At 49.9% G+C, this 273,358-nt stretch overlaps 18 protein-coding genes, 1 long non-coding RNA gene, 2 other non-coding genes and 2 pseudogenes across 59 annotated transcripts; 14 read left to right on the top strand and 9 right to left on the bottom strand.

The window, feature by feature from the left end:
- Positions 1–2,467: 2,467 nt before the first annotated feature.
- On the top strand, positions 2,468–10,954 carry TMEM214 (transmembrane protein 214). 2 transcript variants are annotated; one of them, XM_043604332.1, is made up of 17 exons: positions 2,468–2,695; positions 3,612–3,811; positions 4,366–4,516; positions 4,814–4,948; positions 5,201–5,283; positions 5,708–5,813; positions 5,923–6,004; positions 6,533–6,634; positions 6,995–7,136; positions 7,522–7,613; positions 7,881–7,929; positions 8,115–8,228; positions 8,400–8,517; positions 9,088–9,184; positions 9,375–9,543; positions 9,672–9,823; positions 10,034–10,954. In XM_043604332.1, the coding sequence occupies exons 1-17, from the start codon at positions 2,551–2,553 to the stop codon at positions 10,158–10,160; spliced, it is 2,064 nt and encodes a 687-aa protein (XP_043460267.1). In that variant the 5' UTR covers positions 2,468–2,550; the 3' UTR covers positions 10,161–10,954. The 2 variants fall into 2 exon arrangements, with proteins under 2 accessions (XP_043460267.1, XP_043460268.1); XM_043604333.1 differs by lacking the exon at positions 10,034–10,954 and having other exon boundaries at positions 2,499–2,695; positions 9,063–9,184; positions 9,672–9,788.
- Positions 10,955–14,973: 4,019 nt separating this feature from the next.
- Positions 14,974–15,063, top strand: TRNAY-GUA. Its single transcript is given in 2 exon segments — positions 14,974–15,010; positions 15,028–15,063. It is a non-coding gene; the product is annotated as a tRNA-Tyr (tRNA).
- A 339-nt stretch (positions 15,064–15,402) lies between these two features.
- Positions 15,403–15,475, top strand: TRNAA-AGC. Its single transcript has one exon. It is a non-coding gene; the product is annotated as a tRNA-Ala (tRNA).
- A 376-nt stretch (positions 15,476–15,851) lies between these two features.
- AGBL5 (AGBL carboxypeptidase 5) lies at positions 15,852–33,962 on the top strand. Of its 3 annotated transcripts, XM_043604329.1 has the most exons (16): positions 15,852–15,998; positions 17,108–17,367; positions 17,617–17,788; positions 18,108–18,271; positions 18,835–19,012; positions 19,258–19,436; positions 19,865–20,321; positions 20,810–20,979; positions 21,312–21,447; positions 22,110–22,312; positions 22,940–23,154; positions 30,766–30,921; positions 31,991–32,103; positions 32,397–32,443; positions 32,935–33,065; positions 33,422–33,538. In XM_043604329.1, the coding sequence occupies exons 2-15, from the start codon at positions 17,153–17,155 to the stop codon at positions 32,981–32,983; spliced, it is 2,454 nt and encodes an 817-aa protein (XP_043460264.1). In that variant the 5' UTR covers positions 15,852–15,998; positions 17,108–17,152; the 3' UTR covers positions 32,984–33,065; positions 33,422–33,538. The 3 variants fall into 3 exon arrangements, with proteins under 3 accessions (XP_043460264.1, XP_043460263.1, XP_043460265.1); XM_043604328.1 differs by lacking the exon at positions 32,397–32,443 and having other exon boundaries at positions 15,854–15,998; positions 33,422–33,962; XM_043604330.1 differs by lacking the exons at positions 30,766–30,921; positions 31,991–32,103; positions 32,397–32,443; positions 32,935–33,065; positions 33,422–33,538 and adding an exon at positions 24,536–25,663 and having other exon boundaries at positions 15,856–15,998.
- On the bottom strand, positions 33,834–35,098 carry OST4 (oligosaccharyltransferase complex subunit 4, non-catalytic). Its single transcript, XM_043604331.1, has 3 exons — positions 34,966–35,098; positions 34,705–34,842; positions 33,834–34,062 (listed from the first exon to the last, which is right to left on the bottom strand). Exon 2 carries the CDS (start codon positions 34,839–34,841, stop codon positions 34,728–34,730), a length of 114 nt encoding a protein of 37 aa, XP_043460266.1. The 5' UTR covers position 34,842; positions 34,966–35,098; the 3' UTR covers positions 33,834–34,062; positions 34,705–34,727.
- A 5,341-nt stretch (positions 35,099–40,439) lies between these two features.
- On the top strand, positions 40,440–48,278 carry EMILIN1 (elastin microfibril interfacer 1). Its single transcript, XM_043604327.1, has 8 exons — positions 40,440–41,101; positions 42,045–42,170; positions 42,638–42,858; positions 43,949–45,880; positions 46,258–46,374; positions 46,790–46,807; positions 46,974–47,111; positions 47,530–48,278. Exons 1-8 carry the CDS (start codon positions 40,932–40,934, stop codon positions 47,865–47,867), a joined length of 3,060 nt encoding a protein of 1,019 aa, XP_043460262.1. The 5' UTR covers positions 40,440–40,931; the 3' UTR covers positions 47,868–48,278.
- Positions 48,279–48,612: 334 nt separating this feature from the next.
- KHK (ketohexokinase) lies at positions 48,613–73,284 on the top strand. 8 transcript variants are annotated; one of them, XM_043604316.1, is made up of 9 exons: positions 48,621–49,212; positions 53,177–53,293; positions 55,365–55,499; positions 55,689–55,823; positions 57,645–57,717; positions 58,293–58,439; positions 59,488–59,576; positions 59,710–59,867; positions 59,975–60,269. In XM_043604316.1, the coding sequence occupies exons 1-9, from the start codon at positions 49,121–49,123 to the stop codon at positions 60,058–60,060; spliced, it is 1,032 nt and encodes a 343-aa protein (XP_043460251.1). In that variant the 5' UTR covers positions 48,621–49,120; the 3' UTR covers positions 60,061–60,269. The 8 variants fall into 8 exon arrangements, with proteins under 8 accessions (XP_043460254.1, XP_043460257.1, XP_043460255.1 ...); XM_043604320.1 differs by lacking the exon at positions 59,975–60,269 and having other exon boundaries at positions 48,618–49,212; positions 59,488–59,608; positions 59,710–59,826; XM_043604321.1 differs by lacking the exon at positions 59,975–60,269 and having other exon boundaries at positions 48,618–49,212; positions 59,488–59,617; positions 59,710–59,821.
- On the bottom strand, positions 61,486–75,676 carry CGREF1 (cell growth regulator with EF-hand domain 1). 2 transcript variants are annotated; one of them, XM_043604325.1, is made up of 6 exons: positions 75,493–75,676; positions 63,964–64,047; positions 62,794–62,859; positions 62,645–62,715; positions 62,380–62,504; positions 61,486–62,161 (listed from the first exon to the last, which is right to left on the bottom strand). In XM_043604325.1, the coding sequence occupies exons 2-6, from the start codon at positions 64,038–64,040 to the stop codon at positions 61,715–61,717; spliced, it is 786 nt and encodes a 261-aa protein (XP_043460260.1). In that variant the 5' UTR covers positions 64,041–64,047; positions 75,493–75,676; the 3' UTR covers positions 61,486–61,714. The 2 variants fall into 2 exon arrangements, with proteins under 2 accessions (XP_043460260.1, XP_043460259.1); XM_043604324.1 differs by having other exon boundaries at positions 63,964–64,052; positions 75,493–75,674.
- A 4,500-nt stretch (positions 75,677–80,176) lies between these two features.
- ABHD1 (abhydrolase domain containing 1) lies at positions 80,177–85,949 on the top strand. Its single transcript, XM_043604326.1, has 9 exons — positions 80,177–80,419; positions 83,560–83,720; positions 84,062–84,244; positions 84,442–84,487; positions 84,660–84,772; positions 84,898–85,071; positions 85,233–85,281; positions 85,379–85,544; positions 85,669–85,949. Exons 1-9 carry the CDS (start codon positions 80,306–80,308, stop codon positions 85,878–85,880), a joined length of 1,218 nt encoding a protein of 405 aa, XP_043460261.1. The 5' UTR covers positions 80,177–80,305; the 3' UTR covers positions 85,881–85,949.
- Positions 85,898–89,769, bottom strand: PREB (prolactin regulatory element binding). Of its 2 annotated transcripts, XM_043604313.1 has the most exons (9): positions 89,375–89,769; positions 88,585–88,777; positions 88,178–88,398; positions 87,916–87,996; positions 87,692–87,816; positions 87,319–87,492; positions 87,103–87,175; positions 86,754–86,913; positions 85,898–86,584 (listed from the first exon to the last, which is right to left on the bottom strand). In XM_043604313.1, the coding sequence occupies exons 1-9, from the start codon at positions 89,507–89,509 to the stop codon at positions 86,490–86,492; spliced, it is 1,257 nt and encodes a 418-aa protein (XP_043460248.1). In that variant the 5' UTR covers positions 89,510–89,769; the 3' UTR covers positions 85,898–86,489. The 2 variants fall into 2 exon arrangements, with proteins under 2 accessions (XP_043460248.1, XP_043460249.1); XM_043604314.1 differs by lacking the exon at positions 86,754–86,913 and having other exon boundaries at positions 86,531–86,584; positions 89,375–89,721.
- LOC122497349 lies at positions 89,752–91,435 on the top strand. 2 transcript variants are annotated; one of them, XR_006301087.1, is made up of 3 exons: positions 89,752–89,849; positions 90,603–90,672; positions 91,159–91,435. It is a non-coding gene; the product is annotated as an uncharacterized LOC122497349 (long non-coding RNA). The 2 variants fall into 2 exon arrangements; XR_006301088.1 differs by having other exon boundaries at positions 89,752–89,913.
- Positions 91,436–95,821: 4,386 nt separating this feature from the next.
- On the bottom strand, positions 95,822–112,474 carry PRR30 (proline rich 30). 3 transcript variants are annotated; one of them, XR_006301086.1, is made up of 4 exons: positions 97,997–98,360; positions 97,868–97,920; positions 97,341–97,613; positions 96,070–96,178 (listed from the first exon to the last, which is right to left on the bottom strand). XR_006301086.1 is itself a non-coding variant. In XM_043604311.1 (3 exons), exon 3 carries the CDS (start codon positions 97,254–97,256, stop codon positions 96,066–96,068), a length of 1,191 nt encoding a protein of 396 aa, XP_043460246.1. In that variant the 5' UTR covers positions 97,257–97,613; positions 97,868–97,920; positions 110,683–112,474; the 3' UTR covers positions 95,822–96,065. The 3 variants fall into 3 exon arrangements, 2 of the variants coding, with proteins under 2 accessions (XP_043460246.1, XP_043460245.1); XM_043604311.1 differs by lacking the exon at positions 97,997–98,360 and adding an exon at positions 110,683–112,474 and having other exon boundaries at positions 95,822–97,613; XM_043604310.1 differs by having other exon boundaries at positions 95,822–97,613; positions 97,997–98,358.
- On the top strand, positions 109,074–110,002 carry LOC122497342 (annotated as a pseudogene).
- TCF23 (transcription factor 23) lies at positions 111,601–114,750 on the top strand. Its single transcript, XM_043604312.1, has 3 exons — positions 111,601–111,810; positions 112,398–112,640; positions 114,437–114,750. Exons 1-3 carry the CDS (start codon positions 111,601–111,603, stop codon positions 114,614–114,616), a joined length of 633 nt encoding a protein of 210 aa, XP_043460247.1. The 3' UTR covers positions 114,617–114,750.
- Positions 114,751–135,372: 20,622 nt separating this feature from the next.
- LOC122467113 lies at positions 135,373–149,448 on the bottom strand (annotated as a pseudogene).
- Positions 149,449–163,723: 14,275 nt separating this feature from the next.
- On the bottom strand, positions 163,724–176,520 carry SLC5A6 (solute carrier family 5 member 6). Of its 16 annotated transcripts, none has more exons than XM_043604295.1 (19): positions 175,872–176,309; positions 174,761–174,827; positions 173,995–174,173; positions 172,355–172,439; positions 171,036–171,707; positions 170,619–170,684; positions 170,232–170,283; positions 169,788–169,855; positions 169,315–169,469; positions 168,753–168,893; positions 168,418–168,547; positions 167,763–167,851; positions 167,222–167,334; positions 166,808–166,875; positions 166,308–166,394; positions 165,979–166,160; positions 165,660–165,763; positions 165,286–165,404; positions 163,724–164,937 (listed from the first exon to the last, which is right to left on the bottom strand). In XM_043604295.1, exons 5-19 carry the CDS (start codon positions 171,426–171,428, stop codon positions 164,785–164,787), a joined length of 1,920 nt encoding a protein of 639 aa, XP_043460230.1. In that variant the 5' UTR covers positions 171,429–171,707; positions 172,355–172,439; positions 173,995–174,173; positions 174,761–174,827; positions 175,872–176,309; the 3' UTR covers positions 163,724–164,784. The 16 variants fall into 16 exon arrangements, with proteins under 16 accessions (XP_043460230.1, XP_043460238.1, XP_043460229.1 ...); XM_043604303.1 differs by having other exon boundaries at positions 165,289–165,404; positions 175,872–176,307; XM_043604294.1 differs by lacking the exon at positions 175,872–176,309 and adding an exon at positions 175,012–175,203.
- ATRAID (all-trans retinoic acid induced differentiation factor) lies at positions 175,301–180,261 on the top strand. Its single transcript, XM_043604309.1, has 7 exons — positions 175,301–175,704; positions 176,397–176,518; positions 178,723–178,794; positions 179,006–179,077; positions 179,178–179,299; positions 179,600–179,697; positions 179,920–180,261. Exons 1-7 carry the CDS (start codon positions 175,606–175,608, stop codon positions 180,022–180,024), a joined length of 690 nt encoding a protein of 229 aa, XP_043460244.1. The 5' UTR covers positions 175,301–175,605; the 3' UTR covers positions 180,025–180,261.
- Positions 180,262–180,446: 185 nt separating this feature from the next.
- On the top strand, positions 180,447–203,442 carry CAD (carbamoyl-phosphate synthetase 2, aspartate transcarbamylase, and dihydroorotase). Of its 2 annotated transcripts, XM_043604289.1 has the most exons (45): positions 180,493–180,773; positions 181,027–181,166; positions 183,021–183,150; positions 184,261–184,403; positions 184,575–184,716; positions 184,920–185,091; positions 185,295–185,480; positions 185,664–185,776; positions 186,113–186,258; positions 186,522–186,653; positions 186,793–187,026; positions 187,160–187,381; positions 187,586–187,774; positions 188,085–188,209; positions 188,384–188,514; positions 191,265–191,377; positions 192,067–192,311; positions 192,523–192,769; positions 193,131–193,229; positions 193,417–193,641; positions 193,722–193,904; positions 194,108–194,326; positions 194,641–194,808; positions 195,405–195,587; positions 195,716–195,820; positions 196,247–196,486; positions 196,717–196,798; positions 197,087–197,253; positions 197,421–197,585; positions 197,758–197,889; positions 198,100–198,301; positions 198,662–198,852; positions 198,954–199,094; positions 199,325–199,426; positions 199,876–199,972; positions 200,253–200,303; positions 200,592–200,636; positions 200,741–200,910; positions 201,021–201,095; positions 201,621–201,833; positions 202,010–202,135; positions 202,332–202,487; positions 202,575–202,676; positions 202,886–202,980; positions 203,078–203,442. In XM_043604289.1, the coding sequence occupies exons 1-45, from the start codon at positions 180,692–180,694 to the stop codon at positions 203,178–203,180; spliced, it is 6,729 nt and encodes a 2,242-aa protein (XP_043460224.1). In that variant the 5' UTR covers positions 180,493–180,691; the 3' UTR covers positions 203,181–203,442. The 2 variants fall into 2 exon arrangements, with proteins under 2 accessions (XP_043460225.1, XP_043460224.1); XM_043604290.1 differs by lacking the exon at positions 200,253–200,303 and having other exon boundaries at positions 180,447–180,773.
- A 9,121-nt stretch (positions 203,443–212,563) lies between these two features.
- Positions 212,564–231,278, bottom strand: SLC30A3 (solute carrier family 30 member 3). Of its 3 annotated transcripts, XM_043604286.1 has the most exons (8): positions 221,041–221,393; positions 216,954–217,135; positions 216,333–216,479; positions 216,084–216,237; positions 215,290–215,488; positions 214,953–215,058; positions 214,560–214,694; positions 213,124–213,388 (listed from the first exon to the last, which is right to left on the bottom strand). In XM_043604286.1, the coding sequence occupies exons 1-8, from the start codon at positions 221,133–221,135 to the stop codon at positions 213,240–213,242; spliced, it is 1,167 nt and encodes a 388-aa protein (XP_043460221.1). In that variant the 5' UTR covers positions 221,136–221,393; the 3' UTR covers positions 213,124–213,239. The 3 variants fall into 3 exon arrangements, with proteins under 3 accessions (XP_043460223.1, XP_043460220.1, XP_043460221.1); XM_043604288.1 differs by lacking the exons at positions 216,084–216,237; positions 221,041–221,393 and adding an exon at positions 231,161–231,278 and having other exon boundaries at positions 212,564–213,388; XM_043604285.1 differs by lacking the exon at positions 216,084–216,237 and having other exon boundaries at positions 212,564–213,388; positions 221,041–221,411.
- Positions 231,279–231,406: 128 nt separating this feature from the next.
- Positions 231,407–235,287, top strand: DNAJC5G (DnaJ heat shock protein family (Hsp40) member C5 gamma). Of its 3 annotated transcripts, none has more exons than XM_043604281.1 (5): positions 231,407–231,516; positions 232,316–232,431; positions 232,735–232,948; positions 233,372–233,513; positions 234,286–235,287. In XM_043604281.1, the coding sequence occupies exons 2-5, from the start codon at positions 232,319–232,321 to the stop codon at positions 234,351–234,353; spliced, it is 537 nt and encodes a 178-aa protein (XP_043460216.1). In that variant the 5' UTR covers positions 231,407–231,516; positions 232,316–232,318; the 3' UTR covers positions 234,354–235,287. The 3 variants fall into 3 exon arrangements, with proteins under 3 accessions (XP_043460216.1, XP_043460217.1, XP_043460218.1); XM_043604282.1 differs by having other exon boundaries at positions 234,013–235,287; XM_043604283.1 differs by having other exon boundaries at positions 233,372–233,538.
- Positions 235,288–236,221: 934 nt separating this feature from the next.
- TRIM54 (tripartite motif containing 54) lies at positions 236,222–258,552 on the top strand. Its single transcript, XM_043604277.1, has 9 exons — positions 236,222–236,744; positions 252,876–253,048; positions 253,571–253,742; positions 256,580–256,675; positions 257,115–257,348; positions 257,623–257,645; positions 257,758–257,882; positions 258,011–258,103; positions 258,398–258,552. The coding sequence occupies exons 1-9, from the start codon at positions 236,577–236,579 to the stop codon at positions 258,412–258,414; spliced, it is 1,101 nt and encodes a 366-aa protein (XP_043460212.1). The 5' UTR covers positions 236,222–236,576; the 3' UTR covers positions 258,415–258,552.
- Positions 258,553–258,915: 363 nt separating this feature from the next.
- UCN (urocortin) lies at positions 258,916–260,141 on the bottom strand. The gene is made up of 2 exons (XM_043604284.1): positions 259,727–260,141; positions 258,916–259,473 (listed from the first exon to the last, which is right to left on the bottom strand). Exon 2 carries the CDS (start codon positions 259,458–259,460, stop codon positions 259,080–259,082), a length of 381 nt encoding a protein of 126 aa, XP_043460219.1. The 5' UTR covers positions 259,461–259,473; positions 259,727–260,141; the 3' UTR covers positions 258,916–259,079.
- Positions 260,142–260,639: 498 nt separating this feature from the next.
- Positions 260,640–270,916, bottom strand: MPV17 (mitochondrial inner membrane protein MPV17). Of its 4 annotated transcripts, none has more exons than XM_043604278.1 (8): positions 270,823–270,910; positions 270,249–270,323; positions 263,637–263,752; positions 263,320–263,412; positions 263,130–263,225; positions 262,841–262,873; positions 262,550–262,602; positions 261,281–261,557 (listed from the first exon to the last, which is right to left on the bottom strand). In XM_043604278.1, exons 2-8 carry the CDS (start codon positions 270,316–270,318, stop codon positions 261,488–261,490), a joined length of 531 nt encoding a protein of 176 aa, XP_043460213.1. In that variant the 5' UTR covers positions 270,319–270,323; positions 270,823–270,910; the 3' UTR covers positions 261,281–261,487. The 4 variants fall into 4 exon arrangements, 2 of the variants coding, with proteins under 2 accessions (XP_043460213.1, XP_043460215.1); XM_043604280.1 differs by lacking the exon at positions 270,823–270,910 and adding an exon at positions 270,614–270,811; XR_006301085.1 differs by lacking the exon at positions 262,550–262,602 and having other exon boundaries at positions 260,640–261,557; positions 262,664–262,873; positions 270,823–270,916.
- Positions 270,917–273,358: the final 2,442 nt, after the last annotated feature.

Genomic DNA, 273,358 nt, shown 5'->3' with positions numbered 1-273,358 from the left:
GAGTATTGTGGGTTATCCAGATGGGCCCAGTGTAATCACAGGGTCCATACAAGTGGAAGGGGAGCAGAGGAGTGATACCCTGTGAGAGGGACTCAATCTGCTGGCTTTGACGATGGGAGGGGCCTGAGCAAAGAAACTCGGGCAGCTTCTAGATGCTGCGAAAGGTGAAAAAACAGATACTCCCGTAGAGCCTGCAGAATGGATCACTGTCCTGCAGACACCGTAGTTTAGCCCAGTGAGACCCCGCCAGACCCTTGCCCTCCAGAACCATAAGATAATAAACGTGTTGTTTTCATCCAGTAAGTTTATGGCAAGTTTGTTACGGCAGCGATAAAAATCTAACGTGGTAAGTCACACTGCTTCGGTGAGCTCACCCTTCCTGCCCCCACACTAGACACCCACCTGTCCTGCTTGACCCCACATCTTGATTCTTCCCTCAGACCCCACGTGGGTAGCTGCCCAAGTCCGCTGCACGGCTAGTGTCTGAGGCTGCTCTTGGAACGCCCAGAGTTCAGGGACATAAAGCCACTGCCGCCTCCTCCACCTCTTCCCGGTACCCTCATCATACTAAGTCTCTTCCTCGTGGAACACTTAGATGGTGAACTATAATTTTCTGCTTCCACATTTGTCTCACACAGGCTTCGAGTTCCTCACAAGCAAGCGAGGTGAATCCTCTAGCCCCCCTGGCACAGTGCCAGGTGCTTAGGTAGAGAAGGTGCTTAGAAAGTGCAGAAGCGCCTAAGTAAGTGAGTGACTTCTCACCCCTGGATACCAAGGTACAACAAATGAGCGGTCAGACCGTGCCAAAGAAAGATAGAAAAGAAAGTAACTTATTACAATCCTTTTTAACTACCTCCACCACGGGGCAGACCCTACGGAAAGCCCGGCCCGTTCTGTTTCTCTTCAGAAAAGAACATCTCTTCGGTGACCCTACACGTGACACAAAAAGGGTTGAGCAAAGGAGATCTTGTTGTGAGGTCGAGTAGAACTAAACCGATGATCTGAAAAAAATGAACTGGTGAACGAGCAGCTCAATTACGGTCCTGGGCAAAAGCACTCCATTTCGGAGGAAACGGAGGCAAGGTCAGCCACAGTCAGGCCAGAAGGGGCTAGAGGACAGGCAGGAGGCATTCCCCCCGCCCCACCCTATCCTTCACATATACTCACTTATTTTTCCGAAACAGTAGATTGTGCCACTTTCTCACTGGCTTCCCAGTCCACATTTCTGGCAGACCATAGCATATGGGTTCAGATCGCTTTCCACCCTTCTTCACCTCCCAAATCTCATTAAATACCATCACACTGAACTACTTTGTTTCCCAGCTTTGCCCTGCTGTGCCCCACCTCTAGGCTTTCACTTAAAGCAATAAACCCATACGGCTGGCCTGTTCTTTGCACCTGTCCTGATCGCCAACCAGTGAAAATTCTCCCTGTCCCCGGACCCATCTCAAATGCCACCTCTTTCAGGAAGGCTTCTCTAATCTCCTTCCTATCCTTAGGATATCCTCAGGATATCCTCATCACTTCCCCAGCTGTTCATCCTGTAGGAATTTGGACTCTATCAGTTGTTACAACAAGGCCTTGCCTGTCTTGTACCTGAGTACGGCAGGTATGAATCTCATCCTTGAATCTAGGAGTGTACCTGAAACAGCACATTTCCTTAATTGTAATAAGTTACTTTCATTTCTCCTCTCCTCCTCCTCCCCTACTGGGATGCTTTACATTTTGAGGTTTCACATGATACTACAAGCATGGTGGAAGGCCCTCCAGGGACAAAGTCAGCAGTAACCTCTTTGAGTGGTTCCTCAGGTCTGGGGCTCTTCTTGATGACTCCCTGCCACATCTGGGACTTGGGACTGACTCTTGCACTGAGGGTCAGAGCCATTCTTTCCTCTTCCCTGTAAGGGGAAACAGCCCTGGCGGTCCCAGAACCCCAGACTTTTCCCTTCTATTAGCGGGGGCCACCGCTCTCCATTTCCTGCTCTCCAAACACTTCCCCTACCCGCAAGCTCCATCCTCTTCCTTGTTCTTCCACAATAGATTTTTTTTTATAGCCCAATAACTTAAAGTTTAACCACTAACAACAAAAAAAACTAGCACTTTCCTAGAAGGGAGAAAAAATGTAATCTTCAACCTCGCCCCGAAGGTAAGGAGAACGTTCCATTCCATCTTTCTGGCACCGCTAGAAAGCAAAGAAAACCGCAATTGGTTACATTTCCAAGTCCCCCAATGCAGTGGCCTTCATACAGTAAATGCCCAATTAAAATGCTCTGAATACAACAGCCTCTCATCTCAACGCCTTTGCGTGGATTTTTTTTTTTTTTTTTTTTTTTTTTTTTTTTTTTTGCTACGAAGGAGACCCCAGCCGCCCCTCCCGACCCGATACCTTGCTAGAGATAACGCGGCGAAAACGAAAGACTACAAGTCCCAGGCTGCCTTGCGGTCGGCGTCACGCGCCGCGAGGCCCTGCGAGGAGACGTGGCAGAGCGCGGTGCATCCGCGCCGGACCGGAAAGCCCAGGGAGGTGGCAGTGGCGGGAGGGCCGGAGCCATGGCAGCCAAGGCGGCTGGTGGGGGGCGCTGGGAGGTGGTGAGGAAAGGGCGGCGGCCCGGGGCCGGCGGCAGTGGTAGAAGCGGCGGAGGGGACCGCCGGGCTCTCGGGGAGGCGAACGGTGTGTGGAAATACGACCTGACCCGTGAGTACCCACCCGGCCGGCCGCCAGCGCCGCCTCCCGGCCCCGGGCCTGCCCCTCCGGCGAGGTAGCGAGCAGCCACCCGAGCCCCTGGGCTGCCCTGCCGATCGGCACCCCCCGTTCGGCGAGCGCTGCCGTGCGTCGCCTCTTGAGCCTCACAGGAGGTAGACAGCGCTAGGAGGGAGCTGTCCTCGCCTCGCAGATGAGTTAACCGAGGCCCAGTGGAGTTAGGTGCCCTTTCCCGGGGTCACATGTCAGAGGGGACCAGGACTGCTGTCTGCACACACCCTACCAGCTGTTCCCGGCCCTAGCCTGGCCTCTGGGGCCAATGTCTGAGAGCTGGGGAGAGGCAGCCGGCTTCATCGTGCTCGGTGCCGCCTCCTTGAGTAACCAGCAGGTACTGGGGTGGGGGCTGGAGGGGGGGGAGACCGACGGGGGGAGCCCGGCAGCGGAAGGAACGACCCCACCACTCATTCTCAACACCCAGCGAGTATTTAAGTGGCGCCTCTTTCCTCGAAGTCTCCTGGAGAGTGGAGAGAGCTTGCCACTTGTTGATGATAGAGTTGTCACACTGGAACCAAGACAGAAAAGTCCTGACCTCCCAGACTGGTAGCCACTCACCAAGGAAGCCAGCCCTCTGTATCCTACTCCTCTGCTAGTTCCCACGCACTCTGACTTATCTAATAAAGAAATGCCTCACCTCTTTGAAAGAGCCTATGAACTCAAGAGCTGCCATGACTGAAAGAAGCAACCGGGAGGGCTGCCCGCCCTGCTCCTTAAGCAGGACGCAAGAAGGGCCGTTGAGGCAGGCTCCCCACTGGAGACGAATTTGGTGACAATGTGGGGAAGGCACCGCTGTTCCCGTGAGGCCCTCATGACTCAAGGATGGTCCCCCTTTCTCTGCCTGTCATTACCCCAGCTCCAATTCAGACGACAAGCACCCTCTATGAGCGGGGCTTTGAGAAAATCCTGAAGCGGCAGAATAAGGAGCAAGTTCCACCCCCTGCTGTGGAGCCTAAGAAACCCGGGAACAAGAAGCAGACTAAGAAGGCGGCCACCCTCGCCAACCAGAACCAGAAGCAGGGTCGCTTCCGCAGCCTGGAGGAGGCACTGAAAGCTGTGAGTGTGCCTAGACTTTAGGTGGGGAGACAACAGGGACGTGAGGCGTGGAGAAGATGAAAGGAACAAGGGGGTGGCGGTGGCCGCCGAGGGACCTGCGGAACTCGAGACACTGCTTTTGGGAGGAAGCATTCAGGAAAGGGCAGAAATCCCAAGGTATAGAATGCTTGCATTTAAGACAGATCGGAAATAAGTTTCTAGGGAAACCTAGATTACGCAAGGAGAGCCTTGAAGACCCAGGGATACTGGGGAGAGGGTAGAGAAACAGCTGTGGTTCCTCGCCCTGTGGAAGCAGCAGTGTTTCATTTTCCGTCTGGTCCCCTTGAACGTGTGAAGGGCTTAAGAGTATTGGGCCTTGAGATCAGCAATCCCAGCTGTACTCTTTTCCCCAAATATCCGGGTGCAGCAATAGTGTGGCATTCCGCATACTTAACACTTAAAAGCAGAAACCCTTTTTTCCTTCTGCCTTCACCTAGTTCACCCGTTTTCCCACCTCTGTCCTGTTTCCCTGTACTCACTCATAACGCACCACGGGGGGCCTGTATCCCTGGCAGCTCGACGTGGCAGCTCTGCAGAAAGAGCTAGACAAGAGCCAGAGCGTGTTCTCTGGAAACCCATCCGTGTGGTTGAAGGACCTGGCCAGCTATCTCAACTACAAGCTCCAAGCGCCTCTAAGTGAACCCACTCTAAGCCAGCACACTCACGGTTAGTTCTTCTGACTCCCTCAAAATCAGACCAGTTCAAGAAAACACCGAAAGGGCTGTGCGTCAGCCCATGAGTTAGTAAAAGAGCCCAGTGCCCCTACCCTGTCCTGATTCCTGTGCGTGAATCAAAGATGTTCTCGAATCATAACAGCTGTGACAGCGCCTGGGCCTCACTGGGATGGGGAGGATGCCAGCCTCAGTGCAGGGGGCCTCTGCCTGCACTCCCCATCCTCAGGGAGTGCACAGAGCTGCAGAAGCTTCTGGTCCTAGCACTCACGTGGAGGCCTGTCGGCCCCAGATTATCCCTACAGCCTGGTAAACCGGGAGCTGCGTGGGATCATCCGAGGGCTACTGGCCAAGGCAGCAGGGTCTCTGGAACTCTTTTTTGACCACTGTCTGTTCACTATGCTGCAAGAACTGGATAAGACGCCAGGTGAGTGGGCCCCCCTGTGAGGGTTAGCCCCCCCCCCCCATCTTGGAAACCTACTAGTCCCTTTTTTCTACTTCCAGATGGGCTGGGTGGTTCTGTTTCCAACAGGGAAATGTACTGATCTCCACACTCTTTTGGAAAGAGAAAGTTAGAAGTCGCTGGGCCTGCGTTCTGGGCTCACAGCTGCTAGAAGGGAGATTTCAGATTTGGGATGTCAAGTAGGGTATGTACGTCTGAGAACACATGTCTCTTCAGGGGAGTCACTACACGGTTACCGCATCTGTATCCAGGCCATTCTGCAAGACAAGCCCAAGATTGCCACCATGAACCTGGGCAAGGTGAGCTCAGGCTGGTGGTGGGGACACCAGGAGGCTAGGACTGGGGAGGCTGGGCAGAATCTACACTCTGGACCGAGTTAAGGGATAGTAGAAGACCCTGTAAGACCAGTATTGATGGCTAATGCTGCTAGTGCTTGCCCTGGATGTGCTTTGTATGTACGTGAGGCAGTCATTTTATAGAGGAGAAGGTTGAGCTGCGGAGGGGTTCAGTAACTTTCCTAGAGTTAGTAAACTAGTAAGCGGAAAGTATGGTCGAAGGCCACAGCCTGGTGCCAGAGCACATGCTGTGAATCACTACCCTGTACTACTCCACTGCTCCGTGGCCTGTCCCTTGTCTCCCTGTTGACATCTCTTCCTGCCTGGCGTTGGGGTGCTCCTGGTGCTTTGCCCCATCCCAACCTGCCTTTCCCACCGGTCTCCTCAGTTCCTGGAACTGCTAAGGTCTCACCAGAGCCGTCCAGCGAAGTGTCTGACCATCATGTGGGCCCTGGGTCAAGCAGGTTTTACCAACCTCACTGAAGGACTGAAAGGTAACAGAGAAGGGGGGCAGGAAGAAGGGTGGTCTTGGAAGCAGTAAGCTTTTTAACATCCCCAGTGGGTCCGAGCCTGAGTCTTCCTCCCTGAACTTTGTCTCCTCAGTGTGGCTAGGGATCATGCTGCCTGTGCTGGGCATCAAGTCTCTGTCTCCCTTCGCCATTGCATACCTGGATCGGCTGCTCCTGTGAGTAACTGGGTGGGGGAGGGGGGGCGGGGGGGGAGGGGACAGCCAGGAAGGCTTATGGTGTCCAAAGTTCCTGCTTCGGGGGCACCTCGGTCAGCTGAGCATCTGATTCCTGATTTTGGCTCGGGTCATGATCTCATGGTTTGTGGGTTTGAGCCCTGCATCGGGCTCTGCACTGATGGTGCTGAGCCTGCTTGGGATTCTCTCTCTCTGCCTCTCTCTGCCGCTCCCCTGCTCATGCTCCCTCCCTCAAAATAAATTAAAAAAAAAACTTTTTAAAAATTTTAAAACAAAAAAACACAAAGTAGCTGTTTCAGCAAAAGGGGATGCTGTGATCCTGGCCTCCATAGATGTGAGGAAAACCAGGACCAGCCCCTCCCGATCAGAATGTGAGGAAGGAAAGGAAAGAAGCTATTAAGGGGTAGGGGGTGGGGCAGGGTTTATGCCCATTTCCCTAGATGTTGGGTTTAGCTGGGTTCACAGCCTGTATGGTAGTCTCCACAAGTCTATTCCTTCCTTCCCCCATAGGATGCACCCCAACCTCACCAAGGGCTTTGGCATGATTGGCCCCAAGGACTTCTTCCCACTTCTGGACTTTGCCTACATGCCCAACAACTCCCTGACACCCAGGTAAGACTACCCTGGGGCACACCTGCTGTGAAGGATCCCAGCAGAGTCAGGAGCAGGCAGCATATTTCCTGTCCCCTCTTCTCCAACCATCCTAAATTTGAGATTCTCAACCTGCAAGGTTCAAGGGATCGGTGAACCTCCTGAGATTGTGTGGGCCCTCGAGTATCATTGCCATATGGACGTTTTCCTGGGGAGAAGATCCATGACTTCAACAGATTTCCCGGGGACTCTCTGTGTTTGAAAAGACTCCTTGCCATTATAAGGCCCTTAGCGACTCCCCTCTCTCGGGCAGGAAAAGGGACACCTCACATAGCTCCATTTAGAGCCTGTGCCTGGTTCTCCTCCCCACCCCCACCCCAGCCTGCAGGAGCAGCTGTGTCAGCTCTACCCCCGACTGAAGGTGCTGGCGTTTGGGGCGAGGCCGGAATCCATCCTGCATACGTACTTCCCCTCCTTCCTGTCCAGAGCCACCCCTAGCTGCCCTCCTGAGATGAAGAAAGAGGTGAGGAAGTGGCGGGAGGCCGCTGCAGAGGTCCCTACCTGCTGGTGAGGTCCCTGCCTTCATGGGACCTGTTTCCTGGGCACCTCCTTAGCTCCTGATAGCCACCCGCCCCACTCGCACACCACCCTCACGAGGACGGAGCTAAGCTGGTCTCTGATGTCCTGCCTCTTGTGGACGGGTGACCTTCCATCTCAAGCTCTAGATTGGGAGTTCCAGCCTCCCCGTTACGACCTCTCAGACATTTCTGGGGTCTTGGCATGATTTCCCCATTCTCTGGGATGGGTGTGTTGCCTGGGCTGCCCCACTTGGGGGCCAGGGGTTACCTCTCAGCACCCTCCCCTCCAGCCAGCCCCAGGCCCCAGCAGTTTCTCCTGTCCCTATGCAGCTCCTGAGCAGCCTGACCGAGTGCCTGACGGTGGACCCCCTCAGCGCCAGTGTCTGGAGGCAGCTGTACCCCAAGCACTTGTCACAGTCCAGGCAGGTGGGGGTGGGGGGCTGCCCACCTCCAGTCCATACAGAGAAGCCTAATCCATGCTTCCCCACCTGTCCCTAGCCTAGAAGTAGAAGAGGAAAATCTGTCACTGTCCTTCGGGTTCGTGCCTCTCAAATTGAGCGGGAATGTTGCTGGGGTGGCCTCTAGGAAGCTGCCCACTGTGGGAGGGAAGTGAAGGAGCCAGGGCCTAAAGGGGGACGGGAAGGGCCAAGTGGGCCCCCTGATTGCAAGGGGTTGTGCTTTCCCCATAGCCTGCTGCTGGAACACCTGCTCAGGTCCTGGGAGCAGATTCCCAAGAAGGTGAGGAGCTGGGAGGACATGGCAGGCTGAGCCTCGTCTGGGTTCTGGGTTCGTACCCTTCAACCACTGCCCCCCTCCCTGAGAACGCACTGTATTCACTGTGTGGACAGTGAAACAGGGTGGAGGCTCGGTTCCCTTACAGACTGAATGCTGTCCTCTCAACCCAGACTTTTCTTATCCGATAGACACAGAAGTCTTTGCAAGAAACCATTCAGTCCTTCAAGCTTACCAACCAGGAGCTGCTAAGGAAGGGCAGCTGCAACAACCAGGATGCCGTCACCTGTGACACAGCCTGTAAGGTACCAGCACCCAGCCCTCCCCAGCCCGCGCACCGTCCTACACCTGTGGCTCAGCACATTCTCCGCCCCACCTGTCCCCGGAGGGGAGGAGGCCTGGCTTGAGGCCCGCCTTAGGAGGCGAGGACCACCCCCTTCCCTTCTGACCACCGGTCCTTCCCCCTCCCCTCGTAGGGCCTGTTGCAGCAGGCACGGGGCTACCGGCTGCCCTGGACACGGCTGCTCCTACTGGTGCTGATCTTTGCCGTAGGTTTCCTGTGCCATGACTTCCGATCACATAGCTCTTTCCAGGGTAAGCAGTGATTGGCAGGTGAGGAAGATAGCACGAGGGTGAGGCACGGAGCTAGGTGTAGTGGCCACTGCCCCTAATACAGCCTTGTCTTAGTCCTACAGAAGAAACCTTTCCAGGCAGGCTTTTCTGTCCACAACTGTGACATTACCGCTTCAGATTGGACTGTTGCTTTGCAGTGTAGAAATGCTTGTGTATGCACGGTCTTGTTTGAGAAAGTGTTATCTCCTTTTTAACTCCTGAGGAAATTGAGGGTCACATTTACCAATTAGCTTCAGATCACGGCTGGTAAGTAGACGGGTGGATCCTCCAACCCAGGCTTCCTGACACCTGCCTGGCTGCCTCATTCCCATTCACCCGGCCCAGCAGGAGAAATGGGCTCAGCTCCCCAGGCCTGCACCCCTCCCTCCAAGCGAGCATGCTCCAGAGCAGACTGGAGCCAGCTCTGCAGCCCTGTGAGCACGCTGCATTCTGCTACATCCCCCACTGGGCCTGCTCTGGGGCCTGTAGTGTCTGTCTCCCCACTCCCTGTCCCCCTTGCCCCCCAGCTCACCACGGGCCCCCTTTACTCAGCCTCCCTCTCTGGCCGGTTACTTCAATCATCTGGGTTCTTGCCTGCTGGCCAGCACGTATGTGCCAAGGTCTACTCCTACAGCCTGCAAGGCTACAGGTGAGCTCCGCCTGGGGAGGGGAGAAAGGAGGTGGCCGGGAGAGGGCTTGGTGTTCGAGGTGGTGGCGGTATCGGTCGAGAACGATGGCAGTTTTCCCTCCCCAAGGCCTCCCTTCCCCCCAGCTGTTCTCAGGGGAGCCGAGCTGTCTGAGGAAACTCGGCCTTCCTTTCTCCCCTCCATCTTGTACAGCTGGCTGCAGGAGACCCTGCCAGCCTGGGGCTCCCACCTGCTGACCGTGGTGAGGCCCGGTTTGCAGCTGGCCTGGACCCACACCAATGCCACAGTCAGCTTTCTTTCTGCCCACTGTGCCTCCCACCTTGCCTGGGCTGGTGACAGCCTCACCGGCCTCTCCCAGAGGGTAAGCCAGATACAGGGAGGATGCTGGTCTGCCCAGGGGCCGGAAGGTCCAGCCCCGTGTGGAGCGGGTCCTCAGGACCAGGATGCGTTCTCCCGGTGCTCTAACCGCCCCCATGCTCTGTGCTCCAGCTACAGATCCAGCTCCCCGACACCCTGATCCAGCTGCTCCAGTCTCTGAGGGAGCTGCTCCTGCTGCTTTACCACAGTGTGTTGCTGCCGCTGTGGCACGTCCTGCTAGAGGCCCTGGCCCGGGCCCAGGAGCGCTGCCATGAGGCATGCAGGTGAGAGCCGCGTCCAGCGCTGCAGCAGGAGCCCCGGAGCCCCCTGCCCTTTCCCCAGGGACAGGGCTCTCCGTCCAGTCTCTCCCTGTGCCCCGCCCCAGCGGTCAAGCGTCCCTCGGCGACTCCGGGATGCGGGTTGTGGGTCTGAGCTGCAACCCTGTGACTTGACACCGCCTCCGAACCCCCACAAATGTTCTGCTTTCCTCCCAGAGGTGAGGTGACTTGGGACTGCGTGAGGACACAGCTCAGTGCGGCTGCCCGCTGGACCTGGCTCTGCCTACAGGACATCACCGTGGCTTTCTTGGACTGGGCACTTGCCATGATATCCCAGCAATAGGCCCCGCGTCCCCGTCTGGGGCAGCCCTCGGAGACTGCTGGGGGGTTTCCGCAAAGGAGTCTTTTTTACTTGGCGCCCGAGTTCTGTCTCCTAGGCAAGTGGCCAGTGGCCTCTGTCCCACTTCTACGTTTGGTGGGGACTGAGCCCAGAGGCATCTCAGCCTCCTACCCCTGATCCCACTGAACACTTGCCTGGCCCTGTTGCATGTAGCTCCCGGCCTCTGTCCTCAGGCCGGTAGCCTCTGTGGCCCGTTCTGGTCTCCTGCTCTCCACTTCCTTCCATCTCATCCCCGAAGCCCCAAAACAGCTCCTCTCCAAAGTGGTGGGACTCCACTGAGTGACATCTGCATTCTTTTGACGAGTGATTCCTGCTCCCAGACTTTGGTCACGGTGGAACAAGGAGAGGGGCCTCCAGAAGAATATAGCACCGTAGCGGGCGACAGTGGCCTCGCCTCAACCCACAGCCTGGGCGTGACTGTCGGTGGACGTGAGGGCTGGCCGGAAAGGCCTTTCACCTCCAAATGCCCAACTTAAGTCCTTTGAGGCCCCTCACTGCCCCCCCTCCATCGTGGTCCTACTTCCTTACTCTCCACTCCCCTTTGTTGCTGGGGGACTCTGCCTCAAGGTTCAGCTTATCTCTGCCGCCCAGCCCTACCGTCTGCCTGGAGAGCAAAGCCCAGGTGGTTGTGTGCCTCGGGCCCAGCGAACCTTCCAGCAGCCCGTCGAGACGGGATTCAGCATGTGGCCCCTGGGTATGCCTACTGGGTGGAATAAAGGACACAGGTGTGATTGCCAGCTTTCCTGTCCGCATCGTCACGTCGGGATTCCCGTGGTTGTGAACGGGACAGCGAAACACTGGGCATATGCGTGTTCTCCTTTGGCTCCCTGCCTCCTGGAGGTTGTAGCCACTGGCTGCAGGGGAGCTTCTGGCAGGGAAAGCTCATGCCCATCACTCTAAACTTGGACCTGTTGAGGATTCCAGACGCTCCTTTTGCTGCCCTAATCATAGTGTCCCACTTGCACTATGATTCGTGTCCCAACACCTACCTTGATGGCTTGACTATTTTAAGCTGGAAAAAGCAGGGAGAGTTTCCTAGGGGAATTCTTGGTCTGTGATTGGTGGTGTTCTCTTCCTTGCTAGGACCTTCATTTTATTTTATTTTTTATTTTTATTTGTATTTTTATTTGTTTTTAGGTAGGCTCCACGCCCAGTGTGGGGCTTGAACTCACAACCCTGAGATCAGAGAGTCATGTGCTCTTGGAGAGAGCCAGCCAGGCTCCTTGCCAGGACCTTAATTTATTAATTAGTTTTATAAGGCAAGGAGTGAAAGATGTAGGACTCCAAAAGACACACGAGTCAAGGGCCTATCACCAAAGCCCCTTTTTGTTTTTGACTGGGGACTGTAAGAGCTGCACAGGCTTTCCACTCTCACCTCAAGATTCTAATGTTTGAAATGTAAGCAGTGCTAGAGGTGCGCTGTCCACTCCGACCCCCCCAGGCTGGTTCCTGCTTCCATCAAACCCTGAGATGACAGCAGGATGATGGCCAGCTACCACTTTCCCATTCAGTTGTTGCCCTGAGACTCTGCCTATCAAGTAGCCAGCGTAGAAAAATCATGGCACAAAGTGAGGTCATGAGTACAATGGCGTCTCCCGTCGTGTTCTCTTCCCTTGTTAGGATGTAACTCTTAACCTGTCGAGCGTTAAACAGTCCACGTTGGGCAGAACCCTGCTCCTAGTGACAGGTGACCACGACCATTTTTCCCAAGGGAAAAAAACCCACCTGGCAGCTAAGGTCTGGGACTGCTAGGCAGGACTGTCCAAGGGTCCCAAGACCTCACTTCTTCCCAATCAGAAACAGGTGCAATTCTTAAGAATAGCGAATCCTTCTAACTGGCCTGAATTCAAGGCAAGTTGAAGGAAGGGCTGCTGTGAACCTGGCTTGGCAACAGCATAGGACAAGTAAAATGACGACCCTGTCCTATGATGACATTGAATCACCAACGCTGCTGGACTGTCACAATCCAGCAAATCAAAGAACGCCACTTAGGAGTGCTGCGTTGGTTTCTAGTGTGTACGAGATTTACCTTGCTGGGTTTGTTTAATTTCTGACCTAGAATCCTGGGGTACAACGTGTAATCAGGTTGGCTGGGGCCTCCACAGCTTTTCATAGGGACACTGACACCCTAATTGGCTTTATTTGATAAACCCCGTTGTTTGACCTGTTACTGGAATTGTCCAGAATTTCTCCAGTGTCAAGAGTAGTCGTCCAACACTGCACCTGCTGTCCAATAAAGCTAAACCAGACACCCAGAAGTTTCACATTTGGCAGACCTGTCAATGCACAAGCATCTAAGCTGAGCCAGTGAACCGACCTAGTGTGGACTAGACGAGCAGACCCAGGCTGACGGGTGGGCTATCACCCTATGATGATGGGTGTTACTGGAGGGACAGAAGTCACCTGACGCCTCAGAAGGTCACATTTGGACATTGTAACTTTACTTTTTACACAGCTGGAGTTCTACAGATAACATGCCCCAAACAACGAAGGGCAGTTTGAGTATGGTTATCTTTTGTCAATCTCTTACCAACTCCTGTATGGGCCTGCGAGTTCTGGTACATGACTCATTTGAAACACTTCTTCCCAAAAGGCTTAAAGCACGTTTCTGGATGTGTACCTATAGTGCCAGCTTTACAGCAGGGCAGCTTAATGGGTGGTCTCACTTCCCCAAAGCATGGCGTCGCTAGACTCACCTGTAGCATTGCCAGTCCCTTCTCAAATGCCATCACCCCTGGGGTGGAGCGTTTCCCACGGAGACGGGCATGCCTGCCTGTTCAAATGATGATTTCAAAGACTCTCTAAGGACATAGGAAAATGCTTATAATTGAGCTCAATTTGTTGAAAATGGGCTATAATAAAAGTATCCAGAAGAGCGTTGGCAAGGATGTGGAGAAATGAGAACCCTCCTACATTGCTGGTGGGAATATAAAATGGTTCAGTCAGTGTGGAAAAAATTTGGTGGTTCCTCAAAGAGTTAAACATATAATTACCACAAACCCCAGCGATGTCACTCCTATACACCCAAGATAAAAACACATATCCACACAGAAACTTGTACATGAATGTTTATAGCACTGTTATTCATAAGAGTTAAAAGGTGGGAACAGCCCAAATGCCCATCAATAGATGGATAAACAAAATGGTATAGTGATACAATGGAATATTATGCAACCACCAAAAGGGAGAAGGTGCTGACACGTAACACAACCCGGAAGAGTCTCAAAAACATTATGACAAGTGGAAGAAATCGGACACAAAAGGTCACATATCTTATTATTTCTCTTATATGGGATCTCCAGAATAGGCAAAGCCATAGAGAAAAAGCAGGTTAGTGGTTGCCTGGGCAGGGGCGCCGGTCGGGGAGTGGGGGAGTGGTGGTGGGGAATGATTACTTAAAGAGTACAGGATGTTCTTCTAGGGTGATGAAAAAAATAAGTTTTGAAACTAGAGAGAAATGATAATTTGCATAATACTGTGAATGCACGAAGTGCTACTGAACCGTTCGTACTTTAAAACGGTTCATTGTATGTTATGGGAATCTCGTCTTAAAAAAAAAAAAAAAGTTCGGTTTACCAGCATCCTTCCCCTCAAGAAAGAGAGTCAATGGGCACACTAAAGACTGAGCCAAGAAAACTGCCCAAATTAACATTCTCGGACACAGTGGTAGCATTTAAAGCAGCAGAATGAAGCTAAACTAAGAAATCGGTGGGGAGATGTTAACCTCCTGCTTCGTGGGTGGGCGCGAGTGAAAGCCCTGTGTGCTCAGTGACATCAGAGACCTCGGATTTAAAGTGTAGGGCTGCAACGGGTCCTAAAACCATCACTGGACCTGGATTTGCCCGGGGCGACTGTGACTCCAGGTAGCCCAGGCCGGAGAGCTGGAAATGGTCCAGGTCTTCCCACACAGGCACTCCGCCAGACCACCAAGCAAGGCTTCGTAGGGGAGGTGGGTTTTAGGTTGGCTTCAAAGCCCCCGGAAATTCTGGTGGGCAAAGGATTGTAGGCTGGCATTCCAGGCCCTTGGAAAGAGGCGCGGAGGTGTGACGAGATAGGGGCAGGGGCGGACGGGTGGACTTGGCCTCGCCCAGGGCCCCCTCCGCGCTTGCGGCCAGGCCGGAATCGCAGGCTTTCTGCGCCGCGGGACGGTGCGCTGTCCTGCACACAGCGCACAGCTCTGTGGTTTGCATGTTTCATGCTCCAGCCAGAACGAATAAATCCTGACAAAACGTTGGTTAACTGACCTAATGAATGTCCTTCATATCAGGAGAGCAGTAGGATTTTACCGGCGCCCCAAGACACCCAAGGGAAATCTGGAGCAAATAGCGAAAGTAAGCCCTCGGCTTTGCAAACTGGACTTGCGCCTTGCAACTGCAGAGCACAGGTGCGTGCCCGCCGCGCACGGGAAATGCGCCCAGCGGCCCAAGGTTGTGAGCAGGATCTCAAAGCGTCCTCAATCCTATAAAAGCCACGGGGGGTGAGGAGATGTGGCTTTTTTGTTTGTTTGTTTTGTAAAAAACGGAAATGGAAGGTAAGTGTATTGCCCATTTCCTTTGTCCAGAGTTGGGAAGCAGGTTCTTTGCCCGAACTTGTTTCCGGCTTCCTTTGTTTCTGTGCGGCTTGGAGGGACTCGGCAGGAGAGCTCCTTTTATAAAGCGGGGTGGGGAGCTTTCCCCCAAATCTTCTAGGTCTTGTCAGAGTAATGTGGCGTTGGTAAGCATTAGGGAGGAATTGGCAGGCGCCAGAGACAGCGGAGCCTTCGATAGCTCAGTTGGTAGAGCGGAGGACTGTAGTGGTACGAGTTGCGGCAATCCTTAGGTCGCTGGTTCGATTCCGGCTCGAAGGACTTCGTACAATCTTTTTAGCTTCCAACTCAAGCCAATCAAGTCGTAGGGAGAAAGTTTCACTCAGAGGCCCGCTGTGGATTTGCAGGAGCACGGCAGATGTTCGGTGAAACACATGTGCAGTAAGTAATCAGTGTACGATCCAACCCTCTTCTGTGTTAAATGCGAAGATATGTTATTACTATTGCTTACGTGTGATTATTATATGCCTTCTTTTAAAAATCTTGCCCACGATCCCCCTGTACACTACTAGATAAAGGTTTTGAATTACGGTCGGTCCTCGGGTCAGCGGCCAGCCTAGAACAGCCTGTAAGGCAAAAGGAAGAGAGGCGGCAGCAGGCGGGGGATTAGCTCAAATGGTAGAGCGCTCGCTTAGCATGCGAGAGGTAGCGGGATCGATGCCCGCATCCTCCACTGAGGCTTTTTGCCCCTTGTATCAGTATCAGAGGATTCCTGAAGGGCGGGAGATCCGCTGACCCAGGAAGGTATTTTGTAATACACAGAAGAGCGCGGTGCGCAATGATTAGCTTCGCACATCGTCCTTTTATTTTGCAGGTGAGTCTTTCGGTTTATTTCTTGGTCACTTTTGTCTTGCCCTCCTCCCAGCGGGCAGGCCGTTAACCGTCTTCTGAGAAGACCCCGGTGGAACCCTCTGGCCGGATCTGCCAGCCGAGCCCCCAAAAGCCACTGGCTCAGGTACCCGCTAACGTGCGAGGGAACCCCTGCGTGCTGACCAATGGCAGCGAGCCTTACTGGGCGGGTAGCCAGCTGTATCAGCGGCCAATAGGCGAGAGACTTCTTGTTTCCTGGCAGAGCGGGGTCCCGGCACCGCGGCGCTCGGGTTTTGTTTGGGTCCTGGGTGGAGGACCCGGGTGCCGGGGCCCGAGGTGGCGCCTCGCTAGCGGGAGAGGGAGCGGGATCGCCGGCCCCGAGAGAGGTGAGGGGCGCTGCGTGGAGCGCGGGCCCCGCCGGCCCCGGCCCCGCCCCCTTCTCAGCCCCTTTCAGCCCGGAGCCCCTCTGGAATGCCACCCCGCCCCACGGCCCGGCCCGGCCGACCCCCCCCCCCCCGCCCCACTCCCACGCCCGCACCTCTGACCCCCCCAGTCCCTGCCCCGACTGTGAGACCCTGTCGTCCATTCATGCCTCCGAACCCCGCCCTGCCCAGGGCGAGCTCGGTCGGTGTGAGGTGAGGGTCTGTCAGAGTCGAGGGTCGAGAATCACCCCCTACCCCCAAGTGGGTCTCTACCAGCCACGTTTTTAGAGGTGCTCAGCATACCCATCACTTACCCACAACTATTGCCAGCGTAGCTTTTTCAGGGACTCCAGTGCTTTGCAGGGCGGGAGGGGGCTGGAGACAGACCCATGCCCTAACTGGCATTGAGCTACAGTTTCCAGGTGAGCAGGTGGCTTCTGCCTTGTTTCTTTTGACTTGGCAAAGGCCACGTTTTCTAGGCATAGAGTAGTGACAAAAAAGGAAGAACTAGCCCTTCCAAGGGTTCAGGGGAGGCACAGACGAATGCCTGGTCAGGACTTGTGAGGACAGAGGAGTGGAGAGAAGCAGCTGCCCATTTAAACTTAGAATCTTGGCTCTCTCCGCTGCTCTGCTCTGCTGGAGATCGGAGAGCCAGTCTAGGAACAAGAGATCCAGAACGGCCCCTTTTTCAAGACGGCCACGTGCTGTGGTGGGTGTATCTGGGTAGGTTTGAGAAATCTGACCTCTCCAATGTTATTCTCCAGTCTTTTGCAAAAAAGCTTGGACTCTAGCGTTTCTCAACATTAGTTAAGCCATGGAGTACTTCATTTGGGGTAAGCCAAGATGTAGTAAAATGGGGTCCTTTTAGGTCAGTTCTAGCCCTTTGTGTGGCATTAGACAACTGCTTTCTCTTAGCCTTTGCTAGAAGGCCACTTCTGCCTTTTCTGAGGTGGAAAGAGCCTCTTGTTTCTTAGGGCATTTCCCAAGAAGAGCTTTCATTGATCAGGAGATACCCAAAAACCTTGTTTTCATTTTTCTTCCTTCTTCCTACGCCACCCCCCACTCTCCCCCAGCTCTCAGGGCCAGAGTGGGCAGGAGGATGCTTTCCCAGCCTCACCATGGAGCTGCGCTGTGGGGGATTGCTGTTCAGTTCTCGCTTTGATTCAGGGAACCTAGCCCACGTGGAGAAGGTGGAATCTGTGTCTAGTGACGGGGAAGGAGCAGCAGGTGGGGCATCAGCCCCCACCGGTAGCATCGCCTCTTCTCCTGACTACGAGTTCAACGTGTGGACCCGACCGGACTGTGCTGAAACGGAGTTTGAGAATGGGAACAGGTAAGGGGGAAAGAGGGGAGGGTGGAAGAAGGACAAGAGAGGAGGTGGCCAAGGCCCCAAATGCAGGCTCGTTTCGCTGTCTTACAGTCCATACCGTCAGTACCCTTCCTCTCCCTCCCCTCCTCCCTCCTCCCTCGCCGCCTCTGTACCGAACAGGCCTTTCCCAATCTTGCTCGCTCCAGCTGTTTCACGTAGCCTGTCTCCAGCCCTCAGTATATAATGACCTATTCCTCCTCCTCTGGCCCTCAGGTCATGGTTCTACTTCAGTGTCCGGGGAGGAACTCCAGGGAAACTCATCAAGATCAACATTATGAACATGAATAAGCAAAGCAAGCTATACTCCCAGGGCATGGCCCCCTTTGTGCGCACACTCCCCACCCGGCCACGCTGGGAACGCATTCGAGATCGGCCCACCTTTGAGGTAAGTTCTCCATGAGGGAGACAGACAGACTTGGGTGCTAAAAGCAGAAGAGGGAAAGAAGAGAGGAGTTACCCTCGATACAGAGTACCAGGCAGGTGGGACGCCAGGTTTTGGTATCAGCTTTCCCTCTAGTGCTAGCTGGAGTCCAAGATAAGCCCCTGCTTCAGGAAGCCCAGAAGGAGCCGACTGTCATATGGAAAGTCCCAGAGGGAGGGAAGTCGGGCATTGTGTTGAGGGTGTAAGGTCAGTTCTTGGCGATCCCAATAGGATCTTAGTTCTCACACCAACAGCCCCTCCCTCTTCCTCCTCTGCTCCTCAGATGACAGAGACGCAGTTTGTGTTATCCTTTGTCCACCGTTTCGTGGAGGGCCGTGGGGCCACCACCTTCTTCGCCTTCTGCTACCCCTTCTCCTACAGTGACTGCCAGGACTTGCTAAACCAGCTAGACCAGCGCTTTCTGGAGAACCACCCTACCCATAGCAGGTGCCAACCCCATCCTTACTCCTGCCACCCAGTCCTCGACCAGGCACCGCCTCTGCTACTTCTGGAACTTGCCCCAGGAGCCCCGAACCAAAATGTCACCCGTTCTTTTTCTGTGCAGAGTGTGGGACTTTGGGTACCTTTGACCAATATGTTTCTGTGTGACCATGACCTCAGCCTACCGCTACCTGCATTCTACTCACCCATCTGCCCAGTTCAAGCCTCTTAATATCCCAGCTCCCATCAGTTGCCCAGAACTTAGCCCCGCCATTGCCCAACACACCTTTTTTTCTGTCCCGGCAGAGGGTGAGTCTGTGTACGAAGTCATCACATAGTAGAGAGCCATAAACTGGGGAGAAAACAATAAGTTCATCCCGTCTTGTATTCTGCATTCTACTAATTCAGACGACCCAAATCCTCAGCCTCTTTTAACACTCTGAGGGACTCTAAGGCCCCAAAGGTTAGCGTGAAAGACCAGATCCTACAAATCCTAGGCCGGGGATGAGGCTCACCTCTTGCTAGGACTTTAGGGACTTCTCGTGGCTTAATCGTTTTTATCCCCATAGCCCCCTGGACACCATTTACTACCACCGTGAGATCCTTTGCTATTCTTTGGATGGACTTCGTGTAGATCTGTTAACGATCACTTCCTGCCATGGGCTTCGAGAAGATCGAGAGCCCCGTCTAGAGCAGCTATTTCCTGATACCGGCACCCCCCGACCCTTCCGTTTCACAGGCAAGAGGGTGAGTGGGAACAGCATAAAGGTAGCACCTTGGCCTTTCCCTAGCTCCAAGCCCTGTGGATAGCTTAAGGCCATGTTACCTCTGGGAGTTGTGGCCGCATTGGGAGGCAAGCAGGGCTGCTCCCAGCTCTACTTGCAGACTCAGCCAGCTGCAAATCCAGTGGCTCTTCCTGCCCGCCCCCCATTTACTGTTAGAGTGGATGTACCAGGTAACTGGCCTAATGACCGCTCTCCTCTCCACCTCAGATATTCTTCTTAAGCAGTAGGGTACACCCTGGGGAGACTCCATCTAGCTTTGTCTTCAATGGCTTTCTGGACTTCATCCTTCGACCTGATGACCCCCGGGCCCAAACCCTGCGTCGCCTCTTTGTCTTTAAGCTGATTCCCATGTTGAACCCCGACGGTGTGGTCCGGGGCCACTACCGGTAAGCAGCCTCCCCAGCCTGTCAGGATTGTTCCCGGTCCCCTTCGTGTCCTCCACCTCCGTGAAATACTATCAGCCTCTCCTTTAACTTCTCCTGCATTCCCAGTCCTCTTGTACCCGAATAAGGGCAAGCCCATCTCGTTGTCCAGGGACCAGAGAAGGAATGTGGCACATCTAGCGGCGCTCTCTGGAAGGAGCAGAGTTAGAATAACCGCAGGTCCCTCTGGGTAGAGGGAGCCGTGCTTAGTCTCTGTGGTCGGGGGGACAGCCCACCAAGGAGAGGGCCTGTTCTCAATCCTTTCCTTCCTAATGCAACCTGGGCCTCTCATTTTGCAAGTCAGTCTCCCCCAGGCCCCCTTTCATCCACTCTCATGTCTCCTTCACCGGCTCAGCGCTCTAGACCCTGCTTCAGTCTCTGTTTTCCTATAGCACAGACTCGCGTGGAGTGAACCTGAACCGTCAGTACCTGAAGCCCGATGCAGTCCTGCACCCAGCCATCTACGGGGCCAAAGCTGTGCTTCTCTACCACCACGTGCACTCCAGACTGAACTCCCAGGGTCCCTCTGAGCACCAGCACAGTCCCCAGCTCCCTCCTGATGCTCCCCTTTCTGACCTCGAGAAAACCAACAATATCCAAAATGAAGCTCACCTTGGGCACGCGTCTGACGGGGATGACCCTGAAGGCTGGACACAGACCAAGTCGGCAGAACAGAAGCCCGGCGGTGTGTGGATTATGCCACAACGGTCCGCGGAGGTTGAGCAGCCGGCCCCCGACACCATCCCCCCTAAAGAGAGTGGCGTCGCTTACTATGTGGACCTGCACGGACATGCTTCCAAAAGGGGCTGCTTCATGTATGGAAACAGCTTTAGTGATGAGAGCACCCAGGTAGGAATCCAGAGTGCCACGTGAGTGTGGGAAGTGTTGCAGGTCAGGAGATACAGGTTAGGCCAAGGACAAAGGGAAGGTGGTCTTGTGACAGGAAGGCCTGTGGCTGCAAGAGGTATTCTACCTCCAAACAAGCTTCAAAGGGCCAAAGGGGGATGGCACTGGGGCTTTGTGTCTCAGTCTTTACATCATCATGACCTTTGAACGAAGACCAAGCTGTCAGCATCGTGGTGTTTATTCTACAGTTTGGGAAATCAGGGGAAAAGGAAAAGTTTGCATTGTGGGAGAGACGAAGCTAAGAGCTTAAAAAGAGATAGAACTGTACCTTTCCAACACCTGGAAATAAGGTCAAGCACACAGTGACATTTTCAAAAAACACGGTATCTGCCGTGTATTTAGTCACATGGCCCCCTGCTTGCCATCTGTTCCTTGCCCGTTCCTTCTTTCTGTCTGTCTCTCCTGAATTGCCTTTTTCCTCCCTCACACAGGTGGAAAACATGCTGTATCCAAAGCTCATCTCCTTGAACTCAGCACACTTCGACTTCCAGGGTTGCAATTTCTCAGAGAAGAACATGTATGCCCGAGACCGCAGAGATGGCCAGTCTAAGGAGGGAAGCGGCCGGGTTGCAATCTACAAAGCCTCAGGGATAATCCACAGGTTGGGGGGAAACTGGGATATAGCTGATGAAGTAACTTCCTTAAAGAAAACAATACCCAGTCTAAGTTGTTTGAGGGGCAAGGGACGGCCCAAATCTTCTCAAAAGACAGGCTCCCCATTAGCATTACTGTCTTTGGCCTGAGAGTCTGACTTTTTGGGACTTCTCGGGTACATGATATAGTGCCGAGGTCAATTGCTAGTTCCTAAGGATTAGCACTTTGTTTGTATCCACTGTTTTCCAAGTGATTATTTCTTAGACCACCTAGGCTGTCCCCCATGGTTCTGTCCTGATTTTTCCGGGCAGGACACTAATAAAGGTCTCTGTGTCTTAGCTACACACTTGAATGCAACTACAACACCGGACGCTCAGTTAACAGCATCCCTGCCGCCTGCCATGACAACGGGCGGGCCAGCCCCCCTCCCCCGCCGGCTTTCCCCTCCAGATACACTGTGGAACTGTTTGAACAGGTATGAATACAGGGGATACTGGGGAAGAGGGGAACCCCAAAGTCTGGAATGGTCTTCACTCCTGCTGCCTAAGGCCCTCTGAAGAGAGGCTCACCACCGTCACCATCTCACCACTGTGGTTATTTTCTGCAGTTAACATAGGGGCAGGCCCCTGACTCTGATGGGATTGGGACGATGAGTAGGCACGATTTCTGACCTCATACCACAGAGAATCCCCAGCACATCTGAGTCAGATTCTTTGCGTCTTAAGCTGGTCTTCTTCCTTCTATTGGGTTTGTTCACTCCTACCTAGGCTTAAAAGCACCACCTCTGCAGTGGTCTTTGAGGACCCCAGGGTCCTAGAGCACGCGAGAGAAGGAGAAAGAGCTGCAGGTTATAGAAGAGATTGAAACGCCTTCTCCTGCTGGGAGAATGCCTTCCTGGTGCCAGCCAGAAAGCCCACTTGCTCTTGCCCATAAAGGATGAGGGTCCCAAAATGAGCAACGGTTTAGGGAACGGCTTTAAATCTGCCGAGATAAATAGCCCTGGCACAAAATATAGCCTGCCCGCTGAGGAAATTTGGGGCCGGGCCTCCCCTTCCACTGTGCTGTGCCACCCCCTCCCCAACATAGCAGCCTGGGTTGGAAGTCCCAGATGCTGAGCCAAACTGGACTACCCCACAGGTGGGACGAGCTATGGCCGTTGCAGCTCTGGACATGGCAGAATGCAATCCATGGCCCCGAATTGTACTGTCAGAGCACAGCAGCCTCACGAACCTCCGCGCCTGGATGCTAAAACACGTGCGCAGCAGCCGCGGCCTGAGCAGCACTGTGAACGTGGGTGTCAACAAGAAGAGAGGCTCTCGAACTCCACCCAAAAGTAACAAGTAAGACCCACAGGGTGGAAGGAGGAAAGGGTATGAAAGTGGAACAGGGCTTTAGAGCAAGGAGTTCCAGGAGGTTTGTGTTCCTCCCCTATCCAAAAGGACCACATGGTGAGTATTTTCAGAGCAAGTTAAAATTGGTAAGATTAGTACATTTTTTTGAAAATGGGATCCTCTTCCCTCTTCCCTGGAGCTACAGACTTTCTAGGCATCTGGAAACCAGGCCAAGGGATTCCCTGCTCCAGAGCCCGGCACAAAATTAAATTTAATTGTGGTGGGGGTAAGGGCAGGTCTCGGTTTCCAGGGGTTGGGAATGACCGAGAGGTCCAAGGGAATAAGGGGGGAATTCACTAAGTTAAGCTGCTCCGAGACAGCCCCGCAGCCCTTAGTATGTTTTCTGCAGGAGCATGTATTTGCGAACAAGGGCTCCCAGGCATCCTGAGATCAGCTGGTATGGCCCAGGTTAGATACCCCATCTGTGGACACAGATCCCTCCCTTTTCCCTTGCAGTGAGCGCCTTTGCCTTTTTCACCCAAGGTGAAGCTTTCCTGAGCATCAGACCTCAGGGAAAGCCTTGGGACACAACCTCCCCGGCCCAGGGCTAACTGGCATCTGCTTGCTTCTTTGCAGCGGCTTGCCTGTTTCCTGCTCTGAAAATCCCTTGAGCCGTGCACGCAGTTTTAGCACTGGCACAAGTGCCGGTGGCAGCAGCAGCAGCCAGCAAAACTCTCCACAGATGAAGAACTCCCCCAGCTTTCCTTTCCATGGCAGTCGGCCCACAGGGCTGCCAGGCCTGGGCTCTAGCACTCAAAAGGTCAGCCACCGGGTGCTGGGCCCCGTCAGAGGTAAGCCAGTCTGGGAGCCCCTGCAACAGGTGTTCAGTTGTTTGGGGAATTGCTGGGGGAAATGAGAGCTTGAAGATACACACTCTTGGCTGGGACCAAGGGGTGAATCAATAAAAGTAGTTTATAGCAGAATCTGCAGCCTCTCCTGCGACCTTGGTGTTCCCTGCGCCATGAGCCCCAGAGCAGTACTGTGTGTGGCACAGGCGGGAGTCCTGGGTACCTGGGCTTCAGCACATGCTGGGAAGCAGGGGGATTTCCAAGAACAAAACACTAGCTGCAACAGGGCCACACTGAAATGTGGAGCCTCCATGTCAGGAATGGTGTCAGACTGTCTTGTTAGGAGCAGTGTAAGGAAATGTCCTCACAACGCAAATTGTAGCACCGTAGAGATGGAGAATCCTATCCAAGGTCTCTATGGGATGAAACTGTTCCTGGCTTCAGAGCCTGTTCAGAAAGCAGTATCAGAAGGATTCTAAGTCTTCCAGAGAAAAACGGAACAAGTACAGACAGCTTCTGTTGGAGGCTTACAACACAACAGTCTGGCCCCTCCTAGCAGTCACCACAGCTGCTCAACTGTGCATCAGTACCCCTGGGGTTGGCTTGATGAGACCCTGCCTGATGAGAGATTCTGAGTTCAGAGGTATACCAGAAACAGATGGGTTTTTAGGGAAAAAGAAGAGGAAGAGACCGTGGAGCCATTCCTTGGGGGTGACCCAGACTTGGGTGGGGGGAGATTGTTGTAGTGCCACTTCGAGAAATACACGAAACCTCAAAGCAGTATTGTACGTGGCCTCTGGGCTGGAGACATCCTGCCAGAGTTTGGAGGCTTGTAAGCTGGAACTAAGAGGCTGGGGGTCTGCAGGCCGCAGTCCTCATTAGCACTCCCTGGTAGGGACCCAGAGGCATGCCCTGGGTCAGTGGCTGTGGGAACCTGACTGCACCCGCTGGAGCAGCCACAGGGGAGGGAGCATTGGTCCTTAGCAGCTTTGACCAGTAAGACCGTTTATCCCTCATATGCAACACAGTTCCCGCTGCTTCTATTCCGAGCCCCATTCTTTGAGATTCTCCCTTCATTTGGAGAGGATGCTTTTGTACAGCGTTGTTTGAAGGAGAGTATTAAAATAATAATGCCACGTATTTAAATAGCATTAAACAGCGAACAAAACAGTATCACATATATATATTTCATTTAGTCCTCACAAGGACCCTGTGGGGTGGATGGTATTTCCATTTCTCTGATGAGAAAACTGAGGCTGTTTAAGGGCGACTTGTCCAAGATTTCATAGCTTAATATTAAGTAGCAAAGTTATTCACTAATCATTATTCAGACTTCCTCTAATTTCTTTTCCTTTTTTCTTTCTGTTTTCTTCCTTTTTGTCAGCCTCTCATACCTCTTCACTCATAGCTCCTGGGAAGGAATGTCAGCGTCCTAAATTCCCCTTCCCTGACTACAAAAGAGAAATAGGAAAGAGTCTTCTCTAGGCCCAGGTCCTCACTGGAGGATTCTAAGCAGTTTTTCGTTCGTATTTTATTATCGTCCCCACCCCACCCCATGCAGAGTGCTGTATGAAGCTCCGTCAGTGAGAGACATGTATTCTGTGTCTTTGTTACTTCCCCAAATAACGAAGAGAAAAGGTGCATATTCAGTACTAAATACTTCCTGGTTGGCTGACTTTAAATTTAATAGGGGACACGGGACAGTGAACAACATAAAAGCACACACTCGTAAACACAGGGCACTTGGGGAGCCACCGTCATAGAACACTCAAGAGTAAGTAGCCAAAGAATGTTCAGTTGAGCGAGGATTTTGAAGAATGGATGGTAGCATATGGCTTGACAAAAACATTCCAGAGATGAGAGTGGTAGCCAGGGCCAGTGCTGCTGCGCAGAGAGGACAAGAAGCAGACAGACCTAGCTGGGGCAAAGGGCCAAGCCCTTCAGCACAGAAATTAGGTGGAGAGAGGTTGGAGGAAGAAGTTGAAATGTCTGGAAAACAAAGATGATAAGTTAACTGAGACATAGGACGACGATTGTGTGCTTCAGAGAATGGTGGGAACGAGAGATTTATGCCAGAGTGGCCTGTGAACTGTATGTATTGGGTAGGTGGGGGGAGAGGAATCCTCACAGTAATGGATACATGAGATAACTAATGGCTATACCAGGGTCTGGAAAGGAGAGAGAAATATATGTATCAGAAACAGGTAGCAGGATTCAGTGATGGTGGAAGAGAGGCAAACTAAGAGTTTCAAGGTTACAAGCCAAAGGAGAGAGTCGTGGTGATGTTAAGACATTGTTTGGAAGAAAAAGTGTTGAGTTTATCTATTTCAGACATTCTTGGATGTCATGGGCTATCTATACGGAGATGTCCTGCAGGCAGAAAAAAGAGCCAGCCTGTAGAAAAGGTGACACCAAGGTTGGATCTAGGCATCAGCCATACGCAGGTGCAGGTAAAACAAGTGAGAAGCGATGTCCCCCCAGGTAAATGAGCTAAGAAGCAGAAAAAAGGAGCTGGCGCCAGGAAGAGACACCCTGGGGGCTTGAGTAAAACTTGTAAGACCTAACAAACTATGTCTCTAAAGTCAAAGGGTTGAGAAGAGGGTTACTAATTCTATCAAACAGGAATACTGGAAGGAGGTGAAAGGTCAGAGCGCTGGAATCTTGACTCCAGGTACTACAGTTTTTGCCGCTTCATCTCCTAGAGTCTCCAATAGGACTCTAGGATTGGAGACTAGTCCCGGCTTAGGATAGGGGCCTGCGGTTTTATTTGTCCGGTTGATCTGTCCTATAGCTTTGTGCTGTTTCCTGGTTCTGCACATCCGGTTCTTTGGCCCCTGCCACATCTAGTCATACTTTGTCTTCTGACATAGGAAGAACACAGCTCCTGTATCTCTGAGACCTAACTATAAAGTGGCTATACTTTCCAAACCCAAAACTGAGATTGTGATCTGACAAAAGATTTTTTTTCTGACTTGTAAATTTAAAAGAAAGTTCCCACTGATGTATAGAAATCGTATCACACTTAACTGTATACTTAATTCATGACTATCCTTTATTGGCTAGAACAGAGCATAAGATAGGCTATCCAGAAAATTTCAGAAAAGAGCTAGGCAGCCCAGCCAGAAGCTTAAAGCAGAGGTTAGGGAACTAGTCTGGCAGGTTCTATTCTCAAGACTGGAGGATGAACATTTTAGGAGGCCAACGAGCAAGGCAACTCAGTGTGAACAGGAATGTTCCTGAGACAGGAGACTGCAAGAGCCTCCAAGGAAGCTTGACCCCACTCCCACCCCCTGACCACAGTGCCAGGAGCTTCTTTACCTAGTTGCCCCAGCTGCAAAACACCTCCTGAGCAGCACCTGCCCAGTTATGCAGCCGAGTTCCAGTTCAGCAGGCACAGAAGGGCACACAGCGTTAGCAGCAGCTGTTGCTGCAGAGGAAAGCAAGCTCACGGGAAGAGCTTATCCAGTGACCTAGTCAGGGAAGTAGGAAGTTGAAAGCCTGCAAGATACTGGTGCAAAACAGAGCTTGAAGGCAAGCCGGCTGGGGTGAGGGTGGACAAATCAACCAGCTCCACCTGTCTGTTATGTAGGGCATAGGACTAAGGTGAAGCTGGTGGGGCGCCCAGGACTCGGGGTCGGGAGTGCACCCTAGGTGTCTCATCCTAGTCCTGGCCCTGGATTCAGGCAAGTCTCACCCAGTAACTGAAACATATTCCCTGGCCCCGTGGCCTATCTGGTGGGACCCTGGGGTAAAAGACAAGGGGGCAGTGTAAAAACGGAGGCTGTCAGCTGTCATCCCACCACAGCCACCGTCCTCCCTCCCAGCTCTGGCACTTGCATCCGTAGTTACTAGAACTCTTTCCTGGCCTCTGCCATGCCATGGTTCAGCCGACGGGCTGCTTCTAGTAGAGCAGCTGAAGTCCGATGGTGAGTGGAGGTTCCTTGGAAAAGTGAGTCAGAGGACAGAGGAAGAATGCCTCCAGCACCATCACTAACTACTTTTACCTTTTTCACTGCAAACAAGTTTTGTGGTTAAGAGTAGATTAAAGCTTGAGGGCAGGAAATGTCTCCTAACACATTTACTTATTCCCTTGGTGCCTTGCATTTATTTATGATCAGTGAATACTTGTTGAATGGAAAAGACAAGAAATTGGGAGCTGAATAAATGCTTGTCTGACCTTTTCACCCCTTAGAGGGCATAAATCAGGTCTGTGATTATCCCAGGGATTCAGTACGATCTAGGGTGCTCCGTGTAGGGACAGTTCAAAGATGCCAAGTCAGTAACTGTTCCTTTAAATTTTGAGACCTTTAGAATAAACCACTCTAACTCCTACACTGGGGAGGTCAGTCCAGCTCTACCTCAGACCTTTGCCCCAGGATTATCCTACTCCCAAAATGGAATCTACAGTTGATTACCATAAAATACAATCTCACAACCTCTGGAAGCACAGCTGACTCACATATCACTCTGCACTCAGCCTCAAGCCACTGTTTCTATAGCTTAGAAGCAAGAAATAACAGCTGGGGTTCCTCCCTTAAATTTTTGTCTCAGTGGGAACTGAGTAGGCCTGGATTATACCAGGGGCCAAAAGTCAAAACATGAGAAATTGGGCTGTGTGCTCACATTGCCAAATTTACAGGGAGGCCTGGCCAGGCTTTAAGACAGTCTTTTAAGGGACACCTGGGTGGCTCAGTCAGTTGAGCATCTGACTTGATTTCAGCTCAGGTCACAATCCCAGGGTTGTGGGATCGAGCCCTACATTGGGCTCTGCACTAAATGTGGAGCCTGCTTGGGATTCTCTCTCTCTCTCTCTCTCTCTCTCTCTCTCTGCCCCACCCTCCCCCAGTGCACATTCATGCTCTCTTAAAAAAAAAAAATCGTTTAAGTGAGGGTTAAAATGCTATTTTTAAATGCCTTATCCTTTCCATATTAGGCCTCTCCTAAACCAGACTGGTCTCCTGTCCTTAAAACTCTCATTAGGGGCAGGATCCTTGAGTTGTATCTGTAGTATCTTTCCCATAATATGTACATTCACACTGACATTTTTTACATCATATGCCTGTTCTGCTTCATACCTTCCTGAGTGTTGCTCAGTTTCTTGCTACAACCTAGAAATGTCCTAAAGGCTTTCATTCACTTTCTTACTTGCTCTTTCTTACCTTTCCTGGGGTGGGTAAGGCTTCATCCTTAACATGATTTCAACATGCCTCTGTGTAGAGATACCCAGATCATCAAGAAACCCACCATTTCCATCCTTGATCAAGTTCATTTCTGCCTGCTATGCACTGTCATCTGGATATCATCCTGATATCAGTGTTTTACTGAAGAATCACTCAAGGCTAGGTTCTACAGTATTTCTGAGTCATTGGTGGTAGGTAATGCTTCAGGTTGACTGTGGCCATGAGTCTCTGACTTCTGTCCTTTCACTGTGTACCACCTCTTTAGTACCCTAAGGTCTGTTTGTTGTTGTTGCCTGTTTACTATTGACTTACAATTGACAGGTCTGGTTAGTTTTGACTCTTGGCTCTAATTGGTACTCTAATTGGTACCCAGCCCCTCAGCAAACTCTTCAAAGCTAGAGTAGCTTCTGTCCTGAAATCTCTCCCTTTCTTCTATTCCTTATTCATGTGTCAATTTTTTAAAAATTTGGTTTGGGATTTCCAGAAGTAGTCTTGTCACTGCTGACTACTGGTCATTATAGCTGGCCAAGATTAAGTTATTGTCACCTACTTCCTGAATTAGAGGTATTTTGCATCCAACACACGTTACTTTGTTAGAGGCCAAGTGGCATCCTGGGACCTCCACTGAATTCAGCTCCACAAAGCTTAATAGCTCATTCAGTCTGAGAGCATTTGGCACCTGCCATCCCTCTGTGATGAGACAGACCTGCCAAACCTGAGAGCCTCCCTACACCATCCAGTCACCGTCTGCTCTCAGAACTTGTACCGGTGAGGCTCTAGCCAGAGTGGACCAGAAAGAGCTGCCCCACGGGGAATAAGCATATGTCCTTAGACTCAGATTATTGAGCAGCCCATGGTCTATGGTGGGTGTCTGCTATTCAGGAAAACAAAACCTTTACTAGCGTCTCTGGTTTTCTAGGCAGAGTTTTGTAGGCACCAGGATATACAGACTGGTATAGACTGGAGAAAAGTCCTTACCCTCAAGAGATTCCAGTTTCAAGCAGAATACTAGTTAACAACTACTGAGTACTATGTACCAGGCATGATCATAAGCACTTGACATGTGCTAGCTTCTTGAGACAAAAACCATAAATCATTACTAGCCAAGCGAACAAAGGACAATAAAGCAAGGGAGAACAGTCAATTCTACCTGTGATGGTCAGGGAGGCTTCACAGAGGTGACATTTGAGATGGGACATGTTAAGTTGTTCAAGGTTTCACTAGAAGAGGAAACGGACATTGCAGAGGAACCACACAGCTAGCAGCTACAGGGGCTGTAGCAGAGGGTTTGAAGGATCAAGTCAGCATCCTACCAAGGATGGGCAGACTGGAACCACAGTGGGTGGAGCTCTGAATGCCACGGTAAAGGGTTTAGACTTTATCCTTTATTTTTTTAGGTTTATTTATTTTTGAGAGAGAGAGAGATGCAGACAGAGCATGAGTGAGGGAGGGACAGAGAGGGAGACACAGAATCTGAAGCACGCTCCAGGGTCTGAGCTATCAGCACAGAGCCTGATGTGGGGCTCAAACCCACAAACTGCAAGACCATGACCTGAGCCGAAGTCGGATGTTTAACTGACTGAGCCGCCCAGGCGCCCCTAGGCTTTATCCTTTAAAAGACCTTCAGTATCTCCTCCTTGCCTGAACCAAATGACTTTGATCAGGTCTAGGTTTTGGAATAATTTCTGGCACCGGTGTGAAAGATGGGACTGTAAAAGGGAACAGATTCAAGCTAGGGTGACAAGTGGGGAATTTTTTTCAGAAGCCTGAATGAGAGATAAAGACCTATAGCTGGACACAGGCCATGGCAAGGGAGAATGAAGGAGGAATCCAAGCAAAGGCAGAGGCAGAATTGTCTAGATTTGGTTAAACACAAATCTAAATATGAGGGAGGAGTCAGAAGATGAAACAGGTTTCTAGGTGGTAGGTAAGGAGAAGAAAAGGAAGGATGGAAGAGAATTAGTTTTGCTGGGGTCATGAGAGACCGCCAGGTAGAAATGCCAGTGGACCACTGAACTGTAGTTCAGGAAAGGGGGCTCCAGAGCAGCTTGGGAGTTTAGAGTATGCACAGCAGGAGGGGACCAAGGGTACAATGGGGGAGGGGCACTGGCATTTGGGGGCAGTAAGAGTAGTTGAAGAGGAGTGGTTAGAGGCAGGAGAAACCTAGGGAAGCTGTTTCAGAAGCCAAGCTCAGTAACTTCTCGGCCAGAAGAATGAACTGGCGAGCGAGCAGGGTGGTTAGCCACAGAGAGGCGGATGAGGGCTTGCTGTGTCCCGGGTAACCGGAGTAAGTATCAGAGGTCTTTCTACCCACCTTAAATTTACTTCCAGAGAGGAGTGCTGGTGTGATGACAAGTGCGAGAACCAGCAGGGCAGTGGAGTGACAGGGCCTCACTTACTTGCCCTTTTATCTCCTTGTGTCCCTTCCACTCAGAGCCCCGAAGCCAGGACAGGAGACGGCGGCAGCAGCCACTGACCCATCGCCCTACTTCAAGCGGCCTGGCCCCATCCCCAAATCCTGCTAGTTCTAGCCCAGCAGCCTCACACAACATGGGCTCCTGCCTACTCCCCAGCTCATTCAGCATATCAGGTCTGTACCTACTGCCACCGAAATCTGGGTTGGCCAGCCTCCTTCCTTCCCTACTACCCAGGGTGTAGACCAGACTCCCTGCTAGGCTTAAACCAATCCCTTCAGCTCTTCTTTCTTGACTTGATGCAGAAAGTTAATGCAGGCCTCTCCACACCGGGGGCATCCATTATCCTCCTGGATAATCCTAAACCCGTAAAGCACCCATGCTCTTGTACAGGAAGCTGGAAGTTAATGGACGTCTTTGTATAATAAAATAGCTACTGTTTCTTGAGCATCTATGTGGCAGGCACTGCTCTAAGCACGTTGTCTCACTTAATCCTCAAAGGTGAACAACCTGAATACCTGCTACTTACTCAAGCTTCCTGACTCCAGGAACTGGGCAACATTAGACAAAACTGAAGAACAAAAAAGGCAGAGGCCTTTCACCTGTCATCACAGCAAATGCTGTGTGACCGCATCATCCACATAAAACCTAGGCCACCTGCTGTCCTTTTAAGTTATACACCCAGCTGTGTAAAGGACTGGACGGGAATGATTCTTAAGACTCCAGTCCAACATCCTCTAACTCCGTCAGAGCCCACTACTCCCAACCTGTTAACGGTCTTCAGTGGGTAGCCCTTGTCAATCTATCATCTTGGGTACTGACTTATCCTTGAGCGCTTACTCATTTGGATGCGACAGGCCCTGAAGTCTATAAATTCAGAGTAGTTCAGCTTGATGGGCTGTGGCTTAAGTTGCAAGTTGCTACTCCACTCCTTGGACCCGACTAGAGCATGCCGTGCTTCTCAACCAGGGGCCATTTTACTCACTAGGGAACATGTGGCAAGGTCTGGAGACATTTTTGGTTGTTACGATGGGGAGGGAACAGAGGAAGAAGAAATGCCATCTAGTAGGTAGAGACCAGAAAGGCTATTAAACATTCTGCAATGCACAAGACAGGTCCCCACAACAAAGAATCATCCAGCCCAAAATGTCAATATTGCCAGTTTTGAGAAACCCTGTTCTAAAGGAAGTTCCCTCTTCTTCTCCACAGCTCCCTACCCTGATAGCAGTTTTCTTTGTTTCCTAGGGAGCAGCTGCTCATTCCTGTCCTCAGGCGACAAGCCAGAGGCTGTCATGGTGATTGGGAAAGGGCTGCTAGGGACTGGACCTCGGATCCCCTGTATCAGGACACGACTGCAGGTAACATTTTTGTGTCTTCCCCAAACCCCAGTGTAACAACTCTCACAGAGCCCAGCAAGGCACTGTTCGTCTGGGTAGTGGGAGGGAAAATGCTCAGCACTGCTTTACAACCTCCCCCGGCCATATCAGAGAGCTGCTCTGGTGCCCGTGCCTGTCTGTCCAGTACCCCCATCCCTCAGCCAGGTCTCTTGCTTGCTTCCAACCCGCGTCCCTGCCAGATACACCCCAACCTCAGCCTGCTAGCTTTGGCACTGCCCGCCCCTGCCCTTAGCTTCTCCTCTCTTTCTGCCCAGACCTGCCCGAGGAGAGTTCCCGCCAGGAGGGGTCCCGGATTCCCCAGGTAACACATCTGGTTGCTGCTCCTAAGAACAGCTGTGCCACCAACTCCCAATTCAGTCCAGATTTCTCATGTTAAATTGGCTAAAGCTGAGTACAGACAGAGACCGGATGCGTGAAGCCTAAGCTGCTCTGGCAGGGACTGAGGCACAGAAGGCTCTGAGAGACCCACCAATTCTCCAACCTCTTTCCAAACACTGCTTCCCTATTCAGCCAGATGTCAGCCATAATACAGCCATGGAGGTTAAATGCTAGATCCTTTTGCCTCCCCTAGTTAAGTATGACTTAGAGTGTATAGTCATAAACTGAACCTAAGAATTCTCTATTATCCTGCCTTACCCTCTCAGCTAGGGACAGTGCCCAGAAATTCAAGGTCCCAGTACCGGTGTTGACCCCTGTCCTACACTCTTATGCACGGAAACTCTAGAAGCAAACCCAGAAGCAAAAAAGTTAATGGAAGAATCCAGCCTCTCAGCCCACCCCCTATCCACACAGGCTAGGCCCAGGTTGGGCCGGGGCTCACCGCCGACTCGCAGAGGGATGAGAGGCTCTTCGGGCCCCACATCCCCTACACCCCGGACCAGGGAGAGCAGTGAGCCGGAGCCAGGACCCAGCTCTGCACCAGGGTGAGCACCCGGGTCCAGTCCCTCACCCCACCTCTCACTTCTGTCCCTTCATTCCCATTTCTGCGCACATTCAGGATCATTTTCTTCCTTCCCTAATCCCTCTGACCTCCAAAAGACTAAAGGTACTTTCATTAAGAATCTAGTCCCTGATTTTTTTCCCATCATGGCCTCAGTCTTCACTCCAAAGGACAAGAAAACAACTCCTTGTTAGGGGCTAAGGCCTAGGAGCCGCCGCATTTCAGCTTCAGCCCAAGGTGCAGTGCTCAACCCACCTATCATTACCCATCTCCCCCCTCTCATGTCCAGCCCCTGTCAGAGTTCTCACAAGCCTGATTGCTCTCTCTTCTCTGTTGCAGGCTGCCTCACGCCGGGCCCCCACGGCCCCGCTCTGCCCCTGCCTTTTCTCCTATTTCCTGTAGTCTATCTGACTCCCAGTCCCGGATATGTTACAGCGGGGGGCCTTTGGGCCACCCTGAGGTTTGTTTTGTCCCTAAATCACCCCCACTCACTGTTTCTCCCCGGGTCTGATGCCTCCACCTCCATGCCCAGGATATAGCCCCAAGATGGGGTACACAGGGAGAAATGTGCTAGCCTCCTCCCTCAGCTGTTGATTCCATGTGACAACCATAACTCCTATATGAACAGACAGTGAATACCAGCCACACTGTTCTGAGACATCCCAGAGCATCACCTTGAGACAGCACAAAGCAGAAATCTGCTACCCCATCCCTCCCTCCACAGCACAAGATTTTGGGACCACAAAAAATATATATCTATATTTTTATATTGGGGGGAGGGAGTAGAAAAAGCCCCTATACTGGGCCCTACTCAGTGGCAGCTTCTTGTTCCATAGGGTTAAGGAAGACTTTGAGGAAATAAAAGTTGTTTGGAAAAATCCAGGTGTAGTTGCTTTGTATGTTGTGATGGGTAGAGGGATGAAGTGAAGTGTGAAGGCCCCTCACACCCTCCATCTTGCCTCAGCCTATGTCCTGGAACCCTAGAAAAAAGGGGGAAAGACCCGAGGTAAGGAAAATGCTGCAGCTTTCCTCTGGGGAAATCCTTCAGGCATCCACTCCCATCCATCCTGTTCCCCCTTTACGTTTTTGACCAACACTTAAGGTTCCCCACCCTACCCCACCTTTCTTGTCTAGGGCTTGGGTCTACAGGAGCCACCCTAACTCAGTGCCTCTTGCTCCAGAATTCTACATCTTTACAACCCCCCCCCGCCTCCCCCTCCCCCCCAAATTCTGCCTAAATAAAAGCCTCAACAAGCTTGGAGAAGTGAGGACTCCTTAAGTCCCCCTTAAGTGAAGAGCCCAAATCCTCATACTTGGATGGCATCCTCAGTACCTTTACTCCTCTCTGTGTCAGTGTCTCCTAGTACCCAAAGGCCCAACTTGGGCATGGGGGTACCACGAAGACGGGGGCAGAGGAGTAGGAAAGTCACCCCCATTCTAGCAGGTAAAGGGCGGGGCACTGTAAGGCATTCCCTACTGTGTGCGGATAAAGGGGCTCAGTTCTGGACTGTATCATGCTTGGCCCGGCACTTTCTGATTTGAAGTTTCGAACCCTGCAGGCCCTGGCGCGGCCTCGCCACTCCACTCTCCGGGGGCTGGGCGCTGCAGCCCCGGACCGTTACCTGGGGCGGAGAAAGCGCCACTTTCATTCCTGCTTCTTGGGATTGTTGACGGCCACGTAGTGATAGAGAACCACAAGCAGAAAGAGCGACACGCCCAGCATGTTGGCGAAGATGGCGAGCTGCACGTCTGTGATCATCCTGCGGAGAAGAGGAGGGACTGAGCCTGGGGCTGGCGCATTCCTCGCCCAGACCGGGACCCGTTCTCGCCCCCTGGACCAGCCACCGCCGAAGCGCCGCTGAGCGCGCTTACGCGCCTCTCACCTGACCAGCTGGGCTTAACGCGGTGTGGTCTGCGCACTAGCTCCAGGTAGGAGTTCCGGCCCGGAAGTTAGTAGCGCGAGCGCAAGCCCAAACCAGGCACTTCCGGCCGTGCTGCTCGGCCGGAACGGGCTCTCTAGCCCCGCCGTCTCGCCTGCTCCCCGAGGCGCCTCGCAGGGGCGGGGTCTCGGGCGGGGCTGCGGACGGACTGCCCGCCGCAGGGGGTGGGCGAGCCGCGGGCGCGCGCCACAGGCGGGCGGAGCGCAGCTGGCCGCAGCTGGCGCAGCAGGGGACGCGGCAGAGCCGTGGCCGCCTCCCCGAAGCCCAGCAGCGGGCCGGGGCGAGGGTGCGGCGGCGTGGTAGGGTGAGAGCCTCGGCCTGACCCCTAGACTTCGACCCCGCTTCCTGCCTTGGCCCCCCGCGCTGCTGCCCACCCTCCGCTTCCCGGCTCGGCCCAGCCAGGTGCTTCCTTTGGGCCCTGCCCTCAGGGTCCCCTCCCTGGCCCCCGCGGCGGAGAGGGCGGTTAGAGGCGGTGCAGAATAGGGAGAGAGCTGGGGCGGCCGGAGGCTCCTCTCCTCGGCTCCCGCCTTTTTGCCCCACACCCGCCCAGGGGAACGATGCTGCCTGCGATCCGACCGGTGCCTCCCTTCCCCGGGCTCGCTCCCCCCACCCCACCCCCGGAGGTGGGCGTCGGAAATAGGGCGGACCCTCCCGGAATCAAAACCCAAACCGTGGGACTTGGGCCAAGTGGGAAATCACCCCCCGGATGTGAGGGAGGGAGAGTGGGAGGGAGGGCCAGGACAAGCAAGAGGGGTTGTGTGTTCTGAGCAGAGTGGATCACTGAGGAGAAAGCCGACTGTGGGTAGATGACTGAGGGTCTCTGGTGAGGGAGCGGCCCTAGAGCTCTACAGCCCTCTGCCCCAGCGAGAACCTACTCCCCACCCCACCCCCCCTCCTTGCTTTCCCTCTGCTTCACCATAAAAGGGAACGGCACCGAGCCAGGCTGGGGCCGGGGGCTGGGCTGTTACTCTGGAGCTGTCAGGGGTAATGGAAGCCAGTTGCTTTGCGGTAGAGGGGAGCCAGGGCTCAGGGGACGCCTCTGCTTCTCTGAGCCAAGGAAAACTACAGGAGCTGCTGTGGGACTGGAGCAGCTGGGGCAGGGGACCGTCTTGGTGCCTGTGTGCACCATGAGCTAGGGGCTCACTAGCCCAGAGCTGGCTTCTGAGGCCTGGGGCCATCAGCAGTGGTCCTCCATGCGCTAGCCCAGTGGCTCCGAAGGTCAGTCCCTGCCTTGAGCAGTCAGTCTGTCATTCCCCCTGGCCTTCCCCATGCCACCCCCCAGCATTTCCCCGAAGTTTCCTATTTAGGATCCCAAGCCCATGTCCCGTGTACATAACCGTGAAACCCCAGGCGTGTACATCCTCGTGTCCCTCAGAGTGTCCCAGCCCTGCCCTGGGAGAATGGGGGTCTAGGTCTCCAAGGACTACACACATTATGCTTTGTGGCTCCTGGAAATTTGAACCAGATCCAAGTCCAGCCAGACACTTAGATCTACTGTTAAAGCAGAACGAAACCCTGGAAAGTAGACTTTCTAGACTGCAAATGATATGAGGGAAGGCCTTGGAAGTATTTCAGATTAACAAGGGTGTCCTGAAACCAACTGACCTTAGGCTGACAGAGCTGAAAGGGGCCTTCAAGATCATTTTACAAAGAAGGAAACTGAGGCCCAGAAGTAATTGATTTGAGCAGGACTCTACAAATAGTTTGAAACCGTCACCTGATTCGCTTTCCTCTATTCCATACTCCGCGTCAGACTGTGGACTCGACAGGTTATCCCAGGGCCAGGGACAAGAGGAAAAGGTTTGTTTTAGAAACATCCAGAAATGTCCTTCACCTCTCAGAACTTGCCGTGCCTGGGTCAGCAAATCTTTATCGGCCTTGAATGGGTCATTTGGCCTAGTGCCTGGGGGAACTGAAATTAAAAAATGGTCCCCAGGACTAACCTAGACTCGGCTAAGAACTAACAAAACTTGAAAAAAGCTTGGGTGGAAATGTCTGTGGAAAGTGAAAGAGTCAAAGCCTCATCCTTGGGGGAGCTGGAGGAGAGAGAGAATTGCTGTGAGGGGCATATGTGGAGCTTAATCTCTGGAGTTAGTGTGACATTTTCAAGGAGAAGACATGAGGGAAGGATTCGGCTAAGGAGTGAAAAGGCAGCAAGATCCCGGAAATGGGCCTGGGCCCCGAGTCCAGAGAGGCTGGCTCTTAAAGTATTATACCTGTGGGAAGGGTTGGGAAGAAAAGGAAAATGTGTACATTTGAGCAGGAGTGGACTTCTGCTCAAGAGTCCCCCAAAGCTTGAATTCCCATCTGGGTTTGCATAACCTAAGACCCAATTCATATCACTCTCATTTTTTCCCTCCCAATATTCAGTCCTCTGACAGAAGGCATTAGACATGAAATGCCCCTCACTGCTGGTGCCCCCAGCTGTCCTGGCCTTGGTACATGAGCTCATTGCTCAGCCACTGATGCTTGACTGAATAATTTAGTTGTCCAGTATAGCGAGGATTTCCCATTGGCACTAGACCCTTGATAGTCCCCTATCCTGGAGAGGTTATAAAATAGATCTTGTCCTCGTGCTCCAAGGACTTAGCCATTTTTGGTCTCCGGAATTCTCTTGGCAGTTTCTTTGGACATTTGTGGCTACTCGTCAGTACCACGGCCATCGGCAATGTATTTTCTCTAAACTTAGTCTCCATTGCAGCCTGCTGGCTCAACACCTCAAGCCTCCCCAGTGAACCCAGAGCCACTGATTTACTTGAAATATCACAAACATTCTATGTCAGCCCCTAGGTCGGGGCTCCTAACTACAGGGCTAAATGAAATGCAACCTACCACAATTGTATTTCAAAGCCAACCTTTTTGGCTTGACATACTTAATATACAACAGATTTTTAAATTTAAGGGGGGGGGGCACCCATTTAAACTTAAGGAATGAGGGACAACCGGACAGTGACAAGATGGCCGGGATGACTTTTCAGATTGTCAGAGGCCCCCTGATGGGAGGGAGGGTGGCAAGAACAGAGAAAGAAAACCCACAGCAGCAGCCAGGGCAACCTGAAATGGGTTGGCTTCCTGCCAGGGCCAGGGCCCAGAACTGATGCAGAGACCAGGGACAATGCTACAACCTTCCACTGACAGCAACTTTCAAATCGATCTCTTGGGGCTCTTTCCTTCAAGTCTCCCTGTGTGCTGATCCCCACACTTCCGAGGGCAGCCACAAATTTCCATTTCTGTGGATTTCAGCATTCACTTTCATCATCCTGTCGTTTCACGAACATTTCTCCCAGCCATCAAGATCATATTCTGGGCCATAGGACCTGAGGGGCAGATCACACAGAGTCACATAGAAGATTTGGTGGCATCCATTCTCACGATTTCCAACTATTGCCCTATAAATGGTTTCCGGAATCAAGACCCACATCTCTGACCATCTCCTGGACATTTATTACCATTGAACTACGTTATTCTCATCTTAAACTCAGTATGTCCAAACTAAGGTCATCTTCTTCCAAACCCGTTCCTCTTCTCAAGTTACCCATTTCTGGCTCAAACCCCGGAATCTTCTCTGATATCTCCTTCACTGTGGCCCCTTATTACCCAGGCAGTCACCAAGCAATCACAGCCTTCTCTTCCCAACCTGCATCATTTTGCAATGTAGAATTTCGAAGGCACCATAGACAGTAGCCAACAGACCTCTAGCAGAGTCATGGGATTTGCTCAAAGGGATAACGATACTTAGAGGAGGAGCAGGAACCGGCATCCTTGTGCCTAAAACCCTGCCCGTTGCTCCTGTCTTCCTTCTGCATGTATATTGAGCTCCTACTCAAAAACTTACAATGCAAGCTCCTAACCAGTCATCTGGGCCTCTCCCCAGGTTTTCCACAATCGACTTCTCTGACTTTCTGTCCCACTTCTTCCTGACACAAATAAGAGCTAACACTTACTGAGCGTGAACACGCGCCAGGCACTATTCTGAATGCTCTACGTGTATTAACTTAATCGTCACAAACCTAGGAAGGAGGGTACTGTTATTGCTGCCATGTGGAGCAATGAGACGACAAAGACAGACCTCCTTCCCCAACCTGAAATCTCTCCCCTCCCCCTGTCTCTGTTCTTCACTTTTCCCCCCCAACACTGTTCCGGCTCTCTCTTCCAAGGGCTCTACTCTGACTCCCCCGAGCGTCCAGCTGTCTTTCCCCTCCTCTTACCCAGAACACATCATCCATTTGTCTGGCTCCCTTGGCACGCTGTCTATCCTGCTTTGTGTTCGTTTTCTGCTTCAGTGTCTGTGTCCCGTTCCCCCGCGGCCCCAGTTACTCGTTTCTGAGTCTTACATATGCCTTTGCTACCTGGGCACCCGGGCACCTGGGCACCACCACAGTGCTGCACACAGCACTCTCATCTCCCTTCTGTCTGATACTTCTGCTTCGATCTTGCAAGCGAGCGCCCTACCACACAGGGACACCTGGTCCAGAGCGCAGTGCCGAGGCCAGATGGTGAGGGGGGGGGCCAGCTGACGGATTCGGACATCTCAAGAGGAGCTTTCCCGTCAGGCTGTTGAATGGGACTGAGTTCCTTGCCGGCTACAGAGGCTATCAGGCTTGCCTCTAGGCTGGGGAGTGACTTCCTTTGGGCTCTGTAGATTTAGATAACTGCCCAGTTTGCCTCCTTCCTTCCCCTCCCCCACTTACGGCCTGGCCTTTACCAAGAAAGGCCTGGGATCCATATTCATTTGGTTTTTTGAGAATAAGTCTCCTCCTGCTCATGCCCTCTCCATGCTTGACAGAAGGCTGTGGCCTCATTTCCAGATTCCTTTCTTCCTCCTCTGACTTCTCTGAATTTCCTGCCTGCCTCAGTGGTGTTCTTTTCCGTCTCCTCCCTGGCCCAGTAGCTCTCTCACCTATCCTACTTCTTCCTCCCAAGTCACTGACCTAGGTATTTAAATTCTAATCACAGCCCCACTCTTGATGTGCTGTGTTACCTCGGACACGTTACTTTCCCACTCTGGGCCTCATTGTTCACATCTGTAGAAGCAGGCAGCTGGACAAGATGGTTGAGTGATGCCCTGCTGAGCCCTACAAGTTCATGCTCCCTTTTACAGTCCTCCCCTCCTTTCTCGGGTCTTCTCTCCCAGAGGAGGCTTGCCCTAGCCCCAGGGGAGCTGTGGCTCCAGCTCCCGTTCCCTGTCTAAGCGACCAGCCCAGGGCCTCCTCCCCAGCTCTGGCCCCGGCTCCACTCCATGTGGCCCGTCTGAGAGGCTGGCCCCAAGCCTGGCGGCAACTCCACATTTCTCTGTTTTTCCTTTTTTTTCCTCTCTTTCCCGGAGTTAACAAGAAGCAGATGTGGCGCACGATGGTTGGAGAGGTGGGGGGAGGAAGGGGGAGGCTGGACCGCCAGCCAGACAGGGGGGAAGGGAGTGAGCAAGAGAGGGAGGCGGGAGGCCAGGGCCCGCCCCGCAGCCACTCTTGCGCCTCTGAACAGCCACAGGGGCAAAGCCCTGTCACCCCCAGGATCCGGTCATTGGGGAAAACAGATAGGGAGACCAGAGGAGGGCCAGCTGGGGCGAGGGGGGTGGAGGCCCAGGAAGCAGCATCTGAGAGGGGCAGGGACCAGGCACAGGAGGCCAGGGGGCACAGAGAACAAACTCCCCTCAGAGGTGGAGAAGAGGAGAACGGAAGGAACCAAGGGAGGGACAGACAGGAGCCTGAGGAGGAAAGAGGAGGGGGAGAGGGGTCAGGCCAGGCGGCCAAGGAGGAGGCGTGTGGCTGGGGGCTGCCGCCGGCAGGAAGCTGGGGACAGGACCCGGCCCCGGCGCTGTCCCTCGGAGCAGAGGCATCCCGGCTCCAGACAGAGGCGCCAGTGGTCAGGCCGGGATGTGCCTCTGAGGACCACTGCGGAGCGCCCCCACCATGGCCCCCAGCACCCTCTGGAGCTGCTACCTCTGCTGCCTGCTGACCACAGCCGTGGGGGCAGCTAGCTACCCTCCTCGTGGTTATAGCCTCTACACAGGGGGTGGCGGGGCCCTCAGCCCTGGTGAACCCCAGGCCCAGAGCGCCCCCCGGCCTGCCAGCCGCCACAGGTAAGAGTCTGGGTCCCAGCCCAAGGCTGGAGGTGGGTGGGAGGGTGGGTCAGGAGGTTGGTATCCTGGTCCTCGCCTCGGCTACCCTCTCCGGGGCCGTATGCCCTAGTGCAGGGAAGAGGGGGAGAGGGAGCCCATCCATCAGGTGGCCCTGCACAAGCCCGCCTTCCCGTGGGGCATTCCCAGGGCCCCCTAAATAGATAGGTCCCTCCCTTACCTCAGGGGGACCCGTAGTTAGGTGCCCGGGAAAACTCCCCTGAAGGGCACGGGCCGGGCCTTCCTGCAGGCTGACCGTTGCGTCCCAGCCTGGTATCCTCCGGCAGACCTTTATCCCTTCTTAGGGCTTCCTCGGCCCCATCCAGTGATCTGTGATTCTTTCTGACGCTGCGGCTGCTCTGTCCCTTCGGGCTCTCCAGCCGGACACAGATCAAAGGCCAGCATGAATGGGGCCAAGAGTGTAGAACGGCAAGCGATGAGAGGGGCAGCGTTCATCAATGGCTTATTCTCTACTTAACCCTGAGCTGGACCCCTGCCTGCCCTGTCCTCTTCTCTTAGGGGTGGGTGGAAGCCAGCATCCAGGGGATCACCAGAGGGACCCGGCCAGCTGGCTCATACAGGCCATGCTAGGCTGAGGATTGGGACAGAAAGGGACATGAATGAATGTGTGAATTCAGAGGCTCCCCAGGACCCCCCAGCCATGAGAATCAACTTCTTATAGTGGTGGTTTTCCATTCTGTGCTTCCTTTTGCTGTCTTGAAAAGTCTTTACCGACTCTTGCAGCACAGGAAAGCGTGGGGGGAGCTGCCCTGCCAAAGTCCTGGCTCCTACAGGTCCCCAGGGGCCCTTCATCTTTTGACCCTCCCTCAGCCCCTCTGGTAGCCCCTGGGCCCTCCTCTGGGGCTTGTGTCTTGGCCCTTGGGCCCAGGTGGGGTTGTGCCTACAGGAACTGGTGTGCCTATGTGGTGACCCGGACAGTGAGCTGTGTCCTTGAGGATGGAGTGGAGACCTTCATCAAGCCCGACTACCAGCCCTGTGGCTGGGGCCAGCCCCAGTGTCCCCGCAGCATCATGTGAGCCCCAGTGCTGGGGGATGGGTACTTGGTGGGGCTGGGCTAGGACAGAAGGAGGGCAGCCAACTCAGGGAATTTGTGCAAAGCAGGCAGCAAGGGACAGGACCAGGGGCTTCGGTCAGAACCATTTGAGAAGATGCCGAGGCAACAGTTTGGGGTGGATACTGAGGGCAAAGTTACCTAGACCACCCTGCCAACCCCCAAATGCCTTCTCTGTGCTGAGTCAGGCCCCAGAGGAGGAGTTCGAGGTTCCAGCATAGGACAAGGGGAGGAAGAACAGAGATTTGGCTCCTGGCCAGAAAGCTGACAGCTGTCAGCTGAGCACAGACACATGCTGGACAGTAAGGGGGACCCAGCCTGAGGGACATGCCTTGTCCACCACCAGCAGCTGCCCATCTCTGAGGACAGGTCCCAGGGTCACTGACAGTACAGGGAGGAGTAAAGAGGCCTCCCTCTGCCTCTCCCAGGTACCGCAGCTTCCTCCGTCCTCGCTACCGAGTGGCCTACAAGACAGTGACAGATATGGAGTGGAGGTGCTGTCAGGGGTATGGGGGCGATGACTGTGCTGAGGGTCCTGCCCCAGCGCTGGGTCCTGCACCTACCACACCACGCCCCCGGCCCCGGCCCGCCCGCCCCAACCTCTCCGGCTCCAGTGCAGGAAGCCACCTGAGTGGACTAGGTGGGGAAGGTGAGTGTGGGAGCCGCTGGGGAGAGAAGTGGGAGCTGGTACCGGGTGGAAAATGTGGGGCCAGGTTGTCGAGGGAAAAACCCTGTGCCCCAAGTCAGAAGGGAATAGAAGGGAGTAAGTGAGATCACTGAGATTCTCTGCCTACCCATGAAGCCCGTGCACTGTGTGTGTGTGTGTGTGTGTGTGTGTGACAGAAGCAGATTGAAAGAGAGGGAGAGAAAAAAAAAGGCTGAGAAAGAGAATGTGCTCACGCACGCCCACATGTGGCTGAGATACTTCCCAGTTGCGAGCCACTTCGGGAGGAAGGGGGAATTCCTGGGAGAAGCTTGTTCACCACGGAGATAGACTACAAGTCCTAGCATGCACTGCACCCGACTACAGGTCCCAGGCCCCTCGGTGGCCTCTGGAGACTGCAGGTCCCAGAATGCAGCAGTCCCCCCTGCTTTCCTGTCGTGTGTGCACCAGGCACTGTGGACAGACATGCTGTGTTTGCCTGCCAGGGAGATAGTCATGCTGTAATGATGGAAACAGGAACTTCTGGCTGATTCTCCCACCGTCCAGCTAGAGCCCCTGCAGGCTTCCCGCGGAACCTCGCCTGTCCCTTGGTGTTAGGGACAGGTGCTTGCCGCCCAGGAACATCCACTGTTATGGGGTCCACAGTGCCTCCCCATATTCCCATTTCACAGATGAGAAAACAGTTTCTGAGAGAAACTCTGGATAGTAGACTTGGTGGTCAAATGGATGCCCTGGGTTTGAAACTTGCCTCGGCCACTTACTAAACTCGTAATCCATGGCCCAGTTCCTTAATGTCCCCTGAGCCTCAGTCTCACGGTCTACAGAACGGGGAAAGCTGTGATATCTGTCCGGTGGAGTTTGGTGTAAGGGGTGGGGGAAGCCATGTTACAAATTGGGCCTAGAGGCATTCAGTAAATGGAGTTTCTTTCCATCTTTTCTTGCCCAAATTACCCAGCTAAGGAGTGGCTGACTCAGCCAGGAGCTCTTGCTGGAGCCGGGGAAGGCAGGGCCTCAGCGGTAGGCACTGAGCTCTGAGGCCCGGCCCCTCCGCCTTATGCCTTCGCCTCTCTGCCAGGTCCTGGGGAGTCAGAGAAGGTGCAGCAGCTGGAGGAGCAGGTGCAGAGCCTGACAAAGGAGCTGCAGGGCCTCCGCGGTGTCCTGCAGGGACTGAGCGGGCGCCTGGCGGAAGACGTCCAGAGGGCCGTGGAGACGGCCTTTAACGGGAGGCAGCAGCCAGCGGACGCAGCTGCCCGCCCTGGCGTGCACGAGACCCTCACTGAAATCCAACAGCAGCTGCAGCTCCTGGACAACCGCGTCTCCACCCATGACCAGGAGCTGGGCCATCTCAACAACCATCACGGCGGCGGTGGCGGCGGTGGCGGCGGTGGCAGGGCCCCCGCCCCAGCCCCGGCCCCTCCTGGCCACAGTGAGGAGCTGCCGCGGGAGCTGGAGCGGCGGCTGCAGGAGTCCTGCTCCGTGTGCCTGGCGGGGCTGGATGACTTCCGCCGGCAGCGGCAGGAGGACAGAGAGCGGCTGCGAGTGCTGGAGAAGCGACTGACCTCGGTGGAGGAGCGGCAGCGGCAGCTCCCCGGGCAGGCCGCGGGCCGCAGGCCCCTTCAGGAGTGCTGCCCTCCGGAGCTGGGCCGGCGGCTGGCAGAGCTGGAGCGGAGGCTGGATGTAGTGGCCGGCTCGGTGACAGTGTTGAGTGGGCGGCGAGGCACCGAGCTGGGAGGAGCGGCTGGGCAGGGGGGGCACCCCCCGGGCTACACCAGCTTAGCATCCCGCCTCTCTCGCCTGGAGGACCAGTTCAACTCCACTCTGGGTCCCTCACAGGAGCAGGAGGAGGGCTGGCCCGGGCGCCCTGGGGGCCTGGGCCACTGGCTGCCTGCCGCCCGGGGCCGACTGGAGAAGCTGGAGGGACTGTTGGCCAACGTGAGCGGAGAGCTGGGTGGGCGGCTGGATCTGCTGGAAGAGCAGGTGGCAGGGGCTGTGCAGGCGTGTGGGCAGCTCTGCTCCGGGGCCCCGGGGGAGCAGGACACCCAGGTGAGCGAGATCCTCAGTGCCTTGGAGCGCAGGGTGCTAGACAGCGAGGGGCAGCTGCGTCTGGTGGGCTCAGGCCTGCACGAAGTGGGAGCAGCCGGGGAGGCCCGGCAGGCTGCACTGGAGGAGCTGCAAGGGGTCGTGGGCCAGCTCCAGGGGCGTGTTGACGCGCTGGACGAGACGACGGCGGAGTTCGCGCTGCAGCTGAACCTCACGGCGGCACGGCTGGGCCAACTGGAGGGTCTCCTGCAGGCCCGTGGGGATGAGGGCTGTGGGGCCTGTGGTGGTGTCCAAGAGGAGCTGGGCCGCCTTCGGGACGGTGTGGAGCGCTGCTCCTGCCCCCTGTTACCCCCACGGGGCCCCGGGGCCGGCCCCGGGGTTGGGGGACCAAGCCGAGGGCCTCTGGACGGCTTCAGTGTGTTTGGGGGGAGCTCAGGCTCAGCCCTACAGGCCCTGCAAGGAGAGCTGTCCGAGGTTATTCTCACCTTCAGTTCTCTCAATGACTCACTGCACGAGCTCCAGACCACCGTGGAAGGGCAGGGTGCCGATCTGGCTGACTTGGGAGCCACCAAGGACCGTATCATCTCTGAGATTAACAGGCTGCAACAGGAGGCCACGGAGCATGCTACAGAGAGTGAGGAGCGCTTCCGAGGCCTGGAAGAGGGACAGGCCCAAGCTGGCCAGTGCCCCAGCCTAGAGGGGCGATTGGGCCGTCTTGAAGGAGTCTGTGAGCGGCTAGACACTGTGGCGGGGGGACTGCAGGGCCTGCGTGAAGGCCTTTCCCGACACGTGGCTGGGCTCTGGGCTGGGCTACGGGAAACCAACAGCACCAGCCAGACGCAGGCAGCCTTGCTGGAGAAGCTGCTTGGGGGGCAGGCGGGCCTGGGCAGGCGGCTCGGTGCCCTTAACAGCTCCCTGCTGCTGCTGGAGGACAGGCTTCACCAGCTCAGTCTGAAGGACCTCACTGGTGAGGGGGCGAGAGAAGGCATGCGGTGGGAGGTGGTGGTGGGGGGCCCTTTTAAGTCTTTTCTTTCTCCTATCCCTACCCCACAGTAGCCAGTCTTAATCTCATCTACTTTCTCCTTGCTCTGCCCAGCATGAATGGCAGACCCATCACTGTCCCGGGGGTCGGTTTGTCCACAACAGATGACCCAAGCTCCTGGCTCCCCACTCTCCACTGGCAGCTCAGACAGGCCTGTGGGCAGGGGTGGGGTGCTGCTCCGCCAGCCGGGTATCCAGCACGGGCAGCAAGGTGCCCCACCATCTGTCCATGGAGCCATGACTTTCCTTGTCCTTTGGAAACTCCTTTTGTGGCTTTCCTTCAACTGCGTTTTGTCACTGTAGGGCCCGCAGGTGAGGCTGGGCCCCCAGGGCCTCCCGGGATACAAGGACCCCCAGGCCCTGCTGGACCTCCAGGACCTCCAGGCAAGGATGGACAAAAGGGACCCATTGGGCCACCAGGTATGTGAGATTCCTACTGCAGCGGGAACTCCCCCACTCCTCTAGAAGCCCTAGGCTCGACATTCTATTCTGAATTTGACAGAGAAGGGAGGAAAGGGGCAAGGAATGGGGCGGGGGGGGCTATATGGCTGACAGGGAGTGACTAGGAACTGGGACAGTCACTATATGGGCTAGTTGGATAGGGTGGCCTCGCTGCTGTATTGAAGACTAAGGCTGGGCTCACAGGGCTATGTAGGGTGTGAAAGGCTGGGGGCTAGTTGCACTGAAGGGACCCTATTCCTCCTTTTCTTGACACCCCCCTTCCTGCTTTGGAGTCTGTGTGACGCCTAGCACAGCGGAGAGATTCAGCAGATGTTTGCTGAGTGACTTAGTGAGAGCTGCCCCCTTCTTACTGCTCCCTCTTGTCTTCCCACAGGTCCCCAAGGAGAGCAGGGTAAGTTCCTCTCATCTGGTGCTGGAGGGAGGGGAACTGAACTAGGGGTTGGAGGATGGAAGGCCTCAGGCAGCCCTGGAGGTAGAGACCCAGGAGGGGAAGGGGGCCAGGCAGCTCTGCACTGAGCATCCACTCTGACACCCCCCCCCCCTTTACCCCTACCCAGGAGTGGAGGGGGCACCAGCAGCCCCTGTGCCCCTGGTGGCCTTTTCAGCTGCCCTGAGTTTGCCACGGTCTGAACCAGGCACAGTGCCCTTCGACAGAGTCCTGCTCAACGATGGGGGCTATTACGATCCAGAGACTGGTAAGCCTGGAAGCAGGCTGGCTGGGCAATGGGGGAGACGGGAAAGGCTGTGCAGTGATATGTTCTCATTCTTGCCCCCTCAGACAAGGGGAAATCTCATGCTCTGGTTTGGGGAGATCCCTACTTCCTTCATTTACCCATTTTCACCACAGCTTGGGTAAGGGGTGAGCTGGGGAAGGCAGGAGCGCTTCTGTTCAACAGCTCTTTATTGGGGCCCTGGGGATGCTGTAATGTGCTGGGCGCGCAGTAACGAACAAAACGCCAAATGCCCTGCCCTGGTAGAACTTACACTCTAGTGGAAGACAGGTGAAAAGAGCCAGCAGGTTCCTCCTTAGTCCAGGAGTTCTGGGTGGGCTCCCCAACACCTCCCTGGCCCCTGCAACCTGTCTCCCCTCCTGACTGCCATCCTTGTTCCCAGGCGTGTTCACAGCACCACTGACCGGGCGCTACTTTCTGAGCGCGGTGCTGACTGGGCACCGGCATGAGAAAGTGGAGGCCGTGCTGTCCCGCTCCAACCTGGGCGTGGCCCGCATAGACTCCGGTGGCTACGAGCCTGAAGGCCTGGAGAATAAGCCAGTAGCCGAGAGCCAGCCCAGCCCCGGCGCCCTGGGGGTCTTCAGCCTCATCCTGCCGCTGCAGGCTGGAGACACGGTCTGCATCGACCTGGTCATGGGGCAGCTGGCGCACTCAGAAGAGCCGCTCACCATCTTCAGCGGAGCCCTGCTCTACGAGGACCTGGAGCCCAAACAGGTGTAGACAGGGGGCTGGGCCCGACCGGCCCTTAGTGTCTACGCCGGCCAAAGAGCCAGCTGGGGCGGCGGGGCTCCCCCGGCTTCCTGCCTGGGGTGGGGCTCCGTCCCACCACGCCAGCCCCAGGCGAGCCGCCGTCCCTGTCCCCTCTGTGGCACAGGCGCCCAGAGCAATCTCTTCGCCACGGCCTGAGCGCGCCGGGTGGGGGACTCTGGCATCCCCTCGTCCAGACTTTTGGCCTGCTCGCCGTCCCCTGCAGGGCCGACTGCGGAGGAGCCCATCCTCGCACCTTCTGCTCCTCCAGCTGGCCTCCAGGCCGATGCAGGGCTCTCCCGATGGGCTCCGGCCCCCACCGCCATACTAAACTATTCAGGAATAAAGACACTTGGTTTTTCTAAAAAACAAAACAAAACAAAACAAACCGTCTGCTCCAGTACGTATTCAAGGGTAGACAGAAGTACACAAGGGACGGACGGGGTGAGGGAGGTGAAGCCCCAGGTTCGGGACCCTGGTCGCCCCTCCTCCGGGCTCGGTGGCTCTGCGCGCACTTGCTGTGCACGCGCCGGCGGCCCGTGCCCGGCGCTCCTCTCCGGAACGCCCGTTCCGCCGGCGTCCGCCAGGGGGCTCTGGGAGCAGATTCCCGTCACGTGACCGCCGTTGCTCACCTAGCCGCCCCAGCTGCCCGGCGGGGGAGGCGGGGCCTCGAGCTGGGATTGGCTGGACCTCGGGGGCGGGGCGGAGCCGCGGCGACGCGCCGGGGAAGGCTAGAGCTGAGGGGGCCAGGCCGCAGCTTCGAGGCCCGGCACTACCGCGGTCTCGGGTCTGGAGTGGGAGTCGCAGGTGCAGGAGAGGGAGGGGCAAGGGGCGCCTTTCTACTGCACTTTTTTTTTGCATTCAGGAGATTGCCTAGCTGCAATCTAGAGAGGTTTGCATGAGCTTCGAGTCTGCCTGACAAGTGAGGAAATGGGGCCAAGAAGCGGGAAAGGTTGCCATCTGCTGGGCCACACCACCTGCTAAGGGAAGGCCGGGGACCAAGGCCTCGGGGGTCTGCGTTCCCAGGCCCGCTCGGTGGGCGTGGGGAGCAAGGGCCCTGCTCCGTTCCCTCGAGACTGCAGAAGGCTCTCTGAGGGGAGGAGCTCAGGACGCAGAGGAGGAGCCAAGTCCGCCCCAGGAGCGGGGACCCGATCCTCGGGGATAAAACGCAGAGCCCGGGAGGAACCCCGTCAGCCAGGCGGGCAGAAAGCTCCGGGAGCGGCCTCATGGAAGACAAGCAGATCCTGTGCGTGGGGCTAGTGGTGCTGGACATCATCAATGTTGTGGACAAGTACCCGGAGGAGGACACGGACAGCAGGTAGGGGCGCCCGGGCCCCTCGGACACCCCAGGGGCCGCTGCAGCCCCACGTTTGAGCCCGGCAGCTCAGACCCCAGGTCCGCGGGGCCAGGGGCCCCGCAGTGAGAGTCCAGCCTCGGGAGCTGGTGTCCCGTCCCCTCCGCCCGGGAGGACCTAGGGAAGGAATTGAGGCCGTTAGTAATAAAGCCCAGGCTTTGGATAGCACTGTGTTCGCCAGTTGCCGTTCCAGGAATCATTGTCCACGTTTTACCCATAAGCAGGTAGATGAAGAGATTTAACCAAGGGCGCAGAGCTAGTAAGGTGCGCGACCAGCTTCTCTCTTTTTAACAAAAAGACGGCTGCACTTGCCTCTTACCAGCATTTACTTCTAATTTATCTACCACGTATATCTCATCTATTTCTTAAATCTTGAGGTAGCTTACAATAAGTATGCAGTTAGACCGCAGGAACATTTAAAACCGTGGTATTTGAGCTTCACTCTAGCTTCAAGGCCTTGCTGGCACTGGAGGTGTATTTGGAGATGCTGTGGGTGGTGGATAGAGCTGGTTCACGTGCCATCACCAACGTGTTTCCCTGGCGCTAAATTCCAAAAGGAGTTTACCAGAAGTCCTTTTTTTTACAAAACACCGCGTCTTTCTTGGTTGTCTGGTAAAAGTGGAAGAGTCGCTGGTTGGCTCTTACATTTACTCTTGATAAGAACCTCACCGTTAATCACTGCAATCCCAAGAGGGCATTTCTGTGGGCTAGAATCTTTGGGTCCACCCAGCCCCGTCACATGCATTACACATAATTTCCTTACAGCAGCCAGTGGGCAGTATGGAAGGGTCAGTAGGATCCTCTCTTTATAGATGATGAAGCAGCTAAATATGTGGAGAAATTAAATAAGAATCGTAAGACCACATAGTTAGTGAGTGACAGAGCAGTAATTACAACGCCTAGGAATCTAGTGCTCCAGGCCTCGGTTGTCTCCTGTGCTCCCTCTGCCCATCTCACGGAGTTGACCCTTTGCTTTGGGCTGCTTTGTTTGCCAGAGGTTAGAGCCCTTGCCAGGGCACAGGGACAGTGGGGGAGGGGCACAAGGGGATGCTGCTCTGTAGACCTAGCCCCCGTCCCTACCAGGTCAAGCTGGCCCCAGGATGCAGTGCACCGTGAGGAGTTAGGCCTCCTCTCAAGAGAACAGTGTGGATCCCAGGACCGGAGGGCCCGGGGAGGAACCGGAGTGCCTGCTTTTCACAAGAGCTGCAGGCCCATTCCCTTTGAGCTTACTTAGGGGGAGAGGTTAGGATAAGGAGATCCTCGGGGCTCCCACTAGGACGAGCTCATTCTGAAGGTGGGCGCAAAGGAAGGTGCCTCTCTAAAGAGACCCTTCCCATGTTCTCCATGCTCCCTGCTCCCAGGGTGTACCCCCCTCTCCCCCAGACCCATAGCTCTGCTCCTCTGCTGAGCAGAGCCCTTGCCCATAGGGCCTCTGTCTGTCATGTGCCTAGCCCACCCAGCCCACCTTCTGGACTCTGTTGTGCTTCCCAGATGGGCAAGCCCAAGTGGGGACCCAGGCCTTCCCAAGTGGGCACCTCAGCCCCATCTGTCCCAGACTCTCTGTGCTCCACGGGCAGCTGGGACTCTCAGGAGCTGCCACCTGGAACTTGGCCAGACCCCTGAGGAACGGCCCTGCCTCCCAGAGTCCAGGCCAAGAAGAGCCTTCCAGAAAGCATCCTCTTGCTCAGCAGAGCATTTCTGCACAGGAAGTTGGGTATTCGTGTGACTTTGAAGGATCTCCACAAAGCCAAAGTGTGCAACCTTTCTGTGAAACCTCATCCAAGCTGGGGCCTAACTACTTTCTATTCAGAAATATAGAGCGCATTGCAGTGGTTTAGGGAGTCAGGAAACCTGGGTTCTGACAGCAGCTTTGTCATGAAGTATTGGTGTGATCTGAGCAAGTCAAATCCCACTGGGCTCCCCCTTTCTAATCTGCATGAAAATTTCTCTAAAGCTCATAGCTTGAGTAATGTTTGACCTTTTACAAATTAGTATCTTTTCTTTTTTTTTTTTTAATGTTTATTTTTGAGAGCAAGAGAGAGACAGAGCATGAGCTGGAGAGGGACAAAGAGGGAGGGAGACACAGAATCCGAAGGAGACTCCAGGCTCTGAGCTGTCGGCGTAGAGCCTGACGTGGGGCTCGAACCCATGGACCATGAGTGGGATGCTCAACCGACTGAGCCACCCAGGCACCCCAAATAGTTTCCTTTCTAATAAGATCACGGACACCTTTTCCCAAGGCTGAAGAGAACCACAGGGTTAAGTCTTGTGTGCCAAAATACCTTAGCCTAAAAATTCTGTTTCATTTCTTTCTTTTTTTTTTAAGTGTATTTATTTTTGAGACAGAGAGAGACAGAGCATGAACAGGGGAGGGGCAGAGAGAGAGGGAGACACAGAATCTGAAGCAGGCTCCAGGCTCTGAGCCATCAGCCCAGAGAGCCCGACGCGGGACTCGAACTCACGGACCGCGAGATCGTGACCTGAGCTGAAGCCAGATGCTTAACCGACTGAGCCACCCAGGCACCCCTGTTTCATTTATTTCTTAATTAGTGGTTCTTCTTACTGTGAGGCCACAGTTGCTCTTGTTTTTGGAACTGGAAGAATATAAATAACAGCCTGCACTGTTTACCTCCCAGTATTATTGGAGCACAATGAGAAATTGTTCCAGTGCTTTGACATGCATAAGTAATCATTTTTGTTGTTGAGAACAATGCAGTCCTTCGGGTGTATCTCCAGTTAGTTTCCTCGGAGTACACCTTGAGTTAGGTTTCCAGCAAAGATAGAGAAAAACTGAGGGAAAAAAAGGTAATTATGTGATGGGATGTTGTGTTAACAAACCTTATTGTGGTAATCATTTTGCAATACGTGCGTATATCAAGTCACCACATCGTATACCTTAAACTTATGGAGTGTTATATGGCAATTATATTTCAATAAAACTGCCAAAAAAGGGGGGGGGGGAAATGGAGAAAAACTGGTCTTCATCCAATAATCTTTTTTTTTTAATTTTTTTTTCAACATTTATTTATTTTTGGAACAGAGAGAGACAGAGCATGAACGGGCGAGGGGCAGAGAGAGAGGGAGACACAGAATCGGAAACAGGCTCCAGGCTCTGAGCCATCAGCCCAGAGCCCGACGCGGGGCTCGAACTCACGGACCGCGAGATCGTGACCTGGCTGAAGTCGGACGCTTAACCAACTGCGCCACCCAGGCGCCCCTCCAATAATCTTAACTTTTGACATTGCGTTTTTAAATCTTTAAAAAAATTTTTTTTCCTAAGTTTATTTATTTTGAGAGAGAGGCAGTGCAAATGGGGGAGGGGCAGAGAGAAAGGGAGAGAGAGAATCCCAAGCAGGCTCAGCACTGCCAGCGCAGAGCCTGACGTGGGACTTGAACCCACAAAACCACGAGATTGTGACCTGAGCTGAAGCCAAGGGCCGGATGTTTAACAGACTGAGCCACCCAGGCACCCCTTAACCTTGACATGGTAAAAGTTAGCTTTCCCTCCACATAACTCCTACATTGGTTACAGCATACAGGTTTGCTCCCTGTCTTACTTATTTTGACCTGAGTTGTTACTGAAGCAGGCTCCCCAAGGACAGGAGTAGGTAGCAGATTTGACACCTTTGGGAAGAGGCTCTTGAGTTATCCACCAATCAAGGTGGAGGCTGAAGGTCCCTCTGCCGGGGGGGGGGGGGGGGGGGGGGGGGGAGAGGTGGGTCATTGTAACCGAGGAGGAGGTCACCTGAGTTAGTGGAGCCCTCCTCTGAGATACCTGAAGGAGTGAAAATGGAAAAATCAAGATGCTTCCTGAGGGAGGCCTCCCAGCTTTTACACGCCCCGGGGCCCTGCCCCAGGACTGCGTTCAGTCTTGCTTATCCTGGCATCAGCCTGCTGGAGCTGCAGGGACCCTCCCTGTGTTTTGCAGGTGCTTGTCCCAGAGATGGCAGCGTGGAGGCAACGCATCTAATTCCTGCACCGTCCTCTCCCTGCTTGGAGCCCCCTGTGCCTTCATGGGCTCGCTGGCCCCGGGCCATGTTGCCGAGTGAGTGGAGGAAGGAGCGGGCAGACTGCCCTGTAGAAGGAAGTCTTAACCCTGGGTGGGGGTGGGGGGCTGGGGGCAGGCTGTGAGAAACGGTTTGTGGCCACCAGAAATGGGTGGGAGGGCCACGAGTGGGGCACCAGCATCCCAGACCCTCCCAAGCGCGGCTGTTTGCTGCTCGGGTGCTAACGCTCTCCTGTGAAAGCTTTTATTTCCACAGCCTGTTTCCCTGGCCACTTCCCAGAGCCTGCTCAGCTTCCCACCTTCTCCTTCCTTGCTTCCAACAGACTCTGCAATGGATGTGACTTTGCCCTTCTCAAGTCCCTAATCCTGGCTATGCTTGTGGCAGGAGGCAGCTAGGGACCTGCTGTCCCAACCCTCCCTCGGGGATGTCCAGCATCCATGGTCCTAGGGTTCAGGCCCATGGTTTCTTCCCCAGCTGAGGGGGCAGGGCCACTGCTGTGTCCCCGTGGTTCACTAAAGCAACAAGAGCAGCCTGCCGAGGACACCCTGAAGCCACGTGCTAAAGCTGGGCCCAGGCCCAGGCCTCCCAGCTCCCCGGCTGTGAGGCTGCAGCCCGTAGGTGGCCCGTACGCTTTCTCCATGTTGGCTGCTGTGGGGACCCAAGAGCCCTTTGACCCCTGGCCCCGCCAACTCAGCAAACGCTTATCAGGAGGTGAGGCCCACACTTTGCCCACTGTGGGCACTAGGGCAGGCTGCCAGGTTGCTGGCCTGTGAAGCACAGCCCTTTGAACCCTGGTTTCATGGGGGTGCTGCCAGAGCCCAGCCCCCTGAGCTGTGGCCAGATTCTCTTCCTCGGTGATCCAGCACAAAACAAATCAGTGGGCAAGGGCCCGCCCTGTGAGGTGGGACAGAGGGACCTGGTGCCAATAGCTGGCCACTTGTCAACCTTCTTCAGTGGCTGTCTTCCTTCCTGTTCCTCTGGCTTAGGGTGGTAGACTCACCTTTCTGGAACAATAATGCCGTTAGGTAGGCCATTCCAAATTCTCCCCCTTTGTTCAGCAAGCATTTAATGAGCACCTACCACGTGCTAGGCACGGAGGGTGCAAAAAATCATTTGGAAAACCACCCTGTAGTTTGCATGCTTTGGAAGGATCCTGCTATTTAAAGGATCTTTGAGGTGTACGACGAGGAATGATGCCCCAGCTTGATGCCTATATACAAATCTGTATTGTCCAGCCAGTGTGAGAAAGGCCAAGATGGTGGCTGGACCAGCGGTCATAGGACACTTTCCAGAGACGCTGCGGCCAGGAAGCGTGGGGGTGGCGCAGTCTCCCCCAGGGTCCACCTCCCACTCACTCTGATTAGAGGGGATTCTGGGGAAGAGTCCTGGACCAGGCCCCACGTCGAGGAGCATCAGGCACTGGGAGCCAGCTCACTGCCTGCGGGGTTCACCTTGCCACGAGAGGTGAGGGTGGTGGGTGGCCTCACCAAGGCAGCACCACTTCCTGGCCGGGTATCACGGAGGCAGCCGCGGACTGAGTGGAATCCCAGTAGCACTCAAGGGACTCCCGAGTGAAGAGTACCGTGAGGATGAGTGTGTAGAGGGCAGCTGGGGAGCGAAGTACCACCTTGGTAATTATCAGTTCTGCCAAGGCTTTGCATGAGACAGACCACAGTGCCCTCACCTGCTTCGTTCAAACAGGGCACGTGCTCCAGGCCCCCAGATCTACCCCATCTGGGTTCACTGAGCACATCCTTTCTGGCTTGAGTCAGACTGAAGGACAGGATCCGGGTTGGAGTTTACCTCAGCCAGGGCCTAAAAGAACGTCCCTTAGTGTTTCTCTCACTGAGTTCCAGGCTCTGTGCCCCTGCCTCTCCTGCCCCCTGGCATAGCCTCTGACAGCACGGTGATTCCCGGCTCCCTCCTAGCCCCCTCTGCTTGCAGCCAGAGTCCCTGCCGCCTCCCTCCAGTCCCCAAACCCTTTGCAGCCGGAGTCCCTGCCGCCTCCCTCCAGTCCCCAAACCCTTTGCAGCCGGAGTCCCTGCCGCCTCCCTCCAGTCCCCAAACCCTGTCGAACTACACCTCCCCTGGGTTACTCCGTCTCGGCAGTTTTGTCCTGGATGACCTCCGCCGCTATTCTGTGGACCTACGCTACACAGTCTTTCAGACCACGGGCTCTGTCCCCATCTCCACAGTCATCATCAACGAGGCCAGTGGTAGCCGCACCATCCTCCATGCCTACAGGTTTGTACGCCTGTCCGCACCTTGCCAGCCGCCGCCGCCGCCATCACCGAACTCCCGGAACGGGACCCTTCTTCTCAGAGAGGCACCCCTGCTCCGGCATTCCTCCTCAACCCTGAGGGAGGCCCAGGCCACTCGTAGGCTCTAATTTGTGTCTCCTTGCCCTTCCCTTGGCTCGGGCTCCACCTCAAGCTTCCTGGTGGCCGACTTCAGGCAGCGGGGCGTGGATGTGTCTCAGGTGGCCTGGCAGGGCAGAGGGGAAACCCCATGCTCTTGCTGCATCGTCAACAACTGCAATGGCTCCCGCACCATTGTGCTCTACGACACGTAAGGCCCCCCCGGCCTCGCCCTGGCACGGCCCACCAATCAGTTCCCTCCGCCTGCTCTCTGCCGCCTCTCTCTATACCAGAAATTGTCCTCATGCCAAACTGCTCAGTGATTTCTGAATTGTTTTCAATTAGGAGAGAAGTGAGGTGGGAAGAGATGTGCTTTGTTTTGCCTGGTGACTTGGCCTCGGTCACTACCAAGGATGGGCGGGCAGGCCTGCGCAAAACATAATTCGTGATGTAATTCCTCCGTAATTGGCCAATCAGCAGCCTGGGTATGGGTGTGGGGAAATTGTTCTGAGGAGCGGGGGACAGGAGGTGTGATTCAAACCATCTGAAGCCCTGAAGGGGACTCACTGGAATTTCCAGGATCAGCCCCAGGGTTGGCAGCCTGCAGCATGGCACCAAGGAGCTGGGTTTGGGTGTTCAGAAGAGATGAGCCCACCGCGAAGCTCCCTGCGTAATGAAGCCAGGCCAAATGCCACACACAATTCACAGCTGTTGCTGAAGTAGAGGGAAGGGGAACATTGGGTCAGCAGATCAGGGCCATCTGATGCCATGTTAACTGGGGGGAGGGAATCCCTTTAAAGTCCCAAGCTGCTAGGGAGAGGCCCTGTGGGCCCAGACCCTTCTTGTCTCCCCTAGATTGCCTCCTGAAGAATCTCAGACATTTAGCTTACTAAGAATCTAGCATGTGCCAGGTACTATGTTAGGGCTGAGGTGGTCCACACCCAGCAGCCCTGGGGTTCAGGCTGTCCCTACTGCCCGGCATGACTCTGGACCTGGGGAAGAGGGGGCAATTATCCTAGGACAAGCTTTATGGCCAGTGGTCTCTGGGCTCAGTGTGTCGCAATGAATAAGTGAGTGGGCATATATGCAAGCAATGACCTTCACCTTGGTCAGTCCTAGTGTTCTGCCCATCAGGTAACAATCTGTAGCAACTTTGATCAAGGACACCACATGGGTATTCACAGGAAGGGAAGGAGAGGAGTTCCAAGGAGAAACGTTTGTTGCCCTCTGGCCTCAGTGTAGGGAGATCCATACACGTTACCTTCAACTGCAACAAGCTGGTGGGTTTGGACCCATCTACCAAATGGGGAAGCAGCCTCAGAAAGGCCCAGGTACTCAGCTAGTTAACTGGATAGATTCGGCTGCAGAGCGGGAGGAATATAGGTTAGGTGTAGCTCACTGGTCAAGGCGGACCCTTCCCAGAGCTCCACACCTAAGTCAGCCAAACAAAAACTCATCCTCAAGCACCAACCTTGACCTCGGAGTTGTAACACAGAGCCGCCGAACTTAGAACGGTGGTGCTGTCACGGCTGGGACGCCAGAAGTGAACAGGACCAGACTCAGAGCAGCCATAGCTTTTGTAGATCACCAGGGCATTGCATGCTGGGAGCTGTGTGTGCTGCTGGCAAGGCGGGGAATTCTGGGAATTGTAGTCCCTGGTGCTCTTAGAGTACTCTGGGAGATGTGGTCCCCAAGGCACTCAACTGGCCTCTTGTCACATGCTGCAGTTGAGTTTACCCTTAGAAAATATCACAGCCTCCAACACCCAAAGGGCATTCTAGCAAACTGCTTCTAATCCCTGTCTGGATGGAACTGAGTGGGGCAAGGAGTGGTCAGGAGTTTAGCCTGGAATAGCGCCTATCCTGGAGCTGAGCCTCAGAAGCCTGTGCTGTAGAAGCCTGTGCTGTAGATGTAGTTTCTGGCCATGCTGCAGGCAGCACCAGGCAAAGGGGCCCCAGCAACCAGTTAGAGATCCCAGCCTTGGCTGACCTCACCATCATGCCTTTTCTGTCGTTTCTGTCCTATGACTTAGGAACCTGCCAGATGTGTCTGCTGCGGACTTTGACAAGGTTGATCTGACCCGGTTCAAGTGGATCCACATCGAGGCAAGTCCTGCCCTACCTGTGTTTTGAGGGGCTCAACGTGCCAGGTCCTCCACATATTTTGCCTTCTTAGTTTTTTTGAACCATGATGTACCTTAGAGATAAATGAATCCAAGTACCCTCATCCCCTCTCCATTCTTCTTTGTGTTTTCAGGTAGGAAACTAAGGCCCAGAAAGATTGGGTGACTTACTCAAGGTCACACAGCAGGGTGTAGGCACCAGAAGCAGGATGCCGGCTCCAGGCAAAGGCCCATGCTTTCTGTGTTACAGACTGCCCACCTCCTCTAGACTCTGAGAAGTCCCAAGTTCTAATCCTAGCCTTGTGATTTAATTTACTGTAGGTCCTTAAGAAAGTCTCTCTTTTATTCTTTTGTCTCCTCCTCTGTGAAATGGGGGGCGGGGGGGCTGGTCAATAAGGTCTCCAAGGTCCATGACTGCTCTAGAATTTTGAAACTTAGAATGGAGTTCCCGCCCCCTGCCTCCCCTCACCCAGAATTCCAGCAGGGAGGGAAGAATGAGCCAGATCAGCTGGGCACTGCCCAGCTGGTCCTGAGCTGCCCCGCCCCGCCCCGCCCCAGGGCCGGAATGCATCGGAACAGGTGCAGATGCTGCAGCGGATAGAACAGCACAATGCCAGGCAGCCTCCAGGTCAAAAGATCCGAGTGTCCGTGGAAGTGGAGAAGCCCCGAGAGGAGCTGTTCCAGCTCTTTGGCTATGGAGACGTGGTGAGTGGCCCACACAGCTTCCCCTTGCCACATCCTGCTAATTTGGTTCTTAAAGGGAGCCAAGCATTCCCTTGTTCTGCCTCCCACACCTGGAATGGCTTGGTGTCATTGGCAGGTGGGGGGCGAAGAGGCCCCCAGCTTTGGGCTCCCGTGCAGGCCTCAGCAGTGGCCACGGAGCAAAATTTCTCCGTCCCAGTGGGTGCATAGGTACGAGAGTAGCCAGGGGGCGGCTACTAGAGCCAGCCTCGGAGCACCCTGCGTGGGAGCATCTCCTCCCTGGGCCTCCTCAGTCTCCCCTTCTGTCAAATGGAAGAATGGGACTGTTCTCCCAGGTGTCCTCCAACTCTGGGGTGGGTGGCAGGCTGTGGGGGCCACTGAGGGGTGAGGGAGGATGGGAGGGGACTTGCATAGGGTAAGTCTGGGCAGTTCTGGAATGGAAATGAAACCTGAGTGACAATCCTGGCATCATAGCCTGAGCTGGTTGGACCTCCACTGTGGCGGCACAAAGGTACGGGTGCCTGAGCCACACCCTGGGTTTTTATTTGATTGGTGGGGGTGGAGCTCAGCTGAAGTATTTTTTAACAAAACTCTCTCTGGAAGTTCTAATGTGTAGCTGGTGTTGAGGAAGCTCTACAACCCTGCCCCTTTGTTTTATAGGTGAAGAAACGACCCAGAGGGCGTAGTTGCCTTAGGAAAACAAAACAAAAACGCCCGCGAGAGCCAGAGGTGTAACGTGGCAGTGGTAGCTCTCACCGCCAGATGGCGCTCAAGGCTCGCTGTGGGTTTTCAATTGCAGGGACATTCGTTGCTCTAGAACAAATAAACCGGGGATTTTTGCGTCACAATTTACAGGGCTGTATTCTAGCATATCTAGAGCAAGTATGAAAACGCATCCCAGTGGGACAGCGAGATACTACGTTGGGGATTTAGGTGGCCACGTTGGAGGAGTGACATTGCACTATGGGGGCAACGCCAGGCTGCTGGTGGTGAGTGACTGAGCCAGGACTAGGGTGGAGGTAACCGTCAGCCTCTCTTCCACTGCCCACAGGTGTTTGTCAGCAAAGATGTGGCCAGGCACTTGGGGTTCCGGTCAGCAGTGGAGGCCCTGAGGGGCTTGTATGGTCGTGTGAGGAAAGGGTGAGCAGGGGAAAGCCAGGAAGAGGCCTTAGGTACGGAGCGTGAGCCTGGACACTGGGGGCCTCCCTGAGGAGGGGGGTGAGGCTGGGGGCCCGGGTGGGCTGACAGCCCAGCTGAGTGGAGGGTCTTGCAGGGCTATGCTAGTCTGCGCCTGGGCTGAGGAGGGCGCTGATGCCCTGGGCCCTGACGGACAGCTGCTTCACTCGGATGCTTTCCCTCCACCCCGGGTGGTGGATACTCTGGGGGCCGGAGACACCTTCAACGCCTCAGTCATATTCAGCCTGTCCCAGGGTGAGTACCCCCACCGCCCCCCCCCCCCCCCCCCCCCGCACGAGGCCCAGGGCTGAGGCCTGCCTCTGCCCGGAGGACCCAGCTCATCTAGCTATTTGTCCCTCCAGGGAAGAGTATGCAGGAGGCTTTGAGATTTGGCTGCCAGGTGGCCGGCAAGAAGTGTGGCCTGCAGGGCTTTGATGGCATTGTGTGAATGCCCGATGGTGGCGGTTGCTGGCTTACACTACCCCCCTCCTTGGAGGCTGGCATCACCGGCCGCTGTTGCCTTCTCCCCTCCATCCAGCCTGGCACATGGGCTGCCCGGCTCCCTGGGCGGATGCAGACCGTGGGAGGGTTCCGCCTGTGTCCTGTGTCTCTCTCACACTGCTGAGCCACACAGGAAATAAATCTGCCCCAAAGCCAGCTTCCTTCTGCCAGTCTGTTTGTCTTTGATTCCTGAATTGCTCTGGCTGGGGACTCCGGAGGCTTTGATACTACAGCCCTTCACCCTCTTCTTCTCTAGTCCCCAAATTAACCTCCTTGCTGAGGCCCAGAGGAGGGGCTGCCTACACCAGAGCAGCAGGGAAGTACCCCAGACTTGCCTCCAGCTATGCCCTTGGTGGTGGCCCAGCCAGTCTGGTGAGGAGTAGCCACAGGGAGTGGGTAGAGACCTCGAGGCTTCCTGGCTGGGGGCAGGGGGACACTTCTGTCCTTGTGCCCCAGGGAACCTTCCGAACAATACGCCCATTTGAAAATCTCCTCTGCGCCCCTGGGCTGTCACAAGACTCCAGTCTTAAGGCTCCAGGACTGTCCACAAGGTTGAGCCAAGCTGATGGGCCAATGGGCAGGGAGCCTACTCTGGTTTGGTGGTGCCTTCACAATCTAAAAATATCTCCCCCCCCCCCCCATGACTGTCCCAGAACCAACAAGCCCCACCCTTAGAGCCGCCCTGTAGTTAAGGCTGTGCTTCAGCCACAAATGTGCCCCAGGATACAGTTGCTGTCCCGGAGGGAGACGGGGCCTGAGGGCATATTGGAATTCGCCTATTTTATAAGCTTCATAGGGGAGTTGGGGCAGGGTGTGTGAGGCCACAGAATGTGATACAGAGCCTGGGCTTTGCAGTCTGACACACGTGAATCCAAATCGGCCACTTAACTAGCAGTGTCACCTTGGGTGTATTACTGAATGCCGTCTTCCTCAGTTTCCTCATCTGTCAAATGGGGCTAATTCTGCCTGGTCACAGAATTATTGTGAGGGTACAATCAGACAACATATAAAATGTCCAGCATGATGGCTGGTACGGACCAGGCTCTCAATAAATGGCAGTTCTTGTTAATATTTGGGGGTGGGCACATACAGGGTGGTGGGGAAGACCTGCTCGGAGCTGCAGGAGGCTTCTGGGTGTCTGAACACCCGGTGGTGGGGGGGGCGGGAAAGGGAGCACTCGGGCTCCAGGGAGAGGCTGTGCTCTCTTCCCCGGCTTGTCTGCAGCCGGCCGGGCCCTACTGCTGCAGCCTGCTTGCCGGGCACCGTCCACGAACACTGGGAAAGCCGAAGTCCCTCCGAGAGGCCCTCCCGGTCCCCAACCCCCTGTGTCCCTGAGATCAGGCAGGCTAGACCTGTAGGTAGACGGCCTGAGTGGATGAGTTCATTCAGTTTTTATTGGCTGTCTGGGCCCTAAAGCTGCCCCTCAACTTAGGGTCTCCCTGAGCTGCACAGAAAGACCTGTCCCTACTGGGGCCAGGAAGTGGACAAAGAGGTGGTCCTCGTCGCAGCACGTGTGCGTGTGCACACACACACACACGACTCTCCGGGGCTTATGTTCTGGTACTGAGACTTCTAGGGAGGCAAGCTTGTGACCTCAAGATTTATATCTCATCATTCTCCAGTTGAACAGCATGAACTTCAAAGTCATTTGGGGTGTCCTTCGACTTCAGTGTTTCCCCTGGAAGCTCCTCTGCTTCCTTTCCAGTATCCCTGGCCTCTGCCTGTCCTATAGCCTCCGCTCCAGGGGCTTGGGCTTCTCTTTCAGCCTCTGCCTGTCCCCCAGCCTCCTGTACAGGCTCCAAGGACTCCCTTCTGGCCTCTACCTGTCCCCCATCTTCTCCTCTAGGACCCAGGCCTTCCTGCGTTTCTGGTCTTGATGGGCTTTTAGCCACCAGGGACTGCCTCCCAACATCTTGTGGCTCCAGAGGCTCTTTGGGCTCTGTGTGGCTTGGGGCCTCTCCTGGGAAGTTGATGAGCTCTGCAGGGGTCATGAGCCCATCCCCATTCAGGTCCTGGGTCTCGAGCACCTTGTCCACTACCAGGATCACCTGTGGAAGCACACAGTTGCTGTGAAGTCTACAGTGAACAGAGGTGTTCCCAGAAGCCCTGACCCTCCCAACACCTTCCTACATCCCTGCCATGCAGTGCTTTGAGCATTTCTTTTATAGTGGATTCACCAAAAGAGTCATGATGAAAAAACCCGAAGTCCCAAGAAGCGGCGTCTCCTTCGTGGGGGAGAAGGGGCCCCCCAGCCGGCAGGGCTTACCGGGTTGGCAATAGGAAAATCAGCAGCTCCAGGGGCCAGAGCTGCGGTCAACATGGACAGCAGTTCCAGGCCATCCAGCTGTCCACTCTGGTCATAGTCGTGGAGGGCAAAGAGGTAGAGGAGAACTAAGGGGGAGAAAGAAACTACATCAGAAGGGGCACTAGGGACAGATGGAGGAGGCAGGGGGCACCCGATGGCCTGGGGTCAGTCCTGACTCTGCTGCCCTAAGCCCCCCACCCGCCGGCCCCACGGCCCAGGCCCTCACCCTGCTCCCGGCTCATGTGTTCCGGCTCCTCTTCCATCTTCTCCAGTCCCTGTAGGTAGTTCTGCAGAAGCCTGGTGGAAACACGGGAAGTAAGCCCGAGAGAGGCCGGTCTGCAGACCCAGGCCTGCCCCCCAGACCAGCCCACTCACCGGAGCTGCTCCTGGCCTGGCTGGAAGGGGTTGGGCAAGGGCTGCTGCTGCAGGTCAGGATCCAGCCTGGAGGAGGGAGAGAAGGGCCGGCCTTGCAAAGAGCCTCTCACAGGATGCAGCCGACCGGCCTTCCACCCTCAAGCTCTTTGTAGGGTTCTCTCCCCAGACCCGAAGGGCATTGTTCTCTCAAATTCCCAAAAACCTGGTGGGGAGGGGGCCCTCCTGGTCTCAGAAGCAGAACCTTACTCCCTCAGACTATTCTTTTTGCAGATTCCTAACATAGATGCTAAGTGAAAACCCAAATAAAGCATCTGGTTAGACAGAGGCCAGATGAGGCCACACCTAGTAGATACAAGTTGGAGATCCAGGAAAACAGTGAGCGGGTGGCCAGACCACATGGATTGTGGTCACCCTTCTACTTTGGTGCCAGGCCCCAAGGGGCAGGTCTCTGGCTCAGCCCCGAGGCACTGCCCAGTTTTACAAAGACCCGATTTGCTCCACAAATCCACAGACTGGATTCTTTTTTCCAAGCTGAGGGCATTTATGTTGGTTTTGGAGTTTGAACCTACTCAGGGTCTCTTTCTCAGTCCTTAAAGCTCACGGTTTGCTCCCAGTTCTGGACAGGGCTACCTGTTTGCCCAAATCAGTCCAGACCTGTGAAGCCAGACTGTTGGCAGGAGCCACTGCAGTGGCCTTTGTCACCGCTGCCGGTCTTGCTGTTGCTCCTGGATCTGTCCCTCCACCCCACCCAGCACATCCACTGTGTAGCGTTCATACCAAAAACCTTGACAAAGGATGCTCGCGCAAAATAGAAATGGTCTGCTAATGATCTTGATGTCATCGGCATTCCCACTATAAGGTCTTGCTAAGAGGACCGCAGCCCCTTGCTTGGCCCACAGCTTCCACCTCATGCTTCACACCCCGTGGGAACGGAGCTCCTGGATCCCAGACACACTGACCCCAGCAAACGCGTACTGAATGCCCACCCTGCGAGGGGTGCTCTAACTGGCTTAGAGGCTGCAGTACCTGGGCAGGGAGCGGGGCTCAGATACAGAGATCAGGGAGCACAAAGCCCCGTCTCCTGCCTCCCAGAGGGGCCCACCACACCCTCAGATTCCCCAGAGACTGTCCCCATCCCAGCCCACGGCCCTGCCCTCTGAATCCCCTTACCTCACGGTTCCGTCCTTGGGAGCGGCCTGACCCAAGGGCAGCAGCAGCACTAACACTCTCACTGTCAAAGGTAACATCCTGGAACTGAACTAGGAACAGAGGTAGGGAGTCAAGGGGAAGGGGTGGAGGGTCGGTGGGCTAGACAGGAGCACCTTCTCTCCCTGCCCCCACCTGCAACCCAGGTGACAGGACTGCTGCTCAGGGCAGAGGCACAGACATCAGGGATCCCCTGTGGAATTCATTCAAAATGAATCTTACTCCAGACCCCAGGTGGAAGGCGCCTAAAGCAGACCTGCTGTGGTGGAAGCAGCAGTTAGGGCAGGAGCCCCTCCCCACACCCAGCTCCCTCTCCCCCCACCAGCCTCCCTGAGGTGCTCGGAGAAGTGCAATCTCAGTACATCTAATCCAGTCCAGTCACTCATTTTGCAGATGGAAACTAGCTCAGAGAGGTCAAGAAAAAGGCCAAATCAGAAATGCATAGGGATACAAAAAGACTAAGACTCGCACAGAGTAAGACTGTTAGTTTGTATTTATTAAAACTCACCCAAGAACAAATCAATAAAGGCTCAGTCTCCTTGCAACAGATCTAAACTCACATAGGGACGGAAACAAATCAGGGTCAAACCAACAGTGGCCCCAGGAACTATTTACTAAATGCAGTTAGGAAATCCCAATATAAAGAAAAACACAACAACTTTCCTTTGGACCTACTTTCTGTAAGCTCCCTGGCAACACAATCGCTTGGTTATATGAAAACAGTCAAACAGAGGAAGGATCGATCAAAAGCACAGAACATGGAGCTTTCTGATTACTCCCAGGTGCGTGTACATATCATATGAATTTCTGAGGAAGCGCACACCCACCACAGCTGAGGCCTGAGACCCTTGTCCCACTTCTAGGAAGACTAATCGCCAGGTGCTTGACAAATCACCTGGGCGGAGGACCAGGAACCCTCTGAAACCCTCTGCACCCTCTGAAATGCCATGCTGGCTAGCACTGGATTTTCCTGGAGAAACGTTTCATGAGATTCTCAAAGCGCTCCATGATTCTAACAAGGTTCAGAAGCACTGCAAGGTTGGACATCGACTTCCTAAGAGATGTGGGGTAGAGCAGGTGAGCATCCGGCCAACAGGAAGACACTTATGGGAGCCTGGCTGCAGTTGCACAAGCAGAACTGCCTTGAGGAAGAAGCAGCAAAACATGGACGTCTACAAGAAGGTAAAGCAACAGAGAGGCACGGGAGCCGTCTTTAGTTTTCTCTGCATACGTGGCCCCTACAGATACCATGAGTCGACATAGTTTATTGGCGTCCATAATCCCCAGTGGCCAAACACGAACACTGGCTGGCAACACAGATGCTTGAGCTTCAGTTGTTGTCCCCAAAAGAGAAGACACGTCTTGGGTCCATCCAAGGGAGGTAGTTGGGACTGAGATCTCCATATCAACTGCGGGCCCTCAGGGGTCTGGATACACCTCAGTGAAAGGGTTGTCTAGAAGAATATCCAGATCTCTATGTCGGAGACTATGATTGTAAATGTTTAAAGAAAGTAACTCCAAAGTTGGATAAAAATAGTATTTTTTCAAATGCATTGAGTTAGCAAGAAAGTAAGAAATTCTGAGTGCAAAAGCACAGTGAAAACGGTCATCCTGGGGGAAAGTGAGCTTGAAATCAGCTTTGCCTTAAAAGTGTCTGCCAAACCAAATCCAGGGGAATTTGCACTATCAATCTGAGTGCTTTGTGCAACAGAGGAGCCCAGAGATAAGGTCTGGACCCACCCATCGTGAGAAGACTGATAGGAAATCCCCTACGGAAAGCTGGGATTCAAACAGCCTGACTCAATCTAAGGGTGAACGAAAAGTAAACGTGTCACAAAGAAGGGCAGCACAAATCTTGCCAGTCTTGACCTTGGTGCTGGGTAGAAGGGATAAAGTCTTCCCTCAGAATTTGTAACAAGCCCGCTCTAATGTGGGTTCAGGACCTGAATTAATGCTATCTCTGTGGTTCAAAAACCTAAAGCAGATCATTTATATTTTAAGTGGTACCTGGTTGATGGTACCTCCAGTTGACTAGCAGAGGAAATTATACATCTTGTCCACGAAACACAACTCCAATCCCAGCTCAAAGAAATTCTGAGTATCGGTGAGCATGACCTTACAGCCAGAAAGTCATAAACATACAAGGAAATAAGACACTGTGAATGAGAGCCAGCTAACCAATAACGGGTGAACGCAGACTTGCAAAAATTAAAGACACTGGAATTATCATACAGAGAATATAAGGTATATTTAATATGTTTCAAGAAACCAAAGAGAAGTTTGAAACTATGCAGAAGGAATATGAACATAAAAATGACCAAGAAGATTTGAAGAAGAAACAAACATAACTTACACAAATACAAAGAAAAGGTTGATTTTAAAATGCAATGGGTGGGGTGCCTGGGTGGCTCAGTCGGTTAAGCGTCTGACTTCAGCTGGGGTCATGATCTCACGGTTCATGAGTTCGAGCCCCATGTCAGGCTCGGAGCCTGGAGCCTGCTTCGGATTCTGAGTCTCTCTCTGTGTCTCTCTCTTTCTCTGCCCCTCCCCCACAGGCACTCTCTTTCAAAATAAATAAATAACTTTTTTTAAAAAAAGCAGTCAGAAAGAAAAGGTAAATACCCCAGAAGGAAGAATAATTAGACTGACAGCTGATTTCTCAACAGCAAGAGTGATGCTAGATTACAGTAGTATCTTAATACATTGAGAAAGGCAGGGGGGAGGGGGTGGGGGTGGGGAGCGGCGGTGGGGAGATTGCCATTCTAGAACTCCAGTCTCAGCAAAATTCTTTCAAGAATGAGGTGAAATAAAAACAATTTCAGTAAACAACAAATTAGAGAATATGCCACCAACATTCCTCCAGTAAAGGAAATTCTAAGGGATCTGTTTCAGGAAAAAGGAAAGTGATCCCCAAAGGATTTGAAATGCAGGGGAAAATGGTAAGCAGAAAAGAAATCAGAAAGTATTTGGGAAAATATAAACAAACATAGATTGACAACTATGTTAATACAGGGGGCAGAAAAGGTGGCCTGAGCTACAATATCAGACAACATTAAGATGTAAGGTGCGGACGGTTGTTTGGGAAGAAAGTAGACATACTGAGCAACTTTGTTAAATACGCATGTAAAAGTTTTAAGGATAACCACTAAAAAAATAGAAATGGAATGCATGACCTCAAACCACCAGAGGAAAAATGAATGGAATTTAAAAAAAAAATAAATTCGGGGTGCCTGGGTGGTGCAGTCGGTTAAGCGTCCGACTTCAGCCAGGTCACGATCTCGCGGTCCGTGAGTTCGAGCCCCGCGTCGGGCTCTGGGCTGATGGCTCAGAACCTGGAGCCTGTTTCCGATTCTGTGTCTCCCTCTCTCTCTGCCCCTCCCCCGTTCATGCTCTGTCTCTCTCTGTCTCAAAAATAAAAAATAAAACGTTGAAAAAAAAATTAAAAAAAAATCAATTCGAAGAAAGGCATTACAAGAGAAAAAAACTAAAGAAAAATTAAAAAGGAAAGGCAAGTAGAAGGGCGCCTGGGTGGCTCAGTCAGTTAAGCATCCAACTCTTGATTTCAGCTCAGGTCACGATCTCATGGTCTTGAGACTGAGTCCAGTGCCGGGATCTGTGCCGGGTATGGAGCCTGCTTTAGGATTCTCTCTCCCTCTGCCCCTCCCCTGCTTGCACAAGCATCGGCACTCTCTCTCTCTCTCAAAAAAAAAAAAAAAAAAAAGCAATAATAGACAAAAGAAAGCTACTATAGCTTTATTGACTAGACTTTAACGCATGATTATAAATAAAAGAATGTCATTACAAAATTCATAAAACTTGAATCCCATAGGAGGATAACATAATTCTGAACTTGTATGTGTCTAATAACGTAACCTCAGAACATCCAAAATAAAAACTGGCATAACACTACACACCTATTAGAATTGCCAAAATCCAGACAAAATCCAGAACACTGACAACACCAAATGCTGGCAAGGATGTGAAGCAGCAGGAACTCTCATTCGTGGCTGGGGGAATGCAAAACGGCACAGCCACTTGGGGAGACACCTGGGCAGTTTCGTATAAAGCTAACCATATTCTTACCACACAATCTAGCAATTACACTCCTTCATATTTAGTGAAAGGAGCTGAAAAATTATGTCCGCACAAAAACCTGCACACAGATGTTGATAGCAGTTTTATTCATAATTGCCACAACTTGAAAGCAAAGAAGATACCCTTCAGTAGAAGGATGGAGAAATCAACTGCGGTCTATCCAGACAATGGAATATTATTTAATGCCAAAAAGAAATGAGTTCTCAAGCCATGAAAAGACCTGGAGGAACTTAAATGAATATTACTAAGAGAAAGAAGCCAATCTGAAAAGGCTGTGAGCTAAATGATTCTGACTATCTGACATTCTGGAAAAGGCTAAACTATGGAGACAGTCAGAACATCAGTGCTTGCTAGGGGTTGGGGTGGAAGGGATGAATAGGAGGAGCACAGAAGATTTTTAGGGCAGTGAAACTACTCTGTATGATCCCATCATGACAGACACATGTCATTATACATTTATCCAAACCCACAGAATGTACACCACCAGGAGTGAACCCTAACGTAAACTATGGACTTTGAGTGATGATGTGTCAATGCAGGCTCAACCGTCGTAAAAATTGGACTCTCTGGTCTGGAATGTTGATAATGAGGGAGTTGTGCATGAGGGGCTGAAGGGGGGAGGTATATAGGAAATCTCTATACTCCCCTCTCAATTTTGCTGTGGACCTAAAACTGTGCTAAAAAAAATAAAGCCTTTAAAAAAAAAAAACAGGCAGAACTACAAGGAGAAAAGTCGAATCTGCCATCATGGTAGAGAATTTAACATATCTCATTTAGTATTTGAAAGATTAAGCAGACTACACATTAGTAAGAATGTAGAAGGTTGAATAAAACATTTAATATGCCTGGGCTAAATGGGGGCGCCTGGGGGGCTCAGTCAGTTGGGCGGCTGACTTCAGCTCAGGTCATGATCTCACAGCTTATGAATTCGAGCCCCGCATCGGGCTCTGTGCTGACAGCTTGGAGCCTGGAGCCTGCTTCAGATTCTGTGTCTCCCTCTCTCTCTCTGCCCCTCCCCTGCTCACACTCTGTCTCTCTCTCTCTCAAAAAATAAATAAACATTAAAAAAGCATATGCCTGGGGCGCCTGGGTGGCTCAGTCGGTTAAGCGTCCGACTTCGGCTCAGGTCATGATCTCGCGGTCTGTGAGTTCAAGCCCCGGGTCAGGTTCTGTGCTGACGGCTCAGAGCCTAGAGCCTGTTTCAGATTCTGTGCCTCCCTCTCTCTCTGACCCTCCCCCGTTCATGCTCTGTCTCTCTCTGTCTTAAAAATAAACGTTAGAGGAAAAAGAAAAAGAATCTGTCTCACCCTGTATTATATGCCTAACATACAATTACATTAGAAAGCAATAACAAAAATTATGTAAAAAATCTCACGTATATGGAAATCTAGAAGTCATACTTGTATGTGGATCAAAGAAGAAAATCATAATGGAAACTGTTAAATACTTAGAATTGGATAATACTGGGAGGATATGCATGAAAACAAGATAGGTAATCAAAGTGGTATCAGAGGGAAAATGGATTGACTTCAAAGTGTATATTAGAAGAAAGGACTAAAAGTTAATGAGTTAAACCTTCCAACTCAACAAGCTAGTAAAACAGAATAAACTAAGAAATAAAGTAATAAAAGATGGCAGAAATTAGGAACACGATAGAGAAGAGCAGCAAAGCCAAATACTGGTGTTTCTTTTCTATTTTTTAATAATTTTTAATGTTTATTTATTTATTTATTTATTTATTTTTACTTATTTTTGAGAGAGGGTGACAGACAGTGCCTGAGCGGGGGAGGGGCAGAGAAAGAGAGGGAGACACAGAATCCGAAGCAGGCTCCAGGCTCTGAGTGGTCAGTGCTGAGCCCCACGTGGGGCTCGAACTCATGAACAGTGAGATCATTCCCAGGTCGGAAGCTCAACTGACTGAGCCTCCCAGGCGCCCCATCACTGGTGTTTCTTTAAAAGGACTAATACAGGGGCACTTGGGTGGCTCAGTTAGTTGAGCTTCTGACTCTTAGTTTTGGCTCAGGTCATGATCCTAGGGTTGTGGGATCGAGCCCTGATTTGGGCTGAATGCTGAGCATGGAGCCTGCTTAAGATTCTCTCCCTCTCTCCCTCTGCTCCCCCTCTCTAAAATAAAAAATAATAAATAAATAAATAAATTTAAAAAGGGACTAATTCAATAGACAAACCTCTGACAATTCGCATTAAGAACAAAGAGAAAAGGTACAAATAAAATGAAAATGGGGACATAACTATAGAAACAGCAGAGATTTGAAAACTTCTTAGAGGATAGAGCTAATTTCCTAGAAAAACTTAGTAGCAAAACTGATGGAAAAGGAAATAGCAAATCTTAATAGTCCTATAACCATTACATAATTTGAATCAGTGAGGATTAACCTATATCACTTGAGGGACTACAAACCTGAAACGTTTCTAGAGAGGTAATCTGCAAATATGTATTCATTGCCATGAAACTCTGACCCAATAACACCATCCTGAGGATTACATAGGGAAGAACTCAAATGGAAAAAGAAACTACAAAGATATCTATAACCGTGCTATAAATATTAGTCAAAGAAACAAACAACCTGACATTGTCTAACATTTAAGCAATGGCTAAGCGAATCTCATTATAAGACGGAGCAATAAAAAATGATAAATACTGGGGCGCCTGGGTGGCTCAGTCGGTTAAGCATCCAACTTCGGCTCAGGTCATGATCTCACGAGGTTAGTTTGAACCTCGCATAGGGCTCTCTACAGAGCCTGCTTCAGATCCTCTGTTCCCCTCTCTCTGTCCCTCCCCAGCTTTCGCGTGCGCGCACTCTCTCTCTCAAAAGTAAACATAAAAAAATGTAAATACTACAAACTCATAAGTCTTAAAGGAAAAAATAGACAGATTTGAATATATCAAGGGTTTTAAACTGCTGTATCACGAAGGGCATGGTAAGTCAAGTGCAGTGGGACAGGTGAGGACTGGAGGCAAGTAGGGTTTCAACACCGCTGCCTACTGCAACAGGGGGTTCAAGACAGAAATCTCAACAGAAAGTCCATGGAGACTGAGTGGAAATGCAAGAACTGCAGGGATGTGTGCCTTAGCCAGGAGGGTTAGAGGGAAGGTCCTGCCCGCAGGGCACCGGAGCACCCAGGAAACAATGGCTGAAGGACGATATAGGTGAAGGGGTCTGGTATCCAGAGTGCTGTTGGGTTTTGGGGGTGGTGACGGCAAGGTTCAGCTGAGGGTTCTCTAAGGCGGAAGGAGAGGCACATAATGGCTGAGAGGGCCAGCTGGCCAAAAGAGGCCAGACGGAGAATGCCAGAAAGTATAGATCCTGGGACCAGATGCCACAGAGGACAGCATGGGTAGCACCAGATGTCAAAGACTTTTCATGACAAAGGCCAGGAGCGTGAGCATCTGTAGGGAAGGCAAGTATAAATACTAAGTTTGTAGAATGAAGATAAAGTGTATTTGGTTCTTCAATATTTATTGAGCGCCTACTATATGTGAGGCACTCTTATAAGTGAGATGAGAGTATGAAGGAGAAGTACTTATTCCTTTTTTTTTCTTAAAGCTTGCAAATATATAAGTAGGAAAAGATACAGATGTTAAGCAATGATTAAGAGAAAGAGAAACACAGAATTATAAGGCATAGGTGGCACAGCCCAAAGTGTAAGGGAAGGGGCCCTAACCTCAGGCTGCCTGAATCCAAATCGTGGCTCTGGAACGCAGTAGCTGTGTGACTTCTGTGTTTCGGGTTCTCGTGTGGCACGTGAGGCGGACCTCTCGTGGGGTGTGGTAAGGGTTAAATGACACAAGATTTGGGGCACCTGGGTGGCTCAGTCGGTTAAGCAGCCGACTTTGGCTCAGGTCATGATCTCGCGGTCTGTGAGTTCGAGCCCCGCGTCGGGCTCTGGGCTGACAGCTCAGAGCCTGGAGCCTGCTTCAGATTCTGTGTCTCCCTCTCTTTGACCCTCCCCCGTTCATGCTCTGTCTCCTTCTGTCTCAAAAATAAATAAACGTTAAAAAAAATTTTTTTTTAATAAATAAATAAATAAATAAATAAATAAATGACACAAGAGTTTACATATCTTGTAAAATCCCATGCCTGGCTGTACAATAATGCCTTCTTCCCCTCCAGAAGTTTTCTTGGACTGCTCTGCAGTGGCTTCACACATCCCCACCCCTCCCTGGATACCCTCAGATGGTGTGGGTATACCCCACACTACCGCACCCCCCCCCACCCCCATCTGTTTTCTGCCAGGACCTATGCCTACAGGAGGCACTGAAGTAATTTAAATCCCTCAGAGCTGTCCAAACCTATTATCCAGGCTTAATGTGTTATCATCCACTACGAGTTGCCTTTTAAAAGAGGACTCTCTGGGGGTAGCAACTCAGGCATAAAGGAGAAGCACCCTCCGGTCCCACTAATGTACACACTCGTTAGGCCAAATGTGCTGGTTTGAAAAAACATGTCTGCAAATTCTTTGACACTTCTTCCCACAAAGGATTGAGTCTAATTTGCCTTTCCTTGTATATGATCTGGACTCAGCCACTCACTCCTAATGAAGAGCTGAAATGATGCTACGTGACTTGCAAGTGTGGGTCTTCAAAGGTGACATAGCTTGTACCCGGTTCTGGTTCTCTCTCCCTCTCTCTCTCCCTACACGCAGATATGCGCGTCTGAAGCCCTGAGCTGCCGTGGAAGAAGTCTGGCGTCCCTGAAGCTACCGCGCCGAAAAGACTGGAGAAACCACAGACAGCGAGATGTCTGAGGAGCCTCGGCTGTTCTGGCCTTCAGCCGCTCACATCTCCCCAGCCCAAGGACCATCCAGGAGAAAGAGCAAACCTTCAGGTGATTCCGACCCCCAGCTTTCCAGGTGCCCCAGCCCACATTGAATGGAGCAGAAATGTGCTTGTCTCCATACCCCTGCCCAGACGGCACGCTCGTGACCAAAGTCAAAGTTATTGTTTTCAGCCACAAAGTTTCGAGGCGGTTTGTTAAAGTTGTCTGAGTAATCTGAACTGCGTGTGACCTGGGCAGTCACACAGGGGCCCAGCTCTCGGAGGGGCCCTGTGCTTAGTGTAATACTCTGCTGTCCTTGTTTTGAAATTCTTTTTCTTTAATATATTTTTTAATGTTTATTTATTTATTTATTTATTTGTTTGTTTATTTATTTAGAGAGTGCAAGCAGGGGGAGGGGCAGAGAGCGAGGGAGAGAGAAACTGTCAGCATAGAGCCCAGTGTAGGACTCAAACCCATGAACTGCAAGATCACGACCTGAGCCAAAATCAAGAGTCAGCCGTTTAACGGACTGAGCCACCCAGGCACCCCTCCATCTTGAAATTCTTAATTTTGTTTTTGTCCTGGGCCCTGAAAAGCATGTACCCTGTCCACACGAATTACCAGTACTCTCCTCCTCTCGGTCGTATGCACCCATCACAAGTATGTAACTATGCAGCATGTGTAGTGGACAGAGAACAGAGCTTTGGAACCAACCAGGCCTAGGTTCAAATCCCAGCTCCACCACAGGCTGTCCTCACTGAACTTCAGTTACCTTACCTGCACAAGGGAGATAATAACAGTACGCAACTCACAGGGTTACAGTGAATGTTAAGTGCATAACGAAGTACTTCTTGCACAAATTAATGCAGTAGCCTCTCTCTTGCCCTTGCCTCTGGTATCTTCTCCATTTAAAGGACCCTCCATACCCATATCACATTAATCTTCCTTAGCTGGAACTCCAAAATCTTCAGTGGCACCCTATTTCTATTAGAGTCCAAAGTCCTCACCTCGGCATTTTCAAGGCCTTCTACAATTAGATAGATAGCAGGTCACCATTTTATACTCATCTTCTGGTGCTCTATGACACTAATGCTCTGCTGCAAACAGAGGAGAGGCTCCCAAAATACCTCTCACTTTCACTTTACAGTGCTTTTGCCCAAGCTGTTCTACCTTCTACCTGGAATAACCTGGGCCCTCCTGACAACCTTAGCATTCTGACGATAGTTCACGTCACAAACTTGAATAACTGGATGTGGACTGTTAATGTCAATCCAAGTAATATTCTCAGGAGTTATGCTTCAAACCGGCATTGTTAGTACAGATGACCCACCTATATTGCTTAAAGGAAGTCAGCTACAGCACTTCAAGTAATGTGTGATGAGGTTGGCATAATGTGACTTGTCCACACGTAAGACATTTCTCAGCATTTACAGAAGCTTTTGTAAGCAACAGAAGAAATAAAGCCATTATTGAACCGCTGCCTGTCAATTAAAATGTTCCTAATCGTTTCCTATAACTATGATGCTCATAAACGTAATTTACTCTCATGACGACACGAAAGCCACTGCAACTCATAGTTAAGAGTTGTGATGTAATAGTTACTCACATCCTTCACACACACTCCCATTCATACACTCCCAGTCACAGCGACTCTCAGGCCTCAGATTTCTTCAAGCCTTTGCCTCCGAGCACCGGAGGGGAGCCCAGCCTTGGGGTCAGACCTCTGATCAAACCCAGCCCCTCCGTCCTGTCCCTGGGGCCTAGGTGGGTGTCTGAGTCTCTCTGTGCCTGGAACAACAGTATCTGCCTTGTATGGGCCTGGGAAGATGCAGTGGGATAATGTCTGTTACATGACTGGCAGCGAGCGCATGCTCTTTGAGTATTTCCAGAGAATCTAGGAAGTGGCAGGGGCCTTTTATCTTGGGTAGCTTCCCATCCAATGCAAAGCTTTCTTCCACAGCATCCCTGTCAATGGCCATTCAGCCCCCGCTTGACTTTCCAGGGCAGGAGTCTAGCACCTCATAGGGCATCCATCCCATTTCTGGCTGAGTCTAACTGTCCCAAAGTTCTTTTGAACCACATCCTCACCCTTAACTTATCCCTCTGGTGCCCCCTGTGCCTCCCAGGACACTCCCCTCCCCCAAAAGAAGAGAGAGTGGCTTTACGGCCAAAAAGGTCCCCCACACCTGACAGCTGGTCTCCACCCTAACACTTCCAGCTGGCCCCAGCTGGGGTCCCTCCCCAGTCCCCCTTTTCTTCATCTGTCAAATGAGGATGAAACTCCTGCCTGCCCCCAACCTCCCTCCCACGATGTCAGAGAGACAAAGGAGACATTGGGGGGAAAGGCGGCCGGGGAACTGTGAAACCCCATCACCACGCCTAGAGAGCTCAGGATTCGCTCTCCAGCCCCTTCCTCTACTCGCCCTCCGGGGTAACCTCCTCCCGGGAGGTGCCCCGAGGCTGGAGCCGCCGCTCCTCGCCGCCCCCGCCCGGGGACGCAGAGGGGCGGCGCCCGCAGCCTGGGTCCCCAGAGGCCGGAGGCCGCCCCCGCCCCGCGGTCCCACGGCCCCCAGCCCGCCAGGCCCGGGGCGAGGCCGCCCGACGCCGAGCGCGGACCCACCTGCGGCGGCGCGGCGAGGGCTGGGGTCCGGCTTCGCGGCGGCTGGAGGCTGTGCGCCGGCCGCGCCTCGGCTCGCCGCCGCCGGGCCCTCCCCCGGGCCGCTCCACGTGGCCGCTCCACGTCGCCCTCCGGCCGGCCGCCGCCCTGGCCCGGGCAGAGTCCGCAGCGCCAGCGGCCGCGGTCAGGGCCGCCGCCCTCCGCAGCCCGCGTCGGGCTTCCTCCCCGCGGCCCCGGCGCGCGTGTGCGTGCGCGCGTGTGCCCGTGTCTCCGTGAGAGAGACAGGGACAGACTTCTAGAGAGACAGCTGGTGATGCTGGTGTTCAGGAGAAGCGTGCCTAACTGTGGTGGTGCTGCCGGTGCCACTGCCCGCCGGCGCCCAGCCTGTGTACAAGACAGGACGGAACTGTTAGTGTGGCTGTGACTAGTGGATGTGGCCGTGTGCGTGAGGCACTAGTGACAGTAGAGGTATTTTGTGTGACTGTGTATCCAGAGCGACAACATGGCCCTGAGAGCGTATGGCCAGGGTGGGAATGATTGTCCGGGGGTGTGACAGGAGAGGACAGTAGCGGTACATGTGTTAGGGTAGTTGGTTGAACTCTTTCCCGAGTTGTTTGTGATGCTCACATGACAGCTGTGACTGCTGGTTTCCAGGGAAGGTGTCATTGGGTGGCTGTGACCAGGTGCATCACTGAGAAGCGGCTGCATACGAGACATGGTTGGCGAGAGGGCTGGGAAAAGTGTCATCTTAAGGGTGATGGTGGCAGTCATTTGCCAGCAAAGTGTCACCTACTCAAAATGGAGTGTCACCTACTTTTGTCACAATGACCAATTCCTCCTAGGCTTCAGACTACATCTTCACCCACTGGCCCAAGGACTGACTTCCTTCCTTCCTTCCTTCCTTTCTATTTTCTTTCTTTTTCTTTCTTTCTTTCCTTCTTTCTTTCTCTCTCCCTTTCTTCTTTCTTTTTCTTTCTTTCTTTCTTTCTTTCTTTCTTTCTTTCTTTCTTTCTTTCTTTCTTTCTTTCTTTCATTTTGTGTGTGTGTGTGAGAGAGAGAGAGAGCACAGGAGTGTGCACACATCAGCAGGGGAGGGGCAGAGAGAGAGGGGGAGAGAGAGAATCCAAGCAGGCTCTGTGCAGTCATCACAAACTGCAAGATCATGACCGGACCTGAAACCAAGAATCAGACGCTCAAACAACTGAGCCGCTCAGGCACCCCACAAGGACTTAGTTCTTCAAAGGAATAACTTATCTCTTCAGAATCTTCAACGTCTCCCTCTCCTTTAGCTCCTTCCAATCTGCATCTTTCAGAACAACTGACTCTCATCGAAGTCATTCTGTCCTCCTTCCTATGGCGGACATTGCTGGACACTACCTGCGAGAATTATGGGACACACTGGTTCTAGCAACACCATCTTCTCCCTCTACTCGTTTCTTCTTAGTTTTCTTTACGCAACAGAGTTCCTCTGGGCTCTCCCCTCACTCCTATCTGTTCATGTGTTCGTCTGTTCATGTTGCTTCCATCACTATCTGTTATGGGTTGAACTGAGTCCCTCAAAAAGTCATATGTTGACATCCTAACCCCCAATACCTCAGAATGTGACTTTATTTGGAAGTAGGGTTGCTGCAGGTATAAGAAGTGAAAATGAGGTCCTACTGGAGTAGGGTGAGCCCACCCCACTCCAATTTGACTGGTGTCCACGTGAAAAGGGGAAACTTGGGGGCTCCGGAGTGGCTCAGGTGGTTAAGCATCCGATTCTTGGTCTCGGCTCAAGTCATGATCTCACAGTTTGAGCCTCAGGTTGGGCTATGCACTGACAGTGCAGAGCCTGCTTGGGATTCTCTGTCTCTTTCCGTCCCCTGCTTGCTCTCTCTCCTCTCAAAATAAATAAATAAGCTATTTTAAAAAGGGCAAATTTGGACATAAACACACACACACACACACACACACACACACAGGGAAAGCATCTTGCGAAGATACAGGTAGCATGTTCTTGTGGCCATGAAGCTTCTACATGCCAAAGATTGCCAGCACACCACCAGAAGCCAGAGAAGAGACCTGGGACAGATTCTTCCTCACAGCTCTCAGAAGGAACCGATCTTTCTGGCACTTTGAAGTTGGACTTCTAGTCCCCAGAACTGTAAGACAATAAACTTCTGTTGTTTAAGACAGCCAGTGTGTGGTACTTTGTTATGGCAACCCTGAAAACGAATATATCATTTAAATGCTGATGGCTGCCAAACCTCAAATTCCAAGCCCCAAGCCCCAGACCTCTTCAGGAAATGAACATCCTCTAATTTGTGCCTAGATTTTAATGTATAAAGGTGACTGAGTGACAACGTGGAGAGGTCAATGTCATTGAAAGAAAAATTTAGTGCTCCAGTTATCCTGGAAACGACAGGCATAGCTCACTACACAGGATGACAGGGGGAAACCCCAGTGGGCTTCTGTCATGGGCAGAAAGGAGCAAGGAGGAAGGCAGAGGCCACAGCCTTTATTAAGTGGAAAGGCAAGGCAGGGCAAGGTAGACAGCTTAGAATTGGCTAGTTTGAGTAATCAGGCAGGCTTTGGGACATAGGGACTGTCCCTAGTTATGTGATACCTGACCCTGGGTTGATTTAGGACAGGGGAAATATTGGCTTGTCGTGTGAGATTTAGATCAAAGAAGTGGCTCAGAGTATGGGCTCTGGATTGCAGACGAAATGTCAATTTCGGCTGTTAGTTTGGCCCTGTGACTAACGGATGCCAAATAGACAAATACAGAATCTAAGAAAAAGCAATTAGAACACCTACCAGCACCCTAACCTCTGTGTGTCTGAGTTCAGAACGCATCCTCTTCCTCCTCAAACCTTCCCTTCCCCCAGTTTCCTTAACCCAGGGACTGGTACCGCCATGCATCCCTGACTCATACAGTCAGAAACCTGGGCATCCTTCATGATTTCTCCTTCTCTCCTGACCTCCAAACACCAAGTCCTATTCCATTCTGCCTCCTGTCTTAAAGATCTTCACTCCTCTCCCAAGCTCCTCCAGTCCAGGCAGCCACCTGCCATGCCGAAGTACTGTTAACAGCCTCCTAACTGGCCTGTTTCCATTCTCAGCCTCCTCCAATCAATCCATTCTCCAAGTCGCCTGAATGATTCCTCTAAAACATAACGCCGGTCGTGTTGCTCACCCCTTTGTAAAATTCTTTGATGGTTTTCCCCCACCCTTAGTCTAAACTCTCACATCCCTTGTGTAGCTGCTCACAGCCTGATTCTTGACCATCTCGTATGCTCCAGACAACCAGATTTCTTTTGGTTCCTTTAAGAAGTCTCTCACACCCAGGCTTTTGCTTACGCTATTTCTGCTCCTGGAACAACTATTCTCTTCCCACCTCTCCCTTGCCTGGGAAACTCCTACTCAATTTTTGGTTTCACCTTAAATGTATCATCACTTAACATCCGGGTACACTTGCTCTGACCCATGGTGTTCGGGCACCCTCCTCAGTGCTCTCACTGCAGCTAGTACTTCCCCTATCCAGCTAGCCCTGTGCCCTACCGCAGGGGTTCAACCCTGACTACACATTTGAATCTTCCAAAGAACTCCTAAGTTATATTGATACCTAGTCTCCTCTCCAAACCAACTATAGCAGGGGGTGAGGCCTGGGCGCTGGTTGTTTTTAAAACTCCCAGATGAAGGGCGCCTGGTGGCTCAGTTAAACGGCCAACTTTGGCTCAGGTCATGATGTCATGGTTCATGAGTTCAAGTCCCACATCGGGCTCTGGGCTGACAGCTCAGACCCTGAAGCCTGCTTCATATTCTGTGTCTCCCTCTCTGCCCACCACCCCCCTCTGCCCCCAGCTCACGCTCTGTCTCTCTCTCTCAAAAATATAAACATTAAACAAATTAAAAAACAAAACAAAACTCCCAGATGATTCTAATCTTCAGTCACGGCTGAGGACCACTGCTCTATTAGATTACTTATTCGTTTCCACATTCCAGTGACGACAGGCAAGAGCATTCCAGGGGTATCCCACTGCCTGGTACAAAGTGGGGGATGAGTACGTATCTATTGTACTTACTTGACATTATGAAAGACGGTGTAGAGTGATGGTACGTGACTTTAACCTGTGTGTGTGTGTGACTCTATGTGGAATGCCATCCACCCAATAGCTGAAACCTATGTGACTGGATGCCACAGAGTGAATGGCTGTGTCCAGTATGGGAAGTCCACTGTGAATAGCTGAGCACTGCAGGACTGCAGGGCGTCACAAGGTGAGCGGCCACGTCCTGAATGTGAAGTTCACAGTGAATGGCTGCCCTGTGTGAAAGGGCAGGATGTCACCAAGGAGTGGCTGTGTCCTGTGTGTCAGTGACTGGTTGACTGGGGGACCGTAACCAAACTGCCTAACTAGCGTGGCGGGGGCAGAGTTTGAGGAAGGCGCTGGAGACACGTCTCACCAAGATGGAGGCTGGGGAGAGGGTGGTGGTCCTTGCAAGGGGCGGCACCGCTAGTCACCGGGAGGCGGAAGCAGGAGGCGCCCAGGCGCGCGAAGCGGGCGACGGGCAGGGAGGTCACCACTGGTAACTCGGTTCTGCTCGGCGCGGGTCGAGGTCCGGGCCCCGCCCTTTGCCACGCCAGCCGCGGAGCGAGGCGGCGGTGGGCGGGGCGGGGCCCGGACCCTCGCCCCACCCGGCAGCGGAGGCCGTCCCTGCACAGACTGTCCAATGGCGTGTAAGGGGCGGGGCCCGGCGCACACCTGCCGGCCTCCCGGCCAAGAACCAGGTGCAGGAGCCGGTCAAGAACTGGGAAGTCAGAACCCAACCACCCAAGATGCTGAGCTCTTCCCAGAGCCCTCAGACTGGCACCTGGACAGAACCCTTCTCTCTGCTTTTGGGTCTTGGCGCTACCCTCTACTTGGGCTACTACTGGATATGTGTGCCCCAGGTGGGTGCGGGTCCAAAGCTCTGGCCGGCGGGTTTAGGATACTCGGGCCTAAGGGCCAGCTTCCAGCCAGGCGATAGAGTCCTTTGTGGGAGGTGGCATGATTGGGCCCCCTGCCCCAGGTGAAATTTGATGCCCCAATTCCACCACCAGCCCTGCCATGCTACGGCAGTGTTCTGTTTTGCTATTATCACCTAACGAAGAGTTTTGCTTCTTTGTCTGCCTAGATTCTCTGCGTCCCAAACGCTCCCCATGCCAGTTGGGCCTTTCAGCCATCAGAGGGGTGCTGCTCCCTATGATAGAGTCAAACAGTTGAGGAAGGGCCGGCTGGAAGGCATCCTCAGGTGTCAGGGAGACGCTTTCCTCTTCTAAAAAGGCAGTCGAGTTGAGTTTCTCACTAACTTCACAGAACAAAGGAACCGGAGGCCTGTGCAGATGTGGCTGACTCCCACCATCCTGTCCACTTAGCAGACCCTTGCTTCTCTTAAGGGCGGGTAGAGGTTCCCTGTGTAGCTCAGGACTCGTGGATAACCCTGTCGTTGTTCATTCAGCCCTGTGTTAAGTACTAGGCTCTCCGCATATATATAATGCAATGGTAAAGTCTCAAGAGGTTGATTTTGATGAACTTGGACACTGAAGTTGAACACTGAAATTTAGACAAAATACATAATTCATATATCCAGAAAAATCTGGATATATGAAGCTGTTCTAGGTAACTGAGTCTAATGAAAAAAAATCTATCGATTCAAGCCCTTAAAGATCTATAGGGAATTTAAATGTTATCTAAACTTTCTGTATTTTCAGAGCTTTCTACATTCGCATGTATTAAATCTGCCTTAATAAAACAAAAATCCAAACCTCACAGTACCCTATAAATCCTACCTTATATGCCTGATTTCAAAAGTCAATCATTTCAGACCAGAGCTGTCCTTAATAAACATTTTCCTTTGCTTGGACCAGCCACAAAGAACTCAGAGACCTCTGCCATTTTTTACTCCAAACCCCTCCTTGACTTCCAAATATTGGTTACAATGCAGGAAAAAGCACATTCTGGAAGCCCTGAGGAGTTTGGATTGTCCAGCATGATAATGGACTATTATTGATTTACCCACAGTGACCAATGGCATATTACTAATTAACTCTCAGGAATGAGTCAAGAAATACTTCACTATGGGGCGCCTGCGTGGCTCAGTCGGTTAAGCATCTGACTGGCTCAGGTCACGATCTCGCAGTCTGTGAATTCGAGCCCTGCGTCGGGCTCTGTCCTGACAGCTCAGAGCCTGGAGCCTGCTTCAGATTCTGTGTCTTCCTCTCTCTCTGTCTCTGTTTCTCCCCCATTCATGCTCTGTTTCTCTCTGTCTCAAAAATCAATAAACGTTTAAAAAATTAAAAAAAAGAAATACTTCACTAGAGCTAAAATGAAATTAACCCATATAAATCAAATGTGTGACCTAGTTTATTCTACACTACTGAGCTTATTTGATCAAGAATTCCCTAAATTGGGGCACGTGGGTGGCTCAGTCGGTTAAGTGTCCGACTCTTGATCTCCGCTCAGGTCATAATCTCGTGGTTCGTTGAGTTTGAGCCCCAAACTCTGCCCTGACAGTGTGGAGCCTACTTGGGATTCTGTCTCTCCCTCTCTCTTCCCCTTCCCTCCTTGCATTCTCTTTAACTAAACTTAAAAAAAAAAAATTCCACAGATTGATGACAACTCAAAACCCTGGCAATTAGGAAGTAATATAGTACGGTGATTAAGAGCATAAGCTCTAGAGTCAGACCTGGGTTTGAATTCCAGTTCCGCCACTAGCTGTCTTTGGCAGGCTTCATGACCCTTGACAACTTACTCAACATTCCAACCTGTTCCCACGGGGGATCACAGGATCTACTGTCAAAGAGCTATTGTGAAAATCACAGGGTATAATTATGTAAAGTGCTTAGCACAATGCTTGAAACATGAGCACTCAACAAATTCAACCTACTAGTATTGGTGGTAGTATCATAATTGCGAATTCTGCTTTGCCTCTTGCTTGCTGTGTGACTTTGGGCAAACAACTTAAACTCTTTTGAGTCGCTGTTTCTTCACCTATGAAATATGCTCCCTCATAAGGTTGGGCTTAGCCTAGAACCTGCATATAGCATACAATGAATCTCAAGCATTATTATTCCAGGGGTTAAAGACCATGTTATGAGTCACATCTCTCAACAGCTGCGCTAGCAACTTGGCCTCTCTAGTTCATAATTTACCTAGCCTTTTTTGGGTACTAAAACTGCAGAAGACATAGGAATCTGGTCCTCAGGTTCCTTAGGGCTTGCAACAGCAATAGAAATTTCTTGAGACTGTGACCTTTTGGCTTTGTACAGCACGCCCCAGTTTCATAAGCCTGCTATGCGGCTAGCCCTCTCATTCACTTGATGTGTACCCAAGAACCAAGCAGAGGGGTGGAAAGTCAGAGCCGAGTCCCCACTGACTTGTCTGTCCCTGCCATTGTGTTACCTTCCCTCTGGCTGGCATGAAACAAGAGGAAAATCTGTTCACATCGAGACCATTCCTCCTTTGGAGTATGGTCTGGCGACAGGGGTCCTATGAGCGAGAAAATGAGGTGCTGTGGTAGAAGCAGCAGTGAGCGCGTGGTAGGGAGGGAACGCGAGTATGTGGCAACGGGGTGCTAAAATCAGGCGCAGCCAGCATGGCTGGAGCTAGTCTGAGGAAGAGGAGTGTGGTAAATCAATTGCAAAGCAGAAGTCGCAGATTGAATGGTACTGCATTTCTTCAGCCTCTGACTAGGATGCCAACCCTTTCCGCAAGGACTCAGCTGGGCAGTTGATATTACCTGCTCTCTGCAAAATGGGTTTGGGGCACAGATAGCCTGAGCGGAGGAGTCAGCACTCAGTCAGCTGCAGCAGTTCCCAGCCCTGGTTCCAGGTCAGTTGAGTCTGTGCCGGAGGTTGCCCTCCAGGACTGGAGTTCTTTGGGGCTCCAGCTGGACTCTATTATAAACAGAGGTGACTTGGCCATTCCAGGCTAAGGTATGTTAGGTCTCTCACCCCCAGAGGCCAGCCTCTGGAGAGGGGTTGCTCTGGTGTCAGGTGCCTCACTGGCTGTGCAAAATCCAGGGGAGTGAGGTAGACTGTTGTGGTTATAGAGGCCTCAACTGGTGACTGGGCCCCGGTTTCTGGCCCTCCTGGAGCAACACTGTCCGATCACTCTGGAGACTTTCTACCCTACGCTGTGGTGTTTTGAGGGGCGGCTACAAACCATCTTTCGAGTCTTGCTGCAGTCTCGGCCTCCAGTCCCTTACCGGAGGTAAGAAGGGACAGAGCGGGTGAACAGTAAGCTGCAACTATAGGGAAATCCTGTCTACTTCTTAAAACTGAAGGTAATCTTTGCCCCACGTACCTCAGTGTGTTGAGGATAACGAGAGTGGTTATACAGAAGGGCTATTTAATTGTACAACAGTGAGGTAATATTTAATCTTTTACGTCCCATTACACCTTGTTATGGTCTTAACGTGGGGCACAGTGTGTGCCCTCAAATGATACAGGAGGGAAGTTGTGGGAGTTGTTTGTAGGGAAGAGAGGTAAACCTTCTGAAGCACACGGAGTTCCTCATAGTATCTTGGTGTGCCCTTTTCTCCAAAACCACAGTGAAGTCCTCCAAACCCCAGATGGAGGACAGCTCCTGCTAGACTGGGCTGGCCAGCACAACAGCAGTCAATATCCTGACCCCACCACCCAGCCCATTGTATTACTGCTTCCTGGTATCACAGGCAGTAGCCAGGACTCCTATATCTCACAACTAGTCAACCAAGCTCTGAGGGATGGTTATAGGTAAGGATGGGTCCAGCCCGGAGGCAGTGGGTGGTATCTGAGAACTTGTAATAGGGAGGCCGATCAAGACCCTGATACCTCTGGGAAGAAAGCACTATATGAGGGGCACTTCTGACTGGGGTCTTCCTGAAGGCTACCAAAAGGGGAGCGGGGCTTCTAGGAAAGGCCTGGCTGAGACATACCTGTGTGTGTCACAGAGCTGTTGTATTTAACAACCGAGGCTGCCGTGGGGAAGAACTGCTGGTGAGTATCCTTTCCTCATCGTAGCCCTTCACCCCACTCCCTTAACAGATCCTTGGCCCTGGGGCTCTACGTACCCATCCTTCTTCCATTTTCCTTCCATCTCTCGAACCCTCCCATCTTTCTGCTTCTGGCCAGGGCCTCCCTCCCTACCCAATTATCTGGTTTGCCTCAGACTCACAGAGCCTTTTGTGCCAGCAACACTGAAGATCTGGAGACAGTCGTGAGCCACATAAAGCACCGCTACTCCCAAGCTCCACTGCTGGCTGTGGGCATCTCTCTTGGAGGGTAAAGGTTGCCTGGGCTTGACCCAAAGGTCCAGTCTTCCTTTGTTTCCTCCCCCATGTCTTCTCCCCCTTTCCCAACTCACTAATGCAAACCCTTCTTTCACGGCCCCTGGATCCATCCTTCAGGATATTAGTGCTGAACCACCTAGCTCGAACAGGGCAGGATTCGGGGCTGGTGGCAGCACTGACTCTATCTGCATGCTGGGATTCCTCTGAAACCACCCGCTCCCTGGAGACCCCACTCAACTCACTGCTCTTCAATCAGCGCCTCACTGCCGAGCTCTGTCACATTGTGAACCGGTAGGGTTTTGGCAAGTGGGAGGGGACAGCAGGCAGGATGGGATGGCAGAAATACCAGGTTCTCCCAGTGCTCAGACTAGTTTTGTAACTGGGTTTGCTTATTCATGAGATACGATAGGGTCAGGTCCAGGAGAGTCACACCTCTATGAACTCTTTTGCAGAAATAGGAAGGTGATGGAAAAGGTGGTGAACGTAGACTTTGTGCTACAGGTAGAGTCTTTCAACCACCACCCCCTACCCAAAATTATTCAGTATCTTCTTATTCCCTATCCTCATGCTAGCGTACCCCACCCTCTACCACATGCAGGCCCGCACAATCCGCCAGTTTGATGAGCGCTACACAGCTGCGGCTTTTGGATATCAAGACTGTGTTACCTACTACCAAGCAGCAAGCCCAAGAACCAAGGTAGATGCCATCCAGACCCCTGTGCTCTGCCTCAATGCAGCTGATGACCCCTTCTCCCCAGTCCACGGTGAGCACCCTGAATCTGGATGCTTTGCAGGCCCTGGGGAAAACAGGTGGTGAGGTGCAAGGGGAGAGAGACTGGGCTCTCAGAAAAGGCCAGTTCCTGACCTCCTCTCTAACCCCTCCCCAAGCCCTTCCCGTACAGGCTGCCCAACACTCTCCCCATGTTGCACTGCTCATCACAGCCCGGGGTGGCCACATTGGCTTCCTGGAAGGGCTGTTCCCCTGGCAGCACAGCTACATGAACCGCCTCTTGCATCAGTATGCCAAAGCCATCTTCCAGCACCCAGTGTCGCTGCTCAACCTCAGGGATCTCTCACCTTCTGAGGGAGGCAAGAACTGACAGGAGTACCACTAGGGTCTCAGTTCAGTCTTTGCTTGTTTATTAAATATCAACTTTTCCTGCTGAATGTGCTGAGGTTCATTTTCCCTTTTCTCAAGGGTAGGGAAGACCATCCAGGAACTTATTGTATATGTCGCCTGGCTGGCTTGGAGCTACCCGGCTGGACCCAGAGATTACTGCCTGGGTCTTCCTTCTGCCCCTTCCTTCCCTAACGGCAAGTCCCAGGCCAGTGCTTGCTTCAGCAAACGCCAGGGGTTCACGTGAAGACCAAGTGATGGACAGCAGTACCTCCAGGTTCTTGGGCATCCTCACATATTTCTGGAGAAAGGACAAGCTCAACTTTGGAGCCTCTGGCAGGCAGAGGAAGAATGCAGGTGGTGTGGCCTGGCCTTCAGATAGCACTGTCCTGGGAGGATCCACGGATGAAGAATGAAGGGTTCTCACAGGGCCATAGCCAAGCTTTAAGTGGGCAGGGCAGGCAGCGCCTGTCAGTCTCATCAGAGGAACGCCAACTATGGATTCAGGTGGAATGAGCAATGGGGTTCAGGCCTCCACTCTGTTCTAGAAGGTAGTAATGTCCAGGCCCCTGATTCCCTAAGAGCAGAAAGGCTAAAGAAAACCTGGAAAGACACTCTGGAGCAGCAGGATGGTCATAACAATAAGTCCAACACATAGCAGGAGCAGCAGCCACACAGGAACACTCCCTGCAGGAGGGGTAAGGGAAGAAGTCAGCAGGCAAAGGGGCTTCACAGCCCTAAGAACAAAACCATTCAAGGGGACAGATGGCTACAAACAAGCGGCCCATTCTCCAAGGAGCAAGTTTTTGCTATAGCTAGAGGTAGGGCGGTACCCACCCCCATCCCAATGACTCACTCCGTGAGGGCAGCAAGTGCAGCTGGCAACGACTATCCACAGCCACAGAGAACAGGGCAGTTTCATGGAAGCCAAGGAGCTCTGGACCACGACCCTTCTCAGGTAGAAAGGCCACATCTGTCACGACAATGCCATGAGCCTCCCTCACATAATAGAGGCGCTGGAGACAGGAGAAGAACTATTGAAGGATGGCCCTGTTCAGAACATTCCCCTGGAAAACAATCTCCCTGTCCCCAGATGGCTTTTCCTCTAGAGCTGGGCCAGACCCTTCCTACACACTTAGGTTCGAGCAGGCCCAGAGTCCCCACCCCAAAGAGCCCTCAGGGCTGTGCCCACCTTTACCCATTACCTGGAGAGAGAAAGCTATGTAGATGGCAACAGAGCCAGTGACTGTGCCCAGGCCTAGGAAGGTGCCCGATTCACTGCAACAAAAAATAAAGTGCTCACTGTCCCGGGGACCTATGCAGCAACATTCACCAATAGTACTCTTCAGAGCCTCAGACAGGACATCTTTCCAAGCTCCCCCAGGCACCCCACAACCAGCCAAGTCACCACTGTCTCACACCTGACACTAAGGCAGGAGATGACTTCATGGCCGCAGGACTTAGTCCGAAGGGGCAAGAAGGTGGAGCCATCCCAGGCTGTGAGGTAGCAGGGTGGGGGCTGGCGCAGACGCTTGTGGGGAATCTGCACTGTGAAGAGTCGCAGCCTGGCAGGCTGGTCTGGAACCTGCCCAAACCTGGGGGCCAGGTGAGAGGATATTCAGCTCCTGGGGCCTGCTCAGCCCTTCTCAGAGGTTTGTGCCCTCCTGCACCCTGGTCAGGCCTGGGGTAACACCCACCAAGGCTACAATCCTCCCCAGCTTCCCCCCAGTCTCTTCCCTCTCCCCCACCACATCTAGGCTGTGCCTCTTTTAGCTACCCTCTGGGGTCTCACACCTGCAGGCCTGGTAGCGGTAAGGCGTGTTAGAAAAGGTGGGTCCGTTCTCTTGCCAGTGCAGCTGTGTCACCAGCTGATCCTTCTGCCACACGGAGGCCTTAAGGTCCCAGCCCACAGTTACCAACTAGTCAGGAATCAAGATTCCAAGGATGGACAGTTAGGGGATCCACTTACTGGACAAGCAGCATAATCACCTACTTTTTTGACACTCTCACTTCCTCACCTTGCCATCAGGCCCCAAAGCCAGGTCCTCAATCTCTCCTTCATGGGCTCTGAACTCCAGAACTTTCTCTAGGCTGGGTACCTGCGACCAAACCACCATCATGGTTACCCTAGGTACCCAGCAAGGGTGCAATGATCCCCACCCTTCTTTTTTTCTGCCACTCAGTACAGGCTCCACTCAAGTTTCCCAGAACCCATGATCAGTTCATCACAATCTGACCTTGCTGCTACTGACACTCATCCTCTAACCCACAAAACCACACCTTCCAGATACGAACGTAGCCATCCGTCCCTCCAGTGGCGAGCAGGGTGTTATCATGGTTGAAGCATACAACTTTTTGCAACGGATCAGGGCTGAAGTCTGTCTGCACCGCTTGCAAATTCTCTACACTGAGTTCTACCCCCTCCTGGTGGGTTTCAGCTCCAGACTTCTTCTCTACTGGGGCTGCCCCCTTCCTCTGTCGTGGCCCCTGTTCCTTGCAACCTGAAATACAAAGAGTCTGCCAGGTTTCAGGGCCCTATAATAAGTAGTACTTGCCCCCTCCCTAGTAGTGAACATCCAGCTTCTTGCCTGCTACCATAACCCACTTCCAACCCCTTTTTTTGGAACCAAAATAAGTGATCTTACTCATTTAACCCTTACCCCAAAGCTAAAGAGGGAGCTTCTCACCTGCCTTCTCTGTCTTGTTTTTGCCCTTCTGCTGATGGGTCTGGAAGCGCAGAAGCTGACAGTGGGCATCCTGCCCTGCAGCAAGGATGTTACCAGCCAGCGCCAAGTTCATGGTAGCCCGTGTCTCTGTGTCATGAGAGTGTAGCAAAGAGGCGCTCAGGCGCCCATTAATTTGTTCTAGCTGCAGAAAGTGCTGTGGAAGAGGGAACCAGGGTGAGCAAGGTTCAGGGGCGCCCAGAGAGCACTTCAAGGACAACCTTACATCCTATAGTCTAAAGCCCTATCTCTTTGCTTACTACACTTTCTACTTAAAAGGCTTTTCCCAGCCTGCTTGCTTCTTTCCTTTTCTTTCTTTCTTTGGAACCTCACAAATCTGTACAGCAAGGAGGGTTGGGATTAATACCTCCAGTTTACAAAATAATTGGGTAATCCTCAGAAGAGTGAAGAACCCTTGCCTAAAGACCAAATGCAGCACTCTTGCCGCTGCTAGAGAGCAGAGACACAGCTCTATGCGATCTCCCCAGAAAAGACCAGGATAAGACCCCTGGAGCCGCCTGTGAGGTTGAGTTGAAGCGTTCCTGCCTAAGCGGTGTCGTGTGCTGTTTTTACTCCACTTTACGATTCGTGGTAAGTTCTCAGGTGAAATTCCCGCCAGGGCGCCGGGCTTTCCACCGGGGAGGGGGCAAGCTAGAAATGCAGCTAGTGTGCAGCCGGAGGTACAGCCCACCCCCAAGGCCCCTTACCCCCGTCGCCCGTGCCGTGACCGGCCCCAGTGGCCCTGAGCTCTCACCACGCCATTCTTTATGCCCGTCTTGGCAGCGCCTCCTCCGCCCGCAGCGATGAGCAGCCCCGCGCTGGGGTCGACCTGAAGCGCGTACAACGGGAACGGGGCCCGGTACAGCTCGGGCGCCCGGCGCCGGCCCATCCTGCTCGCCGCGCGCTTCACTGTCCGCACCGGGGCACCCGGGACATGCCACGCCCGGCTTTCGACCACTCGCCCTGCCGCGATTCAACTTGATCCCGTAGCCGCCAGGAGGATTCTCGACTGCTCCCTCGCTCCCTCGGAGTTGGCAAAACTCTTCATCACACTCAGGAATCCATATCTTCGCTCCGAGCGGTCTTAACCATGTCCGGTGAACGCGCAGTGCGCACGCGCACTTAGCCCTGGGCTCTCCTTGCGCAGGCGCAGGCCCGCCAATACGCGTCAGCACTAGCGGGCATCGGGATGACGCAAGCCCCGCGCCAAGATTCTGTCCGCCTGGGTCGTGAGTCTCCGTCGTGTTTGCGTGGGGTCAAAGAGGCAGGCTCCCCTTCCAGGGGATGTGCTTGGTGATTCTGGGGGGAGGAGGGGAGCTAATAAAGGTTAAAAGAGGCTAATAAACCTTTACAGAAAGAAATCCTAGGATGCTCCTGGCTGTCAGTCCCAGGGCATGCTTCCCTTGATCTCTGTGTTGTCAATTCGAGCCCCACCTTGGGCGTAGAGATTACTTAAAAATAAAATCTTAAAAAAAAAAAAAAAAAAATCTTGGATTAGGGTTGTCCCCATTTCAGGAGTGATACCTGATGTGGAAGTGGGGGGGGGGGGTCAGAGCGGATGACCAAGAAAGAATTCTTGAGACGTCTTTGGTGCAAAAAGGTGGTTTTATTGAAGCCCGGGACAGGACCCTTGGGCAGAAAGAGCTGCACTGGCGCTGTGAGGGGTGACTGATGATATACTTTCAAGTTGAGAGGTGGTTAGGGACAGCGTAAGCCTCCAAGGTATTTTGGAAGCTAGGTTTCCAGGACCCTGAGGGGGCTGGCTGTTGTTAGGAAAACGTCATTTATTACTGGTCAGTAAAACCTCAGTCACGGATGCTTCAGATGTATATCAGTGGGCCATATGCTTGGAGCATGATTGCCAACATGTATCTTGAGGGGTAGAGATAAAGATTCCAAAGGAATTTTTCTATGTTAAATTAGATCTACAGGATCCTAGAGGGGCGGGACAATGTTAAGCTAAGACTGACTTTTGCCCTTAGCAAAGTGTCAACATGGAGGCAGTTGAGTTTCCAGAGGTCACTCTGCCTGTCTCAAGGAATTGTCAAAGTTGTAAGGAAATGTAATTTTTTCTTTTGCCTTTGTTTCCTACACCAATACACAAGTGCAGCCTTTACCTTTTACCCCAGAGAGGAAGTGATGTGTCCCAGGTCACACACTTTGGAAATTTCACATTTGGGAACTTGAACTGTGTCTCTTGCCTTTTCATGGAGGCAGCATGGACTTTAAAGTAAAATTGGCTTCAAACTCGGAATCCACTGCTTCCTAGTGTGAGGAAACCACTATTTACCTTAACAAATCACCTCACCTCTGTGGTTGGCGGATGTGAGAACCGGCCATGCTTTCAGCTCTGTGACAAGGGAGACGATTCATTTTCAGAAATACCAAATAAGAGCTGAGCTGTCTAGTTACCAGTAGGCTTACAACCTATTGGAAATCTATATGAACTCCCCCTCCCCCCATGGAGCCTCAAACCCTTAGACACTTCACTTCCTGATTCTTCTAACCCTCTCCGTTTTGCGGGCTTATTTTCCAAAGGCTTTGCGAGAGCATGCGCCAAAGAACAAAGGAGGGACTGAAAGTCTCTGCGTCACCTCAGGAAATGTACATGTGTTCCAAACAGACTACTTTTTGCCTTACGTGGGCATAGGCGAAGTCTGGGTAAGGCTGTAACCTCCATTGTACTCCGCCAATGAGGAATCAGGAGGGACTTGCACGCTAGGAAATAAATTGTTTGCTGTAACTACACCAGATGTGCCCGTCCATCACACACCCACTCTTGCAAGAATGTTGATTAAATCCTCGCTTCACTGTGCTCCGAGTCTCCACGTCCCTCCTTTGATTGGGTCAGTGGCCTTATTTCTCACATGCATTCAGGGGTTTGGGAATGGGGATTGCTCTACGCTGACACCCTCAGAGGGAGGTGACTTGGCTCCCAGGCAGGGTAAGTCTCTTTTCTGCCTGACATCCCACCTTCCTGAGGGGGACCACTTGGGTTTCTGATCTTCAACATGAGGACTCTTAATGTTCCTCTTCAAGTGAACCCTAGGAATGTCCATCCCTTCAAGGAGACACCTCCTGCTGCTCCCCTGGCTGCCTAAGCATGTGTGTGTGTGTGTGTGTGTGTGTGTGTGTGTGATGTTTATTGCTTTATTTTTGAGAGAGAGAGAGCAAGCACAAGTGGGGGAGGGGCAGAGAGAGAAGGAAACACAGAATCTGAAGCAGGCTTGAGGCTCTGAGCTGTCAGTGCAGGGCCCTACCTGAGGCTTGAACCCATGAACTGTGAGATCATGACTTGAGCTGAAATTGGATGCTTAACCAACTGAGCTACCCAGGTGCTCCAGTATGAATCCTTGTTAACCTAATATGATAGGGAAAGATAGGATAAAATAGGCAGAGAGAGAAAGATTAGGACCTGAGGTCCCTGGATGGGGAAAAACATATATTTTGGATCAATGCTGGGAGGGTCTGACCACAGTAAACCCCGTTGGGCCTAAGATTCCTCTCAAGAATGTAACAGACAATCCAACAATACATTAAAAAAATTATTCGGGGCGCCTGGGTGACTCAGTTGAGCGTCCGACTTCAGCTCAGGTCGCGATCTCGTGGTCCGTGAGTTTGAGCCCCGCCTCAGGCTCTGGGCTGATGGCTCAGAGCCTGGATTCTGCTTCCGATTCTGTGTCTCCCTCTCTCTCTGCCCCTCCCCCGTTCATGCTCTCTCTCTCTCTCTCTCTCTCTCTCTCTCTCTCTCAAAAATGAATAAATATTAAAAAAAATTTTTTTAATTATTCATCATGACCAAGTGGGATTTATACCTGGGATTCAGGGCTGATTCAATATCCACAAAACAATCAATGTGATACATCACATCAATAAAAGAAAGGACAAGAACCACATGACCCTCTCAATAGATGTAGAGAAAGCATTTCACAAAATACAATATCCTTTCTTGATAAAAACCCTCAAGAAAGTAGGGATAAAAGGATCATACCTCAAGATCATAAAAGCCATGTATGAAAGACCCACCACTAATATCATCCTTAATGGACAAAAACTGAGAGGTTTCCCCCTAAGGCCGGGAACAAGACAGGGATTTCCACTCTCGACACTGTTATTCAAGATAGTATTGGAAGCCTTAGCTTCAGCAATCAGACAACACAAAGAAATAAAAGACATCCAAATCAGCCAGAAGGAGGTCAAACTTTCACTCTTTGCAGATGACATAATACCCTGTATGGAAAACCCAAAAGATTCCACCAAAAAACTGCTAGAACTGATCCATGAATTCAGCAAAGTTGCAGGATATAAAATCAATGCACAGAAATCGGTTGTATTCCTATACACCAATAATGAAGCAATAGAAAGAGAAATCAAAGAATTGATCCAATTTACAATTGCACCAAAACCCATAAAATACCTAGGAATAAATCTAACCAAAGAGGTGAAAAATCTCTACACTGAAAACTATAGAAAGCTTATGAAAGAAATTGAAGAAGACACACACACACGCGCGCACACACACACACACACACACACACACACACACAAAGGGGAAAAAGATTCTATGCTCCTGGATAGGGAGAACAAATATTGTTAAAATGTCAATACTACCCAAAGCAATCTACATACTCAATGCAATCCCTATCAAAATAATACCAGCGTTCTTCACACAACTAGGACAAACAATCCTAAAATTTGTATGGAACCAGAAAAGACCCCAAATAGCCAAAACAATCTTGAAAAAGAAAACCAAAGCAGGAGGCATCACAATCGCGGACTTCAAGCTGTATTACAAAGCTGTAATTATCAAGACAGTATGGTACTGGCACAAGAACACTCAGATGAATGGAACAGAATAGAGAAGCCAGAAATGGACCCACAAACATATGGCCAACAAATCTTTGACAAAGCAGGAAAGAATATCCAATGGAATAAAGACAGTCACTTCAGGAAATGGTGCTAGAAAAACCAGACAGCGACATGCAGAAAAATGAACCCGGACCACTTTCTTACACCACACACAAAAAGAAACTCAAAACAGATGAAAGACCTAAAGGTAAGAAAGGAAGCCATCAAAACCCTAGAGGAGAAAGCAGGCAAAAACCGCTTTGACCTTGGCCGCAGCAACTTCTTAGTCAACACGTCTCTGGAGGCAAGGGAAACCAAAGCAAAAATTAACTATTGGGACCTCATCAAAGTCAAAAACTTCTGCACAGTTAAGGAAACAATCAGCAAAACTAAAAGGCAATCGAAGGAATGGGAGAAGATATTTGCAAACGACATATCAGATAAAGGGTTAGTATCCAAAATCTACAAAGAACTTACCAAACTCAACACCCAAAAACAAATAGTCCAGTGAAGAAATGGGCAAAAGACAGGAGTAGACACTTCTCCAAAGAAGACATCCAGGTGGCCAACCGACACATGAAAAAATGCTCCACATCACTCATCATCAGGGAAATACAAATCAAAACCACAAAGAGACACCACCTCACACTTGTCAGAATGGCTAACATGAACAACTCAGGCAACAACAGATGTTGGCAAGGATGCGGAGAAAGAGGATCTCTTTTGCACTGCTAGTGGGAATGCAAATTGGTGCAGCCACTCTGGAAAGCAATATGGAGGTTCCTCAAAAAATTAAGAATAGAACTACCCTACGACCCAGCAATTGCACCACTAAGTATTTATCCAAGGGATACAGGTGTGCTGTTTCAAAGGGACACATGCACCCCCATGTTTATCGCAGCACTATCAACAATAACCAAAGTATGGAAAGAGCCCAAATGTCCACCGACTGATGAATGGATAAAGAAGACGTGGTATGGTGTAATACAATGGAGTATTACTCGGCAATCAAAAAGAATGAAATCTTGCCATTTACAACTATGTGGATGGAACTAGAGGGTATTATACTAAGCGAGATTAGTTGCAGACAGACAAATATCATGACTTCGCTCATATGAGGACTTTAAGATACAAAACAGATGAACATAAGGGAAGGGAAGCAAACAATAATATAGAAACAGGGAGGGGCACAAAACATAAGAGACTCTTAAATATATAGAACAAACAGCGTTGCTGGAGGGGTTGTGGTGGGGAGATGGGTTAAATGACTAAAGGGTGTTAAGGAATCTACTCCTGAAATCATGGTTGCACCATATGCTAACTAACTTTGATGTAAATTAAAAAATAAATAATTTTCAAAAAAGGGATGTAACAGGGGCGCCTGGGTGGCGCAGTCGGTTGAGCGTCCGACTTCGGCCAGGTCACGATCTTGCGGTCCGTGAGTTCGAGCCCCGCGTCAGGCTCTGGGCTGATGGCTCGGAGCCTGGAGCCTGTTTCCGATTCTGTGTCTCCCTCTCTCTCTGCCCCTCCCCCATTCATGCTCTGTCTCTCTCTGTCCCAAAAATAGATAGAAAACGTTGAAAAAAAAATTAAAAAAAAAAAAAGGGATGTAACAGACACCATCTACTCCCCCTCAGGTTTCCCTCAGGAATTTGACAAAAGACCTGATTAAAAATAAGTAGACCATAAAATGTATGGCCCACAAGGAATGGTATGGCCATAGACCACACCTCATACAGTGGAAACAAGCCAATCAGGAATGGACAACCCAGCACCTAGAGCTATCAAGACAATAAGGGTAAAACCTGAGAAGGAACAAGGGGGGAGGGAATGGGTGTGTGTGGAGGGGGGGTGGGGGGCAGTGACCAGAACCTTATAAAAGAAAGACCCTTGCCTATAGTCCACGGACATTCACTTTCGAATGGCCCCTCTCTGTAAAGAGAGCTTTCATACTGTTCTTCTTTCTGATCTTAAATTCTAATACACTTTTACCTGCTACTCATTTTGTGTCCACCTCTTCATTCTTTGAAGCGGCGAGACAATGAATCCCAGGTATGGAGGTAAAAAATCCTGCAACACTAATGTGCACTCCGAGGAAGGGGCCCACGGCTCCATCTTTGGGGATGCCATTATCTGTGCCACCAAACTGAATTAAACCTGTGAAGAGCCTTGCAGAGCCCTCTGAATATCTCAGGTGCTCATGCCTTATGGATCCCATGCTGTCCTCAGATATATGGTAACAACTCTCCCCGGCCGCTCTGGTTCCTTTGACTCTCCCCCTCCCCTTCTTTAGTTGTGGCCCCCTGTAGGTTCAGCTACCCACTGTGTCTGCTGTGCAGGACGCGAACACAAGTTCTGCAGGGTCAGGCTTTATTGGATACACTGAAGGCTGAATGGGGTCTCAGGTGCCCTTCGTCCTCTTCAGCCAGGAGAGAGCAGACTCCATAAGGGGCTCCCAAGGTTCAAGGCTGGAGAACACACCTGACCTCCGGCCAGCCAGCCCTTCAGGGAGTCTCGGGGGCTCCCTGAGTTCTGGAGCCTGGTGGGGACAGTGGGGTTCAGAGGAGGTACTCCAGGGAGCCTCCTTGTCTCTGGAACTAGAGTGGCGACTTTCGGAGAATGGGCTCTGAAGAGGCAGGACTCTTTCGGGCAGAGGACGGCCTGGGCTTCAGGGAGACAGTGGCCTGTTTTGGTGCCTGCGGTAAAGGCCCTGAAAAGCGCATAGAGTGTGTAGATCTGAGGATCCTGGTGGGGGAGGGTGGGCCCCGGGCTGGATCTGCCCACGCCTGAGCCACCGGTACGTGAGCTGCTGGGGCCTGGGACGCCCGGGTTTGATACCCACGGGCCTGAGCGGCCTTGCCCTGTGGACCTACTTCCTCTGGCCTTCTTTCTGGCAACAGGTGCAAGGCCCTGGCCTGGCCCCGAGGCAGGCGGAGGCCGAAGCCAATGCCTAGGCGGAGTGGTCCGGATTCCTGGCCCTGCGCACAGGGCAGTAGTTGGGGGAAGGCAAGCAGCCGGGGTCCGGTCTTGTACCTGGGGATGGGGCACGTGGGGCTGCGGGGCTTGAGACACACCAGGCATATAGGATATTCTACAACTGGGGCCTGGCCAGTTGTGCCTAGCCACAGGTGCTGCAAAAGCAGTAGCCGCAGGTCGTGTGCAATGCGGCGGTGCCCCAGATGGACCACTAGGGCCTGGGCCAGGGCTCCCGGGTCCATGAACTCTGCAGGGTCCCTCTGGCTTGCCACGCATCCCCCCACCACCCCAGGGGACCCGGTATCCCTGTACTGGTGCCAGGGCCTCTTCCCGTGGACCCCAGGAGAAGGAAGGCTGGGGGCCGGGGAAGTGACAGTGGAGCTGGGGTGGTACCCTGGGTTGGAAGGAGACAGATGGTGAGAGTGGGGGAGAGAGTCGTTCTGTAGCTGAGTGGGAGAGGAGGAAGAAGTAGGAGGAAGGGAGGGGTATAGCTGGCGGGTGGGAGAGGAAGAGCGTGTGAGGGAGAGAGAGAGGTAATTCTGATGAAAGAAAGTGGGGGAACTTGGGAGGGAGGAAGAGTAGGGATGTAGGACCAAGTCAGAACCTGAGTCAGAGTTGTAGAAATGGGAGCCAGGAGAGTGAGACCGTGGGGGAGGGGAGCAAGGTGGGTGAGAGGGAGGGAGCGACGGCTGGGGAGGCAGAGGCTGCAGGTTGCCAGAAGACAAGTCCACAAGTTGTGAGGAGCCCTGAGGGGGGCGCCCAGGGGGTGCTGTGTTCTGTGGCAGCAACTCGTCCTTGTTTTGAGGCAACATTGCCTTGAATCCAGAAGGGACTGGGGCCTCAAGACCAGAGATTAGAGACCTAGCAGAATCAGGACAGTATCTCTGAGGCCAGACCTGGCGGAGAAATCGGGGCCTTCTGTGCGCAAGTGTGACTCCAGCCTGGTGTCGGTGCTGCTGTTGGTCGAGGACAAGGAGACACCCAGCCCTGTAGCACCAGGCTCTCCGAGTGTTCAGGCAGGCACTTGGATCTAAACTTGGCCTCTCACTTTGCAGTCAGCCATTGACGAGGGATATATGGGGATAGAGAATCAGAGCTGCCTCTTGGGAGCTGAGGGGCAGCAGTAATCATCTGGGTGGGCCAGGGAGGAAGAACACAGCCCATGGGACCTGTAGAGAAAGAACGAGAACCTAAGATATTGGGAGAATTGGTCCATTTCTGGCTCTGAAGGCTGATTTACTAAGACCCTGAATCCATGTCACCTTTGGGGTCACAAGAGCTGGCAAAATGCTCCACAGAAAGTGAGAGCCGAGGAGGAGAAGAAGGGAGGTGGGAGGTAGAATGGAGTTGGAGGAGGGGGCTTAAGGATGGCTGCTGAGATGGGACTAGAAATTGGGGGTGTTCTGGTGATGTGAGCTCTTACCAATGAGGGTTCCTCCAGGCTGTTTCGCAAGGCGCTTCAGCAATTGAGGGAACCTGGGAGAAAGAGGAACAGTCACCAAACGGTGGATACACCCCCCTCTGTCCCCAGTATCTGTCACCCTAAACTCACTCTGACTCAGATTTCTGTTGGAGCCGTGCCCTCAATGCTCCTTCAGCCAGGAGGAAGTCTTCTGTTACAGGCTTTTGCTGTCCTCAACCTGAATCAAGGATTCTGCAAGCATCCTGGTTTCCTGCCCACTTTGGTTTCCGTGACCCCTCGTCACCCCTAATGCTGATGTCCTCTGGCTCAGCCTGGTCCTGGCTGAGATGGCTGAGCACACCCAGAAACAGCAATACCAGTGGGGCCAGCTGGTGAAAGCCTGTGGAAGACCAGGCTACATCTAAGGGGTGGCGTTGCCACCCCCATTGGGAGCCAGGAACCCCATTCCCTGGGGGAAGTTCTCCCTGGCATCTAGTGCCTATGTCACAAAGGTCAGGTGCTGACATAATACACTCTCCTCCTCAAGGCTCTAGGGCCTTCTTTCAGAGATCGTCAAAGGCTGGTCCTTGACAAAACTGAAGCAGACAAAATTCTTTGGGGCACTCGGTCTCCCTTTCAGGCCCCAATCCTCCCCCTGCTCTCTGCCCATATACTTTACATTTCCTACCCCTTCCTACATCCAGGGTCCTCTCCAACCACACAGCCTATGTGGGCCAGGCTCTCCCTTCAATTTGCTATTTTCTTTTGCTTTCTGAGCAGTGCTTGTGCTCTACATTGGTTCCCCCATTTGGGATATACTTCTATAGTTTAATAACTATTTTCTTAGCAGCTTTAATGAGATATAACTCATATACCATACAGCCCACCCATTTAAAGTGTGCAATTCGCTGTTTTCTAGTTTACTCATAGGTTGTGCAACTATCACTTACATCTAAGCATGTTTTTCTTTTTGATGCTATCTACATCTAGATAGATGATAGATATAGATATATCCTAGCGGTGTTTCTCTAGAAAATGGTTTCATTTAAGGTATCTATTTTTATTGACATATAGATTATATATATTTACAGTGATAGATATATAGATATTATAAGAAATTGGTTCATGTATCTATGGAGGCCGAGAAGTCCAAAGGTCTGCAGTCTGCAATTTAGATATCAGGAGAGCCGATGGCATAGCTACCCCAAGTCCAAAGCCTGAGAACCAGGAGAGCAGATGGTGTAAGCTCCGGTTCAAATCTGAGCCCAAAGGGAAGAGAAAACTGATGTCCCAGCTTGAAGACAGTCAGGCAGAGAGAGTGAATGCTCCCTTATTCTGCCTCTTTTGTTCTACTCAGGCCTTCCATGATCGGATGAGGCTCACCCACATCAGGGAGGCAAGCTGCTTCACTCAGTCTACCAATTCAGACATTAATCTCAGCCAGAAACACCCTCACGGACACACCCACATTAATGTTTAACTAAATATATGGGCACCCCATGGCCCAATCAAGTTAACACATAAAATTAACCATCACAATCTACAACTGAAAGATTAGATGCCCTTCCAAGGGGCTATGATACCTGTATTAAAGGAGGCTTTGCCCATATCAATATTTCTGATAGTGTTTTTTTCAGGAGCCCTGGAGGTTTTTCTTTTTTTAACGTTTATTTATTTTTGAGACAGAGAGAGACAAAGCATGAACGGGGGAGGGTCAGAGAGAGGGAGACACAGAATCTGAAACAGGCTCCAGGCTCTGAGCTGTCAGCACAGAGCCCGACGCGGGGCTCGAACTCACGGACCTCGAGATCATGACCTGAGCCGAAGTCGGCTGCCCAACCGACTGAGCCACCCAGGCGCCCCTGGAGGTTTTTTTTTTTTAGTCCAGGGCAAGTCATGATAAATTTAGGAATGAGTAAGAGTCGTGGCTTGTATAAAGTGACAGAAGGGCACTTATGGGTGGTGGGAAAGGAAAACCAGGCAAGATCTCAGGCACATCAGTTTTACGGAGGAGGAAATATGTGAGTTGAGATCCAGCCTTCAAGGATCGAGAGGCTTCCTGGAACATGGGACTTTTAGTGCTAAAACCAAGACAGTTCTGGAAAAACCGGGACAATTGGTCACACTAGAACTTGGGTCTTCTTGGAGAATATTCATGTTCCCCTCGGGGTATGAGAACCCTAATCTGGAGATTGCTGTTCAAACAAAAAACGTCTGTAGTAATTTCAATTTACGCTAATGAATCTCTCTCCTAGTTTGTGCTAATTACCCTAGTTACTTGGTTTGTGCTTAGTAAACCTTTATGGACTGAGTGAACAGAAGTTCTCCAAGCATTTGGCATCCAAGGTGGAAATGTGATATTGTAATGGACTTGTTTTAGTTTGCTAGTTATTTCCTGTTGTAGATATCATCTACCACGCACTCTTCCCACCCTCCGTTTTCTAACCCTGGGCAAGAACACTGTGTATTATTTCCTTCAAATGCTATATAGCATGACCCTTCCAGAAATTTGCAAATGTTTCTTAAGAGGATGGACGGATGAATGAGTAAATTGATAATTATTTAAGAGAATTTGACCTTTGCACTTTTTTCTTGTCCTTTCTTTTCTGTTTGAGTTGTACATATGATACGGTAGGAAGGGGCTGTTTACAGAACTACCTTGAGTATTCTTGCAGAGATCATAATTATAAGAGAGGTGTCAGATAACTGCAGATAGGTAAATAATTTATTCAAAAGGGGGAAAAAGACAAATTCTAGGAGCTCAAATCAGTTTCTAGTTGCTTGCTAGGAAAATTTTACTTTATAATTTCTAACGTTTACTTATTTTTGAGAGAGAGAGAGAGAGAGAGAGTGTGCACAAGCGGTGGGGAGGGGCAGAGAGAAGAGAGGGAGACACAGAGTCTGAAGCAGGCTCCAAGCTGTCAACACTGAGCCTGACCCGGAGCGAGAACCCACGAACAGCAAGATCATGACCTAAGCCGAAGTAGGATGCTCAACTGACTGAGCCACCCAGGTGCCCCGGAGGGAAATTTTAAACTGGATTATTAAACAGAATGTATGTGAGCTCTGAGAAAGGAAACTGATGATCACAATGGCCAGAGTTGATTCAAGCAAAACAAATTGTGGAGAACATACGGCCATCTGGAAGTGGCATATATGCTGTGTCATCATGGAAAAACAATTATATCTGGCTTTTTACTTTCCAGGATGAGAAATGTGCTCTTGACATTGCCAGCTAAAATACAACAGCCTAAAGTAAGCGCCAGAATACCAACTTTTAAAAAATAGTTCACACAGACGGGAAATAATTCACTCTATAGTCTCTCTCTATAGTCTAGGTATTTGGGAAGACAAAATGTGATCCGAATCCACATCATTGACTTACCATTGGAAATCATATGTTGCAGGGACTGACTTATTGCTTTCAACATCATCAGTATCCTCAAATCATATAGACAGACCTGCCTGGGAGCCAGAAAGATGTTTGATGCTTGGTCTCTGAACAAGGGAAGCTGAGAAACTTAATGAATTAATTGCCTACTAGCATCCAGCTAAGGGGGTTAGTTTCATTCATATCAATAGAAATACTCAAATAACGTTGGGCAAAGTTCTGTCTTTTTTGAACAGTGCTGGGGTGAGCATGATCGGATTTGCCTCCATGACCCTTCTTTTCTTACTCTTCCAAAGTTGACTGACATATTCTTTCAAACTGGCTACTAAGGACCCTTGTTAGATGGGAATTGAAACCTGCACACCTGTGCTCTGACCTACTGTGAGTTGCTTTTGCAGTTCAGCAAGGCAATATACTTCATCCCTAAGTGTTTGTAGGTACCCACATATACTCCTTGAGTACTTACCGCACATATTTTCCCACGTTGTTTTCATTGCCTACTTTGTAAATGAGTTTTATAACCTGGGAATGATAATAATCCCTATGTACTTTTTACGTTTATTTAGTTAAGTAATCTCCGCACCCAACATGGGGCTTGAACTCATGTCCCAGAGATAGGCAGCCACAGGCTCTTCTGACTGGGCCAGCCAGGTGCCCCTCCCTACATATTTTGATTTCATCAAGGCGTTGACTATTGTGCTGGAAAAATGTGAGCCAGCCAGTTGAACCACTATTGCGTTTTTGCCTTTTGTCTCTTATTGTTCTTTGAAGTATACAAATGATACACAAATAAATTTCAGTCTACAAAAGCCAAACAATACAGAAGTATCCAGGTAAAATTTAAAAGTTCTCCTTGGCACTCTTCCCATTTTTACTCTCTCCAGGAATCTTCACTGTTTGTCCTTTACTTTTGGATTTATCTAATATCTTGAGTTTATTAACTATAATTCAGTATCTCTGCGTATATATCTCTATTTAATCTATCAGTTACTGAAAGGGGTGTGTTAAGATCAACTATAATTAATTTCTCTGTTCCTACATTTCTGTCCATTGTGCTTGATATATTTTTGAGGCTGTGTTATCGGGTGCAAAAATGTGTTTATGATGACCGTCATCTCGTTCCATTGTTCTTCCTATCATTTAGCAAAACACAACAAACTTTAAGATAAACCAAGCAAGCTTTCTCCTCAAGGAGTTGGAAAAATGAACACGAGGGCAAAAGTGAAGAAATGAGAGGGAAGAAAGTAAAAATGATCGGGCTAAAAATTAATGACACAGAGACTTAAAAATAATATAGTCACACTCGTCAGGGTGGCAATTACAGAACAGAAAATAAGTGTTGGCGAATATGTGGAGAGATCGGAACACTCGTGTACTGCTGGTGAGAATGTAAAATGATACAGGTACTACGCAAAACAGTACAGTAGTTCCTCGAAAAATTAAAAATAGAATTATCACATGATCCAGCAATTCCACTCTTGGGTATGTGCCCCAAAGAATTGAAAGCAGGGTCTCAAAGAGATACTTGGAGACCCATGTTCATAGCAGCATTATTCACAGTAGCTAAAAGGTTTCTACAACCCAAGTGTCCATTGACAGATGAATAAACAACAATTATATATACATACAACGGAATATTATTCAGCCTTTAAAAAGGAAGGAAATTCTGATACCTGCTTGCAACACGGATGAGCCTTGTGGATGCACAAAGTGAAAGAAGCCAGTCACAAAAGGACAAATATCATATGATTCCACTCATCTGAGGTACTTAGAAGAGTCAAATTCACAGACACAGAAAGTTCAATGGCAGTTGGCAAGGGCTGGGATTAGGGAGAATGGGGAGTTATTGTTTAATGAGTATAGAATTTCAATTTTGCAAGATGACAAACGTTGTGTGAGTGGATGGCAGTCATGTTTGCACAACAGTGTGATGTACTTAACGCCACTGAACTGTATACTTAAAATTCTTCAAAGGGTACATTTTATGTTATGTCACAATTTTTTATAAATAAACATTTTTTGGGGTGCCTGGGTGGCTCAGTCAATTGGACGTCCTACTTCGGCTCAGGTCATGATCTCGCGGTCCGTGAGTTCGAGCCCCGCGTCGGGCTCTGTGCTGACAGCTCAGAGCCTGGAGTCTGTTTTGGATTCTGTGTCTCCCTCTCTCTGACCCTCCCCCATTCATGCTCTGTCTCTCTCTGTCTCAAAAATAAATAAACGTTAAAAAATATATATAAATAAATAAATAAACATTTTTTAAAATATATAGAATACTTTTTAAAGAATAAAGGCTGGTCCTTGAAAAGATGGATAAGTGAGGCACACTTCCGGTAACACTTACTAAGAACAAAAAGAGAGTTGGGTACAAATGAAATACAGGACAAAGAAAAGGGGTGGGGGAAGCATCTAGACACATAATGGAGATTTAAAAATAAGAAGGGACACCTGGGTGGCTCAGTCCATTAAGCATCTGACTCTTGGTTTTGGCTCAGGTCATTATCTCACAGTTCGTTGGTTTGAGCCCTGAGTTGGGCTGCACACTGACAGTGGAGCCTGCTTGGGATTCTCTCTCCTTCTTTCTCTGCCCCTCCCCTACTCATAGACTCTCTCTTTCTCCTGAAAATAAATAAACTTTAAAAAAAGAAAGAAAAGACAAGAAAAGAAAAGAAAAAAGAAAAGAAGGGGGCGCCTGGGTGGCTCAGTTGTTAAGTATCCAACTCTTGATCTCAGTTTAGGTCATGATCTCATGGTTCATGAGAGCCCTCATTGGGTTTTGCACTTGGGATTCTCTGTCTCCCACTCTCTCTGCCCCACCCACCACTTACATACACTCTCTCTCTCAAATATAAGTAAATGTTTTTTAAAAATTCTTTAAAAAATAAGAAATACTTGAGGCATTAAGAGAAGTATGAGTGACTGTTCCAGCTAGAGGCGGAGGGAGAAGGCTGCTCTTCCTGTCCCCTCCCACTGAGCCCACAGCCAAGCAGAAGGATCCTGAGCTTGCCAAGCACTTCTTTTTCAAAGGCACTTCCACCAGGATCCAAGAGGTCATTGTTCCAAGTATAAATAACAACTCCTGAGAGATGGGGCTCAAGTTCTGAGGTGAAGATGATCCTACTCTGCATCCACTTCCTCGCTACACCTCAGTGAGACCCAATTCCACCCAAGTGGGACTGTGCCTGGGCTTCTTCCTCAGCCGGTGATAGTGGGGGCTGATGGTGCTGCGCTGAAACAAAATCCAGGAAGAGGAGAACCTGTCATCAGCACTAGACGCCAACATAGAAGCCATGAGACCCAACTTCCACGAGTTACACTAGCTCCTGGGACCATACCTATGTCTGACCCAAGAAGTAGATATCCCAGACCAACTTCAAGAGAATACATGACAGGGAAGATGGGCCTTCACCCATCTGCTGCCTGTATTCCCCCTAAAGCCCACTTGGACCCGTGTGGTAGAAGCTGTCCTTGCTATATCCGTGGCCTCGCTGCTGGAGATGAAGCACAAGGCTATAACAGAGTTGCACTCCACAGAGCCACCCACACATGCGTCTAGGTAGAACCATGCCCCAGAGATAGCCAAGAACAGCACGGACCTGAACTGTGCCCTGGAGATGAGTTTCACCACGAAGAACCCTACTGCCTTGAAGACCAGCTTGTTGAGTTCCAGTCTGCCTTCTCTGATGCCCGCCAGGGAACCTGTAAGATGATGGAGTACTAGAAATGACCTCTGCACCTTCTGGCCTGGGAGGCACCACTCCTTGTACATCAGTCTCACTCTCTCCTGGTTCACCACTTGGGGCTTTGTGGACACTGTTTTTCGCTGTGGAAGTTTTCCTTTCTACATCAGCACCCGTGCTATAGATGCAGTGCTGAGGCGGTAGACTGACACTCCCAGGTTCATCTGACCATGACCTTGCAGTCCTTCTGAGGACTGAGTCTTCGGGTGGAGGAGCTCCCTGAGGGTGTTCAGATCACCTAACTCTGAAAAGGCACTTGGCACAAGAAGATCTGTTTCCACATAGCTGCGAGTGTGGCTTTTTTCTTCCCTCCTACTTTGTGTCCTGCTGAGGCTCAGAAAATTTGGAGTCAGACCACCCTCCTTCCCTGATGGGTAAGTTCCTACAGAGGGAAAGAGATCATACCCCTTTACCATACGGTAAGGGCTTCCACAGCTTCTCCTAAAGTCTGACGTTGGCATGGACCTGATTAAATTTCAGATGGAAGCTTCTGGAAGTCTGCCCTATCAACAACTTCATGTCTTCTGAGAAAGAATATTGACCTGAAAGCCTAGAAATGCCCACCATTCATTCCATGGGCTACTCCTCATCTCACAGATGGTTAGAATGCAAGAAACTCAGGACGGCCCAATGAGCTCCCTGGTGGGTGGTAGATTTTTTGGGGGGTGGCTTTTTGAACCTGTTCTCCGGAACTTGGGATGGGAGCCCCTGTTGACTTTTAGCTCATCACTGGAAGGTTGGTGTCTATACCTTCAGAGTAGCTACATAAATATAGGAGGATAAAAGACAGTTCTCTTAGGTCTAAAAAACATCTTTTTGCTCTATCCTTCAAAATGATGTTCTTCTGTCCTGAGGTTCTGGGCAGTTCTCTCAAGATTAGAACGCTCTCTGACTGCAAAGGGGCTGTACTTCCCGTAGACGACCTTGCTCTTTAGGAGTGCCATGATAGTTTCTTATGATCTTGAGTTTCAACAGCAAAAAGGTTCATGTCCTAGGAATGGTTCTTATGCCTCTTAGAAGGTGTGGGTCTTTTGTGCAGATCTTGGAGATGTTTCACATCAGTCTGAGCCTTGCAGTCCAGCCACAGAACTGTTGGCTAGTCTCTGAAGCTTTGGGTTTTACCAGAGATCCAAGGTCATGCCCATTTTGTGGGCCAAGTGTTGTTCTTGGGCAAACTGGCCATTCTCAGAGTTTTACACTGTTCTCAGGGCTGAGGAATGCTTAGATTTTTTAAAGAAATTTTCTTCTGGACAGAACTTTTGTTTTTTTCTCATTTTCTTGGAGATACGTTTCTAAGAGCATTTTGTTCATTAAAGTGTTAGAATTCCTTAATGAAATGGCTAAATTCAAAGAAATATAAAATACTAAGTATTGAAAAGGAACAGGCCCTTCAATCAGTCAATAAGAAGCCAAAGAAATTGAATGAAAGTTAAAATTTCTTCCCCTCTTCACCAAAACTAGTCCTAGTGGTTTTACAAGTAAGTTTTACCAGACCTCAAAAAAGAGTTAATTTCTATATTATGTAAAAAGTTGTTTCAGGGGCGCCTGGGTGGCTCAGTCAGTTGAGCGTCCGACTTTGGCTCAGGTCATGATCTCACAGTTCGTGAGTTCGAGCCCCACGTGGGGCTTTGTGCTGACAGCTCGGAGGCTGGAACCTGCTTCGGATTCTGTGTCTCCCTCTCTTCCCACTCATGTTCTGTCTCTCTCTGTCTCTCAAAAATGAATAAACAAAAAAAAAATTTTTTTTAAGTTGTTTCAGACAATAGGATAAGAGCAGCTAAACATCTGACTGTTAGTTTCAGCTCAGATCATGATCTCCTGGTGGTGAATTGAGCCTTGCACTGGGGCCTGTACTGAGCATGCAGCCTGCTTAAGATTCTCTCTCCCTCTCTCTCTCTGCCTCTCCTCCCCACTCATGCTCTCTTTCAAAATAAATAAATAAACTTTAAAAAATACTTTTACTTTTAAATTAAAAAAAAAAAAGAAAATAGAATAAAAGGGAGAGCTACCCAGCTCATTTTATGAAGTTAGTGTAACCTTGATACCAAAACCAAATAATGACAGTTAAAAGAAAATTAGAATCCCATTTCACTTATGAGATGGCTGTAAAAATTCTAAGCAACATATTAACTATACGAAGCAGAAAGTATATTTTTTAAAAAGTAATCACAAGCAGATGGGACTTATCACAGGAACTCAAGCAAGATTTGTCATCAGAAAATACAACAAAATAATTTGGGGTGCCTGGGTGGCTCAATTGGTTGAGCAACGACTTTGGCTACGGTCATGATCTCATGGTTTGTTTGAGCCCCACGTCGGGATTTGTGCTGATAGCGTGGAGCCTACTTTAGATTCTCTGTCCCCCTCACTCTCTGCCCCTCCCCACTAGCACTCTATCTGTCAAAAGTAAATAAACATATAATAAAAAGAAAATACAACAAAATAATTTAACATATTCGTAGACTGAGGGAGAAAAATCATGATTGTATCTCAGCTAATGGCGAAAAAGCATCTGATAAGTTATACACCTAGTTAGAATAATAATAAAAAAAAAAACTACCAAAAACCTCTTAGCAAACAAGGAATAGAAGGATATGTCCTCAACTTGCTAAAAGTTATATATCAAAAGCCTACAGCAAATAGTATGCTTAATGGAGAAATTCTAGATACGTTCAGTGGAGGGTTAGGGGAAGAAAACAGTGCCAGCTACCACTATTTCCTGTTAATGTAGTGTTGGAAGCACAAGCCAATGCTCTAAGGAAAGAAAAAGAAACAAGTGTAAAGATTGAGAGGAAGAAATAAAACTGTCATTTTGTATCTACTCAGAAAAGCCAATGGAAGCAACAGAGTTTTAAGACTAATAAGAAAGCTCAGCAGGGTTGCTGGATTCAAGACAAACATTAATGAGCATTTCTGTACAGCAGCCATCATCAACTAGAAAACAGAATAAAATAAAAGCATTTGCAAGAGCAACAAAAACTGTGAACTAATTAGTTCAACAAAACTGTGAGCTATTTCACTGAAGCAAGAATACACAGACCTTCATGGAGTAAACTATGCAATTAATAAAGGATATAGATGTTTAAAACAAAATGAGAGGGGTGCCTGGGTGGCTCAGTCGGTTGAGTGTCCGACTTTGGCTCAGGTCATGATCTCGCGGTCTGTGAGTTCGAGCCCCGCGTCAGGCTCTGTGCTGACAGCTCAGAGCCTGGAGCCTGCTTCGGATTCTGTGTCTCCCTCTCTCTGCCCCTCCCCCACTCAGGCTCCGTGTCTCTCTCTGTCTCAAAAAAGAAACATTAAAAAAATAAAATAAAATGAGAGACATTTCATGTTTTTGGAAGGATTGACTCAAAACTATAAAGATGGCAATATTCCCCCAGCAACTCATTTACTCAACAAAATCTCAATCAGAATTTCAGTTGAATTTTATAGGAACCCAATGAGTTTTCTCTAAAATCTATATGGAAAAATAAGGGTCCAGAAATAACTAAATCAACCTTCCAAAATAAGAGTAAAGAGGAGAGTTTTATCATTCCAAGTAGTAAGACATGCGATCAAGTCAGAACAATAAAAGCAGTGTGCTGTTGGCTCAAACACAGACAAAAAGATCAGCAGGACAGAATAGAGAACTCAGAAATTGGCTTTTATACGAATATGGGAACTTATCATATAACAAAGTGGGAGCTACAACTGAACAGGAAGAGAGAATGGACTGTTCAGCAGATGATGTTGGGATAACAGTCTCCCTATAAGGAGAAAATAAAACCGGCTCCCTATATGGAGAAAAATAAAATGCAATCTCTACCAAGCACCACACACAGGATGCTTGAACTTGTCAGTTATCAGATAAAGGCAAATTAAAGCAGCCCTTTATAGCTCTCCCACCATAAAACTGGGAAGCTGGTTAATATCAGGTGGTGGTGAGCACGTGGGGCTCTAGGGTCCTGTGCAGTGCTGACTCGGCAACTGTTCCGGATGATGGCCCTCTGGCAACACTTAGTCGATTAACCCAGCATTCTGGTCCCAGACCTATGTTGTTTTGTTTTGTCAATCTTGCATAGATCCACAAGGACACATGCAATGGTATCATGATGGCATTTTTGGGGTGATGATGAGTTGGAAGCAATCTGGATGTCCATCCTGGGGTCTCTGGGTGATCAAAATGTGATGGGTGCACACTGTGGGGCATCCTGCCGCAAGTCAGAAGAAGGGGCTTAAAAACATAGGATTGGACTTCCGGTAGTGGCAGCGGGAAATGGGTTACCCAGCGGTGTCTAGGCCTGTACCGAGGGGAATCCAGCAGGAATCGGATCCATCAGAACCGTCACTATGATGCCTGTGGGCAAGAACAGCAAGATGCCGCAGCACATTGACTGCAGGATGAGGTGTCTCCTGCAAGATGGCCGTATCTTCGTTCATACCTTCAAGACTCAACAAGCATTCGAATTCAATCCTCTGTGACTGTGATGAGTTCAGGAAGATCAAGCCAAAGAACTCAACGTAAGCAGAAAGAGAAGAGATATTGCTTTGGAGGGGAAAGCCTGGTCTCAGACGATATAGTAGAGGGACTTCCTCCCAAAGATACTGGCATTGCCCAAGTGCCACTTGCTGAGCTGCCGGGGGTCCAGGCAGAGCTGCTGTCAGAGGAATCCAACTGGTGTTCCAGGGCCCCAGGTTCCTACAGGACTTGCTGGACCAGTCAGAGGGGCTGGTGGGGCACCCAACAGGTGGTGACCCCGCAAGGAAGAGGCACGGTGACAGCCACTGCAGCTGCTGATACAGCCAGCACTACAGGGGACCCAAACCAGTGTCTGCCTGGCCGTGGGGGTCTTCCCCCACCTATGGGCCAAGGGGCACCCCCTCCGGGCATGATGGGCCCACCACCTGGCATGAGACCTCCCATGGGTCCCCCAGTGGGGATCGCCCCTGGACGAGGAACTTCAGTGGGCATAGCCCTCTGGGGATGTGGGCCCCCTCCCCTGCAAAGCAAGGGCCCCTCCCCTGGGAATACACCCACCAAGACCCTAGACTCATCATGGCCCCTATAAGTTCCCTCACTATTTCCTGAAAGGCTGTACATGGTCCTTTTACTTCCTTTTGACCTGTGAAACTAGTTCATAATAAACTCTTAAGATTATAAAACAGAGGCACCCGGGTGGCTCAGTCGGTTAAGCGTCCAACTCTTGATCTCGGCTCAGGTCATGATCTTGCAGTTTGTGGGATGGAACCCCGTGTTGGACTCCCCAGCTGACAGCACAGAGTCTGCTTGGGATTCTCTCCCTCCCTCTCTCTCTCTCTGCCCCTCCTCTGCTCACTCTCTCTCTCTCTCTCTCTCTCAAAATAAGTAAATAAATGTTTAAAAAAAACCACAAAGAGGGGCGCCTGGGTGGCTCAATTGGTTAAGCGTCCAACTTCGGCTCAGGTCATGATCTCGCGGTTCGTGAGTTTGAGCCCCGCGTCAGGCTCTATGCTGACAGCTCAGAGCCTGGAGCCTGTTTCTGATTCTGTGTCTCCTCCCTCTGCCCCTTGCCCACTCATGCTCTGTCTCTCTGTGTCTGAAAGAAAGAAAGAAAGAAAGCCCACAAAGACCTCTCGTTAGGATGGGAAGACATGTGCGTAACCCACCCAAGGCAGAACACCACAGGGCGTGGGGCCACCTTCCAAGTCCACCTGGCTGCCTGGGCTCTCATCCCAACCCCGTCACTTACTAGATGTTTGACGCTGGGTGAGTTGCGTCACCTCCTGATACCGGTTTTCCCATCTGTAAAATGGGGATGTAAGAGTCTCTTTTTCTTAGAAGTTTGTCCTGAGAAATAAATAAGAGAATACGTATAAAGTACTTAGCGCAGTGCCTGACCCAGAGTGACCTAAACGCACCGAGCTTTGAGGAAACTAGCCAGGGTGTGGTCGGTCACGCATCAGTTAGAATACCCATGAAACAGGGAGACATGGGCTCTCTGCTCTGTGGGGTTTGAAGAAATCTTCACGAACGAAGGGCATAACCCAACAGGCAAAGGCAGCTTTTCCCTGGCAGAGCTGGAGGAAGATATTCCAGGGGATGGAAAAGCACTAGGTTGGAAATAGGAGGCCTGCTTGGGGGGATGGGGATTAGTGCCCCGGGGCCGGCCGGAAGGTCAGGTCATTGGCAAGGGGAGGAAAGGTCCTTTTAGGGATGTGTGCAGGCACCCTTCTGGCAGAGGAGGAGGTTTGGGGTCCTTCCATTGGCTTGAGCCTCAAAGCTGGAGTCGGGCGACCATCGCAAGACTACTGCGGGGTCAGGCAAGTCTCCGCGAAGGGAGCTCCCTTCCCACCATCCTCCGGCCTTCTGGAGCGGGGGGGGGGGCCTCCTCCCAGGACTTGGCCACTCCCAACATCCAGTACCCCCACCCCGGAGCCGGGTGGGAGGCAGGCAGGCAGGCAGGCAGGAGGCTTCTCGCGGGGGCTGTGCCGGGTGGGCGGTTTTCCCAGAGCAAGGAGTGAAGCGCGACTGACTTGGCGCCAGCTCCCTCAGATACAGACATGGTCGGCTGGGTGACCAGCCTGCCCAGTTAGCCCGAGCCCGGGGGCTCCCTCAGGCACTGTGCTCCCGTCCTAGGGGCCGCAGCACCACCCTCCAGGGGTGTGGCATGTCACGGAGGGAGGTCAGAAGGCCACCAGCCATGCCAGGAGTGGGGCAGACCCCGGCAAAGGCCAAGCTGCGGCTGGCGGCAGGCACTGGCAGGAAGAGGAGCCGCCCGTGCGGGACAAGGCAGGACCTGTGGGAAGAGACAAACTGGAGGGACCAGATGTGGAGCAGAGCTGCCCCCAGCTTAAGAGGGGCCAGGGCTCCCGGCAGGGTAAGGAATCACTGGCCCTGTGGAGGGAGTGGGGAGGCAGGAGGGGAGGGGCTGAGGCGTCACCTCTGCTGGCAAAGCCTCACTCGGTATGACCGTCCCTTCCCAAGAGGGGGACACTGGCACCCGGAACTCCACGGCTCCACACTTGGGTGGTTGGGATAACCGAGCTGGTCTTACCCAGAGCGCAGCTCAGAGAGCTCCTTTTTCCTTCTCTGCTGTAGCTGCCTCTTCATGTCAGGACCTGGCTGGGCAAGGATCAGCCCTGCAGAGCAGGGGTGGCTCTGTGCTCCCTGCGGGCCCAGGGCACCCCGACAGCAGGATTCAGACGTGGCCGTGGGTGCAGCAAGGGCTAGAGCGTTAGGAAGAGTAAAGGACTCTCAGCTTCTGAGCTGCCATCTGACCCCAAGTGAGACCCTCTCTCCATTTCCTCAGCCATAAAGCAGGGCAGGACTGAGAGTGCACAGAGAGAGCGTGAGGCCCTCGGGTCTCTGCTGTCCGGCGCATGGCTGCTCACACTAGAACGTTCTCAGAAACCAGGGGCAGATGGGGATCCAGTCAGACCCACTCACCTGGGGTCCTCTCTGCAGAGCGAGGCCAGTCCCGAGAACGCTGCTCGGGAGCGGAGCCGCGTGAGGACGCTGCGCCAGGCCTTCCTGGCCCTGCAGGCCGCTCTGCCCGCCGTGCCCCCTGACACCAAGCTCTCCAAGCTGGATGTGCTGGTGCTGGCCGCCAGCTACATAGCCCACCTCACCCGCACACTTGGTCGGGAGTTGCCTGGCCCCGCCTGGCCACCCTTCCTGCGTGGACTCCGCTACCTGCACCCTCTGAAGGTAGGCCACGAGCTCAGGGCCTCAGGGGGTGGGGTTTGGGATGGACTGGACTGAGGCCCCCGGCCCTGAGCAGAGCTGACACTGGGACCAGCTGCTTCCTGCTCTCTCGGAGGGAGAGGAGCCAAGGCTGGCTCTTGGGACTGCGCTGACCTTGGGTGTAGTGGGGGTGGTGATTGGAACTGACTTCACGAAAATGCGGTTCCTCCAAGAGGAGGGAGATTCACAGAGTCCCAGGACTCTGGGGTGCCTAGCGGCAGGGGAGAAAAAGGAGCGGTTTCCGGGGCTGGGGCCTGGGAAAGGAAACCGCACCAGGAAAGCCCTAGATTCCAGGGCACACCACCCCTTCGTACAACGCCTTGGTGTCCCCTGGACTTCTGCCGTAGGAGGGATCCCCCTCTGGGAGAACAAGGTCTGAGAAAGCCTCATTCTAGAAGCAATCAAGCTGGGGTCGGGGAGGAGTTTGGGGGGTGCTTCCTGCATGCACCACCTCCCCAGACCAGGACCTACCTTTTCGGAGCCTCGGTTTTATCAGATGTGAAAGGGAAGAGGACGTGAGCCTTATTTCTCCTTCCGGGGCATGAAACGAGATCATGAATGAAAAGTATAATTAACAATATTCACCGTCGCAGTAACGGCAATAACATCACTTGGGTGCTAAAGTGATGTCAGGAGCTGGGCTTAGCGCTTTGGCCATCTCTACCTTTTAGTGCGCACAAGAACCAAATGAGGATCACTTTCTAAGTGAGGAAATCGAATCTCAGGGAGAGTAAGTGGCTAAATGCAGTTTGAACCCAAAGGTGTCTGACCTCAGAGCCCATGCTTACAGCCACCAGGCAGGCCAAGGGGACGGCACTGTAAGTTGCTGCTTGCAGAGTGTAACCGTTATAGAGGAAGGGCCATGCTTGCCCTCTCAGGATAGATACAGCACTGTGATGGGGTCCACCTTGTTTTTATAGAGGATACTTTCACTCTCTCTCTCTCCCTGAAACGCAGTTCTGAAACGTCTTGAAAACTTGAGATTGTTTTCTTCCATGCAAATATAGCCTAAATGCAAGAATTCGAGACTACGTGGGGGCAACTCTGAAATACTGACGGGGGCATAGTCACTGCCTTAGCTGTAAAACGATGAGCAAAGTAAGGCCCTTGCACGTAGGAGGTAATGGATACATGTGTTGAGGAAAGAACAGATGAGAGCTGGTTTAGGTCAAGAACTTGGGCAGTTTGGTGGGATAGGATAGTTTGCTGGGGGCAGTGCCCCTTCGACTCCCCCGGTAAAGGGGCTGCCAAGAGGAGGGGAGACCTCAGGGCAGAGTAACCTGGTGTTTGGGGGGTTGTCCACACTCCTGCTGGAAGCATGGGTGATCTTGGGAGGTCCCCAGCTTAGACGGACAGAGCAGCACTGATAAGTGTGGCCAGAGGCGCTTGGGCGGGGGGCTGGGCAAAAGAAGAGGTCGGGACCGGTCAGTACCAGGAGGAACTTCTCCTTGCCCTAGTTCTCTGCCCTCCCCACTGCCTAGCCCCTGCCCATTGCCAGCACTGCCATCCACCTCCCTCCCCACTATCGGGGGGCTCTGTTCAGGACCCTTGCTCTCCTCGAACAGCTCCTATGGCCACCAGGCTCAGGTGGTCAGGAGAACGCATGGGGCCATAAGTGGCGGTGAGTCCGAGACCACTATCAGAGCAGTGATGAGGGAGGGCTCGGGGAGGGGGCTAAGGAAGGCCATGTTTGGGGTGCCAAGGACTACAAGGGGCTGTAAGAGTGAGTATTACTCACTTACCATCCCCATGTCTTGCAGAAGTGGCCCCTGCGATCTCGTCTCTATGCTGGAGGCCTGGGGAGCTCTGGCCTCGACTCCACCACAGTCACCACCTCAAGCCAAAGAACAAAGGAGGCGGAGGCTGGGCCCCAAGTCTCTGAAGAGGCACACGCTCTCTTTCCCACGAAGCCACTCTCACCAGCTCTCGGGGACAAATGAGTATCACACTTGCCCTTTTCTCCTAGACTACAAGTCGAGCTTAGGGACCTGGATTCTCTACCAGCCCTGCCTGTCTTCACTCTGACTCTCAGCCCTCGGATCAGACGGACTCAGGTTCAGCTCGCAGGTTCCAGCATGCAGACCAGGCGAAGCTGCGGGCCCTTCAATGGGAGGGGACTCAGAAGCACCGGCGGGGGTAGGGGGGGCGCAAGTGCTCATCTGGGCATCCGAGGCGGGTGGGGGGGGGTGACTTCTCAGTGGCTCCTGCTGTGGCAGCTGCAAGGGAAGTGGGAGAGGAAGAGGTTTGGCTGGGTTGGAAGTTGAGTTAGGGCACCCTCCCCCCTGCCCCACTTTTCTCCCCTAAGCTTCCCACAGACACTCGAAGAATGCAAGGACAATGACAAGGCTGTGCAGGTGCAGAGGTAAAGGCCTAGGACGGCAGCAGCTGCGGGTGCTGGTGGGAAAGTCTAGGGCCAGACATGTGCGTGTGAATAGAACTGGGCCGGGTCACGTGGCCAGATCCTGGCGACACGGGGACCTGTCGTTATCGCTCCACAAACCCTTACCTGATGGCGAAGAAGCAGCGGGGAATTTAGGAGTCTTGTCCGCATGACGGTCTCTCCAGCAGCCCAGCATCACTACATTTCCTCCCTCTCTGGGCCCCGAGACCTTCCACTCTTTTCTTGGTATGACTTACATTTACAGGTTAAGTTAGAAAAACCTAAACCTACATTGCTTGCATTCCAGTTTCCACAGAAACTCTTAGATGGTCCCAGCTGCCTAGTTTGAGACGATCTTATCCCAGAGGCAGGTCTATCTACCGGAAATGAACCAGACAGCACCTTGCATCTAAAGGATATTGATGGGCCTGATTACATCCTTGAAGGACCTTAGAGAGAGAACAGATATCTTTTCCAGAGGATGATAATTACAGCCTTCTCTTTCCATTATGTTAGAAACCCAACTTCCAGGACAAACAAGATAGGCCTGGGTTCAGTGGGTTCTTTGTATGATTTTTGGCCTGAGGTCTCACTGGCTCTGGAGTTATTTCTACCATCTGGCTACAGACAACTGCCCCAGAGGCAGCTGTGCCCCACAGGCGCTGCCCTCCTAGGCACTCCTTAAGTCTTGCCACGGGGTGCCAGAAATCTGTTAGAGTTTTAGTGGAATTTCTCTATGGCTCTGAAGAAATAACTTAAGGACTAATCACAGAAGTCTACACATACTGAAAGTAACTTTCCTTTCCAGATCAAGTATAGCTTCAGGTACCCAAAGGCACCTGAAGTCCAGACAGAGAAGTAACCAGCTTTTTAAAAAAAATTTTTTTAACATTTATTCATTTTTAGAGACACGGAGCAGGAGCAAGTGAGGGGCAGAGAGAGGGAGACACAGAATCCGAAGCAGGCTCCAGGCTCTGAGCTGTCAGCACAGAGCCCCACACGAGGCTCAAACTCACAAGCCAGGAGATCATGACCTGAGCCGAAGTCAGAAGCCCAACCCACTGAGCCACCCTGGCGCCCCCAGAACCAGCTTTTTGTTAAACATCAGTGCCTCAGAGCGGGAGGGGATGGGCCAGGCCGACCCTGAATGGGGTAGACTTACAGCCACCGTTGCCACTGTGAGACTAAATGAGGTTCTGGGCAGGCCGGGAGTGGCCAGAGGCCTGGGCTCTGAAATGACAAACCACGGCTCCTCCACAGGGCTGGCCAGGGCCTCAGGGGAAAGGGGCTGAGGGGTGACTCAGCAAGTCGGGGTGGAGGCTGAAAAAGACACACAACACGCCAGCCACAGGCTGCATGGGATGTGGGAGAGCGGCTGATCTGTGGCTGGGAGCCACGGGGAGAAGGTCTCAGCCAAGGCCGAACTCGTAAATCTACCAGGTCCCCACCGCGGGGCCTGGAGAGCTTGTGCAGAAGCGCTTCTGAGCAGCTGGGTGAGGCCAGGCAGGGGCAGGGACCAGGTGCGGGTGGGCGTGAGCGCAGTGTTCTCCACGAGACCATAAAAGTCCAGCCTGAATATTCTATTTTTAAAGCCAAATAGCAATGTCTTCCTGGTTGAGTCTGAAGGTGGCTGGAAGAGGAGCAGATGAATTTCCTCCCAAGCTGGTGGCACAGTCTTTTTCTGGGGACGAAACTGGGAAAGCTGGTTTTAGGTGTATGGAGGCTGCCCCAGCCCACCCCGCTCAGACTCGAGCCTTTGCCCAGCAGTATCAGACCCCCTCCTGTGCCTGACCCCGTAGAGACAAGGACAGCAAAGGAAGATGAAGCTGGCGGAGGGTGGCTGAGGAAGGACAAGCGCCATCCCATCGATACAAGTGGCTTAGGCTGCCTCAGGCTCTATCCGGGCAAAGCTGTTTTCCTTCGTGCCCAGGCCAGTCTGGGGTCCAGAGGCCGTGGCCTCCAGCCAGAGAGCACCCAGCACAGGCCACGTTGCCAAAGGGCTCTGAGAAGGCAGGCCGAGCCAAGGGAAGGACCGGAGCATGAACGGGAAGAGTCAGGTCAGAGACTTGGATCCACAAACGAACCAGAACCAGGAGTTCTTTGCCTCTGCCGCAGAGGAAGAAAACACCTGCTCACTGGGAGACTTTTTATTCCCACCAGGTCTAGTAGGCAAGAGTAGAAAGAGGCAGGTGAGACTCGGGTCCAGAGACAACTTGGTCCTGAGAACAGGGGTATGTGGGAAAGAGGCTCCAAAAGGAAACAGAAGCACAGAGGACAACACGTCACTAAGGTGGCCTAGCTCAGGAGTCAGAAGGATGCCTGGCCCACTTGGTTAGCTTTTCCTGCCTGCCCAGGTGCCCAGGACACGAGGTGGGAGGGGAGGAGGCAGTGATGCTAGGACGGCTTCCCCCGAGTTGGATGTGCATTATGTTTCCTGATGAGCGGCAGAGCCTCAGGGCAGAGGCTCGGGCCATGAGAGAGGGAATGGCTAAGGAGAGGGTAGAGACCTTCGATTTACCACTTGGGAACTAGGCAATTAAATTGCAAGATCCAGTCTTCTCTGAGAAGTTTCTTTTCTCTTCCTTTGGAAGGCGCCTGGCTAAATCACATGCCACCGTTCTCCCTCTTTTGTGGCACAAGCCCTAAACTCAGGGCACCTGCAAGCTTGGTATTGTAGATCAGGAGCTGGCTCACTGGCCACAGCGTATCAAATCCAGCCCACCTCCTCCCTCCACCCACCATGTTCCTGTAAATAAGTTTTTGTGGGAATACAGTCACATCCATTTGTTACACATACTATGGCTGTTTCCTGATACAGCACAATTGAATAGATGCCATAGGTTAAGCCTAAAATATTTATAATCTGGTTTTTGAAGAAAAAGTTTACTGACCCTCGCTCTAGATCATAGGTACTAAAAGTGTGGTCTGGGAACTCTGGGGGTCCCTGAGGCCCTTTCAATGGTCTAAGTGGCCCAAACCATTTTCTTTTCTTTAATGTTTATTTATTTATTTTGAGAGAGAGAAAGCATGACGGCCTGTGCACAAATTGGAGAGGGGAGGGACACAGAGAGAGGGAGAGAGACACAGAGAGAATCCCAGCAGTCTCCACACTGCCAGCATGGTGCCCAACATGGGACTCGATCCCACAAACCTTGACATCATGACCTCAGCCAAAACCAAGAGTTGGACGCTCAACCGACTGAGCCATCCAGGCACCCCTAAAATCATTTTCATAATACCAGGCACTATTTGCCTTTCCTTACTCTTCTCTCACGAGCATAGCAGAACGTTCCAGAAGCCATACAACATGATATTGCAACAGATGGAATGTAGAAGCAGATAGGAGAACCCAGCCGTCTATTGCAACAGACATTAAAGATATTTGCAAAAATGTAAAACAATGCCACTCCTCTCACTAAATATTTTCCAATATGGAAAATAATTATTTTTCATGAAAACATTATATATATTCACATACAGTGGATTAATTAATGTAACTTTTAAGTAACAGCAAGATGTCAGCTGTTGAGCAAAACAGAGGGCAAGGGACCACCCTAACTGCCTAGGGCAGGAGCTGCAGGATTAGGTGCAACCTACAGAAGGTACTGGAAGAAGGTGACCACCAGCCACCAGTAAGGTATTAGCAGGGACGGAAGTGGGAACTAAGGACCAGTGCAATGAATAAACTGAGAAGTTATGAAGGGGCAAAGACAGTTGAGGTTTTTTTAATCTGAAAAGAAACAAAAATACGATCCAGAAATCAGAAGAAGAACAATCCTCCACAGCAAGGAGGCTAGAAGGAGAAAAACAAATTCAGTAAATCAGACCTAAATCACATCAGTTACATCAGGCTACAGTGGGCTGGAACCTCTGGGTTGCGGCCAAGTTGGATGAAAATAGATTCTATGTTTCACATCTCAGAAACCACAGCTAACTGCAGGCTGGGTGGCAGAGCCCCTGGAGCTCCTGGTACAAATACAGGCACACTCTCTATAATAATGTGCTTGGGGAGGGAGCCAGCCATAACTGATGCACCCATGTCGGGTGAAGAGAAAACTATGAAGGTCCGATAGGCTCTGAGAAGAAGTACAGCAGCATAAATCAGAAGTTGAAGCAAAGCTGAGTTATAACCGCTGAAGTGTGGGCATGTGCCAAGCCTGCTGGGAAGGGCTACATCTCATCGCAAGAAGCCATTGGCCCTGATGCTGGGAGGGCTGCCAGATGTGTGATGTGCCAGTCAGCAAAATTCCTCCTCCTCCACGGGCAAGGCTGGTTGAACGTGCCGCTCTAACACAGTTCTAGTACTCCACCATCTGGCCAAGGAAGTGAGCCTCCCCTTGACCAGTCTCACCTATCTTGGCAACAATGTGCCACCACCATTAGTTCCCTGGACATAAAGGCAGAGCAGGGCACACCCTTTTTGCTTTGGGGAGCTGCGTCACAAGAATACGCCACTGACCCGAACGGGCAGGCCCCTCATACGTTACTATAAAATGAATATCGACTTGTGCCTTTAAAAGGGAGAACTCAGGTGGGGGATAAAATGGTGTTACTAAAAAATTATGAAATCCTAGGCTGTATTTGAAATCCCAGACGGGGTACATACAGGACCCAGGGTCAGCAAATTTTCACGGAGTTCCTGTTATGTGCTAGCCAGGGGCGTGTGGGGCGGGGAGAGGAGTTGAGGGAGGAGTACGACTGGAGAGCCCTTTTTGAAAAAATTTTTTTTTCAACGTTTATTTATTTTTGGGACAGAGAGAGACAGAGCATGAACGGGGGAGGGGCAGAGAGAGAGGGAGACACAGAATCGGAAGCAGGCTCCAGGCTCCGAGCCATCAGCCCAGAGCCCGACGCAGGGCTCGAACTCACGGACCGCGAGAGCGTGACCTGGTTGAAGTCGGACGCTTAACCGACTGCGCCACCCAGGCGCCCCTGGAGAGCCCTTTTTGAAAGGCAGTGTCACGTTGTAGAAGAGATCTTGATATTGCAAATCATTCCAAGAAACCAGCTGTTAGAAACACCACCAGTGAAGCGGTGGGTGTGTTACTAACACTGTGCTTATTTAAGAACTAGAATGGGTAGGGGCCCCTGGGTGGCTCAGTTAAGCGTCCAACTTCAGCTCAGGTCATGACCTCACGGCTGGTGAGTTGAGTCCCACCAGCATTGCGTTCTGTGCTGACAGCTCAGAGCCTGGAGCCTGCTTCAGATTCTGTCTCCGTCTCTCTCTGCCCCTCCCCTGCTCATGCACACACACACACACACACACACACACACACGCACACACACTTTCTCTCTCTCTCTCTCTCTCTCTCATTTATAAATAAACATTAAAAAAAAACAAACCAAAAAACTAGAAGCGAAAGGGACTGGTCTCATGAATATTAAAAGAAGCCAGAGCCTTCCACAGCTTCCCAGAAACAGTAAAAATCCAAAGTCAATCATTATATGTCCATCCTGCTCAAGCCCTTTTAAGAAGAAAAGTGTTATTTCCAGCTAAAGATGACACAGAAATTGGTGGTGCTTCCTGCCCCACACCCTTTACTGGAGGATATTTTTTCCTTACGGTATTACAAGGATGATCTTTGTCATGATTAAGTCAGAAGTGGAACTATCAAAAAGCCGCCCCCAAATTGACAAAACATCTATGTTGAAATATCCCCTCTGACTTTACCAGAATCTTTTCCACTTAAGTTTATATCCTAAGCCAGGGAAATCACCTATTTTGAAACAACTCCTACCTCTTCCCAAATTGCAAAATTATGGAAGAAAGTGACTCTGATGTTTTTTTCTTTAAGGTGTTCTTTTTTTGTTTTGTTTTTTGGGTTTTTTTTGAGAGAGAGAGAGACGATGGGGCAGGGGCAGAGAGATGGGACAGAGGATCTGAAGCAGGCTCCATGCTGAAAGCAGACAGCCTGATGCGGGGGCTTGCACTCACAAACTGTGAGATCGTGACCTGAGCCAAAGTCAGACGCTTAACCAACTGAGCCACTCAGGGGCCCCAAAGTGACTCGGATCTTGATAGAAGTGTACCAAAAGGGATCGATCAGTTCTCCCATAGCCTTTATTTTATCCCAACTCGATGTGGTCCGGGATGATCATCTCATTACCCGGGGCAATCATTCCTCACAGGGCTTTCGTTCAATCTGTGCTCCCTTTACGGCAACTATGCAACTCTGTTTCTCCAGAGACACTCTAAACAAACACGAGGAAACAGAGCAGAAAACAGAATACTTGGGTTTATAAAACATACTTGACTGTGAACTAGAAATTACCTGCTTTATATAGGACTCCTGCATGAGGGACATGTCTTCTAAGAAAAATCGGTGGACTTCCATTTCTGACAATACGGTGGACCTGATATGTGGAGAAATCCTCCTGGTACAGAACACTCAAAATGATGGATCAAATATTGAAAATAGATTTTTAAATGTACTTTTGGGCCAACAGAAAAGTAGGGGACAAGAATAAGAGAAGGGATAAGAAACCATAAAACCAACACTAGTAAGCCAGCACTGAGGCCAATACTGCCTTGGCAGTATCTGCCGATCGTTGGTGCCCCGAGCCAGGGTTTTAATAGGCCAAATTTGGATACAAGAGACAAAGCCTGGGGCCTATACAAAACGGGAAGTTGAGTCAGAGATCCTGTCACAAAGCTGGGGTCGCCGAAATGCAATACCCTCAAGTATGTAAAAGAGAGTTGACCATACTTGCCCAAATAGACCTTGGCTGGGGTGGTGGGAGTGAGGGGGGGAGGAGCTTCCCAGAAATTTCTTTTTTTTTTTCATGTTCATTAATTTATTTTTGAGAGAGAAAGGTGCACACAAGCGAGTGGGGAGGAACAGAGGGAGAGACAGAGAGAGGGAGAGAATCCCAAGCAGGCTCTTCACTGTCATCTCAGAGCTCGAGGTGGGGCTCGAACCTACAAACGGTGAGATCATGACCTGGGCCAAAATCAAGAGTTGCCCGCTCAACTGACTGAGCCACCCAGGCACCCCTTCCCAGAGATTTCTAAGCCCTCAAACTTTGGGGGCAAAAAATGCCAAAAATTTTCATGAGTCTCAATTTAGGAGTGTTTCTAGGCACAAGCAAGTACAATTCCTCTGTGGAAGAATATCCTTTAAGTCTAGCCTTCGAAGGATTCCCATGAATAAAATTCTAACAAACTTGGGCGCATAGCAGTTATAAACATCTGAAAGAAACATAAGCCCCCATAGGCCAATGATGTCAGAAACACTGAACTGTAGAATCACATTTGCAATGACTGAAGATACTGTAATGTTTAGGTACATCATACCCATGAGACATGCTTCCTGTGTTTAAAGAAATAATGAGTATTTTGAAAAGACAATCCAGGAACAACAAACTAAAAACGAACAGGCAAAATTGGGGAAAATCATGATTTGTCGCAATTAAAAATATAGTATTTTTTTTAAATACAATATTTTAATTAGAAACCCAGCAGATGATTAGAAACTGCTGAAAACAGAACAAGTAAATTAGAAAATACATATGAAGAAACTACTCATAATTCAGGACATACGGACAAAGAAAAGAGATGAAAAACAGAAAAAGAAGACTTTGGAGACTATATTCATGGATCTGGAATAAGGAGATACTGTTTAAAGAAAAAACAGCCTAACCCTACAGGAAAAAATGTAAAGTTGTACCACATAAACTTAAGAACATCTATTCATCACAAGACACCAGTTCAGAGAGTGAAAAAGACAAGTTCACAGACTGGGAGCGGATATTTGCAATGCATATAATCAAAAGGGTTTATACCAATGATGAGAGAAACAAAGTCAAGAAAAACGTAGTTGAAATTAAATTCCCTTACAGCCTGGAGCCCACTGATAGATATCAGAGACCTGCATGCAGCATGTAATACTTCCCAAGACGTGTATGGCTGCCTTAATGCCTTAATGTTTACACTCCCTTAAAAAACTAAAAGCAACCTTATCTTGACAATAGCTAAATCTTCAGGGTCCTGTGAGACCCTGCTTTCAGCGTCCAGAAATTCCTTGGAAACTAACTTTATCTCTACCCCCCTCCCAAACCTAAAACTACATAATCAGTCCCTCCTCACAACCCCCGGGCAGCTATTTCTGCCCATGGGTCCTGTCCCCGGGCTTTAATAAAATCACCTTTTTGCCCTAAAGACATCTCAAGAATTCTATCTTAGCCGTTTGCTCACGAACCCCACTTCAAATTTCATCAAGAGTATATTAAAAATCCCCACAGAGCAATAAGAAAAAGCCGGACCATCCAACTGTAAATAGGCTAGAGACTTCACGATGCACCTTAAAAAAACAAAACAAAACAAAAGTGGGGCTTCAACTTGCAACCTCAAAATCAACAGTCCCATATTTCACCAACTGAGCCAGCCAGGCCTCCCAATGAGGAACCTTTTTAAAAGTTTTATTTATGTAACTAATCTCTACACCCCACTGTGGGGCTGCAACCCAGGACCCCAGACATCAAGAGTCGTGGGCTCCTCGGACCCAGCCAGGCAGGCGCCCCACGAAGATACTTTCTAATTAGGGAGGATATCCCAATGGCCAAGGATGGCCAACTTCAAGAGTAATTAGAAACATGCAAATTGAAGCAGCTCTTTCTGCCCAGGGGTCCTGAATAAAACCATGTTTTCGCACCCGAGGGGGGGAAAAAAAAAAGAAAAAGAAATACGCATATTGAAATCACAATTCACAATCACCAGAACAGGTATTATCTGTATCTATTAAATCCAGCAAGTACACTCCTTGGTATACACACCCAAAATACGAGTACACAAGAATGCTCGTAACAGCATTATGTGTAAGAGCCCCAAACTAGAAACCTGTACTCGCGTAGCTGCCGGGACTGGCCTCCTTCGGCTGCAGTTCTTTGCCAGCTGGCTCCTTGTTAAAGTCCGCCAACAGGGGGTGCTAGAGGAAACCTGCAAAGTGGGCGGGGGAAGCGGGAATGGACTTGCGACCCACGCCAGACTGTAGCGGTGGCAACAGCTCTCCCCACCCCCCGGCCCCGCTACCCTTCCCCCCTACCCAGTTCCCGGCCGCCTCAGGCGCCGCGCTAGGTTCGAGTTTCCAGCTTGAACCCTCCCTACAACTAGTCTCCATTGTGCCCCTTAAAGATACCACCACCAACGCTCCAGCACTCCTTCCTCCGCGGTCTGAGTTCCACCTCTCCCAGGCTCCTCCTCTAAGCTTCCGGGTTCTAGTAAACTTTGAACTCTTAGCCCTTTGTTAACCGCTACCCGTCCAGGAGCTTCCTTCCGTGGCCACCCGTGTTTTCTTGGCATTTCCCTTCGGCTTTTGCCGACCTTGTAATAAATTTTCTCTGTTAACTGGTTTCTGTGTTCTTGACTGGACCCTGACTGATAGGACAGCCAAGGTTTGATTCTTTCGGAATCTGCCCTGCCTCCTGACCAGGAATGCATTGAACATCACTCCCGTTTTAAATAGGGAACTGAGGGCTGCGACAAGTTTCACGGATCCTCATAGCCTCAGTTGGTTGTCCATGACGTCTTGACACGGTTACAGAAATCAGCTAGGGCCAAAGAGAGCAGAGCATCTTGGGTGTCTATTAGTGTGCCTGCCAGGAGGACAATTAGGTTCGCACCAAACATGAACACTCTCTGGCCCATAAATATATATTTATTTGTTTATTTATTTATTTTAATGTTTATTTATTTTTGAGAGAGAGAGCACGCGAGCAGGGGAGGGGCAGAGGAGAGAGAGGGAGACACAGAATCCGAAGCAGGCCCCAGGCTCTGAGCTGTCAGCACAGAGCCTGATGTGGGGCTCCAACTTCGGAACTGCGGGACCCTGACCTGAGTTGAAGTCCCACACTTAACCGCCAGAGCCACCTCGGTGCCCCTCGACTTTTTTGCCCCCGTGGATGTGCACGGGAAAATGGCATCTTTCCTAACGTCTTCGTGCCCCTCTTCAGGTAAGTTGTTGAGGAAACTAAATTTGAGAACATCTAACTCCACAGGTGCCCTGCCTGCCGTTGCCATGGCCACCATTGTGTACATTTGTGTTTAATAACGTCATTGTAAGGGCTGATTCTTTAACCAGATGGCAAACATGTGTGCAGAGCTTGCCCAGCAAAGGAACAAGAAAGTTATGCAATTTGTAAGCAAAACAACTTGAGCCAAGACCTTGCTTGATGGGCCATGATTTTTCAGTGTTCTTCCTCCAGCGGGCTGTACCAACCATTATGAGTCCTTATAAACCCAGACCACCTATCCTCCCCACCCCAAATCCCTCATGGTGTATAATTGTCCTACCTCACCATTGGTTTAAATGGTTCACACCATTTAAATTTGTGTCTAAACAAGGCAGAATACAAGCCATTATTCAGAAACCTATTTTTATTTACACTGTAAGCCAGAGTACTCTCATAAGATTTTCCTAATGCATAAATTCTAAATTGTGCCACAGTTTGGGTTCTGCCCAGCGGCATCAACCATCCTTGGGATCTCGGCTCCTCACTTCCGCAAATGCAATGTCGTATTATTTTGCTTCAGCCACCTACGTGTACGGTCATGCCCTTTACCATTTCATCACCAATAACTGCACCGCCTCCAAACTCCCTATTTCCAGAATTCTGACTTGATATTTTGATCCTTATCGCCTATCCTCCGTCTTGCTTAGGCTAGAGCATGCAGTCCAGTATATCTTGAACCTTACCGAAACCTATGACTCATATGCTAACCATCTGCCCTCACGTCCTCACTTCCTCTTTACTCATCTCGGATCCTCTGTTCGTTATTGTGATTGCTCCCTTGCAAATACCTCTATCCCTTGCCCCCCTTCCGCTGTTTTTGCTTGGCAACACCCTGACCCTGTACTATTTTCTACTCCAATCCTTGCCTGAACACTGCGGGAGATGAACACACCGTTTCGTCAGTGGCCTCCCTTGAAATTCTCACCATGAGTCTCAGATGGGCAACTCAACACCGTGTGGCAACTTTCCCCAGTGTGTTTACTTTCCACATTCTAACACACTTATTTCCCACTCCTTTTCTCCACTCAGACCTCCCAGCTTACCTTCACCACATGGCTTCGTGGAGAAAGCAAGAACCATCAGGCAGGAACCCCTCCATCATCACACCAACAACCACACCTACCAATTTCCAGCTGTGTGCCCACGCTCCCGATACACAATGTGCCTTCTATGTGGACCAAGGTCCCACCCCCTTTTGCCCTTAGGAGGGCCTCACTTCTAAAAATATTCCCTCCGCCTCCTTCTGAGTCCTTAGATTTTTCCATCCCTGGGTCATTTCTCCCATTTAAATCAGCCTACAAACACTCTCTCAGTATAACACCTTCCATTAAAAAAACTTCTTTGACCTCATAGCCCCATCTGGCTATGACCACACTTCCCTGTTCCAGTGCATAGCAAACCTTTAAAAAAAAAATACTCTCAGTTGTCTTTCCTCGTTCACTCACTCTAACGTATATCTCCCTCTTACCTCTAAAACTGCACTGATGGGGTGCCTGGGTGGCTCAGTCGGTTGAGCATCCAACTTCGGCTCGGGTCATGATCTCGAGGTCTGTGGGTTCGAGTCCCACATCGGACTCTGTGCTGACAGCTCAGAGCCTGGAGCCTGCTTTGGATTCTGTGTCTCCCTCTCTCTCTGCCCCTGCCCCACTCATGCTCTGTCTCTCTCCATCTCTCAAAAATGAATAAATGTTAAAATAAATAAATAAAAATAAACACAAATAAAACTGCACCGGTAAGGTCATTGATAGCCTCCTTTTTTGCCAAATCTGATGTTCGTTTCTATGGCCTCACCTTAGTGTTTTAAGTATCATTTGACTCGTTTGACAATTCTGTCCTGTTATTATTATTGTTGTTGTTTTAAGTAGGCTCCATGCCCAATGTGGGGCCTGAACCCAGGACCTCGACATCAAGAGTCACATGCTCTGCAGGCTGAGCTAACCAGTCAGAGAGAGAATCCCAAGCAAGCTCCACAGCCTTTTTCTTTTTTGAACTGAAGGGAAACTCTTTTTAGTCTTCTTGTTAAAGCAATCTAGTTTAAAAACGAGCTGAGGTTAAGCAAAAAGAAAGAACATGAAACCTTCCACAGACGCACAGTCAGACAGATAGACAGGGGGCAGGGATGCTGGCAAGGGGCCTCCTCATCAGATCTTCTCCATCTTGGAGATGAGGTTATCACCGATTTGGGTCAGTTCCTCATTTTCCTTAGTCTTTTGCTCAACTCTGTTCTTTCTTTTTCCTTCTTTCTTTCTTTCTTTCTTTCTTTCTTTCTTTCTTTCTTTCTTTCTTTTAAGTTTATTTATTTATTTTGAGAGGGGGGAGGGGCATCGAAAGAGGGAGAGAGAGAGAATCCCAAGCCTGCTCCACAATATCCGTGTGGAGCCTGATGTGAGGGTGGCTCGAACTCATGAACCATGAGATCACAACCTGAAGTCGAAATCGGATGCTTAACCAGCTGAGCCACCCAGGTGCCCCAACTTTGACCTTCTTGAAACACTTTTCTTCTCTAGGTTCCCTAACCAACTGTTCCTTCTCCTTCTCTGTTCTGTTTTTAAAGGTCAAAATAGCATTGTACCAGGATTCTCCCACAGAAAGTTGTGACACGGAGGCTTTTCTTTCCAGGAAGCAACTTTATTCCTGCCGGCACCATTCAGTTGGGTTCGTATCCGAAGAACTGAGCCCCAAATGTCCCGTGGCATAGTTTTTCATACATTTTTTATTGTTTTGTCTCCCATATATGGTAACACACACAAACAGGTAGTCTGATTCAGTAGTCTCAGTTTACAAGGTCATGAGGAATGTTGTCACATAGGCATATAACCAGGTTACCTTGAAGTTTTCTGTTTTGTTTTGTTTTTCTTTTCTCTCTTCTTTTTTTTTCTCTCCTTATGGAGGGGACCTTACCACATTCCCCCCTTTGATGCTCGGACCCCTGTATTTTAGGTCTAAGACCATCATCTTGGTTTAGAGGTTTATATTTTTATAATATTATTACATGAGTGGCCATCCTTTTTATTTAAAAAAAAATTTTTAATGTTTATTTATTTTTGAAAGCGAGAGAGACAGAGCATGAGTAGAGGAGGGGCAGACAGAGAGAGAGACACAGAATCTGAAACTAGTGAACTCCAGGCTCTGAGCTGTCAGCACAGAGCCTGATGCCGGGCTCGAACCCACGGACTGCAAGATCATGAGCTGAGCGAAGTGGGACGCTTAACCGACTGAGCCACCCGGGTGCCCCCGTCCTTTTTAAATCATGGCCTCATTGAGACTGGAGACAGACCGTACAACCAAGGGAGCTAAGCAGGGGAAGATTAAGCACCCTCCCAAAATGAGAGGATAATTCCTTTGAGGATTTTGAATCCCCCATGAGTTGAAAACCATCCTCCAAATAACTCCCCAGGGTTCCAACAGTTCCAGGTCTGGACTGGACGTGAGCAACCTTTTTAATTTGATCTGTGATCTCCTCTATGACTCCTCCCTCATCATCTATCTGTAGGTAGCAGTTGCACGGGTAAAATCCTCCGCAAACACCTCCCTCTGAAGCAAGCAGGTAATCTAAGGCCAAGCGATTTTGATAGATGGCATTGAGCATTTTCGTTTGCTGCTTGGCCAGTAAGTTAAGAGCTCTGGTAGTTTTATTGGTTATAATTTCTACAACTGCTTGCAGTCTGATGATGCAGTTTGGCACGTAAATGGGAGTGCAGTAGCCCCAGGACACATCCTCTGCCCAGGCGGCAGGGCCATAATACTGGATTATACGCTCTGGAGCCATTTATCATCTTTTTAACTGCCAATTTGTAAGGCACGCTGCTTCCTTTGAGTCTCCCTGTCCCCATACACTTGGACTCCCAAATGTTTCCCTCTGGCAAGTGGGAGCAGGAAGAAAGATGGATGAATAGTTTCCAGCACACATGACCCTGACCAGACTGAGAGAAGTACTATGTAGGCTGTCCTTCCACGTGTCTAGTATAATCCACCTGGGACCCGCCATTTGATGGCCGCGTTGACACTGTCTCAGGCCTCTTGGAGATGAGAGAGGTTAGATAAGGGGTGGGGATCTGGCTCAAGGTGATCTTGGGTCCCCCATCACTGGGTTTTTTGGGCAGTTGAGTTACAGAATCTTTGGCCTAGGCATGTTAAGTTTTTAACAGAGACAACGATGAACTTTTTCCCCATTAAGCAAGACAGTTTTTCCCAATAATTGAGCTTTTGAGAAGCCAAACCCTGGTTGTAAGACGGGGGTATTTTGTTTTACTACAAGGTTTGTGGGGATCTACTTTTCTAGTCTCTTACAGCCATTGTTTCCGCGTTGTTTCGTTGGTACCAATGACGTATCCTATCCACAAAAGGAAGGTGAGTGCTAACAGAAACCTCTCACCACATTTCCAGCCGGCCGGGGCGGCCTCAGCCAATCCTGTGGCAAAGAGTAAAGCAAGAATCACGAGAATAGTGAGAAACAAGGTGTGACAGTGCATCACAGTAAGGAAACACATAGAAAATAAGGACAGTCTTTTGTTGCATCAGACCATCGATTCCTCAAGCTTCTGCAGTGCGTAGATTAGTCAACTTCCGGAGTGACTAAAGCAGGGCTGCAGTCTCCTGGAGCCTCTGGAGTTGCAGATTGCTTTTTTTCGTACGGTCAGCTTGCACAGCATTGATGGATCAGGAATGCACTCCCAGTTTCGGGACGCTGGCCTCACTCTGCTGTAGTGAATCCAGGGACCCACGTTGGCTACATTTACTGCAGGAGGGGTGGACAAAATGACAGTGAACGGGCCCCTCCTGAGGGGTTTTAGGTGTTGCACATTTCACTCCTTTATCCATATTGCATCGGATTCACAGGCGATCGCTCCCTGACCCAGCGGTGTAAGGTGGTTAGGGTAAAGCTAAGGGCCCGCATCTGTTGTCGCAGGGTTAGGTTGTCTGTCTCATTTAGATCCCCTCCTTATGCCCCTGATAATGGGGGGAGGGTGCCCATAAAGGATTTCATAAGGGGAGAACCCCAGATGTTTCTTCAGCCTCCCACCTGCAGCTGCAGTCTGCCTCCCTGAAGGTCCCTTACCTCTTCCTGCCTAATGTTCACCCTTTCCCTATTTATTTCTCCCCAGGAACAGGGCCTATAACTGCTGTTAGGGAACAAGGATGATGACTGTTCTGGCTTCTTCACGCTGATAAGGGACGGTGTAGGGGTACAGCAGTTAGGGTCAGTCCAGTGGCCCACAGTATGGCTTTACAGGAAGGCTGGCAGGCATGAGGCAGCATAAACATTAGCAGACACAGAGAAAAACACAAAGTAAAGATTATACTGACCAATAAGGTGGCATCTTAAGATAATGTCTACAGTTTCCAAACCTGACAAGTAACTAGGAGAGACCCTGACGTTGTAGACAACACATGTCAGGGGATCTCTCATAACCCAGGTGATAGAGGAGCAGTAAATAATTAATGGTGCCTCTGTTTCTGAGAGTTTGGCCCTAACTTAATTTTTAAAAAAAACGTTTAAAGCCTCTAATGCTTGTGAGGTGTTATTTATAGTTTTGCTGAGTATAAGTAGACAGTTTGCTTTATTTCGAGGTGTAAAAGTTTTCCAAGAGCCAGGACTTCTACTAGAGAAAGAGTCAAGGTAGCCATCTACCATTATTAATTTGTAAATTTTTAGGTAAGCCAAACCTGGGTATTACTTCATAAACCAGAATTTTTATTACTTTTTGTGCCTTTTCCGTCTTGTATGGGGAAGGCCTTTACCCAATTAGTAAAAGTGTTAACCCATACCAACAGATGTTGGAATTTTTTTGACCTTGGCAGATGAGTGAAACCTAACGGTCAGTCTTTTCTGGATGGCCTCCAGTTTCTTGATTGCCTGGGAGAGCAAGTTTGTGGTTGAAAGGATTGTTCCTAAGGCACGCTTCACAGGCTGATACTACTTGCAGAATTGTCCTTGACAAATTTTTTTTTCAGTAAACATCTTTTGGGCCATTTGATAAGTTTGTCCCTCCCTAAATGAAAGTCCTGATGCTGTGCTCTGTGAACTTGGGAATAGTAATTGCCCTGCTCTGTTTGTAACCATTCCAAGGGCTGGAGACAGTGTCTAGGAATCAGACCCCAGTTTATTTTTGGGGGGAGAATAGGTGGGATTGAGTTTCCTTTAATAATTGGTAAAGCAGGCAAACTATTAGGGTCAGGCATAAGGCAGGGTAAAGATAGGAGTCACAGGCTAAAAAATCTTAGCAGTCAAAGGCTTTATTTGGGAACTAAGGTCTCAGGCGAGGTTCCGTGACTCAGGGAGAGAGAGAGAGGAGTCAGGGAAGTCGCCCCCAGGTATGGTGGGATGGGGTTTTTAAGCTGCAGCGGTTCCGGGGTTTAGGTCCGGGTGGGCCCTTTTCGCATTAGGTCATGCTGTCGCTCCGTGATTGGTTGACCTCCAATTCGTTCTGGCACGCTACTAGGGGCTTTTCGTTGGGTTGCCCTGGCAAGATGGCCGTCCCCTCTACTGTGGTTCCAAGGACATCCTAACACAAACTATTTTCCTGAACCTTGGTATCTGTAGCCTACAATATCCAGTAATTTTCAAAAAGTCACATAATTGTTTCTCTGTCCTGGGGTTAGTAGCACCATAGTCTCTAATTTAGCTATAGTGTCCCTTTCTAGCAAGGGGGTAAGGCTCTCTGGCATTATGAGGAAAGAATGAAAAAAAAAATTAGGTTTTTCCATATACATCCCAGGGGCTGAGAGAAAAATTTAGTTGGAAGTTTTTCGAAGACGGCTCTAATTGTCATGCTGCATTTGGATAGTTGTCCTGGAATGGAAAGGCGGACAGAAAAGGTAGCTCTGGTGTTAAGAAGGAAATCAACCAGTTTCCCTTCTATATTTAGAGTTACCCCGAGGCTCTGGGTTTCTGACAGACAGTTGGTTTAGGTGAGCCACTGTGAAGAGCCCCAGGCCCTGGCTAGTGCCTTCCAGGGACATTGGTTATCTGAGCCCTCACAGATAGAAGTCCCCGAGGGCATTCAGATCTCCAGTGATTGTCTGTCTCCACAAAAGGGACAGACAGGGCTTATGGGGTTTTCATTTTGGTTGTCCCTTCTGAGGACATTCTCATTTTAGTGCTCTGAAAGGCCATACAAATGGTACTTGGTGCCAGGACATCAGGAAGTCCCATCTGATGTAGTAAGTAAGGCCATAACTAAGCCTCCTTTTCTCTCTCTCTCTCTCTCTGTTTTAAATTCTTATTCTCCTCTTGATCTTGGTTGTAATACACCCCATTGGCAGCTTGTAAGAGCTCCTCTAGGGTCCCTTCAAGGCCAACAGCCAGTTTTTGCATTTTCTTTGAATATCTAGAGCAATTGAGTGACAAATTCATCTTTTAAAATCATCTCAGGGGCGCCTGGGTGGCGCAGTCGGTTAAGTGTCCGACTTCAGCCAGGTCACGATCTCGCGGTCCGTGAGTTCGAGCCCCGCGTCAGGCTCTGGGCTGATGGCTCAGAACCTGGAGCCTGTTTCCGATTCTGTGTCTCCCTCTCTCTCTGCCCCTCCCCCGTTCATGCTCTGTCTCTATCTGTCCCAAAAATAAATAAACGTTGGAAAAAAAAAATTAAAAAAAAAAATCATCTCAGCCTTAGGTGTGTCAGGGGAGATAGCCATATATTTAATGAGAGCCTCCCTCAACCTCTCCAGGAAGGCTATTGGGCTCTCATTTTGTGTTTGTAAAATAGTGGCTAATTTAGCATAATTTAAGGGCTAAATCTTAGATTTTCTTAATTTTCTTTTAAAACATCTGTCTCATTAAGAGTCTGATTTAACAAAAGCATTATATCTTTCCAGGTCAACTCAAAAACATACGTAATATTCTGAAAAGCCTTTATATACTTATCCGATCAGAAAATTTACCTAGATCTCCTTTTATCTGTCTTAAACCTTGTAATGTAAAGGTTTTTTTCTTCTGGCATTCTAGTTTCTTGTAAGCGAAACATGCCTGTTACATTACAGGGAGGGCCTGGATAAGGCGGGGAGCAGGGAGCAGAATTGTATTATTATATATACATATATAGATTGAGGACCTGAGGAGGAGGTGGTTAAGGTGGCAGACTTCCCTTCCTCCTTCTCTAGGTCTGTTTTGGGTACAGGTAAGGGGCCCTTAGTTGTTTCCCCTCCTGATTGCTGGACTTTAGAAAAGAGTTGCCATTAAATTAGGATCCACCTTACACTGCTTACATATATCTCAATTTTTTTTTTCTTAAGGCCCAAAAGCAATGAACATAGGGGAATTCTCCCCATTTCCCTTTACATTTGCAAAACCAGTCCAATTGTAGGATAGTATTGTCATTGATATTTCCCTCTGGTGGCCAGGTTCCCTCTTCCAATTTGTATTGGGGCCAAGCCTTTGTGCAAAAGAAATCGAATCATAATGCATTCCAAAGGAGTAATGGCCTTGGTTGGGGAGTTACTCATCTACAGGAAAAAGGAAGAAAGTTGTCCCTTACCTCAATTTCCTGTAGCGGGCCAGGAGAAACCTCATCTCCTGGCCCGGCATTTTGGGTGGCTATGGGATTGGCAGCCAAAAACCCTGTCAAGTCTCGCGAGGCGCTGGGAGTCGTCCTTCTTACCCAGACTTTGACCCTACCTCTGAGAGCTGATCTGGTCTTTCTTGCTTTTTTTACCCCTCCAGTTTCCCACCTGCAGGACCTTGGGGGTATGGACTGTGACCAAGCAAGACTTTCCTGGTTGTTGGAGGATGCACTCATTTTATTTTGGCCCAACAGTAACTTACATATTGATCATTGGCCTTTGAGGGAGGGGGTTAAAGGGCCAAAGTCAAGGTCTATCCCCCTGCCTTTTTCAACAATGCCCGCATAAATATGTTTTAGCCATGTGGATATCCATTTTTGGCATACAATGGGCTCAGTTTAGTAAAATGGCTCCCATGTATCTTAGTAAAAGCCCTTCATATATCATCCCTCTCTCATATGGCAGAGGCATCCAGTCCTCTGCTAAATGGGAACAACACAAATGTGGAGGATTTGGAGGCCGGCCTCAAGGGTATTGCCATCATTTTCCCGGCCTTTGGATCAAAAGAGGAGGAATTTTAATCTTAACCCAGTGTACTTTTAACATACATTTATTTTGGGGCGCCTGGGTGGCGCAGTCGGTTAAGCGTCCGACTTCAGCCAGGTCACGATCTCGCGGTCCGTGAGTTCGAGCCCCGCGTCAGGCTCTGTGCTGACAGCTCAGAGCCTGGAGCCTGTTTCAGATTCTGTGTCTCCCTCTCTCTGACCCTCCCCTGTTCATGCTCTGTCTCTTCCTGTCTCAAAAATAAATAAAACGTTAAAAAAAATTTTTTTTAATCCATTTATTTATTTATTTTTTTTTAATTTTTTTTTTTTTTTCTCAACGTTTATTTATTTTGGGGACAGAGAGAGACAGAGCATGAACAGGGGAGGGGCAGAGAGAGAGGGAGACACAGAATGGGAAACAGGCTCCAGGCTCCGAGCCATCAGCCCAGAGCCTGACGCCGGGCTCGAACTCACAGACCGCGAGATCGTGACCTGGCTGAAGTCGGACGCTTAACCGACTGCGCCACCCAGGCGCCCCTTAATCCATTTATTTTAACCTTAGTCTGTCCCGACCATACATAGAAAAAAAATGTTTTTAAGATTTTCCTTCATGAACCCTCTACAACTTTTCTTTACGTTTAGATTTTGTCCCAAGCCATTTCTCTCCAAATAAACAGTCTCATTTAGGACAAAATTACTTTCTTTTACCTTCAACAAAAATATATTTTCATTTCTTATGTATTTTTTTATATCTCTTTTCTACACACACACTTGCTTTTCTTATTTTTATCAGTTTTAACTACATTTGGCAGAATTTTAACTCTTAGAAAACTTAGTCTCCAGTGAAAACTAAGTAGTAACCAATTGTGAACTCTACGTTACATCAGAATTTTTTTTTTAGATGGCAAACTCATGAATCCATTAAGCACAAAGCATGTTTTCCCACACACCCAGATATTCTTAGTTTTTTTGCAACAAGTCAAAAGCACAGACCTACATCTAGTAATTACTGCTTTAGCCTCTTATCTCATTAGATATCCAATGAATTTACTCTCAATTTATCATGCAAGCAAAACTTAACGTTTTGGGTTACCAAAGACTTTGAAAGCTATCTTAACAATTACCCATGAAAACTCTGAGACAGACAGTCTGATGGGTGGCACTCCCTGAGCTGGTTCCTGGGCCTCCCGGGTTCCACTTGCGCACAGGGGGTCCTTGCCCCGGTGCACTGGGAGGGCTAGTCTCCTGTGGATCAAGTGGTTCACTGGCACCAGGTGAGGTCCCTTTTCTCAGCGCTCTGATGCTCGTATCCCTGGTGGCAAAGGAGGTGGAAACGTAACATCTCTGAATCCTGGACAAGGCCCCAAGTAATGTAGCAGGATTCTCTCACAGAGTCATGACCCTGAAGATTTTCTTTCCAGGAAGAAACTTTATTCCTGCCAGCACCATTCAGTTGGGTTCATGCCCAAAGAACTGAGCCCCGAACGTCCTGTGGCATAGTTTTTTTTATACATTTTTTATTGTTTTGTGTCCCCTATATAGTAACACACACAAACATGCAGTCATTCTGTAGTCTCAGTTTACAAGGTCATGAGGGATGTTGTCACGTAGGGACACAGCCAGGTTAACCTTGAAGTTGTTTTGTTTTTTTTTTTTTTTTTTCTCTCCTTAGGGAGGGGACCCTACCATAGCATGAGAAAATTAGCAAGGCAAAAATCACTATAAGAAAAGTCAAAAGGCAAGTGACAGAATGGGCAACAGTTGTAATGGAAAAAACTCAGTTTTTCCCTTCCAATGTAGGGGAAAACCCAGTTCTTTTTTGCTATGTGTTTTTCTCTTGTGTGTCTCCCTTACTTCACTTCACTTCTGACACTTCTGGTCACAAATGTTTGAGGGTTTTTCCCTACAACAACAAGCAATTCTCCCAACACCAGCTAGGTGTCCTACAATTTAACCCAATTCTAGCAGTATCTACCTGAAGATAGAGTCAAATCTCACAGGTAAGGGCTCAGTCTTACAAGACTGCTCCTCACGAATCTCAAGCTCAGGTTATCTATCACCTGTGCTTCTGATCTACTGGCTATCTATCCCTCCTTGGTTTAATTAACTCGCTAGCACAGCAAAACACTGTTTCCAAGTTTATTAAAGTATATGATAAAGGATACAGATGAACAACCAGATGAGGAGACACACAGGGCAAGGTCTGAGAGGGTCCCAAGAGCAGGAGTGTCTGTCCCAGTGGATTTGGGTACATCACCCTCCTGGTGTGGATATGTTTGCCAGCCTGGAAGTTTCCTGAACCCATACCACCAGGGTTTTATGGAGGCTTCCTCACGTAGGCATGATCAATTATTAAATCTATTTCTACCCCCTTTTCTCCTCTCTGGAGGATGGCAGGGGCGGGGGGGAGGGGACTGAAAATTCCAAGCTTCTCCTCACAGTGTGGTCTTTCTGGAGACCAGCCCCCATCTAGACGCCCACCCAGGATCACCTCATTAGAACAAAAGATACTCTTCTTTCTCTTATCCTTTAGAAATTTACAAGGGTTTTAAGAGCCCTGTGTCAGAGATGGGGTCAAAGACAAGTATTAGAACAAGAGATATTCCTAGTGCCTCCTAACATTTAGAAAATTACGAGGGTTTTAGGAGGTCTGTGCCAGAAACTGGGGGCAGAGGCCAATATATATATTTTCTATTGTCTCATAACAGTATTTACAGTTCAGGTCACGGACATAGTGATTACATCCTAAATATTCAGAGAGAATTCTCTTTATCTGCCAAACCAGTAAAGAGACCAACAACCCAACAGAAAATTGGAGAAAGAATATGAACAGACAGATCTCAGGAAAGTGATATAAATACGTTTTATGATACAAAGACATAGGGGCTGGCTGGCTCAGTCAGCAGAGCATGTGACTCTTAATCTCAAGGTCATGAGTTTAAGCCCCACACTGGCCATGGAGCTTACTTAACAACAACAACAACAACAAAAAGTTACAAAGATATAGGCAAACTCATTAATAATAAAGGGAAATAAAGATGAAAATCACACCAAATATCATTGTCAACTATCATACTGATAAAAATTCAAAAGTTTGACAATATACCCTATGGGAAAACAGATCCCATATGCTGCTGTGAAATTAATATGAAAAGATCTCTGAGGGGCGCCTGGGTGGCGCAGTCAGTTAAGCGTCCGACTTCAGCCAGGTCACGATCTCGCAGTCCGTGAGTTCGAGCCCCGCATCGGGCTCTGGGCTGATGGCTCAGAGCCTGGAGCCTGTTTCCGATTCTATGTCTCCCTCTCTCTCTGCCCCTCGCCCGTTCATGCTCTGTCTCTCTCTGTCCCAAAAATAAATAAACGTTAAAAAAAAAATTTTTTTTAAAAAGATCTCTGAGATAGATTTTTAAATGGATAAAAGGAAAAAGACAAACCAGCTCCTAGAGCATATATGATTTCCATTTTTATTTGCATAAGGACACACACACACACACACACACACACTGAAAAGTGGTTACTTGTTGCAGTGGGAACCGGAGTGGATGAGGGATAAGGTGAGAGTAAGTGTTTTTAAGAAAAAAAAACAAAAGAACTATGGTCCAAAGAGTTTCCTAAAAGGCAAATCATTATATGTGATAAAAACAGAATACTGTTGTTGTTTTTTAAAATATCCAGAAGTTTTGAAATGCACCCTATGGCAATGACTCCTATGTGTACAATTGCAAAAATATTTTGTGTGTGTGTCTGTATCCTGGCTTATTTCCGAGAAGACTAATTGGCAGAGAACTTTTTTTTATATCAAAAGGGTGGTTAAAGGGTATCTAAAGTGCCAGAAAAAAAAAATGTGGTGCAATGGCTTCTTGGCGGTCTTTGAACAGGATGTTACAAAACATTTCCCAAACATTCAGTTAATGGGAATCCTCCTGGCAACACAGAGTAACAATGAGCTTATTCATATGAAATGTGTCAATATGGTGGTTATGAATAACCTGAGGCAGACAGGAAATGCACAGTCAAGTGAAATACCTTCACTGAACATTTACGGTATCAGAATTTGGCATCCTTTCCATCATTCAAAATATGTTCTGACCTGTCAAGAGAAACCACACAATCAATTGATTTAAAAAGACAAGTATCATATGATTTCCCTAATATGTGGAATCTAAATAAACAAACAAACAAAAAAATCAAACTCATAGATACAGTGAACAGATTAGTGATTGCAAGAGGCAGGGAGTAGGGGATGGGAGAAATAGGTGGGCCTTTTTTTTTTTTTTTTTTTTTAGTTTTTATTGAACAAAAATTTTTATAAAGATAAAACATGGAAGTAACCTGAGTGTCCACTGACAAATGAGTTGATAAGCAAAATATGGTATATACATGCAATGGAACGTTATTCAGCCTTTTAAAAAAGGAAATTCTGCAATATGCTACAACATGGATGAAACTTGAAGACATTAAGCTTAATGAAATAAGCTGGACACAAAAAGACAAATACTGTATGATTCCACTTACATGAGGTGCTTAGAGTAGTCAAAATCATAGAGACAGAAAATAGAATGGTGGTTGCCAGGGGCTGGATGGAGCAGGAGAATCGGGAGTTACCGATTAATGGGTATAGAGTTTCAGTTTTACAAGGTGAAGAGAATTCTGGAGATGGATGGTAGTGATGGCGGCACAACAATATGAATGTATTTAGTATCACTAAACTGCACACTTAAAAATGGTTAAGATGGTATGGGGCACCTGGGGGGCTCAGCTGGTTAAGCATCCAACTTCGGCTCAGGTCATGATCTCACAGTTCGTGAGTTCCAGCCCCGCATTGGGCTCTGTGTTGACAGCTCAGAGCCTGGAGCCTGCTTCAAATTCTGTGTCTCCCTCTCTCTCTGCTCTTCCCCCGTTCATGTTCTGTCTCTCTCTCCTTTAAAAATAAGTAAAAACAGGGGCGCCTGGGTGGCGTAGTCGGTTAAGCGTCCGACTTCAGCCAGGTCACGATCTCGCGGTCCGTGAGTTCGAGCCCCGCGTCAGGCTCTGGGCTGATGGCTCGGAGCCTGGAGCCTGTTTCCGATTCTGTGTCTCCCTCTCTCTGAGAGAGACTGAATGAGTGGAAGAGAGAGGCAGAGGGAGAGAGACTGAGAATCTTAAGCAGGCTCCATGCTCAGCATGGAGCTTGATCCCATAATCCCAAGACCCTGGGATCATGACCTGAGCTGAAATCAAGAGTCAGATGCTTAACCAACTGAGCCACCCAAGCGCCCAAAGGGATACATTTTATAATGATAAAAGACCCAATTGACAAGGAAGAAATAGTAATCCTAAATGTGTATTCACCTAATAACAAAGTTTTAAAACACATGAATGAAAAACTGATGGAACCAAAGGAGATTTATAGTTGGAGACTTCCACACTTCTCTCTGTGTAACTGATCGAACAAGTAGACAGAAAATCAGTAAGCACAAAAAAGCTCTGAACAACATTATCAACCAACTTGATGGAACTGACATTTAAAAAAAGTTTTTTTAATGTTTATTTATTTTTGAAAGAGATAGAGTGCAAGTGGGGGAGGGGCAGAGAGAGAGAGAGAGAGAGAGAGAGAGAGAGAATCTGAGGCAGGCTGTAGGCTCTGAGCTGTCAGCACAGAGCCTGATGCGGGGCTCAAACCCACAAACCGTGGGTTCATGACCTGAGCCAAAGTCCGGTGCTTAACCAACTGAGCCACCCAGGTGCCCCTAATGGAATTGTGTGAAATAGAACAATCCACACAACAACAGTAGGAAGTCTTTCAAGTTCACATGAAACATTCACAACCAATAAGGTAGACCATATTCTAGGCCATAAAATAAATCTTTACAAATTATTAAAAATTAAAATCACACAAAGTACATTTTATGAACTCAATAGAATTAGGTTAAAAACAATAACAGAAAAATATCTGGACAATTCCCTAATAATTGGATAACTTCTAAATAACCCATGTGTCAAGGGAGAACTCTTCAGTGAAATTAGAGAAAATATTTGAGCTAAATTAAAACTTGTGCTATATTAAAACTTGTGAAATGCAGGGGCACCTGGGTGGCTCAGTTGGTTGAGCATCCAACTTTGGCTGAGGTCATGATCTTGTGGTTCATGGGTTCAAGTGTCACATTGGGCTCTTTGCTGTCAATGTGAAGCCTGCTTCAGATCCTCTAGCCCACCTCTCTCTCTGCCATTTCCCCATTTGTGCATTCTCTCTTTCTCTCAAAAATAAATAAAAACATTAGAAGTTTAAAAAAAAAAACTTGTGAAATGCAGACAAAGCAGTGCTTAGAAGGAAATTTATGGCATGAAAAGCTTTTATTAGAAAAAATTATCTGGGGCGCCTGGGTGGCGCAGTCGGTTGGGCGTCCGACTTCAGCCAGGTCACGATCTCGCGGTCCGGGAGTTCGAGCCCCGCGTCAGGCTCTGGGCTGATGGCTCAGAGCCTGGAGCCTGTTTCCGATTCTGTGTCTCCCTCTCTCTCTGCCCCTCCCCCGTTCATGCTCTGTCTCTCTCTGTCCCAAAAATAAATGAACGTTGAAAAAAAAAAAAAAAAAAGAAAAAATTATCTAAAATCATCTAAGCTTCCACCTTAAGAAATTTTTTAAAAAATTAAAAATAAGAGCAAATTCAGAGTGCCTGGGTGGCTCAGTCAATTAAACATCTGACTCTTGGTTTTGGTTCAGGTCATGATCTCATGGCTTTGTGGGTTTGAGCCCTGCATCAGGTTCTGCACTGGCGGTGCAGGGTCTGCTTGGGATTCTCTCTCTCTCCTTTCTCTCTCTTTCTCTCTCTCTTCCCCTCCCCCACTCGTGCTGTCTCTGTCTCTCTCAAAAATAAATAAACAAAAAAAAGAACAAATTCGACTGAAAGCGTGCAAGAGAAAATAAAGAGCAGAAATCAATACAATTGAAAACAAAAACACAACGGAGAAAATCAATAAAATTAAAAGCTAGTTTTTGGGGAAGAATAATAAAATTGATAAACCTGTAGCCAGACTGAAAAAAGAATACACCAATCATCCATATAGGAATAAAAAGAGAGATATCACTACAGACTCTACAGACCCTACAGACATTAAGTGTATCAGAGAATACTACAAAAAAAAAAAAAATCAAAACCCTCTATGCCTATAAATTTGATGACTTAGATGAAATGGACTGATTTGTTAAAAGATACAAATTGCCAAAACCTGTTCAAGAAGAAATAGGTGAGCTGAATAGTCCCACATTTATCAAAGAAATTGAATTCATTGGGGAAAGCCTTCCAACAAAGAAAACTCCAGGCTCAGATGGTTTAACTAGCAAATATTTAAGTAAGAAATAATACAAATTTGACATAATCTCTTCCAGAAAATAGAAGAGAAGGAAACACATCCCAAGCCATTTATGAAACCAATATTTTTGTCTCAGGTCGGGCTGCTATAATGAAATAGCATAAACTGGGTGGCTTATAAACAACAGAAATTTACTTCTCACAGTTATTGAGTCTGTAAGTCCAAGACTGGGGTGTTAGCATGGTTAAAATTCTGGTGAAGGCCCTCTTCTGGGTTATAGACTGCTGTCTTCTCATCCTGTCCTCATATGGTAGCAGGGGTGCAAGAGAGCTCTTTGTGATCTAACGGCCTTAATATCATTAAAGAAGGCTTCACCTTATGACCTAATTACCTCCCAAAGGCCCTACCTCCTAATACCACCACACTGGTGGTTAGTATTTCAACATATGAGTTTTGAGGGAAACAAGCTTTCAGTCCAAATGCAATTACCTTAATATCAAAACCAGAACCAGTGTGGTATTAGGTTACAGGATAGGCACACAGGTCAATGGAACAGGACACAGAGTCCAAAAATAGACCCACACAATTGATTTTTGACAAAAGTGCAAAGGCAATTCAATGGAGAAATGATTGTCTTTTGAACAAATGGTGGTGGAATAATTGGACGGCCATTTACAAAGCAAAATAAGCCACCACCCAAACTTCACATTTTATACAAATTTAACTCAAAATGGATCATGAATTTAAATATGAAATCTAAAAGTTTCAAAACTTTAGAAGAAAACACAGTAGGGAATCCTGGTAACCTGGACTTAGGTAAAGAGTTCTAAGAAATGACACCAAAGGCCTTATAGAAGAAAGACTTGATAGATGGGAGGGATTTCAGGACTTCAAACTGACTCTGTGAAGAATACTCTTTTTTTAACATAAGGTTCCAAATTCCTGGAAGTTTTTTTTTCTCTTCTTTTTGTATTTGAGAGAGAGAGAAAGAGACAGGGAGAGAGCATGAGTGAGGGTGGGGGGGGGGGTAGAGGGAGGGAGAGAGGGAGAGAGAGAGAGAGAGAGAGAGAGAGAGAATCTTAAACAGGTTCCACGTTTAGTGTGGAGCCTAATCCTGAGTGCGGGATCATGAAATCAAGAGTTGGACGCTCAATTGACTGAGCCACCCAGGCACCCCTGTGAAGAATACTCTTAGGAGAATGAAAAGACAATTCAGGGGCGCCTGGGTGGCTCAGTGGGTTGAGCATCCAAGTTCAGCTCAGGTCATGATCTCACAGTTTGTGTTCAAGCCTCACATCAGGCTCACTGCTGTCACCCTGTCAGTGCAGAGGCCACTTCACATCCTCTGTCTCCCTCTCTCTGCTTCTGCTCCTCCCCTGCTTGTGCTCTCCCCAAAATAAATAAATATTAAAAAAAGAGAGGGAGAGAATGAAAAGACAATTCAGAGATGGGAAGAAAAAATTTAAAAATCACAAATTAGACAAAGGACTTGAATCCAAGATATGTAAGGAACTTTCAGAATGCAATTACAAGGAAATCAATTTTTTTAAATGGGCAAAAATTTGGAAATATAAAATTTTAGAAGACAGCACCGACAACAATTACTTGACATTGGCTATAGCAGTATTTTTCTAGATATGTCTCCTGATACAAGGGAAACAAAAGCAAAAAAAAAAAAAACCCATTGGGACTACATTAAAATAAAAAGCTTCTGGGGCGCCTGGGTGGCTCAGTTGGCTGAGCATCCAACTCTTGGTTTGGGCCCAGGTCATGACCCCAGGGTCATGGGATGGAGCCCTTGCATTGGGCTTGGTGCTGAGTGTGGAACCTGTTTAAGATTCTCTCTCTTTCCCTCTGCCCCCATCCTCTGCTCTCTTTCTCTGAAAAAAAATAAAATAAAATAAAAAGCTTCTGCACAGCAAAAGAAACAATCAACAGAACTAAAAGACAACCTGCTGAGTGGGAAAAGATATTTGCAAATGAAATATCCAATAAAGGGATGGTATCCAAAATACATAAAGAATTTATACAACTCAACACACACACACACACACACACACACAATCCAATTAAAAACGGGCAGAAGACATGAACAGATATTTCTGTAAAGAAGACATACAAACAGCCAACAGACACAGGAAAAGATGCTCACCATCACTCATCATCAGGGAAATGCAAATCAAAACCACAGTGACATATCACCTCACACCAGTCAGAATGACTAAAATCAAAAACACAGAAGACAAGTGTTGACGAGGATGTGGAGAAAAAGGAACCCTCGTGCACTGTTGGTACGAATGCAAACTGGTGCAGCCCCTGTGGAAAACGGTATGGAGATTCCTCAAAAAATTAAAAATAGAATTACCATATGATCCGGTAATTCCACTAATGGGTATCTACCCAATGAATTATGAAAACACTAATTCAAAAAATATCTATGCACCCCTATGTTTATTGCAGCGTTATTTATGATAGTTATATTATGGAAGCAGCCCAAGTGTCCATCCATAGATGAATGAGTTAAGATGTGGTATATACATACAATGAAATGTTACTCAGCCATAAAAAAATAATGCAATCTTGCCATTTGCAACAACATGGATGGAGCCAGAGAGTGTAATGCTAAGTGAAATCAGTCAGTCAGAGAAAGACAAATACCATATGATTTCACTCACATACGGAATTTAAGAAAGAAAAACAAATGAACAAAGAAAAAAGGAAACACACCAAAAAAACAGATTTTTAAGTACGGAGAACAAATTGATGGTTACCAGAGGGGAGGTTGGTGAGGAGATGGGTGAAATGGTGAAATAGATAAAGGGAATTAAGAGTATACTTACGATGAGCACGAGTAATGTATAGAATTGTTGAGTCACTATATTGGACACCTGAACCTAATAAAACACCGTGTGTTAACTATAGTGGAATTAACATTTTTTTTAAAAAGGGCAAAGATTTGAACTGACAATTCTCCAAAGAAGCTACATGGATGGCAAATAAGTACATGAAAAAATGCTCAAAGTCATTAGTCGCTAGGAAACTGCAAATCCAAATCATACTGGTGGGGGCATCTGGGCATCATAACGGTAGGGGCTCAGTCAGTTGAGCATCCGACTTCGGCTCAGGTCTTGATCTTGAGGTTCATGAGTTCGAGGTTCTGCTGTCGGCCTGTCAGCGCAGAGCCCGCTTTGGATCCTCTGTCCCTCTCTCTCTGTACCTCCCCCACTCATGCTCTCCCACACAAAAAATAATAAATACTAAAAGAATCATAATAGTATACCACTTCATAACCAATAAAGTGGCTATAATAAAAAAATACAGACAACAACAAGTGCTGATGAGGATGTGGAAACAATGGAACTCCAATACACCACTGATGGGAACGTGAAATGGCCCAGTTGGTGTGGAAAACAGTTTGGCCATTCCTCAAAAACTTAAACATAAATCACCACACGATCCTGCAAATCCACTCCTAGGTATACACCCAAGAGAACTGAAAACACGTTCACACAAAGACTTACTTGCACTTGAATATTCATAGCAGCATTATTCATACTAGCCAGTGTGTAGAAATAACCTAAATACGTGAGTGATGAATGGATGAACAAAATGTATTTCCACCCAAGGGGATACCACGCGGCCGTGACAAGGAATGAACTATGATGCACACTGCAACATGCATAAGCCTTGAAAGCATTATGCTAGGTGAATGAAGCCAGACACGAAAGGCCACGTGCTGCATGATATGATCCCATTTATATGATTGTCCAGCAGAGGCAAATCCATAGAGACAAAAGTCGATTAGTTATTGTCAGAGGATGGGTGTAGAGGGGATTAGTAGTGACAGGGCTTCTGCTGTGGGTTATCTTAATCAACTGCAGCTGTCATAGCAAAATACTGTAGATTGGGTGGCCTAAACAACAGAAATTTCTTTTTCATGCATCTAGAGGCTGGGAAGTCTAAGATCAAGGTGCTGGCAAAGTAGGTTTTAGTCTGAGGCTCTTGGTGTGTGCATATGGAGAGAGAATCCTCTCCACCTCTTCTTATAAGTGCACGAATCCCATCAGGGGGACCCCCCCCTCATAACCTCATCTGTCTCTAATTACTTCCCAAAGATCCCAATCTCCAAATACCTTCAACTTGAGGAAGAGGACTTCAACATGAACTTGTGGGTCAATTCAGTCCAAGCAGGGACTGATGGAAATGTTCTAGAATAAGATAGTGGTGGTGGTTGCACAACTTTGTGAATATACTAAAAACTATTGAATTTTACGCTTAAACACACACATACACACACACACACTAAGATGCCACCATCTACCTGTTAGAGTGGCTAAAGTTTAAAAAATAAAGAAATAAAACAAAACACATATGACAATACAGACGGCTGCTAAGAATGTGGAGGAACCAAAACTGTCACATATTGCTCAGGAGGGTGTAGAATAGTTCAGCCACTCTGGAGAACAGTTCGAAGGTTTTTTACAAACTTAAACACACACATACCACAGAACCCAGAAATCTCACCCCATGTTATTTGCCCAAGTGAAATAAAAGCCTGTATTTACAGAATAACTGAAAACCACTTCACAAGTGTTGACAGTAGCATTGTTTGTCATCACCAAAACCTGGAAACAGTCCAAAAAATTGTAGCACATCTATAAAATGGGTCGCTAGTTAGTCATTAGGAAAATTGCACTGACACCACAACACAAATAACTTTCAAATGCATTATGCTCAATGAAAGAAGCCATTTTCAAAAACTTACAGGGGGCGCCTGGTGGCTCAGTCGGTTAAGCATCCAGCTTTGGCTCAGGTCATGATCTCGCAGTCTGTGGGTTCGAATCCCACGTCGGGCTCTACGCTGACAGCTCAGAACCTGGAGCCTGCTTCCGATTCTGTGACCCCCCTCTCTCTGCCCCTCCCCCCGCCCCTCGTGCTCTGTCTCCCTCCATCTCTCAAAAATAAATAAGTGCTAAAAAGCAATTGAAAAAACCTTACACACGGTATGATTCCATTTACGTAACATCCCGGAAAGGCAAAAGTGTAGGGACAAGACCCAATCAGTGGTTGCAGACAGACACCGTACCTTCGGCTCCTGCTGGCCAATTAGCTTTCTCTTTATTGGTGTGCCCTCCACTCCCCACCTCCACCTGCAGCAGCCCTCCCTCCCATGAGCGCCCTTAGGCTTAAGCTTCTCCATTCTACTAAATCAGTTATATTACTCCTCCACCGGCTTTCGTTTTCCAGAATTGTGTTGACATTTCTTTTTTTATATATATATAATTTTTTAAAGTTTATTTACTTTGAGAGAGAGAGAGAGAGAGAGAGTGCACGCACAAGCAGGGGAGGGGCAGAGAGGAGAAACAGAATCCCAAGCAGGCTCCAGGCCATCAGTGGAGAACCTGCTGTGGAGCTTGAACTCAGAAACCGTGAGATCATGACCTGAGCTGAGATCAAGAGTCAGATGCTAAACCGACTGAGCCACCCAGGAGCCCCTGTGTTGACATTTCTTAACTCTTATCTCCTCCCCCCTCTTTAGCCCTATAGGTTTATGGTCTTTTTATTTCTTTACTGTTATTACAGTGGGGATTTGGAAGGGAAACGGATAAATGCACAATCTGTCACGTTAACTGACACAGCTGTTCTTTAATCAAGTCTACAACATAAATATAGTTGAGGAAATGGATACTATTTTCTCATGAATATATATAAAGTTTATCACTAGCCAACCTGAGAAAATATAGATGTTTAGCAGATAGGATCCCAGTAAGGATGTCCATGCAAGCCATTTGATTTTTGACTCCCAGAGGGGACACCCTAAAAAGAGTTGCCTCGCGGTTTCCGGTCTGTCAGCCAGAATTTCCAACAGCTGCCTAGGCTATGGGCCAGAGTTCATGAGAGTCTGGCAAACCAACAGTTTTATACGGGCCTGTGGGAGCTGGGGCAGCCCCCTAGCAGTGGTAAGCTGGTGACTCAGCAAAGGAGTTGTAGGTCGGCGTGTATCTATCAGCAGAGTCCCAGGAATCACACTTAAAATCAAGACCCAGAAATGCCTTTTCATTACTTACGTCATAATCATCCCCTCACATAAATGCGTAAAACTTGTGTTGAAATAGCACGGACTCCCAAAGGAAACACTCCTGTTCTCTCTCGTTTCTATGGCACTGTGATCTTCGGTCTCAAGCAGTCTTTGAAAAAGGCAGTAATACTCAAATCTTCCACATCAAGATCACATCAAGTTCCACAAAAACGCCAGAGTCTCAGGAAGCAGCTGGGCTGTTGTTCCCCCTTCTTTGGATGCCCCACAGAAAAACTGAAGCACACTGGGTGGTGGCTTCTAAACCTTTGGATCCCCCAGATGTCAATTGCAGGTTGTAACATGCTCTACTCGCATCTTACTCTGTCACTGTTCATCTTTGCCAGCTGACCCTGAAAATTGAGATTTTACTCTGTAATACTATAAAACTGTGATCTTGTGTCTCACTCCAGCACACCACCAATACACAGAAAGAGAGATAGGCATACAGACAGAATTGGGTGCCTTTGTGTTTATGTGGAAACTCCGGGCCATGTAAACCAGGGCTTTCTTTTTTACGTGTGAGGGTGTATAGTGTACTTTATTGATGGTACGTGACAGGTAGGGCTCCCTAAATGCCTCCCCTTCTTCAGGGGGTTTGGAATGGAAACTGTGTTGAGGACAAGCGATTTTTCAGTATGTCGAGGGACCCCTGTAGGGCAAGGACGCCCCAGCAGCTGAGGGCCTCTCTCTTGCTCACATGCCTCTCCCTGGGGCTGGTGTTCCCAGGGTTCTTATTCCTTGGAGTCCATGTGTCCATCGCCCTATTGCTAGAGACAGATTCATTTTCATCAAAGGAAATAAGCTTGACAAAATGGTCATTGAAGGCAATGTCAGCCCCAGCACCAAAAGTGGAAGAGTGGGAGGGACGCCTGGGTGGCTCAGTCAGTTAAGCATCCCACTTTGGCTCAGGTCTTGATCTCACCGTCTGTGAGTTTGAGCCCGGCGTCGGGCTCTGTGCTGACAGCTCAGAGCCTGGAGCCTGCTTCGGATTCTGTGTCTCCCTCTCTCTCTGCCCCTCCTCCACTCATGCTCTGTCTCTGTCTCTCAAAAATAAATACACATTAAAAGTTTTTGAAAACCACATTAAATAAAGGTGGAAGAGTGGGTGTCACCGTTAAAGCTGCAGGAAACTGGTCCTTAGTGTAGCCCAGGATGCACTTGAGAGGGCCCTCTGATGCCTGCTTCACCATCTTTTTGATGTTGTCCTATTTGGCAGCTTTCTTCAAATGGTAGGTCAAGTCCATGACCAACACATTATGGGTGGGGATACAGAAAGTCCTGCCAGTGAATTTCCCGTTCAGCTCAGGGATGATCTTGCTCACAGTCTTGGCAATACCAATAGAAGGAGGGATGATGTTCCGGCTGGCTTCTTAGCCATCATGACATAGCTTCTCAGAAAGGCCATCTATGGTTTTCTGGGTGGCTGTAGCGACATGTACTGTGGTCATGATTCCCTCCGCGATGCCAAAGTTGTTATGGACGATCTTGGCCAGGGGCTCAAGCAGTTAGTGGTGCAAGAGGCGTTGCTGACTATCTTGAGAAAGTTGTCATGCCTCTTTCTCTTGGTTCAAGTCCATCACAAATATGGGGGCATCAGCAGAAGAGGCAGAGATGATGACCCTTTTGGCTCCACCCTTCAAATGAGCCCCAGCCTTCTCCAGAGTAGTGAAGATACCAGTGGGTTCCACAAGAAATTCAGCACCAACCTCACTCCGTGGGATGTTAGTGAGATCTTACTCCAGGGAGACTGAGATAGGCTTTCCATCAATGACAAGTTTCTCATTCTCAGTCTGAACTGTGCCATTGAACTTTCCATGGGTGGAATCATACTGGACCAAGTAGACCATGTAGTTGAGGTCAATGAAGCTGTTATTGGTAGAGACAATATTTACTTTGCCAAAGTTAATAGCAGCCTTGGTGACCAGACACCCAACAGAGTCAAAGTCATTTACTTGGGCCTTCACCATCATGTCTCAGGGACACAGCTGTTGTCAAACAGGGAGGGGCAGAGAGCCAAAAGGAGCCAGGACTTTCTTGAACAGAAGTTAAAGGAAATCTTGTAAAGCAAGGAGGCAGATGGTTGGTTGCTACTCTTAGGCACTACTGTCTTATTCTTGCTAATGAAACGCTGATTTTGTGAAGTATGGTCTGGCAACAGACTCAGGAATGAGGAAGGTGTCACCCAGCAGCATTGCCGGAGTCTCAGACAAAAAATATAAACACACCCAGTTAAAACTGAATTTCAGACAAACAAGGAATTTGCAGCCCTATTCACCACCTCCTTCCGAGGACGAACTGTGATTGGTTAAGACGAACATGGTAATTCCTTCTCCCCTTGCTAGGGATTGGTTTGGAGGTGGGCATATAGCACACTTCTGACCGATTGCATCTGGGGGAGAAATCTTCTGGGGGCTTCTGGGAAACATTTTCCTCTCTGATTAAAAACAGGAGAGCTAGGGGCGCCTGGGTGGCTCAGTCAGTTAAGCGCTTGACTTCAGCTTCAGGTCATGATCTCACGCTCTGTGAGTTCAAGCCCCACGTCGGGCTCTGTGCTGACAGCTCAGAGCCTGGAGCCTGCTTCGGATTCTGTGTCTCCCTCTCTCTCTGCCCCTCCCCTGCTCATGTTCTGTCTCTCTCTGTCTCAAAAGTAAATAAAAACATTAAAAAAATTTTTTTTTTAAAACAGGAGAGCCAGCCTGTGAGCAAGGGAGAGAAAGCACGAGAGCAAGCAATGCGGGAAGTTCTTCATGCTTCGTGCCTTCAGTAACCTCATGTGAGGATATGGTGCTGGGACCAGCAACAGTCACTTTGTCACCATGAAGAAAAAGTCATGAGGAAATCAGAGAGACGGAGCCAGAACTCTGCCATTGTTGAACTTCTGAATGAGGCAGCTCTGGAATTCTCTTTGCCAGACTTCTTGTTTTGTGAAAAAATGAATGTCCTCACTGTTTACGCCTCTTTTAGTTGGGCACTCTGTTTATGCTGCTGGAAGCCTCCCAAACGATTCACCCGAAGGTATTTTGAGTCGCGCTCAGTGTTAAAATGGCTGTGGTTCACAGGCCCAATCTCCTGTCCAGATCAGCAAAACTATCTTATTATACCATCTACTGGCCTAGTAGTATCGCATGGATCTTTCTCAACTTCTCACAAAAGAATCACAGAAACCCTCCCACGGACTTTGGAGGTGGGCAGGGGACTGTTACTTGCCTCTTAGGATGGAGTAACTATGAACAGTTCTCTGGGTCCTCAATGTCACTGACAGCTTCAGAGATCTGAACTGGCTGCATGGGGAGTGCTAGCCAGGCAGGCCAATTTTATGGGAAAGACGGACGCTGTTTCACAACTATGGGTATAAGATAACCTTTAGCCCAGAAGAAGTTGAGGCTCAGCATCAGTGGCGTTTGTGCTACTACTGTCTTTTTTTTTAAGTTTGTTTGTTTGTTTTGAGACAGGCACACGGGGCGCATGCCTGGTGAAAGCAAGTGGGGGAGGGGCAGAGAGAGAGGGAGAGAGAGAGAATCCCAAGTAGGCTCCTCCCCGTCGGCACAGAGCCCTGTGATCTCACAAACTGTGAGATCATGATCTGAGCTGAAATCAACAGCTGGACGCTTAACCAACTGAGCCACCCAGGCACCCCACTTTTAATAATACCCACTGTTGGTTGGTTCTACTTCCAAACATTCTAAAATTAATACAGTTTATCAAATGTTTGATGGCCACAGTTTGTATAGGTGGCAAACATTTTTACTTTTTAGAATTTTGAGGTGTGCCTGTGTGGCTCAGTCGGTTAAGTGTCCAACTCTTGACTTCTGTCAGGTCACGATCTCATGGTTTGTGGGTTCAAGCCCCACATTGGGCTCTGTGCTGACAGCAAGGCCTGCTTGAGATTCTCTGTCCCCCTCTCTCTCTTCCCCTCCCCCACTCATGTGCACACACACTGTCTCACTCTCTCTTTCAAAAATAAACATTAAAAAAAAGTTTTCGAATAGATTATAGATGCATGTGGCATATGTAGAACTCAGACCAGCAAGTTCCCCATCCATCCTCGTCTCCTTTTTCCCTTCTCTAGAAGCAACCATTGTTACCAGTTTCTTGTGTACCTTTCCAGACTTTTGTATACATGGACGAATATATAAATATGTACAGCTCTTTTAAAGTACAAATGATAGAACATAATGCACATTAATTATATCTTGAAGATTCCCCAACATTATTAGTCTTTGCACTACCTTACTTTGTTCAAGAACTGCATAGTGTTCTAATGCATGGATGTGCCATAATGTATTAGGTATCTCCAACTGACAGACACTTTAGTGGACATTTGTCATGTTTTCTGGTTTGCCAACTCCTTTGGAATACTTTTCTTATTTATTTATTTATTTGAGAGAGAGAGAGAGAGAGAGAGAGAGAGACAGAGTATGAACCGGGGAGGGGTAGAAAGAGAGGGAGACACAGAATCCAAGGCAGACTCCAGGCTCTGTGCTGTCACCACAGAGCTTGACGTGGGGCTCGAACTTGTGAACCATGAGATCGTGACCTGAGCCGAAGTCGGATGCTCAACCAACTGAGCCACCCAGGCGCCCCTGGAATACTTTTCATGTTTGTGGAAATACACATTCTGTAGTCTCTGAAACTCCACCAACCAGTTGCACCCATGCCAGTCTCCAAATCAGAAGTGGACCCCAGGAGGAAACGGGCTTTGTGCAGGACGCCTATTATGCTGGCAAGGGTGCGTCACAGCCTTATGGCCTTGGGGGCAGCATGGGTTACAAAATGAGTTCCTGATGCAAACGAGACATAAGTGGTGCGGGTCTGAGCGACAGGTGCAATTGCAGTCAAGTTCTTGGGGGCATTGCAAATACAGCATCTAGTTTTTGGTGGCAGCGGAATGTTCTGGGCCTTTTGTTCACCAGGCTATTTATATATGTGGTTTGTGGCTTTAATTCTTGAAGATTGTCATCAAGCCTCTTCTCTAGCCCTCTCAACGGTTTTCTTTATAACAAATGACTTTCTGCTCATCAGCCAGAGTCACTTCTGCTTCTCGCAACCAAGAGCCCAATCTGAGACAAACATTTTGTGTTCTTTCTAATTTGTTGTTTTTATCGTCTAATTTGTTATTTATATTATTTGTCCATATACATCTTTGTACCTGTGTGCAAGTAAACCTGTGGCATAAAGTCCTAAAAATGGAAATGCTCTGGAAAAGCATATTTGCAAAAGATATGTCTGATAAAGGAGTATTATCCAAAGCATACAAAGAACTCTCTTTTTTTAATGTTTGTTTATTTATTTTTGAGAGAGAGAGAGAGAGAGAGAGAGACATAGAGCATGAGTCGGGGAGGGGCAGAGAGAGAGGGAGACACAGAATCCGAAGTGGGCTCCAGGCTCTGAGCTGCCAGCACAGAGCCCAGTGCCGGGCTCAAACTCACGAACTGTGAGATCATGACCTGAGCAGAAGTCAGAGGCTTAACCGACTGAGCCACCCAGGTGCCCCGGAAATGCAAATTAAAATGAGATAACACCGGGGCGCCTGGGTGGCGCAGTCGGTTAAGCGTCCGACTTCAGCCAGGTCACGATCTCGCGGTCCGGGAGTTCAAGCCCCGCGTCAGGCTCTGGGCTGATGGCTCAGAGCCTGGAGCCTGTTTCCGATTCTGTGTCTCCCTCTCTCTCTGCCCCTCCCCCATTCATGCTCTGTCTCTCTCTGTCCCAAAAATAAATAAACGTTGAAAGAAAAAAATTAAAAAAAAAAAAAAAAGAAAAGAAAATGAGATAACACCACACACCTATTAGAGTGGCCAAAGTCCAAAAAACTGGCAATACAAAAGCTGAAGAGGATGTAGAGAGTAACAGTAACTCTCACGCCTTGCTGGTCGGGTTGCAAAATGGTACAGCCACCTTGGAAGAGAGTTCGGCAGTTTCTTACACAACTAAACATACAGTCTAGCAATCATGCTCCTTGGTATTTAACCAAATGGGCTGAAAACTTATGTTCACTCAAAAACCTGTGCACGGATGTTTATAGCAGCTCTAATCATAATTGCCAAAATTGGAAGCACCAAGCTATCCTTCAGTAGGAGAATATATAAGCAAACTATGGCCCATCCATACAATGTAGTATCACTTGGCGATACAAATAAATGAGCTACCTAGCAGCAAAAAGACATAGAGGACTTTTTTTTTTTTTTTAAGATTTAAAAAAAATTTTTTTTAAAGTTTATTTATACATATATTTTTGAGAGAGAGAAAGAGTACAAATGGAGAGAGAGAGAGAGAGAATCCCAAGCAGGGAGCCCTATGTAGGGCTCGAACACACAAACTGTGAGATCATGACCTGAGCCGAAACTAAGAGTCCAGCATTTAACCAACTGGGCCACCCCAGGTGTCCCCCCCTCCCTTTTTAAAAGTAATCTCTACACCCAACATGGGGCTCAAACCTACAACCCTGAGATCAAGAGTCACGTACTCCACCCACAAGCCAGCCAGGCCCCCTGACATGGTGGAACTTTAGAAAGTGTGTTGTTAAGTGAAAGAGGCCAATCTGAAAGGGCAATGTACTATAGGATTCCAACTGTATGACATTCCAGAAATGACAAAACTATGGAAGACAGTAGTAACAGTGACAGTGGTTGCCAGTTGTTCTGAGGGAGAGAGGGATGACAAGGTGGAACACACGGTATCTTTAGGGCAGTAAAACGATCCTGTATTATACAGTAATGGTAGACACATGTCGTTATACATTTGTCAAAACCCAGAGAATGTACAACACGAAGAGTTAACCCTAATATAAACTATGGACTTAATAATAATGTATCAGTATCGTTCATCAATTACATGTATTACACATTGTATTACACACTAATACAAGATGTAAACAGTGGAGGAAATTGTGTGCTCAGGGAGAAGGGATATGTGGGAAATTTCTGTACTTTTCAATTTAGATTTGTAAATCTAACGCTGCTCTTCAAAATACCAAAAAAAAAAAAAAATGGGGTGCCTGGGTAGTTCAGTTGGTTGAGCGTCTGACTCTTGATTTCAGCTCAGGTCATGATCTCATGGTTCGGTTCAAGAGATAGAGCCCTGAATTGTGCTCTGCGCTGACAGTGTGGAGGCTGCTTGGGATTCTCTCTCTCCCTCTCTCTGCCCCTCCCCCAGCTTGCACACATGCTCTGTCTCCCTGTCTCAAAATAAATGAATAAACATTTTTTAAATATCAACCCCCCCCCAAAAAAACCCCCAATGAAAACTTTCTTACACCCACTAGGATAAAAAAGATGGGCAATAAAACTTGGTTAGGATGTGGAGAAATAGGAGCTCTCATACATTGCTGGTGGGAATGTTCAATTTGCAGCCAGTTTGAAAAACAGTTTGGTAATCCCTTAAAAGTTGAAACATAGAGTTACCGTACGATCCAGCATTTCCACTCCTAGGTAGAGGATAACCAAGAGAAATGGAACCATATATCCACATAAAAACTATCCAAAGACAGAGAGGAGCCCACTCTAAGCACCATCTGTGCTTTGGATTTTGAGGCTCCCTTGCAGAAAATTCATACAGAGCATGGCTTCTTGGGATTGCCTGTCAGAGTCGAATGCTAAATATCCACGAAGGAGATTGCATGGAAAGTCACTCACATCCAGTACTTACATCACCCAAGAAAAGCTGTTTCTATGCTGTTGCCATCCAGGACAATCAATCTATAAATGCAATGCAATCCCAACCAAATTTTAAGAGAATTTTAAAATTGGAATTCAAGAATTCTGATTCTTTTCTGGAAGAGAAAATGTTCGATAACAGCCCTCAAAATCTGAGCAGGATTATTGAGTGGGAATACACTCTATATAGATAAAAATATAAACGTAAAAATATATAAAGCTATATGAATATAACCCAAGCAGATTTAACAACATACAATAAAGGGATAATTATAAATCAGTGGAACAGAATAAAGTGCAAACGGATCCATATATCTGCACAAATGAAGCTTACATAGAGGCAACATGTACAATCAATGAAGGAAGGGTGGCATTTTCAGTAAATCATGTGAGATAATTGACTATCTACTGAAGAAAAATAACATTAGATTGACCCTCCTCCCCCATCACATCAAACACAGCTGGTACAAATAATTAAATATTTAGGGGCCAAAAGTTAAAATACTTTAAAGGTTTTAAAACTATATTTTAAATAATATTGGGGTGGAAAATGTCTGCCTAAACAAGATACAAAATCCAAAAGCCGTAAAAAACTGAGAGATTTGTAGGTGTGCCTGGCTAGCTCAGTCAGTACAGCATGTGACTCTTGATGTCAGGGTTGTGAGTTTGAGCCGCCTGTGAGTGTGGAGCCTATTAAAAAAAAAAAAAAAAAAAGCAGAGAGATTTGTTCTCAAAGTTTAAAACTTCCATTAAAAGAAACACTATAACAAAAGTTATAAGAAAAGGTTGGGGTGCCTGGGTGGCGCAGTCGGTTAAGCCTCCGACTTCAGCCAGGTCACGATCTCGCGGTCCGTGAGTTCGAGCCCCGCGTCGGGCTCTGGGCTGATGGCTCAGAGCCTGGAGCCTGCTTCCGATCTGTGTCTCCCTCTCTCTCTGCCCCTCCCCCGTTCATGCTCTGTCTCTCTCTGTCCCAAAAATAAACGTTGAAAAAAAAAATTAAAAAAAAAAATAAAAAAAAAGAAAAGGGAAAGTGGGGGGGGGGATTGTTGCATGGAATTAGTACCCAGAATATATACAGAATTCTGACAATTATTTAAATCAACAAGGGAAATGACCAGGAAACTCACAGAAAAATCCAAACCAAAAAAGAAGGAGGTAGAGAAGGAAAAAAAAAAAGAAGGAGAAGAGGAGGAGGGGGAGGGGGAGAGGGGAAGGGGGAGGAGAAGGAGGAGGGAGAGAAGAAAAGAAAAGGTGCTCAAATTCAATAGTAATCAAGAAAAGTAAATAAAATGAGGTGGAGTGTTTTTTCCCCCATCAGCTTGTTCAACACTTAACCAACTGAGCCACTCAGGTGCCCCAGATTGTTCAACACTTAAAAGATTGCTTGTCTAATTGCTCTGTAATGCTTTAGTTGCAATATGATTCTAAAATGGTTTATAATTGCCAGTATGATTTTATTTTTATTTTTTTTAAATTTTTTTTAATGTTTATTTATTTTTGAGACAGAGAGAGACAGAGCATGAATGGGGGAGGGGCAGAGAGAGAGGGAGACACAGATCGGAAGCAGGCTCCAGGCTCTGAGCCATCAGCCCAGAGCCCGACGCGGGGCTCGAACTCACAAACCGTGAGATCGTGACCTGAGCTGAAGTCGGATGCTCAACCAACTGAGCCACCCAGGCGCCCCTGATTTTATTTTTAATACAGGTTTATTTAGAAGTGTTATTTAAACTTCCAGATGTATAGGGATTTAAAAAATATTTTAGTATTGGGAATACATGAATTGTTCAAAATGAAAACGTATAAAAAGTGTAGAGAGATGAGACACAAGCTGCCCCCCGCCAACCTGTCTCCTTGTCATCTCATCCCCTCTCAACAGACGGGGAGACTCCCCTCTTCATTGGTGTAAGCTTCTTTTGTGCCCCTTCCAGAGGAAGTTTGTGCATATACAAACAAGTAGGAATGTATTCTTTTCCACATCATTTTACTACAGTGACCTACATTATTCTGCACCTTGCTTTTCTTCTTAATATGTGAGAAGCGAGAGCTATGTCAATGACCATCATATGATATTTAAAATTTTTTACTGAAAAATATACATAGAACATATAAGACATACTTTAATGGATGTTTAAAGTGATCCTTTGTGGGTGCCTGGGTAGCTCAGTGGTTTAACATCTGACTTGGGCTCAGGTCATGATTTCATGGTTCTTGAGTTCAAGTCCTGTGTCGGGTGAGCTCAAGCCCCGCTTTGGGTGAGCCCTCCTTCTCTCTCTCTTTCTCTTTCTGCCCTTCGCTCGCTTGCACCTTCTCTTTCTCTCAAAAAATAAAATAAATAAAAATAAAATGATCCTTTGTGGGGCACCTGGGTGGGTCAGTTGGTTGTGCGACTGACTTTGGCTCTGGTCATGATCTCCCAGTTCATGAGTGCCAGCTCCAAATCAGGCTCCCTACTCTCAGGATGGAGCCTGCTTCGGATCCTCTGTCCCCCTCTCTCTCTGTGTCCCTCCCCCACTCTCTCTCTCTCTCTCTTAAAAATAAATAAAACATTAAAAAAAAATAATGGAAGGGTGCCTGGGTGGCTCAGTCAGTTAAGCACCCAACTCTTGGTTTGGGCTCAGCTCATGATCTTGCAGCTCATGGGTTCAAGTCCCACATCAGGCTCTGCACTGGCAGTGTGGAACCTGCTTGGAATTTACTTTCCCTTGCTCTCTGCCCCTCCCCCACTTTCACTGTCTCTGTCTCTCAAAATAAATATACTTAATGAAAATAAATAAGTCATGTGACCCTTTATGATATTCCCACTCAGTGTAGCACTAGAATATCGCAGGTGGCTGCAAGCCCCTTCCTGATCACATCATCCGCTCTCTTCCCTTGAGGTAATCTCTCTTCCTGGCTGTAGGGTTAATCATTTCTTTGCTTTAAAAAAAAAAATGGTTTTACCACCTTTGTATGGGTCCATAAACAATAAAGCATAATTTTTTTCTGTTTTGAACTTTAACAAATGGAATTACGGTGTTTTCTTCCATGACCTGCTTTCTTTTGATCAACATTTTACTTGTTGATGTGTATGGTTGTGGTTAATTTTTTGTCATTGCTGCACAGCATTCCTGTAAGAATATAACACTAGTTTTTATGGACTTCGGGGTTGTCTCCAGTTTGAGGCCACTATGTTGCTAAGAAAGTTCTTGTACATCTCCTGGTTTAGGACAACAATTCCCAAAGTGTGGTCCATGAACCCCTAGGAGTGCTGGAATGTTATCAGGGAGTCATTAAAGTTAAAACTGTTTTCTTTTATGCTAACACTAAGATGCAATTTACTCTTTTCGCTCTGTGGACATTTGCACTGATGGTACAAAAACAATGATGGATAAAACTGTAGTCACTTAGCACAAATCAAGTCGATAGCGCCAACCTATACCCGGAGTCATTTTTTGCCAGTTTGGTTAAGAACGTAACTGCATATTATTTGGGTTTTAATTGGAATATTCCTGGTTATGAATAATATTGAGTTCCTTTCCACATATCCTTGATTACTAAGAAGACTGAATTCTTTTTCACATATTTGTAGACCATTTGGATTTCCTTATTTATAAACTGTCAATTCAAATCTTTTCCTCAGTTTTAATTATTTGTCCTTTTTACATTGACTCGTAGCTCTTTATGTCATATATTCTTTAAGTCAGATATATTTGTTGCAAATAGATTTTCCCTACTTTTTGTATGCTTTTTGTTTGCTTGTTTCTTTACTTGTCATGTTAGCCAACATTCAGTGTAGTCTTGGCTTCAGGTGTAGATTCCTATGATTCATCACTTACATCCAACACCCAGTGCTCATCCTAACAAGTGCCCTGCTCAATATCAATCACCCATTTTCTCCGCGTCCTCAACACCCCACCCCCATCAAACCTCAGTTTGTTCTCTGTATTTAGGAGTCTCTTATGGTTTGCCTCCCTCTCTGTTTGTATCTTATTTTTCCTTCCCTTCCCCTATGGTCTTCTGTTAAGTTTCTCAGATTCCACATATGAGTAAAATCATATGATATCTTTCCTTCTCTGACTGACTTATTTCACTTATACCCTCGAGTTCTATCCATCTTGTTGCAAATGGCAGGATTTCATTCTTTCTCATTGCCAAGCAGTATTCCATTGTATATATAAACCACACCTTCTTTATCCATTCATCAGTTGATGGACATTTGGCCTCTTTCCATAATTCGGTTATTGTTGATAGCACTGCTATAAACATTGGAGTACGTGTGCCCCTACAAATCGGCACTCCTCTACCCTTTGGATAAATTCCTAGCAGTGCTATTGTTGGGTCATAGGGTAATTCTATTTTTAATTTTTTAGGGAATCTCTACACTGTTTTCCAGACTGGCTGCACCAGTTTGCATTCCCACCAACAGTGCAAGAGGATTCTCCTTTCTCCATATCCTCACCAACATCTGTTGTTTCCTGAGTTGTTAATTTTTAGCTTTGGATTCTGTGCCCCTCTTTCTCTCTGCCCCTCCCCCGTTTGCGCACACACACTCTCTCTCTAAAAAATAAACATTAAAATTTAAAATTTAAAAACAAACAACTTTGATTAAAGAAATTATTTTTCCTTTAATTTTGGTTATAGTTTTAAAAGCTTTGTTGTAAATTGTTTTCATAGATATACTTAATCAGGTTAGGGAAGTCCTTCTTAGTGCTAGCTTTTCTCCTAAATGAATGTTGAACTTCATGAAACCTGTTTCTGCATCTGTTGAGATGATAATGAGATTTTTACTTTCATCTGTTAACATGGAGGATCATATTATTTGAGTTTCTATTGTTAAAGCTACCTCCTATTTCCGAGATAAACGCAATGATGATGATATATTATCTTTTTTACATACATTGCTGAATTCAGTTCACTAATATTTCATGATTTTGCAGCTATGTTCATGATAATATTGACCTTTATACTTTTCCTTTCTGCTTATGCTGTCTCTGTCTGGTTTTGATATTGGATTGATGCTATGATAAAAGATACTTAAAATTTCATGCTTTAAATGTTTGTTGCTGCGTGTGCCTTGGTGGCACCAACTTGGTGCCTCGGTTAAGCATCCAACTCTTGATTTCGGCTCAGGTCATGATCTCACGATCAGCCCTGCTTATCGAGCCCTCCATGGGGGTCTGCACTGACAGTGGGGAGCCTTCTTGAGATTCTCTCCCTCTCTCTCTGTTCCTCCCCCACTTATGCTCTCCTCTCCCTCTCTCTCAAAATTAAATATTAAAATATTAAAAAACCTTTTTAAGAACTTTAAATGTTTATTGCTGGAAAAGAGAAAATGCATTCAGGAAAGTTCCCTCTTCATCTATACTCTGGAATCGTTTATGTAAATTTAGAATTAGTCATTCCTTGAAAGATTAGAACTCAGCAGTGAAGCCATGTGGGCCCAGGATTTTCCTCACGATTAGAGGTTTTATTTAATATTGTTTCTTTTTATTGGAAATAGGGCTATTCGCATATCCTATTGCTTCCTGAGTCCGTTTTAGTGATATTTTTCTAATAATTTGTCCATTTTCATCTAAAGTTTCATACTTGTTGGCCTAAAGTTGTTCATAATCTGATTACCATGTTAATGTCCACAATATCTGTCATTATGTACCCTTTTTGTTTCTGGAATTATTTGTGTCTTCTCTTTTCTCTTGATAATTTTTGCCAATTGGTTTTATTATTCTTTTCAAAGTCCCAAATTTTGCCTCGTTGAGCAATGTGAAATTGGACTGCAAATCTAACGAGAGCGGATACGAGATTTTCCAGAGATTTGTTTTCACTGCTTTGTTTGGGTCTAATCCAACTCTCCTTGCACTTGGCTGGCCCCTCTGTGGATGTCTTCATCACCCTGCTTAGGCTGACACCACGCCCCAGGCTACCTCACCCTTCTTGGGCTCCCATCTGACCACAGGTCTTCCTCCTACACAGATGTCCTCACTTCACTCGGGTTCTAACAGCTCAGGCTGGGCCGCTCACATAGGCAGATACCCTCTTCATTCTGTTTGAGTTCTGCTTCCCCATGTGGGACGCATGCAGACACACGTACAGGCTGGCTCTGACAACCCACATCAAGCCACCCTCCTTGAGGATGCCCTCCTCATGCTGCTCAGACTGACGCCCCACATCAAGCTGCCCCTATGCACAGACCCCCCTCCTCCCGTTCCACTCCAGCAGACAGCCCACACCAAGTCTTCTTTTGTGGGGGTGTGTGGGGTATGTCTTTTTCATGCTCCAACCCCTCACCAGGCTACCAAACCACATGGACACTTTCCTCGTCCCAACTTGGGCTGTAACACCACATTGCAGACTGTGCCTCCATGTGGTTGCCCTCCTCATCCTGCTTAGACTATGATGTCTAAGCTGGGCTACTCCCATCCATGGTCTCCATTTCACTTGAGCTCTGACATGCACACCAGACATCCTCCAGCACCGATGCTACTTTGCACTGCTCCACCTAATGGCTTTAGGACTGAATTATGCAGGAAGAGAAGGGAAGAGGAAGAGCTCAGATAACTATACCCAGAGGTATTTTTTCATGAAAGGTCTTAGTAACATAATGCAATATATGAGTGGACTGGATCATAACGTGAACATAGTCCTACTGTGGGTCTGTCAAAGGTTTGAAAGCCACTGACCTACAAAGGTTCTGGAATGATAGCATAGTAGCACCCCCCATTTAGTGTGTTATAGTTGTCTGGACTATCTCAAGATTCCCTGTCACCTGTGGACACCCCATCCAAACTGACATTCTTCCATGGCAACAGAGATACAGCTTTGATTCTAGTCCTACAACCTGGGTTCTAGTTCTGCCCCTCAACCTCTCACTAGCCATGTTATGTTACCTTATATATTAAAAATGCAGATGTTACACAATGCACTTCTCTCCCAAGGCATAATATGGGGTAGTACATGAAAAGTGCCTTGAAAACTACAATAAACACGATCACACTGACATCAAAGGAATGAATAAGTCCTTTACATGCAATGTAACTAATATTTTTTTGTTTATTTAAGTAATCTACACCCAACGTGGGTCTCAAACCCACAGCCCCAAGATCAAGAACTGCACACTCCATCAACTGAGCCAGCCAGGCGCCCCTGTAACTAAATCGTTAAACAGCTCTGTGAAATTCACATTTAATAGATGAAAAAACTAAAGCTTAAGGAGGTTAAGTGGATGAACCAGCATTTGAACCTAGATCTGTATACTCGACTCCACCATCACCAGTGGTATTTAAAAAAAAAAAATTTTTTTTCAACGTTTATTTATTTTTGGGACAGAGAGAGACAGAGCATGAACGGGGAGGGGCAGAGAGAGGGAGACACAGAATCAGAAACAGGCTCCAGGCTCTGAGCCATCAGCCCAGAGCCTGACGCGGGGCTTGAACTCACGGACCGCGAGATCGTGACCTGGCTGAAGTCGGACGCTTAACCGACTGCGCCACCCAGGCGCCCCAATCACCAGTGGTATTTTTAAAGATTCAATTTTTAAGTCATCTCTACTCTCAATGTGGGGGTAGAACTCACAACTCTAAGACCAAGAGTTGCGTGGTCTTCTGAGCCAGCTAGAGGCCCCCTAAGTGGTACTTTAAAAATGTGCAAATAAGTTTACTTTGTTAAAAGCAGAGCATCTTTGTTCTGTTACGGACTTTGAATTATTTATACGGAGTACGAAATGTTTTTACCCTCTCCCCTTAAATGTCATAATCCTTGAAACCTTTGAATCCTGTGGTTTTTCCTCTTTTCTCTGCTAACATGCAAGGGTTTTGGACTGAGGCAACTTTGAAATAATGGTGGCACCTGGTGCAGGGTCCTGAGGTGGCATAGTCATTTTCTTGGATGCAAAATGGCGGTCAACTTTAACGCCCTTGCATGTAGGTGATGGATAAACATGTTGAAAATGAACAAAGCACAGCCTGGTTAGATCTAGAACTCTGATAGCTTGGTGCGTGGGGGTAGTCAGCCAGGAGCAGCACCCCCTTTGCCCCCAGGTAGAGGGGCTATCAAGAAGGCAGACCTCAGGGCAGTCAACTTGGCATTTCCTGAAACATTTCCCACAGATCTGCCTGAGGGGCCTGGAGAGCTTATGCAGAGTTACTTCTGTGCAGTTGGACAAGACCAGGCCAACCGAGGGCCTAGGGTACATGGGCTTGAGCTGTGCTCTTCACAAGAGTCCAGCTCCAATGTTCTATTTTTATTATTTTTTTTAAGTTTATTTATTTTGAGAGAAAGAGCACAAGCAGGTGAGGGGAAGAGAGGAGAGACAACCTCAAGCAGGCTTAACACCACCCAGCAAGTAGCAGCAGTCTCCCAACAGCCTCCAAAGTGAAAATTTGAGCAGCGGTGATTGTACCAGTCAAGGACAAGATGGGTGGGACAGGAGACGGACTGAGCTGCAGGGAACGAACAGCAGCAGAGGGAGTGTGCATCTTCCACCCAGATAAGCACAATGCTGCTCCCTGAAGACATGACAGCCAGTCTGTGCAGGGGTAGAAGGGGCTCTATCACTGCCATGGACGGGCCTGGAGTGAACCAGAGCAGCTGTGAACAAATAGTACAGGAACCCCGATTCTAGGCCCATTAAGCTTTTATTTCCTAGGAACAAAGATATGTGGGAAAGAAACTCCAAAAGGAAACGAGTACAAACAACAAAATGACACTAGGGTGGTGTGCCAGGTGGGTGGCACACTCCACAGTGGACCTGGTCATGCCCTGGTTTCTTGGATCTACATCTGTCCCGTCCCCAAGTGCCCATTACATAGGTGGAGGGTGCGGGCAGCAAGGTAGAAAGCTTCCCAACTTTATGCAAAGGAGATGAATGTACCGATCCTTTTTGGTTTTTTTTAATCTTTTTTTAAAATGTTTTTTGTTTGTTTTTTTTTGAGAGAGAAATTGAAAGCATGAGCAGGGGAGAGACAGAGGATCCAAAGCACAATCCACGTTGACAGCAGTGAGCCCATGTGGGGCTCAAACTCATGAACCGCGAGATCATGACCTGAGCCAAAGCCAAGACGCTCAACTGACTGAGCCACCGAGGCACCCCGTACCGGTCTGTTCTGAGAGGACTCTTGGGGACAACTAACCCTCTGCCTCAAGAATGGAGGTAGACAGGTAAGAATGAGAGGAGCCTCGGTGTCACGGACAACCTGAAAGTAGTCACGGGCTCTCTGTGGCTGACAGAAACTATGCTCAAAATAGGACTGCAAGAGAAGTGACAGCTGGCCAAGGCAGCTTTGTATTTAATGGTAAACATGGCCAACCTTGTCAAATCAGGCCCCAGAACAGTGATAACCAGCACTGCAGTTTCTATTCACTTCAAAGGATCCTGATGATGATTAATCAGAAGCCATTACCCGCTCCCCAGAGGATTTGCTTCTATACCCTTTGCTAGCAAAATCCTGTCCACTGCAAGCCCGGTCTTCTAGAGAATAGACTGTCAAGGGACAAGTAAAAACCCTGTCCTGCCCTCACACTTCCCATGTTATGATGGCTTCTACTGCAGCCCAAACATCTAAGAACAAGGTCCTTTGGTGGGCTAGGTAATCTAGTCCTTGATTGTCTCTGCATTATGCATCACATAACTCATCACTTTACTATAGGCTGCCTCCGGGACTGGGACCCGAGCTCGGATCACAGTGAGGTCTCCTGCAGGATGAAGGTGGGGCTGCTCCCCTGGTGGGCTGAACCTTCCTCAGGCACGGCCATGGCCTCCTTGTCTCTGCTATTCTTCAACATCCCATTACTCATCTTTTCTGGAAACGCAGGGGTATCCACCGAGAGATCCTGGAGAACACACAGACCAAAGGGAATGAGACACTGCTTTGATCCTTGCTGGAAGGGAGATCAGCAAGGGGCAGCGGGAGAGAAAGGGAGAAGCAAAGCACACGGTGAGCAGGGAGGCAGGAGAAAGGAAAGGCCAGCATGTTGGGCACCTCTCCGGGCTGAGACCCTTCTGTCCACCAAGCCAGCACTCCCCCATGGGTAGAAGCCGGGGGGTTGCTGGGGGACGGTCCAGGTTCAGGCAAACAATGAGGTTTGCTGGGGAGAAAGGAAAGGGATGGAAGGAAACCTAGAAGGTCTGGTAATAATCTGGAGAGGTAAGGGAGGGTATAATCTGGGCAACATAGCTGCTACCTGGCTGTAGCTTTTGCAGTGAAATCGCTTCTGACAAGACAGAGGCAGGAGATCAACAAGTCTTGAAAACACTGGGGAAATGGTCCGAGGGTTCAGGGTCCGGCCCCGCATTCCCCCTGAAGGCAAAGGCAAAGGCAAAGGCACTTCTGAGTCTCCTACTCAGTAACCAGTGCACACCCAACAAGCCATCTGTTCTTGGGGCTCTGAGTTCTCAGCTCCTGCCAACCTCCCAGAGCTCAGCCAAGAAGTCTGACTGTAAGACACCCAGGAGCCCAGAGGGCAGGGTCCGTTCTACCCCAGAGTCCAGATTCCCTGATTAGCCTCCCTCAGCCTGTCTTGCTTCTCTGTGCCCCCATCCCACATGCCCTCACCAGTGAGCCAACTGACAATCAGGCCCACCACAATGACTGTGGTGGAGTTGTGAGCGCTGTACCATAAATACGACAAGGAGTAGAACCGTTGCAGTCCTGTAGGCCTGGGGAGAACAGGAATAAGGATAGTTAGCAATTTACTGACAGGGCATTCCTCAGGGACCTGGTTCCACCCACCTACACTGTCCTAGGGTCTTGGGACCCAACTCTCAACATTGCCCTGAGGACTCTGGTGGTCCATCCCTTAGCAAGGCCCCTGGGAAACCCCTCAAAAATGAGCTATTCTCCCCAAGTAGAAAGTGAGTGAACCCCAACTCACCTGGAGTGAGTGGTTGAGGGCATCAGTGTGGTCATGGCAACGGTGGTCAGGTTACTAGGCAGGGAAAAGCTGGATATATTAGAGGGAGAAGGTGCCACGCCAAAGGCCATCTTGGTCACTATGCTCCCAATGCCAATCCAGAAGGCCATGACAAGTCCAGCCAATAGGCCCACAATGGCACCCTGCCCAGAGACACAGCACATTCTCCAGTTATGATGCCAGCCCTAATAAACCTTCACACCAGTTCCCAGAACTCACGGGGAGAGCCTTGCCAAGCCATTCCCCAGGCCCACCCCTGTAAACGATTGTGGAGCCAGACGGTCACTCACAGGAGGGTTGGCACAAGGAAAGAACATCCCAAGACAGAAGAGTCCGAGCAGCGGCCCCCCAACCATGCCAAAGATGCTGAGTGCTGCCTGCGGAGGATAGGGTTGAAGAAAAAAATAACAGAGACTATTCAGGCTCAGAGACCCCCCAGCCTCACCAATGTAGAGTACAGCCACCCGCCAATGGCTCAGCGCCCCCCTTGTCAGATCTGTGTCTTCTACGTGAAAATGTTAGAATGCAGGATTCCAAAAGGCATATGGGTAAGGAAATGTGCTGTGGGTTCTCCTCTGAGGCTAAAATAATCCCCAGATGTCTGAGCCAACAAGGACCTGGGAATGACTCTGGAGAAGGCTACTCACAGCTAAAGGTGGTCCATCAAAGATGAATTTTTGACACCCATCCCTATACCATTCCCTTCACATCAGTGGTATTCCTCAACTTCCCATCTCAATCACCTCCTTATCTCCCTTAACAATTGCTTTCTTTTCTGCATAGTCCTTACCTGCAGCACAGGTCCCATCTGAGAAGAAATATAGGCCATTCCCAGACAAAGTAGCCCATAGCCAAACGCTGGGGGAAAAAAAAGGGAGAAAACACGCAGAGGTAAGTAAATAGAACTAAAAGAAGAAAAAGCAGAGGAAAGCTCCTTCCCCAAACCGCTACCTCTGTGTCCCTGGAAACAGGGTATATTACCTCCTGCCCCAGCTCCAGGTCCCTCCCACCCGGTCCTCACGCTTATGGGACTCAGAGACCTTCCCAGGAAATGCCCTGAGATAATAAACAAGGTTGTGTGCTTCATGTGGCAAGCGCCAAGCCAAGGCTAAAGCCGGTGCCGTCAAGCAGACTGATTGATGACAGTGCTTCAGGTGTGTCTTAGAAAGAATACAACTGAAAAGATGAGGAAGCATAATCCCACCGAGGATTCTGGAAAGCATGATGGCCTGGACTTCAGAGAACTGAGGGAACCAGGGTCGGATCAGATCTTCCATCGTAACAGTTGCCAATGAATTAAAAGCAGACGATATGGTGCTGAAAGAAGGAAGAAAAAGATGAGCTGTGCTGACTCTGAGAGCTGAGAGGCAAAACCACCAGGGGCCCTACTAAGGGAGTAGCACTCTAAAGGCAGGAGAAAACATATGCAGCCAGAAGCCATCCTCACAGTTGGCAGCCGAGGAAGAGGCCTGGAAGGCAAGGACACCTGTCCTTTTCTGAGTAGGGTACAGATTTTGATCAAGTAGAATCAATTCCTGGTGTCATAAAAAGAAGAATCTTTCACCAAAAGGGGGGCATCTCCTGGAAGATGATATGCTCTCTCCTACACAGATAAGCTGTCCCTCATCATCCACAGATAAAAGGGCACATTGAGAAACTCAGAGAGATCCCCTCCTCCACCTGTCACCTTGTGTCAAGCAGGGATCAGCTGCACCAAGCCTGAGGAAAATGGTCAAAGAAGGTACCTGAGGGAACCACTGAAGAGGCAGGCAACAAAGAGCCCAGGCAGGCCCGGCAGGCCTTTCAGGAGATCCATCACAAAATACAGGACGAACTGCAGGCAGAGCAGAAGTGCACAGCTCTCTTGAGAGAGGAGCCCTTCCCCAGGGCAAGACATGTGAGAAGCCCCCTACATGTGCCCCTGCCAGCCTACGGAAACCCGGTGATTAAGAAGGGCGCTAAGCACTGAAGGTGACCCACAGGAAGTAGAAAAAAATGGGCTCTGGAGACAGAACACAGTTCGCACCCCAGCCATGCCCAATTAGCAGTGTGACGAGCATGTGGGCCACCCTGATGACTTTTTTCCATTCTATAAAATGAGGCTGTTGTGGGGATTAGACGAGACCGGGTACGTGACAGCTCCTAGCAAAGCGCATCACATGGTGCATCGTGGTGAGCCAATAAAGGTAGGTCCCCACCCCAGCAGGGTGAGCACTGTGATTAGGTGATACTGGGAACTGGGACCCTCATGTGCCAGATTGTAGAATCCCACAGTGAAAAGCCACTTACATCCATTTCTTACCCAGGGTGGGAGTCCTTTCTGCAGCCAACCAGACACTCCTCTTGGGGGCCTAGGTTGGCCCTCATGGGCACAGAAGAGTGCCAGGGAGGCCTTCTCACCTGGTCAGGGGCTGCTTGAGCCTGCTGGGTGCTCATGGGATACTTCTGGTAATAGGCAAACATGACCAGGCCAATGAGACAGCTCATGCAGAGGACCACCTGCTGGCAAGGGAAGACTGCATAGCAGGAGCTGCAAGACACCAGTGCCAAGGAAACAGAGACTGTTAATAGACATCTTCAGGCATGTCCCCAAGTTCCAAAAGGCAAACCTGTATCCTGACCCCAATGGGTATGTTTGCGTTCTGGCATCATGCCCCCACCCAACTGCCCCATAGAACAGGGTCCCACCATCTTCTCTAGCCCCTGCTCCCTGGTCTTCCTGTCCCTGCACTCACAGTATAGCAGCCTTCTCCGTGCGGGAACTGAGGTAGCGCTGCACCTGAGCCTGGTTCACCCCATACAAGGAGAGCATCATGAAGACACCCCCAAAAGCCAACGTCCAGAAAGTGTGCCGTACAAAAGGATCTGGATTCAGCCTGCAACAGATGTCAAATGGTCACTGTGGCATAGCCCCCAACAGTCTCAGCCTTCCTCGCACTCTTACAATGAGGGTCAGAGGAAAGCAGAGCACAGACGCTGCTGCAAGGGCCAAGGAGCTACCGAAGGCAAGAACTGGGTGGACACGAGAGATGGTACAGCAAGATGGAGGAAGGGTTCTATCCCTCCAACCCACAGCCTCATTCCAAGTACCAAAAACATCCTGCCCCTCCTTACCCTCCAGCCAGATTCCTGTGATCACCCTCAATCTCTGCAGTGCCAGCTTCCCACCCATCTCAGTGATGCCACCTAAGGCTTACACAGCTTGTCCTCTGCTTACTACAGCCCTGAGTTCAGGTTCTAGGATGGGCTTGGCTCAGAGGCACTACAGACCCCAGCCAGGGGAAGGGGTACACTTACTCAATCCCAGAGATGCGGCCATGCTGGGAAGCCACTTCCCACGCATTCCCCAAGCCGCCCACCCTGGTTGATCCCACAATGATAACCACCAGCTGCCCTAGGAACATGACCAGCGTCTGGAACACATCTGTCCAGATGACTGCCTTCAGACCACCCTGCAGGGAAAAGAAAGCATACCTGACACAGATGTCTTTAAAACCATCCACAAATTAAGACACCCGACCACCAGCAAGGGCACTATACCACCAGGGGCCTAATTCCCACCCCACCCCCTACCTTCAGTATGCCGTCCCCTCTCCTACGTCCCACTTCCCACCAAAGTCCTATCGCATCTCCTACGTATTATTTCATCCCACTCTAAAACTCCATCCCACCTTCCCACCTACATTTTTACCTCATCCCTTCTTTTTCTTCCCATCTCCCCTCCTTACTTGACCTCTTCCCCTCTCTCTTTTAAGATTCACCACACTTACCAAAGCAGTGTAGATAGTACAGACAATGCCTAGGGTCAGCACTGACAGCCACAGATCAAAGCCAGTCACTGCAAACAAGTAAAAACCACAATTCTGTCTTTAGAAGAGGGTTTCCCAGAGACTAGAAAAAAACCCAGTAAGACATGAAACGTGCAGTCATCAAGGATGTAATAAATCATTCATTATAATCGAAAAAAATGTTCGAACCCCACCAAAAGGTACTGATTAACCAATTCAGACGAGACATGGTAATGTCTGATTAGCTTTCAAGTGAGGTGAACCAAGGTGCTTCCACCTCCGGCAGAGACAAGCCAAGGGCCCATGCAGTGAAATAACTCCCCGGCCAAGGTCAGATTCTTTTCTGCACACTCTCCTCTACCTGCCCCTCCCAAAGGTGTTTTCCCAGCCTGCTGTGGCTGACAGCCAGGGGCTGTGACTCCTCACCTGCATTGAGGGCCAACGATGGTGCATAGAGCACAACCCCCATGTAGATCACCTATCAGGTATGGAAAAGAGAATGTGAGGGGGAGGGGAAATGAGGGTGGGTACGGAAAGGAGAAAAGATGGACCTCAGCTCCTAATGGCCTCCCTTCATCTAGGCTCACTTTCCTTTCCCTTCTTCCAAATGTTAGCTTGCTGCCACCATACTGACTGTGCTGGAACCAGAAGGAATAGGAAACAGGATGCCTCTGGTGGCTTCAGGGACACTGACACCTTGCAGGACCTTTAATCCTGCCTGAGAGCAGAGGAAGCTCAGAGTGCTTCAGAATGCCTGAGTTTGGGTCCCCCTACCATATCCCAGGCTCAAATTCTACCTTCATTTCCACTTACCATCTGAAAGATGAAGGTCACGGTCCCACAAATCCGCACAGCCTTATTGAAGCGGAGCTCCAGATACTAGATAGAAATATGCAGATATAGACATATAATTGTAGACATCTTTATACATTTAAAGGCATTCCTCCCCACTCTACCCCCACAATTCACACACAGCATCCCTCAAGAAGTCCAGGAACATGAAGGAATATTCAACTCCTATCCACTCTGGGCCTCCATTCACAGTACCTTCCTTCTCTCCCCACTCCCACCTGACTTCACCCAGAAAGAACTTGGAAACACATGATGTGTCCCATCACTCTAATTAGGCAGAAAAGGTCCAGGGGCCCAGATCCCTTGTATGTGCCCTCTTCCTCCTTTCCATCTCTGACCCTGGTGGTCCTATGTGCTCCTCCCTTCCTCTCTGCTCACCTCATAGGCACTGGTGAGATGCAGGCGGTAGAAGACAGGGATGAAGACGTGTGCAGGGATCACCAGCCCCAGGAAATAGCAGCAGCCCAGGAACCAATACTGGGTCCCAAATCGGTAGATCTCGGACGGCACACCCAGAATGGCCACAGCTGACTGGAAGGTGGCCAGCAGCGACAGAGCCACAGGAAGACAGCCCATTTTGCGGTCTGCCATGAGCAGCTGGCCAACAGTATGCCGGCCCCAGCCACGAAAGGCATGGTAGAGCCCAATGGCAAGGGAAAGAACCAGCAGCAGGGCAAACACCACATAGTCCACAAGGGAGAAGGCAGATGTGACCACATCTGTGTCTGAGGCTGGAAGCAGGGGAGTAGAGGTGCTAACCCCCACACTCATCTTCACTGTGTCTGTGACCTACAGTCACTTGCTGCTCCTGGGCTCTGGGCTGCCACTCAGCTGGGCAACGGCAGGCAAGTGGCTACAACCTGGCTTCCGGCCACGATCTCACAGTCCTTCTCCTCCACCAAGTGACATTGTCCAAGGTGAGTTGCAAAGGAATCAGCTCCTAGTCAGGCCTATCTTGCCTTCATGCGCATCTGCCCTCAGGCCTGTGTATCCAACAACCATCAAACTTGGACCAGCCAGTTCTGTACAGCCCTTGGAGATCTGGAGGTCCTGGTATGGTTTGGTAGGGGAGGAAAGAAGCAACAGAGTGAGACAGCCAGGAGACAACTATTTGGCTAAGACCGTTTTGGGCAGACACAGCTGAGAAATATAAAAACTTTCTTAGGTCTCCACCCCAGTAACAAAAGAAAAATCAACTCGAGCCCACATTTCTTCTCAAAAAATTTCCCTGCCCCCACCTGCAGGCACAGACCCAGTCACTACAATGTACTAAGCCAGCAGACCCCAACCTGGCGCCACAGCCCAGCAGGGAAGAAGAAATGGAGACCAATAACAGCATGGCTTCCTCTATTTCCCCTAGCCTCAGCCCCCACCTCCCATATTCCTAGTGTCAGCTTCCTAACAGGACGCCTTCTTAGCCCTGATCCCTAGTTAGATTACCTTCATGGAAGCCCAAACTCCATTCCAGGCATCCCCAGGCCAACCACTTTGCTTTCTCCTGCCACCCACCTCCCAGCTCCTCCCTGTAACACAACAGTCAATAGCAGATCTGGGAAGAGTGATACAATTCAAAAGTGAGAGGGTAACACGCTGGAGCCAGGAGTTCAACTTATGATTATAGAAAAGCAGATCAGCCAGGGAGCTGGGGCAAGGGCAGCTGGGGAGAGTGCTCCTATCCTCCTGAGGTAGACACCTACCTAGAGAAGTAATCCCTGTTCAGAGGCAGCGCTGCCTGGAGAAGCTGTGTGTGTCTAGAGCTGGGCAGAAGCTGAGAGTCTGGCTCTGTAAGTGGTGGAGGTGAAATCGGGAATTAGGGGTGAAGTGAAGTTCAGCAGTTATTTGTTCTGGCCGCTTTAAGGAACCAATGTGATCCAAATGGCCCTATCACCCTATGGCCCCCAAACTCTAGCTCAGTCCTAGAGATTCCAGAATGGGGAACAGGGAGCTCACATTCAACAGCATTCCTAGCTGGATTAGGCTTTCGCTGTAAGTCACACTTGGCACTGTGTGCTAAAGGGAATTACAAAGAAGGAGCTGAGAGAAATGGGAAAGTTGCTTTTCTGACTCCTGCACAGAAAATACTAATCCTCAAGAATATAGCATTATCCTCAGAACAAGGACAAGATTATACACTTCAAAACTTAAAGGAATATTAAAAGATCACTATTACGACCCCTCGTTACCAACAAAGACACCGAGGCTCAGTGATTCAAGTGATCTTTCCAAAAACCACAGAGCTAATTATTGTCAGTCCAGATCAGAGCTCAAGTCTGGTGATTCCCATCCAGCCACTCTTCATTTATACCATAATGTCTTCAAAGAATATCTGTGAGATTCTCACTGATATGGAGAAAATACCACAGCATGTTAGATTTTTAGATAGCCTAAATGATGACAGGTAATGTTGTTTTCAGTATCTCTTTTTTACATTTTCTTAGTGAAGCATCTCACTTTTTGTAACCCAGCGGTATGCCGTGAACTTCAAAAACTCCAATAATGATAAATAAGGAAAAAGTAACCATTACTATCACTTTTAAAACACCATGCCTCAGTTTATGCACTTTCCACAAACATTCTCTGATTCTCAAGGAAGCAGAGTTAGACAAATAACTTGCCTAAGGTTACAGGGCACAATACAAAATAAAGGAGAACGAAAGAGCACTAACTGCAGGTATGACAGGTGATTCACCTGGGGGGAGGGGGACATCCTTACTATTCCTAGAACCAGGGTAGGAGCAGAACATTAATTGCAGTCAGTCATTCGCAGAACAAAGTTTAGATTTAAACTAGTCTAGACACACATTAATATAACCTATGTCTTCTGTGCTTGCCCACTAGGAGAAAGATCAGCCTGGCTGTCTTATGGTTCTCCCACACTGTGTTCTTGGGCAGATGTTGCCTAGCTGGCAAGATACAGCCTTACACAGACCAAACCTGAACTCTGAACCTCGTGGACCCAACAAAGATAGGAAATCAGAGCCGGCAACTCTTGGATCACATGTTCTACGAGTCTCAAATGTTAGTTCCCAAAAAAGCGTTCCCACCAGGTCCCTCTGGTTTAACCTAAAGATTCCCTGCGGCTCCTCTTTGGCAAATTTGACTATGACAGAGGTGATGAAAAATACTAGGAGTAAGAGATGGTGTCTGCTGTATGCAAATAAGAATGTGTAGCCTCTGTCTCCCTCTCTCTCTGTCCTGCTTGCTTTCTTCTCTCTCTCTCAAATAAGTAAACATTAAAAAAAAAAAAAAAAAAAAAAGAACATGTAGGGTTAGTGACAAAGACAGAGCGGTTACAGAAAGGAAAAAAGTCTCGGTATAGACTAGAACACAGACTTACAGAACTGGTGACCCTCTACTTCTGGGGTAAATTGGTGGAGCTTCTTGATAGAATTCTATTAGCATGAGGTGCAGAGAACCTTCCCAGAAGGCTGAAGAGAGGCAGGCAAGACAGGTAAAACCTGACCCAGTTAGGGTTAGGGTTAGGGTTAGAAGTGTTCCTTAGACAGGATTCTGATTCTAGGAACAGGAGAGTTAGTGGCTTTCCAAAAACTCTACACCATTGTAAAGCCCATGGACTCGCATCTGAGACAATGGGAGCCAAAAGTAAGAGCTGAGTTGTGTCACTAAAACTGAAACACACAAGGCACAAATAGTGGACTGTGAGACTCCTTCTTAAAACTACAACACACACAGAAAGGGAAGAGAATCACTTACACCACCCTATCCCCCCAACCCCTGCCTGCGCTGAACTGCCTGGACTCCTACAAAAGGCAAATGGGGCCACCGCAGGACCCACTGCCTTAAAAAGATTCCTTCAAAATCTGTCCTTGTGCCTAGAATTCCTCAAGGTCTGAAAGGGTTTAGTACCCTCATTAAAATGCTAATAACTACCAAAGCCTTAGAGAACGTGCCGCCGGCTGAAAGTAAATCCTTTTAGGAGAGTCCACGTGCCCGTGGATAAGTGCAAGGGAAGCCCGGGGGGCCACTCTAGAGGAGTTAGCTTTGATGAGCTTTTGCCTGGCCCTCAGCAAAGGCACCACGCAGTCCCTTCGGACGCGGGGCTCCCCAGGGCCACCCTCGGGGAGCGTTCGCCTTTCCCTTACCTCCGTGGCTCAGCCAGGGCTAAGAGAGTCCAGTCGTTTTTCTCGTGATCAGCATCAGCCCGTTTTTCTGGGAAGGGAAAGGAGATAAGAAGGCAGCGAAGCGCGTGTCCCGCCCCTCTCTCCTCACCAAGCTCCGACAGCCACGCGGTCTCCTGACTGAGGTGACGGGGCCAGGGTGCCCAGGACGTCCCCAGGCTCATCTCCTCCCGCCGGGGTTTGCCCTTCACTCTTCGCTCCTCCATCACCCTTACCCTCTTTATTTGCTGGCTTCCCGCCTTCCCTCCACACGTGAGGTGGCTTAACCACTAGCACCACGAGGCTCGCAACTCAGATCTTCCCGCGCCTCCACGAGGGGGGCCGACTCGCCCCGCCCCTCCCTGCCTCGGCGCCACTCTCGGTAGCCTTTGGGCACTGGCCCCCTGGCGCCGGCCCGCCCCATTTGCCGGGTCTCCACGGTTGAGTGCGGCGGCGGTGGCAAAGCCTGGCCTGCCACCTGCCGGCTGAGTGACAGCGGGGCCCGCCCCCTGGCCGCCTCGCGTGGCGCCGCCATGTTTACTGAGGGCGGAGGGAGCTGCAAATCGCTGCGGTGACGCGACCTCGGCATCCGGAAGCGAGGAACGCGGAGCTGAGAGAGCGGCGGCTGGGAGGCCTTCGCTAACGGGGGAAAGGAGAGGGGGTTGGCCAGTCCTCTCTAACGGGCACTGGGACGCACTGAAAAGAGCTCTGACCTCCTCAACCCGCAGCAATCCCCCAGCCCGCTTCGGGCCGACTGGGTCACACCCGAGGAGGGCGGAGCCACACGCGCAAATCTCGCGAGGCGCTGAGAAGGACAAAGGGAGCGAAAAATGGCTCCTCGCGGGCCGGGTAGTCCTTCGAACCTGGTGCCTTGGGCAGCTGCCGTGCTCCTTGTTGTGGGCGCGAAAAGGGCCCTGGCGCTACCCGAGGTACAGAAACAAGTTAGAGGTCGGACTGCAGCATAGTTCCTGGGCAGCCTTGTTTCGCGCTCGCCCGCCCTGGTCTCTCGGCTCTCCCCAGCCCGCCGGTGGCGACGGTTTCGTCCCTGAGGCTTCCCTCGCTGTAGCCCCGCCGGCTCCCGCTCCCGTGTACTCACGCTGCGTAGGTCCCCCAGTGACCTCGCCTTGCTGACGTGGACCTTTAAAATTTGATCTCCTTGCTCTTTTGAATAATTGTAAATTGTTCTTCTACCGACGAGTCGTCTGACTGTACCTCACCCTCGTCACGCGCGAATGCCGTATATCGTGCCCTGGCAGGACTGTACTTTCTGTAATGCTTGATGACTTCTTTGTATACCTGCAGTGCTTTTATACCTGGCCAAACCGGGTCTGTCAGATTGAGAAGTCACTGGATAGGGCATAATAAATATTGTCGAATGGTGATCCTCGAAGACGAGGGCCTGTCCTGGGTGAGCTCTGGTACAGAAAGTCTCTAGTGTGCTGATTTGGCTCCTGGCTCTAGGCGAAGAAATGCATCTCCTAGTCAAACTTGACATAAAGATAGGACACCTACCTGCCCATTGTTAAAGGAATTTTGAAGAGTGTACTGGTAGTTAACTTTTGACCCCTGCTTGTTCTTGGTTTTTCTTTCTGGAATCCTAATCGTTTTCTCTCCTCTGCAGATATGCATCCAGTGTCCAGGGAGTGTGCGAAATTTGTCAGAAGTGGCGCTTTATTGTAAGCAGACACCGGAGCTAATGCTGCAGGCCCGCTGCTGCCTGAATCAGAAGGGCACCATCCTGGGGTGAGAGAAGACAACCCTGGATACTGGAAGAGTTCTGGAACTGGATTCTTAAAGGCTTACCTGATTGGCTATTGGGATAAATATTGGTGCCTATTTTGGAGACATCCAAGCCATGATTCTCACACTTTAAAAAAAATTTTTTTTTAAGTTTGTTTATTTTGAGAGAGAGACAGAGAGTGAGCCAGGGAGGGGTAGAGAGAAGAGAGAATACCAAGCAGGCTCCACAGTGCATGGGGCTCGAACTCATGAACCGTGTGATTCTCATGCTTTTAAATGTGTTAGTAGCATTTTTAGCTAAACAACCCTGTTATTCTTCTATGCAGTTGAAACTGCATAGAAGTCATAATTTTTACCCACTTAAAAAAAAAAAGGCTTTTATGGCTTTCTTTTAAAAGAAGCTTTGTTCTCTTGTTTGTTTTCAACTCTGGATTATTCACTGTGTGTCTCCATGAAATGACTCCCTTAGCCTCCAAGGCACGATGCTAACAGAATTTTCTTCCCTTCCAATTAATTCAAGTTTGTCTTTGAGGCAAATTCCTCTTTCATCCCTTATGAACATTAGTCTCTGTGTTTACTCCCTTTATGCTTTTGAGGCTCCACCTATTCTCATGACTTCAGCTATAACCACCACGCAGGTGTCTCCCAAAACTAGATCTCTTTTAGTATCCTTGGCCTTCTCTCCAAGCTGTACACATGGGCACCTCTAGCTTTCTATTAAGCATTTCCTTTTGAGAGCACCCTCACTTCAAAATCATAAATGTCATCTGTCTTCCATTCTCTTCCTCCTCTAATTACCTAAATACTTCCTTATAGGAAACTATCTGAAAACCATTTTTTCCCCATTATCCCTCCATTTTTAAAATTTAATTGTCTGTTGCCCTCAGGATAAAGTTCAAACCATAAACCACCGCAGATTGGTTTCAATCCACCTTCCCAACATTTTTTCCCAATTATTTGTCCACTAAAATCCTTCACAAGGGTCTGGCTTCAGCCAGACTTGCCTACTTACAAAAGCATTCCACTTTTGTTTTCTTTGTTCAGGCCTCTCTCCTTACCTGAAATGTCCTTCCTCCACCAAATTAAAACATATTCATACTTTAATTCCAGCATCTTCTGTGAATGCTCGCTACTACCAAATACCAGGGTAATATCTCATTTTTTTACTTCCTCTAATCCTTAGTGTTTGTACCACTTAAAATTATTTATATACTTTCCTGTGATTTCTTTCATATCATAATTTAATGTTTATATTGCTTTTAAATTTTTGGTTACGGTCTTCCTCTGCTACGTTGTAAGCCACTTGAAAGCTAAGATACTGAGGGTTTTCTTTTATTCTCCCAAGTTTTGCAGTTAGTAGGTACTCAGTAAATATTTGAAAAATAAAGGAACTAGCAATAGATAGTGAAGAAAAAATAACGTGACATGGTCCTTAACATCCAGTAATTTATCTCCAATCTATGGTAGAAATGCATTTGGAGGGGCACCTGGGTGCTCAGTAAGTTAAGCATCTGACTTCAGCTCAGGTCATGATCTCACTGTTAGTGGGTTCAAGCCCTGCATTGGGCTCTGTGCTAACAGCTCAGAGCCTGGAGTCTGCTCCAGATTCTGTGTCTCCTGCTCTCTCTGCCCCTACCCTACTTGCACTCACTCTCTCTCTCTCTCTCTCTCTCTCTCTCTCTCTCTCAAAAATAAACACTTAAAATTAAAGAAAAGAAAATGCACTTGGAAAAGACTTTCATTTATGTGACTTGCATTTTTTTTTCCCATTTGAAGGCCCTTTGTGAATCTGAGAATCATAATACAACGTGAGATTCACTAACCTAGACAAGAAACAAATTTCTTCCAATACAGGCACAGATGCATAGGTATACTGATGAGAACAGCACCGTCCAATAAAACTTTCTGCTATGATGGAACTGGTCCATATCTGTACTTTCCAATACAGTAGTCACTGATCACAAGGGGAGTGGTTACTGAATACTTGAAATATGGCTAGTGCAAATGAGAAACTGAATTTTTTTCACTTAAATAGCTACATGTAACTAATGGTGACAATGGGACAGTGCAGATTAAAACATATGCCACAGCATGTAGTGTGTGGCCCTGAACACAGCCGCGTTCACTTAATATTAGCTGTAAAAAGGGTTGTATTAGTTTACCATGAATGAAGAAGAGAGACATAATTGTACTGGTTATTTCCTCAGGCTGGATCTCCAGAACTGTTCTCTGAAGGACCCTGGTCCAAACTTTCCTCAGGCACATACTGCTGTCATCATGTAAGTGGTTGGTTATCCTCCCTCCAAAGGGCCACTATGGTGAAAGGGTGATGGGAAAAGTCTTTAAGGATGAACTTCTAAAAAGATGTTTGAATATTAATGTCGAACGTGGGCAACTCAGAATAAGAACTGGATTGCCAGTCCAGGAAGATGTGTAAATGGAAGTAGAGTGTTTTCCTAGAGCACAGTGCTAACAACGTATGCTTTGCAGAGACCTGCAAGCAAACCCCCTCGAGGATGACTTGGCCAACATTTTCCGTGGCTTTACCCAGCTCCAGACTCTGTGAGTAAGGGTACAGGGTGTGGGAGAGAACCAAAAAGGGACAGTGCTGTGAGCGCAGCAATTTGGGGCTGTGTGTTATGACTGCCTGTGTTGTGTTCAGGATACTGCCACAAGATGTCAGCTGTCCTGGAGGTATTAATGCCTGGAATACTGTCACCTTTTATATGAACAACCAAACCTGTCAAGGACAAAGGAACCTTTGCAACAGCACGGGGGACCAAGGTATGTTGTCTCACTTCCATCCTTCTAGGAACTGCCTTTCTTCACGTCTACTCCCCATTTTAGGTCCAACAGTAAAGTTGCGTACGTGCCTCTTGTTCAAGTTTCTGAAGCTCTAACACCTTGAAAGGAAAGGTCATAAGATGCATTTTATTATTGTTGTTGTGTTCTGTTTATCTGAAATCTTCTTTCTTCTACTTTGACCTAGAAATAATTGAGAGAATGAATCTAAGTTGAAGCAGATATTCGAGAAATCTACATGATGAGATCCAGTGATTTTCTCTGTTTCTCTCTGGCTCCCAGAAATGTGTCCTGAGAATGGATCCTGTGTACCTGATGGTCCAGGTCTCTTGCAATGTGTCTGTGCTGACGGCTTCCATGGCTACAAGTGTATGCGCCAGGTGAGGAATTAGGCCTTCTTATTAGGAATAGGAGAAATGCATAAGGAAGAACCTCTTTGAAAGAAGAGCCATAAGACCAGAACTGATGCAAATCATCTAGAGAAGGAAACTCTAAGAGAATTGCCCTGGGTAAGGGGATTGGTATACTAGGAAAGAAATAGCTGTTAGGATGTAGTCCTTGATGAAACGCTGTATGAAGTTTTTTTGGTCTGTCATTCACAGGGCTCCTTCTCACTGCTTATGTTCTTCGGTATTCTGGGATCCACCACATTATCCGTCTCCATTCTGCTTTGGGGGACCCAACGCCGAAAAGCCAAGGCTTCATGAACTGCATAGGTCTTCCTACTGACTTAAAGATTATCTTGATCTGCCTTAGCCCAGCCAGGGAGATTTTCTACCTAGACAGGCATGGTGGCCAGCAGATCCTCCTCAAGGATGAAGCCGCCATTTGGCAGGAAGATGGGAAGTTGCATAGCTTTGGGGTGTTGTGGACACTGCAGTCCAGGAGTGGACAAGGACCGGTGCCCCATTTGTGCTTGACTATAATAAACATCTTTACTTGTCGTTCTTTTTTTGTTTTTTTAATTTTCTTATTTTTTAGGGAAAGACGTCGTGGATTTGTGTGTTTCTTGGAGTGGGAGAGAGTGCTTTGGACTAGTCGGTTGTTTTTCAGGTTTCCCGGGTCTTTGCGGTGGGGCGGTGTTGGGGAGGGCGGGGAGAGGAGACGCCCACCACGCCGAAGTTAACTTGGCCCCGCCCTCTTACGTGCTCGGCCCCGCCCTTCACGCTGCCGGCAGCTCGCGCCGCCGCAGTCTGCGGCTGCCCAGCGCGCCGGGAGCTCCTGCGCCTTCCGCGGCCCGCGCTCCAGCCACCAGCGCGGTTAGCCACGTGGACCGACTCCTGGCGCGCCGACCTCACGTGGTTCTAGCATCGGCTGGGGCTTGCTGCGTTTCCCGCTTCTCTGTGCTCGCCCCCGCCTCTGAGCTCCGTTCCCATGGCGGCCCTGATGTTGGAGGATGGGTCGGTCCTGCGGGGCCAGCCCTTTGGGGCCGCTGTGTCGACTGCCGGTGAAGTGGGTAAGCAAGCTCGGGCCGGCTGCCGACCTCATCCCACTCTCTGCTGCCCCTCTCTGCCCAACCTGCCCTGCCCAAACCCGCCATTTTCCCGCCTGCACACCCAGCCTCCCACCCCCATTTGGTGCCCGTGTCCCCACCCTAGCCCCTTTTATCCCTCAAGGTCAAGGCAGCCTCCGCTGGGGCATTGTCATCGCTCAGGGCAGTGGTGGGAAGGGTGTCCTGCCCAAGCCCCAGCCCTGCCTCTTTCTTGCAGTGTTTCAAACCGGCATGGTCGGCTACCCCGAGGCCCTTACTGACCCTTCCTACAAAGCACAAATCTTAGTGCTGACATATCCTCTGATCGGCAACTATGGCATCCCTGCAGATGAAATGGATGAGTTCGGTCTCAGTAAGGTAGCCACACCCAATGCTTTCTGTACTTTATCTTTTCAAATCAGTGGTTATTAACTGTTAGTCAAGTGAAGACATTGACATTAAGTTAGGCATCCTGGAGAGAACAAAGATACACACTGAAGTGATAATACAAGTACTACCCACAGCTTAAGTACCTTAAGAGGCACAGTGCTGGAGGCCAAGCCAAAGAGTCTGGATTTTGGTAAGGAACCAGTAAAGATTTCTTAACAGTGGTGTGATGGGAGGAATGCTTTAAAATACATAGTAGGAAAGAGACTGGGAATTAGGGCCACACCCTTCTCAGTGGCTGTGGGTCCCAGTTCACCTACCAAACCAAGTTGGTAATCGTCTTGTAAACCTACTTTCCTTGCCTTGACTCACTTTTTTGCCACTTTTCAGTGGAGTTCTTATCTCTAGATAAGAAAACTCAGTCTCCTCCCACAGTGAGGTTCCACCTATTCCTCCTCCTCTGGAATTTGGAAACTAAGTTGCGCTGTGAAAATTAAAGTAATGAAAAAAGTCCACGGAGATTAATAGTGGAAATCACCGCAGCCTAGATACAGTATTCCTCAAAACTCATTTTGTCCTGGTATTCCACGCTTAGTGGGCCTTTAATTCCTTAATTCACCCTGACATTTAGGAGAGGGAACTCGAGATAAGGAGTGAAAGGACCATTCCTTATCATAGATCTGTAAATACACTGCATTCTAGTTTATAATGCAGTATGTTGGTTAACATATGGCAGTTTTTAGCTTTGTTAGCTGTAGACACACTGACAAAATGAGAGTTTATGAACCTGCAGAATTGAGGCCCATGACAGAACCAGGGTGAGTAAGGCCTCCTAGAGCCTCTAGCCCACCATGGATACTTTGTGGCACGTGTGCTGTGAATGCACCTGTCCACATGCAGACTTGTCTTCCTGGCCATGGAGGGTTCTGCCAAACTCTCCTTCAGGTCCGTAAAGAACAGTCTCAACATCCATCTTCTTTTAAACCTCTACCACTAAACAGATGTGATTTAAATATACCATTCCCTCCCATGTAAATGACCCATTTTTCTCTTTAATTATTAAATGTTTATCTACTGGGTAGCAAATTTATATTAACTTTATTATTATTATTATTATCCCTTACATGGAGGAGGGTAGAATCATGCCTAGCGTTGTACCCTGAACCTTTATTTTTATTTGATGAGGTATTGTGCACCTATCTTATTTTCTGTTTTTACCACATTCTGTAATTGTGATCTTGTTTATTTGCATGTTACTTTATTAATTTTCAGGCTCCCTAAGTAGTAAATTCATATGGTAAGGACAGGGATCTTGTCTTTTTGCATACTCACTGCTCCTCCCCCAACATCTGTTACAATGCCTGGCACTGGGTGGGCACTCTGTAAATGTTTGTTGACTGCTACTGTGTGTCAGCCACCTCGTTCTTGCTGAGTTCACAGTTTGGTGAGGAAGACAACACAAACACATATACGATACAATGTAAGTAGCAAGAACAATAGAAACAGTGAGTTTAGGTGAGCCCCTAAGGAGGAGGCACAAACTACAGTGAGTGAGGGGGTGGTATCTTCACAGAAGTAGGATTTGTAATCTCAGTTTTGGACTAAAGAAAAGGAAGGGAAGGAAAATATTTTCAGTTATTAATCAGGGCCCAGCTTTTGGTGTTTCATATGAGGAACAACATTGTTGGGAAAGGACAAAAGCAGGAGATGCTTGCTGTGTTAAAGGAATGACTGGGTCATTTATTCAGTGTGGGTGAAGTGTAGGGTCTCCGCCATACGTTGGGAAAAGAAGATAGGAAGATGTGTGGCCCTTGGCCCCTCATGCTCTCTTCGTTCCGTCGACAGTGGTTTGAATCCTCAGGGATCCATGTGGCAGGACTGGTGGTGGGAGAGTGCTGCCCCACACCCAGCCACTGGAGCGCCACCCACACCCTGCATCAGTGGCTGGAACAGCATGGCATACCTGGCCTGCAAGGTACGGTGCTAGCACAGTTGTGTCTGGGCAGAACACAGGTGCCTGGATGGAAAGAATCGAGATCTCTTTTGCACTATTGGGAATCGAGTCTGAGGTTGTGATAGAATGTATCAGACTTGGAAGGTTAGAGTAGGGTCTGGGAATTGGAGAAAGAACTGAGTTCTCACTCAAATGGAAAATTTTGTACATACAAAAGGAAAGAAGAATATAATGAGCCCCCCAGCTTCTGTAATCATTAACTGAGGACTAAACTTAACTGCACCACCATGACTAGAACCCCCCTAATTATTTTGACGCAGGTCTCCATCGTTGTATCATTTCAGCCACAAATAGTTCACTAATCTATGAAAAAGGAGTCCTTTTTAAAAGAGCCACAGGGGCAACTGGGTGGTTCAGTCGGTTGAGCGACCGACTTCGGCTCAGGTCATGATCTCACGGTTCGTGAGTTCGAGCCCCGCGTCGGGCTCTGTGCTGACGGCTCAGAGCCTGGAGCCTGCTTCAGATTCTGTGTCTCCCTCTCTCTCTGACCCTCCCCCACTCATGCTCTGTCTGTCTCTGTCTCAGAAATAAATAAACATTAAAAAATATTTAAAAAAATAAAAGAGCCACAATAACATTATGGTACCTTTAAATAAGTAACAATAATTCCTAAATATTCAGGCGATATTTATAGATTTTTCTATTATCTAAATGTTTTTTATTGCTTATTTGAATTTGGATCTAAATAAGATTCATATATTGCATTTGGTTGGTATGTCTAATTTATGGGCATTGTAACCCACTTGACAAAAACAAGTCGGTTTTCCTTTAGAGTATCCCACAAGCTGCATTTTGTCAATTACGTTCCTGTAGTGTTGTTTAGTATGTTCTTTTGTCTCCTGATACTATTTTCTGTAAACAAATCTAGAAGTCATGGTTCAATTCAGATGTGATATTTTTAGCAAGAATACTTCATGGTAGTGTACTTCCATCAGGATGGCCCAGGATTTTGATGCCCATAGAACAGCTGTGTGTGACTCAGGGCTCTGGAATGCAGTGCTCCTGAAAGTCTAACCTCATGCATGACTGAGTTGGGGGAGTGTGATCTCTGAGAGTGTGCTATTTTGACAGGAGTGGATACTCGGGAGCTGACTAAGAAGTTGAGAGAGCAAGGGTCTCTGCTGGGAAAGCTGGTCCAAGATGGAACAGAGCCTTCAGCCCTGCCATTCTTGGACCCCAATGCCCGCCCCCTGGTGCCAGAGGTCTCGATTAAGGTACAGAGGTAGAGTGGGAAAATGTTGCAAGCTATAGCACATCAGTTTTATTCTGTTCCTAACGGGTGAACACTTGAGGGCAAATCAGAAGAGGCCTCAAAGGCAGGGGTTGGTGTGTGTATATCTATACTCATTGATTACAACTGCCCGCTCTTGCCCTTTATTCTTCAGGCTCCACGGGTCTTCAATGCAGGGGGCACCCCTCGGATCCTTGCTTTGGATTGTGGTCTCAAGTACAATCAGATCCGATGTCTGTGCCAGCGTGGAGCTGAGGTCACTGTGGTACCGTGGGACCATGCATTAGACAGCCAGGGTGAGTAGCTGGGGCGTGTATAGGGCTACAGACAGGTAGCTTGGGTGGAAGATCTGTCCCTTGGTCCAGTCGCTGTAAGTCAACATGAGTTGCAGGGAAGGAGACAGAGATCAGGGCTTTTGCTCTGATGGTAAGGAAAGGCTGCAAGTTTGTCTCTCTGGTTAAACTACTGGTTTTGACATCATCTTTTCTGCCCACTCCAGAGTATGAGGGTGTCTTCCTGAGTAATGGCCCTGGTGACCCCGCCTCCTATCCCAGTGTGGTATCCACACTGAGCCGTGTCTTATCTGAGCCTGATCCCCGACCTGTCTTCGGGATCTGTCTGGGACACCAGCTGTTGGCCTTAGCCATTGGGGCCAAGACATACAAGATGAGGTGGGACTTGTGGGGAGAGGAAGGGCCTGAACTACTGACATGAGCGGTGGGGAGTCTTGGGGATGGGAATAGAGTTGGTGTTCGTTAGTGTTGAAACAGGAGCAGGGGCTGGTGAGGGTCCTAAGCTCAACAAAAGCTGGGTTTGGTACAATGGTGAAGGGAGGGTGAAGAGGGCCTGTGACTCAGTGTGCTTCCATCTCCAGATACGGGAACCGAGGCCATAATCAGCCATGCTTGCTAGTGGGCTCTGGGCGCTGCTTTCTGACATCCCAGAACCATGGGTTTGCTGTGGAAACAGACTCACTGCCAGCCGGCTGGCTTCCTCTCTTTACCAACGCCAATGATCGTTCCAATGAAGGCATTGTACATGACAGCCTGCCCTTCTTCAGGTGAGCTAGAGTGATTCCGGCAGGGTGACTGGATCTGTACAGCTTGGAAGCCCCGGGGTCTTGAAGATCAAAAAAGGAAGTGCAACAGTGGGTCCCAATCATCTATCCTGATGCCCGCTTCCAAGACTACCAGTTCCCAAGTCAGGGATAATGGCAGATTTCGTGATCCCATCTCTTCAACAGTGTCCAGTTTCACCCAGAGCACCAAGCTGGTCCTTCAGATATGGAGCTGCTTTTTGATATCTTTCTGGAAACTGTGAAAGAAGCCACAGCTGGGAACCCCGGGGGCCAGACAGGTAAGCCCCTGAGTAGAACTGGGTTTTGTAGAACTAAGTAGAAGTAAGAACAGGGTTGGCTCCAGGATGGGCATAAAATGGGCATGCCCTAGGAAACTGACATCTGTTTGGGAGGTTAAGGGGATGAGGTGGGAAAGCAACCAAGCCAAGATGATTCATTTACTTCTTCTACTGAAAGGAGCTCCAGAGTCAAGAGTCCTGGGTCGTTGTTCCGCGTCTGCCACTCATTAGAGGCATGACCTGTTTTGAATTCTTCTGTAAAGTGTGGGAGTTAATACAGGTGATCTCTCAGGTCTCATTCAGCTCTAACATTTATGACTTTCTTTGCCTCCACAGTTCGAGAGCGGCTGGTTGAGCGCCTCTGTCCCCCAGGGATTCCCACCCCAGGCTCTGGGCTTCCACCACCACGAAAGGTTCTGATCCTGGGCTCTGGGGGCCTCTCCATTGGCCAAGCTGGAGAGTTTGACTACTCAGGCTCTCAGGTAAAGCATGTCCATCCCTGCCCCTCTGGGTGTGTGACCCTCAGGAACGGATGGTCTTGAGGAGAGGGCTGAGGCATAAACATTGGTTGTAGGGAGAGAATGAATCAGGAGATCCGGGGAATGTTCAGAAAGGTGAGGTGCTAAGGAAAAGGAGTTGGTTATGAGAGACTGGGAGTACAGGAAGGGAGAGACACGTTGGTGGTTTCAGACTTGGTAGTCTTGCTTCTGTAGGCAAGGCTGGTACGCCATTTTTGTCTCCCTAGGCGATTAAGGCCCTGAAGGAGGAAAACATCCAGACGTTGTTGATAAACCCCAACATTGCCACAGTGCAGACTTCCCAGGGGCTGGCTGACAAAGTCTATTTCCTTCCCATAACGCCTCACTATGTAACCCAGGTATGACTGGCATAAGGCTGGACTGAGGAAGGGACCCACGTGCGCAGGGGTATTCTGTGGTCACTCTGGGTTTCTAAACTTCTTTGATCCACTCTATACCGCCAAGGTCCTAATGTTTGTTATTCCTCTTCTCCCTCAGGTGATCCGTAATGAGCGCCCAGATGGCATCTTACTGACTTTTGGGGGCCAGACAGCTCTGAATTGTGGTGTGGAGCTAACCAAGGCTGGAGTGTTAGCTCGGTATGGGGTCCGGGTCCTGGGCACACCTGTGGAAACCATTGAACTGACTGAAGATCGGCGGGCATTTGCCTCCAGGATGGCAGAGATTGGAGAGCATGTGGCCCCCAGTGAGGCGGCAAATTCTCTTGAACAGGTTCGAGGGGCGGTTGGGGGAAGGTGGAATGATGTCATTTTCTTTGTGTCTTATTTTCTCTGGGGCCAGGAACCCTCTATGCAGCAAGCAGTCGAGGCCTGATCACTGTGTTCATCTCTTCTGCTCGTTACAGGCCCAGGCAGCTGCTGAGCGGCTGGGATATCCTGTGCTGGTTCGTGCGGCCTTTGCCCTGGGTGGCCTGGGCTCTGGCTTTGCCTCCAACAGGGAGGAGCTCTCTGCTCTTGTGGCCCCAGCTTTTGCCCATACTAGCCAAGTGCTGGTAGATAAGTCCCTGAAGGGATGGAAGGAGATTGAGTATGAAGTGGTGAGAGATGCCTATGGCAACTGTGTCACGGTGAGTGATGGAGGTGGGCTGGGAGTAATGTCAGGCAGTATGAGCTCCAGTAAGAGCAGAGGTCATAGCTGAGATCTTTGAGGGTTTGATGTCCCTCAGACCCAGAATGGGTACTGTCCCAAAAGCAACAGGACCCTGGGATGCAGCCTCTTGCCTCTCTTGACTTCCTTTGGCAGTGACCTCCACGGGATCCTTCTTTCACAGGTGTGTAACATGGAGAATTTGGACCCATTGGGCATCCACACTGGAGAATCCATAGTCGTGGCTCCAAGCCAGACACTGAATGACAGGGAATACCAGCTACTGCGGCAGACAGCCATCAAGGTGACCCAGCACCTTGGAATCGTCGGGGAATGCAATGTGCAGTACGCCTTGAACCCCGAGTCTGAGCAGGTGAGATCCTAGGCCCTGGAGCTGATATTCTAGCTGTTGGATCTCCATCCATAATTTTGGGTCTTTGAGGCCAGGGGACTCTTTGGCCCTACAGACCTTGAAGTAGAAGTCAGGATTGTCTGTGGTAAGGTTGGACTGGGATGGGGGTGGTGCTTTTGTTATCTGTGCCTTTGGAGAGGGCTTAGTTTTCTGGCCCTTCTAATACCTCTCCTAGGTGGGCCTTCTGGGCCAGTTATCTGATGTCTTTCTCTCTCTCTCTCTCTCTCTCTCTCTCTCTCTCTCCTCTCTTTCTCTCTCTCTCTCTTTGCAGTATTACATCATTGAAGTGAATGCCAGGCTCTCTCGAAGCTCTGCCCTAGCCAGTAAGGCCACAGGTTATCCACTGGCCTATGTGGCAGCGAAGCTAGCATTGGGCATCCCTCTACCTGAGCTCAGGTACAAGGGTGGGGAAAAGATCACAGAGATGGGGAGGGGAGCTGAAGAAAACATTCATGGGACAAGGAATTTAAAAAAGATATTGGCCTGGATGTGTGGGGTCAGAGGAAGCTATCTGGAAGCTCACTCTGCGTCTCCCACTTTGTCCTGACACTTCCACGTGACGGCTCCCAGGAACTCAGTGACAGGGGGAACAGCGGCTTTTGAACCTAGCCTGGATTATTGTGTGGTAAAGATCCCTCGCTGGGACCTCAGCAAGTTCCTCCGTGTCAGCACAAAGATCGGGAGCTGCATGAAGAGCGTCGGTGAGTGAGACGTGCCCCAAGAAACCCTTCCCCAGGTCACTCTGTGGGGTCCCAGCAGTCCTAAGAATCTAGAATATCATAAAGTTAGTTCCCTGGCATAGGCTTTCAGATCCTATATTAGCGGCAGCTTGGGAACGTGGTTTCTCAGAACTCGGACATTTCAAACTCCGTGGTCCTCATCAAGAGCGGGAATCAAAGGCATCTGGAAATCTGTGCCAGAATACACATGCCACCTCCACTCCCCCGCCGTCTGTCAGAATCTCTGTGATGGGGTGATGGCCATCAAACTATCTCCTCTCTCTTGGTTTACAAATAAGTAAACTGAGGTGCCCGCAGAAGGAAGGTGACATGGCTGAGTAGAGGGTAGAGCCAAGAACTGAAAACTAGATCCGGTTGCTAGTTATGTGCACCTCTGTCCTACTATGTTGCCTGTCATCGGCAAGACCAGTTTCATGAAATTCTACCCACAGCCTTGCAGTGCATTTTGCCCACGGCCTCATCACTAGGTTGTTAATGCCAGTGACAGTTTGTTCTCCATGTGACTTTAAATACTGATGCTTCGGGGAAGTGATGCCTGTTGTTTTGTGAACCCTTGTATATCCAAGTTGGCACAGTGGCAGTCGTCGTTAACGCCTATCAGCTTCTCTGGGTACTTTCTGCCATGATCATCCCCCACATTTTTTAACATGTTTAAGATCAGAGCAGAACATCAGAGCCCTTTTTCATAAAAACAAGGAAATTTAGTAGCGAACAGCATGCAAGCAGTGGTAGAGTATGCTGGAATTGAGTTAATACGCTTCCCTGTAACGTCCCTTTAAGTCACGTTAGACTGTTCTAAAACGTTTCAACCAAAGCAAGCATTTCACATACCACAGTGCCACCAGCCAAGGATAAGAGCATTTCATTGTGTTGCAAATAACCGTTTATAGCAATAGTAGCCTTTATTTATTTTTTTATATATCTTCTTTAATGTTTGTTTATTTTTGAGATAATGCGAGAGACAGAGTGCAAGCAGCCAAGGGGCAGACAGAGGGAGACACAGAATCTGAAGCGGGCTCCAGGCTCTGAGCTGTCAGCCCAGAGCCTGACGCCGGGCTTGAACTCACGAACCGTGAGATCATGACCTGAGCTGGAGTTGGAGGCTTAACCAACTGAGCCACTCAGGCACCCCATCAATAGTAGCCTTTAAACAAGCAAGTCTAAGTAAGCTCAGATATTATTTTGGAATTTTTAGAAATCTTACAAGACTGCCAACTTGTTCCTTCTGGAGATGAATTCCTGTTGTGTGAAAATTACGATAAACATGGGAATAAAGCCATAATTAAATTGTTGGTAAAAGAAGTGGACTGAAATAGGATAAAGATTAATCCCCAGATGAGATGTTTAATGTTTTATATCTATTCAGGTGTTCTTAGAACATGATCTTCTTTGATAACTTTTTGTGACTTTTATCGTGCAAGTAAGATACATGAACCATTGAGAAATTAGTAAAGTAGTTAAACCAAAAAAGAGTAATCCTCTGTAGTCTTGTTACACAGGGATTATTTGGGTATATATATGATTCCAGAATCTTCCTAGGCATGTATATGTGAATATGTTGGGTATCTCTCTTACTCAAAATAAGCATTTACAATAAAACCATACTACAAAGGAATTGAACAAAATCATTTATCATTCTCCTCCTTAACACTGCTATTAGCATTTTAGTGTTTTAAAGTTCTTTTGAAGAAACAATTAGGATTGTAAATAGAAAAATACAGTTAGTAAAAAAAGAAAGAAAGAAAACACAATTGGTAAGATGATCCTAGGGTAAATTGTCAGAGGACATTATAAAACTTTGTGGACGAGGAAATCAATAAGCAAATCTGGGGAGTTGTAGGGAGAGGGGAGTTCCCTTTTATTAATAAATAGAAATCTAGCTAAAATGAGCAAATTTAAGAGAAAAATTGTTTAAAACGATTATATGTACTTCTTAGAAGATGGTGAAATTTGTAAGCATAAACTTCTGTGAAGCAAGTAATACTTATTAAGACCCAGAAAATTCTTACCTATTTCTCCTGTACTTCTGCAAGTTTATCCTAAGGAGATAACCCAAAGCACTGAAGAACTCACAGCCTCACTTAGAAGGATGAACACTTCAAAGCTAGGTGTCCTTCCGTAAGTGAGTAGTTAAGTTATGGTAAATCATACAGGAATTAAACTGCCGGTAATAAGGTCACAAAGCAGTGTGGGAACATGGTTATGATAAAAGAAAAAGCATGATAGAAATTGTATGTGTACTATAGTCCTATATAAAACATATATTTGAAAGAAGTCCAGGAAGGAATACTCTAAAATGAGAGTTGTGAATGTGATTATTTCTGGATGGGTTCAAAGAGCAGTGGGATCATCTTCCTATTATTCAGACTGTTGAAAAGTTTTAAAGGATGAGACTGATCCCAGATGGTGTCATCATAATAGGAATAAAGCACATAACTGGATAGCTGTCAGTGGTTGGGCCATTGTGATCAGCTGCACTATTTCTAGTATCCACATGTCCATTTTAGGCATCTTAATTTCATAGTCCGTAATAAACACAAAACAGAAAATGGTAAGGAGAGAAGTTCCAGTTTAAGATTGCTCAATAACAAAACATGATACATACCACTGCTTTGGTTCTTGTCCTGAGAATCTTCCAGAATCTTGACTAAATCATAGACATAGGAACCTCCTACCTCCAGGGCCTCAGTTTTCACATCCTGTTCCTCCAGGTGAAGTCATGGGCATTGGGCGTTCTTTTGAGGAAGCCTTCCAGAAGGCTCTTCGCATGGTAGATGAGAACTGTGTGGGCTTTGATCACACAGTAAAGCCAGTCAGTGACATGGTAAGTGGCTCTCTTCCCCTGGCAACACCCCTGAAATGGACCCTCCTCTGTCCCCAGTCTGTGGACATGTTACCATTAATAGCAGCAGTCATTACTAGACATTTGCATTTTTTCACTTGGCTCAGAATTTTGTGGTTCCTCTCATCTATTCCAGAAGGATGTATTCCTTTTTTTTTTTTTTTTTTAGTAATGTTTGTTTATTTTTGAGAGAGACAGACTGTGAGCAAGGGAGGGGCAGAGAGAGGGAGACAGAATCTGAAGCAGGCTCCAGGCTTCGAGCTGTCAGCACAGGGCCTGATGTGGGGCTTGAACTCACAAACCATGAGATCATGACCCGAGCCAAAGTTGGACGCTTAGCTGACTGAGCCACCCAGGTCCCCCTCATAAGGATGTATTCTTAAACTTGTTTCTGTGGACACTGAAACAAGCCTAGAGAGCTTGTGGAACTTGCTAATACATTAGCTGCACAGCCAGAAAGTGGCAGAGGTAGGATTTATATACAGGTTTTTGCAATTACAGAGTTGCTGCTCTGGCTCCTTTTTTGCAGTGTCTTTTCCTAAAACAGTGTCACTCATACTCTCAGGCTTTATGAGGTGCTAAAAATAGATTGGGAATGTTTTGCTTAACAATCGTACGTCTCCTCCCTCTGCGCAGTCCTTCCATATCCATCTGTCTGCCCTCCCCATTAGGAGTTGGAGACGCCAACTGATAAGCGGATCTTTGTGGTAGCAGCTGCTCTGTGGGCTGGCTATTCTGTGGAGCGGCTGTATGAACTCACACGCATCGACCGCTGGTTCCTGCACCGGATGAAGCGGATTATAGCACACGCCCAGCTGCTGGAACAGCACCGTGGACAGCCTTTGCCCCCAGACCTGCTACACCAGGCCAAGCGCCTTGGCTTCTCAGACAAGCAGATCGCCCTTGCGGTTCTGAGGTCAGAGGTGGTGGTGAGGGCCTTGGGCTGAGGATGTGGGGCAGAGAATCTTGGTACCAGTGAGGGGCCCCCGGAGAGATTGGGGTGTTTTGGAGGCTTCTGACCTTCATCACTGGGTTGTTTTCCTCTTAAATTCCTGCCCTGGGATCTCACCCCTTTACTAAGTCTGAACCCCACCAGGGCTATATTTTTGACCCTTCTTCTCTTTTAGCACAGAGCTGGCGGTTCGCAAACTACGTCAGGAGTTGGGAATCTGCCCAGCAGTGAAACAGATTGACACAGTTGCAGCTGAGTGGCCAGCCCAGACAAATTATTTGTACCTGACATACTGGGGCACCACCCATGATCTCACCTTTCGAACGCCTCACGTCCTTGTCCTTGGCTCTGGCGTCTACCGTATAGGCTCCAGCGTTGAGTTTGACTGGTGTGCTGTGGGCTGTATCCGGCAGCTCCGAAAGGTCCAAGAGCTAGTCTTTCCTACCGTCTTATCTGCTGTTCTATTCTCTTTCAGTTCCAGCAGTTGCCTTACGCCCACATTTAATCCTGGCACTTTCTGTTAATTGCTACGCTTAGAGCTTTGGGAAGAGTGTCGGGGTGGTAGGGGCGGGGGACTCCCCTTAGGCCATCTTGTGCCCCACACAGGGTATGTGTCTTTTCTCCCAATACTTTGTACCTGTCTCTCTAGTGCTTGGCCCCACTTCCCTCCCAAGGCAGGTGTCCCATATAGCTATTTCAGAGAAAGCTTTTTGGCTTTGCCTTAGTTTCTCCATGTTTTTCCTCCCATCTTATAGTTCAATCTCATCTCCCTCCCTCTCGCAGATGGGATATAAGACCATCATGGTGAACTACAACCCAGAGACAGTCAGCACTGACTATGACATGTGTGACCGACTCTACTTTGATGAGATCTCTTTTGAGGTGAGAGAGTTGAAGGCTGCTCGTTAGCCTGGGTGGCCAGGGTCAAGTGGGAATGGCTGGCTGACTTAAGATTCTTTGGGCTCTGTGGGGTTTGAGGGGACGTGGGTAGAGGGTGAGAAGCAGTGAGCAGGAAGGCTCAGATCCCTGACTACCTGCTATCTCCACTTGATTCTCCTGTTGCACTAAGGTGGTGATGGACATCTATGAGCTAGAGAACCCTGAAGGTGTGATCCTATCTATGGGTGGACAGCTGCCCAACAACATGGCCATGGCTCTGCATCGGCAGCAGTGCCGGGTGCTGGGTACTTCCCCTGAAGCCATCGACTCGGCTGAGAACCGTTTCAAGTTCTCCCGGCTCCTCGACACCATTGGTATCAGCCAACCTCAGTGGAGGGAACTCAGTGACCTAGAGGTGGGCTGGGGCTTGGTTGGGGGCTGGAGGCTAGATGCGGTCAGGGGTGAGTGTGACCAACCCAGCTGCACCCTTCTTAGTCTGCTCGCCAGTTCTGCCAGACAGTGGGGTACCCCTGCGTGGTGCGCCCCTCCTACGTGCTGAGTGGCGCTGCTATGAATGTGGCCTACACTGACGGGGACCTGGAGCGCTTCCTGAGCAGTGCAGCAGCCGTCTCTAAGGAGCACCCTGTAGTCATCTCCAAGTTCATCCAGGAGGCTAAGGTAGGGCCTCAAACAAGTCTCTGAGGGCAGCCTCCCCAGCCTCAGAGGAGACTCCTGTCTCTGGTCCTACAACAATTTCTAGGCACAGAAGGCTGGGAAGGATGGGTTGTATCAAGGCTCTTCAAGGAAGGGAGCCTCCTGGGGCAAGTGGGAGAAGAAAATGGTCCCTGCCCTACATTACCTTGCCTTCACGTCCCCGCTAGGAGATTGATGTGGATGCCGTGGCCCGTGATGGTGTAGTGGCAGCCATTGCCATCTCTGAGCATGTGGAGAATGCAGGCGTGCATTCAGGCGATGCCACACTGGTGACCCCACCGCAGGACATCACTGCCAAAACCCTGGAGCGGATTAAAGCCATTGTGCACGCTGTGGGTCAGGAGCTGCAGGTCACAGGACCCTTCAATCTGCAGCTCATTGCCAAGGTAGTAAGAGGGGGCTAAAGGAAGAGACTAACGGGCATTAGTACCTTCTTGCTCTGTGCTGGCCACAGTGCCAGTGAGCACTCACTGTCTCCTGCCCTCATCAGAGTAGGCCCAAAAGCTGGAGGGAAGGGGCTCCTAGCTAGAGCCCACAGTGTTGTAATGGTTTGTGACAGTCTGTTCACAACCTGATCCCTGTTCCCCTGTTCAAGGTTGATTACCCACAGAATGGTAAATGAGGGAAAGAGTCCAGGTCAGTGGAATAGTGTCAGCAAGCCCAGCCTACAGAAGGTCTGACCAATCCCTGTCTGCTCTAGGATGACCAGCTGAAAGTTATCGAATGCAACGTGCGTGTCTCTCGCTCCTTCCCTTTCGTCTCGAAGACACTCGGTGTGGACCTAGTAGCCTTGGCCACACGCGTCATCATGGGGGAAGAAGTGGAACCTGTGGGGCTCATGACTGGCTCCGGAGTCGTGGGGGTAAAGGTACGGAGGATTGAAACCTTGAGGTTAGCAGTCAGAAGCAGGGAGACATAGTGGGAGAGAGTTCACTTAGCACACATGTGAGTCCGCATGTAAACTGAGCACCTATCATGGGCCACAAGGGTGTTAAGGGTCTTTGTCCTTTAAGAGCTCACACTAGTAATGGAGACAAGGGAAGTTGGGTTAAAAAATAGCTTGTTTCTAGAACAGTCTATGGTAAACCTGCGTAGTAAAGATAAGACTAAAATGCTATAAGAGTTTACAGACAAGAGATGGCACTTCCAAAAGGAGTAACCTGGGAAGGGCTGGGAGAGGTGGTATTTAAATGGAGTCCTGAAGGGTGGTCAGGATGTTTGATTGTCAGAGCTTGTTGAGGAAGTGTTCCAAGGCCAAGGAATTAGCTTAGTGGAAACTGCCGGAAGACCCGAACTATATTTGAGAAGCAGCTCACCTACTGGTGTAGAGCATAGGCAGAGCAGCAGCAGGCAAGGCTAACCCTGCCGTCTGGCTGAGACCACGGGAAAGGAACTGTGGCTGCTTCTTCTGATGAGGGGAAGTGGGCCCTCCTTGCCTTGGTGTCTCATATCCTGCTCCCACAGGTGCCTCAGTTCTCGTTCTCACGCTTGGCGGGTGCTGATGTGGTGTTGGGTGTGGAGATGACCAGTACCGGGGAAGTGGCTGGCTTTGGGGAGAGCCGTTGCGAGGCCTACCTCAAGGCCATGCTAAGCACTGGCTTTAAGATCCCCAAGAAGAACATCTTGCTGACCATTGGCAGCTATAAGGTACAGAATCCAGAGGCAGGGGCTGCCCAGAGAGGTGGGGGCAGATAGCCTTGGTTCTCTGGGCCTGGGCTGACCTTGAAGTGGAAGACAGAAGAGATACAACCGCATCCTCCTTCTGCTTGGTTCAGAACAAAAGTGAGCTGCTCCCAACTGTGCGGCTGCTGGAGAGCCTGGGCTACAGCCTCTACGCCAGCCTGGGCACTGCTGACTTCTACACTGAGCATGGCGTCAAGGTACCGGGGCTCCCGCAACCTACCCCTGCTTTGTACCAGAGAATTCTGTGTTCCCTTGCTTTTTCTGTCATTGCATAAATCCTCTATATTTCGCATAGAGCAAATAGAGTATACAGAAAAGCAAAGAAAAAAATCTTCCTTACAGTCTCTCTACCACTCTTAACATTCTGGTGTGTTTCTTTCCAGAATATTATTTCTATACGTACATGTATGGGCTCATATTGCACAGTCCTTGATAACCATAAAGTAGATGTTTTTCCTATCAAGAACGTACTCTGCCAATAATAAATAGAGGCAGCCCTGGTCCCCACCCTATAGGTCCTCAGTCTCTTCCTCATGGGTTCCTGGGCTACCTCTCCTCCCTTTGCTGTCCTTCGTGACTCCTGCCAGGTTCAGGTTGGCCCTGACCTTATCTCTGGGCCACAGGTAACAGCTGTGGACTGGCACTTTGAGGAGGCAGTGGATGGTGAGTGCCCACCGCAGCGAAGCATCTTGGAGCAGCTGGCTGAGAATCACTTTGAGCTAGTGATTAACCTGTCAATGCGTGGGGCTGGGGGCCGGCGTCTCTCTTCCTTTGTCACCAAGGGCTACCGTACCCGGCGCCTGGCCGCTGACTTCTCTGTGCCCCTCATCATCGATATCAAGTGCACCAAACTGTTTGTAGAGGTACCTGGGACCTGGGTGCTAGGAGAGCAACAGCCAGTGTTAATGGGACAAGAGGGAGAAGTGAGTGTGCCATGGGGTTGGGAAATCTCAGTATGAAGCAGTTACGGTAATAACCGGGCTTTGGGGCTACAGAGAGAAGTTGGGTATTGGGAGGTAGAGCCTGGTTTATGCAAAACCTACAATTCCTGGGTTGCCCTTAAATCAGAGCTGACTGTGGTTTTCACCTGCAGGCCCTAGGCCAGATTGGGCCAGCCCCTCCTTTGAAGGTGCACGTTGACTGTATGACTTCCCAAAAGCTTGTGCGGCTACCTGGTAAGTGCATCTTCTGGGAGAACCCAGCTTCTGCACACTGGTAGCATCTGGCTCAGAGATCTGGGCTGTGGGACCCACACCCTGCCTGGACTGCATAGAGTGTGGGGGCCAGAATCTTTCTCACTGAGCTCTTTCCTCCCACGATCCTCTGTGCCCTTGACTGAGGAACCTTGCCACCTCTCACCCGTATCAGTGGCTGCTCATTTTCCTACCACCCCAGTTCACATCTTTGATGTCCTTTGTGTCTCTGAACCTTCCTCTAATCTTGCCACATCCATGTTCTCCCAGGACTGATTGACATCCATGTGCACCTGCGGGAACCAGGGGGGACACACAAGGAGGACTTTGCCTCAGGCACAGCTGCTGCCTTGGCTGGGGGCGTGACCATGGTGTGTGCCATGCCTAATACCCGGCCCCCTATCATTGATGCCCCTGCCCTGGCCCTGGCCCAGAAGGTGAGCCCTTGTACTCCTGCTTCACGGTGATCCAGACGTCTCTGCCTGTCTCCCAGACCCATCCTCCTTGTGCCCTCCCAGAAGCCTAGGGGCCTAGGCCACTGGTTCCCAGGCTGGCATGGATGCCAGGGGGTCTTATCTCATTATCTCATATGTATCTTCCCCAGCTGGCAGAGGCTGGTGCACGCTGTGACTTTGCCTTATTTCTTGGGGCCTCGTCAGAAAATGCAGGGACCCTGGGTGCTGTGGCTGGGTCTGCTGCTGGGCTAAAGCTCTACCTCAACGAAACCTTCTCTGAGCTTCGGCTGGACAACGTGGCCCAGTGGATGGAGGTAGGGAATGGGCACGTGGGAGGAGGCAGCCAGTGTCCTGGCTTGAGGACCACACAGAGTGGGCTAACCAACAACAGTGAGGTGTCAGGAGCTCTGTGAGGGCTCTGAGCTCTGATGAGCTCAGAGAATTAAGGGCTCTGCACGCTCCCCGATAAATTCTTTCTGTCCCCAGCACTTTGAGACATGGCCATCCCACCTCCCCATTGTCGCCCATGCGGAGCGACAGAGTGTCGCCGCCATCCTCATGGTGGCCCAGCTGACCCAGCGCTCAGTGCACATATGTCATGTGGCACGGAAGGAGGAGGTGAGAGTACACCCGGGATCGCAGTGCCCCTTCTGTTTTCTCAGTGACACCCAGAGGTCAGGGTCTCCTTGGGGGCTGGAGGCGGTGGGGAGCAGGGAGCCAGTACCCTCAGCATGTCTGCCCCGTAACTTTCCTAGAGGGGGTGTTGGCTGCGGAGACTTGTAGGGCAGGGCACGAGGGAGGCCCCTTCTAGATCTCCTGTCCCCCCAGATCCTGCTGATTAAAGCCGCAAAGGCCCGAGGGCTGCCAGTGACCTGTGAGGTGGCGCCCCACCATCTGTTTCTAAGCCGCGATGACCTGGAACGCCTGGGGCCCGGGAAGGGCGAGGTCCGGCCTGAGCTTGGCTCCCGCCAGGATGTGGAGGCCCTGTGGGAGAACATGGCTGTCATCGACTGCTTCGCCTCAGATCATGGTGAGAGGGCCCACAGTGTACCTTTCTGCCCAGCAGGGCTCGTGCCCCAGCTCAGGGCCCCTGGGCTCTGTGAGGATACAAAGGACTTGACCTTTGTAGCACAGTGCCTGGGCTGTGATGGGTGCTTGATAAATGCTCCCTGAAGGAACTAATGAGCAAATGATAAAAATTATAAATGAGAGAACATGGGTAAAAGGTGTAGTCCCCGGAAGGTGGCAGCTGTCATGGTTTATCTGTTTTCCAAATAACCAGAGGAGAGGAGCATTGAGATGTGTAGCGAGGCAGTGCAATCCTGGTGGCCTGTGTGACTCCCCAGATGTGGTGGCGATGGGGCCTGAGGGTGCTGCTCTCTTCCTTCAGCCCCCCACACCTTGGAGGAGAAGTGTGGGCCCAGGCCTCCACCAGGCTTCCCGGGGCTGGAGACCATGCTGCCGCTGCTGCTCACGGCTGTCAGCGAGGGCCGGCTCACTCTGGATGACCTACTGCAGCGGCTGCACCACGGTCCTCGGCGGATCTTCCACCTGCCCCCACAGGAGGACACCTATGTGGAGGTGTGGGCGTGTGGGCGGCTGCGGAGGGTGGGCGGCTCTGTATCCCCCGCAGCTGTTCCAAGGTGTGGCCCTACCCTAGCATCACCCGTGACTCTGGGCAGGTGGATCTGGAGCATGAATGGACCATCCCCAGCCACATGCCCTTCTCCAAGGCCCACTGGACACCCTTCGAAGGGCAGAAGGTCAAGGGCACCGTCCGCCGTGTGGTCCTACGAGGCGAGGTGGCCTATATTGACGGGCAGGTATGTGTGTGTGTGGCCTGAACCCCATCCCAGTAGTGACTTCCTTGGTGCCATTGTCAACTTGCTCTGGCACATCTCTGTGGTTCCAGCACCTCCTCCAGCTGCCCTGGACATGGGTGGGCACAGGTCCCCTGAGACGTGTTTCCTTTTTGCTGGCTTCCGTTGCTTTAGGGTCTCAGTCCAGCTCTTTTCCCCCTGCTCACTCGCCTGCTCCTGCTTTCTGTCTGCAGGTCCTGGTGCCCCCGGGCTATGGACAGGATGTACGCAAGTGGCCTCAGGGGGTTGTTCCCCAGCTCGCACCTCCAGCCCCTGCCACCAGTGAGATAACCACGGTATGCACAGTGCTTTGGGACTGGAGGGGGGTGTTGGGGGATGTGGCCAGGAACAGCCAGCAGCACAGATGTTAGAATTAGTGGTTTAGGGGTGGAAGGCTCTGTAGTTGACACTAAAAGTCCCCCACCTATCTCTTTGTCTACTACAAAACATAGACTTAACTCTCAGTTTAGGAGATTACCTACCTAGGGGAAACACAAGCCCCTTATTAACCCAACCAGAGGTTTATCTGAGGGCCTGTCATGGGGCTAGCACACACCTCTAGGAGGCTAGTTGGTCTTCCTGTGCCACAGCAGCATAGCAGAGGGATGAACCTGAGGGGAGATGATGGAGAACGGGGTCCATTCCATTCTCGCTACGGACAGTGAGCAATTTGGCTTTTCTCGAGGAATTAAATTTGAGGAGTTGGGTCAGTACTTTTTAAAATGTGAGGCCTATATCTCTCCAGACACCCGAAAGGCCTCGCCGGGCTATCCCAGGGCTTCCCGATGGCCGCTTCCACCTGCCTCCCCGAATCCACCGAGCCTCTGACCCAGGTCTGCCAGGTAAGAGGAGGGTCCTGTGACACGGAGGATGGGGCCACCTGGACTCAGAGATGTGTAGGGACAGGCTTCTTTTCCCCCAGTGTCCCCCTGATGGACTGGGGTCGGGCTCACAGCCCCCCCCACTCCCCCAGCACCTCACTTTGGTCCACTTACCCTGTTCTTCCTGCCTTTCCTTCATACTACTAGTCTGACCTGCTGTACCTTCCTTTGCCTAAATCAGTGTGCCCTCTGTGAGGTAGGTACCCCACAGCTTCTCACAGCCCTTTCTTGTTGTGGGCAGCTGTGTTCCTCCGCCCAGGAGCTGGGATCCCACGGGGCAGCAGAACGTGGGGTAAATCCAGGTTACTGGTTGGTGTGAGCCTGGCCGTTCCCCTTGCCTAGGATCCCTTTGCCACTTGGGCGGGCCCTGGGAGGGCACCACTGCTCTCACACAGTAGCCCCCGTGGGAAATCACTGGTGTGTCCCCAGGGCTACTGATCCTTGTTGTCCCCTAACCTGCTATAGCTACTGTTGTGTGAGTTGGTTTAACACAGACGCTATGATCCAGAGTGTGGGGAAATGGGGGTTCTTCACAGACCTTAGTTGCAGGCTTATATCTGTCCTGTTGCCCTATTTGTAGCTGAAGAGCCAAAGGAAAAGTCCTCTCGGAAGGCAGCTGAACCAGGTGAGACTTCCCCAGAGCCCACGCTCACTTCGGGGACCTGTCTGACCTGACCTCTGTAGGAGGAGCCCTCTGACCCACCTCTTCTGCCCCGTCCCTCACTGCAGAGCTCATGGGAACCCTTGATGGCACCTGCTACCCTCCACCACCAGTACCTAGACAGGCGTCACCCCAGAACCTGGGGACCCCTGGCCTGCTGCACCCCCAGACCTCACCCCTGCTGCACTCATTAGTGGGTCAACATATCCTGTCTGTCCAGCAGTTCACCAAGGATCAGGTGCCTGGGGGAGGGAGGATGGGGACACCCAGAGCTTTGAGAATCTGAAAAGTTGGGGCTAGGACCTCTGGGGTCCACTGCCTTTCCAGCTGACTTGGGGTCTTTTTTAGATGTCTCACCTGTTCAATGTGGCACACACACTGCGTATGATGGTACAGAAGGAGCGGAGCCTCGACATCCTCAAGGTCAGGGTCAGGGCTGTGGGCTACACATCCAGGACCCTCCCTGTCAGAGGGATCTCCCTCTCCTGCCATAGGTCACCTTGTGTGAGTCCAGATCCTCCACTATAAGTTGCTCTGCCTTCTTTATTCTGGAAGGTCCTGCTGACCTAGACCCCTGACCCCCACATGTTTGCTCTCCTCTGACCAGTATTTAGCTGATTTGTGAGGCCCTGAGTGCCGGTGCATCAGCCTGCTAATCTGGTCACTTGCTCTGTGCAGATGTATTCAGTGGGATAGATCTGGGGTGTTTCTGTTTCTCCCAGAGAATGAATATTTCATTCAGATATTTACCAGCGGTGTTTCGGAGGCAGAGCCTTTAGCTCAGAGCGATGCTAATAGAAATGTCAAGGTTAGGACAGGTCACAAGGAGGTTTGCAGGGAGTTCTCTCAGTGTCCCTCCTGTGTAAGTGGGCGAAGCAAGCAGCAGCCTATACCTTCCCCAAGATGAACACACACTTTCACACTGAATCTTGGCCCTCCCCCGCACAGGGGAAGGTGATGGCCTCCATGTTCTACGAGGTGAGCACGCGGACCAGCAGCTCCTTTGCGGCAGCCATGGCCCGGCTGGGGGGCGCTGTGCTCAGCTTCTCAGAAGCCACGTCTTCAGTCCAAAAGGGTGAATCCCTGGCTGACTCTGTGCAGACCATGAGCTGCTACGCTGACGTCGTTGTGCTTCGGCATCCCCAGCCTGGAGCCGTGGAGGTGAGGCCAGCTGTCCACTGGACAGGGTTGATTGGGATGGATCCAGGGACATGACTGCAAGTCTCTGGTTGGGCCACATGGGTGAGGGGACCCAAGAAGAGTGGGACTCAGGCAGGGAGCAGGGGCCACTGGGATGCAGAAGACAAGGCTCTGCTTTCTTATTCCCATTTTCACAGCTGGCAGCCAAGCACTGTCGAAGGCCAGTGATCAATGCTGGGGATGGGGTTGGAGAGCATCCCACGCAGGCCCTGCTGGACATCTTCACCATCCGGGAGGAGCTTGGGACTGTCAATGGCATGACGGTGAGCGCAGCGGCAGGGGTTGGGAGCCTGCCCAGGCAGGGTCTGAAGAGGGGGGGCAGTTGGGCAGTACCTTCTCTGTTCCGAGGCATGCTGCATCAGGGAGGCCTGTGTCCTGATCCTGAGACTGAAAGCTTTGAAGTGGGGGGACAAGGTGCTTGATCTGGGGGCCCTCTTGGTGATCGGGTTCCTCCCCTAGATCACAATGGTGGGGGACCTGAAGCATGGACGCACGGTGCATTCCCTGGCCTGCCTGCTCACCCAGTACCGTGTCAGCCTGCGCTACGTGGCACCTCCCAGCCTGCGCATGCCACCCAATGTGCGGGCCTTTGTGGCAGCCCGTGGCACCAAGCAGGTGAGGCCCTGGGAGGCCATGGGGAGCTGCGGGTTGGGCAGTGAGAGCCTGGCACTGCATTCACTCTGACTCTGCCTCCCCCTCCAGGAGGAATTTGAGAGCATTGAGGAAGCGCTGCCCGACACTGATGTGCTCTACATGACTCGAATCCAGAAGGAACGCTTTGACTCTAGTCAGGAGTATGAAGCTGTGAGTACCAGGGCTGAGGCGAGGCCAGGGCTGGAGCCGTGGGGCATCCAGGCTAGTGGCCAAGAAGGCTGGGCCCCAGGAGCTTGATTGGGCCTCTCGGTTGTGATAACTGCATGTGGGTGTGGAAGGAACCCTGGAGGAACCCAGGCTTGTGGCCCTACGACCACCCTGGCCCTGAGGTGCTGACTGGGCCCCCGTCTGCCTCGCAGTGCTTTGGCCAGTTCATTCTCACTCCCCACATCATGACGCGAGCCAAGAAGAAGATGGTGGTGATGCACCCGATGCCTCGAGTCAATGAGATAAGGTGACACGGCTTCAAAATTGAGGATACACCAGGGGCTGGCTGTGGGAGGACACTTAGTCTTGGACAGGCTGGGGTAACTGTTTTCTTTCTCTTGTAGCGTGGAGGTGGACTCGGACCCCCGAGCAGCCTACTTCCGCCAGGCCGAGAATGGCATGTACATACGCATGGCTCTGTTAGCCACTGTGCTGGGCCGCTTCTAGGGCCCAGCTCCTCAGACTCTTCTCGTCAGGCCCAGCTGCTGGGCACAGATTCTGGTGCCCCCCACGGGGGCAGCACACTTAGGAGATGCTCTGGGGCGTCCAGGCAGCTCACGTGCTCACACATACACATGCAGGCCACACTTGGGCACTGGACTGGACTGGAGCGCTCTAGCATGGGGGTAGGTCCCCATCTCCTTTATTGCACCGCAAACCTGTAAAGTCATTTTTCTACTGACTTAATAAATAGCTAAGCTGCTTGTAAGTGCCTATTTCCTTGCATGTATCCTGGCTTCAGCATAGAACACGAAGTGTAGTGGGCAGGACTTCTGGAAATTTCGAACAGCTGCCCAAATCCAAGAGCAGCCTTGCTGGGCAGGCTCTTGCTCTGGCCCGGGCTGAGCAGCGGGGCTCGGCATTTTCAGAGTCGTGGCTCTTTGGGGTTCTGGGCGGGGGTGTGCTGTTCTGTTGGTGCTGAGTCCTGTGCTGCACTGACAGGTGTCCAGTGTCCTTCCTCAATTAAGTTGCACTCAGAGTTCTGAGTTATGGGAAAAGGAATGCCAAACAGCTGGGTCCTCTGGTGAGGCCTTCGCTCTTCTCTCTTCTGTCTGGTTAGTTCTTTCCTTCAGAGGCTGAGGTGGCCATTGCGTCCTCAAAACCTGGCCTTGGAGTTCAGCTACCATCACTGTTAGGAGCCCCTCCCACCTACTATCCCTGGGAGCCTCTGGCTGACGCTGGACGTTCCAGACTGGACACGGGCAGACGCTATGGAGGCTGAAGAGCACTTGGCTTAGAAACCGTGGGACTGGGGACTGAGGTGGAGTAGCTCCTGTGTCTTTGCGGTTCAGGGCTTCTGTGGATCATACAAAGTACGTGAGCTATTCCATTCCGTTCCATTCCATCCCATGCACGTTAGCAGCATTCAAGAAATTTGATCCAGGAGACTCCACCACCCAGGTACAAAGTACCATGTGCAGCGAGAGTGCAAGAACAAACAAGAGAATTCTCACCCTCAGTTTTGAGGCCTCTTAGCCAGTAAGGCATCCAGTGACTACCACAGGTCGGACTGCCGCATGCTGGCACATGATGGTCTAAACTGCATTCGCATCATTCAAGAGGAACCTACTTCACACACGGAGCTATTAGCACGTCACAGAGATGGGAAAGTGAGAAAGGCACTCATTTTCTGAAAACTGTGAGCACAGAATTTCACATATTCTCATGAAATCTTACACCAACTTTCTAACTATTTTACAGATGTAGGAACTCTGAAAGGTCCCTGGGTGGCTTATTCAAAGTCACGTAGCTAAGATTCATGTATAGGACCACTTAACTCCAAACCCATCTCTCCTCTAGTAAGAAGGAAAAAGGGATTTCACGCGTTAAGGGCATCCAAAACCAGTGTGAGAGACAAGCCACTCAAATCTAAACAAGGAAAGAAGTCTAAGATGGGAGCCAGTTTTCAGAAGAGATCAGCACAAACCTGGACCTCTGTCCATGGAGTGGGGTTTGGGGCTGTTGCCCGAGGAAAGGGCAGGTTGGGTGGGAAGAGAATCCTACTGCCAGCACCGCTTGAACGTAGGAGTGGCAATTCTGTGTCTGCGGCACAGTGAAGGGCTACACCCGGACCCCACAGGGAGCCCCTGCTTCATACTGTTAGGGATGAGGGTGACAGACCAGACCGAGAGGTCTGGGTGTGCTTTCCAACAGAAACAGGAATTCGTAACCACAGGCGCTGTTGGAGGGTGGAACTGGGTATGACTCTATCTGCTCCTGGAGAGCTGAGACCTCTCGCCCTGCTAATGTTAATCCTTCCAGGCTTCCCAAACCCTGACCCTGACCAGTTCTCCCTCTGGTACCTAGAGGACTTTGTTGGTTGGAAAAGAATATCATTTGGAGAACGCTTCTCCTTCCTAGAGCTCCGGTTACCCTTCTTAGGCTATTCAGACACGTCAAGAGATTATTTTCCCAAGTACCTGGGAATCTGCCACACACAGATTCCCATAGAACTCCGTCTCGGAGCCTCGTCCTCAAGGAGAAGCAGGGTTTGCTGCCAAGCGGCATACACGTTCTACTCAGTTGCTAAGTGGTGGGAGGTGTTCCTGCTCTGTTCTTTTCCTTGACTCTCCTGATCATAAAATGGCTCCAAGTTGAATAAACCTCTTTTCCCTACAACCAGAAAGATCTTGGTACATTGGGCAATAAATGAAGCTATCAGCAAAGAATAAAAACAGTCCTTTAAACAAAATATATCTAAGGCTGTTCCACATCCACTGAGAAACTTCGTATGTCCCATGTGGTTATCATTAACTATAAAAAGTTAAAAGTTTTCCGGGCTCCTGAGATACTTAAGCAATTTGATCTTTTTTTTTTTTAAGTTAACATAGCTCTAATTATGTGCCAAGCACTGTTCCAGCACTTTACAAATATTAACATTTTTTTTCACTTTTACTTTTGGATGAACCCTTTAAATATACCGCTCTGTGGAAAAAAAGGTCTGACCTAATGTGTTCACTCATTATCGTTGCAAAGTCACTTTCCCCAACTCTTCACCGTCTACCCTAGTGAAGAAGAAAATCTCAAAATAGGAAAATAGGTCTTGGAGCTTTGCCACTTTCATCCTATTCCTACCTGTTAGGATTAATGAGCTACAACCATGGCAAGTCGGTGCAGCTTTGGGCTTCAGTTGAAAGCCTAGAGTTGGGAATTCCCAGGGTAACATTGTAGGTGTCTGTAATTGTGTAACGATATCCCATACACGGTGGGGGGACACGACACTGGCTGGGGGAGATGTGGTGCAATGACTGCTAGGATGAAGGAGTGCACAGGAAGACTAACCTGGCAACAGCATCGGGAAGAGTCCACCGTCGGGGAAGCCAATTAGAAGGCTATTGCACTAAAAGCAAATGACGGGTGAAAAGGGTCTGAGTGTTAGACGAAAATACTAAGGATAGGAAAGACTCGAAAATGACTCCATGGCATGGGACCTCGAGACTGGGAGAATGAGGGCTGATGTAGATCAGAGAGCCAATGTGGGGTAGGGAAGGATGAATCCTGTTTGGGCATGATACTTTTTAGCTGCTGTGGGACATATATGGAGATGTATAGATACTGAAGCTGGGAAGTTGGGGCAACGTGCAAGTTGGGATAAATATGTGTTTACATAACGACCTTACTCATTAATATATCCCAAGCACCAAGAAAAGTATTGAGTCCATAACAGGGGCTCAATCAATATTTGTTGACTGAATCATTAACAGAAAGGTAATCGAAGCTCTTCAAATATGTATCTCTGTATTAGTTCACCAAGAGAATGAGAGCAAGGAGAAATGAGCAGAATCTTAGTGTGGAGAAGAACTCTGAAGAAAGCCCTCAGAGTCCCAGGGTTGCAGGGGTGTGAGGTGTGGGGCGAGATGTCAGCGGATCAGATCCTGCAGTAGGTCAATGGGGCAGGGACTTGGTCACAGTAGTTACTCTGATGCTTTGTGGCTGTAAGGTGGACACCACATGTCATGGGCTTAATGAGGGACTAGTCTGGAAGCTGAGGTCATTTGCCAAGAGGTAAGGAAAGATGGGTGTGGCATTAGGACCTGAAAGTTCCAGAAAAAGCTGGGAAAGCTGTGATGAATCCTCAGGAGGGTAATAAAAGGGTCACCGAGTGGGGCTCAATGGAAAGATAGACATCATGAGCTTGTAGTAGGGTTGGGGAAGCAATGTGCAGGGCAGGACCAGAGACAGGCATGTCACCCACCATGGAGGACTCTGGAAATATCAATTACTTCCTCTTTGGGAGGCATCTGATCAGTTACCACCAAATGCTGGTGCAGATTTACCCTGGAGAGTCCGCTTGTAAGGCTCATTGGCTCGTGGGCAGGAGCCTAGGGAATTAAGATGGCAGTTTATAGGCTTTGTGTGACCCCCGTGTCCATTTGTTTACCATCTTTTCATCCATTCACTCCACCAACACCTATTGCTGAGTATCTACTAAGTGCCAGGCAAAGGTAAGGAAAACCAGTGCCTTCTTCCCTCCAGGGGGTGTGTGATTTACCGAGCAATCTCACCCCATCACTGTGCTTCCCAGAAGTTCCATGTGACCGAGTCCTGATCTGAACCCTGCTCTGGTGCAGCAGGTGGGCAGGATGGAGGAGAACAGGGAGGCAATCTCCGGGCCAGGGAAAGCAAGTTTGCTATTGTAGGGCCTGAAACCTGCTTATTTTGGTAAGCTTTAGCTGTCTTTTAGTTCCTGGGTTTGGTTCCATTGGTTTCTCCTTAGGCTTCTGGCTCCAGTCCTTTTAAAATTTATAGTGTGTCTTAGTTGAGCCAAAGAGAACAAGAGACTGGAATTGAATGTTCAGACTGTTTGGGTCAGAGAAGATGTCAGGCAGTAAGCCCTGGGAACCAGGTGCCATGGGCATAGCACCTGATTGGAGAGAAAAACTCGGGATTCACCTGGAGACCCCCATGCGGGGCTCTTCTGTTCTATTCTGGGAAGCTTGTATGTTTCCTTTTAAGAATGGAAAAGGAACCGGGGCGCCTGGGTGGCTCAGTTGGTAGGTGGCCGACTTCGGCCCAGGTCATGATCTCGCGGTCCATGAGTTCGAGCCCCGCGTCGGGCTCTGTGCTGACAGCTCAGAGCCTGGAGCCTGTTTCAGATTCTGTGTCTCCCTCTCTCTGACCCTCCCCCGTTCATGCCCTGTCTCTCTCTGTCTCAAAAAAATAAATAAACGTTAAAAAAATTAAAAAAAAAAAAAAGAATGGAAAAGGAACCTACATAGAGTTCTAAGCTAAGGTGAGAGAGGACATTGCTGGCTGCACTTTCCTTCTCTCCCTCCTGAGGCACCCACTTAGGAATTGACCAGAGAGTCTTCCCCAGGGAGTGGAAGATCTGGCGCAGGAGGGGAGGAGGGGACTAGCCCATGAGCGGCCATGGGATGTCCCCTTCCCAGGGTGGCCACTAGGGCCTCTATACTGGTAACTAGTGCAGAGGGTCAGCTCTGACACAAGGGGACCTGTTCTGTGAGTGAGCTTCTCCAGGCCCAGTGGGAGCTGCTTCCTGGGGCTTCAGGATGCTGTAGCCAGAGAGCAGGTGAGGGAGGCTGGGGCAGAGAGAGGGCAGGGAGTGGGGACTGAAGGAGAGAGGCACAGGTCTGGGCACCCTGGGCCTATTCTTCCTGGGCATTCTCCCCGCCCACTTTCTCTCACTAGACGTAGCAACAGGGCCCACTTCGTAGGACCATTCGTGATCACCTCAGACTCTGCCCCACTGCCCAGCACCCCTTGTAAGGTATTGATCTAGTGGTGATGGGATGGCTCTGGTGCTCAGATCAGGGACTGAGAGGTCCTGGGCACTCCCAGAGTTGGGGATAAAAAGTCCTTCAAGTACAAAGGAAACTTCCTAAATGCAGTTCTCCACAGGGGTGGGGGAATTTGCCCTGAAGAGAGTGAGGGCTCTTCCCATCTAGCCTTGATTCTGAGATTCCCTCCAGAGCCTTCTGGTCTGGTCGCCTCTGCTGCTTATCATAGCGTAGGCCGCAGGGGGGCGCTGCTCTCCCTCTGATGGTCTGGCTAAAGGCGGCCGGGATGGGCTCCCAGCTCACTGAAGTTCCTGAAAAGACGGCAGGGTCACCAGAGGGAGGAAGATACCAATTTATCACCCAGTGCTTCCTCCCGGCCCGAGACAAGCAGTTCCCCCGGTCCGCTGGGTCGTCAGGCCTTCCCCTTGGACAGAGTTCAGCCCCACCCCGCCCAGAGGGCCCCAGGTGAGCCCCACAGTGAGGGGGCGGGGCCTGCCCATGTGCCCGGATGTTCCCACGCCCCCTCCCCGCATCCACACACCCCCATTCTGGCTTCTCCTTCTGACTGCTAGGTCTCATATCTCTCTCGAACGCTCTGACAAAGGCACTTCCAGCATCCCGGCCTGTCCCTCTCTCCCCCCTGTCCACCCCACCTTTTTCTGGTCCCTGTCTGCCTCACAGGCGGCCGTCTCCCCTCCCATCCCCTGGTTAACCAGCTGTGTAAAGTGCTGCCAGGGCTGGACTGATGGATGGGCCCTTCCCCAGCCCTGCTCTTGCTCGTGCCTCCCCGGCAAGCCCTTTCTCCTCACCTCTCCCTCCACCACATATTTTATCATCAGGGAAGGACACCAAGAGGAAAGGATGTTCTGGATAAGCAAGTGGAGGTGTGTTGGGCAGATAATGGGGGGATGCGGGCAGCTCTTGCAGATAAGGGTTTCCAAGACTCCCTGGAGAGTGCTGTATGAATGAGGGAGAATGCCCCTGATCCTTCTGTCCTTCCATGACCCTGACTGAGCAAAGCCTGAAGCTGGGAGATGGATGGAAAGGGAGGGTGGTGCGTAAAAGGGCTGGGGATTTAGAGCAGCCAGAACGGAATTTGCATCTCAACCCCGACAGTTATTAGCTGCAGGACCCCGGGCAGGTACACCTCAGTTTCTCCATCGGTAAAGTGGAGGTAAAGCGGTCTATGGTGCCTTGCACCAGTGTAAGCTCAGTAAATGGCTCCTATCCCTGCTATTAGGGTGCTGGGCCACCCTGTTCCCCTGAAATCTCTCTCACCCCTGCATCCTGGATTCCATCCAAGAACACCTATTCCTACATGGCCTTTATATACCAGGAACCTTCACATCCACACTAATGTAATTCCTCTTTTTATAATTACAAAGGCAGGAACACGGAGAGGTTAGCTGGGCCAGTGTATTAATAGAAGCTGAGGCAGAACCAAGAAGCCTGAGTCCAGAGCCCCAGGATCTGCCATGCTGGTGGCAGCAGGTTGCTGAAAAAGAAACTGAGCAAAGGTTTGCTGAGAAACTCCACTGGGCAAGAGCTTCAAAGAGGCCTGAGTGGGAGTGAGAACCCTGGTTCTGCTCCTGCCCCTGTCACTTGCTGGGTGACCTTGAGGAAGTTCTTTTCCCTCTCCAAGCCTCAGCTTCCACTTCCTCATCTCGCCAGGGTGTGGGGCAGAGGTGGGCCACATCCTTTGTGAAATCTCATTCCACCCTGAACACTGTGTTCCCTCCCCTACAAAGGAACCCAGCATTGTGATATATAGTGGGGCTGAGCTCAAGGCTGGTCATAGGGTGAAAATCTAGTCCTCATTTTCCCCACCCTTCATTTCCTCACTCTTCCCCACCCCCATCATGTCGCTTGGGGCCTGTAACCAATGAGACGTAAAATGAGAAAGTATCAGGAACTAGCAAAGCATGGAGAGCAGCTGGGGCATCCTCGAGTGTGATGGACTGCCAGCCCTTCACCTCAGCCCAGCCTCCTGTGCCTGACTGACGCAGGCCAGGCCAGCAGGCCAGCCGAGACTCACCCAGCCGGGGGGGGGGGGGGGGGGGGTGCAGTTGGAGATCAGAGTGGGGAGGCCTATTTTCAATGAGTCCAAAAGCCTCACCTTAAAAAAAAGCAATGAAATGTGTATGTATTGCCATGGAAAGATACATCCAGCACGTATGTTTGAGTCATAAAAGCAGGTTACGTGATCTCACCTATAAAGTGATCCCATCTATGTTATTACATAGAACTGTTGGTTCATACATAAAAATATGGGCAGAGAGACTCCAAACTGAATAGCAGTTACCTCTGGGAGTAATATAATAGGGAAAACATTCACTTTCTACTTTATACACTTTTCCTTTGTTGGACTCTTAAAGCAATCATATATTGCTCTTATAATAAAAGAACGATCGTTTTATAATAAAGATATTTCCATTACGCAGAGGAAAGCCTTGCAGAAATATGCACGGGCTAATGAAAATGCTGTTTCTTTGCTTCAGGCTGGAATTGTATTAACCTAGGGTCGCAAGGTGTGAACTGCTGATCCAATGCACTAGATCTAAAATCGAAGCACAAAGAGTTTGATTTTTAAAAGAGAAAATCCACAATCCCTTAAGTTTAAGGGAGGCCTTAATAGTAATAATAATCCTTTAAGTTTGGTTTCTAAGACTAAATCTGTCCAAATATATGATACTTAGGGGCGCCCGTGTGGCTTGGTTGGTTATCTGACATTTGGTTTTGGCTCAGGTCATGACCTCACGGTTCTGGGATCGAGCCCCACGACAGACCAGACTCCATGCTGTAGAGCCTGCTTGGAATTCTCCATCTCTCTCTCTCTCCCTCTGCCCCTCTCCCCCACCCATGCTCTCTCTCTAAAATAAAACAACAACAACAATAATAATATGTATATGATTCTTAAAGGCAAAGGGAGGATAATTGTAAAAGAGGTGCTTGGTGGGGCACCCGGGTGGCTCCGTCGGTTGAGCGTCTGACTTCAGCTCAGGTTATGATCTTGCAGTTCCTGAGTTCGAGCCCTGGATTGGGCTCTCTGCTGTCAGCCTGTCAGCGCATAGCCTGCTTCCGATCCTCTGTCCCCCTCTTTCTGCCCCCCCCCACTTGTGCTCTCCCCAAAATAAATTTTTTTTTAATTTTTTTAACGTTTTATTTATTTTTGAGACAGAGAGAAACAGAGCATGAATGGGGGAGGGGCAGAGAGAGAGGGAGGCACAGAATCGGAAGCAGGCTCCAGGCTCTGAGCCATCAGCCCAGAGCCTGACGCGGGGCTCGAACTCGCGGACCGGGAGATCGTGACCTGGCTGAAGTCGGACGCTTAACCGACTGAGCCACCCAGGCGCCCCTAAATATTTTTTTTTAAAAAGAGGTGCTTGGGGGGCGCCTGGGGGGCGCAGTCGGTTAAGCGTCCGACTTCAGCCAGGTCACGATCTCGCGGTCCGTGAGTTCGAGCCCCGCGTCAGGCTCTGGGCTGATGGCTCAGAGCCTGGAGCCTGTTTCCGATTCTGTGTCTCCCTCTCTCTCTGCCCCTCCCCCATTCATGCTCTGTCTCTCTCTGTCCCAAAAATAAATAAACGTTGAAAAAAAAAATTTTTTTTTAATAAATAAATAAATAAATAAATAAAAAAGAGGTGCTTGGTGTCCACAGCCCAAAACTGGTCTCAGGATGAGGGCCTCTCCCCCTGACACCTTACACAGCTCAGGAACTAGGCCCACAGCAGCATGTGGTCCAACCACTCTCCCCGGAAGGGACAAAGCTTCTCTATGACCAGCCTGAGGCCATGGTGCCTGCGGGAGTCTTTAGGAACGAGTCTCCAAGATCCCTTGGCTCCCTGCCTCCCAACTTTCTCCTGCAACCAAGCCCGTGGTGTGTGGGGCCTCTCCCTGAGCCAGCGACCCAGGCTGTGAAGTCAGAGAAGGTAATAAAAGGACTGGAGGGTTTTAGCCTACATGGGAATGGATTTTGGAGGGTAGAGAGGGTGGAGGGGCTGGGTAGGAGGTGGGAGGGCTGTGGAAGGAAGGTCACTGTGGCTTCATGATTCCTTTAACCCCTCCTGAGGAGTCAGTACAAGGGCTGAGAGATGCAGTTAGACACAAGTTTATTGGTGGAGCTGCAGCGGAGTCCTCCCTCTCTCTGGGATAGCCGAGGGCACAGCACCAACAGAGGGATGGACAGACAGACCCCCAAAAGGACACATGGATGGTGCAGACTCAGAGAGACTATAGCACAGCCACATAGGCACAGAGACACACAGGCCACAGCACCAAGAAACACACACACACGGAGACAAAACCACAGGGCTAGAACACACGGACAAAGTGCGGGCTTTGGGGCTCCTGCATAGACAGAGCGAGGGCCACGTGGGGAGGGGGCCCCTGCTGACCTCCCCCAGGCATAGGCACACCAACAGCACACAGACAGGCAGATGCCCCCAGCCAGCCAGCCAGCCAGCCTGCCACACAGACAAATGAACTGCATGGAGAGGACGCTTGTGCTCCCCAGACCATAGAGTGGGGACTGAGGGCCTTCTACACACCCCCACCAATTGATTCCCATTCAGCCTGACTCCTGCCCGCCCCCCACACCCACTTTGGTCTTGCCCACTGGGGCTGGGGGCTGGGGCGCCGGCAGGTGGAAGGAGGGAGAGAGGAAGGGGTATGGGCCCAGTTCTGTCCCTTTTTGGAGAGCGGGGAGGCAGGTACTGAGAGTCCAGGGCTGAGCCAGGGCCTGGCAGTGGGGTGAGGGCAGGGCCTCGGCTCAGGCCTGGGGGGGCTCCCGGCAGCGCAGGCACTGGGCCATCTCGGGCTGGTACTGCTCAACCTGCAGGGTACAGCTGGAGAATCCAAACCGGGAGTGGAGCTGGGATGTGGCTTCAGCCAGGACAGCTTCAGGGTCGGCCGTGGAGTCTGTGGGAGAGTGATAAGAGGCAGCAGGTTCCCAGGGGAGTCGGGAATCAGGCAGGGGCCAAGATAAGGCCGGGTGAAGGGGGACCCAATGGCTTGCACAGCATTAAAGCCAGGTTTGAATGAGAAGCTTTATTTTCTTTCTGTATTGTATGAACAGCATAAAAATGCCAAAGAAAAGGTTGGGGAGACTCACCCCCTAATCAACCATGCTACCAGGCTAAAACACCAAACCATTCTTATTTTTCTATTCTCTTCTGCTCTTTGACTGTTAACACGCAGCTGTATGTTTCAGCAGCCATAGTACCCGACTTTCCAAGACAATCCAGATGTTAAATATTTTCTCCCATTGTCCCTCTAGAGTTACCATCAACTATCCTACAAAGTATAATATTTTTGGCATCCAAATTGCATGTCTCTGATTGCTTCTTGCATCTGGAAGAAACTCAAAAATCCTTTGTCAGCTTGTGAGTCACCATATATATTTTTAATAGTTGAATCATAATGTAGATATAATTTTACATTCAGCTTTTTTCTCTTAGCTTTATACCATAAACATTTCTCCTAGTTGCCATACAGTGTTCATAATCATCATTTTGAATAGTTCCATGTTACCCCATTGTCATAACTTACCTAACTGTGCCCCGTCACTAGACCTATAGGTACTAGTCATCTGTTTTTTTTTTAAGTTTATGTATTTTTTTTGAAAGAGAGAAAGAGAGAGAGAGAGAGAAAGTGTGTGTGTGTGTGTGTGTGTGTGTGTGTGTGTGTGTGCATGAGCAGGGAGAGGGGTAGAGAGAAAGGGAGAGAGAATCCCAAGCAGGCTCCGCGTTCTCACTGTGGAGCCCCACACAGGGCTCAATCTCAAGAACCGTTAGATCATGACCTGAGCCAAAATCAAGAGTCGGACGCAGAGCCACCCAGGTACTAGTGATCTTTTAAAGGGTTGCTGATTCTCTGCACTACCTCAGAGAGGGGGAAACCTCCCCTCCAGAACACCCTGTCCAGGGTTCCTTGTCTCCAACATGCATGTGTGTGTGAGAGAGATCAAGAAAGAGACAGAAACAGCAATTCAGGCTACCTCCCTAGGTTTGGAAGGGGAGTGTGGGGGGTGGGGTTGGAAGATGGGGGACTGTTTCTAGGAGGTAACTGGCTAGGGCCAGTGAGGACTCACCGATAGCCAGGTGTGCGGAGGCAACATGGTAAGTGAGCGTAAGGGACCACAGGTGCAGCTCATGAGTTGCCCGGACTCCTGGCACTGACAACAGTGTGTCCCGCACGGGCTCAAACCCCACACTTCGGGGGGAACCTGCAAACAGCATCCGCCATGCTTACTGCCAGGGCCACTCCTGCCCAAAGGCAGCACCCCCAACCAGACTCTACCTCTCCTACCCTGTACCTGCTTACCATTAACCCCCACAATTCCCCCTGTGCCTGAATCCTCCTTCTAGCAATAGGCCCCAGGGCCTAGACCTTCTCCCAACATTCTCTTCAGGGAAGAGAGGTGGCTCAGAGCTGGAGGGAGATCAGAGAGGGCCCTGGGCAGGGAGAGTGGCATCTGATTTACCTTCCATAAGGACACGAAGAACATCTCGAAGGGTGGGAGCTGTGGATCCAAGGGCACAGATGGAGAAGAGGAAGGTGCTGATGGGGTCAGCTGCCTTGTACTGAGGCTATAGAGAAAGAGATCTCTAAGCCCAGGAAGCAGGAATATTCCAGTGGAAGATCTAGGGGTGTCTTGGAAAGACAGGACCCGAGAGGCCCCTGAGAGCCCTGCTAAAGGGGAAGGGACCATGACCTGGGGAGCTGGGAGTCGGCGGGGAGGGAGGTCAAGGGTCCTGGGAAGGAGGGGACGGATGTGGAGCTGGGGAAGGCAGGCTGGGGCAGGCTTGCGTGCACAGTACCTTGAAGTAGATGAGGACAGAGGCGGCCAGTACCCCAAGGCTCTGCAGGAGGTCCCCCAGCACATGCACAAAGGCTGCCCGGACGCTGGTGTTCCCCAGGGGCAGGGGCTCCCCCGGCCCCTCCTCCAGCGGTGCATACTCCGCCCCCCTAGACCCGTGGCTGTGGGGGGGCCCGGCCTGGTGCAGCACAAAGGCCATTCTGAGGGGGAAGCAGAGCGGCTCAGCCCAGGTGGCCTGTTTCTGGCCTCCTCTGCCCTATTTCCATGGCTCTCCAACTCACCTCCCCAGGAGCCCTTTCTCCACCTATTGTCTCCCTGTTTTCCCAACCCGGGGAAGAAGACAGCATTGGATAAGAGAGACAAATCGTGCAGCCTGGGGGGAAAAATACCGTACATGGTGGAGGAGACAGGGATTCAGATCCTGACCCTGCTACTTGGACAGCTGTGTGGCCTGGGCAAGTCACACGACCACTTCTTGGGACCTATTTCATTAACTGTACACTAAGGGCGACACAGTCTACCTCATAGGGTGGTTGTGGGCCTTAAATGAGACAGTACTGGATGAAAACCCCCCGCAGAGCAGCTGGCACACAGTAGGCCCTTCATAAATGTCCGCTGACTCTGACGTCTAGGTCTCTCTCCTGTCTGTTCTCAGGCAGCCCTGGGGCAGACAGTTGAGAACCGTGTGTGCGTGTTGCATGCCTGTTGGGGAGGGGAGAGAGCCAGCTCTCCCACCCTGGAGGAGGACCCCTTGCCCTGAACCCCGCATGGTGCCTGCTCCATGCTGGAACGTACAGCAGATTGGCACAGACTGCGATGCTGGCGGTCAGCAGCATTGCACCCCCCTCGATGTGGTAGTCGCTGTGCAGCAGGCGGATGAAGGCCAGGTACAGGAGGATGCCAGTGACCATCCAGAGGGAGACCACGGAGGCCAAAGCCCCCAGAGTCTCTGCAGGGGGAGACAAGCTATCAGAGACCCGCCCGGGACCCTAGGAGGTACCTTCTGGTAAGATCAGAGGCTCACTGGGCCACGCAGGGCCTTACCTGAGCGGTGCCAGCCAAAGGTCATGGTGCGGGTGGCTGGACGGGTTGAGAGCCAAAGGGAGAAGAGGCTGCCCATCATGCTGCCCACATCCGCCAGGAGGTGGGCTGCATCCGTCATGATGGCCAGGCTGTGCGCCAAATACCCACCTGCAAGGGCAAAGCAATGGACGGTCTGGGTCCAGTTGGAAGATATCATGCTCCGTGGTAGTGTGTGTACAAGCATGGAAAGATACTGCGGGGACGTGCACCAAAATGTGAACCGTGTTTTTCCCTGGGGATGAGATTACAGGGAGTTTTTATTTCCTTCTTTTCACTCACCCACGTTTTCTAGTTTTCCTATAATGACACATTTTGATATCAAGAAAATAGGACTTTAAAAAGACCAGCTAATGCCGAGAGGCCAGCCCTGGCCCTCTGCCCCCAGACCTCGCCCTAAATACCCCTCGGTGCTATCCCTCACCCTCTCCCACTTCCAGAGCCCCGAGCACCCAACTCCCCACCCCAGCCATCCCTTTCTCTGCTTGTCCACCCAGGAATATTGTTGGGATGCTCTCTCTGGGTGGAGAGCGGCCGAGGCAGGTGTCGAGAGGATGGGGTCAGAGGAGCTGCTCTCCAACTTACCGACCACCTCCCCGGCCATGAAGACGCAGCACACAGCACAGGCCGCACACAGCTGCCTCTGCGCCTGCAGCCTCTCGGGGGTGAGGCCCGGCGGGGGCAGGGGGTCCCTGTGGCAATGGTGGAAGGGCATCTCCTCAGGTTTAGGTTCCTCAGGGAGGGGCTCCGAGGGCTCTGTGAAGAGACTGAGGCAGGCAGCACAATTCAACCTGGGGCTTGGCTACAGTTGAATCTGTTCCTCACTCCCAGGCCCTCGGTCCCCCAGATGGCCTTCATCAGCTATGGCCCCGCACTACCTCTGTCTGTCCCCAGGCTTGCTCAAACCCGGGAGCCTCGGGGACAGAGGGCCACATGAGAGATGGGGGCTAAGCAAACAGCTCGGATCCCAGCTGCCCTTTTCCTTTCATACACAGAGCCACAGAATCTCACAGCTGCAAAGCACCATAGAGGTAGTCTAGTCTAACATTTTATTACAGAAATTACAAGTCTGAGGCTCAGAGAGGGAGAGGACACATGGAGGCCACACAGCTAGTTCATGGTAGAGAGCCGACTCCACCATAACCAATTGATAGGCACCATAAGGCACACAAAGTCAGCAGGATCATGCTGATCTCTGGGAGCTTTTGGTGAACAAATGTGTACCTAAGTACTATGATATGTAGCAGAAGGTAGCTATCGCCATCAGAGCAGTTAAAACAAAGTGCTATCAGCGCTCAGAGGACAGAGGGGTAGAGGAGTCCAAGAGGAACCAGGGAAACAACTGAAGGAGGCACCGAGAGAAGGGCCTTGAAGGATGGGGAAGGTGTTGATAGAGACAGGGTGAACATGCCAAGCAGAGGCAATATGACCAGGTGGTGTCAAAGTGTGAGGCCAGACGAAGCACGTGATCCTGGTCTGAGTGCCTCTCTCCCAGACCCATCTCCTCGTGCCTCCACTCCAGATCCTTCACCTTCTCTATCTAGACATGCAGCTGAAATGTGGCCATTTAAGAGAAGAGTGGAGGGCCGCCTGGGTGGCTCAGGCGGTTGAGTGTCTGACTTCAGCTCAGGTCATGATCTCACAGTTTATGAGTTCAAGGCTGTCAGTGTGGAGCCCGCTTTGGATCCCCTCTCCCCCTGTCTCTGCCCCTCCCCTACTCACACTCTTTCTCAAAAATAAATAAACATTTAAAAAAAAAAAAAAAGAAAGAAACAGAGAGGAGGTGGAATGTTGGGACCCAAAAAGTCTGAGGATCCAGGCATAGAGAACTAGTGGCCGGATTCCACACTGAGGTTGTCATGGGGAGGACGAAGGACAGACTGCTGTGGATGGGGAGGCAGTGGTAGGAGCGGTGGATCTGGAGTCTGCTACATGTTAGCTGGACCTCAGTCTGACCATAAATGCCCAGTGGAGGCCGCCTTAACTGTACCGTGCCGTAAGCCTCCCTTGATAAGTGAATGGGGCTGGGTCCTCACCTGGGATGCCAGAGCTTGAGCTCGGGCTGAGTTTTAGGCTCTTTCTGGCCCAATTCTCAACCCTAGTACTACCCAACCTGAACCCCAACAAGGCCAGAACCTTCCACAGAACAAAGAACCTAACTGGAAAACACAGTCCTAGAAATACTCATGGAGGTGTGACAAAAATACCCACGAGTGAAAATGAAGGCTCCAGATAGAAATGTGATCACAGCAGTAAAGTGAGGAGGGATGCCTGGGGCCTTCTGGCTAGGGAGAGCTCTGCCAAGTGGGTGAACTGAGGTGTGAGGGAGGTGGTGGGGGGGGACATTTGGTGCTTGTAGGGAAAACTCAAGTGCTGGCAGGTAGGTTAGTTTCTCGGAATTTTCTTCCAAGACTTAGAATCTTGGTGTGTATGATTCTGGGTGTGTTTCCAGAGGAGACAAGGAGGTGAGGGTGGCTTTGAAATCCATCCTCATTCTTCAATGAGGTAGACACATAGTTGGGTGCCCAGGACTCAGGTGGCCAGGCAGTGCACACATAGCGAAGCCCAGTCTAGTGGGGGAGATAGATGTGTCACAAATGACTTACTAGGCAAGGAGGGGTTTGGGCCAGGGGGATTTATGAACAAAGGACTTCGGAGCACCAGGCAGGGAATGATGGACTGTAATGGGGGTGAGGAGAACGTCACAGAGGGAGAGATGTTTAACACGAGACCTAGGTGAAGAAGGGGCTCCGGACACATGGAATGCCAATGACAAGATAAGTGGCTGGGAGTTTTAAGTGTCAGGAGCCAGGGCAAGGGGCTGAGGAGGAAAGTGAGGGCTCAAAGGAACATCAAGGGAGATATACTGATTGATTTCATATATCCTTCCCTAGCCCTGAGATGACCTTGCTGGTGTATATTAGCCTGGGAGGGAGAGAGGAGAGGAGATGGAAGGATCCAGAATAGATCAAGCCACAGAGCCCCTCCAGAGAACTTTAGGGGAGGGGCAGGTAGGTAGGGAAGAGCCTCTTTCAGAAAATACTGCAGGATTTGGTGACTAATGGTCATATGAGAATGAAAATGAGCTGGGAGTCCAAGATGCGGGTCTGGATAGCAAGCAGAGGCTGCGTGGCTTTGGGGCAGTGGGCAAGATGCCTTTTTTGTAAGGCACAGAGTAGCTAGTCATCAAGGTAGCCACCCATCAACAGGCTGCTCCCTTTTGTTATGCATGAATTGGGGACTAAAGAAGCCTCATTGTTGGGGTGCCTGGCTGGCTCTCTCGTTAGAGCATGCGACTCTTAATCTCAGGGTCATGAGTTCAAGCCCCACATTAGGCGTGGAGCCTACTTAAAAAAAAATACATTAAAAAAAAAAGAAGCTTCATTGTTGGTGTGGGTGTTGGGGGGGGGGGGTTGTCTACATGCTGTTTAGAGAGAAGGAAAGGCAAGGCAGTTTTCTCTTGCTGGCCCTCTGAAACCCCCAACAAACAACAAATAATAGTGGGGTAGAGGGGAGGGTTAGAGGGGGCGGGTGTGGGCAGGGGACAAAGGCCTGAAGCAGAATCAAAAGGATAGGTGAAGAGACGCCAGTGCCTGGGCTGGAGCCCCCACAGCTGCCCACGTCTGCAGGCCCCTGCAGGAAGGAGTCAGACGGGAAGTCTGTCCTCCCTTCTGTTCACCCACTCCCCCACCCACTCAGGTTTATGGCCCCCACCCAGGGAAAGAGCGAGAAACACACAGAGGCATCACATCAGAGACAAAGGGAAAGGTGTTCGGAGGGAAACAGAACGATTATGAGAAATGAAGAAAGAGGAAAAGCCGGAGAGCCTGTCAAATTTCCGAGACAAACGGACGGTCAGCCAACAGACAAAATGGCCAGTGGAGGTGGCCAGGATGGGCCTGGCGCGGCCGCTCTGAGGGACAAGGCGGACAGAGCTGGCGGGCGCCCGGCGCGGGAGGCCGGCGGGACGCGGAGGAGGTTCTCCGGCCGCCCCCGGCCCGCTGTCCCGGCCGCTCCGCGCGCCTCATTTCACACCTCGCCGCCCCCGGCCCCGTCTGTGCGGAGCCGGGAATACCCCCTGCCGCCCAGACCGCACCTGCTCCTTCCCTGCCACCCCCTCGCTTCCCGGCGGCCGCCGCCCCCCAGGGGCCGGGAAGAACCGCCGTGGAGCCCGGGCCCATGGCCCGGGTGCGCACAGCTGGCCATGGCTGGAGGGGGCGCCCCGAGGCGCACGGAGGGAAGGGCCAGGGGCCTGCAGCGGGGGCTCCGAAGCCTGGGAGGCGAGGTGCTCCCACTGCCAGGGCCCTGGAGCAATGCAGACATCGGGGCACCTGGCGCGGACTCCAGCCCGACGGAGGAGCAGTTACTCGCGGAGAAGTCAGATGCGGCGAGGGCGGCAGAGAGGTCCGGAGGCTTGGGGGACCGGCCGGGGAGCCGTTTTGCGGGACCGAGAAAAAGAAGGTGGCCGGGAGGAGGCAAAGCAGGCTGCTGGGAGGGTCGGGGGGTGCTGGCTATGTAGCCGGGGAGGACAGAGCCGGGCGCCGAGAAGCTGAGGGAGTTGCGGTGCGCCCGGGAGGCCAGCCGGGGCCGCGCCGAGAAAGAGACAAACGAAATGGACGGATGGCATGAGGGTGGCGCCCCCGGGCCGAGGGCCGGCCCAGGTCTGTCCTACCTCTTCAAGCGCAGGCCGCCACCGGCGCCGCCGCGGTCCCGGGGGCTCACCAGGCGAGTGGTCTCCGAGCCCCCTGTGGCAGGAGAGGGCTCCATGTCACCGCGGCCCCGACCGTCTAGGCCCCACTGAAGAAGCGAGAGGCGGGGCCGGCTCTGCACCAAGTCCGAGCGTCCAGCCGACCCCCGGACTCCCCGCAGGGCCGCGGGGCCACCACAGTGGAGGGAACTGCAGCGGCTGTGGCGCCGGGAGTCCGAACTGCAGATCCCGCGGCCTTTGGAGCCCCGCCCCGCGTGGGGCGAGCTCCCCAAGCCCCGCCTCCAGGCTCCCGGGCCTCTCCCCCAAGCCTAAGCCTCACCCCCCGGAGCCCCGCCCCATTGCCAAGGCCCCATTTCCCGGCGCCAGAGCCAGGTGGGGGCGACGCGAGCCCTCTGCGCCCCCGCAGGGTTCTAGAGAACGCCTTATCTCTATAGCCCCACCCCCTGGGTAAACTAGCCCCGCCCCCACCCAAGCTCCGCCTGCCGGCTCCGAGCGGTGTTCCACAAGCCTAGGCACCTCCATCCAGAACAACCGTCTTCTAAGGAACACCCCCCCTTGCAAGCCTGCACGGGGTCGTCGCTCAGCCCCCCACACGGAGGTAGAAACAGGTGTGGGTCCATTATTACCCAGCTCGAGAGAACCAGAAAGTGTGGGGTGAGCAGTGACACATCCGGGAGAACTCCAGGGACTGCGGCCAGAAACCCCTCTGTGGAGGATGTGGGGTCGGAATTTGTAAGCAAAATCTGCTGCCAAGCACTGTACCGCTCATTATCATTTATTTTTATAGAGACATTGGGTGACAAGCTTCCTGCTCTCCTCCAATCCATTACTATCCCTATTTTTCGGATGAGTAAACTGAGTTGCCGAGGAAGAAGCATCTAAGGTCATGCAGCTGGTGAATAAAAGGCTGGGACTGGAGCCCCCTCCTCTTTCCCTCTCCAGTTCTGGGCGCTGCGCTGGCGACTGAAGAGAGCGCGCGTCGCAGTCTTGTCACTCAGGCTGGGGCAACCGGAGGAGGAAGGAGCCATGCCACCTCTCTGGTCACAAGCCACTGTTCTTGGAGGGAAGCTGCAGCTTGTCAGCAGGTGATTCTTTACCTCTGAATCCCTAGCACCTGGCGGGGTATTACCTCATTTTGCCTCATTTTAACGGAAGCCCCAGGGGAAGGAGTGACTTACAGCAAAGTGGGTGGCCAAGCCTGGAGTCAAACCTTCAAACGTTCAATGCTCTCTGCCCCTCACACCTGCGGCCACTGTAGGATGAAATGGGGGTGGGGATTGCAGTGTGCCCTCCAAGCTGTGACACTCTGTGAAGAGTCTGGAGGAGGAGGGAGAAAAGTGAGCTTGGAAGGGGAAGCGTGGAGGGTGGGAGTGGTTGGTGAGTCCGGCAGAGAAACCCATTAATCAATGGGCACCCTTCATGAGGAACACACTGGGGGGTCCGTCATGTAGGGTTCTGGGAATAGACACCTAGCCCCGTTATTATCCCAAACATTGCGACCGCGTGTACACCCCCAAATAAACCATCAAACAAACATCAGGAGCACGTGCCAGATAGAGTGGTTGGAAGAGATGGGGTTAACCCGGGAGAGCTTCGCGGAGGAGGTGAGGCTTGAACGGATTAGGCGAGCTGGGCGGCGGGCTGGCTGTTCGGGCGGGGGAGAGTGAGGCCCTTGCCAAGGTTTGCGGGCGGCGTGCGCTAAGGGAGCGTAGTGCTCCGGGGAACGGTGCGGAACGTTAGAACCAAAGGGTCTGCACTAGCCCTCGGCGCCGCGTCTCCACCCACGCCGCGCCGAGGGCCAGAGCACCCTCCCCCAGACTCCCCGCGGAAGGCCCAGGCCAAAGCCCACGAGTGAGGGTGGGGGTCCTTTCTCCCTCCAACCTCCCCTAGAGGAGTGGGGCCTCAGCTCCTTCCTAAGGTCGTGGGGGTGCAAACTGAGATAGCAAGAGGGGAAGCCACCAGCCAAGGTCACCTTGTAGGTGCTTGTTAGGGCGGGGTGGAACTCAAGCCCAGCCCGCCTGGGTCAGGGCCCTGGCACGTCCCTCTTGGCGCCGTCGGTTTTCAAAACTCTGAATCGGGCCTGGGGCTTCCCCATTTCTGAGACCCCGCCCCCCGGAAGTAGGATGCGGAGAGGCCACCGCGCACTCCAGGGCTGGGATGCTGTAGTCTCACCCGAAGCAGCCGGGGCAGGCAAGCTCGAGAATGGGGAGAAACAGCGGACCCCTGGGCGGGGAAGGGGCTTCTTCTAGCCGTGCCTCAGCAGATGACGACAACAGGGGACCTAACAACAATGGCTTCCTCTGGGGGATTTCCCTTCCTGGGCAGTCCACAGTGCGCAGACAGCAGTCCCGGGTTCCCGAGAGGGGGCGCAGACGCCGGCACACGCCCGCCCCGCCACAGGGCAGGGAGCGAGCAGGCGGCGGGGAAAGAAGCGTGGGAGCAGGTGGATTACAGGGCTGCCCTCTGCCGCGCGGCTCCCTAGGTGTTGGGCCTTGGAACGTGCCGCCTCCAGAAACCGAGGGCACCAGCGGGGAGAATACCAACAGTTGCCTGTGCTTGGAAATTTATGCAAGAAAAGCCTGGCAGCGAAAGAGACTGCTTGCACCTGTTTCTCAAAGAGCCACCAAGTGGCCCTATGAAAATCTTTGCAAAGGGTCCTCTTGAATGCCAGGTCTGAGAAAGGCATTCTACACCTGGTTAGGAGCTACGAAAATTATGCAGGAGTTAGAAGGGCAGCTTAGGGCTGGCCGTAAGGAACTGAAATCTTGTAAGAACTATTCATTCAACATTTACTGAACACTTATTTCTTGCCATGTACTTTGTTAGGATAACTGAGGAGTCCTGGTGAACAAGATAGGTGCATTTCCTCCCCCTCCTGGCTTTAACGTGATTGCAAGAGATTTCTATTCTGCAGTCTTTGGTTACTGATTTACCCACATGTTCTTAATGTCTGTCCTGTCCTGCCTCGGGTATCAATTTTCTCTAAGGAGATTCCTTAGGCCACTTTGAGTCCCAAAGGGCTGAAGGAGACAGGAACCCCTGGAACTTCCCAGGAGGATAGGTCGGTGGTAGAGCAGAGGGTGGGAGAACGGGTCAGAAGGCAGCTTCAGGGAACCCAGCCTGGACCAGTTCATACTGAGAGAGAAAGAGAGCAAAGTCCAGCCCTGAAGCCAGGATTTAGGCTGGGCTTGAGATCTCAGACGAGATTTGGAATCCAAGCACGCAGGCAAGGGGTTAATTAACACTTGAAAGGTCCAAGCCAGGCTGAAAGGTACGGGCAGAGGTAAAGAGGGCATCCAAATTCTGCTCAGGTGTTACCTCCAGGAAGCCTTTCGGGCTTCCCCACCAGGCTGAGTTATGTGCTGTTTTCTGGTGCTCTCAAGGGCTGCTGTGCTTCTGTGCTGGCAGCACTCAGCACATTGAAACAAAATGATTTGCTCCGCCGTCTCCTCACTAGAATACAAGCTCCCTAAAGGCAGGAATTATCTTTCTCATCACGGTGTCCCAAGCGCCCCCTAGTGGCTGACACACAGTCCTTGATGAAGCCATCCCAGGAAAAAGGAGCTGGTTGTTGGGAGTGGAAGAAAGCTGGAGAAAGCAGGATTTTAGTTGAAGATAGACAGGATGAACGAGGGCTGCAGCTTAAATGTCACCTCCTCCGGGGGGACTTTCCTGACCCCCAGCCTAGGTTAGTTCTCATGTTACACATTCTCACTGCACACTTCGTTTTCTTCCTCAGCATTTATCAGACTGTAATTACATCTTTATTTGGGAATTGTTTCTTCACTTGGCTTCCAGCGTACCCTAATCTGGTTTTTCTCCTATGTCACTGGCTGTTTATTTTCAGTCTCCTTTGCTTGTTCCTCATCTTCTCAACCCTTTAATGCTGGAGTGGTCCAGGACTTGGTCACCCTCTTGTCTTTCTACACTCCCATAGAGATATCTAGTCTCAAGCCTTAAAAATACTATCTAGAAACCACAGAAAGCAATGGTTGTTGAAGCTCAATGGTAGGTAGATGGGGGATCACTGTGCCATTCTTTTTTTTTTTTTTTTTTTTGAAATTTTCTATTTCAAAGAACTTAAAAAGGGGGCACCTGGGTGTCTCAGTTGGTTGAGCGTCAGACTTCAGCTCAGGTCATGATCTCGCCATTCCTGGGTTCAAGCCCCATGTCTGGCTCTGTGCTGACAGCTCAGGGCCTGGAGCCTGTTTTGGATTCTGTATCTCCCTCTCTGTCTCTGCCCCTCCCCTACTCGTGTTCTGTCTCTGTCTCTCTCTGTCTCTCAAAAATAAGTAAACATTAAAACGTTTTTTAATTAAAAGACCTTAAAAAAATAAAATGGCATCTATACGATGATCCCCAGATCTCTCATTGAACTTCAAACTCAAATACCCAAATGTCAACTTGACCTTACCTCCTTAACATCTAATAGGCATCTCCAGGGGCGCCTGGGTGGCTCAGTCAGTTAAGCGGCCAACTTCGGCTCAGGTCATGATCTCGCGGTCCGTGAGTTCGAGCCCCGCATCGGGCTCTGTGCTGACAGCTCAGAGCCTGGAGCCTATTTCGGATTCTGTGTCTCCCTCTCTCTGACCCTCCCCCGTTCATGCTCTGTCTCTCTCTGTCTCAAAAATAAATAAACGTTTAAAAAAATTAAAAAAAAAATAATAGGCATCTCCAGTTTCATTGGTCTAAAACCAAATTCCTGATTGTCACCCCATCCCAAATCTTTTCTTTCAGCTGTCCTCCCATGTCTGAACATGGTGGCTCTGTCCTTTCATTTGCTTAGGCCAGAAACCTTAGAATCACCGTTGATGCCTCTATTTTCACCCCACATCCAATCTGTCAGCAAATCCTGCACCCACCCTGGTCCAAACCACCATCATCTATCTTCTTGATTATTGCAGTAGCCTCTTTGGTTGTCTTCCTTTTTCCACCTTTATTGCCCTACAATCTAGTCTCAATCCAGTGACTAGGCACCTAGGCCAGGTCCATCACCTCCTCACGTCACTCAGTACCAGCCAAAGGTTTTCCAATTGCCTACAAAGCCCTATAGGCCCCTTGTCTCATTTCATATTACTCCCACCTCCCTCCCCAGCCACTGTGGCGTTCACGCAGGTCCTACAATATACCAGGCATTCTTCCACCTCAGGACCTTTGCATTTCCTCATCTATATGTAATGCAATCTGTCAGATGTCTTTATGACCCACCTGAGGACCTGCTTTAGGTCTTGATTCAAATATCACCTTTACCACCTCTCTCTGCTTATCCATTTAAAAACTGCGATCTTGGGGTGCCTGAGTGGCTCAGTTGGTTAAGTGCCTGACTTTGGCTCAGGTCATGATCTCACAGTTCATGAGTTTAAGCCCCGCATCAGCTCTCTGCTGTCAGTGTAAAGCCTGCTTCAGATCCTCTGCCCCCTTTCCCTTCCCCTACCTATGCTCTCTCTCTCTCAAAAATAAACATTAAAAAAAAAGATTTTATTTTTAAGTAATCTCTACACCCAACATGAGGCTTGAACCTACAACCCCAAGATCAAGAGTTGCCTGCTCCACCGACTGAGCCAGGCAGGCACCGCTGAATTATAGTGTTTTAATCAGACTGCTTTCCACCTAGCCCTTAGGGATGAGCTCATTTTATGGAGGTAATAGTTTTTATTAGAAATACTGAAGGAGAAGAAGTGAGACAGAAAATTTCAGAGTTCTGACTGTTTAGGGAGCCCTGGCAGGGATATTTTGGATAGTGAGAGGGCATCATGAGGGTACTGCGTAGGGAAACAAGGAAATGGGGTTCAAAGAGGCTGAGAGAAGGATATAGAAAGGGGATAGAATGACAATTTGCAAATCTTCCTAGAGGAAGGATCTTGGGTTTTCCCTTCTTCTCAGAAACAAAATGAAAACCAGCTTCTCTCTTTACAAAATTGGGAGGTGATCAGATGGAAAGGATGATGATGATGGTGGTGACAATGACAATGACAACACAGCACTTACCATGTGCCAAGCACTGTTCAAATTAAATATTTAGTCCTCCTAACAACCCTAAGAGGTACACACTACTATCAAAGTTGTAGAGGTGAGGTGGCTGTGCTCTGTCAGTCTGCCCTTAGGTCTGCAGTCTGGGCACAGAGGACAGGGGTATGCAGCAGCCTCTCTGGCTGGAAGCCCTCCACCTCCCACCCCAGGCTGTCTGCCCCAGGGACGACAGGCAAACAAACTGGGCCAATGATGTTTCTGGGCACATGAAGTGAGCAAGCCTCCAACTGGAGGGAGGTAAAGAAGGACATTACCTGACATCATGAAAGGAGGTGAATGTCAACTACAACTTTGATCTCTCTCTAGACCTCAGTTTTAAAGTGAGAAGGGGTGGGGCGCCTGGGTGGCGGAGTCGGTTAAGCGTCTGACTTCAGCCAGGTCACGATCTCGCGGTCCGTGAGTTCGAGCCCCGCGTCGGGCTCTGGGCTGATGGCTCAGAGCCTGGAGCCTGTTTCCGATTCTGTGTCTCCCTCTCTCTCTGCCCCTCCCCCGTTCATGCTCTGTCTCTCTCTGTCCCAAAAATAAATAAACGTTGAAAAAAAAAATTAAAAAAAAAAAAGTGAGAAGGGAGCTGGTGTGTATAAGGAGCAGTCACAGCACAGACACTTAACTTAGAAGACTTAGGTTAGGTCTGGACCTTACTGGTTGACTCTGAGCAAGTCAATCCTTCTCTCTGGGCCACAGTTCCCTCAATTACAAAATGAAGGCATTAGATGGGAGTTAAGACTCGAGGTCTTTTCCAGCTCAAAAACTACACAATTCTAGAACCTAGTGGCTGGGTATGACAAATGATGATCTCTCTCTCCCACTGCATATGCTCAAGAGCATGATATTTTGGGTATAAATATGCCAATGTCTGCTGTCTGTCTGTATATGGGTATTCCAGCTATATGACTAAAACTTTAGCTGTTTGTGGGTAAATAAGGGATGGTTCTCTCTCCAGGAGAGACCAAATGGCTCTGTGAGATAGTAAACTATAAGATCAGTGACTTAAGGGCAAATGATTCTAGAAAAGGTTTTAGTTTGAAATCATTCTTTAGCATAGTTATTTTTTTGTTTCTGTTTTTTCTGTTCTTTTTACAGCAAGTCTAATTTGGTTTTGACATCAACCCTGTGGAGGCACAGGTTTTAACAGAAGAGGGAAAAGAATCTCAGAGATTAAGTGACTTGTTCAAGATCACACGGCTCACTGGAGCCAGAGCCAAAACCAAGGTCTAAGGCTTCTGATTCTGAGATTGTGTGTTCTTCCTGGTACTGTGCTGGGTGTTAGAAGAGACCATGTGCAGAGAAAAAGAGCCACAAGGGGTCTGTTTCTAGGTGAAGGCAAAGTGAAGAGGCGAAGGATGCCAGGCTGACTTACCTGCTTTATTCCCATTTCTGCAGCCTGCTGGCTGCAGTGTCTTTTCATTCAGAGGAGAGGCTCAGAAGACTTAAAGATAATGGCTATTTCAAGAGCCAGCAAACTATGATTAGAATTAATTAGAATGTCAGAGGGCAATGATAAGAAGTAATAACATTCTGGAGCCTCTGGCAAGATCTGGAAGATATTTACTAACTCTTCTCAGAACCTAATTTGCCCTCTTTCTCCGGGCTCACTTCTACTATGAAGCAGGGATGTGATCACAGCACCTCTCATGGTTGCTGTGAGAATCAGAAGATATTATTAGGTTAAAGTACCTCTGAAAAGACACACAACATTTGCTTATTCATTCAACCTACTGACATTCATTGAGCACCTACAATATCCCAGGAACTGTGTTAGAAACTGGAGGAAGACTAAGACAAACAAGGAGCTCAGAATCACCAATACTATCTCCCCTGCTGCCTTATTTTTCTTAACTCCTTATGTCTCTTCTTGTCCAGGATCATATGAGGAAAAGAGGCACTGAGTCTTCCAATTCCCCAGCTAAGTGCTTCTGCCCTAGGGAATTCTTGCTATGGCTCAACCTCTAGGCCAACATTGCACCAGCAGAGGGCTCCCCCTACTGTAGCTCATCCAACAAATCATTAACTCACTTGCTGTGAACCAGGCATGGCTCTAGGTGCTGGGGAGACAACGGTGAACAAACATAAGGTCCCTGCCTTCATAGAGTTGTATTTGTTGTATTTTGTACTAGGGAAGGCAGACCTTAAACAAATGAACACACAAATAAACATACATTCACAAATCATGGTGAAGGTATTATGAGGTAGGGAGAGATAAGTGGAACTCAATTTAGAAGGCCTGAGGATAGCATACCTGGGTGGCTCAGTCAGTTAAATGTCCGACTGTTGATCTCAGCTCAGGTCTTGATCTCAAGAGTTGTGAGTTTAGGCCCAACCAGTTCTGCAATAGGCATGAAGCCTACTTAAAAAAAAAAAGGGGGGGTGGGGGGGGTGTCTGGGTGGCTCAGTCGGTTAAGTGTCCGACTTCAGCTCAGGTCATGATCTCACAGTCTGTGAGTTCGAGCCCCACGTCAGGCTCTGTGCTGACAGCTCGGAGCCTGGAGCCTGCTTCGGATTCTGTGTCTCCCTCTCTCTCTGCCCCTCCCCTGCTCATGCTCTGTCTCTCTCCGTCTCAAAAATAAATAAAAATATTAAAAAAAAAAAAGTCTATCTGAGGATACATGAAGCTGAGATCCTAGAAGGATGAGAATTCAGCTAGCAAATAGCCGGAGGAGGAATCCTCCAGGCAGACTTAGGCCCTTGATGTGAGAAGGAACATGGTGCCTTCAAAGAACTGACAGAAAAGCAGTGCAGCAGAGACCAGAGCAAGCACAACAGTGATGCTTAACAGTGCTTAACAGAGCTAGAGTAAGAGGTGGGGGCCAGACCACGCGGGGCCTGGAAAGTAAGTGCTCTGCACTTCTGGTGCCTTCTCCTGTCTCCCCAGTGTAAAGAAACAGCCTGGGTTGGTCTACTAGTCCTGACAACCATGATGGTGATGAAAGGCTGGAAGTTAGCTAGGGAAATGTATCATAGTACGAACCACCAAAAAAAAAAAAAAAAAAAATTGTCAGCTTCAGCTCCTTTGCTTTAGGTGATTAACCTATAAACTCCTCTTACCCAGAATCTATCAACCGGGTAACTGGGTGGTTGATGCCAAAGATTTTCATCCCCACCCCATACGCTGATCACAGATCTACAGAAATAAATTTGTTAATTCACTGGTCATTGTGCCTATAGCATATGGACTCCTTAGTTGACTCGGATGGCTCACATCTCTTGGGATGGATACTGATTTACCACTTAAAACCTAGAAGAGGATGTAAATGTGCACAGAAGACCGTATAAAGGGAAGAGAGTGATAAAAGCCACATGAGGTATAACAGAGAAATATTATTGAAATCACAAAGCTCTTTCAATCACATGTAATGGAAGCCATTGAGTGCTCCTCTGTAAAGAACACCAAAATTAAGAAGTCGTAAATTATAAGTGGTGGAAAGACTGCCTCCTATAGGAGATCACAGGAAGTGAAGTCAGGTGGAGATTGGTGCTCTCAAGCCCTGCCTGTGGGGATGTAAATTGGTACCTGTGGTACCTTTCTGGGAAGAAAGTTGGCAACAAGGACTAAGAGTCTCAAAAAATTTTACTTTGACCTATTAATTTCCCTTCCAGGAATCCACCTCAAAGGAGCAGGGAAGAGATTTATTTGAAGATTTATAGATAAGAATTTTCATTATAAGGTTTTTAACACTAGCAAATGGCTAGGAACAACTTAAGTATCCAAGCTGGATTATATAAATACATTATGGCACATCCTCATGATATAATAGTATTTAAATGAAGTTTTTGAAAAACAGTAGTGACTTTTGGAAATGTTCAAGCTATCGTTTTAAGGGAACGTGCAAATTAGTAATTACAATATAGTAATTGCTTTGACAGAGCAAGGTGGGAACAACTGGGGGAATGAAGGAAGGATTCCCAGGAATACCGACCTTCAAGCGGGTCTTACAGGATGTGTAGGAGTTTCCACGTAGAAGGGAAAGAAAGGACGAAGTGGAGGCCCCTAAATTCTGCCAAAAAAGACTGGGAAGTGAATACACCTCTTGAGAAAGGATTGCAGGAGCCATACCTCTCACACAGCCACAGCGAGCAAGCCCATCATCTTAACCGAGTCGTTAAGCCGATCAGGACTGGTGATCCCCTCCCACGGGAGAAGGGATGGCCCTGGAGGCCACGCCCAACGGAAGAACTGGGGGGCGTCGCGGCCCGCGGGGCTGATCCCTACGCCCAGGCTTCCTTGTGAGTGAAATAAGTCCCAGCCTCCACGCAGCCTCATCTTCCAGATTTTCCGGCGGCGCCAAAAAGCGACCCGGAAGGTTGGCGCGGCGCACAAGCGCGGTTGCCCACTGGACTTCGGCGGTGTGAAGTTTCACACCCGGATGGAGGTTGTGCGAGGCCTCCCCAGCCGAGGAGGGCGACTCTGAGGTAGAAGTAGAGCGCCAGGCCGGGTGCGGAGTCCACACAGAGCCAGAGGGCTCTGGGAACCAGAGCATTACCTTCCGAGCCTGTGGCCTTGGCTGCCTCCCACCCTCTGGGGCCCTGCTCCCTGGTCCCTGTCTGGTCGGCCCCCGCAGCTACTCCTTTCGCTTGGGACTTCATCCCTGGAGTCACCCCTGTGTTCTCCCCGCTGCCCGCGCTCCGAGGTTTGAGAGGGGAGGCTAGGGAGAAGAAGGCCTCTGGCCTAGCTGCAGCAGCGTCCTCCGGCCTGGCTTTTGGGACACCTCACTTCTCAGGTGGCTCAGGCTTTGGTCTGAATTGTTTCTCTCTTGGGAATTGTGCATCTCCCCGATTCCAGACCCAGCCTGCACGAGGACTGGGCTGCCGTGGCCTTTCCAACGCCACAGTGAGCTTGGACAAGCCGTCTCTTCCGGGACTAGTCGTTCTGGACAAAATCCGCTTCTTCCCGTGGTTTGGGCCTTCCCTTGCTTACACCTCTCCGCGACGCGGGGTGTGTCTGGAGGGCTGTGTCGCTGAAGGGAAAGGGCTGTGGCTGGGAAATGTGAGGAGCCGTTTCCTCTTTAAAATTTGAATTTGGATGTCCTTTCTGGTCACCTGCACTCTCCTGCTAGTCACAGAGCCCGCTCACTGTTGTCTTGCGCTTGTCCCTTTGTAGTCATTTTACTTGACTGGCCAATGAAGGCATTGGGTTTCCTGTCACTAGGAGTCTCACTTCTCCGTGGCCTCCCCTGTGGCAGTTCTCACAAATGCATCTCCTCTGACCCAGATCATGGCTCATTTGGATGAAGCGGCCCACCGGCTGTCCAAAAGTGGCACAACCCTCTATGCGGTGCTGGAGCTTAAGAAGGGCGCCTCACCCGAAGACATCAAAAAGGCCTACAGGTTTAGACTTCAGCCTCTTTCTAAGCCCTGGGATTTCCCCCCCTTAAACCCTTCTCTTTCTACCTTGCTTTCTGACCCATTTTTAAACCCTCGAGCCCTCACTTTGGGTCAGACAGGGCCATCATCCATTTCATTGTGGCGTGGGACAGAATTTAGACCTGGGTTGCTTGCCTCCATCCTTGGCACCACATCTCATGCATTCTTTCTTCACATCCAAAGGCCTGTCCCTGTCGTTCATCCTGCCCTCCCTCCCCAGCCATTCCCTAGCCATCCTCTCCCTCCTTTTGCGTATTGCCTGGGTAGGAACCTGGCCTTGAAGTATCATCCAGATAAGAATCCAGGGGATGCTCAAGCAACAGAAATATTCAAAGAGATCAACACAGCCCACTCCATACTGAGTGACCCCAAGAAGCGGAAAATCTACGACCGGCATGGCTCGTTGGGAATATATATATATGATCACTTTGGCGAAGAAGGCGTCACTTACTATTTTACACTGAATAGTTGTTGGTTCAAGGTATACAATTCTTCTAGTCCTTTAAGAATAAGGAAGGGGGCGCCTGGGTGGCTCGGTTGGTTAAGCGTCCAACTTCAGCTCAGGTCACGATCTTACAGTCTGTGAGTTCGAGCCCCGTGTCAGGCTCCGTGCTGACAGCTCAGAGCCTGGAGCCTGCTTCAGATTCTGTGTCTCCCTCTCTCTCTGCCCCTTCCCCACTCATGCTCTGTCTCTCTCTGTCTCAAAAATAAATAAAAACATTAAAAAAAAAAAAAGAATAAGGAAGGAGGGGTGACCCTCCTCTTCTTGGAGAGCTAAGCCTCCTCTCCTAGGACAAATGCTTCTCTCTCTTATTTTCTGGGTGCTGGGGGGATTCAGGGAGGGGAACTGGAATGGAAATCTAAAAGAACTGCTGGGTCAAGGCCATTCTTTCCCACCTTTCAGACACTTGTCCTCCTGTGTGCTCTGCTCACCTGTTGCTGTTGCTGCTGCTGTTGCTGCTTTTGCTGTGGAACACTTAAGCCACCATCTGAGGACGTTGCTAGAAGATATCAGCAGAATGTCCAGAATCAGCCTCCCAGGTCAGGTGAGGACCATAGACAGGGCCTGAGGTAAGAACTGGATTAGGAATGAAAGAATAGTTGGGAGTGAAACCGTGAACCCCTAATATGGGAGACTCAGGTCAGTATTGAGGCAAAGTGAAGAAAGAGAAGGGGATACACCCGGTTTCTGAGGGGCTTTTGCCACCGACTGACAATTTGAATGTAATATCGGCCTCTCATGACTGTTAGGCTAAGGAACTGGGAGTCGGGGGGAGTTAAGGTAAGGAATGGGTGGGAGAGTGCCTAGAAAAGGCAATAGTTGGAGACAAGCTAGAGGATGAAGTTTACTGCCTTTACTCTAAAGGAAGATGACGTGCCAGATTATCCCCGCCCCAAGCAGTTAATTTTGTGTGGCTTGACTGAAGTTTACTGTAGTGCCACCTAGTGATGCTGACGAGTAACTGCAAAGTGATGCTTTTCTCACCCCGGGACTAAAAATTGTTATTAATTGTTCATATATGTGGTTTTCAAATTCCACCATAGGAAACAAAAGAAATTTTAGAAGAGAGGACGATGATAATGAATTTCATGGCTAAAAGATTAAGAGGAATGAGGTACCTATGAAAACTGAAATGCAGCCAGAATCAAGGGATAAGAAAAGAAACATAGACTAACTTCTGATGAGTCATTAGTAGAAAGTTTATATTTTATACTGTGGATTTCATGTGTTTATATCCTTACCCACAGAGGGCTTGCTTTAAATTCTGGATCATCATTCCTTCTTGTTAGTAAGATGCCAACTTCTTTTGCCCCCAGGTGCTGACCCAGTGAGGGTGCCTTCTGCCACCCAATCCACTGGACACACCGAAGAGAGGAGCAAGTAGCCCTGTCCTGACATTGACCCTGATTTGCCCCTCTTCTTATAAGAATCCAAACTTCGGAAGCATTGATGGCATCTATCCTAGTGACGATGCCACCTCTGTCCTTGATGGTATCACTGACCCTGGCAATACAGGGTCACCCAGCCACTCTTCTTTTTAGCTCCAGTCCCAATTTTAATCTGTTTAGAGAGCAGCCTTCCCGTCCCTACCCTTATGAGGTCTCAGGCAGTGGTGACAGACTTTTCCCCAGCATTCTTTTTCCTGTGCCTTCCTTGGGATTTGAGCCAATTTCAGCCGGTAGGGTCCCTTAGCTGCTTGCAATATCTCCACCAAGATCCTGATAAGTGAGCAGGGTGGATCCTTTCCCAGAGCTACTATAGCAGCTAACCTCCTTTGTTGCACCTCTGCACCAAGAACTCTAACCCATCAGCCTCATTCCTATGCCAGCACACCTTTCTGGGGCTGGTCTCACGTTCTTCTGGTGCCCATGCACTTGTCGCTGTCAGCCTTATTCCATGCCACCATGAATCAACCCGGGCAAAGTATGAATGCATTTGAGATGTAGGGGTAGTTCTCCCACCTTTGGATTCTCCCTGGACTACACCACAGCACAGCATGCCTTAGCATGGGTCCTATGAGTTAGCTGAAGCTCACATATCAGTGCCTGCTTGCCTTCATCCTTTTCACCATGTCTTGTGCAGGCTGATCCTCATATATTTTGTTCTTAAAACAGGGGTGTGAAACATGTGATAGGGAGAAGATTATACTTTTCCAGACCCTTTTACCACTCATGCCTCTTCACACTGCCTGGTTGGTATAGTCTCCACACCATTTATTTTCCTGTCCACCCAAGGTCAAAGCTAGTAACTCCTCAAACCTCTCTCCTGACTGGGAGAAGGGGTAAAAAATGTCAATAAATAAAAGAGCTTTTGTCCAATCCCAGTGCATCTGTTGGGCCTAAGAAAGACTAATTGTGCCTGGGATCGAGCAAAAGGCCCGGGGAGAAAAAGACAGAGGGCCAGTGCTCACATCTGAGACCAGCCTGCCTTGGAGAGGAGGAGGCCAGGACAACTGTAGAGTTGGGGCAGAGACTTCCCGGAGCCTTGTGATTATGATTTTGTCAGTGCTCTAAAATTTCCCCAGAGACCAATTCCCCTGGTACCCAAAATAGGTTCCTGGCACTCAGGTCCCTTCTGCTCAGCTCAACTTCTCTCGATTTCCTAACAAATTTAAAGTCCTTGGAGTGGCTCCAGTGATGTGTTCATGGACCAAATTCCCACACTTTTTCAGAGGCACGCTCATGAGGTCGTTCCAGGCCCTGGTGCAACTGCCAGCTCTAGCCTCCTTAGCTTTTTTTTTTTCCTAGGGTGGTATAAGAAGGTTCTGGGCAAGAACAACAATGGACCAGAAGTGTTGGACCAGAGCCTTTCTCTCTAGTCGCCAATGCCCCTGTTCTGATTTATAGGGATCAGCAGAAGAAGGTAAAGGTCACTGGCTATGCCTTGGAGGCAGAAACTTTCACTGACTGTAGGTCTGGTGAGATCTTTCCTGCCATCCTGAGTCACGTATGGCTCCTCTCATCCAGGCCAGTTTAGATTGTGTATCACTGCCATGGAAGAAGAGCCCAAGGCAGAGCATGGGGGTCAGGGGCTCACAGGAGCCTTCTGAGTGTGAGCGCCTGGCACCTTTGCAGACCCACCTTTCACCATAAACAGTGAAGCTCACCCCTGCTCTTGCTTAAGGGAGTCACCCATTCCCGAGTGAGTCAGGGTCACTCACTTGGTGACAGCTGTGGCTCGCCTTACATGAGCTAAATTGGGAGTTGGAATGTCATGCAGATGCCCCTTGTTCCCTACCCCCATGTTAAAATTAATCTCCTCTCTGGGAAGTAAGGGACAAACAGTGCTGCCCATAGAGGGAACAAGAGTCATTTGGGGAACAAAAGAAATTTCCAGGGACAGAGTCATTCAGGGAGGGAGGGATAGATAAAGCTACATGTGTCTGGCTGGGTTACAGAGCAAAGAATAGAGAAGTGTCTGAAAACAGCTATCTGAGGACGAGGTGAATTGTTGGAGGAGGGGACAGGAGAGATAGCAGAGCTATTTCAAGAGTGAGCAGTAGAAGGGAACAAGAATCCACGGACGGTCTAAGCGAGGAAGGGTCCAGAGGCAGTGAGGGAAGGCCAGGACCAGGGCCGAGGCCAGGGCAGGCACGATCGCTGAGGGGATGAACTTCACAGTGGGTTTCAAGCCGCTGCTAGGGGATGCACACAGCATGGACAACCTGGAGAAGCAGCTCATCTGCCCCATCTGCCTGGAGATGTTCTCCAAACCAGTGGTGATCCTGCCCTGCCAGCACAACCTGTGCCGCAAGTGTGCCAACGACGTCTTCCAGGTGGGCCAGGGATGGGGAGGGGGGAGGGCAGGGCCAGGTGACGCAGTGCGGATTTGCGGATTTGCGGGAGACTTGTCATCAGGTCAGAGCTGAGACCCCAGAAGGGGATGGGCAGAGTGCTCCGTGAGGTGGGTGCTGGCTGTCCTGGTAGAAGAGCAGAAGATTCGGGGTCCTAGTAGATCACAATGTAAGCATGAGTCAGCAGTGGCTCTGCAGGCTGGCTGACAGCCTATGTGTGCACAGACCGCGGCTGGAATGCCGGCATCTGCAGAGGAGAGAAGACCCCCATAGAAACTACAAACTGGGAGGGAGGTGATCCTACACCAGGCTGTGTAATAGTCTGTGCTAGACTCTGCACTCCAGTTTGGAGTTTCAGATTTTGAGAATGGTAGGGAAGATTTGGAGAAAATATCACTGAGATAATGAAACATTAAAAAATAAGCCCTGTGAGAAAAGCTCAGGTTGAAACTATTTGTATTTGAGACAAAGCTCAGCACATCCTCTTTTGGGGCAGAGTTAGTGGGCAGGAGATTGGGAATTCTCCCCAACTAAAAGTTCACACCAGTGCCCCACTCCAGATTGGTTAATAAAAGGGCCTGCTGGTTAGAAAGGATTGTGGTCACTTAAGCAGAAAGAATGCAGAGAAATGCAACCACCTTTGGTTTATGTGAGGTCATGGGGCAAAGCATACGTTGCTAATCGAATTCACAAATGTCATTTTAGCTACTGGTTTCAAAAAGAAAAGAGCGTTTATCAAAATGGTTTATAAATGGGTTTTCTTTCTTGCCTTGTGCCACTGGAACAAAGATCACAGATCGTAAAGAGATCATAAAGGGGAAAGTTGTGTGTTCTTCCGTGCACGTGCGCGTGCACATGCACACACACACCTTGCAAGTGAAATAAAATCTCTGAATAGACCAGAGCTGGCTAGCTTAGTAGGCACGGCAGTGAGAAGGAACATTTGAACACATATCCTTCAACCATATCAGAATTCAGAAGGAAATAATGTTGAACACAAATGTTTTTTAACCCAATCAAGACTTTATTTGGTTCTTTCAGGGTAGTGTATTTGGGAAAAACCAGTGGGCTGGCTAAGTCAGCCATTCCACAGCTATGCTCTGTGACCCACCCTTTGCTGTATGCCATCTTCCCATCGAGGCCCATTCTCATCTCCTATTCTGTGTGTCTAAACCTGCCATTACATTATTTGGCCCCAGAGTATCTCAAAGCCAGTGATTGTCTGTCTCTGGGAAAGGCTGACTGCTCTCTGTCTGCTCATCTTGGACATCAAGTCATGTACTAGAGGCTTCGCCTTGCCCACCATCTTAGTTTTCCCCTTGGTCTGAGTACCTTTCCTCCAGGCTGAGATGCCTAGGAGGGAATGGCAACAAGATTTTGCCATCCCTTCTCATTAATTTGTAGTGAAACATCCTGCCATTAAATCTTGAGATACATGAAAGCAAAGAGGAATTTCGAAAGTGAAGGTAATCTGTCCTATGAAAATAAGTGGTCAGAATATTAAAGTGGGAGGCATATAGTATCAGGCAGAGGGACCCAGAGACAAGTTCCCTATCTATAGGGAGGCTACATGATGTTTAAGTGACCTCTCTTGTTCAAGTCAGTGCTCTGTACTCAGGCACACTGTTTTGGTTCCTTGAAGCTCTGGAATACTGGGACACCTGGGTGGCTCAGTCGGTTGAGTGATCGACTTCAGCTCAGGTCATGATCTCATGGTTTGTGAGTTCGAGCCCCATGTTGGGCTCTGTGCTGACAGCACAGAGCCTGCAGCCTGCTTCTGATTCTGTGTCTCCCTCTCTCTCTGCCCCTCCCCCCACTCATGCTCTGTCTCTCAGAAATAAATAAACATTAAAAAAATTAAAAAAAAAAAAAAAAGGAGAAGCTCTGGAATACTGATTGGGCCCAGAGAGAAAGGGACTGAGTCAAACCCGATGCAGAATATTTAGGAAACAACAGGATTCCCAGAGGTTTGGGATGGTTCTGTGGATCTGGACTGATGTGTCTCTTTTTAAAGTGCAGAGCACCCCTGGGCAACCCCCCCCCTCCACCACCAAGGAGAAGAGTGAACAGCTCATTTCCTTGCTCTGCTTTATTTGGGGCAGCCTGGTGGGAGGCTGACCCAGTTCTTTGGCTGCACTTCTGTATATACATCTCAGTAGATCTCCCTCTGAAAGATGAGCATATTTAGTTTTTTTCTCACATTGCCTCCACATTTTGACAACTGTAGGCATAATCAGATTGTCTGTTTTCTAAGTATGGGAACAAGCTTAGGACTTTTGGTAATTCTATCTTAAAACCACTTAAGAAGAATACCCTGAGAACATTGCCTAGAAAGTTAATAGAACTTATAAAAGTTATACCGGTATCTCTCTCTCTCACTCTCTCTCGCTCTCTCTCCCTCTCTCTCTCTCTCTCTCTCTCTCACACACACACACACACACACACACACACACACACACACACTTTTCTTTCAAATAGGAGTTTGTATCATGAAAAGTGACAACCCCAGGCCCTCAGTTCCCTTCTCCAAATGGAGGTAGCCATATCCAACTTTCTTGGGTATCCTTCCAGAAATTTCCATGGATAGCTACATCTGAGTGTGGGGTGTGTGTGTGTTTAGACTCACTGTCCTACATCTGCCTTTGTTTGCTTTCTCTTGGTGGTTGTTCCATCTCTACACATTCAGATACACGTTTTCATTTTTAAATGGCTGAATAGTGCTCTGCTCCATTGTTCTGACTGGACCACAGTCTGTTTCATTGGTCCTCTAAAACATTTAGATGGTGTCCAGTGTTTTGCTGTCTTAACAACTGCTGTGATGAACAACAAACAAGAATTTCAGGGAACTGTGGCGCACCTGGCTGGCTCAGTCTGTGGAGCAGGCGATTCCCGCTCCCGGGGTCATAAATTTCAGCAGCACTTTGGGCATAGAGATTACTTAAAAATGTTAAAAAAAAAAAAAAAAGAACTTAGGGAATTGTGACTTTATAACATCAGGTTAACTAGAGAGTCAGGAAGCAAATTTGAATAACTAAAACATGTCATTGAAAATGTTGAATAGTATTAAAGGTTTGGGAGAAAGTCTTCCATTATCGTACTTTCCCAGCACAGTTACTTTCTCCTTTGCATATTACTTTCAAGCCCCTGTTGACATACGTATCTTTACATAGTTGCCATCACAATTTAACTAGTTTCCTTTAGAGCTGTAATACATCTCTCCTTCACCCTGACTTTAAAGAGAAAAGACACCAAAATACCACATTAACCCCCTCTAATTTCTCCCTCCCTCTTTCTCCACACTTGCACCCACTCAACTACCAAGCACTTTGACTAGAGGAAAGCTGTTGGTGTGGGAATTTGACACAAACATCTTCCCATGCGTTTCTGTATTTGTAAACTCTAGTCACTTCTAAACTCCTTTAAGCAGGCCTTCAGTTTATTTTTGTACCTGCCCCCACTTCACTGTGGGCACTCGTTTATGAGCTGCAACCTGTTGTAATTTAACAGACAACCAGAAGGTTGTTGAGGAACAGAGTCTCTGGAGGGTGTCCATTTAGGGAGAGATTTGCAGATACGGGAATATGAAGAAAGGGGCCGCCGCCGCCTTCTGTGATAAAGGGTAGTCCAGGAAAGACATGCCCTCTGGTTCACTCCACCTTGAAAGCCAGTTCGTTACCAGTTCGTTGTGAGGACCCGCTGTCAGGCCTGCCTCCTCCACCACTTCCCCTGCTCCCGAGGGACCTCCCCAGCCCAACCATGGGTGGGTCTCCTTTGTGAGAAATTGGTTCACTGCAAGTTTGTGAACGGCATTTACCTTATGGCAGTGTTAGGGGTCTTGCTTACTTGACGGGAGAAACTGGGTTAGTGGAGAGCAAAAACCTAGACCGAGACTCAGCTCCCGAGTTCTAGTCCCACCAGCCTCTTCCTTGATTTGCCGTGTGGTGTCAATCAGGCTATTTTACCTCTTCAAGCCTGTTTACACATACATGGGTTAATAGGATGCTTTAAACTGATCTTTTTTTTTTTTATTTTTATTTTATTATATAGAGAGAAGCGGGGTGGGGGGGGACACAGAGGATCTGAGGCGGGCTCTGCGCTGACAGCAGAGAGCCTGACGTGGGGCTTGAACTCACAAACCATGAGATCGTGACCTTAGCTGAAGTCAGATGCTTAACTGACTGAGCCACCCAGGTACCCCTAAACTGACCTTCAATATCCTTATAATTCTAACAATCTGATTTCACAAATTCAGGAAATTTTACTATGGATTTCCATTTTTTAAGTGTTTTCTATTCTGTTACCAGTGTCCTGACTTGTCTCACTCTTCTGATTTTTGATCTTCCTTCCAGCCAGTCTCCTGCCACAGACCCCTTGTGCCAGGCTCTTTGCTAAGTTCTGTCAGGCAAAGCTAACCCTCCACTCAGAATCCCTCTCCCACCCACTGGTGGCCAATATCTGGATTCTTCTAAGGCTCTTCAGCATTTCTCCAAATGTCTGATCTTCTGTCTACCGTTTTGCCATGGTTTCTCCAGTATATTGTGAAGGTGTGGCTCAAGGGACGTGCATGGTCCGCTATTCCTCATTGACGAGGTCGCCATTTTGAGGGAAACAGCCTCCAGCAACCCTCTTGAACTCACAGAGCATCTTTCTAGACAGAACATTTTTATTAGATGCTATGGAATATTACAAAGAAAGGAAGCACCATACAGCCTAAAAGAGATGGCTCATGGAGTGTATGCCATACAAAAGCCTGGAACATAGCCTAGAATTAAATTCCATTTATTTATTGCATTCCATTGTATCCTCCACAGTGAAGAAGGAACAGTTGTTTCATGACCTGTGGTTCTATGTGGTCATATACTTTTAGGATTGTTAACCACTCTTTGTGAAACGCTCTATAATTTATAAAGTACCTTCACATTTATGATTCCATTTGAGTTAGATAGAATGGATGTTACTTCCATTTTACAGGGACAACCCAAGAAACAGGTTATAGTCTTACAAAGGGACAGAGTAGGGACATAAATGTAGGTCTTCTGTTTCCTAGAGTGATAGAATTTTCTCTACACATCACCTCATTGGCACATGAAATTTTGCTTTATGGGGCTGGCTTTCTTGTGGAAAGGTAAGATTTAAGGAAAGAACAAAATTTAAGTGTGTAATAAAGCCTGTCAGTTATTTTCAGTTATATTTTTAGTCTTTTTAAAGTACAGGTCTATTGCCATATGCTTCTACACAATTGTTTACAAAAGCTTGTATCTTAAGATATTAATTCAAAGATGCATTATATACAGTGTAGTTTCATTGAGTTAAGAACAGGCCTATTCCCATATGCTTCTACAACAATTGTCTACAAAAACTTGCATCTTTTTTTAGTGTTTTTTTTTTTTTTAATTCCACTTAGTTAACATACAGTGTTATTTCTTAGTCTTGAAATACAAAGATAAACAGAAGCAGAAGATAGGATTTTGCTATCTGGATATTAGTCAGCTGAGAAATCTTTAGTCCAATGTAGAGACTGTCAGCTATGGAAATATATTAAGAAAGTTGCCATCTACACCTTAGTGTATAAAATTCCTGTCTGTCATGAGACCATGTAGGACTCACAATCAGGGCAGGAAGTAATCTCTTTTTGGACCATGGACCCCTTTGTCAGTTTGTGAAGCCTGTGGACTCTAAGGGCAATGTGTGTGGTTTATGTGAGAAAAATGCTTTTATTTATTTATATTTTTAATGTTTATTTGTTTCTCTTGCAAGAGCATGAGAGCAGGGAAGGAGCAGAGAGAGAGGGAAAGAGAGAATCTAAAGGAGGCTCCATCTCACGAACAGAACTGAGATCATGACCTGAGCCGAAATCAAGAGTCAGACGCTTAATCAACTGAGCCACCCAGGTGCCCCCCAAAAATGTTTTTAAATGCATATGTACTACAAAAAATTATATGTACTATATATGATTATAAAGAAAATGGATTGCATTAGAACACAGCATGCATTCTCATACATTCTCAACGGGGGTGATATTGCCCCAAGAATATCCATGGTATTAAAATTTTTTATTGTGATTATATTTTAAAATTTTTATTTAGTTTTTGCTTTCATGTAAAACTTTTTCCCCCAGCTTCACTGAGATATAATTGACAAAAATTAGACATATTTAAGGTGTGCAACATGATGATTTCATACTGTGAAATGATTACCACGAACTAGTTAACACATCCATCACTTCACATGATTACCATTGTGTGCTACTCTCTTAGCAATTGGCAAGTATAAAATATATAACTAACTATTAACTATAGTCACCATACTGGACATCAGCTCCCCAGAATGAACTCATCTTAGAATTGAAAGTTTGTGCCCTTGACCAGCATCTCCTCATTTCCCACACCCCCCACCCCTGGCAACCACCTTTCTACTTTCTGCTTCTATGAGTTTCACTTTTGTCGATTTTGGGTACTTAAATTTAATGGGGAAGGGATGGCTATTAGGGGCAAACATGTCTTAAAAGCTTCCTGGAAGGAACAGTCATGAAAAAAGCCTGAGAAACACTGGAATATAATTACCAAAGTAATTAGAACATGTCTGACAGATCTCTGTCTCTCTCAAATCAATCAATCAGTCAATAATAAAGAACACGTTGGATAGAGTAATGTATGTGCTCCTTGATTAACACATTAAATAATGAGATCAAGCAGTGGGCCTAGTAACTACTATAGTTCAGAAGTAGTGATAAGCATAAATTATTTTTGGATATTCGATCAACAGCAATACTGTGATGTGAAAATACCTGTGATTTCTGTTGGTGGCAAAGTGCTCTAAAATTGTGGTTTGTTGCCTACATGTGCAATTGAGGGAAATGTCCAATTTATGCTATTTAATGAAAATAAAAATAAGATTTTTTTTCTCATCTGAGTTCACAGAATTCTGGTCATGGATCTTTTGGGGCTGTGGTCCCCAGATTAAATACTTCTTCATTACAGGCACCAGCATCTTCCCAAGCATCCAGGCTTGAAATGCTAGAATAGTCTTTGACTTTCTCCTCTCCCCACAGCCCACCCACATTTAAGTGATTGGCCAGTCCTACTGATTCCACCTCCGGCATCCCCAGTCTTCCCAAGATTTCTGCCACCACCTGAGGGCAGGCAGGTGACTTGCACTGACTACTGCACTTGCTTCCCAGTTGATCTGTGCCTTTAACCTCTCTCTCCCCTCCCATCTATCCAAATTACCTGTGAGATTAATATTCACTTTTTTTTTCATGTTTATTTTTGAGAGAGAGAGAGAGAGAGAGAGAGAGAGAGAGAGAGCAGGGGAGGGGCAGAGAGAGAGAGGGAGACACAGAACTTGAAAAGGGCTTCAGGCTCGGAGCTGTGAGCACAGAGCCTGATGCAGGGCTCGAACTCACAAACTGCGAAATCATGACCTGAGTGAGCCAAAGTTGGACTCTTAACCAGACTGAGCCACCCAAGCACCCCGAGATTAATATTTACTCTTATTTTCTCTCCTAGTTCAGAAACCTTGGCTACAAAATTAAGTTCAGATCCTTACCCTTAAATTCAAAGCCCTCTGTGATTTTACCACAATTAAAAAAAAAAAAAAAGCCCTTCATGGTAAAACCCACCTTTCTAGCCCCCCCGACCACCATGACTCCCCTATTTGTAACCTAAAATCCTATAGTCTCTCTGGTCTCCTGAAACTCTTTCCTACCTAACCACCTGCTACCTGTCTACCCTGTCTTCAAATGGTATCTTCTTGGGAGCACCCGAGTGGCTCAGTGGGTTAAACATCCAACTTCAGGTCATGATCTCCCAGTCTGTGCGTTTGAGTCCCACATCAGGCTCTGTGCTGACAGCTCAGAGCCTGGACCCTGCTCAGGATTCTGTGTGTCCCTCCTTCTCTGCCATTTTTTAAAAATGGTATCTTCTTAAACATCCCCTCCTCTGAACTAACAAAGTTTTTTACCGTTCTCCTGCTGGTTTATCTTCCTGGCGTTTATGGCACTCCAGCGCCCCCTCTCCATTTATGTCAGTACTGAGCATTGCAATTTTAAAAGGTAAAGTTTTTTTCCAAACCCCAAAATCTTTGTACAAAATTTGGAATTTATTAAAGAAAGAAAAAGAAGAAGAACCGAATAATCCACAATTCTATCAGCCAATGAGAGTTACTGCAAAAATATTTAACTTTTATATTTATGCATTTTAAAGGTAATTCAGAGTCCATAAAAATTTGGGAAATGTAAATGACTACAAAGAAAAATTTTAAATTACCTGTGAATCCCATCACCCATTCCTAAATTAGGATCCTACTGTCTATATTGATTTATGTCTTGCTTTTTTTCATCTAAAATCATAACATGAGGGGTCCCTTGGTGGCTCAATTGGTTAAGCTTCCAACTCTTGGTTTCTGCTCAGGTCATGATCTCACAGTTTGTGGGTTCAAGCCCCACATCGGGCTCTCTGCTGTCAGCATGGAGCCCGCTTCAGATCCTCTGTCTCCCGGTCTCTCTGCCCCTACCCTGCTCACACTCTCTTTTTCTCTCTCAAAAATAAACAAACATTAAAAATAATAATGAAATTGTAACATGAGTATCTCTCCATGTTACAAAGAACTCTAAGATAATTACATAATAATTCCATTATAACTCATTTAATTGCTCCTCTGCTGTCAAGCAACCAGAATGTTTCCTATACGAAAAAGAAATTTTATTGTTTATTATGATTACAAAAACAATACAGGTACATTATATAAAATTCAAACCTCATAGATAATGCAAATGATAGAACGTGTAAATCCATCTAAACGCCCTAGAACTAGGGGCTCCTAGCAGCTCATTCGGTAGTGTGGCCCTTTTTTTTTTTTTTTTTTAGGTAAGTTCCACCCCAAATGTGGGGCTTGAACTCACAGAGCACTTGACTCTTGATCTCAAGGTTGTGAGTTTGAGTCTCATGTGGAATGTGGAGATTACTTAAAAATAAAATCTTTTTAGGGGCACTTGGGTGGCTCAGTTAAGCACCTGGCTCTTGACCGGTTCAGTTCACGATCTCACGGTTCGTGGGTTCGAGCCCCGCATTGGGCTCTGTGTTGGCAGTGCAGAGACTCCTTGGGATTCTCTCTCTCTGCCCCTTCCCCACTTGTGTGCTCTGTCTCTCTCGAAGTAAATAAATAAAAAATAAACTCTTTTTTAAAATGTAAAAACAAACAAACACACTAGGACTATTTCAGAGATGGGATTTCAGGAACTGTTTATATCAGGCAGGAAGAGGGCGCTCCAGGGCCAGCTGGGGGAGGCACAAACAAGTGAGATACTGAATCACAGGAGTCAAAGTTAAAGAGGGGGATGGTGGCCTACATGGTGTGAGAGGGGAAGGTTGTTATAAAAACCACCAGCTCCCTTCCTCGTCCGATTAGGGTGTCTGAAACTCTTACCATATTATATCAGTCAATGCCCATTGCTCACAGAACATCAGCCCTTGAAGGGAGCAAGTGCTAAGTACAGATCCCCTTTTTAGATCTGAGGAAATTGAGACCCTGAGAGAAATTATTTTCCTAAGGTCATAAATGGCAAATCCCAAACCAGATCTTCAGATCATTGCTACTTTCCCTATATAGTGCTGCATTAAATGCCTTCTGTTAAAATGCAGAGATGATACCAAGAAGGGGTAACCTTTTTTTTAAATGTTTATTTGTTTGTTTTGAGAGAGAACATGAACAGGGGAAGGGCAGAGAGAGAGGGAGAGAGAATCCCAAGCAGGCCCCACATTCAGCACGAAGCCCATGTGAGGCTTGATCTCATGACCATGAGATCGTGACCTGAGCTGAAATCAGAGTCAGATGTTTAACCGACTGAGCCAGCCAGGTGCCCCAAGGGGTAACCATTTTATCCACATATCCAGTACAGGTGACTTTCTCAAAGTAGCCACCCAGCATTTGCAAAAGGTTTGGGACACAAGACAAATAAGTTTCAGTTGAGGAGGACGTCAGGAAAAGAGAGTGACTCCTCAGACTTCCTCTCATTTAGCTTCCTGATTTTTGCAATAGCTGGGTACCACCTGTGCAATGGTTGATTATTTCCTTTAAAGGGGCTCACTTTTAAAGCTTAAATATTTACTTTATCTTCATTCTAAATGACATAATCCTTGAAAAATCCCTAGTTATATAGGCTGGTTATTTTTTCTAATACACATTAAAATCAACACACAAAAATTGGAAAAAAAATTTTTTAATGTTTATTTTTCAGAGAGAGAGAGAGAGAGAGAGAGAGAGAGAGAGACAGAGTGTGAGCAGGCAAGGGGTAGAGAGAGAGGGAGACACAGAATCCAAAGCAGGCTGCGAGCTCCAAGCTTTCAGCACAGAGCCCGACGCAGGGCTCGAACCTACAAATCACAAGATCATGATCTGAGCCAAAGTCGGATGCTTAACCGACTGAGCCACCCGGGCGCCCCAACGCACAACAATTTTAAATGTCCATCCTCATACCACCTGAAATCATCATGCCTTCATCAGTATGTATACCGTATTTAGGGAAACACTGAGTTAGCTCATGAGGAACACAGAGAGGGCCTCTAAGCAGCATGAGTGCGCCATGAGTTAAAGAGCCTGGGAAATCCAAAAGATAAACTTAACTATTTCATTACTAGAAATTTAGACTTAGTACCAAAGGGCACCTTTGATACATATACCACAGACTGACTAGCAAAGGATATGGGGTGTGGAGTTGGAGGCGGGGGCATGGCTGAAGCAGTCACAGAAAAGAGGGGATGCCCTGGAGGTTAAGAGGAAAGCCAGCCAGCCAGAGGTAGGATGTGGCAGAAGGAACTGAGCTTTGGGAGAGGGAGGAGACCATGGGACCAGTGGACGACTGGGAAATCTGCTGTCAGCTGCGGTACCTGCGTCAGCACCAGCCCTTAGCCAAACTGCAAAGAAGGCAGACGTGCAACCCTTCCCTCCCACCTGCCTGCCGGTGTCCTCTCCCCAGAAAGGTGCTCTTTAGACAAAGGATTTAGGGGAGACTGCCTGATACTGCTTGCCTCTCAGACCCCTGAGGCCCAGGAGAATGGCAGTGATTAGCCAATGGGATGAGCTGCTAAAATGTGTTTACCTGGTGAGGAAGTGGTGAAGAGGTAGTGGGCTTCCCGGTCCACCCAAATCTGCTTCCTTGGCCCAGATGTCCCAAGTCATGATTGCTTTTTTTTTTTTTTTTAACTGTTTTTGTATTGTGGTAAAATGCACATAATATAAATTTGTCATCTTAACCATTCTTTTTTTTTAAGTTTATTTATTTTGAGACAGCACGAGTTGGGGAGGGGCAGAGAGAGAGGGAGAGAGAATCTCAAGTAGGGTCTGTGCTGCCAGTGCAGAGCCCGACATGGTGCTTGAACTCAAGAAATCACAATACCATGACCTGAGCCAAAACCAAGTCCGATGCTTAACCGATTGAACCACCCAGGCACCCCAATTATCTTAACCGTTCTTACGTGTGCAGTTCAGTGTCATTAAGTATATTCTCACTGTTGTGTATCCAGAACTTTTCATCATTCCAAATGGAAATTCTGTACCCATTAATAACCTTCCGCTTCCCTGCCCCTCAGCCCCTGGTAACCACCATTCTACTTTTTATCTCTATGAATTTGACTATTTCAGGTACTTCATATAGAGGGATCATACAGTATTTGTACTTTCGCAGCAGGCTAATTTCAGCTAGCACAAAGCCCTCAAGGTTGATCCACGTTGTAGCACGTAGTCCTGATTGCTTTTACCGTGTTATTTTCCTCTATGATCTATGTGACTTCTGCCAGTGTCTCCATTCTACTTCCTGCTGTAGTGTCATGAGTGAATTTCGCTTCTATGTTCGTAACATATTTTACTTGATTTCTTAATTCTGCCATTTCCCTTCACTTCTCCCAGCTTTGATCACTTATATCTCTTCTTTAATCAAAGAGACTATGTTTTCTTTCTTTTTTAAAAAAAAATTTTTAATGTTTATTTATTTTTGAGAGAGACAGAGACAGGATGCAAGTGGGTTAGGGGCAGAGAGAGAGGGAGACATAGAATCCGAAGCAGGCTCTGGGCTCTGAGCTGTCAGCACAGAACCCGACGCGGGGCTCGAACCCATGAGCTGTAGATCATGACCTGAGCCGAAGTCGGACGCTCAACTGACTGAACCACCCAGGTGCCCCTGTTTTCTTTAAAAATGTTAGATTGAAATACTGTGTCTAGAAGCAGTTCTTCTCACAAAGCATATTCTTCGTCTGTCCGCTGCTTGTCATGCTTTCTTTTTCCTTTTTTATTATGTCCGTTTACATCTCCCGTTGGATCCCTTCTGCTTACCATTCCTCTTTGAATCAGGGCAGTTTTATCTGAGGCTGAGTATGAATTTGTTAGTCAACCCCCCGTCTACCTTGGCTTTCTTCCACGGTCCACTTAACTGTAAACTGGCTAGCTGGATGTTCCCATCGGTTTGCCATCTCTGTTGCAAGCCCAGTCCTTTGGCTTCTGTGGTGAATTAGAGGGGTATGACCCGGGTTAGCAGGCAGCTGAGTGGCTCAATTTGGTTATATCGCCTCAGTATGTTTTTCACACACAGTCTGGTGAACTAGCTAGTCTGAGGGCATGTGGAGATCCATGGGCGAAGGTCTCCCTGAGATTTGAGCGGTTTCCTTTCCTTTTCACAGAGAAACAGGTTATTCTGGTTGCAAGCCGGACCCCTGTATTGCTTCATGACACAAGGGGTTTTGGGTTAATGGGTCATATTTTGTTTACCTCAGCTCAAATAATCCACAGTTGCACAGCTCACTTTTAGGTTGTTGTTTCCTTTGTGAAGGGTTGATGTGTGGCCTTTTACGACTCTAACTAAAATCTGTTTTACCTGAGATTCAGAGGGGCGAATGTTAGCTCTGGGCATCATGCTTCAGGTGGCCTAAATTCTACTCCATCTAACAATGTACTATATTGATTTTTTTAAATGTTTATTCAATTTTGGGAGACAGAGAGAGACAGAGCACGAGCAGGGGAAGGGCAGAGGGGACACAAAATCCTAAGCAGCCTCCAGGCTCCTGAGCTGTCAGCACACAGCCCGACACAGGGCTCAAACTCACGAACTATGAGATCATGACCTGAGCTGGTTGGATGCTTAACTGACCAAGCCACCCAGGCACTTCTAGCATATTGATATTTAGAATGGACCCTGGGGTTAGAGTGCCTGAGTTCAAATATTGGTTCTGCCATCTATTATCTGATGACCCCGTACAATTTATTTAACACCTTTGGGCTGCAATTTCCTATCTTTGAAATGGGGCTAATAGTAGTACCTATTTCAAGGGTCGATAAGAGGCTTAAATGAGTTAATACAGATAAAAGAGCTTAGAGAAGAACCTGGCATAAAGTATGTGTCCGGTTAGCCATTGTCACTATACTTCCTGTAGTCTTAGTTAGGGGGTTAATGTTCATATCCTCCACCATATTTACAAGGAGTCCTTGAGGGTTAAATTCAATAATGTCTGGGAAGCCCATATAGCATGGTGCTTGACACATAATTGGCCCTCAAAACATGAGTTGAATGTTAAATAATGAGTATAGAGGAAGGGGGGGCTGTGAGGGAAGAAGGTGGAAGAGAGAGGCTAACTCAGAAGTTTGTGCTCTGGGCTAAGACTTTAGCCCATTCAAACATTCAAACCCATTTCCACCCATTCAGCCATTTCCTGAGCACTTTTATATGCTAGCCACTAGCAATCAAAGTGAAGTAAGATCCCTCCAGGAGTTTGCAGGCTTGGAGTTCTCCCAACACCTCCTTGCTCACTTGGATTCTAAGTAATGAAAGGTCATTGTATTAAGTAAGCAAAAGCCCAGTGGTCTTACACTTTAACCCACACCCTAAACTCAGCAGGATTTATATACAATTGCAGCTACTGAGAAAGACAAAGGCACAAACGCAGCCTTGGATAATCTCAAAGTAATTGGTTCTGGCCTAATGTGTTAACTTCTTAGGATTCACAAGAAATTCCCCCAAAATGTGAGATTTGTGACATGCCAGTCACTCTCCCTAGTATAGGCTTGCCCACTTCCCAGAGGCCACATTTCCTGCCTTGCCTACATCTGTTGCTTCTAAAGGTTCAAAGAAGACTGCGGACTTGGATGCCCTCTGTGTATCCTGGGTGCTGTTGCACACATAAGGGTCCCTCTGGCTGATGTCCAGCGTGAGGATTTGGAGAATTTCATCAAACTCACCTTCAGGAAATACATCTAAGTTTTCAAAGTCACAGGTGACTATTCTCTTCATTAGTCTCTAGGAGTCCATGGCCTTCCAGCCAGCTAGGACTAAGTTGTGCTTAAGTGACAGAAAACCCAAAATAGTAATGGCTTAAAGAAGGTAAAAAATGTGTTCTTTCTCTCAAGCAAAAGTATAGGTAGGCAGTCCAGAGACTCCCTCCTTTTATCTTGTTGCCGTTCTCATCCTGTGACTACCTCATGGAGCCACATGGCTGCTTCAGCTGGAGCTACTCCATCTTCATTGTAGCCAACAGGAAGGAGAAAAGAGTAGGGCATATGCCCCTTCCATTAAAGATACTTCCTAGAAGTTGCATAAAACATTTGTCTACATCCTGTTGGCCAGAATGTAGCCACCTGGTCATACTCAGTCGGAAGGGAGACTTGACACAGAGTCTTGTTTGTTTTATTTATTTATTTATTTATTTATTTTATTTGAGAGTGAGAGTGAGCGAGAGAGAGCACAAGCAGGGGAGGAACAGGTTGAGAGAAGGACAGAGGATCCAAAGTGGGCTCTATGCTGACAGCAGTGAGCCCCGTGCAGGGTTGAACTCAGGAACCGTGAGATTGTGACCTGAGCCGAAGTCGGAAGCTTAACCAGCTGAGCTACTCAGGCGCCCCGGACACAGTCTTTATTCCATGTGTCTTGCTAAAAACTCAGAGGCTCTATTACTGAAGAAGAGAAGGTGAATACTGAGGAACAACAAACAGTCTCTACCAGTTTTTTCTCTCTGCTGCTGTCCACAAGTTGACTTTGTGGTCTTCTCCGAAGACAAGCCTTCCTGTTCATACTTTCCGACCCCTTGGGCTTTCCACTTCCACTTGCACAAGACTGTGTCTTTGCAGTGTCTCCACAATGTCAGCTCTCTGCCCAACTCCACAGGTCTTTTCCGTTTCAGAGCCGCAGGTGGTCTAGCCACCCCCACCTCTGTGTCTCAGTTCTAAATTCCTGGAGAGAAAATGTGATTGGTTCTGCTTGGGTCAGGTGACCACCTCCTCAACTCTGAGCCAGTCATCTGTGGCCTGGGCCATAGTGGGGTTCTCCCTTTTAGGATGGGAAGGAGCAAGTTCTCTAAGAGGTATAAGTGATGAACATCTCTCGTACGTCTGCCTTCCAAGCTTGACTCTTGTCATAACCCTGCCTGCCAGATGTAGTTGTCAGTTTGCTTGTCCTTAGGGCAGGGTGGCTTTTGTTCATCTTATCCCCAGAGCCTCGAAATTACCTGGCACCCTCAATATTTGTTGTAGAATGAATAATCCAGTGTAGTCCTTAGTTTTCCAGACATCGAATGCTTGCTCGAATTTACATGGTAGAACAGTGTGAAGGGCAGCACAAGAACACAGGACTCCTGGCTCCCAGTCTCTAGAATGGTTTCCTAGGAATTGCCCGGCACAATGTGGCCTGTGTGCCCCATTATTCAGCACTTGTCTGGGCTTCCCTGCTGAGGGTTACAGAGAATCTCCCTAGCTGTGGTCCGTGAAAGCCCCAGGAGGACATTGGCTGCACCACACAGAGTCCATTTCCAACCTTAACCTTCCTGCCAATGCCAATGTCTCCCCACACCTGCAAGTTGGGCCCCATTAGGGAGACCATCCTGACTGGGCCTTGACCAAAGTTGGGCTCTGGATGCAGGGACACTTAAGGAGTAATGAGTCAAAAGTGGGAAAGAAGATCTCCATGGCCACCCACCATTTTCAGAGGAGGAGGACCTCCCCAAGGAACGGAGCTGATGCCTCCCCTTCCACCATTCTCCTACAGTTTATTTCAGCCCCCACAACCTTTCCCCCTGCCTCCTCCCCGTTCCTCCATGCCTCACCGTGCGTGTTCTCTCATGCTACTTGTCCCTACAGGCCTCGAACCCTCTGTGGCAATCCCGGGGCTCCACCACTGTGTCTTCCGGAGGCCGTTTCCGTTGCCCATCTTGCAGGCATGAGGTTGTCCTGGACAGACATGGCGTCTATGGCCTGCAGCGAAACCTACTAGTGGAGAACATTATCGACATTTACAAACAAGAGTCTTCCCGGTGAGCTCTCAAGACCTCTTGTCTCTCAAAGGGGCAGGGCCTGGGACACAGAACAGAGAGGGGAACCAATCAGCCAGAAGGGAAGGGCTGAAAGGATCAGCCTCTTTAGTGATTAGAGGACTGGACCCTGGGAGGGGGAGGAATTTGCCCCAGGTCACCCAGCTGAGGCATCTCAGATCCTGGGCAGGGCTTCACCTGCACCCTCTCCACCTGGGGGAGGGGCTGGCAGTCCACCAGCAAGGCCCTTGACAACCTTCTATGGCTTCCTACCCTGTGGGACTTCCCTGGCCCCCTGGAACAGATGCTGTTCTTGGATCTAGGCCTCCTCTACCCCTTAGCTCTCTGTATTCCTCGAATGAAGGGCACTGTGGAAGTCGCTCACCTGCCCAGCCCCAGCTCCAACTGTGATTGGTGGTTGGTGAGGGCTGAAGAGAAGGTGTTCATGGGGACCTGCACTTGTGGGGCCCGCCTCCCCCCTGCCTGGCCCCTGACCCTTCCGCCACCCTGCCCGCTCCCCTCCAGACCACTGCACTCCAAGGCTGAGCAGCACCTTATGTGCGAGGAGCATGAAGAGGAGAAGATCAATATCTACTGCCTGAGCTGTGAAGTGCCCACCTGCTCTCTCTGTAAGGTCTTCGGTGCCCACAAGGACTGTGAGGTGGCCCCCCTGCCCACCATTTACAAACGCCAGAAGGTATCAAGCAGCAGAGGGAGCAGGCATGTGGGACCAGAGACAGGACAGCCTCTCAGACTTCCATCCTGCCACTCCACTTGGGTTTAAAAGTCACTGCACTTGGTTTTAAAGGCAGGCAGATCAGGGGGCGCCTGGGTGGCTCAGTTGGGCAACTGACTCTTGATTTTGGCTTAGGTCATGATCGCAGGGTCATGGGATGGAGTCCTCCCTCATGCAGCCTGCTTGGGATTCTCTCTCTCTCTCTTTCTCCCTCTCTCTCCCTCTCCCTTTCTCCACCCCCTGCTTCTCCCCTATTTGCTCACATGGCACTCAAGTCATCTCCTCTCTCTCTCAAAAAAAAAAATTACACACACACACACACACACACACACACACATGTAAAGGCAGGCAGATCAGGGCTACAGTCCCAGCTCTATGCATGACTCAGTGTGACCTTAGGTAAGTCACTTGACCTCTCTGGCCCTGACTTTCCTTGCTTGTAAAATGGGGATGAAAATGCCTGCTTCTGAGAGTCGCTGTAAGGACACAATTAGATCACGGAAGATGTGAGCAACTTCAGTTTGGTGGCCTAGATGCTCTCCGGGCCCTCTCACTACCACACAGCTAGATTCGACATAAAACATAATTTAAAAATTATATCAGTGGGCACATAGAAAGTAAAGGCAAGTGGGGGTGGAGTGGGGTGAGGAAGGGGCAGTAAGCTGACCACAGAACCCGGGGTGGTAAGCACAGAAAAGGCCAGACTTCCCACGGGGTAAATGCTGGCAGTATTACTGAGCCAGAGGGATGAGACTACGTTGGGATGAGACTGTGTCTCCAGGCCTCTGTAAGGTGGACACCTGAACTGAAGAAACCCAGGTTAAACTGGAATCCCAGGAACTAAGGTAGTCGGTCATGCCACCTGACTTTTGACAAAAGCGAATGCAGATTCTGCCTGGAGGAAAACACCCTCACTTTAGGTATTTGGGTTTTCCTTAGATTAAGAACAACAAAATATCAATTCAAAAGTGAAGATACAGAAATAAATGTACCGCATGAGTGCAGGCGGTAGAAACAAAGTACAGATCAGACCCCTGAGGAATTCAGATATTGGAATTATTGTTTTTAATTTTTAAAAATTTTTATTTAAGGGTGCCTGGGTGGCTCAGGGGGCGCCTGGGTGTCTCAGTCGGTTAAGCATCTGACTTCGGCTCAGGTCGTGATCTCCCGGTTGACAAGTTCGAGCCCTGCATCAGGCTCTGTGCTGACAGCTCGGAGTCTGGAGCCTGCTTCGGATTCTGTGTCTCCCTCTCTTTCTGCCCCATCCCCTGCTCAAGCTCTGTCTCTCTGTGTCTCAAAAATAAACATTAAAAAAAATGGAAAAAAAATAGTTAAAAAAATTTTTTTAAATTTATTTTGAGAAAGAGAGAGTGGGGAGGGGCAGAGAGAGAGGAAGAGAGAGAGAATTCCAAGCAAGCTTCACACTGTCAGCTCAGAGCCCAATGCGGGGCTCAAACCCATGAACTGTGAGATTATGCCCTGAGCCGAAATCAAGAGTCAGACGCTTAACTGACTGAGCCACCCAGGCACCCCTCAGATATTGGAATTATTAAAGAATAGAGTATCACTGTGTATAAAATGCTTTTTTAAAAACATGGAATAAAAAGGGTGCCTGGGGTGGCTCAATCGTTTGAGCATCCAACTTTGCCTCGGGTCATGATCTCCCAGTTTGTGGGTTTGAGCCCTGCGTCCGGCTCTGTGCTGACAGATCCGAGCCTGGAGCCTCCTTTGGATTCTGTGTCTCCCTCTCTCTCAGCTCCTCCCCTACTCTCTCTCTCTCAAAAATAAACATTTAAAAAATGGAATAAATAGAACAGGCAATAATAGATTATCAAAAATGCTGATTTAACAAAGAACCAAATAGAGATTTAAAAAATGAAACTCTAGGGGCACATGGGTGGTTCAGTTGTTAAGTGTCCAACTCTTGGTTTCAGCTCAGGTCATGATGTCCTGGTTCGTGGGTTTGAGCCCCATGATGAGCTCCAAGCTAACAGCACAGAGCCTACTTGGGATTCTCTCTCTCCTTCTCTCGCTCTGCCCCTTTCCTGTTCGCTCTGTCTCTCAAAATAAATAAAAATATTTTTTTAAAAAGGAAATTGCTTTAAAAAATGAAAATATAGGGGTGCCTGGGTGGCTCAGTCAGTTAAATGTCCAATTCTTGATTTCATCTCAGGTCTTGATCTCACTGTGCATGGGATGGAGCCCCACATCAGGCTCTGTGCTAACAGCATGGAGCTTGCTTGGGATTCTCTCTCTCTCTCTCTCTCTCTCTCTCTCTCTCTCTCTTTCAAAATAAATAAATAAACTTAAAAAAATGAAAATATAATTGTTGAAATTTCACTGAAGAGAGAATTAGCAAACAGGAAGAGAGGCCTAAAAAAATAGCCCAGGATGCAGCACCGGGAGATGAGGATGAGAAGCTCTGACACATGCCTCCTCAGAGTCACAGAAGGAGAAAATAAAAAGAATGGAGAAGAGGCAATAGTATCCTAACAGATCATTACAAAGAATATTTCCAAATTGATGGAAGACACGAATCTACAGATAAAGCACTTAGCCCGAGGCCTGGACATTTGGCAAATGTCTGCTCCTTTCTCATTTGGTGGTGGAGGGGCTCCTCTCTCCGCCTCCTTCCAGAACCCATGAATGTGCTTCCACACTTCTTAGATGGTTCCAAGCCATCTAGATCTCTGGAATAGCCCTGATGGTGGGGTGGAGGGGGTGCCCTGCCCGGATGGGAGGGGTACGGCTCTAGGCAGGGCCCCCCAGTTCTAAGTGGTGGCCTGTGTGTGTGGCAGAGTGAGCTCAGCGATGGAATCGCAATGCTGGTGGCCGGCAACGACCGCGTGCAGGCAGTGATCACACAGATGGAGGAGGTGTGCCAGACCATAGAGGTGAGCCTGGGATGGGAGGGAGGGGAGATTTCTGGGTTCCTGGGGGGTGAATCACAAGTGGTGGGATATGCTTAGCCAACCTGCTAGGTTTGAGTCCCAGCTGTGCCCCTTGCTAGCTCTGTGACTTTGGCCCAGTCACTTCACTTCTCTGTGCTTTGTAACTATAGTGACGGATGGTAACTAGACTTGTGATCCCTTCACAATATATACAGATGCCGAATCACTACATTGTACACCCGAAACTAATGTAATGTTAAAAGTCAATTATATCTCAATTTTTAAAAATCTTGTAACGGTTATTACTGAGAAGACCCTGCCCTTGGCTGCACCTGTAGGTCTGCCGCTATGTGGGGTACTTTCTTGGCCCCGGTGGCTTCCCTTTGGCGGGGAGTCCCCTCCCGACCAAGAAGGAGGTCTCACCCTTGCTCCCCTCTTTCAGGACAACAGCCGGCGGCAGAAGCAGTTACTAACCCAGAGGTTCGAGGCCCTGTGCGCGGTGCTGGAAGAGCGCAAGGCAGAGTTGCTGCAGGCGCTGGCCCGCGAGCAGGAGCAGAAGCTGCAGCGCGTGCGGGGCCTCATCCGCCAGTACGGAGACCACCTGGAGGCTTCCTCTAAGCTCGTGGAGTCGGCCATCCAGTCCATGGAGGAGCCACAGATGGCGCTCTACCTCCAGGTGGGCCCCGGGGGAGGGAGGCAGGCCGCAGAGTGGCTGCCGTGGGGGCCCGGGCACCCGGAGGGCACCACCTGGAGGGCGGGGCTCCCGTCTTACCTCCAGCACCCGTCTGCCCCACTTTGCCTCGGGCGAGTCACCCCCGTCTGAGTCCACCTGCTCCTCAACGAATTGGGATACACATCCCCGCCCACCCCGCGGGACTGTGGGCACCAGAAACGGGACTTTGCCAGCGCTTGGCACGGTGCTTACGCTCCCCCTCCTTTCTTCCCTGCAGCAGGCCAAGGAGCTGATCAATAAGTGAGTAGGCCGAGCGGGAAAGGCAAGGAAGGGGCTGCCGGGGCTCCGCCGCCGCGCGGAGGGGGTTGCGGGTGCGGGGGGCGTTTCCAGCTGAGCGGCTGCCGCGCCGCAGGGTCGGGACAATGTCGAAAGTGGAGCTGGCAGGACGGCCAGAGCCGGGCTATGAAAGCATGGATCAGTTCACCGTGAGCGTGGAGCACGTGGCCGAAATGCTGAGGACCATCGACTTCCAGGCGGGTGAGGGACGCAGGATGGGAGGGGGCGGCAGGCCGCGGGGACCGGGGGTCCAGAGGGGCGCGGTGGGGAGGGGGGGGCACGACCAGAGAAGCGGGACTCCCACCTCACCGCGCTTTCCTTGGGGTCAGGCGCTTCCGGGGAGGAAGAGGATGAGGAGGTGGCGTTGGAGGGGGAAGAGGGCAGCGCGGGGCCAGAGGAAGAGCGGCCGGATGGGCCGGAAGGTGAGTGTGGCCTGAAGGGCCCGGCGGGGCTGGCCCTACGCTCCGGTCCCCTCTTCGATGATGGCCTTCCTGTGGCACGGGGATCGCTGGGAGCCTCCCAACCCCCGGCAGGAGGGGCGCGCCCCCTAGCGCGCGTGCAGAACTACACTTTCCCACCAGCCTTTACTCTGGGGCTTGGGAAGACCGAGTTGGGTCGGGAGGTAGAGGAGAAACCCACTGGGGAAAGTGGGTGAGCTGGAGTCCGGAGCCGCCAAGTACCTTCGGAGCGCCTGCCCACCGAGCTTTCTTTCCCAGGCACCGGCGGGCACTGACCCGCCCCCGCTTTGGGGAGCCCGCGCACCTGGGGCCTGGCGCTCGGGTCGCGGAGGACCTGCGCAGAGACCACCGCGCCACACAGCTCGGCACCCCGCCGCGGGGGAGGGACTCAATAAAGGGCTAACGAGTCCAAACCCGCAGCTCCTTTCACTGCTCACTCTCAGCCTCGGCTTCGGAGGCGACCCCACCATCATCCCGCCCTTCTCCCGATCTGGGATCATTTGCGGGGGGGGGGGGGGCGGGGGGGGGCGGAAGTGGAATGACCCCTGTAGGGCACGGGTTCGCTAGCCCAGTGCCAAGGGAGGAGGGTCGGGGTGGTGCGACGGCACCAGGACTTGAGTTCCTGGGGGCGATGGGGACATGGGGTCCTGGCTGAAAGCCGTTCTGCGGGAGCCCTCATGCAGCATCTGGTTCCCTCCCGCCGGCATAGGAGGCCGCACTTTCCCCCGGGCTCCCATCCTGCCGTGGCTCCCTGCGCCCCACAACCGAGGCCAAAGGCTCTTCAGCACTTTTATTAAAAACTGGTGACGCACAGAGTGCTCAGGGCATCCCTGGGCCGCTATAGCCCGGCGGGACTGGGTCAGTTCCAGTCGCGCACGTCCCGGCCCAGGGGGTGGAGGACGGGGGTCGAGGTTCTCGTGGCCGCAGACCCCCCCGAAGATCACTTGCCCACGGACTCGAATATAATGCGGTTCTGCTCGGCGCGCTCCCGCTGACTCTGCGTCCGCGCCAGCTCCAGCAGGGTCCGCAGCAGGTGGAAGGTGAGGTCAATGGATAGCGGAGGGTCGTCCCGTCTTGGCCGTTCTCCCGCAGTCCGGGGTCCCCATCCTCCCGGCCCCGCGCGGCGCGGGAAGCGCTCGGCCAGCAGCAAGAGTAGCGCGCGGGCCCCGCCGTCCTGGTTCCGCGCCCCAGGGCTCCAGCGCAGACTCGGGTCCCGGACCCCCGCGACCGCCGCCTCCGGGCTCCACTGGCTGCTCCCCGGGCGCAGCGCCGCCAGGAGCAGCAGCGCCGCCAGCAGCGCCGCGCGTCCCACCTGCCTCATGGTGCCGCCGGCCCTGGACACACAGGCATAGCGCAGGGTGAGATGCGCCCGGGGCAGGTGGCGCCACTCCCCTTCCCGCGCTCATCCAGCTCCCCCGCCGGGCCCCTGCGGCTGCCGCCCGTGCCCACAGCCTTCCCTCCAGCCGCAGCCCAGCCCAGCGCCACCCTGTCCTCTCTCCGTCCCTCTGAGCGAGTCGCGATGGGTGAGCTATGCGACGAGTCCGGGTGCTGAGGGAGTCAGGGCGGATGCTCCTCCGAGCCACTCACAGGTTGCCGGAGAGCGTCTGCACGTTGCAGGACGGCGCTCCAGTCTCTGTCCCCCGGGCGGGCTGAAGGCGCCTTGGGGAACACGGGGTCTGTCCCGGGACCGCCGCCAGCCTTATATAGCTCCCGGACAGCTCCTACTGACGTCAGCGAGGAACATGCACTGATTGTAGAAGCAATGACGGCCGCAGCCTCGAGTCCTGCCACTTGCGAGACCCGGAGGGGCGCACCTCAGAACCAGAGACTCTGCCTTCTGGCGCCAGGGCTGGAAGCGGCCCCAGATTTAGGAGAGCGAGAAGCCGGCGGGGCTTAACGACTGCGCTGGGAGCCATGAGAGAGAGAGAGAGAGAGAGAGAGAGTCCTCTACCTGCCGGCAGGGATTAGGGCGATCCCCAGATCAGACCAGTCAGGTAGCCAGCCTCCCGTGGCACACAAAAGAGAGGCTGGACCGCTGGGCTGTCAGTGGCGCCCACCCTGCTGTTTGCCTCTAGAAGGGGCCGGAGGCACTGAGAGGTTGTGCTGCTCAGACCTAGCCCCTAGCCTGGCTAGCAGTTCCGCAACCTAAGGCCATCAGGAGCACAGCCGGCTCCCAGCTAGGACTCTGGTTACCACCCCAGAGGCAGCAAGGCAGGCGGGATTCTTGATCTTATTCCAGCCCCGTGGTCTAAATTCTAGGGCAGTCTAGGTGAGGCACCATTAAAAGGAGGGTCTCTGGCCTCTGGGTGCTTTCAGACCACAAATGTGGGTCCATCTACTGAGTTTGCCCCAAAGTGGTATTTTAGCCATGTGAGTTTTTCTTCTGGGAATCACAGCCACAGTATTACTATACCTTTGATCTCCAGTGAAGATCACTTAGGAAGTCGGGGAACCTGTCTCAGTCTCTTCACATTGCTACAACAAAAATATCAACTCGGCGTCTTATAAACAAATATTTATTTGTCACAGTTCTAGAAGCTGGGAGGTCCAAGCTGACGGCGCTGGTTCTCTAGTGAGAACCCACTTGCTGACCTGCAGAAAAAGTACCTTCTCACTGTGTCCTCACATGGTGGAAGGGGTGAGGGATCTCCCTGGGGCTGCTTTAGAAGGACATTAATCCCTCATGACCTAATCACCTCCCAAAGGCCCTACCACCTATCACTTTGGGCATTAGGTCTTTAACATGAATTTTGGAGGGGATACAAACATTCACCTATAGCATGTGGGTTCAAGTTTCCACTCTGCCACTGGTTGGTGGTACGGACAGGTCACCTCACTTATATGGACCTGGGTGTGCTCATCTGTAAAAGAAGATCAGGGTTGGTGTCTCTAGACTTCTTTCCAGCTCTAGAAATTCTTACTGCCCCATAGGTTTCTGCTGCGTCCTACTCACCGCTTTTGCAGGTTTCAGACTACATATTTAATAGCATACTTCTGGAGGCACCACATAAAGGGTCTGTGGCCCCCAAAGAGCTGGAGTTACTGTAGGGCTGGGAAGGTTAGAGAACAGACGTGTCTCTGAAGAGTGGGGGGTGAGTGGCACTGCTGGGATATGAGTATAAACGAAGGTTGACAAGACCATACAGTACAACGAACGTTTATGGTGGTGGTTGTACAAAACCATTAGAAGGGTTTTAATGGTTTCAAGAGGAGGCGGGTGCAAAGCCCATTAAGTTCTGAGTGGCACGGAACCCCAGGAAAGCTGATGTGCCCACTCTGAGGAGGCTGTCTGGTGGCTCCAGGGTCAAGCGGCATCCCCACAAGTGCAGGCAATGGAGTGAGGCGGGCCTAGAGCCGGTGAGCCTTCCAGGACAGGTAGGAGTTCCAGAGAACAGCCACACACTGGACAACGGCCAGTCTACGGGACAGGAGGGGCGGCGTGAGGATGGTGAAGAATGGGGAGCAAGCAAGGGGGCGGGGAGAGCTAGGAAAGTGCAACAGAAAAGGAGGGCTTGTCTCTGAGAACGTCCACATTCAGGTCTCCTTCCTTCAGCCCTGGAGGGACGTGTGGCTCAGACCGGAGGACAAGCAGGTTGGGGTCTGGCACTGCCCCAGAGCTCTGTCTGCTGGACAAGAGCCTCAAAGTTGAACACCCTCATCTTGCCAAGTGTGGCTCTGATTCACTCCTGTCCAGGCTCCTTCTGACTACACGTGTCGGTCTGTCTTATACCAGCTGGGATTTTATCTTCCAAAACTGCGCTGCCTGCCATGTAAAGTGGCACCTCCTTCTCCTTATTGTAAATTTACCTTCCTCTAGTTTCAAAGAGTGTTGCAAAGACTCTAATGTTGAGAATCTGCTCCCCAATTCTTCCTTTAAGCTATGCTATTCATGTCAATGTCGACTCTGTCCCCTCTGAAGAGTTCATATTTTTCCCTGTTCCCCAAATCCCTTCATCCCCAATAGTTTCAACTACTCACCTTGAGTTCCACTATATTTTTACTGTGGTTTCAGCAACTACCTTTATTACTAGGGTAAAGTAATACTCTGCAGTGGACTAACCTGGCCAGGTTCCCACTTGGCTCTTCCATCTACCCTTCTGTCTAACCTAGGCTGTTGCCTCCCACCCCCACCCCAGGCACTGTCCCTGCAGATATGCCATCAAAGGTGGGAGCTCAGGTGGGACGGAGACAGGGCTGTGGAGCAAGAGTCTCTCCAGGAAGATGAAAGAAGGTCAGTGGGCAGGTGCTGGGACAGGCTCTGTAATGGATAAGAGGTTCTGAATAAAATGCTTGAGAGTGTGAGGCGCTGCGGCTGGGGCAATGTTCTGGGAGGCTCTAATGTGATTCGAGGTTGAAAGGAGAATCGCCTTATGCATCTTCTTTGATGGGTGGGGGCAGAACCTGTCTTACCTGTAATGAAGGGGGACCAGGTAGAAGTTGGCTAACTGCACAGCAGGCCAGAGCTAGAAGAGAACGAAGGTAAAGGTTGGGGGGCTGCCTCCATCACCCGACCCCCGGACTCACTGCCTGGTCTCACTCCGACTTCTGCAGACAAGAACAAGGTGAGCAGCTGAGTGAGTGCTTCCCTGAGTGTGGTGCCCACTCATCCCAACGGAGGGGCTTCTATGTCAGGAGGACCCCCATCCCGGGCACGTCTGGACTCAAGAAAGCAGGACGGGCAGGGGCGGTGTCATCGCTTACATAGTAGTTGGTGATGAGGGCATCAGGATAGTCCTGAGGAGACAAAGAAGGAACAAACTGACCCTCGCACTTACTTCCAAGCCGCCCCCACCTCCTGGTCTGTGTGTCACACCCCACACAGACTTCTGTTCAAGGAAGTCTGTGCCACACCCATCAGCTCCTCTTCTCCAGAGCCTGGGACTCTGCCCGGACTCCACCTGGCTCGTCCCCATGAAACCTGCGTCGTTCCCCTGGGACTGCCGGGCTGCCGGCCAGAGACCAGAGGCTGCCCCACACCTGCCCAGCTCACCTGCCGTAGCTTGGCCCAGTTGTCCTGGGCTGACAGTCCGTTGAGTGCTCCTACCAGTGGGAGGAAACAGCCTAGAAAACAAGGGGCAAAGCCCCCCTAGGGGAGAAGAATTAAAGGTCTGTGAGCACCTCAACGCCCGCCCTCCCCCAGCACCGCTCACCCCTCCTGAGCCCCTTCTCCTTCGGCTCACCTGATCCAACAGCATCTTCTTCAGCGCATCTACCTTGGTGGTGCCAGGGATGAGCCGGTCCAAAACCCTGTACCAGCCTCCCACTACGGGGCCCTGAAAGTGAACCCCGGGGAGGAGAGAGGGTATGCAGTGAGGGAAGCACTTGGCTTTTGCATCAATCACAAAGCTCCTCTCTTCAAGGATTAGAAACCAAATCCCAGTGGAAGCACACACTCAAGGTTGGCTTAGATGGAGAGAGGCCAAGGGAAACTAAAGAATGACATGGAACTAAGGCCACCGTCCGATCCTCCAGCAGCCCGGCTGTGGGCGGAACTTACCACAAAGCCACAGCCCACAGAGACCATGGTCAGGGTCCGGCCAGTCTGGTGTTCCCGCAGACCTCGCCTCTCCACCAGCTGCTGTGAGATAATGTCACCCAGGCCCATCAGGGACCCTGTGCAGGGTACACAGGTATTGTCAGGACACTCCTGGACATGGGCTGCCATTCCAGGTAGGGAAGTGAGTCCCTGAATGAGGCTCTGACACTCTGAGCCCAAGAGACTAATTCTGGGGCAAAGAGCCAGTCCTTCACTGCTGCTTCGAAACTCTCCTCTCCCAAAGATGGTGACATCTCCCCTGTGTCCTGTTAGAAACTGGGACAAGCAGCCTTGATCAGGCCAGGGCCCATGGACTCTGCACAAAGTAATAAAGGGAAGTCCCAGTCAGAGACTGCAACTAGAGGAAGGAGAATTTAAGGTGCTTGGGGCTGAGAACCAAGGACGATCAGAATTGGAAAGGCCTTCCAGATAATCCCATCCAAACTCCTGCTTTCCAAGGTATGGAAATGAAGGCCTGGGACCTCCTATAACCAGTAAGGGGCAGAACCAAGGCAAGAACGAGGTGGCCTGATTCCCTAGACAGTGATTTTTCCAGGACGCCACAATACGAAGAGATCATGTGTAGAATGGTAAGGAACCCTGGTTTCTTCCCCCCAGTCCAAGGCAAGACCCTGGACAATGTCTGTCCCCTGGGTCTTGAGGTCTCTACTTACGGATAACAGCAAAAATAATTCTTTTTCTAAAACATGGTCCCATGTTTAAATGGGACCATGCGGGAAGATGAGTGGCTGAGCTGGTAAGAGTCCCCACAAGGAGGAGTCCTGGCTACCTCCTAGCACAATCAGGTAAACCCAGGCACCCGCATTCACAACCTCAGACTGAGCTGACAATAGATATTATAGCCATTTCTCTCCCAGGCCTTTGTACCTGCTTCCCCTTCCGGCACTCACACAGACACCCTGCTCCAAGCAGCCTTAGTCAGACACCCACACCCAGAAACTGAGACAGAAATCGTCACTGTTTACAGAGCCCCCGTCAGTTATGGTGGCGTGATGGTTCCTAGCGAACACACACACATAGGGTCACTCGGGAGTGACTGTATGACCTCCAGCTTGCCCGTCCATCTCACTGAGTAATGAGGCCCCCCCCCCTTCCAGTCCCATAGCTACCACTGTCCCTGTGCCCTCAATCAGCACTGGGCAAACACATCCTTTAACCCTATTCCTTGGTCCAGAGCTGGCTCTGACGTCCACACCGGCTGCACCCTCACTACTCTTCCTCTGCACCCTCTGCAAAGCCCTGCCCCTGAGCAGTCTCGTCAGAGGCAGCTGAAGAAGGCGGAGGGCCGGGGCTGTGATCCGCCCCCTCCCCCCCCATCCCACGGGTGACGGCACTCCCAGGCCCGTGGAGCAGCTCTGGGACCCCCGACAAAACCATCAAGGCAACCTCTCCCAGAAACTCAAAGTGGTGGAGGCTCTTCCCAGAACATGGCTAGCCACAACCTCCCAGAGGCCAAGGACAGAATCCTAGACATCTCTGTTCTCTTATCCCCTGCCACACCTAACCAACAGGTCCGCTCTGGGAAAGGCATGAAGAACTCCAAGTGTGAGTGCTCCCCAGAGTAGCCCAGCCCGCAGGACCACGTGTCAGGCTCAAGGTGTGAGGACAGGTGGAACTGAAGGCTTGCTCCCCCCTCCCTGCTCCATGCAGTTAGCACTTATCTCCCTACGCCCTCGCTCACACCCCCCCAGGGAGGGGTTGCTGCTGTGGCCATGCAGAAAGGGAAGGGGACCCTGAGAAGCCCCGGAGAGGGTGGAACAGAAGGCAGTCACTTCTTAAATGAAGAGAGTAACAGTCTGACCTTCTACTTGGGCAAGCTGTTTAACTTACAAACGGCTCTCGCATATTCGATCCTCACGAAAGGTCTGGGATGTAGACTCACACCTCCATTTACCATCTTTGAGAGCTGAGGTGATTTGGTAAGGAGTGGAGTTGGGCTGAACCCAGGCCTTCTCTCAAGAAGGAGCAGGAAGCCAGGGAATCACGGCAGGGGCTGAGACTTGGGCTCAGGGGTCAGAGGGTGCCAAGAGGCCCCTTCGGCTGCTCTGCTACTCGCAGGGGGTTCCTGCCCAAGCAAGGCCCCAAAGGCTGCACATCAAAGAGACTTCCTAGACTAATGCACTTCCTTTCTGTCTTCTACTCCCCAGGAGCTGACCCTCTCTGTTCCTTGTCTCCTTGTGGGGAGGGCAAGCAGCAATCTTCCTGGGTCACAAGAGCCACAAAGAGATGAAGGTGTGTGTTTCACTCTTCGTGGCTTGCCAACAGTCACCCAACAAGCTAATGGCAGAGCAGGAATGAAAACCACAGTCCTGGGAGCCAGCAGGACTTTGAGAAAGATGGCTTCCAGGCCCCCAGACCACGCTCATGGAACCCGAGGGACTCCTGAGCAAAGGGCAGCGGCGAGAGGCAGTGGGCACGTAGCTCTGTAGCCCCTGCCAGCTTTGTCCATTTCAGACAAAAAAACGTGCCCAGCAGTTCCTCCTCTGCCCACACATCAGAAGGACTCTGGGCCTGCAGCAACTCCAGGGAGGTGCAAGGCTTTGGTCTGAGCACAGAACAAGGCCTGGTCTCTGAGCCGAGGGAATTTGAGCAAGAAGAGCTGACATTCAGGTTCCTCATTCCACCTTCCCCAGTGCAGAGCCCAAGCAGGCCCCCACCAGGTTCTGGGAGGCCTCCTGGACATACTTGGTTGATCTAGATCTTTCCGTGCTCTGGCTCCCCTTTCCTTGGATTTGTTTCCAGAGGGTCAGGGCAGAGATGTGAAGCCCGAGCCCTGATGGGGCAGGGTGAGGGGCTGCTGGGCAGTGATGCCCCAATGCCAGGCTGGGCGTGGAGCCCAGCAGGCAGACGCTGGCGCAGGTGTGACATCATGCCCCTGGGTAGGTGCCAGTTCTCATGCCGTCACTCACCACCAGATTCAGCGGACTGAGGGGGTTGGGGAGAGGCTGCCTCTGAGCAGAGATCTGTTTGGGACCACCCCCTGCCCACTAGTGGAAAAGCCCCAACTTCTACACCCTCGTCTTAATTCCCCACTTGCCCCACTTTGTTCCCCTCCTGACTTTGTGTATGGGGTCTTAGAGGCAAGAAAATAAAGCACTAATGGAAGATGAGAAGGCTAAGTGAGGGGCAGGAAGCTGGAGTGAGGAGCAGGAAACGTGTCCTTGAGCGCAGAAGGCCTGGGGCAGCAGGTAGGGCTCCCGGCATGGGGCCCAAGGTGCTGTAGATTCACTCCTCCCCAGAAGTCTTCCACAATTAAATAGCTGCCTGGGCCAGGGGCTTGGTCTGATAGAGACCAGAGGCAACTGAAGCTGGGCAGAGAGAGGGGAGAGTGTGTCCTCTGGGACTGGGCTGAATGCTCTCCCCACGCCTGGCCCGAAGCCATCCTACTGCTAGAAAACGAGACAAAATGGAGGGTTCTGCAGCTTTGTCAGGTATGGAAGCCCAGACCAGCTGGGGCTACGCTCCGCAGTCTAAGGCCCCAGCGGTCTTGAGTGCAGAGCACTGCATTGGGAAGCACCTTACGTTCCAATGCCAGCTCTACCACCGGCCATGGGGACCTCGGTGCACATCACCCCTGCCCCCTGCCTGCTCTGTGGTATCAGGGGCTGGACTGGATGCGCCAATGCCTTTTGAGCCCTCACATCCTGGTGGAATTCAGATTCTAGGGAAACCAGGGTCTGTAGAAGCTTGGCTGTCTCCATAGCAGGACTAGAGTGGCCGGAGATGGATGGAGCTGGGCCCCGGGCCCACTGGAGACTGGAAGGGCCCTCCAGAAAGGACGGGAAAAGGCTGACTCAGACTCTGCACAACACGCTTCCCAAGCTGCTCAGGCTTGGCCAACGCTGGGGGGTATCAGACACTTCTTTTGAACCATTTCAGATCTTGATTCACTTATCCCTTACTCCGGCCACTACTGCGGCTCAACCTGATCGATCCTGCCTCAGGCCTAAGTCATATCTGGGGCTGTGCTGTTGATGCTTTACCTGGGACCACGCACATGTGATCTGGGGACGCACAGGCGTTGACATCCCGTGTGGCAAACATTTGACCAATGTGGGGTGAGAGCTGGTGGGTAAAGGATTCTTCTTGTCTCCAGAAAAGACTATATATATATAGTTCTCCCATATAGTTCTAAGAGGCATTTCAAAGAGCTTCTCGGTCCGTTTTAAGGGATGAGGAGACACACGTCCTAAGCAGTATGCAATATGATCTTTGTACTGGCTCTCCCTCTTCCCCTGCAGGATTAATTGCTACTCCCTTACAAAGTACCTGCATCGAAACCCCAGGCTCTGCTATTTGGAGAGCCAAGGGTAAGATAGTCACCCATGATCAAATTTAAGGCAAATGGAACAAACTCAGCTGAAAAACCACTCTAAAAAGAATAGCTTGTCATTTAGGGTTGACAACACTCATGGAAAGGGCCAAGTCCAGGAGGCTTTATGTCTATTGAACTTTTTTTTTTTTTCTTCAAATTTCTAAAGCCTTTTCACAGAGATAACTCCTACACTGACTCTGTGAGGTCATATAACTAAACTCAATTCCTAAATAAGGAAACCGAGGCTCCAAGAGGTTTACTGATTTACTTGCCTGGTTCACGCAGCTACTGAGTGCTATGGCTGAGATTCAAAACCTGGTCTTGGGGCGCCTGGGTGGCTCAGTTGGTTAAGCATCTGGCTTTGGCTCAGGTCACGATCTCACAGTTTGTGGGTTCTAGCCCCACATAGGGCTCTGTGCTGACAGCTCAGAGCCTGGAGCCTGCTTCCGACTCTGTGTCTCTCTCTCTCTGCCCCTCCCTTGCTCACGCTTTCTTTCTCTAAAATAAACATTACCAAAAAAAAAAAATTTTTTTTTTTAAACAAAAACAAAACCTGGTCTTCTAAGTCCAAGTCTGAAATCTCTCTTCTGTCTTCCAGTGTGATGAGCTACCCCATGGGACCTTAGGAAGCACTGTGCAAGGATCTAAAAACAGCTCGATGAGCTAAACCCACCTCTTCCCTTCATTTGTAGTTTGATCCAAACACATTAGCAGCAGGGAAGGAGATGTCTGAGAAAAGTGCTACCTATAAGGTGCTTCAGGGCTGTGCGGAGACGATGCAGGTATAGAGCCACACACCCAGACGGAGATACAGGGCTCCAGCACCCCAGTCCAGTCACACATATGCACTTGGGCCCCTCTGAACTCTAGCTCCTCCCCTTGTCAATTGCACATCCCTTGGGAAGGGAAACACAGGGACTATCCCTCCCTCTCTATTCTTGATGGCCAGGAGGGGGAACCTTCCTTCCGGCCGTTAAGGGCCCTGAGGGAGTCTGAGGCTGGCAAAGGGCCCAGCGTGTCAGTCCCCATCACAGCCACACAGTCCAGCATGAGTCACCACGCGCGCAACCAGGTGAGTCATGCAGGCTGACGGACACTCTGAGGACAGGACATGGGGTGGTTGGGCACAGAGGTTGGAGAAGGGCCCGGGGAGGGGCAAAAGCATCCAACCCTTGGCCAGTCACCCGGTGAACTTTCTAGTGCTGATGTGGGGCTATTCCAGTAACAAGACTGCTGTTCCTCCCTGGGTTTCATAGCTTGCCGCTCCTCCTGACAGTCTTCGTTCCAGAAGCCCATGGTCCTCACTAGAATCCTGTTCCCTTCTTCTAAACATAGGCAAGACCCCATCTTAACCTGCTCACTCTTGCACTGCTCCAACAGTCATAGACCTTCTAGTCCTCCCCACCCCCCACTATAAAACTTACTTATCTCTGTGCCATCTCTGGATTTCTTAGCTAATGTGCAAAATAAAGATGGTAACAAATGCAGGTGAAGTCACTGGGTTGCCTTTGTGAGGTTGTTATCCAGTCACTGGATTTGGAGTAAACATAAATCCTTGATTAGTATATGGTTTGGGGATATATAAATAGGTAGTAAAACTATAAGAAAAGCAAAAGAGTTGTATAAACAAAACTCATGAAAATGGTCCTCTCGGCTATACAAGTCAAGTTAGGGATAGGTGCTCAAGGGGTCTCGAGCTGGGTACTGATACAAAAGTAATCAGTTTTAATACTATTTAAACTATACACACGTCTTAACTATTCTTTTGTATGCTAAGATACATTTTACCAAAAATAAAAAAAAAAAACACAAAGAAAATAAACTGGGGTAAAAGTCCTGATCCCAGCACTTATTAGGTGATTTAATGCAGACTCTCAGATCTTTGTGACGACCCTATGAGATAAATGTGTCTTGAAAGTGTTTTGCACACTGTAAGATGTTAGAGGAGCGTTTGCTATTGTTTTCTAAGTTAAGGCCTCCTGGAGCAATGCCTTTATCCCAAAGGGATGACTCCTCAGCTTTCTGAGGACTTTCAGATCCTACTTTACAACTAGGCATACCCTTTCCTTAAGAACAGCCTTGGGGACCCACCTTCCCAAAGACTGGGGACAACTTGGGATGACAGACAGCTAACCCTTCAAGGGGGCTGAATAGAAGCAACTGAGGGAGGTGTGGTGGGGCGAGCTTTTGCCTCCCAAATCAGCCTGCTCTGGCTCCACTCAGGTCTATTCACTCACCAGCTGTCAGGACCTGTACTTTCCACGGGTGAACAGTCAGGGCTCGCTGGTATGCCCGCCAGAGTGCCATGATTCCTGTCAAGCCAAGAGGAGAGGGGGGTTACCCTCATGGCCTCTCCCCACAATTAAAGAGACGCTTGACTTTCCGTTGTGCCCACTCCCTCTCCCCCTCCCGCTTCCAATATGTCCTAGAGGGGCAGAGGCCTCAGGAGAGATGCTTCCTGGACAACTTCCTGTTATAGGGATCGTCTTAGGCAATCAGGTAATAGAGGAGGGCTGTAAGCGGCTACTGAATGTCAGTGGCAGCTACCAGCCACCCCATCCCCCGCCCTGAAGCAAGGCCACCTGGGGACCTCCTTCCGTACCGAGACACGTAAGGACAGTTTGCTCAGGCTTTTACCCAGAGCTTGGTTGGTCCCCTGAGTCACTCTCGGTTGGAACCAGCCCGCATCCTTCCTGAGTCCAACCGGAAATAGGGCCTATCATTCCCTGGCCTGGAAGAGGTCACAGGCGCTTTAGGCGCTCTCAGCACGCGATGCTTTGAGCTCGGGACGGAGGATCACCAGCCACTCACCTGCTCTCGCGTCCAGCCCCTCACGTGACCCGACAGGAGGCGGGACTTCCGCCGCAAGCCCCGCCCTTCCGCCCGGCTGGCCTCCAAGCTTAACCCGGCTCCCGGGGCTGGAGTGGGAGTGGACTGAGCCACAAATACCCGTGGAGAACGGCTCAGCTCTCAGTCTGTGAGCAAACCCTTTTCCAAGTGTGCGCCCGGTCTCGGTGAGGGCCCCTCCTGCCATGCTTCCCACCTGACCTCTGCCTCCTCCTGACCCCTCTCCGCGAGGCCCGGGCTTCTCAACCTGGGTAGACCCTCACTGCTCCCGCGCCCCGGAACTGGCCAAGGTGCTGACGCCTTGCTCAATCTCGGGCATCAGTTTGGAAACATAGTTAAGTGCGTGTTATTTTTTCAGTGTCCTTGGGTTCTTCACTCGCCTTGATTGTGAGCTCCTGAATAGGTGAAACTGCGTCTTGTTTGTATTTGCCATCCTCTTAGCACCTAGGTCAGTCTTTGTCCACGACGGGCCTTTAGAAATGCTGCGCAGGGGCACCTGGGTGGCTCAGTCATTCTGGTCAGGTTGTGATCTCACGGTTGGTGAGTGGTTGGTGAGTTCCAGCCCTGCATGGGGATCTCTGCTGTCAGCGCGAAGCTCTCTGCGGATCATCTGTCCCCTTTCTCTCTGCCCCTCCCCCACCTACACTCTCAAAAATAAAAAATAAACATTAAAAAAAAAAAAAAAAAAGAAAGAAAAAGAAAAAGAAAAGCTGCGTAAAGAGGACTCCTCCCTGGAAAGCACAGGATTCCAGAACCTCAGAAGGTCCTTACTGGTTCCATAACTAGTGGTTTCTGCAGCCTTGGTCAGTACTATATTTAAGATTCCTCATCTGTTTAACTGTTTTTCAAACCCCTCAGTTTTAGGGGTTTATAAGGAGACGTTTGGGGGGATATCACCACAGGTTCTTCTTTACCTCAGCTTTTAAAATATTTTTAGGAAAAGCCATTTTTAAACAAAGGGACCCACAACTAAAAGTGGAAATCAGTAGATTCGGTGATTTCTTAATCCCTTTCCAGCTCTAACATTCTAAAATTTTGTGAATGTAGTGAAACATCCTTTCTAGGGTGGTGGAAACTATGACCAGGTCCCTGGCAGTACATTTGTCAGGCTGGCAGCCTTTAACTATATCCAGGGAGCCCACACTTCAGGGAGCAGCCATACGGGACGCTTTCAGGCTATCTGGCTAGCTCTAGCCCCAGTTTACTCAATTCCTATATGATTAAGGCAGGGAGAATCCTGTCACAGCTACTGGAGAAACACAATGAGGAAGCAAGATAATTGGGTGTCACAAATATTTAACTAAAGGCTCCTATATACAAAACACTGTGCTAGAGTGAATTTACACTGGTAAATATAATAGACCAAATGAGGTAGGTTGGAAACAATTGTCCTCTGAAGTCAGGCTGTCTACATTCAAATCCCAGCATCACCACTTAGTAAACTGACCTTATTCAGACTGCTTAAACTCTCAATAATAGCAAGTAAAATGGGGCAGTACCTACCTCATATGATTAGGTAACAAGCAAAATACCTGAAATAGACCAAGTGCTTAATAAACACTTGTTTATCCTTTTTTCTTCCTTTCCTCTTGAGAACACATGGGAGGGAGAATATTTACCAGAGAAATCTATGAAACTCCTTGATGAAAGGTGAGATTTGCATTGGGACCTTGAAGGATGAATAGGGTTTTTGTGGAGATGATGAAAAAGGATGCTCCTGGAGCAGGGAAGTGTGAGCAAACGCACAAAGAAAGAAAAACACAGGCATCCATGGATAGTATAAAGTGTACACATTGGGAGGGAAGGTTGAAGTGGAACAGCCTGGGGAGAAGAGGGTTTATGGTGGAGAAAGACAGCAAGGGCTGATAGCAACCTCCTGATTTTCTTTTGAAGGTGGAGACCAAGGCTAGAGTCCACAGGAGGAGCAAGGCTGCCAGCACCGACCTCTAGCCTCAACAGCAAGGGTCCCCAGGTCCCATCTTTTCTGCCACTGAAAGTGGAATCCCATGAGGCAGTGTTAAGGGGCTGCTGTGTAGAATGAACAAAGCTTCTCTGCAATGGAAGGCATTTCCCTGTCAGCTCAAAAACAAAAGTGGCACAACCAGAGCCCGATCACAATGGGACGGTAGAAGACTGGACTCCTTTGCACCGACATGGGTTGTGGTCCCTCTGCTGCTAATAGTCTGGTTGCCTCCAGCTTGTTTCCTCTTCTGTACAGGAAGGAAATTGGAACTGCTTGATTCCTTTCTTTTTCTTGACATACAATAAATTCCCAAATCCAAGAGGCAGAAAGCTATTCACAGATATTTGGCCAACCAGTCTACAGTGCCAGAGGGTTTTGTTCCAGGTAGGTGGTAAACTAATCTCCATTCCCTTCAGTTGGAGCTGGCTGTGTACTTCTTTCTGTCTTCCGAGGTCATCTGACTCCTCCCTCCCCTCCACCCCAAACTTGATTGTACTCCTATACATTCCAAGACTGTGGTTTGCCTATTTCTCATTG

Source organism: Prionailurus bengalensis, chromosome A3 (genome assembly GCF_016509475.1).
Source record: "Prionailurus bengalensis isolate Pbe53 chromosome A3, Fcat_Pben_1.1_paternal_pri, whole genome shotgun sequence".
Lineage (NCBI taxonomy): Eukaryota > Metazoa > Chordata > Mammalia > Carnivora > Felidae > Prionailurus > Prionailurus bengalensis.
The sequence above is the reverse complement of the archived record's forward strand: the minus strand, read 5'-3'. Positions and strand labels throughout refer to the sequence as shown.

Bases quoted from the DNA above. Each gene is read 5' to 3' on its own strand.
- ATRAID (XM_043604309.1), top strand. From the start codon at position 175,606: ATGGCTCCTCGCGGGCCGGGTAGTCCTTCGAACCTGGTGCCTTGGGCA. The intron at 179,300-179,599 runs GTATGTTGTCTC...TCTGGCTCCCAG, and splicing joins CAACAGCACGGGGGACCAAG to AAATGTGTCCTGAGAATGGA. The intron at 179,698-179,919 runs GTGAGGAATTAG...TGTCATTCACAG, and splicing joins GCTACAAGTGTATGCGCCAG to GGCTCCTTCTCACTGCTTAT.
- AGBL5 (XM_043604328.1), top strand. From the start codon at position 17,153: ATGGAGCTGCGCTGTGGGGGATTGCTGTTCAGTTCTCGCTTTGATTCA. The intron at 20,980-21,311 runs GTTGGGGGGAAA...TCTGTGTCTTAG, and splicing joins GCCTCAGGGATAATCCACAG to CTACACACTTGAATGCAACT. The intron at 33,066-33,421 runs GTGAGCACCCGG...TCTCTGTTGCAG, and splicing joins GGACCCAGCTCTGCACCAGG to GCTGCCTCACGCCGGGCCCC.
- PREB (XM_043604313.1), bottom strand. From the start codon at position 89,509: ATGGGCCGGCGCCGGGCGCCCGAGCTGTACCGGGCCCCGTTCCCGTTG. The intron at 88,778-89,374 runs GTGAGAGCTCAG...CCTCTTCCACAG, and splicing joins CGGGCATAAAGAATGGCGTG to CACTTTCTGCAGCTAGAACA. The intron at 87,997-88,177 runs GTGTGGTTTTGT...GTTTGGTCGCAG, and splicing joins GCTACGTTCGTATCTGGAAG to GTACCCAGCCTAGAGAAAGT.
- DNAJC5G (XM_043604281.1), top strand. From the start codon at position 232,319: ATGGCTCATTTGGATGAAGCGGCCCACCGGCTGTCCAAAAGTGGCACA. The intron at 232,949-233,371 runs GTATACAATTCT...CCCACCTTTCAG, and splicing joins TGAATAGTTGTTGGTTCAAG to ACACTTGTCCTCCTGTGTGC. The intron at 233,514-234,285 runs GTGAGGACCATA...TTTTGCCCCCAG, and splicing joins GAATCAGCCTCCCAGGTCAG to GTGCTGACCCAGTGAGGGTG.
- CGREF1 (XM_043604325.1), bottom strand. From the start codon at position 64,040: ATGTTACCTTTGACAGTGAGAGTGTTAGTGCTGCTGCTGCCCTTGGGT. The intron at 62,860-63,963 runs GTAAGGGGATTC...TCCCTCCTCCAG, and splicing joins CCCAAGGACGGAACCGTGAG to GCTGGATCCTGACCTGCAGC. The intron at 62,505-62,644 runs GTGAGGGCCTGG...TCTCCCCCTTAG, and splicing joins ACACATGAGCCGGGAGCAGG to TTCTCCTCTACCTCTTTGCC.
- EMILIN1 (XM_043604327.1), top strand. From the start codon at position 40,932: ATGGCCCCCAGCACCCTCTGGAGCTGCTACCTCTGCTGCCTGCTGACC. The intron at 41,102-42,044 runs GTAAGAGTCTGG...TTGTGCCTACAG, and splicing joins CGGCCTGCCAGCCGCCACAG to GAACTGGTGTGCCTATGTGG. The intron at 45,881-46,257 runs GTGAGGGGGCGA...TTGTCACTGTAG, and splicing joins CAGTCTGAAGGACCTCACTG to GGCCCGCAGGTGAGGCTGGG.
- SLC5A6 (XM_043604295.1), bottom strand. From the start codon at position 171,428: ATGAGTGTGGGGGTTAGCACCTCTACTCCCCTGCTTCCAGCCTCAGAC. The intron at 169,856-170,231 runs GTGAGGAGTCAC...ACTTGTTTGCAG, and splicing joins ATCGTTGGCCCTCAATGCAG to TGACTGGCTTTGATCTGTGG. The intron at 168,548-168,752 runs GTGAGTGCAGGG...GGTGTCTTGCAG, and splicing joins ACGGAGAAGGCTGCTATACT to CTCCTGCTATGCAGTCTTCC.
- TMEM214 (XM_043604332.1), top strand. From the start codon at position 2,551: ATGGCAGCCAAGGCGGCTGGTGGGGGGCGCTGGGAGGTGGTGAGGAAA. The intron at 7,137-7,521 runs GTGAGGAAGTGG...GTCCCTATGCAG, and splicing joins CTCCTGAGATGAAGAAAGAG to CTCCTGAGCAGCCTGACCGA. The intron at 8,518-9,087 runs GTAAGCAGTGAT...CCCTTTACTCAG, and splicing joins ATCACATAGCTCTTTCCAGG to CCTCCCTCTCTGGCCGGTTA.
- PRR30 (XM_043604311.1), bottom strand. From the start codon at position 97,256: ATGTTGCCTCAAAACAAGGACGAGTTGCTGCCACAGAACACAGCACCC.
- SLC30A3 (XM_043604285.1), bottom strand. From the start codon at position 221,135: ATGGAGCCCTCTCCTGCCACAGGGGGCTCGGAGACCACTCGCCTGGTG. The intron at 215,489-216,332 runs GTAAGGCCCTGC...CTTCCCCCTCAG, and splicing joins CTTTGGCTGGCACCGCTCAG to AATGGCCTTTGTGCTGCACC. The intron at 215,059-215,289 runs GTACTGTGCACG...CTTTCTCTATAG, and splicing joins CTGTCCTCATCTACTTCAAG to CCTCAGTACAAGGCAGCTGA.
- UCN (XM_043604284.1), bottom strand. From the start codon at position 259,460: ATGAGGCAGGTGGGACGCGCGGCGCTGCTGGCGGCGCTGCTGCTCCTG.
- OST4 (XM_043604331.1), bottom strand. From the start codon at position 34,841: ATGATCACAGACGTGCAGCTCGCCATCTTCGCCAACATGCTGGGCGTG.
- TCF23 (XM_043604312.1), top strand. From the start codon at position 111,601: ATGTCACGGAGGGAGGTCAGAAGGCCACCAGCCATGCCAGGAGTGGGG. The intron at 111,811-112,397 runs GTAAGGAATCAC...TCCTCTCTGCAG, and splicing joins GGGCCAGGGCTCCCGGCAGG to AGCGAGGCCAGTCCCGAGAA. The intron at 112,641-114,436 runs GTAGGCCACGAG...CATGTCTTGCAG, and splicing joins GCTACCTGCACCCTCTGAAG to AAGTGGCCCCTGCGATCTCG.
- ABHD1 (XM_043604326.1), top strand. From the start codon at position 80,306: ATGCTGAGCTCTTCCCAGAGCCCTCAGACTGGCACCTGGACAGAACCC. The intron at 84,245-84,441 runs GTAAGGATGGGT...TGTGTGTCACAG, and splicing joins GCTCTGAGGGATGGTTATAG to AGCTGTTGTATTTAACAACC. The intron at 85,545-85,668 runs GTGAGCACCCTG...CCCCTCCCCAAG, and splicing joins CCCCTTCTCCCCAGTCCACG to CCCTTCCCGTACAGGCTGCC.
- MPV17 (XM_043604278.1), bottom strand. From the start codon at position 270,318: ATGGCACTCTGGCGGGCATACCAGCGAGCCCTGACTGTTCACCCGTGG. The intron at 263,226-263,319 runs GTGAGCCGAAGG...CTTCTCCCCTAG, and splicing joins AGAAGATGCTGTTGGATCAG to GGGGGCTTTGCCCCTTGTTT. The intron at 261,558-262,549 runs GTAAGACAGGTT...CCTGTCCCGTAG, and splicing joins CTGGTCCCCCTTCATTACAG to ACTGGCCGTTGTCCAGTGTG.
- KHK (XM_043604316.1), top strand. From the start codon at position 49,121: ATGGAAGACAAGCAGATCCTGTGCGTGGGGCTAGTGGTGCTGGACATC. The intron at 55,824-57,644 runs GTAAGGCCCCCC...CCTATGACTTAG, and splicing joins ACCATTGTGCTCTACGACAC to GAACCTGCCAGATGTGTCTG. The intron at 59,577-59,709 runs GTGAGCAGGGGA...AGGGTCTTGCAG, and splicing joins TATGGTCGTGTGAGGAAAGG to GGCTATGCTAGTCTGCGCCT.
- CAD (XM_043604289.1), top strand. From the start codon at position 180,692: ATGGCGGCCCTGATGTTGGAGGATGGGTCGGTCCTGCGGGGCCAGCCC. The intron at 197,890-198,099 runs GTGAGAGTACAC...CTGTCCCCCCAG, and splicing joins ATGTGGCACGGAAGGAGGAG to ATCCTGCTGATTAAAGCCGC. The intron at 199,095-199,324 runs GTATGTGTGTGT...TTCTGTCTGCAG, and splicing joins TGGCCTATATTGACGGGCAG to GTCCTGGTGCCCCCGGGCTA.
- TRIM54 (XM_043604277.1), top strand. From the start codon at position 236,577: ATGAACTTCACAGTGGGTTTCAAGCCGCTGCTAGGGGATGCACACAGC. The intron at 253,049-253,570 runs GTGAGCTCTCAA...GCTCCCCTCCAG, and splicing joins TACAAACAAGAGTCTTCCCG to ACCACTGCACTCCAAGGCTG. The intron at 257,883-258,010 runs GTGAGGGACGCA...CCTTGGGGTCAG, and splicing joins GACCATCGACTTCCAGGCGG to GCGCTTCCGGGGAGGAAGAG.